We start from the raw sequence: 226,834 nt of genomic DNA on the forward strand, positions 1-226,834 counted from the left end.
CCCTCCTGCTTCTGTGTCCCCTTCTCAGGCTGCCTGATGCTGGCGCAACAGGCTCCCATATCTCATGGGTTGCTCATATACATACCTCTGGAGATATGGCATTTCACTTGCATGACTTCCAAGCCCTCCTCTCTCTCCTGGATGGTGGACCAGCTTCACCTTCCAAGACGTCTGTGAAGTTCCTTCCTATCCATATAAGAAAGAACACTTTTTTTCCTTAGGGTATTTATTTTAGCGTTTTCACCCACCTCAATTCTCTCCCAAACACGTTTTAAGTATTCTCACTCTCTGAAAGGTCTCATGCTTTCTGGATTTTGGGCCTTCCGGCGTCCTTCAAGACTCAGCTTGTTATATTGGAGTCAGGGACCACGTATCCACAATCCCAGCTGTGATGAGCCCAAGCTGTGGGATCAATGTGCCATTAGCAGGTCTCTTCCCAGGGAGATGCTGCCAGCATTTGTTTTCCAAGCCCTATTAGCACCAGCAGGTTTAGTCTATAAGCAAGGTCTGCACAAAAAAGCCCATCACTGAGAAGACCTGTACCCTCACAGGAGTAGACGCCCTACCAAACACTAGAGCCATCAGACCTGTTTCAATTGCAGACCCTCTGGCTCTTGCTGGGATGAGCTCTGTCTTTACCACCATCTAAACACACAGTGGTTTTGCTTCTCCAAGCTGTCCCCTTCACCGGCCGTGAAGATGTTTCCACCTTCCTTACAGGAGCCTGCACGTGCTAATGGTGATTTCCTCCAGAGATCCCAGACAAGGTAATATATCCCTGGGAAGCAGTTGCTCTGAGCTGAAAGGGTCCTTTCAGCAAACAAGGGTAATGAGAGGTGCCCCTAAAAAAATCAGTGCCCCCTGAAAGAATTGCTCCTGACACAGGAGTTTATCTTTGGGATGTGATCAATAAACTGTGATGAAAAAATACTCTCTTTGGGAATAAACCCATGAGCTCCTAAGCTCCTCAGGAGGCTGTAGCGCAGGGACACAATGTAAAGGAGGATAAATCAGTGCTGCTTTTGTATTTGTACTCTGCAAGTCAAACAGGCATTGTCTTGCGCAGCCTTTTTCCACTGTAACTCAGCTTATGACAACGGTTTCTACCAACACCAGCCACGTGCTGGCAGACTCCCTGTCTCTTGCTTGAAGATAAAGATTGCAACAGCATCTGGGTGGGGGCCTGGGATAGGAAACAGTTCCCACATCATCCCTGGAAGGGATGTCTGCAATGCCCAGAGGACGATGCTCCTACTGGGATTTGCAACCGGACCACCGAGCACACCAGCATCCAGGCCTTGTGTCTCAGGAAAGAGAAGAGCCCTTCTGGAGGCAGGTGGGTAACTCCCCTTATGTTGGATGCGGGGTTCTGCCACCACATCAGCACATCAGGCACAGAGGGAAATGGGTTTAATTCCTTCCACTTACAGCTGGAAAACCGGAGATGCTGAAAGACTCTGCAAGGTCATGCCCAGCGATAGAGGGCTTTGGTCCTGCTTCATGCTGAGCACTCTTTTCCCGAATCAGCTGAGTCCTTAAGCGTGTGAGTAGCCCTAATGAAATCAGCAGGATTGTTCCTGTGCTTAAAGTTAAATGCATGCATAAGTGTTTCAGTGGACCAGAGCCAGGACACTTGGCATCTCATAGAATTCGGGGAGAAAATCCAAGGGGCTTTTCCCCATTCCTGAGCCCGGAGATGGCCGTGGGTCCCCCTGCAGCTAAATCTCCATCACCAGATACAAGCTGCATCACACAGCAGTGCCTCCCTCGAGCATGTATGTGTGAGTGCCTTAAAAAGTTTGGGAATTCCCTGGTTAGAGGAGCTACAGGACCCCATTGCCTCCATGCAAGGAGTGCTTTCCCCCAAAATAAGTCACCTCATTGCCAGCAGATCCCTACCCTGGGTAGATCAGTGCTATCCCCAGACTACACCGAAGTGAACTCTTTATGCATTGCTCGTCAGTCCCACTGTCAGATATGGTCACAATGCAGTGTATTCCCATTTTTCCCTCCCTGACCCTCAACATCTCAATTTTCTGTCTGCCTTTGAAATCTCGGCTAATTAGGAGGCTCCATGTTCCCTTTGAGACTGGCCTTTTGTGCAGAGTTTGTAATTAGAGTGACTGTGCAGTGCTCTATTAATTGCAAGAATTGTGATTTTTAGATTAATGAGTTAATTGCTAATATCTGCATATGACATTCCCTCAAGATGTATTACATTACAGTAAATAAACCTTGTGTCTGCAATGGCAGACATTAAAGGAAGCTGCCGTGATTAGTTTGAATACTTTAGATAACTAAAATAATATTGACTCAAAGCACAATGTGTGTAAAAGTGGATTTTAAAGTCTTTTCTTTCCCCCCAGCCCTCTTGCTTGATAACATTTATAGTTGATAGAGCTACCAGGATGCTGCTCTTCCCATTGAGGTGCTTCACTGCTTCCCCAGCCTGTCCTGACCTAGCCAAACCCTCCCCAGCAACCACCATGGGCCCTCCATGACCCCCTCCATCTCCAGTTACCCTCTATATCTCTTTCTGATTATCCCACACACTGCATTTTGCCTTTGTTCCCTCCCAGAGGGATGCTCCAGCAGCTGCTGTCATCCCAACACACACTCCCAGCTTGCGGCACAGCGGCATGCAGGAGCCAGGCAAGAGCTGAAGCTGCACAAGTTGCAACAGGATGGAGGGAATTATCCATATTTAAACTCCCAGGCTGCTCCTGCTTAACTGTTGTGGAAAAATCCCATTGGAAATGTAACAGCCAGAGCTAGCCAAAGCCTTGGTAACAGCTGAGCGATTTTCATCAGACAAGTAGCTGTTTGCTGAAAAGTGTAATTTTGGGACAGCTGAAACTATTTGCAAATTCATCATGATTTCAGGAAAGAGCCTCGTGGAGAAGAAAAAGTTCCACAGTTTTCCAGGTTGGTATATCCTCGATTAAGAGCCTCTTTTTGTTGTGCAAATGGAATTTGATCTAGATATTTATCTAAATGAATTCAAAACCTGCAGAGGACGAAGGCAAATGCCAGTTTTAGAGGACAGGAACCCTTCTGGCTCAGAGTAGTTCTTTCCTTTCTGTACTTTTTGTTTATTTGTTTAAACAAAGCCTAGGCTCTTCCCCACAAAAATTCCCAGGATTTTAGTTTAGTCCCCAGGCTGATTTATTCACATGAGTTATTTTCTTACTTGATAATGCAGAGAAATAAAGGGAGGATGAGGTAATGGCAGTAACAAGCGACTTGACTTTCTGCTTGGCTCAGTATCAATATCCACCGTGTTTCTCAGACTCATAGAGGAAAGTTTAGATGGAAATACATCACTGCATTTGTGCTTCTTAAATCTCTTGTTTGCCTCTGCTGCTGGGAGTCAGCACAGCTCGAGTGCTGAGGACTGTTCCCCCCCTAGGTCGCCCTGCACACCCTCCTCCAGGCAAACTGTGCTACCTATTGAATCCCTGGGGACATCCTAACATAGAATCACGGAATGATTTGTGTCGGAAGGGACCTTAAAGTTCATCCAGCTCCAGCCCCTGCCACAGGCAGGGACCCCTTCCACTGGAGCAGCTTGCTCCAAGCCCCTGTGTCCAACCTGGCCTTGAACACTGCCAGGGATGGGGCAGCCACAGCTTCTCTGGGCACCCTGTGCCAGCGCCTCAGCACCCTCACAGGGAAGAGCTTCTGCCTAAGAGCTCATCTCAGTCTCCCCTCGGGCAGGTTCAAGCCATTCCCCTTGGCCTATCACCACTTGCTCTTATAAAAATCCCCTCTCCAGGTTTCTTGTAGACCTCCTTTAGGTATCCATCCTTTAGCATCCACCCTGTCTCTATGTCTTTTGGGAGATATTTTTCCTGACCACAGATCCTGGGCGCTGGGGATTTAACTGTGAAGGCTGGCATTTCTCTGGCTGCCCTTTTCTGAAGTCGAATCAGGAAACAGGAACAGAAGAGACCAGATTTTCTCTGCCTTTCATCTTTCTCTTTAAAGGACTGGATTCCTATGGCTTGTTTATTGCTGACAGAGAGTAAAAAAAGCCTTGTTAGACACTGAGGACCAGTCTTCAGCACTAAATTCTGTTGCTTTAATACCATCTCTGTTAAAGCAGCAAAAATCCATGTGAGGACACAATTCCACCGCTAAAAGAGATGCGCACACCAGTGCAGCTTGTTCCAGTTCAGGAAGTAAGACAAGCAAGATGGCACAGGTCGTGTTTACACCACTATAATTATATCAGAGTACAACTTCCAGTATATAACTGTTCCAGTTTATAAAAACTAGTCATATCTCTAGCTGTCACTGCTATGACAGTAGTTACAACAGTAGTACCGTACTCAGGCAGACTGGCCTTTGCTTCAACGCACACAATCTGGCAATGAGCAGCTTTTGTGGCAGCATGGGCTTCATATTCACATAAGCAACCCTTCCTCCAAAGCGAATGAAGAAGAGGAAGGGTGAGGGCGGGTGGCTTGGCTGGGTGGAATTCCTTCCAAACGCCCAATCGACCTCCAAGATGATGCCCCCTCTCTAAATTCCCAGTTAGAGCTGGTGGCAACCCTTACTTGTGCTTGTGTGTTCCATCTCTCCAGGTTATTTAGATTACAGCGGCAGGGACAAGGCTCACACAGCTCAGGCCCCTTTGTACTGTTCCAACACCATTTAGAGTCAGGCAACCTACGGGTGCTGCCTTATCTGCATTCACCTCATTTGGTCCTGAGCTGACAGCACTCTTGCCATATCTCTGATGACCAGAGAGGTTTAAGACACAATTGTACTGTCAATGAAATGCAACTTTTGCCTTCCAGGCATTTAAATCCTTGGAGTTCCTCGCTCAGGGCTGCCCTGGTTCAGTTTTATGGCAGTAAATTCCTAATTAGCAAAAAAACCTTAAAGATGGGTGCTCTGGTGAATAGGATCTTGGCTGAGGACTGCTGAAACCCAGCTTCTCCCTGATCTACCGAGGGACTTGGTGTGAAACACTTCATCTCTTTCCCTTTGACTCTTTATCCTGAGGGCTCTTCCCAAGGACAGTCAGTGTAAGAAGGACAAGGTCTGGTCCACCTCACCCCATCTCTTGTCTCTTAGGGTTCTATGACACATCATAGGTGTCCCCAGTCCATAGGCAGGGACACCTTCCACTAGAGCAGCTTGCTCCAAACCCCTGTGTCCAACCTGGCCTTGAACACTGCCAGGGATGGGGCAGCCACAGCTTCTCTGGGCACCCTGTGCCAGTGTCTCAGCACCCTCATAGGGAAGAACTTCTGCCTTAGATCTAACCTAAACCTGCCCCGTTAGTCTAAATCCATTTCCCCTTGTCCTGTCACTACTTGCCCCTGTCACAAGTCCCTCTCCAGATTTGTGTAATCCCCCTTTAGGTACTGGAAGACTGTTATATGGATGCCTCAGGGCAAACCGTGAAACAGAAAACATCTTTTCTAGCTTCCTGCAACCAGCAGTATGAGCCTTCCCTTAACCCAGAGGCAGTGTCTGGATGGCCATGAGCAGTAAGCACTGATGGACCTGTATCCCACGTGTTTATTTCAGCCCCATTAAACCCTCGATATAAGTTGGTTCCACAGCATTTTGGTGGCAGGATGTTGCACACTTCAATTTTGCACTATGGGACTCTCAGATTGAAAATCTGATATCTAATGGTGATTCAATACATCCTTGTGTTGTAAGAATTAGTGAACACTTGCTCCATATCCACTCCTCTGCACCTTTCAGGGTACACATCCCCTTTGACTAGCTCTTTTCCAGCCAGATCTCAGATGATGCCTCAGGTACAACTGTAATTCAAACAGAGAGTGACAGCTAGAATAAGGCGGCTGAGATTTGAGTCCAGGCTACAACACAGCACAGAGGGACGCAAGCCCATGTGTTTCACTTTGCCCACCACTAAAAGCCATTGCAGGGCCATTGCCAGTGTCCCAGCAAATGGCAAATTGCCTGGAAAGCTCAGTTCACCCTTTCCTTTTGTTACCAAACTCTTTTCTACTGACATTATAATGTTAAATCTCACAATTAGAGGTTTAAAAACCAGTAACTAACACAGAACTAGAAGCTGGGTGCTGTAATATTCCCCATTAAGGTATTAAAGTACACTGAGAGCACAGGCAATTGAAGTGAGATGGCGTTTATGGCGGCTGAACCCATGGCAGACAAGGGGGAGGGAGCAGGAAGGGCTCTATGTGTCTTTATCAACTATTTGTTTAGAAACACCTGGCACATAAATCAAATTGGTGCATCCAAAAGCCCTTCAAACTTTAAACCGGACAGATTGATTCAAGAACCTTTCATTAAACTTTCCGGGAAAGATTAAACATCAGCCATGTGTTATACCAGCAGAACAATTCTGCTCACGTGGTGATGACATTAGGATGGTTTATGGAAGGGGTATACAAATGTGTGTGCGCTCTGTGAGGCTCTTCTCCATTCCTGTGATTCCTTGTTAAAGAACATAAAATGAATAAAGCAGGGGGGGGAAAACATACCCCAACAGTTCTGCGTAATGATTTCACACGCAGGGAAAACAAAACCCCAAGAGGATTATCAAAAGAGAATTTTACTGTATGTTTGCGTCCTTTTGCTCATGTTTGCAAAGGGAAATGGATTGAGAATTTCCCACCGATGCTGAATTCAGCATCTGTAGCAGGGCAGAAGTAGTATGTATTGCCTCTTTCTAATCATCGATTCAATTCAAGGGGTCTCAGCATGTAGCTCTTTTCTTTCTCAACAGGAATAAATTTGCCAAGGAGGGAGAACACCAACATACTATGTAAAATATCACCCAGGCCCTGAATCTGTGTGGCTCTGTGCAAATCAAAATCTATATTTAATTTAATGTGAGGAAATTATGATATCGAGACTGTAGTTACATCACAAAACAACTGTTAGCATTACTATTGCTATTGCTATTACCACTATGATCAATGTTCTAGTGAGTTAAATTGGTTTATATATTGTATTAAAGCATCCCATGCGTTTTGCTGGTTGTAGGGCACGCTGGTAGCTGCAGTTGATGCCAGCAAAGGATTGGTGTATTCTGATCAGGTGTGTGTGTATCCCATTCCCTGCCAGCAAGCCCTCCATGACCCCATGCTTCTTTCCCCAACACAACCCCATCCCTGTATTTAAAAGGGGGATATTTAACATCCCCAGAGTCTTTTCTGCCCCCAGACCCTGCAAAATGCAGCGTCACGGTTCTAGGAGTGAAAACCTGGTGCTGTAACCTCTGCTGCGCCGAAACAGTAATACATTAACACGAGGTCATAGCCTGACAAATGCTTTTAAGACAGCCTAAGCCAGCGCTGCCATAAACCCAGCCCAGCACTCCCAGCCCTGGCTGCTCATTCCCACCCAGTGGAAGCTTATGTCTGATGGGCTGAAGGCAGAACCAGGTTGGGGAACAGATCCAGATGAAAATAAGCTCTTTTTCCCCTCTTCTTCTTCCCGCAGGATTAGTGTTCAGCTGGACCCGTTCCCTGATCCACTTCACCTTGCAGCTGCACAAATGCTGGTGCTGGCAGCAGGAGGAGGTAGCGCAGGCTGGGAGCGCATGGCTGGGGCCCAGAGGAGCCAACTCGTTCTTTGGGTGCTTGCAGCAGCTGAGCACAAGGCTGCAGGGAGGCTGTGCTTTGAAATAGGCTTGGGTCTCTTTCACAATGAGGAGGAACTGAGAGGGTTTCTGCCCAGCCAGCAAATAACCTGCACCTTCCAACTAGGAGCTCAAAACACACCATGATGCCGTGGTAGGACATAACCCAGGATCATAGAATCATAGAACCCTGGAATAGTTTGGGCTGGAAGGGACCTTAAGGCTCACCCAGTTCCAACCCCTGCCACGGGCAGGGACACCTTCCACTAGAGCAGCTTGCTGCAAGCCCCTGTGTCCAACCTGGCCTTGAACATGCCAGGATGTGCAAGTCCTCTTTGCCTGCAGGCAGGACAGGCTGGAGGAAGACAATTTGGGGTCTCAGAGCGCACACAACCACCCACATCCATTTGGGACCAGAGCCTGGGTGATCCAGCACCTCAAACACCAGGGCAGCATCAGTATAAGGTAACAAATGAGGGCGATCTCCTGTAAGAAGCCCACTTGAAATACTCCCATGGAAGTGGAGAAGCAAAAACCCTGAGCAGTATTATTCCTGGCAGCCTCCCAATTACAAGCTGCCTTGATGGCTTTTTTTCTCCCTGACAAACAAGATTCACCGTGCTTTTAAGCCCGTCAAAAAAAAAGACAAATCCATTCACTCTCTGTTCTCACCCCATAGAGAATTCGTGGCATACCTGAGCCCTGTTCATTTACATTAAATACTGTTAGGTATGAGAGTCCAGGTTTGTAGTGCAAACCTTTTAAACCTTGTAAAAGTGTAAAACATAACGTTACAGCAATTAAAAACTAATCCTAAAACGGGGTGGAGAGCGGAGCTGCTGATCTAGTAGAGATCATACACTGCATTTAAGAGCAACTTTTCTCTACCAGAGCAATCCTTCACAGTGGATGACATCCTTACAATAAGTCATACAAAACGGGATCTAAATCACCCTCTCAATGAACTTCCCTTTGCAGGTTTGATAACAAATGTTGGATGTTTGACTTCCCCCCTGGCTCAGTGGTGCTTGTTATACTCGTGTCAGTCTGGTGTGAGCTCAAAACTATAAGGAAAACAACCCGTCTTCTAAACACTTAGTTACAGAGCAGATCACTAAATCTATTTTGGAACAAATTCATCTCTGGTTTGCGTCAACTACAGCGGGGAAATGAAGGATGTGTTTTTCTTAATGCTTTTTAAAGTCAGAATACTAATATTATAAAGGGAGTAAAGTACACCACTTCATTTCTTCCAGCTCCAAATTTCCACTCACAAAAATCTTTAAGGAATCCTTAATGTCCTTCCATATTCCTGCTTATTCTAACCATATCATAGAGAGTATAATTAAACTCTAAAATGAAGTTTCTAGATCAATAGAACTGATAGAAAAGGAACTTTTTACTGATCTATAAAAAAGCATGAGCACCTTGTTAAACATAATGATTATTTTAATGAAGATCCATTATATACCAGCCGACATATCTGTTTAAAAGCATTTTAAACACAGGTAGAAAATAAATGGGGTATTGACCTCAGCGCTGGGTACGTGGTGTCACCCATACACATTTAATTGGTGATGCTCAGACGTGGTCCCTGGCTCAGAAGGATCTAGGCAGGATTCGTGTCTGCCTGTTCCTACATAGCACTGAGTAACTGAGTCGCACCAAACACTTGGAGCAGTAAAATAACTGGTCTATTCTAGTCAACAAACACTCGCTCTAAATCTGCAGAGATGCATGTGCTTAAATTTATGCTCTGGGAGTCATTCAGCTGAAGTCACTCTGACTCCTCACGCTGCATAAGAGCTGTGCGGGAGCATCCTCTTTGCAGGACCAGGGCCCACATTTGCACCTGCAAATCAAACCACACTGTAAATCCGATTTACTCTTCCTTCTTTAGTTCCTTGCGAGGCCTTGGGACATTCCAGTGTAGCAGCAGGTGCTGCACCCAGGCTGATGTGGCAGTGAAGTGTAGAGGGGAACTGTGATGATGCACCTGGATGATGGAGCACCTCGTGTGACCTGCCCTCAGCAAACATGTGGGTCAGGAGATGTGATCTGAAAGTCACTGCTTTCACAAATCCACCCTTAAGAGAAACCAAGTTATTCACAAAAGAAGCATGTAATCCCTTACTAAAAATCATTACAAATTCATCAAATGCAACTATTTTAGACACAGAGGTTACAGACTTGGTTATATATTAGTAAGTCATAAGTGTTACTACAGACTTAGTTATATTTTACTGAGTAGTTGATTAGAGAATCCCAGCCTGGTTTGGGTTGGAAGGGACCTTAAAGCTCACCCAGCTCCAACCCCTGCCACGGGCAGGGACACCTTCCACTAGAGCAGCTTGCTCCAAGCCCCTGTGTCCAACCTGGCCTTGAACACTGCCAGGGATGGGGCAGCCACAGCTTCTCTGGGCACCCTGTGCCAGCGCCTCAGCACCCTCACAGGGAAGAGCTTCTGCCTAAGAGCTCATCTCAGTCTCCCCTCTGGCAGGTTAAAGCCATTCCCCTTGGCCTGTCCCTACAGGCCCTTGTCCCAAGCCCCTCTCCAGCTTTCCTGCAGCCCCTTCAGGCACTGGAGCTGCTCTCAGGTCTCCCCTTCAGGAGCCTTCTCTTCTCCAGGCTGACCCAGCCCAGCTCTCTCAGCCTGGCTCCAGAGCAGAGCTGCTCCAGCCCTCGCAGCATCTCCATGGCCTCCCCTGGACTCGCTCCAACCACTCATGTCCAGCTGCAACATTGGCCAAGCCCAGTGAGCTCTGAAATGATTTAGCAGCATCAGGGAGGAGCATTATTCGATCAAGGAACAGAGGAACCCGGCTGCAGGGGAAAGGGGCTCCACATACACCCTGTACCCCAAACACGTGGTTCCCATATTGGAAGGCCTCATAACAAGTGCATTTGTTAAAGTTCATTTGATTCCACAAGAAAAGAATAAAAGGATGCTTGGTTCCAAATGGTGCCAGTCACTTTTCAGTGCTGCTACTGATAGGATACAATAAATAGAAGAGAGGGAGAGGAGCAGCTTCGTTTCACTTTGCTTTGCAAGCATCCCTCATAAACTATATTTTCAGGACTATTTCAGGATTCTTCAGAACTATTCTTCTGCACAGCCACCCCCAGTTATTCCCTAAGGAAGGGTGCCTCAGCCTTGTAAAATACAGGCAGAGAAGGAGGAGATGTGGGGACTCTGACTTTAGGCAACAGCCTGAAAGTGGATAAAGCCCTGAACTAACCCAGAGGAAAGAGGCTAGGAGAGGGATCCACCTGCTCTTGCAGCAGGACCATCTTCATCCTCTGGCTCTCCTGCCTTTCCCAAGCCCCGGGATGGCTGCTCCCAAGCTCTGGGCAGCCAGAACACCCTGCTCCAAGCACATTTTGCACCAACCAGTGGGATACTGGAGGAGTTAAAGCTCCCTCAAGGCTGGGCAGCAGCTGAATGGAACTTTGAAAACCTGCAGCTTGCAGTTCAAACCCCCCACCGAACCTCCCCTGCATCTTCTTTCCTAGCATATAATTACAAAGGCTGCTTCACCCTTGATGAATGCTCCATCGCAACCCAAAGAGTTTGCAGGCAAATCCACACGCCTCAGGATTGTCCTGCTAAACTAAGATGATCACTCCAGAGCTTTCTTCTTTACAGCCTGTCACTGAATTGCCCTGGCAATGAAATAATGATTTGTGTCTTTGTTTATATCATGAAATCAACATAGAGTCACAGAATCACGGAATGGTTTGGGTTGGAAGGGACCTTAAAGCTCATCCAGCTCCAACCCCTGCCACAGGCAGGGACCCCTTCCACTAGAGCAGCTTGCTCCAAGCCCTGTGTCCAACCTGGCCTTGAACACTGCCAGGGATGGGGCAGCCACAGCTTCTCTGGGCACCCTGTGCCAGCGCCTCAGCACCCTCACAGGGAAGAGCTTCTGCCTAAGAGCTCATCTCAATCTAATGTAAATGTAATCTCGGCACTTGCACCATGGTGGATAGCAGGGAACTGAGGCTATGTGAGGCTCGGCAGCAGGTGCTCAGAGGAGAAATGATGGATGTGGTTTAAACATCCAGCGAGGCCCCAGAATGTGCTGATAAGAATCAAGATGTTTGGGATCTTCACAGTGTCATTTCAGCCACAAAGCCGAAAGCTAGCTTACCAACTTTGATGGACAATTGATGTGGTTCAAGGGCTTTATTAGACTAGAAAAGGAATGTGCTTTTTTCGCAGGCTGATTGAGGAGCATGGGATATATATATAATGCAGAAGGCTGATGATTACACAACAAAGAGATGGGATCACCACCTGCCCACATTCTTGTGATAAGCAGATGAAGAATGTCTGTCAAAACATTAATTCCCAAATCTATTGGGGCAACGTGGAATACAAGTACAAATAAATGCACGGGGGAGCGTGCTTACTTCAGCTCACACTCAGCCCAACACCCAGTGCCATGATCCAGTCGGCACATCCAGCCAGGGGCTTGGCAGGGGTGTTATCAACAAGCATGCTCAGTGTGCCCAATGGTCTTTATTCCATGGCCTCACCACTGCCATTCCAAAACCTACATGCATCGAGGATGATGAAGATGATGGTGATATAATCAGGTGAAGCTGTCCAGGGGGTGATGGCGATGCGAAGGAGACCCTGGACCCAAGGGGTGTACTGGGTATCCCACGGGTGTCCCCCCCTCTGTTATGACTCTCCATCTTGGATGGCAGCAGGGGAAAAGGGGATTGGAGGGAATAAAGGCTGTGTGTGCTCCCGTCCGTCCATCCATCCATCCATCCATCCATCCATCCATCCATCCATCCATCCATCCATCCATCCATCCATCCATTCATCCACATCCATCCATCCTTCCACGGGCCACCACAGAGTGCAACAGGCTCCGCGCAGCCCCGTTGAGCCCCATTCCCACCCCACGGAGCCTCTTCCCAGCGGGTGTGCCCGGGCCAGGGCTCGGGCCCCGTGTCGTGTCCCCCCCCGTCCCTCCTCCTCCTCTTCCTCCTCCTCCTCCGCCCCCCCCCCCCCCCCCCGCCCCTTCCCTCGCTGCGTCTGTTTGTACTTTAGCTGATCCACTAATCCCCCGAGAGAGCCTATTTGTAGTGAAGAGTATCTATAGGGGGCGAGGCTGGTCCATGTGGGTTTGTGTCATTGGTTTGCAAGGAGAGACCCCGCCTATTGCCAAAAAAAAAAAAAAAAAAAAAAGGGGAAAAAAATAATAAAAAAAAAGAATTAAAAAATTGAGGAGGAAAAAAAAATAAATAAAAAAAGCAGGGAACGGGAGCCCCTGCCTCCTTTTCCCAGCGTGGCGAGGGGAGCGGCCGCTCCGCCCAGCGCCGCCCGGGCACTTTCTTTCCCCGTTTTTTTGGGGCTTAAAAAAAAAAAAGAGGGGGAAAAAAAAAGGGGGGAAAAATAAAAAGGAAAGGGAAAAAAAAAAGGGGGGGAAAAATCCCACTCCGGAGCCAGCGGTCCTCACCCCCCCCCCCCCAAGTTGCGCTGAGCATCCCCCGCTGCTGCTGGTGGGGCCGCGGAGGGGTCCGCTGCCCCCCGGCCGCTCCCGGCGCGGCCGGGCGGAGCAGGAGAGCGGGGAAGGAGGGAGAGAGGAGGGGGGGGGGGGGGGGGGGGGGGGGGAAGGATTAAGTTGGGTTTTTTTCCCCCTGTTGTGTGTGTGCGAGCGGTGGATCCCGGCGGATGCGGGCAGGGATGCGGCGCTGAGGAGCGGGGCGCGGGCCCCGGGAGCAGGTAACGGGGCGGCGGCGGCGGGAGGACAAGGGAAGAGAAGCGAGGACATCTTTGCTTCTTTCCAAATCCATGCTGATGGAGGAGGAGAAGCGAAGGAAGAAAGAGAAGAGCGGTTGGGGGGGGGGGAAGGAGGTGAGATGGAGGGGGGGGGGAAAAGAGGAAGGGAAAGGAGGGGGGGGGGGTGATGGTGGTGGTGGTGGGAGGCGGCCGCGCAAGTTGCGCGGGCGCGGAGCGGCGGGGTGAAGTGGGAAATCTTTTGTTGTGCCGGGCTCCGCATTGTTTACTTAGTGCCGAGCGCCGGCGACAGCATCTGCCGGGGGGATTAACGGGGAGGAGGCGGCAGGAAAGTTTCGGCAACGGGAACCCCGCGGGGAGACGCGGCCGGATGCTCCGCGGTCCCCCGGACGCCGCGGATGCGGCGTCCCGGGGGACCGCGGAGCATCCGGCCGCGCTCCTCAGGGCTTGTGTTTTCCTTTAGGGGGTTTTACTTCTCCTCCCCCCCCCCCATATTAATATCTTTTTCCTTTCAAAAAAAAAAAACAAAACAAACAATTTCCCGTAAAATATTATTTGTATGCTTTTAAAATTTCTTCCCCGTTTTTAAACGTATTATTTAAAATTCCCTTCATTTGCGCGGCATCGACCCATCCATCGCCTCCCAACTCTCCAGCGTTAGCCGGTCGGCAGGGCACTATCCCCCTCTCCAGCGCTGAAAACACTGAATTTCCTTAATATTTATTGATTTTATTGATTATTCCCCCCCCCCCCATCTATTTTAAGCCTTCCCTTGATATCCCTAGAAAGCAAAATCAAAGGAGCTGCATTGATGTGTGGGTTTCAGCGTGTTCTGTGGTTCTTCCCCCCCCCCCCCCCCCAAAAATCTATCTCAATTGAAAATTTAATACTTGCTAGACTTGCTGAAGGGGAAAGAACAGCCTTTTGTCCAAGCAAGGACGTGCCCCAAGGTAAATCCTGCCCAGAGCTGAGCTCTTAGTCCTTTCCCGGGTCCCATGGCTGCGTTGGGAGGAGGAAAGCGGGAGATGGAGATCTCAAAGTAGTAGAAGTAATTTCTTCTTTCAGCTCGACTTCTGCCGCTGCCTTTGAATTGCCAGCAATGAATGTACGTAGCTCTAATTGAAGTACTTTAATCATTCACACTTGATTAAGTATACCGTGACCGGAGGAGAGGAGGGCGCAGGGCTCCCCAGAACGCCAGGGATGGGATGACATTTTAATCCTGTGTTTTAAAAAACATTAGCGAAGCAGGAAAAACGAGAGCCGGGGACGGTTCGGGATAATGGACCCTTGTTTCCATACAGATGGTGGCTCAGCGCCGGGGTTGAAATTGCAGCTATGGCAGATATTTAGGGAGGAATGAGAAAGAAAAAACCAAGGGGAGGAAAAGGCACGTACTTTTCAGTTTGTTTAAGCAGAGCGAAGAAAATAATGCTGGAGGAGATGCCTGGTGACAAAATGCTTTTGTTCCTGTTTCCATCAGTGCGTAAGGGCGCCGACCTGCTTTAGCATTCTTTAAAGGTCTCTTTTCCAAGGAAAATTGAAGACGGTCTCATTATAGGAGAGTGTGTTCGGAATACCATGAGCTGTTTATGAATTCCGAGGTGGCTGCTGAATCGCCGACATTTCAATTCCACATCCCTTGGTGTGTGTGTGTGTGTGTGTCCCAAAAATAATAACAGGAATTGTTTGTGGCGATGTGTTCTGTAATCTGTTATTACCACAAAGCTGATTTGTGCTCCAGCTCCGGAGCCGACCAAGGGAAAAACTGAATCAAATCTCAGACAAAGATTGGTGTTTCCTTCACCTCGCAAAACTTTGTGCCGCAAGGGCAGCCCCGAGCGCCGATAAACGCGTTTGTTTGGGGGCTGTCAGCTCCCATCAGGGCTTGTCTGGAAAACCTGGTGTTGGCAATGCAGGGAGGTGTTTATAGAAAGGAGCTTTTCTTTTTGGAGGGGTTTGGGAACCCACCTGTAAGTCATTACCAGGGAGCAGGACGGGGGTTCGCCTTCATCATTAGTAAATGCTGCACATCTGGGGCTTGCGGGCAGCTGCTTGCTCCATCCCAGTCTTCAGCCCTGGACGACCAAAGGTTCTGTCCCTTTAAAAGTCCTAACCAAGTAGTTCTAAAACTGAACAGAAAAGAGTCCGGAGTGGTGAAACCCTCCTGTGTCTTGAAGCGTGGATTGCAGGAGCTGTCGGCTTCCCATTTTCCCCCTGGAATCACAGACTGAGATGGTCCAGAGTTTTATTGTTGACTTTACAGCATCCACACCCCAGGTGATGTTTTCTCGTGACTGCTTTCCCCTGGATCTAAAGTAGTTTTCCTCCTAGCCCAGCCTGTGTGGGATCCCTGAGGATCGGCTCAGGAGAGCAACCCCTGTGGAGCTCTTACCCCCACCTGCTTTTGCGGGGCGAAGTCCTGCCCTTTTCCACTCGTGCTTTTCCTACATGGAAAATGTTCAAAGGTATTTGTCCATAGGGAAAGTTGTAGGTTGTCTTTAATGCTGCCGTTCCAGTACAGACTCATCACTGGGGTCTGATGATAATATTCCTTATACCAGGAAAAACATCAGCCTCCAAGTATGAGGTCCCAGGCACGACTTGGAAGTCGTGCACTGAAACCTTTGGCCAGGAAGTTTGATTTATTCATCGGGCTGGCTGCAGTTCAAATAGAACTTCTTCAGTTCAGCTGACTCCAGTGAGAATATGGACTGCAAGGAAAAAGAAACCCCTTAGATCTGTGTTTCTCCAGCCTTTTGCAAAAGGTAGGTTAATTTGGGGAGGCTTGGGGGGGGCTGTTCGTAGCAGCAGGGATTGAAAGTGGCTTCGTGTTTAAGTAGAAGAAAAGGAAAAGCTGCTCTAAACACAGCACTGGCAAACTGCAAGTGTTTTGTTAAAATGTGGTGGATGATGCTGCTTGTAAAATCTGATAGGTGTCATGTTTACTCCTCACATCAGATCGAGCAAGTACAGCTTTCTGTGCTTTGTATTCCACTTGTAGTAAGTTAAAGAAGGGGAGAGCGGAGCTGCTGGTGAGGAGCTCTTCAAACGGGGGTGATTACATCTGCAGTAGGACCCCTTACCCCAGCAGCTGTTTAGACAAGCTCTTAGGCAGAAGCTCTTCCCTGTGAGGGTGCTGAGGCGCTGGCACAGGGTGCCCAGAGAAGCTGTGGCTGCCCCATCCCTGGCAGTGTTCAAGGCCAGGTTGGACACAGGGGCTTGGAGCAAGCTGCTCTAGTGGAAGGTGTCCCTGCCCGTGGCAGGGGTTGGAGCTGGATGAGCTTTAAGGTCCCTTCCAACCCAAACCAGGCTGGGATATGATATTTAGATTAGAGGTACTGACAGGAGAGATCAGGGCTCACAGGCGAATATGGACCATGCAGGAGGGAGCGCAGGGGGGTTGCTGGGTCCCCTCTTGCAGGGAACACTGAAACTTTAGAAGGGAAGTTTTGGGAAGTTGCTGCTGGTTTTGCTCTGCACTGGGACAACACAAACATTTTAGCCAGGAATTGGTGTTTTCCCCACCAGTGGAAGATAGAGCTCTAAAACGGAGTTCATCACACCCAGGTACGCCTGAGCCAACTCTCATTCCTTCCCCCACGTTCCTGTGGTTTGTTTTTTTTTGTTCCTTCCCTTTTGCTACAGGAAATAAATACAAGTTTTAGGTGAAAGGATGAAAAATGCCATGCCCAAGCCTTCTTACTGTGCCGTGCGCATCTTCTTCTGTTCAGCCCCATTGTGGTGAGGAGACCGGAATCTCTGGTGGTTTAGAGTGCCAGGACCAGGTAGCACTTGCTGTGAAGTCAAGGTCAGGTTTTGTTACCAGAGCACAGAAGAATCAGTTGTTATTTAGTTTGTCCTACAACAAGTGATGATGCTTTAGGAGCCTGCGCTCCTCTTGTCTTGCACCGTGATCCCTGGTGATTTCTTAGGAACCCGGAATTGTTTTTACAGGAATAAACACCTGCAGTTTGTAAACTACTTTGTGTTTCTCCTCTCTGAGGTGGTAATGCTGGAGGGATGTCACACTGGGGAACATGATGGTGAGATTACAAAGATGAAGACTTCTCGTTCAGAATGAGGTACTAGACCTGTTGAGAAACAGGAATCCCATTTTGTCATGTTTATCTTCAAGGCAAGAGGGGCCTGAGTCCAGTTTGCTCCAGTCTCTACATTTGACTCCCTGCCTGAACGTGCCGTGTTGAGATGGTGAGATAGTCACAGGCTTTGTGGTTCATTTTGGTCTGTTGGGTTTGTTTTAGCTGGTCTGGTGAGGGGGGGACACGGTGGTGTGCATGGGAAGTTCTTGGTGGTACTGCTGGCTGAGTTGTTGGTGTTTTCTTGCCCTGTAATGATTTATTAGTGCCTGGGTTATATGATCCATGGGGTTATTAAAAAGAAATACAGCTGGAATAGTTGGAGGGGAAAAACGTGGGGTGGTACCAGAGTGGTCTGATGGAGAGGTTTGCACCTGTGTGTCCTGAAGTTCAATGCTGGTGGGATGGAGTTTGTTTTGGCTGGGCTGAGGTCTGTAATTACATGTCCTGCATGAGGAGGGGAAGCGTGGTATTTTCCTTCAAACACTAAAGCTGTGGTGCTGCAGAGGATGCCCTCAATGGTACACATGTCATCACATCGGCTCCGTTCCCATCACTGCCACTCATGGTTTTGGGTGTTTCACATATATGTTGTCTATGGAGAATTCATGCAGATCCTTAGGGGTGGACATGTAACCGCTGTCAGAGCCCTGCAGCGACCACGGGGAAGGCTTGGAATTGTTAGCACTGACTTTGGTGGAGCCATCAACCCCTCATGGAGGTCATCGGTACCGCTGCATTGTGGCATTGCCAACTTCAGGAATGTTTAGGGAGTTTTAATCCCATCCTGAAATTCCAGCCGGGAGCAGAACCTGCTCTGGGGGGTGCTGGAGGCTGGTCTCTGCTCTGTGGTTGTGCCAGGGTAGGACAGCCCCGAGGATGCCATCACGTTCCTGGGTCCCCCCGCTCCACAGGCAATGGGAGCTGTGTTCCTTTGCATTGCACGGTTATTTGGGATAATCCAGCCTTGTTTTTCAAATAGGTGGTCCTCCAGGTGGATCAGGGTAGGCACCTTGACGTGTTTCTGTAAAGTCCCATCTGCTCTGGGACTTGACTGTAAAATGCAAACAAAGCCCAAGTTACTCAAATACATCCGTGGTAGATTTTAGTTATTAATGACTTGCTCCTCCAGCCTTATCTGGCAGCAGTTCCATGTGCTCTTCAAGCCAATAAAAACCAGTGGGCCTGGTGAAAGTAACTGCCCTGCTTCCTTCTGGGCTTCTGCCTGTCCCTCCTGCCAGCAGAAGGGTTTATATGGTTAAAGCAGCCTGCTCAGTCATTGAATGTGGGGCTCTGCTTCACCCCCTTAGGTCCTCTTCCTAATCCCCACCAGCAGTCTGAGCAGCGATAGATGAGGAAGAACCTTTACCACCATGGTGACCAAATCAAGGTTGACCAAATCACACCCATCTTTGGACCCAGGTACCCTGGCTATTTGCAGGGATGCTGGTAGCAACCTCTGAGTTGATTTTTCACACCAGAACTGCCGTGGTTGCTCCCATGTCCATTAACTTGTGTAATGTTGTCAAACACTCAGCCACTATTTCTTTGCAACGTTGCATACCAATTATTACTTAAATAGACCCTGAAGCACAGCACAGAGGGAGAATGTGTGGATTAGAGACATAATATTTACAAGGAGCCAAGTCTTTAATGAGACCAGGAATAATGCAGATGGATTCTCCGTTGCTAAATATAACAGATATGGCATGGATGCTGCCTATCATTTTTCATAGTGACCCGTTCACTTTGGAAAAAGAGGAGCTTCTGTGCTGAGGAAGTTGGCAAAAAATCGTAGGATAGTCCAAAATGAGGCTAGCTTTTGGTTATTATTGTGGTAACTATAATGTACGGCTCTGCAAGGTATAAAGGACCCTGGCTGGGAGTGTGGTTGAACCACTTTGAGATGCTGGTGGATTTTGGGAAGAGCAGTAGGTGTGCAAGGAGGGCAGGGTCAGCCCCAAATGAGGTAGAAGGGGATGGAAATCCCCGAGTTTCCACACAGCTGACATACTTATGGAGCTGACAGCATCATTGTTAGGGTAGGAAATAACCAAACCCAACAATTCATCCCAGGGCTGACTCCTGCACAGACAGTGGGTGTCGTGCCGTGGGATGCAATGAGCGCTACAGGTCCTCAGCCTGCCCTGGTGGATATTCTGGATTATGTTTAGGGAACATGGTCCCTCCCTTCTCAAAACACAATTCCCTTTCTGCCCCACTGGTTTGTCCAGAAGGTTTCCTGGCTTTCCTGCATCTTTTCTCTTACTGCATCCCACATCGCTTACTTACATCTGCATATGTACCTGGCTGAGGCTTCCCCAGAGTGTGAGGTCTCTGTAGCTGCCTTATTCCCGTACAGGTGATTCACTAAAACACTTTGGGTGTGAGGAGCTCATAGTTTATGTTCCAGATGAAGATTCTAATGAAAGGTTGGCCTTCTGCAGGCCCCTTGAATTACTGCATCTCAGCTTTCCTCCTTGCTTTTATCAGCAAACCCTTTGGTTTTACGACGATACATGTGTGTGGGGAAGGGCCTTTGTTCCTGTTAGCTGGAGGGAAAACCCTGTAAATCCCCCTTTAAAAATGTGCTAGGCCAAATACAAGAGTAGTGATACCTGTAGAGCTGCCATAAAGTGTTGAGGGTTTTATTAGTTTTATGCTGAAAACCAGGTTCTGCCTGAGAGGGGATGTGGAGGAAATCAGCAATTTAAGCAAAGTAATTAGGCTAAATTCTAGATGTTACACTTAAAAGTTGTAAGACTTCAGCTTTGCTGTGATTAGTTCTGCATGAAATTAATTCAATATATGGGGAAAAACTCCACCTTTTCATTAGCTTTCATGATCTTGCTGTTATCTGGCATTCTATGAGCCCACAGCACAAGCTCCTGCAGGTTTTATGTTTAATACAAAAATGGTGCGGTGCAAGATTTGAGCCTAGAATTAGGGTATCCAGACACTCAGTATTAGAATACCTACCCTAACTTCAGTTCTTGCCCTCTGCTAGTAACAACAGTGTTTCTCAGATGAAATCCCTATTCTACCTATTTTCCATTCCTAGAAGGACACAGGGTTTTTATGCTCTGTAATGTTATTCCTAGGAGAAGAGCCAGGATGACATATTTTTCCCATCTGCAATGTCTGAAGAGCAGAAAGCACGTATCTATTATCTGGACAACCAAAGTTACGAGTATTAGAAAGAAGCAGCATAGACAGATTTGGGGAGAGAAAGTGCAGTTTCAGTTTTGTCTGGCCATCAGTTTGACGTACTTCTTGAATCTGTGCTCTCTTGGAGGTGACCCAACTTCACTAAATCCTAGTTCCAGCCTTGCTTGGAGTATGGAATCTCACTCTTGTTTAGCTCCAGGCACTGAGGTTGTGGCCAGTGATTTTTGTTGTGGTCGTTCCTGTAACGGAATGATGTATCAGGAGGGAGAATCTGGGCAAGTGGGTCTCTGCTTGCACATGTCACCTTCATCCATTGTCCTTCTGGGCTGTTTAAGGAGCTGGACACCAAGGTGAGGTGCACAGCCCTTACGATACAGTCAATGTCTGCACATCCAAGTGTTTGAGAGGGGAATCGAGAGCAGAGAACAGAAATCAGAGCTTGAGGAGAGAGGCAAAGGGATGCGGGGAGAAGCTGCGGCTGGTAATGATGAGAACAACAAGGAGTTTGTGTAAAATATTAGAAATACAAGCAGGTTACTAGGTGAAGTTAATAGCAAAGACAAAATTATTATGCTTGTTTGGCAGGAAAAGTGATGGTATGTTTAGAGACTGTGGTAGAAGTGAATGTCGAACAGCCGCTGCTTTAGTCAGACCTTTGAACATCAGCCCCGGTGTCTCTCTTTGAAGAGGGTTACAGAAGAAACAAGCCACTAATGTGTATTTTTTTACTAAGTCTTGAAATACTGGAGAATTCCCTGCAAGCTGTAGCAGTGCTCATGGTGTAGTATTATAGACAAGCAATAAAAGGGGCAGGCTGAGTAACAACAGTTCGAATCATTGGGAGGGGACTTGTTTAATGAAGGGGGGAAGGACAGTGATGCACTCCATCAGCGTGAGTTTAGGGGCAGCACACCCTTTAGAACTAACTTTTCTTTTTACATTTAAAGAGCTCATCGATGGGATTGAAACAGGGAACTACAGGGATTTCTACGAACTTAAAATTCAGCAAGAGATGCAGCTTGGTACAGCACCACTGTTTTGGCTGGGGATGTGCAAAACTGAGACTCAGCGGTGTCAGCTCTCAAAATACAGTTGTAAAATCAAAATGCAGTTGTAAAATCAGAAAGAATTTCCACGCATCCATTTCTAGCCGCCTCTCTGAGCGCTCATTTCTGGTCCTTACACTGCTTACTGTGTTTGTGAGCAGCCTGTGATAAGGCAGAGTCACCATGGCTAAAGCTTGAAATGTCACTAAGATTGGGAGAGTGGTAAACACTGAAAAGGAGTGACCGCTGGTGAAAGCAATTTGTATTGCCTGGATACAAGCAGGTAATACTTCTCAGATGGCCGGCTGTAAATCTCTCTGTCTGAGAGCAAGCAATGCAGGCCCTACTTCCAGGATGCCGTCTGGAGAAATCATGTCTGTATAGAGGAGCGAGGAGTCACGAGCCGGTGCTGCTAATAAGATATTATGGTCAAAGGTCTTGTGTGCTTCTTGCCTGAGTTTGCAGTTGGCTGCCAAGCTGGAAAAGGGATGTGGTAGCCTACGTGGGCCCAGAGACTGTTGAGGAGGGTCTGCGAAGAGCTCCGGGAATGCTGAAGGAATTGGGAAGGGATGCAGGGGAAGGGTCCAGGACCTCCAGCTGCTTGACTTATACAGGAGAGCCTTGAAGGTAAATTGATTAAGACAATTAGTGTTGTCGTGGGTTAAATAAATAAAGTCATAGAATCATAAACTGAATAATAAAGAGCTCTTGGGTCTAGTAGGGAGAGTTTTAACAAGACCCAATAGTTGGAAGGTGGAGCCAAGCAAAGGCTGTGGCTGAGGTTCATGTTTTCAGCACTGTTGATGCTGGAAGAGGCTGCTGAAGGCGCCGGTGGTTACTCCACATTGGAAACATTGAGTTCAGGGATATCTGTTCGCTGGAGTGAGCATCGCTCAAGCAGAGATGAATTTAGGTAAGTTAGTGTGCAGTGTGTCAGGCTGGAAATCACAGTGGTCTCTCCTGACCTCAAAATCCATGGGAGCCCATCATTTGAATGAGAGTGTCCAGATGCTTGCAGATCCCCCACACCAGCGTTAATGATTTTCTTCAAGAGGATGACTTGCAAAGAGACCTGAAGGTGCAGATTGCAAGATGTGACCTTCAGCACTCAGGGAAGATCATAGATCCTTCATTTCCCACCATTTCCCTTGGTGTGTCTGTCACAGGGATGAATTGCACCAACACCAGGTACTTGGCACTAGGTAGGAGTTAGAAGGGGCGGTGTTAGCCCATCTTATGGCTAATGCCTGGTCAGATGTGAACTACTTTAGGTACAGGAAGGAAATAGGAATTATTTTTTTTTTTGATAGTTGTGTGCTTTATGTAGTTGGGCAGAATTTAGTTAAACTCCAGATTTTGGGACGCCAGGAAAAACTCCAGCTTATGGAAAACTTCTCAGTAGAAGAATACAGACAGGAGCTCAAACTGACCAAAACAGCTCAAACCCAGGCTGAAAAATCACGTTGCTCAGGTCATGGCTGGAACAACCCAATGTGTTTGTGTGCAAAAGCATTTCTATTTTGAAGCAAGAACTTACATCTGGATGTTTGTAGATTTACTCTGCTTTTAGGTGAGTTTGCAGATTGGTCTGTAGGTCTCATCCATCATTCATGGATGAGGTTTGTGGGATTGCTGGGCTCTGGTCCGTGTTGTGCTTGAATATAAAGAAGCTGTCATGGCATGGGTGTTGTTTCAAATCGTCTTTGTGCATGTGTGTCTGTGTGTATATATATATATATATATATATATATATATATTCACACAGGTATATATCTGCTGAGTTTACACCGGGTTATTTTAGGTCTACAAGTTGAATTTCGTATAAGCCTACTTGCATAGAAAAGAGAAAAGCAACGTAGCAAGTCAGGCTCACATGGTAACACAGCTTGGGCTAATGCTATGAGTTAAGAACATTTAGACGTTTGGCTTTGTATGATTTAGCTTAAACAAACAAACAAACAAACGTTGCATTAATCTCATTAGTCGAGCAAATGAAATAAACCTTTAAGGCACTTAAAACATGCTGATATTAGTTAGCTGTGAGACCAGTGAGACCCGTTGCCAGAGAGCACATCTACTCCTGTGCATAAAGTTACTCACGTATGTAAATGCTTGCAGAACAGGGAGTTACCCCTGGAGTGGTGATGGAGCTGGCATGGCTGGATGTGAATTTGGTGGGAACTGCGGATGCAATGGGAATTCTTTAAACTTTCAAGATTTGGCAGCACAGGGTGCTGGGAAGAAAGATGGGGAGAGACCCTTTTAGTAGTGCCTGTAGGGACAGGCCAAGGGGAATGGCTTTAACCTGCCAGAGGGGAGACTGAGATGAGCTCTTAGGCAGAAGTTCTTCCCTGTGAGGGTGCTGAGGCGCTGGCACAGGGTGCCCAGAGAAGCTGTGGCTGCCCCATCCCTGGCAGTGTTCAAGGCCAGGTTGGACACAGGGGCTTGGAGCAAGCTGCTCTAGTGGAAGGGGTCCCTGCCTGTGGCAGGGGTTGGAGCTGGATGAGCTTTAAGGTCCCTTCCAACAGAAACCAGGCTGGGACTCTATGATTCTAATTGCATTCACCTACTTGAGGAGAAGTGGGGGCACAAAGGGTGAGGTTTTTTGCTACTGGGTCCAGGCACTGCTCACTGCATTGACAATGGGCATCTGTGTCTCTACATTCCTTCTTTATCCTTCCACTATAAAAGATGCGACTGCAAAAGTTCTTGTGGGGAATGTGACAGAAACCCCTAAAGCTGTCATGCAAAGCAATGTATTCCTATGCAGCACATCCTACATCGCTCTGGTACTGTGATGGATGTGACAAACCTAAGCCTGGAGAGGTGGGTTTTTAGCATCCTGAGCACTGCACTTTTTTTAGAGGAAAACATAATAATTCTATTAACTGGGACACATTAGGACAGGCCAGGAATTTTCTGTTGTCTTTCAGTTGCATTTGTTTGGGCTTTGGTTTGCAGAGGACTGAATGATGTGTCATGTTTATGAAATCAAGAGTACCTAGCTATTTTCGTACAGCTCTCTTAATAGAGATTAAACACAAAATAAAGCAGGATGCATCAACAGTGATATTCCCATAAGCAATATTGTAACTTGTATGCAGGGTAATTATATTTTGTACACTTGCCAATTAAGCAGTTACGCTTTAGTGAAAAATTACTTTCAAGAGAGGGAAGAAAAGTATCACAGTAAATCAAATAAAATATACATGTGTTGGAGGGTTTGGTGGATGCAGCTCGAAATGTTAAAACTTCCTGCTGTGTGCAGGATGCAGTACATGTAGCGATGCTCTGTGTCCTGCAGTGTTTTGGGCACTGGAAAATAGCAGATAGGGAAAAAAAGGCATAACAAATATGTTGCTTTGGGGAGTAGCTGTGTGCTACGCGAGACCAAGAGCTCGGGCAATCCTGCTCTCCATCTCTCCATCCTCGCTACTACTGGGCTCCTGCCCTACACCCTGCCCTGCAGTAGGTGTGGGTACCGGCCGGGTGGGCATCCCCACGTTGGGTCCATGCACCCCAAAGCTAGAGCAGCCACCTCGCAGCTCTCAGCCGCCCCTGCTTCTCTGGCATCTCTTACTTCCCTGTTTTGTTGGCTGGTGTGCTGGAAAAGGGCACTCAGATACATCAGTGTTGGGCTCTGGCTGGTTTTCAACTGTTTTCAAAGAGTTTAGTTCTTGCAGTTGTGTTTTCACCTGGTGTCAATGATGTGAGACCATTCTGAGCCCTGCTTGGGAAAAAACCCTCACAAAATGACCCACTGCCAACAGTTCTTGGTTTTCTGTTCTTCACCCTCATTGATGGCAGTGGCAGCAGGGAGACTGAGATGAGCTCTTAGGCAGAAGCTCTCCCCTGTGAGGGTGCTGAGGCGCTGGCACAGGGTGCCCAGAGAAGCTGTGGCTGCCCCATCCCTGGCAGTGTTCAAGGCCAGGTTGGACACAGGGGCTTGGAGCAAGCTGCTCTAGTGGAAGGTGTCCCTGCCCGTGACAGGAGCTGGGAGTGGATGAGCTTTAAGGTCCCTTCCAACACAAACCAGGCTGCGATTCTGTGATAATAAAAATACCAAAACCCAAAACACTTCCAAATGGCTCTGATGTCCTTTCCTGAACTCTCTAATACAAAAACAGCCTTGTAAGTTGGAGTGAGAAGGAAGCCAAGCTCCCCAGGTGTTTGCTTTGGAGGTGTGGCTGCATTTGTGAGGCACAAGGCTGGAAAGCGATGGTGCTCCCAGAGCTGTGGGAGCCAGAGCTCCCATCAACACATTGGGCTTAGGAGCCTGCAACCTTTGGAACACAATAATTTGTTATCTAAACTGCTAATGTTTTAAATGTTCATGTCTGAGTGTGCCTGGCATGGTTTATCGTTGCAGTGTTACAGATCTACACGCTTTCAATGATCTACAGAAGGTGTTTGCATGGAAAAAGCTTGTGATGAGAGTTTAGTTTGAAGATGACAAAATAAAGCAGTGTAATAAAATACCTTAAACTGTGATGTACAGCGGGGCTCCCAGATGCCCTCTGTCTCTGTTTTCCTGGCCACTGGCCCCTTCCCAATGTGCTGGCTCCTGCCTTTCCCTGCTGTGCTCTGAGTAGGATGCGGATGCTCTTGGGCAGGCTGTGATTCCATGCTCTGTCTCCACTCCATTTCCATGCCCAGTCCCGCTGCCAGTGATGAGCCTTTTACCTCTTTGTTTCTGCTGCTGTCACTTGGAAGGCTGCAGGATCGGTTTTGTTCCCCTCAAGTCCTGTGCAGTTGGTTCCTCAGGAGCCTGGCAGCCGAGGGGAGTTTATTTCTGTTGGGTTATTTTTAGCCCGATGCTTCTGGCCCTGCTGTTGATGCTGGCGGCCACTCTGCAATGTAATGGTGTGGAGCCGTGTAACACGGCGAGGCCCTGTCTGTGGGTTCCATTCTCTGGGACACAAACAGCAAATTTTGTCGAGTCTAAATCGTATTTAGCATCATTTCTTTTCCAACACCCTATCAGTAGCCTGCCTTCTGCTCAAGACACAGGACTTCGGTCGAGTTGCAGGGTTTCTATGTCACCCATCAGCTTCATCAATGCTTTATAACCTTTCCTCCTCTCCCTCCTACCAGCCTGAGCCTCTCTGCTAATTTTAATTTGAGAAGAAATAAGCCAAGGTATGCTCAGAGTAGAAGGAGATGATTATCACAATGGAATAATTACATTTTGGTACTTGATTTGATTTGTTAGCTGGAAGATTAGTCTGAAAGCAGAGAAGTAAATGAACGCATTGTTGACTGCAGGAAGTTATTTATGAGTTTTTACTTCTGTTTAAAGGAATTCCCCCTGTGACTTAAGTAGCAGTGCAATTTATGGTCTTTCACATGGGGTAGCTGAATAAATAAATAGAATAAAGGCAGGAAGAATGAAAAGAAATGGTACCAGGTTTTGGGGGTGTAAAGTTTCTGCTGTGGAATGCATGAAGCTATAGCTTTCAAACCCCAACCAGACACATCAACAAAAATAATGCCCGTGTTCCGTGATCCCAGTGTGGTTTGAGTTAATTATGGTATGGCAGGAGAGATGCTTGCATACTCACACCCCCTGTATGAGCTTTGTCTTATGTTTCTGTATTTTTTCCATAACTATCTTCATGTGATATTCCTTCCATGGCTGTTTATCCTATTCTTTATTCCATAAATCAAGCAAATAGCATGATTCAGGGGAGGGAAACGATGTCTGTTCTGGACATCTAACACTGGGAGCTGCTGGTGCTTTTTTGGTGTGATGGCTCTGTGGCGGATGGAGGTGGAGGAGGACGTGGGTCTGCTGGACATGGGTTAGGAAGCACTCAAGAAGTGATGAGGATGCTTGGACATGGGACAGGTTTGGACAGAACTGTGGAGGGGAGTTTGAAGCCATAGAAAGCTCATATGTGGAAACATAATTGAGAAGCCAATCCTAGTAGAGTTAATGAGTCTTCTGCTGCTGTCGTAGATGGCATGATGTTGGCATGGCCCTTCAGTGGGCCAGCCTCCTGCGATGTGTCTGTGCTGTGGTTGCTCGCCGGCAGAGCAGAAGCAGGCTCTCAGCACCAACCTTGTCTGTTAAACCTTGTCACCCCATACTTGCTGTGTTGATGCCGTGTCCGGGGTCAGCAGGATGCAGTAAAGTGGAAACAACGGCAAACCTCCTGCTCTGGCTCTGGGAAACGTCGGTGATGAGTGCGCTGATTCTGTCAGAGGAAATCAGGGATGCTCCTGCGCCTTGGAGCGCCGACAGAGCCAGGCTCTGCTCTTTGCACGCTGCTGGAGTGATGCTGATTTACACCAGATGCTTATGTGGTCCAAAATTGTGCTTCAGAGTCGCTGGGACATGGATCAGACTTGCTGTGCTTTCGGGAAGCCCATTGGGCACATCTCCTACCTTTTCCAGGTGGCATGTCAAGGTGTTGGCAGCAGCTGGGGGAGAATGTCAGCAGGAAAGCAACATGCTGACATCTCCCAAGGCTTCGTATCATGAGTACAAGCTTCAGGGTTTGGAGGTGTTCTCTTCAAGGGAGAACCTGAGATAGTCCCATTTACATCTTGGGTGTCTGGTTGCTCCTGCATTTGTGTATTACCATGTATAAAAGCAACTGGGCAAGCAGAAAAAGCAGAGGCAAGATACAAAGTTCCTTGCTATCCCCACATTGTCTTGGTCAAGGAGCACTTTCAAGGTGTAAGGAATGGGAACAACACTCCCTCAGCTAGCAAAAGGATTCATTGTCTTTGTGGAGATGGGAAAATGATTTGGAGAGGACAGAGGAGATGTGCTCTCACCTTGGAGTATGGTGCTTGCCATGTTGTTCAAGAGGCTGTATTAGTTTCCATGTGTGGTGTTAAGTTTATCCAGGTGTGAATGCTGTGGTGGATGTCAGGCAGGATCTGCTGTGGTGGTCCAGCTTGCATGGGTCATACAGAAGATGTGATTTAGGGAGCAATAGGAAGAACTCAGAGGGGTGGTTGGTGACATACTTTGTGTGTTTGAGAAACCCATCAAAAGGACATGCTTGACTCTGGTATTAAACTTTGATGGGTTTTATTTAAACATTTGACACCGATCATCAGTGTTGTTTCAGCAGAAGGTATTGGTAGATCATAAACCAGAGGGTAGCTGCTCACTGAGAGATTATGTATTTATAGTTCCAAAGGGTATGGTACATTCCTTTGGGAATTCCCAGAAATCTTGGATGCCCTTTGCAACGGGTGGTGGAGGGAAGGGTCAGGGGACTGGTGCAGTCACTTCATTTCCCCTCACAAGCTGAACCCACCAGTGTGTTTTTTCCATGGTGCATGGGCAAGTATTCAATGGAGGGGCACCTTGGGGAAAGCATCACGTGTCGTGGTGGGAGGTTGGGCATTGAAGGCCAATGCAAAGTTCCACTCTATCCTTAACTACATTAAACTCATTTATGGCGTGATGATGAATGTCATGTATGAATCCGCCAAGAAAATGCTGATGATGGTCCTGGCTATTTTTGAGCACTTTGGATGCCTTTTGAGGTGTGATCAGCGCAGAGTGCTGCCAGTGGGCTGCGTTGTGTCCCCGTTGCCTGGCACTGACATGCTTTCCCCAGTACTAACAGTCCCTTTAGTCATATTCTGATTTTTAAATACTGAGTGTAAGCTTTAAGTAAGCCAGAGTTGGTGCTGATCGTGATTTACGTTACGCTGGCCATGCTGTACTTTGCTGTGTTACGCACCAGAAAGTTGAGAACATTGAGATAAAGTCCTTCCATAAAGTGCAACAAATTCTCATCATCAAGGAGTAATTGGTGATGAGTTACTCCTTGAGTAATAACAGAGTACAAGTAAGATTTGATATAGCAATTGTAGCTTGATCTTCTGCACTTCATTACATTATCCCTGTGGTGGTAGGGAGAAATGGGAGGTGTACTTTATTTTCCAATTGGAGTACACTTGTTTGGGATGGCCTTGCTCTTCATGTGGCTTTGTGGGGGAGAATTTGCAGTCGGCATTTCCATTGATGCTAATGAGTGTTATGCCCATGCCCTTCACTGTCCTGGTGACAGAGGAGGAGAAATAATAATTGAATTCTTTGTCATCTAAAAAAAAGGAAAATGACCCTAAAACGTCCAGTCTGTCAGTAGGAAGTGACTGAGAGTGGGAGCTGCCTTCCTTTTGGTGCGCTTGAGCATTCACCAGTAGCTGAGAGGGTTTTCCTCTGTCCCTCTTCTCTATTCCTTAAAATAAATGGGGAAAAAAATCCAGGAATGCATTTAACTGGGGAGAATAATGAATAATGTAAGGATGGATATTATGATTATAAACCAAAACACACAGGTTGCTAACCTAAACTTGTCTGGCATGAGTTGCAGTCGGTTTTCTTTACTCTTATGATGAATCCCCTCTGCCATTTAAAGCCATTAGCTTTGGTGCAGCACCTGATCGAAAGTAAGCACAGTTAATATTTTTGGTTATAAATTTCAAGCATGCCAGTAAGAAATCATCAAAAAGTACAATTCTTCATGCAAAGCAACCAGAAATTCCTGTTAATGCCTGCACAAAACAAGAGGCAGGCTCTTTACCGGCAGCTGGATTTTGCCGGTTGGGAAGGGCTGGTTGTGTGTTGGAATTACAGCGAGCCTGGCGTTAATAGGAGCTGTTGTGACACATCTTTTGTAGAGGAGTCTATCGGAAGGCAGTGAGGAAAGGGCTATACTTAATCAGTATAAATGTCAGTAGCATATTTTAATAAATTCTTGATTTTGCTTGGACTGTTTGCAATTGCATATTTAAAAGGGATCTGCCAGCCCCTTTCCAAGGTATGTGACATTTAAAAGATCTGTAAAGAAGATTGGTTTGACAGCTTCAAATTACATTTGAAAGAGTTTTTTCCCTTTCAAAACAGAAAATGAATACTTCCTATTCTAAATGTCACGGCAAAGACATAAACATGTTTAATCAAATTATATATTTAATTTATGTAAAATGTAATTTTTTATTCATGCAAGAGGCTCACTTGTTACGTTTTTTCCATCTACGAAGCTTTACAAAGTTGGTGAACTGCTGAATCTCTTGAATAAATCACTGCTCAACCATTTTTCGAGTCTTCCAAAACAGCCATTGGCTTATTGTTGGATTTGCCCGCTTCCAGGTTATTTGTGTTTCACCCCAGGCTGCTGTGATGTTTTCATTAGCAGAATCATAGAATCCCATACTGGTTTGGGTTGGAAGGGACCTGAAAGCTCATCCAGTTCCAACCCCTGCCACAGGCAGGGACCCCTTCCACTAGAGCAGCTTGATCCAAGCCCTGTATCCAACCTGGCCTTGAACACTGCCAGGGATGGGGCAGCCACAACTTCTCTGGGCACCCTGTACCAGGACCTCACCAGTGCCGAAGAGCTGGTCAGGTCTTGCTGGGGTGAAAGGGCAACTCCAATGGGTTGTATTGAAGGACTTTTCAGGATGCCTTCATCTTATGACACCATGGTTACACACCAAGCTTGTTGCTTCTCTGCACCATCACAGAGGGCGAGGGCTGTTGGCCATTCTTGCATCCCCTTGTGTGGTTATCTCCTGGTGAACCAAAGTCACTGTGATGAAGCTGCTGGGTCAAACCCATGGGAGAGGGAAGAGGGAAAGCTGTTGCATTTGTTGCTCTGCACTCCAGTTTTCATGACATACGCATCAAGGGCAGATATCTGAAACAGCTCAGCAGGTTTTGAGCAGATAAGGAGCTTTGGCTCCCTCCTGGCAGGGCTGCTGGCCTCTGTGCTGCTGGGCAAGAGCTCACTGGAGAAGCTACCTGCTCATCTCTGCCTCTGCCAGCAAAGCCTCGTGGGTTGGAGCTGCCAGCAGCAGAGCCAGCGTCCAGCACCCACTGCCTTTGAGGATGGGTTGCTGCTCAACAGGGAAGATTGAGCAGTAATCCCAGGCGAGACCCCAGAGCAAAAGCCTGCTTTAAGCAGATGTGTGCCATCAGGTGGCATCACCCAGCTCAGGATGGATGGGTGCCTGGGTGCTTGGGCTTTCTTGCTGAGAGAGGAAGCAATGGAAAGGAATTAACAAAATAAAGCAAAAGCAGGGAATTCAGCTGTTTCACCTTTTTCTATTTTGATGTCTGCAAGCTTCATGTATGTACCGAGCCAGCACAGACGTTAAACTCATGTTTGTCCCAGAAAAGGTCAGAACCATTAGGTTGGACCTGCCCTGGTATGAACATAGCAGGGCTTGGCGGACCTTTGAGCATGCCCTGAGGTCTTGCATCTGCGTCTCAGGATGGTCAGGCATCCTGTGTGTTAGCTTTGGCACACTGGAGGATGTTGTACAGGTCCTAAAAGCCAACAAGGAGCAAAGAGTGTAGTCATGTTACTGGAGGGAAGAGCAGGACCTGCAGACTCCTCTGCCAAGCCGTGAGTTGACAGCAGTGTTTGACTCAGTCTCTGGTCTTGAAGAGCTGCCCTGGCTTACACAGCTTTATATCTAGTAGAGCTATCTACTAGATATAGTAGATAGTAAAGCATCTACTGACACCTCCCTTGTCCAGTTTTTAATCCATCTATAACTGGAATTAGTTATTCCAGTTTAAGTGCTCACTGATAGGAAAAGTTTATGGCACTGGGATTTAACTGCAGCACTCTGTGCACCACTGCCAGGCAGATCCTGCTTGAGGGCAGACCCAGACTACTGGAAACATAAAAGCTTGAGATAGATACACCAGAAGGCATAGTCTGATCATCCATTTGGTAGACAGAGGTACCGATAGAGGTACCTTTCAGACAAGAACAGCATGCACAGAAAGGAAGGAGCAAGCAGAGTCAGCATCAGAGCAAATCCCAGAAACCTGATGGTCCTCAGGTAAATCCATCCTCTAGCAGGAAAAAATGTTGGAAGTCTTTCCTCTAAGATAAGTCATGTTCTCACCTTCTTCTAAAACTGTTCTGTTCTCTTCATGTTCCCAGTGGGTATATTTGTGTCTATTTATTCATTTAAGTTATGGCCAAGGCAAAGCAACTTAAACAAGTACCTTGCATGCAAAGACCCCTGTCATGGAGCCATCCTGGAGGCTGCTCCATGTAGATGGGGTGACAACCACAGCTCTGGCCATCATGTCTCCCTTGAAGAGAAAGGCTTTCTTGGGTAAACCCAAACATCTGGAAGAGTTTGGGTCTTCCAGCTCTTTTTTGCTAACAGCAAAGAGGGGTTGAGTGAACGAAGTAATATTGACAAAGCTGTAATTTAGGTAATTAGCCAGCTGCCGTGCATTGAAAAGGGCAGGGAATATTTCTTCCTGCTTGCAGTTTCCTTAGAAAGGAAAATGTATCCAACTGGAGATAACTTGGGAACTCACAGTTTGCATGTAGCTAAAAACGTTGTGTCTGACAAACGGGGGAGGCCCCAAAGGCAGCTCCTATTTTCCAAGCCTTTCTCCCCCCACGTACCTCCAGTGGTGGTCTGATATTAAAGGCGTACAGGAGGTAATAGAGAGGTTCTGGTTTGCACCTGTTAATGTGAAATATCCTGATCCTGACTTGCTCCTTCCCTGGGATTTGGAAGCACCCTTCTTCAGGCTCAAGGGACACTGAGTTCCCACGCAGTGGGTCAAAGTGTAGTCAAGAAGGTTTGTCCTACATCTCCATCCATATGTCAGGCTGGGACTGAAACTCAGGCAGGGCAGAACATTCTGGAGTTGGGGTACATTTTATTGCTTAAAAAAGAAATAAAAGCCTTGAAAATATCCCCAGCAATATTTATAGTTCAAACACAGTAGGGTGGTGTGGAGATCTTGGAAGACAGAGAGTAGTAAACAGCAGAGACTTCCAGTGTGTTCCACCTTTATGTTTTAGGGGAAATGCACAGTCTATAGTTTTTTTTATTACCCATTTCAGCATGAAATATGTTGCCACATTAAGTTGTATATTTCCATTGAAATATATGGCAGGAGTAAAATTCCAGATAAAAGGTAACTATTTGACATTCTGTATAGTTGTTGTCATGCTGTTAAAATAACACATTGACTACTAACTTGATATGAGACAAAGATGAAGAGGAAGCTGTGTCAGCGGGATTTTCTGAGGAGCCCTGTAATCCCAACATCCAGGCGGCTGCCTTCTCTCTCCGTACCCTTTCCTCTCGACTGCAAAAACAGAGGTTGCCCTGAAATATTAACATCCTGAGAACTTCAGTTTCTAAGTAAAATAACCCGCCCTGCCTCTTCCAAAAGAAAATAGACTTGCAGTACATCTCCCCAAAGCATAATGCTTAGAGTTTGGTTTCACCCTGCACGTGCTCTGCTGGGGACAGATTCCAGCTAAAATGAGAAGAAAGTGGAGGCAAACTGCAGTCACTTAGCTGTGCTAACGAGATTCCGAGAGCTTGCAGTTCCACACCGTGCACTGCCCAAAGCCTCAGTGTTGTAGGGTATAGGATCGTCTCAAATGGGACAGCTAATGTTATTTAAATGCTGCAATATGTATTTTACCCCTCAGTTCTAATTGTTGTCATAGAATCCTAGTATCCCAGACTGATTTGTATTGGAAGGGACTTTAAAGCTCATCCAGTTCCAACCCCTGCCACAAGTAGGGACATCTTCCACTAGTCCAGGTTGCTCCTGATGAGGAGAGGTGGGGAAAGAGGGATACATTAGGCCGGGAAAGGAGTCCATGGTCTGGACTCGCATCTCTGGGGAGCAAACTCTACCTCCACTGGGGGATGTACACTGAGTTTAGACATTGAGCCTGGAGGAACCGTCAAGTGCTGCCACCGCTGATAGAATTTGCACTGGCTTTGCTCTTGTTTTAGATGCCTTTGCCTTCAGCTATTTCCTACTCTACATGCAAAATTCTTGCCTGGCAGTAGTTGGACTTATTGCTCATAGACTTCAGCTATGTCCTTACAGCATGTAACCAGACATGTAAAATACCCCGCATTAGCAAAAATAGTCATTTCTTCTCATACTTGGGTTGTTTTGCATCAAGTATAGTGACTGCAGGATGTACTCCTGGCATTGGGTGAAGACCATCGATGGTAGGTGGTGGGTCAGCAAGAGATTAAGGGGGTCAAAAAGAAACTTGGAGAGGGGCTTTGGACAAGGACCTGTAGGGACAGGCCAAGGGGAATGGCTCTAACCTGCCCGAGGGGAGACTGAGATGAGCTCTTAGGCAGAAGCTCTTCCCTGTGAGGGTGCTGAGGCGCTGCACAGGGTGCCCAGAGAAGCTGTGGCTGCCCCATCCCTGGCAGTGTTCAAGGCCAGGTTGGACCCTGGGGCTTGGAGCAAGCTGCTCTAGTGGAAGGTGTCCCTGCCCGTGACAGGGGTTGGAGCTGGGGGAGCTTTAAGGTCCAACCCAAACCAGTTTTTTAGCAATCTATGATGATTCTATGATCGCACTGTGTGCTTCCTCTGTGGATGTCCTCTGCGCATTATCCCCTTTTACTGCCCATTCGTGCTGATTTTGGGCGGTGGTGGGTCAAGTCCAGCATCATGGCATTCCTGCCCAGGCTCTCTGGAACCTCTCTGAGCTGCTGGAGTGGATGCTTAGGCTGTGGTGATTGCAGCAGAAAAGCAATCAGAGCTTCTGCCTCTGCATCAAGGTGCTGCACAGCCCTTGTATCAGCAGCTGGGTCTCAGTGGGTTTCAAGTGCTCTGAAACTCTTCTGTTACATTTGAATTCCTGCTCGCATGTCAAAGTGACCCCTCTCTGCTCCTCGGGAAGTCACAGGAGGCTGAACCCACCCTGTGCAATGAAACCCTGCCTGGAGGGCCCCACCTAGGGATGTAAATACAAGCTGGTATTAAAAGATCCCAGAGATAACACCTGTAGCAATCAAACAGTGAACTGGAACAGCCTGATAGTAAATTGGAATTTTAGTCAAAGGGAGAAAGTGTTCACTTTTGCCATTGTAAGTGACAAACCTGGGGTTTTCCACAATTTGTTATTTCTTCACTTTCCTTATGCTCATTTTCCTCCCTATTTATAGCTTTACATGTGTGCAACTTGAAACCAGCCAGTTTGAAATGTTCTAATCTCAGATTTTCCATAAACATTCCTGCCTGTGCCGAGACCCCTGTGCACTGAGTTCATGAAAACAATCCCCTCTAGGCAAAGATTTTTCTAATTGCCCAAATATAAGGGGAGAAGTTTATAATAAAGCGTTGATAAGACCTTTAGTGTGATGCTGTGATTGTGGTATCTACAGATACGGCAAGAATTAGTTCTCAAGCATTTTGCTGGATAAAGGGCAATTTTACAGTCGCATTACTGTTTCTGTAACTTGCTTTTGAGGTGAAACGTGCTTTTAAAGGTGTAAATAGTTCTGCTGTGACAACACACACACTTCCCAACTTCAAAATACCTCTTTCAGGATGAAGAATTACCGCAGAATAATTGGTTCTGCTCAAACGTCTTCTCTTTAGCAGGTTTAATGTTTGATATAAGAGGCCTTGCGGGGTGTTATTTCAGACTCACACACAATAATATTAAGCTATTAGGCATTTCCCCCATATGTTAATGCTTAAAGGCTTGCCTGACAGACATGAATGTTATTAAAGGCCTTTGCAGAGGCGGCCACTGCGTTATTGCTGGGTGCTGCTATAATTACTGCACTGGTGAGATCTGCAGGTGGTGAACACCAGCAGAGTTTAGCTGAGACCAGGAGGAGCTAAAACATCACCTGTATTAAGAATAAAACCAGTCTTGGGCTTTTTCCCACGGTGGTGTGATGTTCCCTGATGGACCCACAGCACCAGAGGAGGGAAGATGCCAGCCACAGTATCTGGTCTTGCAGCCTTGCAGGTCACACTGAAAATCACATCATGTCCCTGGGTGCTGCCACTGCAGAAGTGCTGTTTCCCAGGCTGCTGGTCAGGGAAATAACAAACAAATCTGGACTGCGTCCTGGGTTGTCCTTATGAATCACCTGTGGATTTATACCCAAGTCCTTGGTGGTTTCCACGTACTTTGTTGTGCTGGAGTTTCCTCTTTCTCCTGGTACCTTTTTGTTTTTTTTTTTCCCTTCCTCAGCATTATGTTAATGGTATTTACTGTCCCTTTGAAATATTTAATGTAACATGGGCAGTGAGTGGTGTGTCTGGTCACTGGACCCTCTCTGCAGCTGCTGGCACTCCTGTCACTGGGATGCATGTCTGGTACAGGAGGATACAGCAGGGTGTGAGAAGCTCTGGGCTCTCATATAGGGGCCCTATGTGGAAGTTACAAAAGCCTGAGCATCCTGGCAGGCCAGTGGGTGATGAGTCCATGGGAGAGGTGGGCTGCAGCCTGCATGGTGGGACTGGTTGTGGTGCTCTCTGTCAAGATGATGCTGATCTTAGTCCTACTGTTAATGGGAGCCCTCGTGGCACAGGTGACCCAGGGACAGAAATTGTAATTCACCTAAATTCACCTAAATGCAGCCTTGACACCATTCCCACCTCCCTACAGTTAACTTTGGAAGACTTTGGCTGAACCGTGCTGGAACAGGACCATGGTGTAGTCAGCTCAGTGGTGCGGTCAGTCTGCTTGCAACAGCACTTAAGAAATATTATTGACAGCAGCACCTGGGAGCATCTTACCCCAGGGTCAGCTTCTGCCCTCCCCAGGGGCTCCAGAGTACCATTGCTGTCTCTTGGGACTTCTGGTTGTACAGGTATGCTGGAGGAGGATGCGCTTAGAGAGCCTTTCTAGTAACACAGCTCCATAACTGTGGGCAAAGACTGAACTGGGACCTCTGGATCAGGAGGTGTGAGCTGCTGCTGCCAGTGCTAAAAGCATTCTCTTTCTATTGCTTGATTCTTTTATAGCTGTCAATTTTAGGGTTACCTGGTACTCTAGGAAAGGTAGTGTGATGCTTTCAGTTCAAAACAGCTGACCCTTGGCAAAGAGTGCCTCAAAATTATTCACCTGGCTTTATGTGTTCAGAAAATAGCTGCTTCAAAGTAATCCTAAAATTAATTTGAAGACAGCTTTAAAAGGTATTTCTCTCATGACAAATGACAGGTTTGGCAGTGGGTGCTCATCTCTTCTGCACTGGAAAGAAAGGTTTGCAGAAGGAGCTGGGAGAGACCTGTAGTGGTGGTATTGCAGACTGCACAGGGCCTCTATAGACTCCTGTGGAATACTGCACCCTCACATTACGTTGTAGGGAGAAAAAGAGTGGTGGAGAACTGACATTTCCCCCTTGGTGTGTGGCTGGTCCCTTCTGTACCTCCCGGACTGTGTCTGCTGCTGCAAAAGGAAGCAGGGTCAGAAAATAATAATAATAATGATGATAATAATAAGAATGATGATGCTAATAATAATGTTAATTACGATAAAGGAAATTAGGGATTGGAAAAAGGGAGAAAAGTGCATGTTGCCATTGAGGAGGAAGAGTAGCTGGTAAGACTATATCAGACCCACTCATTGACAGAGGAACCCTCAGTCTGGGGCACCCAGCCAAGGGGACCATCTCTCCCACAGTGCACAGCCCAACATGATGCTCCTTCCATCCCTGCCTGGGTGAGTTTTCCCAGCCCCTCAAAACTCCTAGAGTCATAGAATCCTGGAATGGTTTGGGTTGGAAGGGACCTTAAAGCTCATCCAGCTCCAACCCCTGCCACAGGCAGGGACACCTTCCACTAGAGCAGCTTGCTCCAAGCCCCTGTGTCCAGCCTGGCCTTGAACACTGCCAGGGATGGGGCAGCCACAGCTTCTCTGGGCACCCTGTGCCAGTGCCTTGGGACCCTGACTGAAGAACTCCATAGGGTATCTCCATCTCTCTCACCAGTTCAGGAGGGCTGCAGGGAGGATGAAGATGGATGCACTGCCTGTGCCAGCCAGGAATGGCACTGGGCATCTCTCCTTCACTCTGCACCCTCTTAATGTACGTGAGTGCTGCTAAATGCATCACCTCATTTCATATTGCATTTGCAGAGAAAGTGCAGTTTTATTGAACATTAACATTGAATTCTTAACTGACTAATCAATTTTAGTAGTAAGTTAAAATGCCTGGTATTAATGGACAACTGCAACCATTAATCAGGGTTACAGTAGATTAACAGTTGTCAGCATTTATGCTAATAGTACTTACAGACCACGGGCTTACGGAATGCACTTGCCATGTCCATATTTTTCTGAATGTGGAATACTCCAGCTTTGCTCCTATTGATTATTTTCTCCCTTCTTGTGCCCTGCTTTGGAAACACAGACCTAACCATCACTGGTGTATGGCTTTTTTGCACACTTGTTTTCATGTCGAAAGAGATGGAAAAGGTTCATTTGTTCAACTATTTGGCTGTTTAATTTGATCTGGTAATGTGACTAAAACAAATAGAGTGTCTTAATGAAACTATTTAACAACCTTTGGCAGCTCTGGAAATCATAAGGAAAATACATTTCCAGGAGTTTAGGTGGGTGTAAATAAGAAATGCATTTCAGGATTCACTTCAAATTAGTTTCAGTGTTTTCTCACAGTAGGTGGTGTTGTTTTAAGCCAGTGATGCAAAATTTGTTGTTCAAAACCAACCAAAATCAAAACAGGCCTTAAACCTTCCTGGGGTTTGGGAATATCTTTCCTCCAATCCATTTTATTGGGGTATTTTTCAATTTGAAGCTGGGATTTCCTAAAATCTTTTTAGTCCACAGTCTTCAATTAGCTGATTACTATAGATTATATGCATCCTCTGGATACCTCATCAAGCTGTCTAATAGCTGGGTCCTATTGATTGTCCTTCAATTAATCATGTCCCCTATTTTCATTTATTAAACCCCAAATACGTGTAATTAACTCGGAAGTGATATAGCTCACTGTAAAGTGATTTTGCTGCTGCTATAGAGATAACTCGGCAGATTATACTAATAGGAAATGCAAGCTGGAATTAAATTAATGGTATCGTGTCCATCACAGGAGAGTGATTTAAAAAGTAAAAGTGAAGGACCATAGTGAGGAATCCTTTGTAAGGGCAGATACAGATGCTGGTGTCTGGTTTCTTACTTGCATCTTGGGGACTTGCCATCTATTGAGCTTTAGAGCCACCAGGCTTCCCATAGGAGATGCAAGAAATGCCCTGAGTTTCTCATCAGGGGGAAAGAGGAGACTGAGAAGATGGAGGGTGGGTAATTGCAGGTTGGTTTTGTCCCATCAGTGATTCAGTTTATGAAAATACTACCAGATGCCATTGTTGTGCTTTAAAAGCAACTTTATTAATTTGAATGTAATCTGTCCTTCCCCCAATGCTCCTATTGAAATTGGCTCAACGTGCTTAATTCCGTGACAGACTGAATTGTAATAAATAATATACAATATCCCCAAACCAGCTTGCTTCAATTGGCATGATGCTTATGAACAGCGAGTTTCCGAATTGCTCATCGCGGTTGAGGCTTTAAGCTGCAATTTGATTCATAAACACAACTGTGTGTAAACTCGGGGAGAGCAGAGTATTTGCATGTGTCATCATTCCTGCTTCCAACCAAAATGGACGTACTCTATAAGCACAGGCTTTTTAGCAGTGCATTGGCACTAAATATTGAGAAACTCGTAGTATGTTAGAATTACTCTTTATTTTTGCCCCTTAAACCTTATGGATGGGAATACATTTGTTTCTGGAGCAGCTACCCAGGTTACCTTAGGACTTGTCAGTGATCCTTTAGTATCTCTCAGGATCTCACGCTGAAAAGCAGTTGAATTATCTCGCTTATTTATTGTCTGATGGCTAGAACAAAGAGAAATGTGCTTTTTTAAAGGTATTGCCCAGAATGTCCAACATGCTCCTTTCAAATAACATCTGTGGTGATACAGTTTAAAAATAATTATATTCTTGGAGTTGGTCTGGTTAATCCTCAGAGAACAGGAGTTAGAGCTTTGCCGGTAGCGCTGTTTCACCACCACTTCAGCTCTCCTGCCTTAGGCACTTTGTTATCAGACATTAATATCTGCAACAGCAACCAATTATCTTGTAATTTTAACAAAGGCATCAGAAAAGAGAAAGTGCTTGTTGGTTCGATGGTCGTAAATACAGAGATCACAAGCAAAGAGCCTTTACTTTTATTATGCAAAATAATTACTATGTAGCTGTTAGCGGAATTTACTTTATACTATGACAATTTATACTCCAGCGTGTCTGTGGAAGAGCTTTCCTACCAGGCTGTTTTGACAGCTCTCTGTAATAATATGGGAGAGTGATGTGTCTAACGAAGTCTCCGAGAAAAATATCTGGTTTGCGTTTCAGGACTTGTCATTCAATATGTTTTGCAGTAGGAGATAGCATGGGAAAGATGCCTTCCATCTCAGGCTGCCATCGCACCCATACAGTGTACACAGGGCATGGGAGGACGTTTCTGCTCTGATCGCAGACAGCAGGGTCCAGCCTTTAAGTGAAACTTTGTTTTTAATGAAGCTGTGCACAGTGCTGTGATTTATTGGTCCAGGATGGCAGCGTATATTGGACTGCATGGATGTGATGCCTTTTTTTCTTGGTAATAAACTTCTTTGAGGTTTATTTGAGGTCTCACAGACCATTACTCAGATAAGGTCTGTGAGATCTGTGCTAAGCCCGTGGATGATGGGGAGTTTAAGCTGTGGGTAGAAAGAAGAGACCTGCAGGACCTGTTCACCGACTGCATGGGAAAGGGCTGGTGATAGAATCTGCTTTGATGAAATAAGTGATCCATGCATGGGGCTGAAGTGATGACTGTTGGAAAAAATCATAGATAAAGCTTATGTACCTAAACAACACCCTCAAAATGAGGTGTCAAAACACTGTGAGGGTGCTGAGGCGCTGGCACAGGGTGCCCAGAGAAGCTGTGGCTGCCCCATCCCTGGCAGTGTTCAAGGTCAGGTTGAACACAGGGGCTTGGAGCAAGCTGCTCTAGTGGAAGGTGTCCCTGCCTGTGGCAGGGGTTGGAGCTGGACGAGCTTTAAGGTCCCTTCCAACCCAAACCATTCCAGGTTTCTATGATTCTAAAACACTAAATGAAATGGGATCAGTTGAGGTTCTATATTGTTGGAAGTGAGAGCAGTGGGAGGAGGAATGCATCGATGCTGATGAGAGATTGCTGTTGCTGGTGACTCTCTGCTATCCTTGTAGCACTGCACAGATCTGATTTCTGAGGTCTGGGACCAGAGCGAGGGTGATTCTCCCTCTGCCCTCCCACACCACCATTGTGCAGCAAGCCACAGTCCTTGCTCCAGTCTCAGCAGAGGAGTCATGGATAAGTGCAACTCCCTTGGGAATCATCCTCCCCTGGGCTTGGTGCTGCCCAGCATGGAGGTGCATGGAGACCTTCTGGAGGTGGTGATGGAGCATGTGCAGCCCCACCATCGCTCACCTCAGGGCTTCTCCTGGCCTCCTCCTGTGAGAGAGCTTTCTGGGTGCACGGGTGCTCTCTCATGTGTTAATTGGTTTTGTTAATTCCCCTCTGCATTGGCAGGGGCTTGCTTACTGGGGGAGAAGAGGCACTGGGATCTCCCGCTGGCTCTTCCCACCCCTGGACCGGAGCAGAGCAGTGCAGCGAGGGAGCTGCTTTTGGCCAGTGATGTGGCTGAGTCGAAGTGTTAAGTTAAGCTTTGTTGTTGTTTGTCTCTCCCTTTTCCTCAGCAAGCTTTTCTCCTCCGCTAATCCTCAGAAGCAGCCCAAGAAATGACATTTATGCATATTTCATAATGTGATTTCTGTAGGCATACGGAGCAAACAAATCAATTTCTCAGCAGCACGCTGTTTAAAAGAAACAGCAACAACCTGTGGGATAAGTTGCAGAAGCTGTTAAAATTAATTATAAATGGCAGAAGATATAACATTTGGGGGAAAAAGTGCTAATGTGTGAAGAATAATAAACATTCAGTAGATGAAAAGGAGCTCTCTGTCATCTGATTATTTAAACTTCATATATTTATAAATATCACAACACATTAAAACAATGTACTGCTCGCTACCAGCAGCACATTACCATTTTATTCTGGAATTGCAACAGCCTCGTCTGCTATCTCAAGTAATAGCTTTCACCTTTCTAGTCTCGGAGTTTTACTGCAGATCCACCTCTGCGTAACAAATGCACTATAATGGTTGACAAAAGGAAACAGGAGTCCTTTGGTGGTGAATGTTGATGGGGGTTTACTGCTCTGGGGACTTAAGCTGCTCCTTTAGGAGATGTTTTGCTGTCCCGGGGACTCTGACATTCAGGTATTACCATGTGGCTGTTGTGGATGGTGGATGTTTCATTGCTATCTGCTGGAGGATCAAGTAAATGGAAGAGGATGTCTTGTCTGGAGTGAGAATTGGGTAGAATAAGCCAAATCTCTAAAAACTGATGCTGATACAGAAGCATTCGCTGGTGTGCAGTTAATTCACCTTTTTTTCAGTAGCAGAAGCTCCGCAGTCAATATGGTGATGCTGAAATATCTTACTTTTGTTGGGAAGCAAGTATAAATTTACCCAACCAAAATGTTTTTTTTAATGCCACAGGCTTTGGAGAGAGTAGGGGAGAGCCTGCCAATGTATCTGCAGCCTGTTCAAGGTGTCTTTAGGCCTCATTGTAATTCCTGTGCAGTTACTACTTGGGTTTCTTACACCCACCATCCCACCAGAGTGATGGAGTTTGTGCCACTGTGATTTTTATATATAATGAGAAACGTGATAGGATGAGATCTCCTCTGATGACCAGGAGCAATGCCATTGCAGTTAGCTGGGGTGCCGTTCCTGTACAATGACTGTACACTTTGTGTAGTGATAAGCACGGGCACTATGGTGTTAGATTTCCTTAGATTGCCTTTGTAGTCAAAAGTTAGGTCATTGGTTAGCAAAATATGCTCTAATTAGAAACAAATTGTTAATTTCATCATGGATTTATAGATAAGATCAATGAAAAATACACAGAGGAGAGCATGTTTCTACTTGGGACATCACATGGTCCTGAGCTTGGGAGTGTTGAGGTGGGAGGATGCTCCTGGCTGGGCAGAAAAGCTGCTGGGTGGCCAGCAAAAGGGCCATGCAGGCAACAAAGGATGAAGAACATCTGCCAGCTGCAAAAGGGTACAGAGACCTGTGGCAGAGGGACATACTGAGCATCATTAAGCCAGAGGGCTCTGCTAAATTGTGGCTGGATTTTGTTCTTTAACAGGGTTTTGCTGTTGGATTCTGCAGTGTAGGATTGGGTCTCCATCACGGCCATGAACGTCGTATGGTTTTAGCAGCCACTATTGCAGTTATTTCAAACCCCACCATTATTTTATGTTCCCCCCCCCCCCACCTTTTCCTGAAGGTGCTGACCTGATAACACAGCATCAAAGCTGCTTGGTCTCCATCACACCATGGCCGGTCCTATGCGATGTGACACTTCTTCCCTAACATATGTCACTCTGTGCTAGCACGTTCTCTCTTGCTCCTCAGCTGCTGAGGGGGGACCCCCTCACTTCATGGGGAGCCCTGCATCGTGTGCCCACATTGCCCTCCCATCACCGGGATGCCACACCGGGAGCACAGCAGGGAATGTTTTCCAAAAAAGCCCATGCTGGCTCTGGCTTTGCGGTCGTGACCTGCTCGTCGGCAGCACGGCTTTGTCCTGGCGCAGGAAGGGATCTGGGGATGGGGGGCGAGGCCGTTTCGGCTGAAAGGTTGTTAGATTCAGGTCACTGAGTTCGGGCTGCTGTGTTTTCTGACAAAGTCTGAAAAATGCAGATTTGGAGCGAGCCTATGTTAATGAATTCAGACTGCTTGAATTTCACACTGAATAATGGCCGGAATTACCAGAGATAGTGACTTATGAGATGTGATTGAATATCATCCTTTTCTCGAGATTAAATTGATAAAACGCTGTAATATCACATCATTTTTATTAGCATGCTTTAATCCAAATATCTCAGTGGAGCTGAAGATTTTGTTAGAATAAAACAAAGGTACTGGAATGACAAAAAATTATCCAATAAATTTTTAAAACCTGGTATCACATTTTAAATGCAATTTTGTGCAGTGAATGCAATACCTCTTTACCCCCAGGCCGCCCACTTTCATACATTAAAAATATTCTATTTAAATGCAGATTTGGAGTTGCTATCTGGCGTGGCATTCAAGGGGAAGAGACGGGAGGAAAGGAAGAGTGCGCGCATCTCTTAATTTAATTACATGTTCCTTTTGACGTGCAAAGGTACAAGCTGTTGTTAGGTGCAAGGGCATGGATGTAGAAAACAAAAGTACAAGGTAGATATTTAAAAATCTGGAAAAAGAAAGGTATTCCCACCCTCAAAAGGGTTCAGTGAGATCTCATGGATATACATGTGTATATAAGTGCATATATGTGCATCGCCACGTGCGTGGTACGGGCTCCCGCATCCCTCATGCCGGATGGTGGCTTTCCATTGCCGTGCCTGTGTTAGGAAAATCAGGTCTCAGTTGAAAATAACTCCATGCTAAACCAGAAGGATTATTTTTAGCCAGGATCAGTGTGATAATCTGGTTTCTGGTGTGGACACATCCAGTGTCACAACGGGGGGCTCTTGTGTGTTGGGGTTGGTGCCCCTTGTTCCATTCACTTGGTTTCATCTGGATGAATGTGGGTTTCTGGAATGAAAACCAGAATGGGTTTTATTATAACTAGCTTAGAAATGCTAGAGATTGACTGCAAGAGGCAAAAGTCACAGCAGCAAAATGCTCTGAACACCATGGAAGTGATTTTGCCATTTGAGTGTGTAAAAACCAGAAAAGACTGTTTGGTGGCGGTACTCTTTGTCTTCATTTGTATGTCGTAGGAGTGAAAGCCTATTTTCAGAACTCAAGAATATTTGAATTTCAGTGCCCTGGAGCAAATAGGTTGAGTGGTACCAGAGATTATCAGATTTGATTCATTTGTTTTAAATGTAAATTGATTTGAAGCCACTGGGAGCCGTTAAAGTGTGCAGTCGTTGGCTTCCACACTTGCCGTATAATATTTCTCCTGCCACTTCTGTCCATGTCCATCCCTTCTCCCAGTCTTTTATCAAACTCGTTTGTTCCTTCTGCCTCAAAGAAACCTGAGTTTCAGGGCTTTGAGCATCTCAGTATCTTCTATAAAGTGTGATGCCTTTTCTTCTGACAAGCACTTGAACATTTTGGCTTTGCTGTGGCCGTGTCTCAGACCATAATCAAGCTGGACCTGAATTTCTGTCTGCATCCTTCAGTGTTTCTCTCCCTTGTTTGTAACAGGTAGATAATCACAGAATCTCAGAATGGTTTGGGTTGGAAGTGACCTCTTAAAGCTCATCCAGTTCCAACCCCCTGCCACGGGCAGGGACACCTTCCACTAGATGAGAATGTTCCAAGATCCATCCAACCTGGCCTTGAAAGCTTCCAGGGATGGGGCATAATGTGAGTGTTTAGTGGATTAAGGGCATGGTTTAATGGGGGTAGGTACTGATGATTAGTCTTGTAGTCCTGCGAGTGGGCTGCAATGGGTCTGAGTTTAAAAGCTGCTGGGATCCCAACTCTGACACCTTTCCAAGCTGCATCAGCTCCCTGGGCACAGCTTCTCTGCTCCTCTGAGAAAATCTAGGTATTTTCAGGGGCTGCGTGATTCACCAGGAGCATTTTATAGTTTCCTGTAAATATAAATTCAGGGCTACACCAAATAATGCCAAATGTGTATTTTTAAGTCTATGTATAACATTATTTGATCTCCAAAAGCATCGCATTTGCCAGTTTTTCTCTTGGGCACATAGATATTAAAATCGTATTATGCACAATATGGGGTCGTAAAATTGAAGTTGCAATGGAAAGCAATATTATAATTTTTTTCCCTCTTTAATTTTAGTCTCAAAGAATGCGTCCTTCTGAAGATCAGGTGATTTGTCTAATAGACAAGAGAACAGTTTGCAAAATTGGAGTTATACCCTTAAAATGAGCTGCAGAGGTAGCAACCCACGGAAACCCTTGGGAATCTAAACCCATCCCATTTCCCAGCCCAAACTTTGAAATTCTCAATCATTGTGAGCTTTGAGGTGGAAGGTGGATTTCCTATGAGATGGTTTGTGTGTGCAAAGGCTGTGTGTGCTTGGAACAGCGCAGAGGATGCTCTGCCTTCCACACCTGCTCCTCAAATCAGGGGGGTGGCATTGAGAGATGCTTACAATATGTCCTTCCTTTTGGGGAAAAGTAAATCACAACATGTCCCTGTCCTCCTTCAGCGTTCAAAAATAAAGGTGTTTCAAAACACCTTAAAATAAATGTAATCAGTGAGTAATAAACATCTGATTTAAGATATTTGGGGAAGCATCGATGATATTACATTGATGATTGTCTCATGGGTGCTTAACATGGGACTCCTTAATTTCAAGCTGTCAAGTTCTGCTGGTTTTGGGGGTATTTTTTATTCCAACGTGGTGGGAGGAGGAAGCAAATCAGTGGAATTGGTTTACACATTTCCTTAACTACTCTCACAATAGTGAAAAGCTCTCATCAAGTATGTATCAGATTATTTTATTATGCCAGCATTAATATTGGAAGCACACACGTAATCTGGAGTCAGCAGGTTCATACACTACTATCTCATTAAATTTTCAGGCAAAAGCTGCAAAAATTAATTGGAGGCGTGTAATAGTTTAGAATGTGAGCTGGCTTATGGTAATATAAATTACAGGAGGAGAAGACAGTTTTATATACTGAGAGAGGAAAAACTGGTTTACTTTAATGAGAAGAGATAGAAATGTGGAGCTATTTTTTCATTACAGATGCACTCTAAACTGTTTGGACTTACTTGATGAATAGAGTTAATTCTCTGCTACAGTTCCAATAATTCATGTTGCACAGTTTAATGACTTCTAGATAAAAACAGGATTGAAATGTTAATTTCTATGAAGAAATTGGAGCACTCTCATACATCAAGCTTTTTTCTATTAAACTACTAGTTAATTTTGCTAAACAAGTCTCTTAGAGGTATTTCATGCTACATAGATTTTTGTATTTCTTACCTGCCTTATGTTATTCCACTGGCCATAAGCATTGGCTACAGCAGAACACCTCTGAAATGCAGAACAAAATACAGTTGTACTTAATGTATTGTTATTATAATTAAAAGAGACTTTTTTTATGCAACACACAATGATATTTAGGCTTTTTAGTGTTTCCTCATGTAATTCCCCGTTGGTACTAGTGATCCATCTGGTGATGGGTTTAGGTTCACATGTTCATCACCTTATTGAGGGGTGGGTAAAGAAGCGCTTAGGTCCTGCAGCCCCATTGCGTGTGCCAGAGGTGAAGCTGCTCAAGAGCTAAAGAGATGATCTTTAAGGTCCCTTCCAACCTAACCCATTCTATGACCCTGCTGCTTGTGTCACCCAGGTGTAGCCAGTGGACATCACCCAAGGAGTGTGTAAGTGTGTGTATGGGGAGTTGCTGGGTGGTTGGTTGCATCTGGACACTACGCTTGGACCTCCTCCTTGATCTATTTTGACTAGTCGTCTTCTGTATGCGGCTTAGAGATTGGGTATTGCTGACTGATGCTGCACAGAGAGGGCAAAATTGGCTTATTCTATCAGATAGTCTTTGCTTCAGGAGTTTCTCTGCTTGTGTTTGTTTCTGCTGTTTTGGTTCTGGTTTCATCATCACAGACATGTAAATCCTTGCAACAGCCTTTCATGGAGCCAGTATGAGATATCTGAGCTGGTTCAGCCTGGAGAAGGGAAGGCTCCTGAAGGGGAGACCTGAGAGCAGCTCCAGTGCCTAAAGGGGCTGCAGGAAACCTGGAGAGGGGCTTGGGACAAGGGCCTGTAGGGACAGGCCAAGGGGAATGGCTTTAACCTGCCAGAGGGGAGACTGAGATGAGCTCTTAGGCAGAAGCTCTTCCCTGTGAGGGTGCTGAGGCGCTGGCACAGGGTGCCCAGAGAAGCTGTGGCTGCCCCATCCCTGGCAGTGTTCAAGGCCAGGTTGGACACAGGGGCTTGGAGCAAGCTGCTCTAGTGGAAGGTGTCCCTGCCCATGGCAGGGGTTGGAGCTGGGTGATCTTCCTAATACCCAAGCTAAATAAACCTGGATTTTGTGTACAGAAGAGAAACTTTTAACCTTGCACTCTTTACATACAGTTTCATGGGGTTTTGTTTGTGGAGGTGAAGAAAACATCATCCAGGTGCAGGCAGAGGTAGATTACCAAGGTGAAGTTGAACTTGGCCAGTGAGTTGGAAGCTATGGGGACACCACAGTGGAGCTGCAGGTGAGCTCCCTTTGGGGTCAGGAGCTCTCACACTGACTATCCTCTCCCAAACCTCCTGGTAGCCACCTCCAGATGATTTCCTAGTGGGAAGAGGCCAGTGCCAGCCTGTTTCCCAAAGGGGGAGGAATTTTGTGGCCCAATGACATCAGACAAGTCTCCATCCAGGTCAGAAAGCAAGGGACTGGGTGCTGGCGGGAGGGAGCTGTGCTCCTCAGCCTGGTCTCCCCGTCCTGTGCCTGGGGGTGCTTGTCCTGAAAGGCACTTTTAGACATGGACCTTGTACTGTATCGTCTGTCCCCAGTGTCTGACAATGGATTAACAAAGTGTCACCATGCAAGGTGCACGGTGCAATTATTTTAACCCATTTTGCTTTCTAGTGTGGAAAACCTGTTTAAAATAGGACTTGCTAAAGTCATTGTACCATATACAAAGGGGTTATTAAAATGCACTCTCGAAATAGAAAATAGGATTAGAAGAGACACTTTAGCTCTGAGGCCTTCTCCAGTCGAAAGAAGTCCTCATGGCCAAAATGTCTCTTTTAATCTCATTTTCTGTTTTCTGGTAGGAATTTTATCAACTCTCCTCACCCTTTTCCAACCCCCCCAGTCTCTCTCTTCCCACATGCTGTTATGGCCCCACTCAGCTTTCTTCCCACTGCTGGGGGCTCATAAGACAAAAAAAGATGTTTTACTCTTGTCATAATGGCAAGATCTTTTATTTGTAGTCAAATACCCCCCAAAACCTATGACCTGGTTCTATCAACTGTCTTTTGGTTATTTGTAATGTGGCTTCCATCTATCAGGATTCTTTGCTCTTCAGTCCTGGCAAGGGCTCATTGTGCTGCTGTGCCTTTGGTATAAAAACCGCCTGGAAATCCGAATTATTTAATGTGTGGTGCTGCATGTCTGTCTCTGAAGGTAGTTCAACAGCGGACCCCTGTGGGGTTTGTATCTCTCTATATATGTATAAAACATATATAACATATATAAAGATGTTAGAAATGCATGAAATACCATGCAATGAAATACCAAACAATGTAATGTTTTAAATGTGTCCTGTAATTGAAATTTGAGTGTTCCTGGATAATATCAAACTCATATCTAGTTTCCCCAAAGCCTTCTAGTATTTCGGTTCCTAAACAGTTTTTAAGTTACCATGTAAAGATTTGTGCCCCAGATTAGGTAAAACCCACCCAGATCTCACTGTAACTCTTAATTACATTTAATTACAGTATTTCTTAATTAGAGTCTTAATTTCCAACTATTTAACTTCACTGAAACAAACTGAAAAGAAGCAGTTTGCAGAAGACCCATCTAGAAGGAGCAGTTGTGCTGTTGTCATGTTTTTGTATGGTGAGGGACTCCTGAGCTCATGGAATTCTCTTTCTGTGACTGGGAAGGGCAGCAAACTTGGGCTGTAATTGCAGCAGGAAAATTATGGAAATACTGTTTGAAAGGATTTGCATCCAGTTTGCAGGTTGGAGGGGGGACAGAGCCGAAAGTGGGGAGATGTTTGCATAGGGTGACCCTGAGGCATCTCCAGTAGGTTACTCACCAGCTGGAGTAATAAATGTTTGAAGAACTTGCTGGTGATCAGATTTAAATGCAATTTTGGATGTTTCAAGTTGGAGCCTCAGAATCCTTCTTAGCTACTAACATCACCGTGTGCACAAGTGGGTGCTAACGCGAAGGTTCATCTGCGGCATTTGGGATTCCTCTGAAGATCCATGCTTCAGAAGTGTGACTTACCCAACCTCCCCAAGCCCAGCCTCCCTGCTGCTGAGGGCCTTGACTCTCATGAGGCTGATTTTTATCTCCTAAAACATAAGTAACCATGAAAAAGAGAAAAACAAGCGGGTGTTAGCTTGAAATGCAATACCAGACTCGAGCAGAAAAGCTGATTCTCCCTCGGAGAAGGATACAAATGGTCAAGCCTTATAAGAAAAGGTTAATTTTTCTTCTTTGACGTCTTGCTGACTAAGTCAAACCCCAAACATGAGGTCGTTCGCTGCTTCATACGTTTCCAAAGACGGCTTTATACACCCGTGATATCAGGTTTGTGTCTCTTGGCAACAGATTGGTTCTGGCACCCCAAGGACGGGGTGCCTTGGCATTCCTGAACTGCCAAGAGACACAAAGCAGAGACCGGGGGCATTCCAAGCCTTGATGAAAATACACTAAAATACGTTTTGTGTAATAATCTGTGCTTTGAAAAATGAGATTTTTTGTTTTATTTCCCGAGCCAGTCCTCCCCGTCTCTTGCACTGGTATGTTTTTAATGCCTTGGCTCCTGCAGCCCTTTGTGGATGGACGCATCCTATCTGGAATACTGCTCGCCCTCACGCAGGGGTGATGCCTCCATTGCAAAGCTGTTTTCTCTCCCTTTTCTCTCTGTGCAGAAGGAGAAAACTACCAGAACCACAAGATGAAAACATTAATTTTTCATCAGGGAAACTATTCCACCTTGGAAAAAATATGTGCAAAAAGAGATGATTCTTTATATTATAGGGCTGATTGTGATGTGTCTATTAGATGATCTTGGCACAGTCTTCTGTGCCTTATGTGCATAACCAGGACAAGTGCTGAAACCACGTAGAATAATTTATTATGAATAGCACAGCCAAAAATCTCCTGTCATTCAATCAGGGAATAAATGTCATCTTACCTAGCTTTGAAATCACCCTGGTTTGTTACCATGAATTATACGTTTAGTGGTGAGGAATGATGCCAGCAGGGGTGCTGCACAGGTGTCTTCTTGGGATGGGAAAGGGGAAGATGCACCTGGGGCAGTTCTGCATTTTCTCTTGCACAACAACAATCACCAATCAGATGTGGGCAGAGGAGTCGTGAGGACTGGAGAGCACATTCTCACTTCTGTCTGGGTCCATGGGTGTCGTGCCATTGGCTTCAGGAGGACAGGGCTGGGGTTTGATGTGAGGGTAAGGTGTTTAAGACCCAACTCAGAAGACGCAAGATGGGGAAGAGAAGCCAAAGGGAAGGGGCAAAATGTGAAATTTTGAGGTTTGGAATGTGGTGTGGATGTACTTGAGGAAACTGGGAGGAAAAGCCAGACAGCAAGGCAGAGATTTTGGGTGGTTTGCATGTGTGTGGCTCTGATTGGAGGGGCTTTGGGCTGATGCAGTTGTGGTCAGTCTGTCTCTGTCCCAGTACAGAGCTGCTTGGGGCACATCTGATGATCACCTCAGAGCTGCAAAAACACCTCTCTACTTTATTCACAAAGGTAGATCCTCATTTCCCCAGTGCTTGTGCTGCTAAAGACCTCTTACCTCTTGTTAAGAAGGTGCTCATCATCATGCAAACACCAGTGAGATACATCTGAGAAGTTCTTTGTGGGTCTTCAGCTAAATCTGGTTTTCTTGCAGACTCAGAAGAGTGATCTTTGTTGCATTGCTTCCATTCATGTTAAATTACACCGTCCTCTTTTTATTACAGTCACAAATCATGAGACTTGGTTGTTGTCCTCCTGTTTTAAACAGAGCACGTGGGAAGATCTAAACAGGCAACTCACTCCACATCTAGCAGGGACTTAATGCACATGCCAGCACTTACTCTTGTATTTATTCCTCTCCATTAAATTATATGCTCAAGACAGTTTTAGCTGTGTACATATCCAATGTTAATTTCAAGGAGCCAGGTTTTTAAAAATACATCTATTTAAACAGTGATGGAACCCATAAAAAAAATCTATTTAAAATCAATTGTGTGCCAGAAGAAGTCAACAAACAAAAGGGCAGAGACAAGCATATCAGCTTTAATTTAGTATTGGATTCCCCTTGACAGGAGCCATTTAGATAGAGGGCAAAAAATTATCTCACTGAAAAAGGCAGTGATTGATCACATGTTGGTAAGTGAATCAAGTCTGCAAAAAACAGAGGCGATTAAGGGACAAAGAGGAATTATCATATTACAACGTTGCTGCCTGTCAAACCTCCCTTGTGTTGTGCATTCATGTGTCACGTTGTGACGTTCGATCAGTGCTTAACTCCCTGGGACAAAGGGATGGTCGTTAAAAACCTTTAAATGCTGCTAGGAATTGTGCTGGGAGTGTAAATCCATGTTTTGATTGCTGACAGAGATCTTTATGCCCGCAAGAATAGATACAGGGGACCCGGCTGACAACTTATTAAGTAGATCTTAACGCCAGGGTGTTTCCAGCTCTTGCTTGATTTGGTTGTTGCTTTGCTGGCCGCAACTCAGTGGCTTGAGAGGTGCTGGCGCTGCTTGGGGTGGTTGTTAAAGCAGCCAAAAATTGGTGAAACTAAGCAGGTTAGACATGGAAAATGGAAATAGAAATGGATTTTTTTTACTGGAAAATGGCCCAGAAGAAACCAGGAGATGGGCTGGTAAAACCTGCTGTGAAAACTGGGAAGGGTGAGAATGAAGTGGAAGAGGGTTGGGAGGAGGATGTGGGAAAAGGGAAGAAAACCGGTGAGCATTAAGCTGTAGGGAGAAGCTGTCTGCTCGAATGGACTTCCAGGGTTAATAGCAGCCACTAATGAGGCTGGAGGTAGAGGAGAGAAGACAGTTTCTATGTCAGCGTTTTCCACAGGCTAGATCCAGTTAGTGTCTAGACCAGCTCAGCTTATTTCAGGTGGTGGAGATGGGCGTATGGGATGAGGAGTGACAGGTCTGGGGAGCAGCAGACTGGAGAGGCTGCAGCCCACAATCAGTGCCACCTATGTCCTTGTGGGCCCATGCCTCCGGGCTTGATGGCACCTCCCATGGCTCAGCGTGCTCTGCAGTGAGGTGCTGGTGTCCTCCTCCCAGGGGACAGAAGCATGTGGAGACTGTGGCATGTTCATAAACCTTCTGTAGAAACCCAACCAAAAATGTGCCCTATCTTTAGAATAATGTACTAGAGCCAGAAAAAGTAGCAAATCTTCAGGTTTTTGCATTTTTGTGGTCACAGAAGGTGCTCTGAGGGACCCACTGGTACAGCTCTGTCCTTTCCCACCCCTATGCCTCCTCCTTTGGACACAGCAGGACTGGATGTCCCCAGGGGTGCCAGTGCAGGAGCTTCATTGCAGAAGCCCCCTTGTTCTACTGCTTTGCAGGGTCATGCTCACACCTCCTTTTCTTGGTTTTTCTGCCTCAGTCCTCACAATTAACTGGGGTTTTGCCTGCTTGGGTTTGCAAAGGGTGGGTGGATCCATGTGGTTTACCTGCCTGGGCCTTTTTAGGTAAAAAAGAGGGGAGGACAGCTGTGTGCCTCGTTTAAGCACCAGCTGTTCCGGAAAAACACGGTTAAAGATACCTACGCGATGAGAATGTGATATGAGAAAAACAGGGGGCTTGGACTAGATGACCTTTGGTCCCTTCCAACCCAAACTGTTCTGTTATTGTATGAAAAATCAGAAATCTGTGTGTGTTTTCTTAAATACTACATCAGCAAAGTGATAGGTCTCAAAGAACCAGCCTGTGGTTTTCAGAGAGCCTCTGTCTAAGCAAACCTTGCAGGGTAAAGATCTTGCTCCGGGTTAGAAGAGAAAAGTCAAGCGTCAGCTTTATTTTCTGTAGGGAATAAATTCATAGAATCATAGAACAGTTAGGGTTGGAAAGGACCTTAAGATCATCCAGTTCCAACCCCCCTGCCATGGGCAGGGACACCTCACACTAAACCATCTCACCCAAGGCTCTGTCCAACCTGGCCTTGAACACTGCCAGGGATGGAGCATTCACAACTTCCCTGGGCAACCCATTCCAGTGCCTCACCACCCTCACAGTAAAGAACTTCCTCCTTATATCCAATCTAAACTTCCCCTGTTTCAGTTTGAACCCGTTACCCCTTGTCCTGTCACTACAGTCCCTAATGAGGAGTCCCTCCCCAGCATCCCTATAGGCCCCCTTCAGATACTGGAAGGCTCCTACGAGGTCTGATAATTGATGCTGGACTGCTCTAAGTAGCTGCATCACTACTGAATGTCTGAATATTTTCATTAGCAATCTGGATAAGAGGTGGATGGTGACTTGGCAGCATGGAGGCACCAACAGGAGGCAACCCGTGAGGAAGGTGGCAGAGCTGAAGTTAATCAAAGGGGACCAGAGGGGCAGACAAAAGTCGCCACTGACAAACACGAGGTTAGGCACCGAGGAAGGAGCTCTTGTGCACGTTTCTGCTCCTTAAATGAACTGTAACCATAGGGGGAAAAGACCTGAGGGTCGCTGCGGACAGCTCGATGAAGACATCTGCTCAGTGGGCAGCCGCTGCCACAAAAGATCAAACAAGACGTTAGGCTGTAGGAAGAATGGGTGAGAAAATATGGGAAGCATGATAATGCTCTTTGATCTGGGTGTTGCATGGATCTTAACCCCTCACCTCCATGGCACAGGAAGCCCTGAAACTAGGGAGGTGGCAGCTGAAGTGGTCAGAGCAAATAGCATCACTTCTTGTATAGTTGAAAAGATTTGGGGCCGTTTAGAAAGATCATGTGAGTAAGAGGATTTGTCAGGGAGGTTTTGTAAACTCATGTTTGACATATTTAACCTTCCTCAAAATGTGAGAGCAAGGGAAAATGCAATTAAACCAGAGGGGTGCATCGGGCCTCTGCAAGGTGATGTTTCTCTCCCTGCCTATGGCTGCTCCCTCCTCCTCACTCCTGCCATCGGAGGCATCATCTGCTTACCTATCAACAAGCATATTTTAGCCCGTTTGACACTTTTTGGCAACCTGCACTGAAACTGCTTTTCATACCGTGTTAGAAACGTGGTTCATCACAGCGTGTTCTCTTCTGCTACCAAATCCTTGCTGAGAATCTGAAATATTTTGAAGTCACATTCAATTACTGTGAATGCTTCTGGAGCACAGAGCTTCACTTCAGCAGCACTTTCACTGGCTTCACCGTTCCCCTTTGTTGTGCAGGGATACTTCTTACAGCCCAGTCTTGATGGGAGCCTGGTGGGGGATCCCTGGTTGGGATGGGGTCCGTGGTAGGAGGCCATATGGGATGCTGAGGATGAAGCTTTTGTGAGGGGAGCATGTGGAACACACATCCCTTTTCCTCACACTTGTTTCTTCGAACTCCAACAGACTCCTTGGACTGGAAGGGATGATGAATGCATAGATACTGAAAAGCATAGTTAGCTTTTTAAAACTGCAGTTACTTGGAAATATGGGCTGGCTGCCATGGAAGTGGGTGCTGTAGGAGTTTATCTGAATACAAAATACCGGAAAGTCAAATTTTACAGGCATTTAATTTGTCCAGTGTTTTCAAATAAGGATTCTAAATGGATATATTTAAAACAGTGTTACCTCGGGAGAAATATTTATTTGACAGGGTCACTGCGAGTTCACTGGTACAATACTGGAACAGCACAACGTTGTTTAAAGTGAAGATGGAGAGAAACGCCTGCTAATTTAAAGCCTCCTCTGCTAGCTGAAAACCCTGCTAATGCTGCCCCAAATCTGAGCATGGTGGTGGCAGAAGCAGCTTCAGTAGCTCTGTTTTGTATCCGCTTTTTAGAAATTAGTCTGTTTTTTATACATGAATAGTTGCAAAGGTTTGAGAAGCAGCATGGCAACGTGTGCCCTATAACAGGGCGGCTGGGGCTTGTTTTCTGGTGTCACCCATCAGCAGTGTGAGTGGGAGATGTGGTCTGGGAGTCAGCAAAAGAGAGGGCAGATGTTGCTATACCAGCTCTATAATTACATCTGAGCCTTAATCAGTAAAAGATTAATTAAAGTCATCTAATCCATATAAAACCTGTAGAAGCAGAGCTCTCTGATGGACTGAAGAGCTTTGTTTGGGACACTGGAGATGGAGAAGGGCTGGACTTAGCCCAGATAAGTCACGTCTTGTGGCTTGGGATATATGGGTCACCGCTGCAGTCTGGCCTAGTGAGGGCACATCTGGGCAGAAAACACAAAGAAGGGTCCCCATCCTAATGGATGCTAATTGCGTTAGTGAGCCATCACCATGAAGCAGGACACTGCCTCGTGTTTTGTGCATGGTGGAGGGCTCCGGGGGGACAAGGGCTGCTGGCTGTTGCCGAGGCCATTGCCAGGATTCAGGCACGTTTAGAAAAGCACTGCTTCTCCAAAGGGTCCGCAGCAGCTCCAGCCAAAGCAGCGCGGTGCCAGCAAACAGCTCGGATGGTGGAGTCTCCTGCCGGCATCACTGCTCTGCCAACAGCTAATCCCCTGCGAGAGCACGGGAACAGAACTGTGCCACTCGCACAGCTACTCCTCAAGCACACTCTAATTAATATTAACCCCATATGGCTGCAAAATTCACCCTGTATTTCTCATACCTCACGCACTAAACCCGCCGCTTTGCCAAGGTTCATCCACCAACACACGGAGCGGAGAAACCCATGTCACTGGGTTTGCTGGGAGGTGAGCAAAACCCTGGCACCTCAGCGGATGACAGGCTGCTTTGTTTTCTGCTCCTTTAAAAGCACTGATTCTCCTTGGGAGCAGGCTGGAAAGCCGATGGATGTGTGGGGACTCACACTGCAGCTCATGGTGCACGCACAAGAGCCAAGCTTCCGAGCCCCAGCCTTAATTTCAGTGCCAAACCCGATGTTTTTGTCCCCAGGAGCTGGATGTGTTGCTTAGTAAAGCAGGTTAATGCTTCGCTGGATTCTGACATGCCAACAGCTTGGGCAGTTCAAAACAAACAGAATTCCAGTTTGGACTGAGATGGCCCAAAACAAAATGCCTGGTTTTGTTTAAACTCCTGGAGTTTTGGGCACATTTTCCATACATGAAGTTTCAGAGTTGGCTGGAGCTGAGTGTTGGTGATGGGAAAGAGCTCCAGAGTAAGAGTGGATAAACTCTGATGTTGAGGTGTCTAGTGAGGGAAGGTTTGCATTCAGGCTGCCTTCAGATTGGAGGGTTTGGTGGATGCTTCATCTCTGTCCAGGATTTCTTCATGTTTCCATTTTGTAACGCGTGGGCTGGGTTTATAGGAGCTTTTGGAAATGAATCCGTTCCAAAAATGAAAGTCAGAGGGCAGCTGAAGGCAGGTCTGTGCTGCCTCGGGCGGTGAAGTTGGCTCATGTTTCCAGTGTAGAGGCTCTCAGTCCTCAGAGGAAGGATTCGAAAAGGAGGGGAAAAAAAAACACAACAGAGGAATTGCTGCAAGTGATTCCAAGGGGGATGCTGCTGTTCCATCACTGCTATTGCTTCCCTGTCATGGTGGCACACTGCATCCTCACCCATGGTCATCCATTTGCTTCTCTCATCATCAATAAAGATGCTATACCATTTTTTTTTGAGCAGGAAGGTGTGAAGCCATCCTTCGTGCTGTCTGAGGTTGCATTTTGATTCCTCAGAGGTCCCTCTTTTCCAGTGATTGGAGAAGGGAAGTGTTATGTGTGAATATGTGTGGTCCTTTAGGATGAAAATGTATCTGTATGTAGCTTTTGCTGTAGCTGTTTGAAAGATGCTTTTAAGTATCTCTGACTATAAAAAGCAGATGTTGAAGTGAAGATGCTGAATTTGAAATGGTGACCAGATAAATTTAGCCTTTATCTTCTTCTTTCACAACTGGTAAACCCAAGCAGGCCCAAAGTGAAGGCTTTGGAGGTGATGAACTTTGAAAGCAGGAAGAAGAAAACGTCTATGGAAATGTTTGCACCGAAGAAAAACCTGCAACACAGGCATCCCATGGGCAAAGGGAGCTTTAAAATGCCGTGGCTCTGCACAGGCTTTGGTCAGCATTTGTGTGGTCTGGAAGATGTGGTAAACCAGGTTTTATGAGCTTAAACAAGTGGCTGGTGTTGATCATAGCTCCCGTTGTTTGTGTGTTGGTGTTCCTTGGGTACCTGTTGCTGTAGTGGGTGTTAGGTGATGTGCAGATGGACAGCTTGCTCCTAGGAGTAGTTTATGTGCATGGAGTGTGTCTCAGACCCCGCAGCTTGCTTGCTCCTGTGCATTTGTAGCCATGGTGAGAAAATCCCCACTAGCATTGTTCTGTCAGATGCTTTTTATTTAAGTCTCTTAAGTTTTCCAGCCACTTCGCCCCTTCATTTTCAAGTCAGTAGTAGCTTTTATTCTGAAAGCTCTGGTGTACTGATAACTATTGGGGAAATTCCCCGAGGCTGCTAAGCAGGAATCTGCCTTGATGGCAGGGGACGCTTCCAATTTTTAAGCAAAACAGCCTGTAAACTGTGCCATCAACTATCAAGTACGGGATCCCTGCTGTGTAATGTGTGGGATCCTGCAGTATTTTTACTTCCAGGGTGATACCCTCACGAATAGCATGTGGAGCTACAGCTGGGCCGCCAAGGAGCATCCTGCTTTGGGAAGATGAACGGAGAATATGTTCCTCAGGATTGCCATGCCTAATTAGCCTCAAGTTCTGGTATTAGGAGATGTTAATGAGCTGGAGCATATAAACTAACCACAGGGAAAAAAAACCTTTGAATGGCTATGCCAATGGTAGGAAGTGGAGGTGCTGATGGGGAAGTTGACCCATAACTCAGGACCTGCTTGGGGCAGGGGGTCTTGGTGACCAGGGTAGATGCAGGGACCTTGTGGCACATGTGAGCATGGCCTGTCTCCTCTCAGTGGCACAGCAGAGATGAGTCTCTCTAAGCATGGTGATTAGCATAAAAATGGCCTCTTTTTCTTTTTTTTCCTTTCTTTTTCCTTTTTTTTCCTTTTCTTCTTTTTTCTTTTCTTTTTTTTCTCTTCTTTTTTCATCTTTTGTTTTGTTTGGAGCATGCATCCCTCGAGATAAACGGTATCTCCGCTATTGCACACTAACAGCTCCAGTTAACATTGCCTCCTCCTATTTGTATGTTGTACTCTGTTTACCTTTGGTTTCCCCCTCCTTTTTTATCCCTAGTGAAGATAAAGGCTTAAAATCAGAAACAAGAGATTTAATTCCTTTGCAGTTTTATATCAAAATTCAAAGAGAACAAAGAATTTCATTCTTTCTACTTCATTTTGGCTCATTTGGTACCTTTCTTTAGATGTTGGTGAGAAATCATAGAATAGTTTGTGCTGGGAAGGACCTTCAAAGGTCAAATAGTCTAACCCCTTACAATGAGCAGAGACATCTTCAACTAGATCGGTTGCACTTCTTTCTCTCTCATTTCTGTGCTCCTCCATCACACATTGTTTTACCACAACAGCTATTATATTCGCTATTTCAGACAAGTTCCCTGTTTACAGGCAAGCTCAGCTTCTGCAATATGAGATTTTGATTCTTCATGCTGGAAAAAAATAACTTTCTTCTTCCTTCTTGCTTTGAAGCTGTGCAAGACAGACATGGGAAAAAAATCAACCAGCTTGTCTAGCTCTTAGTGAGCTGACTGCATTGAAGAGAGGAGTTGGAGAGGGGCCAGCACAGAACCCCTGATGAGGCAAGAAGGGAAGGGATAATGTGGCCACGGTGAGGACATGAGGCTGGAGAAAAGATCAGAGAGGAAGGAACAACTGAGATGGGGAGGGAAATGAGAAATGTTTGATAAAGGGATGTTGGTTAGGGACCAGTGTGGTGTGTAGGTACCAGTTGTGTGTTAGGTAGGGAACTGGCAGAGGAGTGCATCTGCAGAGCACACTGGCAGATCCTGCTGGGGAGGCTGTGCGTGCTGTAAGCCATGATGTTGAGAAACCTGGGCTGGATGTAAAAGAGAACTTGTATTCCACTCAGGAGTGAAGTTCCTCAAACTTCATAAGGAAAAAAATGTATTAGGAGATTTATATTGCATTGTACTATTCATATTATGGTTAGGTTATGTTATGTCATATTATATATATATATCATACATCATATCATACTGAAGTTCTTCCCTATGAGGGTGCTGAGGCACTGGCACAGGGTGCCCAGAGAAGCTGTGGCTGCCCCATCCCTGGCAGTGTTCAAGGCCAGGTTGGACACAGGGGCTTGGAGCAAGCTGCTCTAGTGGAAGGTGTCCCTGCCCATGGCAGGGGTTGGAACTGGATGAGCTTTAAGTTCCTTCCCAACCCAAATCATTCTAGGGCTCTGTAATACATGGCCCAGAGGACTCTGTTGGTGAGGTCCCTTACAGTGCAGCCCCTTGGTTTTCTGTCGGGGGAGTGGGACCTTAGTGATATTTTAACCATAAACCCATTGCTTTTATGCCAGAGCTTTGCATTATCCTATTGGATTTGGTGGAGCACATCTGTGCATGCTGCGGCAGCTAGCCTGTAGTCATGCAGAGTAGCCAGGGATAAACTGGCTGTGTCATCATCTGCCAGTGAGGGTGACAGCTCCTGATGGTCAGTTGCTTCAGCACATGGCTGCTCCAGATAGGCTTTAGATCAAAATTCCTGCCAAAGCCTGAGACATGCACTCATTTTCCCAGGTTAGAGGATGAGCATCTGGGCTTTTGGTTCTGACAGCAAGAGAACTGCAGTAAGAGTGCTCTGCTTGGCTGTTGTAAGTGCAACGCAATGATGGTCTCATTGGAAGGTGCCTTCCAAACATGAGTTTGTATTCTGGTGCCAATGAAGACGGCATGGAGGAGGACATGTGTGAATGGTCCAATGTTATAAATGCCTCTTCTGGAGAGCGAGGTGGTGGTAGGATTCATCTGTGTGCCCATGGGAGGATAGGGAGGTGGGAGGCAAGGGGCACTTACATTCCCACTGTGGGCTTTGCAGCAGCTGCCACTTAAAAGAATGACTCCCAGAGCTGGCAGCCAGCATGGAAGAAATTAAATACAGAGAAGTCATCCCCATTTCAAGCTGTGGTATTTTGACTTAGTTAAAATATTTATCTAAGAAATCATATGGGGAAATGTAAAAATGTAAGTTTATGAATGTTCCAAAGAATGGGAAGAAAAGACAAAGCGCCTGGGAGAAAATTCCACAGTATTTTCATTCTTTTAATGATATCTGGTGGGGGGTTTAACTGCTTGGGGATGAAGGACTTATTGTATTGGTCTGACTACAAAGTATTTGTAGAGCCCATGTGTAACCATTACAGGCAGTGCTCGTTTTCTGACAGCCCCTATTCTTGAGCTCTGGAAGTGTAATAGCAGCTATTCCCCATCGTATTTATTGCATCCAGCATTTTAAGTAATGGGCCAAACAATGATTGCAGATGCTATAATCAACATTTTTTGTTAATGATTTAGAGCTCTATTTGCAAAATAATTAGTTCTGCAGAGCTCCGTGGCACAATACAAGAGGAATGCTCTCCTGACTTTCTATAGCCACAAGTTAATTGAAACTACAGAGCCCAGAGGGTGAAGAGCCAGTCCAAGGGCAAGCCCAGGAGCCTCAGCACAGGATGTTTGCAGCCTGATGGGTGTGAAATGAGCTTAAATGTCAGCTGTGAACCTGCCCTCTGACACATCTGGGTGCTTGGAAGAACCTGCTTGGTTCTTGATAGCAGCTTAAGTGGGTTGTAAGTGCTGCCTGTTGAAGTCGGGCTATGCCCTTGCAATTTCCTATAGGTTCACAGAAGACCCATTCCATGGATGCATGCAGCAGTAACTGAACTCATGGGGATGGGCACCACATGGAAACCATCCTGTTTCTTTAAGCAGCAAACACAGAGATGGTGCCTGGCAAACACAAACACCTGACCCATCCTTATTGAGGGGCAGGTGTATCCTAACAGCTTTTAAAGACCACTTGAATGCATCAACTCTCCCTATAGGTAAAGATAGGTGTGCTCCGGGTCCTCCCTGGTTGCTTAGGGCAGTGGCTGGATGCAAAGCAGATGGGTTCTGTTCCCGCTACGGCTCCTGGCCACTACAGGCAGGACTGGTGAGGTCCCTCTCTCTGCTTTCCCTTTTGTCTGTTTGGATTTTCAGCTCGTGAGCACAAGGTCTTGATTCACGCTTGGCACACCATGGCTCTGATCTCAGCGGCAGATGCCAGATGCTGCCGGAATACAAAGAAAGAATGAAAGTAACCCGAAATGTGTGAGTCAGCAGTAGGTGTGAAGGGGGTGCCTCCTCTGCTTTGTCTGGCTTTCTCTCCTTTTCATACTCCAGCCACTCTGCCTTCAGCTTTAGTCTCAGCTTCTCATTTCTCCTCATGTTTTCTTCCTCCACCTTAATTCCCTTTCATCTTTCTGTCTTTTTGCCATCATCTCACTGCCCACTCGTGTGATGTGACCATGGTGTGGGGGAGTGATGTTCCCCACAACGCTTAGGAGAACTCGACTCTTCTGGTAACTAGAAATCTATTTCCATTCCACTTCATTTCCCTGGCACACCCAGTACCATTAGATAGAGCTGTCCTGGCAGTGGACATCTCGCTTATGGAAATTCAGAGTGTTCCTTCCTTCCTTCTCCAAACACAATGCTGTGTCACTGCAGAAGTGCTCGCTGCAGTCAGTCCCTCCCTGAAAAACACTGAATTGCTTTAGTTCTTCATTGTGAATCTCTAATTTTATTTCCTCCTAATGCTAGGTACAGTTTCTATAGTTCTGGAGGTCACTGGAGCTTTGTAAGTGCAGCCAAAAGTGGTTTAAATAGTCACTGTGCAGCATAGTGATGCTATCAATCTCCTGTGCCATTATTATATCTAGAAAGTTGGATTTGATATCCATTTTCATGTTTAAAGCAAAACTGCTGGCAAGCCTCCATCTCCTGTAAGGCACAGAGAGTGCTAACTTGTTCCTAAAGGTTTATATGAGTGCAGTGGTATTAGCTGTTGGTTTGGGATATTTTTCAGTGAATCAAGAGCTGCTGGCAGCCAAGTGCTTTCTGAAGAGGGTCTTTTCTCCTTAACTGGCTTTTATTCTTTAATTTCCAAGCCTATCTGTAGTCCTAATAATGATTAGGTCTTTTTAATTGGAGGTTCATAGGCTTCAGTTGCTAGCTTGCCCAGGAATGCTTTGCTTTTTGGCTTATATGTATGTATATGTATATGAAGAAAAAAATAGGGAAGAAGAAACCTAGGAAATAATGTGGAATGTAAGTCTGTGGCATATTGAATTAATTTCCTGTTCCACTTCTGCACCAGCTAACCAGACAAATAACCAATTTGTTAAGGGCTCTGCTACTTCCTTCAATCACTTGCTCACAATGCACTTTTTACACTTTATTTCCTGGTTTTTCCATCTCAATTCCTTGCATCCCCTGCAGGTCTCTCTGTTTCAGTGCCAACAGCAACATACCCACTGAGGGAGTGCAGGGTGGGATCCTTCACCTCCCAGCAACCCCATCCGCCCTCTGTGATGTGGCTTTTCCACACGGTCCCTGACTCTAAGGGCACCAAGCTCTGTGAGGAGCATCTCTTTACATCCCCCTTGCCAAGTCATGGGGACCCAAAAAAAGCATCTCACTGGTGCCACCTCCTTTGCCTTACTTGCCTTACTGGTGGCAGGAAGAATTAAGGCTGCTTCAGGCAAGATCCCAGTTTCGAGCTGTTTCTGAAAACACTGAAATGGGAATATCACCACGGCAGTGGTCTGTAAGGCAGAGGATTCAGTGTTCATAACAAACAGGTCTTTTATTGTTTTCCTTGCCTGCCACACAATGGGTTCTGTTGGAGCCTCGTACAGCGCCAGGTAACCAAGCGCAATGTGGCTTTTTGCTCCATCTGGTGTATTTTGTGGGTTTCTATTTGTATTAAGGAAATTGCTGCTGGATGCTCTGCCGGGGATGTCTTTGCAGAGAAATTGAAGCAACAGGGAGAAAAAACCAAATACCACTCTGTATTCCTGGGTAAACTGCCTGAACTGCCAAATGGTTCCTTGCAGATACACAACCCTATAGGAAAATCTGTAAGACAAATGAAGACGTGTAATTGGAGACTTCTGGAGTAGAAGTTAAAGAGGGCTTTCAGTGTGCCCTGATGAATAGGGGAGGAAGTACATCAATTCAATTGCAGCATTGTGTAGAGCATAATAAATATTTTATTACCACAGGCTATCATTTAGTTACTACACAGCATGGGGCAGATTCTGCTCTCGGATGGTGTCAGCCCGTTTTCAACTCTGTGAAACCAGACGAGTTCCTTTCTGTGGCCCAGGACAGTGTTTGGGTCAGATACTGCAAAGTTTGTGCATAAAACACTTGAGATTCACAGCACAAAACTGTGCAGGCTAGCGCTGCAGCAGTGTGTTGTTATGAACCTAATGGTATTTCTGGTTTGACCATAAAGCCAGTTTGGCCTAAGGCTGGAATTTGATAAATAGGATGAATTAGACTATTTCAATGCTGGTGATACAGGATTATATGTATTTGGAGATACAGTGCAGCCTTGGCTATCCAAATGAGAGGGGTGGATGGCAGAAGCTATTCTGTGGGGTGAGCTGAGTGGGAGCAGTTGGTTAAAGGATCTCTGCTCTTCTAAGAGGATCTTCAAGGATCGAGGGTCTTTCCAGGTTTGGGGAGTTTCTGTGGGTGTTTGCTGGGTGATGCGCTTACATTCCTATTGGAAACAAAATTCAAGCGAATTCCCACAGAAGGTCAGTAAGGATGGATGGTGGCAACCAGCAAAGCGTGGAGGGTGCAGCATTCAGCTGGAGCAGTTTAATAGCAGATTTGGGGGGGGGGGGATAACTTCTTCAACTTTTTACCATTTGAGTTTCTTTTTTGCATTCAATCTGATGTGAGGAAGCCAGAAAGCCAGCGGGAAAGTGGGGAAGGAACTTGTGTGGAAACCAGCAGCAGAAATCTCATAGCTTTCTTTGGTGACATGGTGTAGTGTGAGGCATCCCTGCCCATGGCAGGGGGTTGGAACTGGATGATCTTAAGGTCCTTTCCAGCCCAAACCATTCTGTGATATTATGATTCTATGATTTTCTGGTACGCATTTGTGAGCTTTCTGACCGAGTACTCTGGTAACTTCTGCTTTCTGGTTTTCCTGCTGTAAAACAGTGATAGTTTCCAATTTGTCATGCTGCAGGGAGATGCCGATATCAAACCAAGAATTAAGTAAATGGCTTTGATTGCAATTGGAAAGAAAGTGTTCCCTGCTTTAAGCAAAGTTTTAATTTAACCTAATTACACAATAATGTAATAGGTGTTTAGTTAATCCTGATCAGTAAAAGCTCAGAAGTGAGGGAAGAGGCATGTCCTCACCCAGACACACCGTGAGAGCTTTGAGGGTTAGGTTGGCAAAGAGATGTGAAATTCCTTGCTTTGCAGGTTTATATTCCAGTGACTTTTCATGTCCCTTCATGTGCTTTTTCCCTCTGGGACTTTTTTGGAGCCATGTTTAATACGGAGCCAGTAGGACCCCCGTGAGTTATGGGATAATAATTCCGTGTCAGATATTGTGAGAATGAAGCATATTTTACAAGAATTCCCTTTGATGGAAGTAGGGCCCCTAATTCAAACGTGAGTGCATTTTAAGAGACATACACATGCATACAATAAAATCCAAGGAGAACAATTTGCATAGAAAAGCCAGGAAACAGCTGGGCTTAGAGAGAGCTGAGAGTTTAGGGGCTGGTTTTGGGGGGAATAGGGGTAAAGTCAAGCAAAAGTATTTGAAATCCAGGCTGCTTTTGAGAATATAGCTTAATATTGTATATAATGTTTAAATACACATCTGTGTGCTGGCTCCTGAAAACAGATAATTCCACCTAACGTTAATACTGAGGTGCTTGCTCTTTGTTATTACCAGCTAACACTAATGGTAAGAGACACTTACTTCTCTGGGTCAAACATGTATGTATTTGCTCTTGCCTTAAATTCTTTCCCATAGATACAATTCAGCACAATCAATGCCAACGAAGTTATTTTGAAAGCAGATTAGATTAAAAATCTCATCCCTTACTGAGCTTCCCATTGGCATATGATACGATCCTTAGAGAATTAAGATTTGTGTCTCCGTGACGGAAACGCTCACATGAGATTGCTCAGCCTCTTGCTGGCTATTTCTTCCCTTAAATATTTGATGGACGTGCCTTTCCAGGCTAAATTCAGCCAGTGGAGATACTTCTGGAGGTCGATGACTAAGGCCACAGCAGGAAAAAATGTATCTCAGAAGCATTTTGCTGTACAAATGTGTTTGCAAGTGGATTTATTCCAGAGTGTGTTGCTGGTGACTGGGCTTTCCTAGAAGGAGGTCAGGGCCGTTCCTATTGGGAAGGTGTATCTGTGTGCGGTGTAGATCTCTTTCCAAACCCCATCTGGCTGGGGTCCGTGGTAGGAGTATCTCAGGTTTGGGTTTGCTGGGTTTATGTAGCAGTGTGGTACCACCCAGTGATAGTTGAAGCCTGATCCTTGCCCATGCAGAGCCAGGAGGATGCTTTCCGGTAACATGGTTTGAGTTGGGGCACAAGAGGGTGGCACGGGCAGCTGTGGGTCAGAGCAATGGGACTTGTGCCCCGTGCTGCTACTGGAAACTGCAGTGTAGTGGAGGCAGAACAGCTTCATCCCATCTCTCTGTGGAGAGGGACTTTTTACAGGGCACGTAATGACAGGCCAAGGGGAATGGCTTTAACCTGCCAGAGGGGAGACTGAGATGAGCTTTTAGGCAGAAGCTCTTCCCTGTGAGGGTGCTGAGGCGCTGGCACAGGGTGCCCAGAGAAGCTGTGGCTGCCCCATCCCTGGCAGTGTTCAAGGCCATTGTTTTTGTTCAACCCAAACCATTCTATTTGATGCTTCTTCCCCCACCTCCTGGACACCTTGAAACAGCAGTCCCATCCTTTATAGGCATGACTGTGGGTGCGCATGCACACACACACACATATTGATGATACTAATAAAGCTAATGGGTTCAGCTCATGGCACTTATAAGTGAGTTCTTTCTTCCCTGGATTTTGATTGTGAGTAGCCTCTGTGCAGTGATGGAGCCAGTTCTGGTCAGGCATAGCAAGTACCTGCAAGACTGGGATCTCAAGGTCTTCCATGCAAGATCCTACCTTGTCTTTTTGGTGTTGTGTGAAAGCAGGTCAGTGCAGGTTTGTGACTGATAAATGTAAAGTCTTGGCCTTCCCTTGCTCTGCCTGCAACCAATCCACATTTTTACAGTCAAGGGTAAGTCCCAAGACTGGAGAACTGTTTGGCTGCCAGCACACTGTGGTTCCAGATGGTTTGGGATGATAATTTTGTAAAGCTATAGTAGGGTCATTTGGTATCCTTGCCACTTGGTTGTATCTATTGTGACAAATAATTTAATGGAAAATAAGCGAGGCTTTGACTTTGCAAGTCAAGTTTGGGAGCCTCCCATTGTTACTGCTTTTGTTGGGTTTATTTGAAACAGAAGTCACTCTTTTCATAGATTTATTGCCCCAGCCGAGCTTAAAAGGGAAGGGGGACGGGACAAATAACAGTGATTTATTTCTTTAATGCATTTTAAATAAGTAGACCCCCAAGAACAAAGCAATGGTGCATAATTACATTACACTGGTCCCCAAACTTGGGCTGTTCCTGCTGCAGACTCATTATTTAACACCTGGTGAGTGTAAGTGAATGCACTGTTATGGTAGGAAGCTGTGGCTTGCTCTGGTTTTGACAAAACCTATTCTCTGGTAGCAATTTCTGTCTCAGTTTCTAAAAGCTAGCACTCATTTTTGCCACGTTTGGTGAAGCAGGTTATCATAATGTTATCTTCCAGTTCCAGTGCTGTGTAGAGGTTTCTTTGAGCACTCTGTGAAGGTTGGCTCCTCTTGGCCTGCTGCCCTCTCCTAGGGGGAATATGGGGAGCAAGAAGCTGGAGGAGGGGTTTCCCTGGCTCAGCTTGCCCATGAAGAGGTGCTGGGGTTCAGAGACCTTTCCCCATCACTCACCCCTGGTTTGCAAAGGTTCAGGTCTGAACCTCTGCCCCCACATCCATACGCTGCCTCTTCTATCCTTGTCCTCCTTCTATACCCTTCATAGGGAAAGCCGCGCAGAGAGGCACGGCGCTCCTTTCCAGATTGTGATCTCCTAAATTAAAGCAAGCAGAATCGATTCGAGTATTACATTTGCCTACAAGGACCTCCTGCTAATTCCTATGTTTTTTACAATTGCGTTTTCCTGTTTTTGTTTGGTTTTTTTCTTCATCTTTATCACTTCCCTGCTGCTGACTAAAGGAGCTACACAACAGGGGAAAGTGTGACTAACTCGCTGCCTGCATAGGGGAAAGAGTGAGACTGCTTCTACACATGCTGGTGATAAATACACAGAGTAAACAGAATGGAAAAGTGGAGAAAAACAGGTTTTTTTTTCCTACAATCTCTTTTTTTTTTTTTTATAGCAATGTTAGTCACTTCTGCCAGTGAGTATAGGTTCCATCATGAGATTTCTCACAGAGGAAGCAGTATCAGCTTAAAAACTCTACTTCCCTCTAACTGGTTTTAATGTCTCTTTTTATAAGTTGTAAGAAAGACTGAAAAATGGTTTTCCCCTTTTTCTTCAGTGTCTTCTTTGGTCTGACAGCCAGAATTTTTCTCTTTCTCCATGTGTTCAGGTCCTGTGTTAGCTTGAAAGGTATTTCCTCCATCAACTGGGAAGGAAAATGTATAATGAGTAGGGAAAGAGCAGGAGGATTCACCTAGATGTAGGTCTCAAAAACTGATTTTAACTTTGGTCGAAATGGAGTTGATTCCAGGTAGCAGCACCCTTTTAATTAAGCGATATAATGCTGTTGATTTAGAGCCTGCTGAAATCAATGGAATGATGCCATAGACTGCAAAGGACTCTGGAGCAGGTCCAGTCTCCCTTTGTGGTATAGAAATGATGCTTCAACACCTTAAGAGCCTGGGGAGGCTGAAGCAGGAGCCCAGTGAGTGACCTGCACAAGTCTTGGGTCAGTGATGGGGATGAAATAGAGGTTTGAGCTCTGGGATGCTGATGAGCAGCCACATTTTCCCTTCACAAAGTGTTACAGCAAAGCTGCTTTCATATTTTCCTCCGAGAATCCCAGCATGGCTTTGGGAAGGAAAAGGAAATCTGTTTTACCTGTAAACACAGCCTTGCGATGTTTGTTTAATGTCTTTGTTTACTTTGAAAGTTAGTCCCATACTAATGAATTTATAAAACCTACATGATCCATAAAACTGTCGCTGGTGCGCAATCTGGTAATAACTCAGGTGATGTATTTAAGCCACTAGTGAGTTTGTTCTATCCTTGAGCTGATAAATTGTATAGTTTCATTTGGTCGGAATCAGCAATTTTATGTGGCAATTAATTTTAGCAGCAATAGGGAGCCAAAGGACTACGTTTTTATCCTTGGTTTTCTGCACACGGTTGGGAACATCGGAATATTTAAAGTTCAGGTTGCAGACCTGGGAAGCAGCATGCGCTCAGAGGGAATGTCGCTTTGCAGGTGTTACAGTCGCACTGCTCCAGCTCACAATCCAACCTGCCAGTTAAGCCATTTGGGGAATTTCTTGTCTTTTAACATGTATGTCAGAAAGATGCAGGTGGCACAAACATCTGTTCCAGGATCTGCCTCCTCTTCTGCGTGAACTTGCTGGTCACCATCGTCAGGGATGATGCCAAAATCATGAACTAGGAGCCAGACATGAGGAGATGAGTGTTGCTGAAGTAATTCTGGTTGTTTCATAGAATCCCAGACTGGTTTGTGGTGGAAAGGACCCTGTGCCAGCGCCTCAGCACCCTCCCAGGGAAGAGCTTCTGCCTAAGAGCTCATCTCAGTCTCCCCTCTGGCAGGTTGAAGCCATTCCCCTTGGCCTGTCCCTACATCCCTTGTCCCAAGCCCCTCTCCAGGTTTCCTGCAGCCCCTTCAGGCACTGGAGCTGCTCTAAGGTCTCCCCTTCAGGAGCCTTCTCTTGTCCAGGCTGACCCAGCCCAGCTCTCTCAGCCTGGCTCCAGAGCAGAGCTGCTCCAGCCCTCACAACATTTGTTTTCCCTTTTCTGGGAAAACCCTTCTCTGCTACCTCCTATACCCATCCTAGAAAGGTCTCATTTACAAATTGACTGCAAGGCTGTAGTTGTGTAGAACCTGATCTGGGAACCAAAAATGCCTTAATTCTAATCTTAGCTTCTGCTACCAGATTTCCATAGTGGTAGCAGGTCATTTTACTTCCTAATTTATGTCTGTAACACTGACTGCATCCTCAGCATCGTACAAAAAGCAACGTAGTTCCCCTAAAGCTAAAATTTGTCTTGTAGCAATAAAAAATACCAAGGGAGGTAATTTGAAGGGGATTTATTTATGATGCTGTTAAATGGCATCCACATTTTGGTGTTTTGCTGTTTGTGAAACAAGCTGAGAAGAGCTGAGCTGCAGGGTGGGTTTGGACATTGCCAGGTAAAACCTCATGGACATCATTGAACGTCATTGTTGAGTGAGGGTTTTGTTGAGGCATCTTGTAGCAGCACAGAGGTCTGGAAAGTGACCCTAGGACCACTTAGGATCAGGGGGAATGGTTCATGCAGCTCCTCAGCCTTGATTTCATGTCTTGCTCTCTTGTCTATGACCTTGGAGCCCTTGGTGGCTCCATGACTGCCATTGACTCATGTCTATATGTTGATCTGCATTTTGAACATAATTTGTGTTACGACTGTGTCAGCTCCCAAAGCAGAGTGATGGCCCCAAGATGAGGTTTGGGGGAAGTTATAAACGAGGTCATGAGCATGACAGAGATTTCATTTTGTCCAATATTTATTCTGCTGTTTGGAGCTGCACGGAGCTATTGGTCTGTAAAATGAGGTCGTAGCCAGGAAAGAAAGTTTGGGAGCTGCTGCTTTAGTGCCTGGGTTGAAATTAATTATTTGTATACCTTGGAGGCTTGCACTGGGTTTTAAACAAGACAGCTGGGTTAGAAAACCAGTCCAAATTCGTTGGGAAACACGTTGTGTGATAGCCGGCTCTTGAACCTTGCACTCCCTTGGTGCGCTACCAACCAGAAATTGGCTTCTTAAAATTGGCTGTGTAGTCACGCAGATATTTCAGCATGTTATTTCAAACATCCCAGTGGCTCCAGATGCTCCAGGGCCATGGAAGGGTTCATTGTAGCCACAGCTGGAAAAGTTGGTCTGGTGCAGCCATATAGCTTGCATTATACCTCTAAATATATATTTAGGGGGCTACAAGGATGCTGGAGAGCATCAGGGTCTGTAGCAATACAACAAGGGGTGATGGGTTTACACTGAAACAAGGGAAGTTCAGGTTAGATATAAGCAAGTTCTTTGCTGTAAGGGCGGTGAGGCACTGGAATGGGTTGCCCAGAGAAGTGGTGAATGCTTCATCACCAGCAGTGCTCAGGGCCAGGTTGGACAGAGCCTTGGGTGACATGGTCTAGTGTGAGGCATCCCTGCCACATGATCTTAAGATCCTTTCCAACACAAACCATTCTATGATTCTATAGTTAGGCAGCAGAAATGCAGATGTGGAAAGGAAGAACCTGGAGAAACCAATGTAGAATTTTATATGAAAAATGCAGTAGAGAAGGTGTCACCTTTGTGGCTTCAGAGAAAAATAATCTATTAATCTTTCTAAGATTAAAATGCCTATAAAATAATACCCGTTAAAAAGCCAAGCACTCCTCCAGCGCCAATTCAAAATGCCAATAATTCTCCATTTGCCAAATGGAATTTTTCTAAGGCAAAAATGACTGTTTTCATGCACAAAACCTGCAAACCAAAACCCTGATAAACCATCAAAGCCAGGTGCTTGTGTGTGCCCGTCAAGGGGAATCTCTCTTTAGGGCCTCCTTTCCCCATGGCTCCCTTGCCACCCATTGCTTCTGTTTTCTACTGGTAAATCTCTGATCTTCCCACCATCCTCCTTGCTCATCTGATCTAGTATCGCACACAGGATTGTTTTCAAGGTGAGATGTTTATATGCAGGCTGTGTTCATAAGAATGAGTCATTTATGTATTCTTTTGAGTAGTGAAGAGCTGACTTAGGACATGTGTTTGTTCTTCTACTTGTTGCTTCCTTCTCAAAAAGCCCCGAACAAATACTTAAAGGTCTTTCATTTTCGCATGAATTGCTGATTAATTTCCAAATTGCTGTGCTTTGGGGATATTTTGGTGATATTTTGGGGGTATTTTGGGGATATTTTGGGGATATTTTGGGGGTATTTTGGGGATATTTTGGGGATATTGGCTGCAGCCCTCCCTTGTGCCCAGCCATGCCCAAGGGATGCCACATAGGAAGCTGCCAGTTGCTTCTCCAGCTGCAAACTCAGCATTTGATAGAGAAACGTCTCTTTTTTTTTTAAAATGGTTTGACTTGTGACTTTATTAGTGCATGTTCTGAGTTCCAAGGAGGAAAAAATAAAAAGCAGGAAAGGAAGGCAGGTTTTGGGTATGCTTCCTGCATCTTGGGGAGCTGTGCTCTGTGTTAGCTGCTGATAAGAAGGTCTTTAAACCCACTGGTTTTAAGACTCAGCATGTGGTTAAGCACCAGGGTGGATAGATGCCTTTTCTGTCTCTACAGCAGCCATTCCCTGGCAAAGGCTGTATCATTTTGGAGCTGTCCATACAAGTCCTCTTTAGCTGCAAGGAAGAAATAAACCCCATCTCAGAGCTGACGCAGGTATTCAAAGCAACTCCTAGAACACCATACTCCTATTCCTGTGTGGACAAGAGATATGAGGATGTGCCAAAGGCTCACAAGCAGCAGATGCAGCTCTCCAGCATGGCTTTGGCTTCCACAATCCTGCAGCCATCACTGCAAGTAGCCATGCAGGGCAGGACATTGCCTTGCTGGTATATGTTCGATGACCAAAATGAAATGAAGGTTGGATGAGAACATTGAGATGGGATTTTCTTCTTTCACCTGCTGGAAATGGTGGAGCAACGCAAGAAATTGCTGCTTATGCTGTTAGATGTAGTGAATGTGTAGATTCCCAGTCAGTTTCTAGTTAGCTATACAGATATGGATTTACTTGTCCTATTAGGCCATACACCTTTGTGTGAGTTCGCAATGCTGCTGGCCAGGCTTTGATTGAAACCACTTCATTTCTTGTTCTCTTCAGTCTGTAAAGCAGGTTTTGACTATGGAAGACTAGTGACCATCCTGTGCTCTGTCATACGTATCTTCCTGGTCCCCAGGAAGGAAAACATTGCTAGCTCAGTCCCCCCTCAGGGAATGATCTGTGGGTTTATCTGATGCAGAGCCAGGGCAGACACTTGCTGGTACATGGCACTCTGAAACTCCTTCAACAGCTACTGTAGCTGGATGTGGTGATGAAGACTGGGCACTCCAGAGGTGGCTTATCCCATCACAGGCTCTGCCCAGCCTGCAAGACTGAATGGCATGGGTGGTGTCCATCTTTGTATTTCGTTCCCTGTGCTTTGAAATGCTGAAGCTTCCTTATTACTTACTCCCTCTTTCTCTCCCCCTCATTCCCCATGTTCACAGCCTACTCTTGCATGTTAGGGAACTGAGGAAATCATCCATCTCCCAGGTTCCTTGGGTGGCACCGGGAGAAGACCGTGGGTGCAGGTGTTTATGGTCAGGAATCACACATCCCCACATTGCAGTAGGTCCATGTTCACAATGGTATTTTATAAACCCCAGCTCGTGAGCCCATTCTTCCCTGTTAGCACTTAAGATGGTGCCTCTGAGTGTTGGCAGACACAGCACGGGCTCTGCTGCTGGCTGCCCCAAAGCAGTGATTGTATTTGCCTGCTCCTTAGCAACTTCGTGTGCTGGTTCAGCTTACAAAGGACTCGGAAAAAAACCCGCTCTCCATCTGGTTTTCCAGCCCCAGATGCGACCACCCCAAAGAGAGATCTAATTCTTCTGTATTTAAACTTGAAAACTTCTCACCAGTTGGTGGTGAGCGAAATCCTTAGGAGCAATAAGATCCACATGCTGGCCTAATTGCACATGGAGCTAGACTGCTGCTCCTGCTCCAGTGTGTTTGCAGTGCTGCTGTCAAAGGCGTATTGTTAGGCTGGGGGAAAACCCACAAATCTTAATGTGAGTAATAATTTAATGTGGTCCAGTAATTAGCTGTTCATGATAGGGGCCCCTTCGTGTCTGGGGTGGGGAGTTGTGTGGTGTGAGGAGAAGGCAGGCAGGACTCACAGTCTGTAACCAAGGTTTGTGGAAAGGAGCCATATCTTGACCCGCTTTTCAGAGTGGATGTTTTAGTCAGCATTAGACCATAGAATGGTTTGGGTTGGAAGGGACCTTAAAGCTCATCTAATTCCAACCCCTGCCATGGGCAGGATCATCCAAGAGCCTTCTTGGTTTAATGGGTTATTTGTAATTAAGGCAAAAAAAAGGCTGCAGCTTTCCACCTCTGCAGACTGAATCAGGAGGGCAGGGTGTGTGGTAGGGAAGGAGGGGCAGAGCCCAACCTGGGTTGTTATGGAGCAATAGGAAAATGTCACACAGCCTCAATGGAAAGCTGGAGGGTAAAATTTCCTCCCTCCTCTCTTCTGCAGAAGGCATCATGCTGTAGCTCCTTGGTTGTAAACCCTGATGATATAGGGCTTGGGATCAGAGCTTTATCATTTTAAGCTTTTCCCTAAGCATCGGTTGCTTGTCCTGGCTGGCCAATGCTGCGTAAAGAGCCAGCAAGGGAAAGTTTGACACCGTTTTCCTACTCACTTAAAACTTCAGGCTGAGTTTTAACGAGGGGGTTATCAGCCTTAACTAATTCCCTGTGTTTATTCACACTGTCGGTTGTTTTCTGTCCGGGTTTCCTGTGGGATCCCTGCACCGCTCACAGGAAGCACAGCCAGGCCCGCTGCCATCAGCCCCCTCAACCCCGCTGGTGGTGGGCAGCATGGAGGGGATCCTGGCCATCCACAAGGAAAACTAAAAACACATCAAAAGGCACAAGCCCTTGGGACCCACGTTTTGTCAACAAACGAAGCAGGAGCTATTTTAAGCCACTCTGTACCTAGAGCTTCCTGTTTTTCAGAAGAAACCTCTTGTTTTTTTGCTTTTATGTTGACGGATTTATTTTAACGGCTTGTTCCTGAGGCACCAAGGGTTATTATTTTGTTCCCTCCCCTGAAGTGTTGTGAGGTGGTGGCTGGTGAGGAGGGATGGAGCCGACCACCCTCATCCCTCTCCCGAGCATCACACTGGGGGGGTTCTTGTGTGCACCAAGGGACCTCAGAGGTGGGACATCCACCATGGGGCTTTGGGTGGCTGGTGAATGTTGCTAAGTTAAGCCATGTGTGGTTCTCTTTCGAGGAGTGGTGGCCTAACCAATAAGGACAAAGTAAATAGCATTCATTTCCTGCTGACCTTTTAACACCAGCAGATGTTTTCTCTTACAAGTGCCATAGGCCACTTCAGTCCCTGACCTCATCAAGTGGGCTGCTGCTGCCGTTTTCATACTCAGAAGCCTATAAAACTGCATATTTTAACCTGTTTTGCTGAGACCTGCCTGCAGAAGCGGGTCTCCTGCCTTGGTCAGGACCCTTGTGCCTTTAATGCTTCTCTCTTTCTTTCTCTGGATGGACCAACCACTTCCTCTTCATTTTCGTCCTCTGCGGAGGATGGCAGATGTTTCCTCTGATGGACTCTATCAGGCAGCCCAGGGGAAATGAGTTTCCCTTTATAACATTTTCCCTAGCAGTCCTTACACAGGTTAGACTTGCAACCCCGCAGCTGGAGCAGTAAGTGCATCGCCTTCATCCCTGTTTGTGGCAGTGAATCGGAATGAAAGTGGTTTTGGAGTCGCCTCCAAGCTCCAGGAGTAAAAGGCTGGCAATGGTAGAGCTGAGGCTTTCATTGGTCTTGTTTCCCTTCAGCCTTAAGCTGCTGGAGCCACCCTGGCATCTGCTGGTGCCTCGTCTTCTGCTGCCACGTGGGTCCTGCTCCTGCCCAAGGGATCTCAGCTCTATCCCAGGCTGCTCTGCTTGGAGATCACTTGGGTGTTGCTTTCTTGCCATGTGTTCTTCCATACTGCATCTCTGGATCTGCTGCTGCAGATGGTGCTGGGTCTGTGCACGCATTGAAGCAGTTTGGGAAGCAAATGTGGTGGGAATGCACATTAAAGCGTCCTCATTCCTGCTGCCTTTTAATTCACTTTGGACCGAGGGATAGGCAAGTCTGAGCATGACTTGTATGGACAAGAACATCAGAGATGCTTAGTTCATCCAGGAGACAGCTAAAGGAAGTTTCTTTGCTGCCTCACTTGGCCACAGCCTGCTGTCTTCTGCTAGTCCTGCACCGGGGACAATGGGAACACGTTCTGCAGTGAAGTAATGGAGAAGAGGAACTTGGAGTCAGGCTGGTGTGCATGCCATGAGTGCACACCATGAATGTTTGAGACCTTTGCCTGCTGAAGACCCTTTTTGCAGAGCTGGCATTGCAGGAGGGTCTCACTTGATGTCATCAGGCAGGGTGAGGTGTCTCCACGTCTGGGATGAAACTCCCAAAGTGTGGTGCTTGTGGGCTGGTTTCTTTGCAGTACTGCACAGAGCAAAGCTTATGTTCCAGTGGGGTTAGTGACATTCGGTTCAGAGAGCCTTTGGTCTTCTTTTGGTTTTAGGTGGGGGACATTGGAGATAGATACACACAAATATCAGTATGATGTTCAGTTGTCGAGTTTTGCCATCCAGAAAGGGATGTATGTTAACTTAAAGTTTGTGGCATTACCTCTGTGGACTTCTTTTTGATACCATGCTGGACATAGGTTAATAGAGATTCCCAGGTTGTCACTTGTTGGATTTTTGGCTTTTCCATGAACAGATATTTTGTTTCCCGTTTGTTCTTTTATTTCTCTCTCTATATATTTAGTGGAGAATGTTCAGAAGTTTTACTCCATGAGATGTGATTTTTTTGTTGTTTTTTTTTTTATCCAAGAGCAGTGGGTCTGTGCAGGACAAATAAGGGATAAAAAGCTCTTTCTGTGACTCAGGTTACCCTTCTTTTCCTGTTCAATTAAAAAGAGAAGTATGCAAAACCTTAAATTCCTGAGTATTACCCAAACATTACCATTTTTATAGTTTCAAGTTTAGAGAAAATGACTCACAGGCATTTTTAATAAAGGATTGCTCAAAATAGAGTGGAGTGTGATTCACATTAACAAACCAAGACACAAGAGAGGCACCAAAAAAGCCTTCATCCTGGTTCTTGCTCTTCCCCATGAGTATATTGTGAAGTGGATGGCTGAGATTTCCCTTCTTCCCATGGTGCCTGGCAGTAGAGTAGCAGTGATGGGTGTTGCTGAGGGGTCACACCTCTGCTTTTGGGGCAGCTGAGGTGGGTGGGAGGGGAATACAGTGCGAACAGCCCCTGCTTTGGTAGTGCATGTCCTCTGTCAGCCCTCATTCAGTCCATCCTCCCAAGCAGGTTGGTTGTGCAAAGTGATTGCATCCCAAATATCCCTGTCTGAGGAGCAGGAATCCTACCCATCTTGCGTGTTGTTTTTTATTGGTTGGTGTAATTAGGCAATGTCTAATTGTTGTAGGCAACCATGAAGGTCAAACCTTTGAGCCTGAAGTGGAAGGAAGCCTGAGGTTACTGTACCTTTTGCAAACGCTCCTGGAATTTGCTCACCTGCACTCAAACCTGAGCGTGTGTCCAACACCTCACTGGGATATTCTGAATTTTAAGGTCAATGTGGCAAGGGAGATGTCCTGTGAAGACAGGCCGAGAGCTGGGCTGGGTCAGCCTGGAGAAGAGAAGGCTCCTGAAGGGGAGACCTGAGAGCAGCTCCAGTGCCTGAAGGGGCTGCAGGAAACCTGGAGAGGGGCTTGGGACAAGGGATGTAGGGACAGGCCAAGGGGAATGGCTTTAACCTGCCAGAGGGGAGACTGAGATGAGCTCTTAGGCAGAAGCTCTTCCCTGTGAGGGTGCTGAGGCTCTGGCACAGGGTGCCCAGAGAAGCTGTGGCTGCCCCATCCCTGGCAGTGTACAAAGCCAGGTTGGACACAGGGGCTTGGAGCAAGCTGCTCTAGTGGAAGGTGTCCCTGCCCATGGCAGGGGTTGGAACTGGATGAGCTTTTAGGTCCCTTCCAACACAAATCATTCCATGATTCTATGTTGCATCTATAGCAGTGTTGCTGTTATTGGGGACTTGGAGCAAGGAGCTAGGCTCTTTAGCTCTACCTGAAAGCAAAGGAGCATTCACAAAGCACAGTTGTAACACAACCCTTGTGAGAAGAATTGTTTAACAAATAGCCACATAATCTAGTTTGCCTTTTCCACGCTGTTTTGGTTTGCCTGGGCTGGCAGTCAGCCTTTCCCAGGTCTAACCTTGCACACAGGATTTTATCTTGTGGGTCTGCAGGGACGGCTGCTGGTTGTGGAAAACATCACTGACTTACCAAGTGGATTATTGGGCAAAATCAATTTTACTTGGTACATTAATAACCTGAAAAGCAACATGATAGCATCTGCTTTGCTTCCACACCAGCAAGGAGGAAGTGCCCCAACGTGTTGGAGACCCTGTACAAGTCTGAGAGGCAGGCGAGTGTTTTGGGCCGCATTCATCACCAGCTAATTCTGATGGCATCGTTTTGGCTGACTGAACAGGACCTGCAGAAATGCCTTAGGTAGAAGTGCTGATATGTGTTTTGTGCCTGTCTTTACTTAAGCATTAGACACTCCTCATGAACAATGAGAGCAGACCTTCCCCGTGCTCCTTGCGGCTTCTTTGGTTGATATATGGCATTTCCCCTCCGTTCTGTCAAAGTGTCCTCTGTCGCAGAGATAATGCAATTCCTATGCAGTGCCGTGCAAATACTCTTCTGTATTTGTATCTCTTTTCTATTTAATTATACTGTATAAATGTCCTCGGTAAATTTGATAAGTTGGGTGAAGGATATTGATTTTCGAGTCTCTCTTGTGCAGGGCTCCTTGTACTCGTGGGAGCTGTTTACCAGGCCTATTTCCCAAGGAGACTTTGAAGGTTCAGCATTTAAGTAGCTACAGGATAACAAAGGAATTTCTTTCTCTACGCTCCTGATTAGGCTGGTGATTGCAGGGCCATAGAGAAAACAGTAGTGCTGGGGCGGGGGGGGGGGGGGCTTTAAAGCCTTAGACTAATGTCATCTGCAAAAGCAGGTGGGAAGGGAAATTGAGAAGGAGAATAGACCTGATGCTGTCATTCCTACAAATAAAACCTGCTATCAGCTTTGGGAAAACTGGGAGAGGGGTGCACCCAGGCTTGGATGAAGTCCCTGGGGGCAGCATGGGGCGACCCTGGGCTTGCAGGCAGGTACCTCACCCCTCCATCACCCCATAGCTGATGGCAGAGCAGGAGGATCAGAAAGGAGGAGACGGAATTTGCAGGGTTAAAATGGGAGGACCGAGGGTCTATTTTTAACCACAGTTTTGAATGCGAAGTGTCACCAGTGTTAAAAAAAGCTCCTGGTAAATGAGGCGGGGGGGAGATGCACGCAGGAGTGCAAAGCCAGCTGCAGCTTTTGAACTGTGCACTGGTTGTGGTGAGGAGCCTGCGCACACTTGGTTTGTGTTTGTTAATGCTTTAATTTTCCTTTACTCAGTCTGAGGTCTTCCTACACAGGCAACTTGCTTTAAACCGTGCTTAACTCTCAGCCTCTTAGGATTACTTTTGTTCTTCAAGAGGAAAAGAAGAGAGAAATGTAGATATTGGTGCACTTTGTTTTACATTCTTTTGGAACATAAAATGTTTTCCTTTCCTTTTTTTTCGTGCTCAAAATTGGACACTGATTTGTTTTTTTTGCTGGCTAATTTCCATGTATTTCTCACGCAGGGTTTTAGCCTTGATCTCTAACGCAGGCCTGTGGCTGTTCTTGCTAAAAGTTTGGTCCTGCTGAGGCTTCCATTATAAATCCTTATTTTCTGTAGCAAATTTGCTTCCTGCAAGTTTCACCTCTCAGAGCCGGTGGGTTTGGGTGGTAGAGGGGGAGCATCCCCGCACCTCTTGTCCATCCACCCTCAGCTCCCCAGGATTTGGGAATCTGGGAGTTCCATGTGCTTGCCTGCTCGCTGCGTTAAGGCAGGAGGCTGGAGCCATTGTGGTCTATCATGTCAGTGATCCATGGGCTAATGCGTCCCCAAGTAGTGTCTCTTTCTGTCTATTGTGTCACTGATGTGTGCATTAAAGGGACCCCAAATAGGTGTTGCTGCAATAAACCATAACAGCTCTATAGGAGCCGTCACAGTTCATTGCATCAATAATCCGTGTATTAAGGCATCCCAAGCAGGCCTCAGCACACAATGCACTGTTATGGCTCCAGTTGAGCCTGTATAAATTTAGGTCAATAACCTGAGTGTTGTTAGATTGCAAAATAGCCTTGTTACAGCACACTGGCAGGGCTTATAAGGTGCGTAGATTGTGCAAACCTGTGGTGGGTGCAGAGGATATTCTGATTTGCCACTAAAGGTTAGTGGTGAGAGAATTATTTCATCTTATTTATTACTGTTATCTAAACTTCCCTTTGCTCACTTGGCTCCCTCCTTCCCTTTCCTTTCACTCCTCTGGAAATTAAACTGTGTGAGCAATGCTGCAAGAGCAGCAAAGGTGAGATGCGAGGGAGAGACAGGAATGGAGGGATGGGAAAAGGCAGTGTTTCGCAGCTGAGCCATCCCAGTGCTGCCCTGCATCCCAACGACCTCTTTCCCATGGGATATCATGGAAACACTCACACATTTCCATCCTGACTGTGCTTGTGCTCGACTCCATGGAGCTCCGTATTGTCTGGAGCATGGGTTTTGCAAGTGGGGAACCTAAAGGGCAGGAGGGTCCCTTGTGGCTCACCAGACTCATTCTCCAAAAGCTGTCTTCCATCCTCATCCCTGTTTCTTGATCCAAGCTCTCTTTCATCCACGATGCCTCAAGTCTGGGCTCTTCTCTCCACCATTCTTAGCATTCTGCTCCTTCCTTCATCCCTCATCTCCCCCAGTCGGGGCTCTTCTGCAGGTAGGTGATGGGGAGAGGAATGCCTCCAGCACAGGATGGAGAGGCCGGTTCGCATCGTGGGTGTACGCCTGAATGGAGCCGTAGCCTTGAACTCTTGAACTCCTTTCTTTTCCCTTTTTTTTTAGTTTAGAGTAGAGCTGCTATGAGCTGAAAACAAACAGGACTCACTCCCGTGGAAGGAGATTGTGCAGTGGGAACAGAGCTCAGACCACAAGAAACAGGGTTTTCCACATTTCTATTCTGAGAGTTTCCAGTTGAGATTTCGCCAGCAGTTGGGCAGCTAAAGATGAATTAGCTGAGCTGTGAAAGGTATTACATGTGTTTCCCCCTTCGGAGACTTGTTAGAACATCTTTTCTTCAATGGTAGTAATAAGTGTTACAAATAAAATGCACTTTTCCCCTTTGAATATTCCTTTACACAGGGCATCATCTACATAAAGAAAAAGAAAAAGCATGTTAAGCAACATGAATAGCTTCAGGCTATTTTACTTCATGTTGCTAAATAAGTCAATGCAGATGAGGACTTTTTATGTAAGAGTGCCTTGTAAATGTAAGCACTAACAGAAGGACAAGCTACAACTCCAAAAATTTACTAGAAGTGTTGCTCCTCTCCACTCTTCCCAGTCCAGGCAGAGCTCCCAGGACAGGCTCTTTGAGGTCCGATGGAGAAAGAGCTTCAGGTATCTGTGATATAATGCGTTCAAGGCCAGGTTGGATGGGTCTTGGAGAAACCTGCTCTAGTGAAAGGTGTCCCTGACCATTGCAGGGGTTGGAACTGGATGAGCTTTAAGGTCCCTTCCAACACAAATCAGTCTGGGATTCTATGACTTGCAGGGGTCTCAAAGAAAATGTGGTCTTTGTTTTAGTGTTGGTCTTTTCAGCTCGGGCACCTGAAGGAAAGCATTTGTATCCGGGGTCATTTTGGTAGGCTTTGTATAGTTGTGCTTGCTATTTTGAACTTTCTGTTAAGGAGGAATTCAGGACTAACGTGTGAGTATTATGGAAGCATATACTACGTCCTGATGCTTAATTAAATCCTGCAAGGCAGATCTGTAACACACAGCCACCTCCTCTGCCAGCCCCACATTTGCAGCCAGAGACTGGTGAGGGCAGTGGGCTTGATACATTGGTGGCACAGTGTCACGGGGATGGAGAAACTCCAGGCTTGACATGGGGAGCATGGAGCTTGTGGCAGGAGCGGGATATGGAGTTTGGGAGGATGTGGCTCTTGGCCACATGAAGATTTTGGTATGCTGCTCGTACTCAGGAAGTTTGGGCACCCTGATTACAAACATGCGTATATTTGGAGATGTACAGCAAGATATCTGTCTCTTTCCTCATTTGATTTGTATTTAGATGGAGAGAGGAAAACCACCAAAGCAGGGAAGTGGGTGGCTTTGTGTGGTTTCCTAGCCAGCAGAAGCTGAAAACGGTTTAAAGTTCACATGTAGCAGTATAGTAGTAACTAGAAGGAGACATCTGAAGGTAAGTGACCATGTCCTACCTCTTGGCAGTGAGGATGCTGGATTTGCCTTTGTTCAGCTCCAGAGATGGATGAGCTCTCCGCTCTGCTCTGGAGATGGGTGGTGGTGCCATGGCATAATTTCCCAGTTATTCATTTTCTAAACTTGAAGCATGAACTGCTGGTTTTGAGAGTGAAAAGGATGAACTTTGCTGTGTTGGAGTTAACGGGGGGAAGAGAACAGAACAAAACCAAACATTGGAAGCCTCAGTAGCTGTGCACCGATGTGTTTAGTTAACCAGGCTTTTTTGTCATAGCTATTTCATCTTGTTTTCCTCTTGTCCTTGCTCTTGCTTGCTCATCTCTATACAGCATATGGAAAGGTTGAAAAGTGGCAATTACTAAATGAGGATAGACAGAAACTGTTCTCCAGCAGCTCCAGATGGGAGTTTGCAATGCTGCTCACGAGCTGTGTGCCAGCGCTTCACTCGGCAGTGTAAAATGCCCTCTAATGGCCAAGTATCTGCATAACTCATCTGATAAAACAGCAAATAGTCATTTCTTCTTGGGGTTTCTAATTTGGCCATGATGATTTTGGTCCAGGAGCAACTAAAAGCTTGAGTAGAGGAGAGCTTTTGCTTATCCAGATGCTCAAACAGCAAAGCTTCACCTCTCTCCAGCATTAAACTTTGCAATTAGTGAAATAAATAATGAGTAATTTAAGGAACTCTGGTAACACACAGAATGTTATTTTTCAGCATGGTAGGGACCTTTGGAAGCTCTAAGTTTATTTATGGATTGTTTCCTCTTGCTTTACTTGAAAAGTTAAGGGTGGTTTCCCAGCCAGTTCTGTGCTATAGCAGTATCAGTGTGTGTGTTATCAGCCTCAGATACTTAGAAAAACAAGATAAGAGAGGCTGAAGGAGGCCCAGGCTTAATTAGCAGATGGATTAGGTGCTCTCAAAGCTAAGTGGATAATTTGGGTTCAGCTCCTGCTTATTGTTTTGCCCACCACCAGGCCCCTGAGGGCTGTCAGTGGAGGGTAAGAGCAGAGCATCGACCTGCTCCGCTTTTGATGCCAGAAAGAGAGATGAGGGTTGTTTTCTTTAAAGCAATTTCCTTGCTGTCTGTTTTGGTTGCTTGTTTGTATTTTAGCTTTAAGAATGAAAGGAGTGCCAGTTGTGGTATTTCCTAGTTGTACTTGAAAACTCAGAGTGGATCTGCATATGGTTGTTACTACTTGGCAAGGGAGAATGCCTGGATCTTCTTTGCTCAAAGTCAAAAACTCATCACTAATGGTAGAAAATAAAATTAAGGGGGAAAAGAAAGTTGGGAAATAAAATAGGTATCTCACTCCCTTCTGTTTTGCACCACTGCTATTGGGGCAACTTGAATATTGTTTTTTTAGTATCATATTATCGTGGAATGGTTTGGGTTGGAAAAGATAGTAAAGCTCATCCAGTTCCAATCCACTTCTACAGGCAGGGACACCTTCCACTAGAGCAGCTTGCTCCAAGCCCCTTCCAACGTGGCCTTGAACACTGCCGGTGATGGGGCAGCCACAGCTTCTCTGGGCACCCTGTGCCAGCGCCTCAGCACCCTCACAGGGGAGAACTTCTCCTTCACTGGTAGGTCTTCCCAACATCTTTCTGGCTACAGAGAACCCAATCTGGAGCACAGTTTGTCACCTGAAATATGACTCTTAAAGAAACTTTAAAAAAAAAAATCCAATTCCAAATAAAAATGTCTGTCATGATTTATGCATCATTAAGATGGAGAGGAAGGAAAATGCTGCAAAAACATGTCTTTCTTTCCTTTGAAGGGCATATATAAATGTGCAATATTTCTTTTACTGAGTCAACAAGTATCTTTGATGGTGTAAAACTGATGAGGGGTACTCACTGTGACATTCAAGGGCTGAAAGGAACGCAGGATCAAGCCCTTTATGTTGTCTTTGAAGCCTTACTATTTTAACACAGTCTGTATCTTGTTGCATAATGTTTTAAGATGTGGTCTGCATCGTTCTGTAGCGTGTTTAATTTAGCAGCAGATGTGCAGGCTCATATGCCGTTATGGTACATTTTGTTCACTCATATAATAGCAAGTTCTTCAGAATTGTTGCCACTTCTTCAGCACAAGACTCCTACAGCATGTTATTCTGCTTTTCTGTACGGCAAAGAGCAGAAGAGCTCCTTATTTGCCATCAGCAGGTGCTAACGTGGGAGTGCCAGCTCTCCGTGAAGCACGTTTAACCTGCTCTGTTACTGCTTTCCCTGCCAGCAAGTGCACTTTCCCCAGCAGCTTTTGGAGGAAGGCACCAGGTAGGAAGTGGAAGGGCAAGATTTTGGTGTTGGGTTTTGCAGCAGGGAGAAAGCAAATCAAAAAAGACAAAGGCCAGGTTGGACACAGGGGCTTGGAGCAAGTTGCTCTAGGGGAAGGTGTCCCTGCCTGTGGCAGGGGTTGGAACTGGATGAGCTTTAGGTCCTTTCCAACACAAACCAGTCTGGGATTCTATGAAATAGTGTTTATTTTCACCCATGGCATCATCCAGGCATTCCCACAGAGAGGTCTTAATGCAAAACATCTCTGAACACTCTGCGGCAGCAAAATCATGCTAATAATGAGTAAAAACATGAAGCCCAATTGAGAAAGGTTTTGTAGCAAAAGTTCTGCCTTCGTTGTTCTGTGGGTGGTGAGGGTCCATGGGGGGTACAGGCTGCTGGTAGACTGTCATGGTTTAACCCCAGATGGCAACTCCTGCTCCCTGCAGCCCCTTATTCATAATCCCTCCAGTGGGATGGGGGAGAGAATTGGAAGGGAAAAGTGAGAAAACTCATGGGTTGAGATAAAGGCAGTTTAACAGGTAAAGGAAAAGCCACACACACAAGAAGAACAAACAAGGAATCCATTCACCACTTCCCGTGGTCAGACACGTGTCGGGCAGCAGGGCTCTGTTATAGGTAACAGTGACTTGGGAAGACAAACACCATCACTCTCAATTGTACCCTCTTCTTCCCCAGCTTTATATGCTGATAATGACTCCATACTGTATTGGATATCCCTTGGGTCAGCTGTCCTGGCTGTGTCCCAGCTCGTCATGCACACCACTCACTCTGGGATGGGGTGAGGAGCAGAAAAGACCTTGGCTCTGTGCAAGCACTGCTCAGTGATAACAAAACTCCCCTATGTGATCAATGCTGTTTCCAGCACATATCCAAACCACAGCCCCATACCAGCTACTATGAAGAAAATTAACTGTACCCCAGCCAAACCCAGCTCAGAGCCTGGCCCCAAGGTGGTTCTCCCAGAAATTGGAAAAAAGCCTTTTGGTTATTTTTCCCCTAGCATCCTATTTCCCATGCAGTGGCTGATGGTGTTTAATGGAGCGGGAGAAGTCCAAACCCTGGCCACACAGCTGTGTGATTCCTCTTCCCAAGTGTGAGGGTTTGCATCCCTCAGGCCTTAAAAAAAAAAAACAAACCCAACCTATTTTATATTTGGACTAATGAAAATCTATGTTGGTTCTCACTACCCCTATAAATGTTTAATCCATTTTTGGTTCCTGCTGTGCTATTGGCCTTAATGGTGTCTTGACAGTATGAGTTGTTTTATTGTGCTTTAAAAGAAATCACCCAAAAGAAGGATCTCACTAAGGATCCTGTTGTCTGCCCCTTCTCTTCCTTTCCATGTGCTTCCCTCCTCCCCTGCAGTAGTGCCAGTGTTTTAGAGAAAGGAGAAGGTGAACAGGGCTGAGAAGTGGCATCGCACTTGTAGATGTGCTGTTGGCCCAGGGAGGAAGGATGACAGAGTGTTCACTGTGTTCCTCCTGCATTGTACCATCTCCTTTGTCCACTTCCCTCCCATGTCATTATCTCCATGTGCTTCCTTCCTTCTTTTTCCCTGCATTGCCTTTCTAATATGGAACTCCACTTCCCAGCCCCTCTTGTCCTCCCCACCAGCTGCCAACATCTGAAGCGATCAGCAGTGGAAATGGCCAGAACAGTTAATACCCGGTGATACTATTGCAAGGCTGAAACAGCTCTGAGGACTGTTCTTGCATTGAAATCTCAGTTCAAGTGCGCTGAGCTTTGGAAAACTGGAACCTTAATGCAAAGGGGGATGGAGGAGAGCAACCCTTGACATCGGTGGCTGCTACCTTCACAATTACTTGGGCATCCTGGTCTGCTGGTGTCCTGCAGTAACCATGAGTGCAAAACCTTCACCAGGAATATCTCCATTCCTGGGAGCCTAAGAAATATCTGATAGCACCATCAAAATTTTCAGGCTGGATTTTCCCGTGCTTAAGGAGTTATACATGTGGAAACCCAGTTTAGATGTGAGGAAGGACAGAGATTTTCCTTTGCTCTTTGGAAACGGGAGCTTTTGCAGTGTGTGCATCCCCAATTTTTCTGTAGTAGGGATTGTAGATGACATATTTCATAGACAGTGGAAAATGTAGTTGGAAATCAAGAACAACAGGTTTGTGACTCCATTATGGGCCTTGGAGTGTGTGGATTGTTCAGAAAGATGCTGGTATTTGAAGTTAGAGAAGAGTCCCACTTAACCTGTGACCATGTATGCCCTGGCAGAAGTGGTGCCTTCGTGCCACTTGTTCATTCACACCTAGGAAGGCAGCAGGTGTGGCTTTAGTAAGTCCTAGCTGTTGAGCTGTGTTTTGGGCAGGACTCTCAGGTGAGGTTTTATGATGCTTTACCAAAGCCTGCGGTGCTGCAGTGGGGCTGTGCGCTTGCATCAGCATCTGCTTGTCACAAAATGAGTTTTAAGGAACAGCATTCCACTTTCCTGGGACTGTGCACAGGGAGGGAATGTGTGAGACACGGTTTTGTCTGGAGCAAGGGGAATGGGGGCTCTGAGTCACCTGCTGGGTGCCACTGTGGTTTGATGGCAACATATGTGATGGATACTCAAAAATATATGTTGCCCATGCCTAAAGGGGGTACAGGAAACCTGGAGAGGGGCTTGGGACAAGGACCTGTAGGGACAGGCCAAGGGGAATGGCTTTAACCTGCCAGAGGGGAGACTGAGATGAGCTCTTAGGCAGAAGCTCTTCCCTGTGAGGGTGCTGAGGCGCTGGCACAGGGTGCCCAGAGAAGCTGTGGCTGCCCCATCCCTGGCAGTGTTCAAGGCCAGGTTGGACACAGGGGCTTGGAGCAAGCTGCTCTAGTGGAAAGTGTCCCTGCCCGTGGCAGGGGTTGGAACTGGGTGAGCTTTAAGGTCCCTTCCAACCCAAACCATTGTATGTTTGTGCTCCTGTGCTACCTACCTAGGCAGTGAAAAGATGATAGAACAGTGCTAATTGAGAGAAAGCTCAGCAAACACATTCTTTGCCAAGTCCCCTTTGTCTTACTTTTAGCTAACAGTGCCTCCTATTTTGGAAAATCACCTTTTCTTTCTACACATTTTCCATTGAAAGCTGGAAAAATAAGCCCTAACGCAGCCTCCTCTGCTCTCATTTTCTGGCTCATAGATTGTGGTACTTAACGAGCAGTATTAAGCTTTTTAAATGCATTATGTCAGGATTGGGTATTTTTTTTTTTCCCCTAAAACATCATATTTAAGTACATTCCTCCTCTTAAATAAATAAATAACTGCTGGGCTATCATCGTGTCCAAGGGTTTTCAAGGAAATTTACATTTTGAAAGACACTGTTGGAGGCTAACACGGCCATGCAATTACTGTATGTAAATCACTTCACTTGTTTCCTAATCTTGCTGAAGATGAAGTAGTTTTTGTGCATGCGTCTGCCTCCCTCAAATTTCCTTACACAATGAGCTTTCCTCTTCTTTTAATTGCTGACCATGAGTTTTGTTCTGCTGAGCCTGATTGTATTTATTTTATTGCAAGGGGACATTTAGCCTTTGAGATGGGGTTGGATGTAGAAACCATTGAGGATGGATTGAAGTTGGATGTGCATCTAATTGCATCCTCCATCCCATGAATGGAAGAACTGGTTTCTTAATTGCAGCTTCATACAGGCTGTGGAATAGCTGCTTGTTCCTGTGCCCCTCATATCTGCTTTTCTTCATTTTATCTATCCCTGCCAAATCCTGCTTGGAAGCTCCTGCCATGTGTTTAATAAGTCTTCCAAACTGGGCTTTTACTGCTGGTTGATACCATCATGGGTACCTGTCAGAACAAGATGGAATAGTTAACATCGTTAGGAAGGAGCTCAGTTACAGGCATTTGGTTAAGCTATGCAGGATTCTGCTAATATGAGCAATAATTTCTCTGATTATTATTAGTTTCTTTTGTGCAAAGTTTTCCTCCAGGGAATAATGCAGGGAATTGAGATGACAAGAGGGAAAAGAACATAATGGAAGCATTTGTCCATCAGAAGATGCACTCTGTCAAAATCAAATACAGTTTGGATATTGATTTTTTTTGTTTGGGGGAAAACAGGAAAAGGAGTTGCAGCCCCAACCTAATGAGCCATTTGAGCATTTCCAGTACGAAATACTAACTTCTTCTCCCCTGCCATGACTTTTTTATAACCTGGTATTTCTCCCTGAAATAGAGGTAAAAAATCATGTGTATACCTTTAAATATTCATTGTGGAAATGCTATTCCCCGCTCTGGCTTTAGCTACACTAACAGTTTGATCCTTGTCGTAAGAAATATTTTGACTGTAACAAGCTCCTGCCTCTGGAATTGAAGTTTTCAGCTTCTTTTAGAGCGTTGCATTAATTATTAATGTGAGTGGGAATCGTGCTCTTTAGCATCCCTATGCTTAAAAAGAAATCAATTAATTATTGCTATAAATCTCAGAGATTACGCTGCAGTCGCGCTGCTGGGAAATTGGCCATTAACTACCAGGAAATCACCCATCTTCCTTTAGTCAGAACTCAGTTGTACCAACACAACCCTTTTCCTTTTCGAAATTAACTATCAATGTGATGCATAATTGATAACCATTTATAATAATAACAATAATACCCATGAAATTGTCATCTCGGTATGCAGCGGCTTTGTTAGAGCCTTTACCCCTGGCGTGCTCAGCCTGGGCTGTCGCGTTTGTTAACTGTGTTTGCTGGGAAGTTATTGCTTTTGCTGGTGTGATTTTTAGGAGAGCTGGGCGCTGTTGCAGAGGAATAAAACACAAGGTAGAAATGCCTGACTGGACTGTGTGAAGCTGAAGAAGCTGAAGTGTTTCCAGAGGATGGGTTAAGCGTTGCTATTGCAGCTCTACATAAGGGGAAGCAAAAGCTGAGGTTACAGTCATTGCCCAGGGTCAGCTTTTGGGCATCAATCTGTTTTTTCCTGGTTTTCAGCATCTTCTTCTTGTGTTTTCTATATTTTATGTGAACCTTTGCTTGCAAATAAGGCAGTGTGAAAATTCACCCACTGCAGAGGAGCTGTTTGGGGGCCAGTTTGAACAAGTGGTACCAACTTTGTGGTTATTGCTGGCTTTCCAGAACCTATTTGGTTTTTTAACCCTTTCTAGTACTTTGTAGGCAGAGTGTTTGAGTGTATCGCACACTCAACCTATGTAGGCAGAGTCTATTGCACAGCACAGTACAGGTGGCCACGCAGGAGAGGGTTTCTTGCTGTGCTTGTGCTTGTGTCTGTCTTCTTCTTTCTCTTCCCTTTTGCCACTAAAATCATGGTGGCGTTTTGCTTTGTACCTAGAAATCACAGCTTTCCACTAATTCTGCTCTTTTTTATTGCCTTTAAGTGGGCTTAAAAGGTGGTAGATGGCTGGGGGAGGGCATGTGTCTCTTAAGCAGGAGGCAACCCTGGAAGGTTTGCAGTTCTTATCAGGGTCATCTGTCTTCACCTTTAAAATATGAAAGAGGATATTGAATTGCTGGTAATACAACTCGGTAAAAAAAAACAACGTGTGTAGTATTGAATGGCTTGAATTCCACTGCCAGCATGAGGTCTTCTCTTGCATGTCTTGATTCATGAATGCTGTTGTGGAACTTGCTTTGAAAGACTCCTAGCTGTTGGGTAAAAGTGCCACCATGGCACATCCAGGGTCTGCAGCTTGAGCTCAGGTCTGTCATTCAGGGATTAAACAAACCTTTGGCTCTCTGTAGGAATAAAAGACCTGAGAGGATCCATTTAGGGTCTTCCTCCGTGTCACCAACATGCAGAGAAGCCTGCAGCTCTTGTCCCTTTGTAGGGCATTTGTTGTAAGTCAGCCACACATACTGCTTTATGGATCACTCTATTTCACTGGCATTTAAAAGTGTGTACACTAGAAACGGCAGCTCTGGCATCCAAAGTTTAATGTTAACCCTTCACGTATCAAGGTAAGAACAGGCTATGGTGAACTCTGGAATATGTACCAAGGTCTCATTGTAAATTCAAGTTCCATTGATCACCTTTACAGAGCAAGGCTTAAATAAGGCATAAAAGTGGTTTGTGTCTATATGTGTGAAAGTACTGGAAGAGCAAAAGCTGCTTTCCCTTTTTTATGTACTCTCTAATAATCTTGCAGTGTCTGTGAACCTACAAAAGAGCTGAATGGATTTTATCTGCTAGGAATAGGGTTTTAAGACAGAAATAAAACCGGGAAGGCCATACCACGCTTCAGCAGCTCTTGTGTACAGTGCCGTGCTTTCTGATTGCAAGGAAGATAAAGGGGCTGCAAGCTTGATTTGCAGTATAAGATGTGGGACTGATGGGATACCAGAGTTGGAGATGGGGAGGTTTCACCTGGCTTGCTGGCAATCCTCATGAGCCCTTTTGTTCCTCTGCAGGATCGACAGTGGCGGTATGCATGCCGATTCCTGTGAATATTCCTAAGTTCCTGGGGGACTGCTTTGCTTTTTGAATCAGGAAGTTGCAGAACACCCTCAAGGATGGCACTTGTGGATAAACACAAAGTCAAGCGGCAGCGACTGGACAGAATCTGTGAAGGTAAGAGCATGCTCCAGCTGTTCTGTAGAAGCTGACACAGGGTTAAGGTAGCACATCTAATTTTGTCTTGGTTTTCACAGCACTTAGACATAAAGAGATGCAGATTCAGAACTAGATCCCCCATCCTCTCTGCTGGCTCAAAATACAGTCATGCTGTTGTTGAAACATTGGGAAAGGATGTTCTGCTTACTCATTTGAAAATCCTCTCTAGTCCTGTGGTCCGGGTTTTTGTTTAGCTACCACATCTTCTCCTTTTATCCTGATTTGTAATGAAATGATCTAGTCAGTCCCAGTTTGAACTTATACTGTCTTTAGGAAAGGGTTGTGCTCAGTTAGATGTGCTGCTTTCTGGATGTCTCCTCTGGCCAAAGAAAGAGCTGGGATGCAGCCACTGGTTCTGTAATTCTTCCTTCCCACTCCAGTTGCGGTATCCAAGACAAGCGTCCCTCAGGGGCTGTGAAAGTAGATAATGCTGTAATATTGACTGTCATCCTATGAGAAATGATGGAGAATTTAAAAGAAGTTGTTAGAGTCTTTCTTATGGATGTGGGCATATCATTGGAACAGCTTTTCTTCCATTTGTGTGTGCTGATAGGGCAGATGTGCTGTAAATCAATCTGCTGTGAATCGTTCTTTATTAATAGGATGTTACCCTGCCACAGCACCAGTGACTTTTAGCTTTTACTTCAGTTTTCCAGCAGGAAAAGGTATTAGGTAATGTTTTCTACTGCAGCTCACATAACGTAAGTTACCCTAACATCAGGTGATGGCAAACAAGCTTTGACTTTTTGATCTGCACTGATAATTCTCCTATACAGACCAACACTCATGCAAGTTTTACTATTGGCAGCAAAGGCAGAACAGAGAAACTTTTGACTGAATATCTGAAGTTATGCCTCTTTTTAAAGGGTTCTGGTGTTCATCTTCTCTGAAGGAGATGGATAGTGGCCTGCAGCATAGCATTTTGCAGTATTGAATGCCAATGAGGTGAAATAGGTTCTGCTTGGGGATGAAAGTGCAGAGCTCACAGGGGAGATGCACCATGTCCATCAGAGCAGAAGGTGTGGGGCTTTGTAGAGTCTCCAATGAGTATAAAACACTGATCAGCAGGACCGGGTGTTTTTTGCCTTGATTTTGTGTGTTATATATTGCTTACTCTCCATTACTGTTGCTTTAAACGTGTCAGAGTTACTTAGCCCTTTTAATTTTTCTCTGTTATTTTGGGAAGGGTGAGGCAAAGCAGAGAAGATGAAAGTTAGGAAGGAGTACCCAGGGTCCGCTGCAGCGTGGAGCTGCCGATTTCTCCTACTGAATGTCACGAGCACTCAGGTGTAGTTTGCTATCTCATCTTCAAATTTTACTTTGAACTTGACTTAAAAGAGTTGTATCAGCTGAGCCTGGGTTTTCAAAAGCTGCCTGCCTGGTTTGATGTTTACTATCAGATCTACTTGCTGAGTGTACAAGAAATTCAAAAGGCTCGTACAAAAAACCTGCTAACGGAGCTTTAGATGTGATTGAAGTTGAGATTATTTTCCTCTGATATAAGAGTTTTTTTCTTCTTTCTTGGTCAAAAGGTATTCTTTTTCTAATGTGTAAATGTGTAGAAGACAGAACTTTTTAAAGTATACTTTGTCATTTGCCACTTGTTCTGTAATTTGATTGAAATGTTGGGATTTACTGTTGTAAGACGCGGCTGCGTGGTATTTAGAAGCAGCAGATTAGGACTGAGGGTAAGCAACATTACAAAAATTGCCTTGAAAAATGAAAAAAACTTAGGATTTGCCAAAATACTTGACTTTTAGGACAACAGTGTACTATGGTGGCATCTCTGATGGCTATTTACTACTATAGGTTCCTAAATTTGGATTATCATAGAATCACAGAACAGTTTGGAAGGGACCTTAAAGCTCATCCAGTTCCAACCCCTGCCACAGGCAGGGACACCTTCCACTAGAGCAGCTTGCTCCAAGCCCCTGTGTCCAACCTGGCCTTGAACGCTGCCAGGGATGGGGCAGCCACAGCTTCTCTGGGCACCCTGTGCCAGCGCCTCAGCACCCTCACAGGGAAGAGCTTCTGCCTAAGAGCTCATCTCAGTCTCCCCTCTGGCAGGTTAAAGCCATTCCCCTTGGCCTGTCCCTACAGGCCCTTCTCCATAGACCCTCTCTGGATTTCCTGCAGGACCTCCAACTATTGGAAGAGTAAGATTACAGCATAGTACAGCACTGAAGTGGGGCCATTCCAGCTGCTGGGAAAACACACTTTGGAAAAAAAACACCATTTCTTGTGGTTGTACCTTAAAGGTACATGGAATAATCAGTGAGAGTTGGTGAGAAATCAGGGAACTACTTCAGCAAGACTGAGAAGAGGAGTCTTTGCTATCAAACTTGCTGAAGCACTTGTGCAACTTTCCTCTTTAAAAGGTGACTGTGATACAGAGCTCTATTTACCTGATGAACAGCTCAATGTTTCCTGGTCTGCAGGTGGCTTTCTGTGCTTTTCATGGAGTTGTACGTACCGTACCATGCCTTTTACTATTCGCAACACAAACCCTTAGGGAGTTTTCTAGGAATGGTCTTTATTCCCTGCAGCAGGATGGCGGCAGGTCTGGAGGTTAAATACCCTCGGGCTACATATTGGAATCACTACTCATCCTGCCAAATGGGTTGTTCCTGGTACGGGCTCAGTAAAAACACAACTAGTCATATGTTGGGGGAAATAGCTTACAAACTGTTGTGGTGTTAAAAGAGTAAGTTAAGAAGCTGCACTGTTTGTGTTACTCTGTTAAATGTGCATCTGGCATGGAAAAAATAATCCAAGCCATACCAGGAGGTGGAATCTTTGAAAACACTGGTTCATGGCCTTTATAGGCAGGTTTATGAGTTTTCCAGGAAGAGAAAAGCAGTTCAGCCTCCCTGCATTACTCAGCTTGACCAGTTCCTCTGTGTTGTTTTAACGTATAGTAATGACATGTTTGTATGACGGCGTTCCTTTTTGCTCCAAGCATGCTCTTTAGAAGGTGACCTTTTTGCACCAGGTAACTCAATAGAAAAACACAGGTGGGATAAGGGCGCAGACCTGAGGGAATAAAGGAATTTTAGGGCAATAGCCTGCAGGGAAGACATTTGGAGCAATCTGTTAAGAATTAGGTGGGTTTGTGATGCTTGTCCGAGCGCAGCAATGCCGGAGTGCGCTCGCAGTCATCTTGGCTCACCCGTTTCTTTCTTTTCTGCTTGTCCCAGAGAGTTTGGGTGCCTATTCCATAATTGGATCCATGTGGACGGAAAGATGTACCCAGTGAATAGCTGGGGCTTTTGAAACTAATATATGCAGAGTGGTTTATATAATTCCTGTTTCTGGAATTGTGTCTAATTACATAGCGGGTCAAAATACGCCTTGGAGGTGGAGCTGCTGGTGCTGGGTTCAGTTAGGCTTGTCCTGCACCCCCTAGTTCAGATCCTGTTCCCATTAGCTTGTAATTTTGCCGCATTGGAAATTCGTTTGAGCTGAAATTTTCCATTCCCTGATGAGTTTTTTACCTCCGGGTGGATTCGAAAATAAATGGGATTTGCAGCAAAACTTGTGGAGCCGTGTCTGAGCGGGACATGGAGACGGGTGTTCTGCTGTGCCTGAAACAAAGCAGAGCAGCACTCCTGCAGCCATGCAGTGGTACCCGCCTTCTCTGGTTTTGGCTAAAAGGGGTCTGAATCTTGCCGTGGTGCCCGGAGTGTGCTGTTATTGTTCCCAAATTTGGGGCAATTTCTCAGTCTTTGAGGGAAATGAAGTGAGAGATCAGCTGGGGGTGATATCTTGTGCTCTGTAACGTTCTTCCCAGCACAGGGGTGGTGGGGGAAAGGTTGGGGACCTCTTCCAGAGTACAGGGGAAGAAGCAGGGTTTGGGGAGATGAGAGCAGTCAATTGGATCAAGGAGGGAGAACAGCCTGTGTGAGGAAGGTGAGAGCAGGAGCTCAGACAACCGGACCTCAAACTCAGGTGCTGCAAGAAATAATGTTACCCTTTCATCCTTCATGACCACCCTCATTTTAGTTTGTTACGATGGTCTCCAATTGCATGATACTACAGATATATGTAGTATTTCTCCTTGACTCATAAGCCTGGCAGTTTCCTCCTGCTCTTTCCAGTGTCCTCTGCCTCCCTCTGGGCAGCAGAAAGTGAGTGACGCTCCAGGTTGAGGATAAGCTGTGGGAGGCTCTGCTAAGATGACAGAATGTGGGCAAGATGTGCAGTATTTCTGCTACCCTGTTTTCCTTCCTGCTTTGCTGAAGGGAAGGTTCAGCTGCAGAATCCAGCCGCAGACAGTTTTATCTCTGGTCAAGGTGAGCTGTTGCAGTGTGGGATTCTCACAGCAGTGTTTTCAAGCCATCAGCAGCAATAACCCTCAGGGCAGAAGCTTGACTGCCTTTCCTTTAGGAGACAACAACAGAGAGACATTAGGTGTCACTGTTTCTGTGCTACCTGTGGCAGAACAAGGTGTTGAGCAGTGCTTCCAAGGAACCCAAGCTCAGAAGGCAATGGCATTTCAGGCACATGACATCCATCATGGATCCAGTGCTCATATAAGGCATTCCCCTGCAAGGAAATAACTCGAAGCATCACTTCTCCCCAGCTTGCTGCTTGCTTAGATGTTCTTTGTCCTGTGCTTCTGCAGCCATGGTTAAGAGATATTGAATAATGTGTGAGCTAGACAGGGAGTGAGGAGCAGCCTTCCACAGTTGCTTGTGGGGTCTTTGGGAGCAGTCTGGCTGGAAGCCAGAGGAGGAGGCGCTATGGAAGTGTGCAGGGTTGTGTTGTCACTTCCTCGTGAAGCATCGAAACCTAAGGGACAAGGCAGTAGTGGTGGCACATCCAGGATACAGGATGGCTGTAACGGTTCTGGCTTTTCAGCAGTATTTGAACAGTGCGTGGTGCCTGGGGTCACACACCACTAGCAGCGGAATAAGCAATAGGTTCTCATTCAACAACTACAGTCCATTCACATTAAAAGATAGGGGAACCTTGCTTGTGGAAGCAGATGGGAAAATGTACTTAGAAACTGCAAAGCAGTCAAATTGCAAGTTGTAAAAGCAGCACAAATTCTGGTGTCCTCTCATTTTCGAAGCTGCAGTGTTTTGTTAATGTGTTATTGTGTAGGAAATAATCAGTTTAAGATCCTGTGGCACATGGAATACCAGAAAACGAATTGTTTCAATGCTCAGCATCTTTCCTCTAGAGCATTACGTGTCTGAGGGTCCCAGGAGTGATTGGGCAACTCTGGAAAGTGGCTTGCTCCTTTGTATAAGGTAACAGTAGACAAAATGAGTACATTAGATGCTTGGGTGGAGGGATTTTCTTCCATTCTTGCAAATTTGCATGCCAAGTAGCATCTGATAATACTTATTTTTACTGCTTAGAAATAGAATCTTCTTATCTCAGGAAATTCTTATCACCACTAGTCATTTGATGAGAAACAATGTGTTAAAGATGATATCAAGTGTGGAAGAAACTGCTTGTCCTGGGTAAAAGTGACTGACTTAGAATAAATATAGACTTTCTTTTTTTCCTAGTGGATTTGGGTTTCTTTGTTCCATAAATATAAAGCACAGTACAAGGATTTCCCTCCCACAATAAAGCCTTTTTATAGTTTCCACCTCAAAGCACATTAACTATCAGGCTTTTAAGGAAGACTTGCTTACCACATTTTGCCTGGAGAAAAGGCAGAGTTAGCTTGTCAGATCCTCTGCCATTGCACCCTGTGCTGATTTATGCTGACTGACAATCTGTCTGGCTGCTCCCGATGTCTTGCTCTTCTGAGTGTCCATATTTAGTTATTTGAAGCCTCCTTTATATCAGGCTTGGGGATTACTTGTTATTAATATGTTTTGTTAAAATTTTAAGGGTATTTTTAATTGGAGAGGATCCTGTGGAAGAAGAAAGTTCAAGCAACCACTAGGTTCATAGACATTATTCAGGCTAATGATTACCTTATTATAAGACCTTATTTTGCCACAGGAGAGACTGAGATGAGCTCTTAGGCACAAGCTCTTCCCTGGAAGGGTGCTGAGGCACTGGCACAGGGTGCCCAGAGAAGCTGTGGCTGCCCCATCCCTGGCAGTGTTCAAGGCCAGGTTGGACACAGAGGCTTGGAGCAAGCTGCTCTAGTGGAAGGTGTACATGCATGACAAGGTGTAGGACTTGAGCCAGGTATGAAACCAGCCTGACAAAATCCTCCTGGCAAACAATAAGACACGTTTAGATAAGGTTACAGACAAAAAATGTCATTAATTCCATATGCGACTTTGTTGTAATCGATACGTGACTCAAAGTGTTGCAGAAAGGAGAGTTCCCCTTTCCCTGAGGCTTGAGTGGTCTATGCATAGGAACAGGGAAAAATACTTCTGTTATGTTCTCTTTGTGGTTTAGGCCACATCTATGGTAACTTAATATGTGTCTAACTCTTAATTCTGCCTTGTATTTTTCCATTTTCCCCCAGCCTTAAGACAAGGTTCTGTGTAACAGGCTTTACAACTTCATGTCATTAATTAAGAAACAATTACAGCTGATGACTTCAATGCCATCAACTTGATATTCATCCTTACCACATTTCCCATTTAAATTAACTGGTTTAGGGATTAGCATGTTGTCATCGTATCTGGGTTTTTCCTCCTCACTCTAAATCCTCCCCAGCATTTAAAGATTACTCAGAAAACATCCCCAGAATATGCAAGGAGAAGCCATGCGAAGGATCATAGGAGCAGCAGCCTCAGGGCAGCCTTGTTGTGTATTCCCAAGCTCTGGAGTGTGGGAGTGCTGCAGAAGCCAGCATCCAGGGGGTAGAATTTGAGTGCTTTACCTCTTCCAAGCATGTGATGGGAAACGATCAGTCCTTGGGGATAGATGAGAAACAGGATGGATTTTCCTTCAAAATGCCAGCAAAATCTCATCCCTAACTGCTAAGTTAGAATCTTTTGAGGACTGATGACGTTTGGATCTGGACCAGACTTTTAGGTGTGATTCTGATTCTCCTGAATATTCACTACTAAATATTTTGACAGGATTAGGACATCTGGCTATATTAAACTAAAGCTGCAGAGAAACACATTACACAACTCTTCTTTCATACTTTTTTGGTATCCACAAACAGATGTAATAGATCGAAGTGCCAAAACAGTGAAGGTTTTCATTATGCCTTTTATATCTGAGAGCTTTCTTCAAAGAGCAAGTTTCTGGAGTTGCTTGTGCATTTTTGTTGCCTTAAAATTACACGACATTGATCATTTCTTACTGACACTTTTATATGGCCTGTTAGCTTGACACTATTAATTTGCTTTGGGATTGTTTTCAGATTGTCTTTTTAGGGTTTTGTTAAAACAAAACACTCTCTGCTGCCATCTAGCACCTCAAAACTTACTAATAAACAGCTTCTGCTCATAAAATAGCCTATAGTTTTAGTTTGACATCCATTTCGGGGAGAAAACAGTTTCTCTGCCTGCTGTTGATAACAGGGATTTGATTGAATCGGCAAACCAAAGCATAGGATGCTGATGGCTTTGGCATCATCCCCACTGGGGAGCAGTGCTCCTCAGGGATGGTGAGGGACCACGGTAAGACTGCAGATGTCTCTCCACCTTTACTACTTTGATTTGCTTATTGCAGTACAATAATACAAAATTCCAGTCTTTTAAAAAAGCAATGCATTAAAGTGTTTTAGCTAAAGTAGTATTTCCTGCTGTTTGGTTTTGGTTTTTATCAGCATTGGGTTTGCAAGGGAAGTACGTGTTTCAAGCCCGTGGCATCAATAGGGGAAGTAAGGCAGAGACACCCTGAATCCCAGCCTGTTTATCTCCTCAGAACTGTGTTACCATCTAGCAATTAATTATTTCTTATGCAAAGCCCAGACACGCATGGCAGAGTTCAGAATTACAATATATATTCATTTAACAATGGATTTCTCTGCTGCTTTCTGGGACAGATATAATTCCTGTGCTTTTCATTACACATGCCGTTTAAATCTTGATCCTGAATTCTTATTAAAAATGATGAGATTTGACCTCAATTCTAATACCTAGTTTTGGAGACAAGGTGCTTGATGTGATTTCTAGAGGATTATTTTTAAGAACATTCGTAGATTAGATCTTTGGGAATAGTTAAGGGATGTGCCCAATGAACCTCGGCTGCTGGCTTTTAGGCTGCTGTTCAGCATTCAGATTGGGGTTTATTTTGTAGCCCTTGAAAGTGTGTAGTTTTGTGGTGCAGAGATACATGTGGTGGTATTATTATACCTTTCTTGATGCAGGAATGCAACAATGCTGTTTCTGATAACTTTTACTGGAGTCTCCCCATACTTGAAGGCAAAATTGTTTCTGATTGAAGTGTCAAGAGCTTGTAGGATTCATTCCAATGCTTCAAAGTGTGTTTTCGAGCTGGGCTTCTTGTCTTTTACTGCAAGTGTATTTTAGATGATTGCTAGCTTCCTGTGTTTGTTACCTGCAATTTGATTTTCATCCCAGATGGCAAATCACCAGGTCTTTGCCAGGGGAACAGGATAGCATGAGGTGATGAGTTACTGCGTGCTCATCAGGATGCTTCTGTGCGTACCTTACTCAGTGATAAATGTAAGGTAATTGGAGGCAGGGTACCTTCTGGTGAAAGATGGGTGAAATACCTCTAGCCAGAGAGCTGTTGGCATGTGGCAGTGCTTGGAGACATAGCATAGGCTGGTCAGGAGGGTGGGAAGGAGCCCGTCTCCTACACCAAGCCCCTTCCGAGCAGAGACAGGCATAATAAAGCAACGGTGAGGCATGCGTTCGTGTCTGCAGTGGTAAAATGAAAGGTCACTGTAGTTTCATGATGTGAAATGCTTCTGTGTGTCTTCTCAGCATGACACCAGCTGGTGTGAGCGAAGAGGCTTTGCATCCTCTCCTGTCACGTCGATATGTGGGATTTCAGGGGATTCTTGGGAAATTACTCAGAGCAGCACTGCAATATTGTGTCATCAGGTTTGAGAGTCAACGTCTGCTTTGTTTTTCCATGGGAGGTAGGCTCCTTTGTGCCTCTGCATTTATTTAGGTACAATATCGACCTTTTATTTTCCATATGCATGGGCCCATTCTTACACAGCCAGTGGGAGCAGCAACCGAACCCAGTTACAGATTCCGGTTTGTGCATAACATTTAGAGGCAGCATGTGCTCGTGCATTCCTGTAGCTTGTCACGCATGTGAGCCATGGTTATGGCACATTTCTATCCCAGCGCCAGGGGGGTTGAGCTGCAAATGGACATAAGCTTTTGTTTTTTGCTTTAAAATCATCAAAACCCAGAGTTACATGAGGCAGTGATTGTTTAATAATCGGCTGATCTTAAGAGTGTTTTGTTGGAGCGCACCAAATTGGTATTTGAGAGTGTTTTGTTAAAGTTACAAAGCATCTATGCTTTTGGTTTGGAAATTGGTAAAAGCATGTGGCATGGCTTCAAGCGCTGAGTGCTTTCAGATGCTGTTCTGTTCCTTTGATTATTGAAAATGATTCCAGCACAATCCTGCTAATTTTCTCTTTATACTCCTCTAATTTCGGGAGACTGTTAGAAAGTCCATCTAGGCAGAGTGCTTATTGCCACTGTGAGATTTTTGCAGAGCCAAATTTTAGCAAATGCACTAATTTCCAAGGATTTGGAACATTTCCTTCCTGCTTTTCTTCTCCCAGTTTATATTTTTTGTTAATTTGTGTGTGTGTGCATTATTTGCAGTGAACGCTATTCCTTTCCTTCTCCATAGTATCCATGATATACCACAGTATAGCTCAGCACCAGCTCATTTCTGCTTCCACAGCATCCTGCATGCTGGACGTAGGAGGATGATATTCAGAAAAGGCTTTGGGGGTCATCAGGCACAATAATGTGTGGGCCTTGGAAGCCCAGGCAGTGAGGGCAGAAGCATTTATCCTGCTGGTAGCTTTGTCTCTTGTCACTTGAAAACATATGACAAACACTGATTAATCTTAACACCATCTGAATGTGATGGGTGTATATTGTTATATCCCTCTTGATGGAAGGGGAATCGGTGAGTAAGGAATTAAGTCATTTACTTGCTGACAGTGGCAGAGGGAAGTGCAAAGGCTGGGTGGGTGTCCTGGTACCTGCTCTCCCTATTCACACAAGATGTATTTGTTTTCTAAAGGGTTCTTCACTACTAGGGGTAGAACTGCTCTGCCTTTGAAAGAGAAATAGCCTTTCCAATACTGATGCACCTTACAGTCTGTGCCAGAAATTACATTTGGCATGTTCACTACATTGTTTCAGTTCCACTCTCTCCCAGAAGGAAATAATTCGGGAGGAAAAAAAATCAACATTTTACCACTCTAAAGAATACTTCTTTTTTTTTTTCCCCCAATAGAAACAAGATTTAAATTTGCAATTGGAAAGTATTTTACAGTAACAAACAGCAAATCTAAACCCAATCTGTACCGTTTTGCTACAGGGTAATTTTTCCAGCAAGTTGCTTTCAGAATCTGTAATGACAGGTTTTACATCAATGCGAATGAAATTTCACGTCCAACCTGCCCTGTGTCAGTGCTGCAGACACCAAAGAGTGCTGTTTACACAGTTGTGTTGCAGATATAGCATCTTGATTTCTTATCATAGGTATTAGGTGTAAAACAGACTCTCCTTGTGGGAAGAAAATTGCACTTTCTAGCGCTGTGTAGGATATTTCTTTCATATCCGAGGCGAGTGGTTTCCAGAATCCGATTTCATGCCATTTGGTTTTGAGTGCGGTGTTTAAACGCTGGGCCCACCTTCCTTCTACCCTGTCATTACCTTTATTCCAGAGCAGACTTCTCCCGTAGTCATATCACAGCAAAATTTGCTGTGTGTTAGATCACCACTAAACTGAAACTCGGGTTATTAAGTCAGCACTGTGCGTTTTCCCTGTGATCTGAAATACCAGAGCATTTAATCTCTTGATCAGCTTTTTTCCCCCCTCTTCTTTTGTGTGTGTGTGTGTGTGTGTGTGTGTGTGGTTTTTAACTCCAAATACCTCTAGAATTAAAAGATAAAGGGAGAATAAATTTTCCTGTCCCACAGTCCTTCATCTCCCCCTCATGTTGAGAACATGAGTGCCAGAGCCTCCTTCGCTCCTGAGAATGCTGAGATGAGCTCTGTTGGGTTGTGCCTTGGTGCCTCCGTATCCCCTCCTGGCCATTGCTGCCTGGGTATGAATTCAGGAATAGCTGCGGGGTTACTGGAATTTGCATAGGCAAAGCTTTAAAGAGTGCCAAAAACCGAAAAGAAAAATGGAAGACCCTTACTACCTATCCATAAATATTTCATTCTGATCATTTCTTATTCATTCTCTGGGGGTGTAACATAACCTTGCTGTGTGGTGGCATGGGAGGCTGCACAGCTTCAAAGTTCCTGGGCACATCTTCCCCTCTGGCTGTGGGGTTGATCAGCAAGAAGAGGGGCCAGCAGAGCCCTCCAAAGAGGACATACGCCCTGTGACTGCAGGGAAAAGTACGTGCCCTACACCCCTTGGTCCTGCAAGCAGTTACCTCTGCTTCGTGTGGGGCATAGGAACATTTAATTTGTTCCATTGAGGCCAATGTATGGAATCAATCATCCATATGCATGAGTGTTCCGAGTCAGGTCTGAAGTTAAAGTTTCCTGGCTCCTGTGAAGGAGGTGTGAGAGGAGCACATCCTGCCCAAGGGCTGCAAGGTTGCATCCATGCAACCATGCGAGGCAGTCCTCGGAGCCCAGACGTGCTCCTGCACTTGGATGGAAGGGAGTTTGGAGGAGGGTCCTCGGATCTTATTGTTGCCCATGTGTGCACTGGAGCTGGGCAGGGCGCAGCAACCAGTTACAGATCTGTTGGTTTGGGTGAGGATGCTTCTGTGCTGTCCATCATGTGGCCCAAGGGCTTGTTACAGGTTTTGTGCTGTTTTCAGAGGCAGGAAATGCTCAAAGCTCCCTTCTGACTTCCCTTGCAGTTGTTCAAGATCACCACTTTTAGATTTGAATTCCTCTATGGTGTGGTATTTTTCCATTGTCAAGCAGAGCTTTAACATGGCAGCTATGTTCATTAGTGATTTCTTTTGAAGGCAATGGTGGAAGATGCCCTTGATCTATAGACCAGGATTGTACTGTTCTTTTTCATATACATTTTTGGTAGCTTTCTTCTGCTGCTTCAGAACAAACAAATGGCACAGATCTTGTTGCATCCACTTGGGAATACAGTTTATTCTTTAGCAAAATGTTGTTGTAATAAAACGGTTTTGTTTGTTAAAATGTTCTCTGCTTTATTTATAAGCCACAAATGTATCTTCCCTTTTTGACTCTCATAAAAGAAGAAATTTTCCAATGCGCCTTCAGTTTGTCAGTTAATTCCATATAATGCCAATCAGATATTCCCTGAGAACAGCATAAATAATCTGCAGGGGCCCCTGTTTTGCATGGCTGTGCAATATCCAACATCATTTTAAGGGCTGTGGGTCTTGGGGGTGGAATTGGAGGAGAGAATGTTTGAAGAGGATTTATAATATTTACTGCAATAAAGAAATTTAGGGATTACTCAAAGATCCTGTCAGTATTTGGGTCAGAAATATAGCCCAGAGGTATTAGTATGATAGGCAAGTAGAAGCATTAGACTGTATTAGTGATTTAGCTATCATAATAGCACAATAGTCTACCATGTGATGGCTACTGCACTAAACATTTATTGTGGATTAGCCAGGAAAAATGCACAGGCTGTCCTGCAGACAGAGCAGAGCAGGTGACTGTTATCCCTTTGACCGGGTCCATCCTGGAAGGGGTATGTTTGAGGTGAGAAATCCGTGATCACAGCAAATAAAAGCAAACTCATTTCCATCTGACTATTTTTAATGTAAAAGGAAAGCGTTGCTTCCCCAGCAGTGGTTAGCAAACTGAATAACGTTTGACCTGTTCTTTGGAAAGGAATATCTGAGTGTGAGCAGCATGTGATAATTTAGATGCATGTTTTTAGCAACAGCTTTAATATCACCTCTGAAAACGGTGGCTATCTATGGAAATTTTCATTACATGCCCAAATAACATTTTTCTGTGGTGTGATTCCATCTAAAGCCTGTTGCCTGCTCTAAGTGTAATAAAAATAAAGGCTTAATCCACATGAATATTGAAACACTGCTAGGTACAAATTGAGTTTTGTCTGATGTTTCTGAGTGGTTTCACATCTCACAAACACAAAGTTTCTCCAAAGGAAGCCGGAGATAATGAACTAAACTCTACAGTTCCTTTTTGCTTTGTAAGACCAGGCTTCAGATCCCTTGAATCCTCCCCTCCTTTTCTGTGACCTCTGATAGGGTCTTAAAATTATACAGTCCAGATTACACCTCCACAATTTGCAGTCCTGGGATGATGAAAGGATTTATGTATTATGATACTAATGTAAAGAATCCTTCCGGAGCGTAGTTAGTACGGCTAATTTGAAACTACAACAAAAAAAATGTCATTTCTGAAGCAAATTCCAATATAAAAGCATTAAAGAGACCCCTAACTAACTTCTAATCATTCTTGTGTTCTTGAGTGCCTTGCAGCAGCCTTTTCCTTAGGCCTGCCTGCTTGCTCCCGTTCAATTTGTCCTTAGCTGTGTGCAGTGGATTAGCATTTCATCAGGGTGGATTAAGATTGAGCTGACACTGAAGCTTTCCTTTTTATTTTTACATGCGTGGGGACGAGCGGATGCATGGACATTTCCTTATCCCACCGATGATTCCTGGTGGGTGCTGGTGCAGCCGGGAGCCCTGAACGCAAGAGGAAAGCGCCAACCGAAACGTTAACAAAACAGCATGTAAAATGATAACAAAAAAAGCCATTCCCCAGGGGAGAAATTGCATTGAGGTTGCTGGCTGGGAGATTTCATCAGGCTAAAATGATGTCACATGGAGCGAGGGCTTTAGCAGTTTTATTTAGCTCCTAATCCCTGCACACTGCTCGGCCAGTTGTCCATGTGCGCGCCGTCCCCAGCGGCACAGGATAAAGCATCTGGGCTGAGCGCGGCAGCCTTCTTCATCAGCACACTGCACGGGAAGGGTCTGTGCCTCCTCCGACCTGGAGCGAGGGCTTTGCCTGCTAAGGTTTCCAAGGATTAATAATTCAGGGAACGCTTTGAAAGGCAAAACTGCCGGTGGGTGGTTCGTGAAGTCCCGGGAGGGCTCAGGCAAAGCACAGTCCGCTTTTGATGTGCGCTGGAGACGCGTTGAGAAGGAAGGTGGCATCTCTTCGTTTCGGTGGGATCCAGCAGCCTCGTCGCAATGCCCATCCCCAGCAAGCACCCCAACATCGGCCGCTCGCAGAGCTGGGATGCTTCCGGATGGTACGAAGGCAACTGGGAGAGTGAGAACGCCTTCGAGTACCAACGCCTGCCGGGCCGGAGGAGCTCGCTGACCTATGGCAGTGAGGGTGGCTGGTATGAGCTGCCAAGAGCCAACGATATCACCTTGCAGGGCGGCGCGGAGCTGAAGCAAGAGGCGTACCCGTACCAGGACAACGCTTTCCCCCCGGGGCCCCTAAGGAAAGGCTCTGTCCCCGACTTCGCCTACTGCGACCGGCAGGCGGCCATGGCGGGCCGGGGCTCCCTGCCACCCCAGGATTACTACAGCGACCCGTCCCTGGCGGCTAGGTCACCCAAGGACCCCCGCTGCTATCGTGACCACATGGTGACCAGGCCATTGGCGAGCTACGGGGCACCCGGCACACGGATGTCCTGGGAGCAGCCCCCAGGGCGCCTGCCTGCCCCACCGGAGGCTGCCCGCCTATACCGGGACCCCAAGCTGGGTCTGGATGGGCAGCGAATGCGTGGCAGAGATGCCTCTCCAGCATGGTACGGCACGGAGCCCCATGGACCGCGGTACACAGCAGAGCCCCCTGCTTTCCCTGGCAGGCAGGTTTATGGTGATGGGTCGGAGAGGCCACCCGAGCCGGTGGGGAGCAGGCAGGCTGCCCCAACATGCCTTGTGGTGGATCCTGCCGGCAACACCGGCAGCAGCTATGGGCCGGGCAGGGAGAGCACTGGCGCCAAGGGGCCCTATGACAGCTATGAGGCAGCAGCGGTGACCCCTTCCCATCCACCGGTGCCCCCCACTTTCCCTGGGCCAGAAGGGAAGAGGAGCTTCGATCCTGAGTTCGTGGCATTGCTTCGTGCAGAAGGTGTCTCGGAGAGCACCTTTGCTGCCCTGCTGCAGCAGGGCTTTGACTCGCCGAGCCTCCTGGCCATGATGGAGGAGAACGACATCAAGTCTGTGGCTCCCAACCTAGGGCAGGCTCGTGTGCTGTCCCGCATCGCCCACAACTACAAGGCAGAAATGCAGCGTCAGGAGCGCAGGAGCGGGGTGCTGCGCCCCAGGACCCGCTCCAACAGCTTCAGCCACCGCAGCGAGCTGCCAGGGGACTATGGGGTGCCCCTCGGCTCTGGGGCCACCCCTGATGGTCCTGCCACCCTGCAGCACCCACCTCCATTGCAGCCGCTCTCGCCAAGAGCAGGAGAGATGCACCGCCGGCCATCCAGCGCCCCGACACAGCATCTATTGGAGACCTCCACCTACCCTGCCTCAACAGGGGCTCCTCAGGGACCACACTTCCTCCCTGGTTCTGGATATAACACCCCCCTGCCTTGCAACACGCACCCACGTCCAGCTTCCACCTACTCTGCTCCAGGCAGCGTGCCCACGACCACAGGCAACCCGCACGCCAGCCCCAAAACAGCCTATCCCACCACGTACACCGTGCCCATGGAGCTGATGAAGAGGGAGCGGACAGTGGCAGCATCGCCAACATCCAGCCCTCATGGAAGCCCACAGCTTCTCCGCCGGCCGGGAGCAGCGGGAGACAGCAACCTGGCACCCACCGGACCCGCTTTCCCTGCCCAGCTCTCCCCATATCCGAAGCTCAGCAGGCGCACGGGCCCCCCCGTTATCGTCTCCACCATGGCAACGCCTGAACCAAGTAATTTCCGAAGGGTCTTAGCCCATAGAGTAGTTTAGAACTTGTTGTTGTTGCTTACTTTAATCCTTTCTAAAAGCCAGTCAAATATATTGGGGTTTCATGCCTAAATATTAGACACTTTCCTATACAGAAAAGGAGGTGAATGGGATTTCTTCACAAGTCTGCACTGGCTTTGTGGAGCTAAGGATGCTGTGGTTGAATTCCAAATGTTTTGTTTAGCCAACTTCAGTTAAAAGCGAGCGGTACCTCAGATAATGCTTCCAGGGTTAATCTTGCCATTCCCATTGTTTGTAGAGAACAGGAGATTAGATACTGCTTTGGCTGAGCAATTAGGACTACAGGGTTTGCTGCAGATTGACTTTTTACTGCTGTTATCAGGCACAAATGTGTTCCTCCGAGGAAATGGTTAGCATTGTTTTGACTAAATTCATCAGATAGCTAATGGTGTTATTTGAGAATCGACTTACCTTTGGCCATTACCTAAGCCTTTTCTTCTTATTATTAATTTGCTGTTTTATCAGGCAGACGAAATAAAACCCTTGATTTCCTTCTGGAGATGCCTGTAAGTGAAGTGATATTGCTGTTAAAGTAATAGGCCTGTGCTTAAAACTAAAAGCCTGTCATTAAGCACTGGAACAATAAAAATGAGTGGTGGCTCCTACTCTTCCCCTTCTAGAAGAGCTCAGGCACTTGGCTTCTCAGATGTAAATCTGGATAAGGTAAGCGGGCTCTGCTCCTCCACTTTGGCTATGCCCATTGATGATAACGCTCAGAGCCTGACAGAAACTAACTCCCAGAAACACTGCTAAGTATGAGGAAATGTGGCAAATACATTCATTTAAGGCTTGACTTGTTTGGAAAAACGTGGAAAGAAACCCCTTGAAATGCTTTTCCTGGTAGTGACTCTGTGAGCAGGGAATTTTCCCCCTGTGCAGTTCAGCTTCACTCCCATGCAGGCACATCCCGAACAATGCGCCGTACCAGTGTACATGCACACAGCTTTAATAAAGGGATACCATTTATAGGCATAGAGACGGTGCCAAACTGGTGATGCCATTCCAGAGGAATCCGAATAAAGCATGATTTTGTGAGTGGAAATGATAAAGTTGTCAAAATGCAGACGCCTTTCTGTGGCTCACCATGATCACACAGCTAGGAAGTAGATGCCGTTTCTTTCATGCTTATGTGTCTTTTATGTAGCTGGTGTAATGTATTGATTTCTTAAAACTGCTTAAATATTAGGCAACACGTTCTGTGTTGACATGGATTAGATATAAAATTAGTACATCCAGGCAGTGTTTCCAAATAAGCAATTTCCCAAAGCCTGGAAAAAGATGAACTGGCATAATTCAGGGAAGAGAAAGACATTCATTTATTAGCAGTATGTCTGATTGAGCCGGTCGGGACCCATGAGTGAAAGCCCTGGGGTGAGGGACCATGTTTTGGGAGCAGTCTCCCCCGCCCTGAGAAACAGGCCCTTCCTTCTGTGTGCCTCCCCTACAAACTGCAAACCCTATTCTCTAAACACCAAGATATTATCCCTTCCCTTTAAAAGAATCGCCAGGGCTCAACAAGAGGAAACCAGCAGCGTTTCCGTGCTGTTGAGCTCTTTCTTGCTCCTCAACCCTCTCCTTTCTTTTCTTGCCTACGACCAACTCATTTGCATGAGGATGACATTTGTTGCTCCAGTAATTTCATCTGATAATGGCCAGCTTGCAAAGCGGATCTGAAAACATATTCCTTAATTATGTGTTGCTAAGCAACGAGAGGGTTTGGCCATAATCACAGAAAGATTATCTTCTCATTGAAGTCCCTGAAAGGTTTAGCTGAAGTAGGACCTGTGAAATTGTCTCCGTTTTTATTTATTTCCCCTTTTTTTTTTGTTTTCCGAATTACCTGAGAGGTTTTCTTCCTGTTAAACTGTAGTTTAAAAGTAGAAGCCAAGGTAAGACACAAGGCAAATGGAAGGATATGTCTTGAAAATGGAAGGTGTGGCAGCTTGTATATGTTTGAGCTGTGTTGAGGAATTGCTCTTTAAGGAGCACCGCTAAGGAGGGTTCACGCTCACACGGGAGGTGATAAGGGGATATTACAAATATGCTAAGATGTTTTTAAAACATTGAGCAGGTGACAGAAACTTGACTAAATCCTGGAAAACAGTATTTGCCATGAGGAAGAGGCAGGATGCGTTATTAGGAACGACGAGCCTTCTGTTGGCTGTAGCTTTAGCTGTGGCTACTTGAGTCACAAGGTCAGTATTAAATTCTTTCTCTAAATGGCTGCAGATATTTTCTGTCGGTCTGGGTTAATGTCTGCAGTCAGCAGAGGGTTAGAAAATGGATATTACAGTCCAGTGATGTTTTGAAGGTTGTTACATAGATAAGGGTTAGAAATTGATCATTTTGGTTACTTTGAAAGTCTTTTTAGATGGTGCATTGCAGTCTTTCTACAGTGAGCTGTTTCTGATTTGTGATTCTGTGCTGAGTTTTGACACTCCATGTGGATTCTGCCCTGCTGCTCTTTGGAGTTTGGGCAGGGGACTCTCAGGAGGAAGGTGTCTCCTCCTGCCTGGTATGCCTGATGCTAGATACACAGGAATGTGCCACATGTTGTGGGCCTCTCACTTCAGTATGGTTAGATAAGGGAAAATCGGCAATGAGATTTATTGCTGCAACTTCTTTTTGTTTCATAAAATAAGTATAAAGAATAAATTAGATAAACTGCCTTTCCTGGGAAGCGCAGAGCTGTATGAAGAGAAGGTGGTGAATAAGCACCCTAACCCCATTGCTGTGATGGCAGGGTGAGTGGGGTGTAGTAGCCAAGAGTGACGTCTCCGTAGCAGAGCCAGCTTCCCATCCTGGGAACTCCCAGCCACAGCTCTGGCAAAGCTGCCTCTCCCTGCATCATCAAGACCTTGTCCATGAAGCTGTTAGGAATGGCCTCCTAAGGTGAAAAGTCCTCAGAGCTGGCTGCTCCTGCAGCCTTGCCTTTCGTAGCATCACAGGTAGTGAATGCACGGAGTTATATTAGTGGCAAGCAGGCAAAACCCCCTGTGAATCCTGCATGACAAAACCATGTCAGCAGCTGCCAGAGCGGGTTTGTGGCCAGCCTCGTGCTGCAGTGGGTGGTAATGCAGGGAAATAAATAGTGCAGGTCAGCAAAGCTGGTGAGGGCAAACTGCATCTAATGGTCACTGAGCCGATTACAGGAACTCCACCTCCAAAATGTTGCATCTTCAAATTATATTTGTTAGTATTTTATCAGATTACTTGATTTATATGTTTTTAATCCAGTGTTTCGGTCTTAAAGCAGTTGGCTGATTAGAAGCCTTATGTTTTCATAGCAAGCCTAGACTTATCCCAAACAAAGGGTTTGTCAGGTCTTCTGTTTCCGATGATGGACTTTAGGACCTCCAGTGAAGAGCAGTGATTCATTGCAGTATATGTGTCTTGGATGGCTTTTCGAACTGTAGTTCACGTATGAAGGTATCAAAGCAAATGATCACAAAAGGGGAGATGCTTCCCACTGGGGATGAGGAACAGGGCTGTCCCGTACAGCTGGATAGGTGTCGTAAGGAAGGAGGAGACTGATTACTTCATTGTAAGGTTTGTTGAAAAGCCTGGCCTTTTCCTGACCAGGGAAAGCCAGGCTGAGGGTAGCTGCCTTCCTTGGACAAGTAGCTCTCACCAGTGTGAAGGAGACTCTCTCTTTTATCAGCTTAGAGCCCAGCTAGATATGTCTCTCACTGCGATTAGCTCAGCTCTGCTTATGCTGTTTTAACACTTGATTGCGATTCTGTTTATGGCTATTTCCAACCCTGATAACGATTGTGTTAACTGCACATCAGTTGCAGGCTGAGGCTCTTCATGTGGGCAAACCGCAAAGAGGAGAGGGTGTAGTAAGAACAAGAGCTTTGATGGTTGTTCAAGGGTAGTTAAAAGAGACCATCAAGACTGGTTAAAATTGCAGCATATACCCTTTATTCTACAAGTACTGCATTGAAACTGTCATTGCTTTCTACGGGCAGAGATAGTTTAGAGGTGATATTTCAAACACAGTATACATTTCATGAGCATTTGTTGATGCTGGTTTATTCTTTGCCCAATGCATCATGTAGCAGACAGTTCAGAAATCAGCTTCAGGATTTCTTCACTATGTTTTCTGTCTGGACTGCAGCATGTAATCACGATGTATATACATGTAAGGCAACTCAATTAACAATCCAGACTGAAACAGCACCAAAGGAGGCTCTGTGTACTGAATAAATCTGATCTAATTTGCACATTGACCTGACAGACCATAGCAAGTCCTTGGAGCAATTCCCAGCTCCAGGTAAAGTAAGTCTTCCCTGCATGCACTGACAAAACCCCAGATTAATGATTTTCAGTGGGATTGCAACTTCCATACAAAAATACTTGACTGGAAGTAAGCTAATGAGTCTTCGTATTGTCTGCTGTCCTGATGGTCACAGTATTGTCTGCAAGATGCAGATTAGTATCCAAAATAAAAAGGATACTAGGTGGAAATATAAGGAAATTGGGAAAGCATTTGGAAGGCTCACAAGGACTTGCCAGCCTCAGTGGGGCAGATGAATTTGTGGATGTGTATCCTGTGTGGATCTTAAAGGTGAAGTAATCAGAACTGCTTGCATTAGTAGCGTAAATGGCTGTGAAACAGAGCACGAGAGAGAGATGCTGAAAACCACCTCAATCAAATATCAACTATCTTGGCCAATATGCACACCTCATTCACTGGCTGCAGAGAATAAGCTTTTAAAATACCTTTTTAAAGGTTGAAATACGCCTTTTATAATGGCTTTATCAAAAGCAATATAAAGTGTCAAACTCATTCCAGTTGCAATTCATTGACTTTAGTGCCGTGGCAATAAAATTTAATTTGACCTGTCGGAGAAGAGCAAGTTGTCAGAGGCACAAGTGTTGTCATCTTCAGTTTACACTTCCCTTTTACCCTGTGTCTGTAGTTCTCTATCATTGTTAGGACTTTCATATATCCTGATCATTCTCCGACTGTATTTGCTAACGGGCTTTTTTAGCTTTCTCATAAGTAGTTTCCATAGCTACAAACTTGGTGTTCGCAGAGGGAGGAAAAGGAATTCAGGGTTTCTGATCATTGTTGTATTAAGCAGTTTTTATGTTTCTTCTCCTTGTCTTTCTCATAGCATTACGCTCCCGAGCAGTTTAATGGAAACGTTGCACAACTGAATTGTCTGTTATTTTTAAAAGCCAAGTAGGTGCTGAGCTGAATCCTTAAAAAGCACAAGACCAACATCATTAAGCCGCTGATGTAGAATAAATGTTGCAGACGCAGGACGTATATTAGTGAGGTTTATATGTAGCAAGTGCCAGACGAGCTTCTGACTTTGGCACCTAAATAAAACCTGATGTTACCAGCATTCCGCTGGCTTTAGGTAGCGAAAACTCAGTTTTTATCTCTTCTGTCTGCTCTTTCTAGTGTTTTGTTAAAGAGGAAATGTAATTTCTAGGGATGGGATTTACGTGTGTTATTTTTCCAGTGTTTAGTTCCACCTCTGCAGTAGAGGTCTCAGGAAGGGTTTGGGCAGAGCAGTGTTTGGCAGCATGGTGGGACCCTCACCCTGTGCACTACAGCAGATATGTTTAGCCAAATAGGAGGTTTCTGAGTGCTTGTTTCTGGCCGGTGTGACTGTCACCACTGTGTCCATGGCCTTGCCTTCTGCACTCACAATCCAATTAGCTGCTCCAGAGCAGATGGAGAGGATTAGTGCCTGGCTTTCCTTCCTCCACCCTCTCCCCCAGTGTAAAGGGTGTCAAGGCCACAATCGGCTTAAACGTGGGTCCCATGGCACAACGTAACACCGCCTGTGTGGGGCCACCCTATGTCCCTTTCCAGGTGGAAGGCGTTCCTGATCTCAGGTAGTTGGGAAAAGCTTCACCAGGCATAGATTTCATTTTGTGTTTGCAAGGAGTGTCTGCAGACCCCACTGCCAGCTGCATGAGCAGGGTGCTCCCCATTTGAACAACCAGTGCCAGCACTGGGGTCAGTGGTAGAGGCCTGTGGTCCATTCCCTCCTATGGTATCCCTCCTGGGAGCACCCTAGGCCCTAGGAGTGGTGCATCTCAACCACCAGACATAGGGTGGCCGAAGGCAACGGGCCTCTTGATGCATCTTGCACATGGAAGCAGAGAAGCCAAGAAGGGGCTGGGAGAAGAGTGCTAGTACAGTGCTCTTCCTGCAGTTCCCAAAAGTGGTAGGGTGGTTTAGTCTCTGTAATTGGAGATATGCAGGTTGTCACTGTAAGAAGGAAACCAGTAGGGCTTACCTGAACAGTTGGAGCCAGTGGAGATTCTTGGTAAATACTAGTATCCATAACCAAGATGGCATTCTCGTGATTGATCTGTATATGTAGATATATATACACATGAAAATGGGGAGAAAAACTCTCAAAAATATAATCAATGTATCTACCATTAGCTGTTTGGATCAGTACTTCTGCAGAGTCTTCAGTGTGTGCCAATAGTGACTTGTTTTGATTATCAAGGAATATTATTTCCTAAGTGGTTGTAGTGACTTGGCAAGTAAATAAGTAAACAGGACTTTGCTTAGACAGCAAACCCAATGATAAGAAATGACTTGGGACATACTCTCAATGAAAAAAAAAAGGTAGAAAAAGAGGATAAACCTGATAAAAATTGAAATACTTTCCAGCTGTGAAGGCGGTGTCTATGGGTGGGTTCCCTCCATGCCAAGGAGCCGCACTGGGAGTCATAGGGTGGTGGGATGCAGGAACCTGCTGATGCCCCCTTGACTTCCTCGCTGGTCTTCTTAACCCTAACACGTTTTCTGACGCTTGTTCTAACACTGCAAATCCCTGAGCGGTTTCAAGCTGCCTCCTACACACTCCTTTGCTCCCTTTATAGATTATCAGCCTTTGATTATGATGGACCAGCCTCTTACTGGAGTCTGTCACCCGCAGAGTGAATAAAAGCAGCAATGGAAATGTCACATGCAGTCATTTGCTGTGTTCTCTGCCTTCCTCTGAATGCCTTATTATAAAGTTTAAAACGAATATTCAGAAAGCACAGTAGTTCATGCAAGTGCATGCATTTTGCTTTGTCAATAAAAGGAATCCTGATTAGTATTTATTATGAGAGATAAAAGAGTGTATTCAGTGTGGGCAGCAGAGAGCTTCTCAGTATCTAGACCATTCTGTTGGATCACTGAAGTAATCAGGAAAGCCAAAATGTAGCTCCATCTATCCCACCTTGCCAGCAGTCACAATTCCTCTTGATCCCCAGCTTTCAGATCTTAGAATTCCTGCTCCTGTTGAGTGGACCTGCATAAGACTGGACGTTGTTATCTTACAGCTGAAACATTTTGGCTTAAGAATCTTACATTTCCATTTCATTTTTGTTTGCAGCTGGTGTGGTTCTCTTTCATCCACAGTCAGGTCTAAAAGGTCCAGAAACCAGAATTACTGTAATAACACCCATGATTGCAATGTAATTCAATGCCAAGCAACCTGTCATGCTCTGCATTGAAAGATTTCCCCTTATGGTTCATATTTATTCAGCAGGGGAAGGTGTTCTCTGTGTTTTCTCTTATCCTAAAAGCTCTTGAGTAGCAGTGCAACATCTCCCATGCTGTGCTTTGGCCAGAGATGAGAGCTGGTGTATCATCTCACTAGTGTATGATAAGCAAGATACAGAGATATATACGGCTGCCCCATCCCTGGCAGTGTTCAAGACCAGGTTGGACGGTGCTTAAAGCAACCTGCTCTAGTGGAAGGTGTCTCTGCCCATAGCAGAGGGTTGGAACTCAATGAGCTTTAAGGTCTCTTCCAACCCAAACTAGTCTGGGATTCTATGATGTATCTTGTGGACTAGCAGCCCCATGCTCTTTTTCACTCTGGTTTTCTGCTTCTGAAGCTTGCATGAGAATGGCCAATTAAATTCATATTTCTAATTTTGGGGGAATATCTTTCTGGACAAGCAGCTTCCAAAACAGAGCAGTTTTGCTTCCATCACGAAAATAGTAGTTTTGTCATTGACTTCAGTAGAAGAAGGATTTTACCCTCTCCTGCAAAAGCACCCACCTCCACATAGCTTACTTTTATTACACTTCTTAAAATCAGATCTCCAAACCCAATGGTTTCTTTAAGCAGGAGAAGCTGTAAATATCATGCGTTAAATGCCTGTGCATTATTAAAAATAATAGGTTGTATTTGTCAAATGGATAATGAGTGGGTTTCTTTCTGGGTCTCAGTATTTTAACGAGTACAGGCAATGTTTGCTACTTATTTGCTTTCAGATTTTACCGAGGAGCTCTGGAGGTAATTGTCGAATCTCCAAGTGTGTATCAATATTTCATGAAGTGCTGTTTTCCCTCTGTAGGGTCACGAGTTGGGTCATTATCACTGGGACTGTTATTAACAGGCTGAAGCAAGCCCTATAAAGGGATTCCACCAAACACTTGCAAGTTTGCAACTGGAAATATCTGAAGGAAAAATCTAATGGAGGGCTTAGGGGTAAAGCAAACACCATGAGCGCTGCTTGGTTTCAGATGTTAGATCTTGTGTGTGTTTGGAGCCATGCCCGGCACTTGCTACCAATTGGGGTATACTTTACAGAGATAGGATATCCATCCACGTCATGCTTTGGAAAAAAAAGGGAGAAAATCCACCTTTATTACTACCAGCAAATTAAATCCTCTTGAATTATTAAAGCTCAAACTGCTTTTAAATGTATTCCTGATCGGCATTGATGTTGACTGCTTAGTTTTCTGCTAGTTTTTCATGGTCAGCCTGGTTTTGAGTTGCAGTCCTGGCTGTGTGTTAAGAACTATTGTTCTGGTTTGGAGGTTTGCCATTTCGAAGTGGTTTCCTTCTGCATGTGGTGTTGAATGTTTCTATTTTCTTCATTCCTGATGTTTCAGTTTTATGTGAAATCATTATATTCCCCTTCTTGTTCTGATTAGGCAACTTACAACATTTTTCCTTTACTCAGCCTTAAACTGTGGTGTGTCAGGCTGGGCTCTGCTCTATCAATGAGCTGCTCTGAATAGCTCACTGAGATGCTCCTTAGAAAAGTAATAACTCAGAAAATGGAAATTATCCATAGATATGGGCCCACTGTGCTCTGATGTAGAAGAGGTGGTGAGACACTGGCACAGGGTGCCCAGAGAAGCTGTGGCTGCCCCATCGCTGGCAGTGTTCAAGGCCAGGTTGGACACAGGGGCTTGGAGCAAGCTGCTCTAGTGGAAGGTGTCCCTGCCCGTGGCAGGGGTTGGAACTGGGTGAGCTTTAAGGTCCCTTCCAACACAAACCATTCCATTCCCTTTTATTCCATGACCTCCACACAGTCTGGAGCATTAACGTGAAATCTGAAAGTGTTCAGAGAGCTGGAAGGTGGCTGGAAAGAGCATACAGGTCTCCTGAAACAGAAAAAGTGCCTCAGTTAGAAGTGATTAAAGCAGAAAGGGAAATAAGCCAAGGCTTTTTCATCTCTGAGAATGAAAGAGGGGGGGACTTCTACCTGGAAGTGATGGAAAGTCATGGGAGAGTCTCCAGGTGCCCTGGAGAAAAGGACTTTAGGCAAAGGGATGGGATGGGACATGCTGCAGCAGCTGGAGGGGGACCATGTTGCAACGGCAGCAGAGCTGGATTTGCAAGACCTGCAGAGCAGGAGGGAAGGTGTTCACTTGGCTGCTCCAATGCAAAAGCATGAATAGTGGCCAAGGACTAATGGCTCTTCCCTGGAGGTGGAGGAATAGGGTCCTGTGGGAAGGGCAGAGCTGGCTGTTTTATAGGGAGGTTTGAAGTCACAGAAGACGTCAGATATCATCTGTCTATCTATATTTTGGGATAATTTAAAGATTAATTGCTTTATGGGCTACATAAAGTGATGGAGGTCACTTGTTAAAGGTAGTGGCAATGTGGATCATGGCAGCAGCTTGAGGAGGAGAAAAAGAAATGGCAATCATGCAATATTGACATGACTAGAGTGTCTGGAGATAATGAATTTGTTCATGGCTCAATAATATAAAGTTCCAGACCTCAAAAAGATATTTGTCAGAGGGAAGATAGTGCTTGGGGCGAAAAGCAGGTGCTTTGCCAAGTAAAAATCATGCTGTAAAATATTTGCAGCTGTGAGAGGTTTGTAAGAGAAATCCAGAGCAGATGCACTCAACTGTTTTGTTCTTCTAATGCGATACATGGTAAAGAGGGAGTTTGGGAATTTGGTAGTAAATATGACTTGTAGCTTAGTTCTGAAACTGAGCTTTTCTGTCTTGGTAGTTGTTTCATGGTAATAGATGAGTTTAGGCCCAGGAAATACAAAGGGAATTCCCATCCTACCATGGCTTCTGTCTTCGATACAGAGGTGCAACTGACCAAGCAGAGGTTGGAGACAACATGTAGCCACGGAGTTACATCTTTGCTAGGAAAGAGAGGTGCTGAGAAAGCAAACCTGATTATTTATTACCCATCCATTGCAGCTGGCAGGGGGGCTGAGGCAGGGAGAGGATCAGTGGAGGGGAAGACTGGTCTTTCACAGTCGTGAAGAAGGCAAGCGCATCAGCAGAGACATATGGAAAGCAGATCTCACAGAAGGATGGGGAGAAACAACATTGGCTCCTCTGAAGCTCAGTGCTCGAGAGGTTTTGCACAGAGCAGATTCATGTTACGCAACCAGTTTATGGTACGGGAAGTTGCAGAGCACTTAGTGAGAGCCAAAGGAGGTGCTCCACCATTCTCCCAGGGGAACAGCGAGCTGCTCTTGCTCCAGGAAGGAAGAGGCGTTAGATGCCAGTAAGGAAGAATGCTGCTTTAACTCCTTCTGAAAGAGTCTCTCAGGCTCTGGGGCAGCAGCTGGACTCGGGAAGATAAGCAGTTCGCAATGCAATTCCTGTCTTGCTGTGGTGGTTTTGTGGGTTGGTCATGGATTGCCTGTGCCAAGGTGCCAAGAACGCATGATTCCTCTCCGCAATCTCATGGGGAGAATCTGGCCGTACTCTGCATAAGGGGACAATTTCCTGGGGAATCTCCAATTTCCTTTACTCCCACTCTGGGAAGTTATTAAGCACACTGAGTTAAAATGCCTCTTACCTATTTGTTTGCTTAATCCTCTCATAAGGCATGTAGCCAAAGCACCGAGGTACTGAACAAGAAGTACAGGCTAAGAAATGCTGGGCTGCAAGCACTGCTGAGCATAGGCAGAGCTGGAAGCTGCCCTGTAGAGTCAAAGGGGACAGCTTTCCTTCAGTGCAAACACATCTGGAGAAGTGGGAGAGGAAGGAAGGAGGTAGGAGAGCAGAAGAAAGGGGAAAATATTGGAATCAGCAACAGTGAGCCAACCAACATACCACAGCAGGACAGCCGGTGTCCTAAAGGTAGCCGGTTTCTAGGAAAGCATTCCACGCTTGGTAAGGACACTGCTGGTAACAGTCACAAAACGTTTGTGCTTTGGATTTTCAGTGCTCTCCTCCTCTCAAGTCAGTGTAGTTACGTGCTTGCTTTGTTTGCCTCTAGCTTCTACCCTTCATAGTGTTAGAAATGCTCTGACTCCATCCAAATACCGCAGTGCCGTGTTTGGGAAGTGGGTTGTGAACCCTTGGGGTCTGAGCGGTGATTTTCAATCACAGTTTGGCAAAAGAGCGAGTTTAGATTGTGGGGTTTTAGAAGAACCTGATTCCCAGATCCAGGATTTCACTCCACTTCTTTCAAGATTAATTGTCTTGCAAACAGTGTGTAACCTGTGCTTTGCTGCTTTGTATCAAGCCACACGGAGCTCCTGGGTGTCAGCTGTAAGGTAACCTTGCAGGTCTCCTGGGGTGATGACAATACGCCTGTTGTAGAGGTGTTTGGGGCTGCACACTTCCGTGTCCACTTTGGGATGATGCTTTTTCATCTCCTGAATGGAATAGGGCTGTGAGTGTGTCTTCTGAGGTTTGCTTTTTGGAACCACGCTCCAAAAACTCAGCCTTGCTGCTGCCATCCCTCTCCAGTCACTTGGAGCCATGCTCCTGAGCCTCCCTAATGTCAGACACCCGTGCTTCATTTCATTCTGGCAGCTGGTTTGAAGCAGAAGAAGACGAACACCCTCTGCTCAGTCACACAGCATGGCAGCCCATCACAGCGAGCAGCGTGTGCAGCCCTGGGAGGCCACGGCTTCATGTTCTGATACAGTAAATGCATCTCAGGTGCACCACTGGAAACGGTCCATGACCCATGTTTCTCCTTGGTGAGTCTTGTGCACACCAGAGGCTATGCTGGTTAGCTGCTGCAGCCAGGAGGCGTTTTCTCTTGCTGCCTTCCTGGTCTCCCCAGATGCATGGCATAGCTGGCTCTCCCCTGGGAATGCTGTTTCGGCATCGGCTGCTTGAATTTCCATACTGGGATGCTCAATCAGCTTGGCACAAACAGGTATCAGCTTCTTTCTGATCACAGGCATCAGGTGCTGCCTGGATTGACAGGCCTGCACACAACCAGCATGGGGGAAAGCTGTTGTTTACCTGTTGCTTTCTTCACCTTTCTGTACAGTTATCATCTCTCTGTCAGGATGTTGGGGTGGAGCAGCCTGCTCTAGTGGAAAGTGTCCCTGCCTATGGCAGGGGGTTGGAACTGGATAAGCTTTAAGGTCCCTTCCAACACAAACCCTTCCTTGATTCTGTGATGTTCTGGCTTGAGAGAAGTGCACAGGCTGAGTATCTCTTCTTAGAGGTTATGCTTTCAGGATGGGATTTGGTCTGCTGTTTAAGAAAGCACAGCCTTCCTGGTTGGTGTTTTCTGTTTGCCATGTAGCTTGCTAGTTCTACAGCAGCACACAGGCTCTCCATGAGAACAGTTGTCAAACCTGGACAGCAAGTGAGTGTCAAGGTGATGGTTTCCAAGGCTTCCTTACAGTTGGTCACACAGATGTCTCTGTTCTCCCAGGTGCCAGAGCAGGGCAGGGGGGCTGAGAACAGCACTGCTGCTGTATTGATGGGGATTCTTGGATGCTGTTAAATCACAGAATCATAGAATGGTTTGGGTTGGAAGGGACCTCAAAGCTCATCCAGCTCCAACCCCTGCCACGGGCAGGGACACCTTCCACTAGAGCAGCTTGCTCCAAGCCCCTGTGTCCAACCTGGCCTTGAACACTGCCAGCGATGGGGCAGCCACATTCTCGGGATTAACTGATGCTCTCACGGACCATGTTGTGTAGCTGCAGCCCATGATGTTAAATGCTCAGCTGTATCAGAGGTTTCTGGGAGATAGAGTGACAGCTTGTCAAAACCAGACAGCAGTTCTATATTTGACATCTTGAGGTCACAAACTGTCAGTTCCTTGATTTTTTACGGTGTCTTAAATCGCCTGGAGAGTGTTTTGAGCCTTGTCAAAATGAATTAATTAAGGCCAAGTCATATTTACAAGCTTGTACTGCTCTGATTCAGCAGCAAGACCACACTTGATTTGCAGCCTAATACTTACAAGCGATTGTGGAGGATCTGGGGGGCTGATAGAGCCAGTTGCTGTTTCCTCCAGAGCTGCATGCGCTACAGTTATTACTTGCTCTTTGCTTTGGCTGTCTGCAGCATTGTTTTCCTCCTCCTTATGAACGCAGCCAACTTTCTAATTAAGGAAACCACTCTGCAGCCATTGAGGCTGTTCATTTGAGTTCTTTGTCCATACCAAAGTTTCCATCTCCCCAAAAGATTTTTAAGTCATTCTTTACTACAGCTGAAAGAAGATAAGAGCTTTGGCTTAGGGCAGGCTCTTCCTTTAAGTTGGTTAAGAAGCAGGCACGCTGCATTAAGCACCGCTGTGTGCAGCATACTTACTTTGTAAGAGCCTCAAATGCACCCCTGGCTATGACAAATACAGCAGAGGTTGTTTTTCTATTGGATTTTTCTATGAAGAAAAAAAGTTATGAGAAATAAATATCGCTCTGTGCTGGGCTTTACTGCTTACTGGGCTTTGAGCCTGGGAGGATTTAAAAGTCATCATGCTCCAAGGGAAAGTTGTAGTGAGAAAGAGGAGGTGGAGGCTTGCTCCAGCCAGCTGTTGTGATTTGGGAAAAGGCTCATCCTGACCAATGGAAAAGAGACCAGGACTGAGACAGGGAGGCAGCCAGAGCCAGCACAGCTACACCCAGTGAGATTAAGTCCAAATTAGAAACTCTGCTTGCAGGGGTTTATCTTTTCCTTTATATTGTGGCACTAATATATGCAAATCTTTTTTTATCTTAGTTGTTATCCTCTCTTGTATCTTTTGCTAATGGGTATTGTCCTTAGCTCATCCTGCACTGGTAACTGTAGGAAGAGGATGGAGACGTTCACATGCGTTATTGTGCTGTGCAAAAGTACCTGGGTGTGTGAGGAAAGAATATTGGCACTTCCCAATGCCTGTGTGACAGCTCCTCCTGTCAGCCTTGAGCTGGGCGAGGGTCCAGAAGACAATGCCATGTTAATGCATCACAGTTCAGTGCTTTTGGTACTTCACAGCGAAGCACAATAACTTTTTTTTCTGGTTTCGTTTCTGAAGTACACAAAATTCAGAACATATGCACCACATCAGGATTAATTGCTCTTGCCAGTCATCCCAGAGGAAACGCTTGGATCAGGCCTGGTCACTCATCCAGTGGGAAGTCTTCATGTCTCCTACTCTACCTTTGCATCCCTAGTAACAGCAGCACCTTCTGCCTTTGTCGTAGATTAAAATGGATTGCAAAGGCCTACCCATTCATATCTGGTCACTGTGGTGGTTCACAGTTCTTGGAGAAAAGCATCATTTGTTGCAGTACTATTGGAGAGTCCTTGCATTGGTAAAATTGGGTGCATGGAAGGATGGTGATGGGAGCGTCTAACATAGAGGAATATTTGCCCAGAGCCTGCTTTTCACCATCAGTCCAGGGTGGACCAGGATGCTGGGCAGGAGCATCCTGGAGCCCAGCTAATGTCCTGCTGGGTAGGACCATTTCAAGGCCAAGTTGGACAGGGCTTGGAGCAACCTGGTCTAGCGGCAGCCCATGGCAAGGGGGTGGAACCAGATGATCTTTGAGGTCCCTTCCAACCCAAACTGTTCTAGGATTCTGTGAGAGCACACCCAGCAGATGCACACGTGGTGTTGGGACATGTGGGAGTACACCCGCAGCCCTGCCTGGCCAGATGGCTCCATAGAAAGGTAAGCAGCCAAGACGCTGCCTGATTTGCACCCTTTGCCCAACATTCCTGCACAAACTGGTTTCGCTGTGGAAGGCCACTGTGGCCTGGTGTTCAGCTGGAGTTGGGCTCTCCATCCCAGTAGACCTGCTTTACATCCTAGATAGGGCCCGTATGGAAGGGAGCTCTCTACTAGCCAAAATAAAGACACTCGGCAATCTGCCAGAGCCAGTTAAAGCATGTAGTCTGTTACAGGCAGTAAGAAATACAGTTTGGGGTAGAGGATACAAAATACATTTGCAAGGCATCTGAGCCTGATGCTGAGACATTCTTTCTTTTGACATTGTTGTTGCCAAGAGCTTCTCTTGTGCTCAGACCAAAACTATTTTGGGTGGAACATTTGCTCCCTACTTTCTAGCAAGCCTGGTTGCAGGAATGAAGAATGGATTCTTTTCACTGGCCACAGCTGGTTTGAATGATCCCCACACTGAACCCATTGACTCCTCATGTGAATCGCGAGGAAGCAGCAACTGGTTTCTTGTTTATGTGCCCAAGAGGGGCAGAAACAGTGAAGGAGCCTCAAGTCAGCAGAATTCTTCAGGCAGAGGGCAAGGGATCCTGGTGCAGTCTCTGGACCAAATGCTGGCAGCATTTGGTGGTTCACCAGCTCAGTCCAAAGGAAGGAGGCAGAAGAGGGTGATGTGTTTCTGTTGTGGGTGTCTGTGCAGCGTCCCCTTCAATGCTTCCTGCAAGGCCCCTGGAGAGCACAGCAGCATGGTTTGTTACAGAAGATCCATCGTGTTCATTCAGTGAGAGCTTGAAGAGGAGTCCTTCAAGAATGGTGACCCTTGCATTACATGCAAAACAATAAACAAAAATACCTTGAAACCCATCAATGTCACTTGGCTAGACCTTGAACAAGGCATTGAGAGGGATCAGCACCTTTCTCAAGGTCTGCTTCTTCCAAGGAGCAACGAAATAGCTTGTTTCAGAAAACTCAGGAAACCATTTCCAGACCCTATGACTGAGCTTTGTCCTTCTTGCAGGTCACCTCTCTGTTGAGAGCAACTTCTCACAGGTTTCTGCAGAAGAATCTCTTTTGCCTTCTGAAGGAAGAGGATTTCAGGGAAACAAATAGGCACAGGATTTGTCTGCTTGCAGAGAGAGGACAGGACAAGGAATCTGACCCATTTGTTGGACTGAGAATGAAGGAGAGATTTGGGAAAAGTCTTGCTGAAAGTATTGCCACGAAACGGAAAGGAGGTTGGGTCTTACTTATGAACCCACCTCTATGTTCTTAGGGAAGTCAGCTGGCCAAATGTTATGGATTCTTTAACAATATTGAGTTTTCTTTGTGCTATCAAAGGCATTAATTAGAGGAATAGATTACACTGAGTACTGCACAGTTTACCTCTTGGGTATTTGTGGAATGAACCATGAAAACGCAGACATATTTGTGTGTGAAATTAAAATGCTCATTTAACTGGGTTTCTTGATAAGAATCCTGTCTTACTTCACCTCTCTGCCACATAGCCTGTACTTCTTGATTAGAGCCAGCGGGGTGGTTTCATGTCAGTGGTATCTAATGCACGAGAGGCTGTGGGATCCCCTGGGACACAGGCTCTGTGTGGGATCGGTGTTGCTGCAGGAGTTTTACTCTTCAAGATCCCAGGCAGTTTTCTCAGTGTACTTGGTTCATTTGATATTCTATCTATTTGATACTCTATTCTGTTTTGATATTCTATCTATTTGATATTCTTTTCTATGATTCTATGATATGCTGTGTAATCTGTATGATGGAACCAAGCGTATAAACAAGTAGGCAGGGGTTTGATGTGCCAGCATCCCTCTTTGTAACTGCTTTCTACTGCAAGGCAAGAAACTTTGTCAGCTTTCTGAAACTTCAGTGCAAGTCTCTCCCTTTCCCTTTCCTACCTCATTCCCAAGAAAGAAATGAAATCTGATTGCTTCATTCTGGCATACCTCACTCCTCAGTGGGTTTGTGGCACAGTTTTAGAGCTAAAATGGTCATTAATTGAGAATAACTGTAGGGTACACAACTTCAGGTTTGAGGTTGATAGGTGATGGGGTTTGTGGAACTGATAAAATAGAGAAAACCACTAGGGGTAAACAGCTTACTGCAGTGATACCATCCAGTGTGATTTACAGCTTTATAACTGTAGGCAAATCTGAATTGTTCTTCACTCTTTTCAGTATACATTATTAGATAAACCTATGGCCTGCGCTTACCTACGTCAGCACTGATTTTCCTTTCTGTGATATTGAAGAGACATAAAAATGAAGACATTTTCACCCATTACTGTTAACGTGGTTTCAAGAGCAGTCACTTTCTCTACAATTTGGATTTTATTTGTCTCTTGATGTGCTGAGGGTGTCTGTAGCAAATGCCTCCCACCAGCCATTGGAGTTCCACTGTAGCTATCCTTTGCATGCCCAAGAAAATAGGCACCTAAAATATGATGATTCCTGGCCAAAATACCAGCTCATGAAAAACAGCTAGAAAATACGGATCCTTGAAGGAGTACTTTACTCCTATGGCAGGGGGATTGGAACTACGTGGTCTTTAAGGTCTCTTCCAACCCAAACCATTCTAGGATTTTATGATTTCAGCACCCTCCTTCAGCTCATGTTGCAGTGCTGAGGGTGCCCCTATAAGAAAAGCCATGCATCAGAGCTGGGAAAGGCAAGGGCAGGGCAGCCCAATGCTTTGGTAAGGTCGTTCATGCTCTACATTGTGACCAGATGGATGTGGTGAACTTTGGGGGCTGCTGGAGCGCAGTCTGGAGCCAGGACAAGCTGGGGCTGCAGCACTTCAGCCCCTTCCCAAAGCAGTGGGAGGGTAGGAAACAGGCAACAGGGTGGTGATCGGAGACCTCCATGGGGCCCTATGTGACTGGGGAGAGGTTGGTGTTGAACTGCTGTAGCATAGGAATAGCTTGTTGTTCTTGGACTGAGAAGTAAGAATCTGCCAGGGCGTTATCTAGATTAATGAAGACGAACTGTGCTGTATAAATACATCAGCAGCGTGATCGTGCCGTTATCCCATTATCCCTTGGGCTACTCTGGCTCGCAAGGAGAAAAGGTTGATTTGTATTTGTAGATGATTTTGCTTGCGCTGCCAATGTTCATTTTTGTTGTAGTACGAAACACAGGGTGTGCGTATTTGCTTTGCTCGAAGAAGTAGCAGATTAGCAAAGATTTCTCTCAATTTAGCTCAAATAGCTTTGTTTTAAGGTAAGTTTTTCATCTATCATGGTTTGTGAGGGGCAGCAGTGCTATTTCAAACACTGATGATAAATTAGGGGAGTTCTAATCTCTTATTATTCAAGGAACTGTGCAATATTTGGACACTGAGCGTGGTTTCCATAAACCAGAAGGCTCTTGCGTGCAGCTGACTGGGCTGAGTGCCCTCCAGCTGGTGTGGGAGAGGTGGAGATGAAGCAGCTACAAGGGTAGGATTTGCAAACCTACATGAGTTTAACCCAACCATGACTCGAGCCCAGCCTGGACACCCAGTAAAAACACAGGCAGAAACCTTCAACAGGCTGGTCATCACTTGTGCTCATACATTTGGTGTCTCGGGGTGAGCAGAGGCATTTCTGGTATCAAAAAGCTAGTGACGGTGTTCAGTTGGTGTTGCTTGGTCTGCTGTCTTAGTCTAAGATGTGAAATGTGTGGCTGTGGATTATCAGAGGAGAATGCTTCTGGGGTCAGGGTTGAGAACAAGTGTTAAGTATGTTCTTTCCTTTTCTAGTGTGTGTTATTCATCCAGGGCTCAAGAACAGCTGGAAAGCTCTGGAAGGGTTCCTTTCAACCTTCCAAAACCCCTTGAGAAGACCAGGGAGGTGAGGTGGAGCATCTGCAGGCACTGCTGCTTCCACCTCTGTTCATATTCAGAGGTTACTTCCACTGTAGCAAAAGTAACCATGTCTCTAGTGTTGTATGCTCTGGGTTTGTTCAGCCTGGAGGAGGCAGGGTCTGAGGAGACCTTAAAGCATCTCCAGTGCCTAAAGGGGCTACAGGAAACCTGGAGAGGGGCTTGGGACAAGGGCCTGTAGGGACAGGCCAAGGGGAATGGCTTGAACCTGCCAGAGGGGAGACTGAGATGAGCTCTTAGGCAGAAGCTCTTCCCTGTGAGGGTGCTGAGGCGCTGGCACAGGGTGCCCAGAGAAGCTGTGGCTGCCCCATCCCTGGCAGTGTTCAAGGCCAGGTTGGACACAGGGGCTTGGAGCAAGCTGCTCTAGTGGGAGGTGTCCCTGCCTGTGGCAGGGGTTGGAGCTGGGTGAGCTTTAAGTTCCCTCCCAACACAAACCAGGCTGGGATTCTGTGATCTGAGATCTTCTTGGACGAGCTTTGGGCTGTTCCAGCATCATTCATGTCCAGAGGCTGTCAAGGTGGTGATGTATCAGAGGAGGTGCATGGAGGCAGAGAACCCCCAGACCTGCAGCCCATGTTTTGCAGCAAGGCAGGAATGCCAGCGGCCAGGAAAAGCCTGATAAAAAGGTGAGAAGAGAGAACATGAAAGTTAATCATTAAACTTTACCTGTTATCTTTATTCAGCCAGGAAAACTGAAGCTAGGCAAGGTTTGCAGGGAGAGATAATATCTTTCATTAGACCAACTTGCATAGTTAGGAAAACACACGTGCTTTGGAGACCATGTGCTTTGCTTCAGATCTTCATAATTGCACATTACATTAAAAACAAAATTCATTTAATTTTCAAAAGGTTTAATGGATATTTGAAAGAACTGAATTTAAAAGCAGCTCACAAAAAACTAATCTCCCTTGGTTTAATTTGATTTGGACACGTGAAGAAAGGTTTCATACCCCTGAATTACAACAGGCTTTATTTCTGGCTTGAGGTTTACTGGTAGAAACCCCACAGCTCTATACATGGAGTCACAGTTTCTACATGCAGCCTCAAAAGCATGTTCTGTGTAAGTCTATGTAAGTGTATGGACACACTCTTACTTCTTACTTACAGCTACAATGCCCTTTTGCAACTCCAAGATGCTCTTAGCGCCCAGTAACCATTAGTAAGCAGTCAGTAAGGCTCTATAGATGTACAGAGTCAGGAGGTTTTTAAAGGGTGAGTTGGAAATAGAGAGTTCTCTGCCCTCCCTACCTCCCTTTTCCCTCCGTCTAAAAAGCCCCCATGATTAAATGGCAATATTCTAAGGTTTGGGAGTTTGTTACCCGTCAGTGTATCGTTATTAATCGGTGTACTTCCTATGCTGTAGGAGATAAGATGCTATTCTTAATCACATTTCCAGTGGGAGGTTTTGTGCGTTCACCCTGACCTCATGGAATCTTTCCAGTTTTGTGTTGAGTGTTTCCTTTTCTTCTTTTCAGAGTGCTTTTTTTGCCCTCTTTATTTCAGTTTTTGATAGCCTTCTGCATCATCCAGTGCACCCATTTAAAAGTCCCTCAATCCAGTTTAGCCTCAGCTGTATTAATGCATGGCTCCAGGGCAGAAACAGCTAAAAAGGGTTGTATTATGTGGCATCTCTCAAACCTGTTTTCAGAGCAGTTGGATAAAGATTGGGGTGTTTTGGGGGGTTATGGGTAGGGGTTTTTTCCCAGTTGAATGGCTCAAAAGATGTCAGAGCAGTAGATGCTTGTGATCCCCACATCACCCCATTCCCATTGAACCCTCCAGCAGAGCATGCTCCTCTGGGAAGGTGGCTGCAAGCACAGTGTGGGCTCCTTCTTCATTTTCCTGATGTATGTGGGGAGACAGCTCTACAACAGCATTAACAATAATACAATATATCAGCGAAGGAACATGGGTTGAAGCAGGAGTTTCTTTTCCATACTTCCCCCAGAGCATTGCATCTTCTTAATGCAGTCATGACCAGTAAATCCTGCCTGAGGTAGAACCAGTCTTTTCCAATAAAATTCCCAGATATTTGGGTTCTGTAGGATTCAGTAATAAGTACAACCCAAGGGGAAGGCTGGAGCCAGCTGGTTGCTCCCCAGCACTGCCATTGCTTGCAGGGCCATGCCCAAGCAAAGGGGATGATGCTCCTGGATGATCTCCTTTGCTTATTGCCCTCTATAGCTGGGAAAACCCACAAAGTGAGCAGCCTCCCTCCATAAACTATTCCTCCAAAGGGTAAAATCAATTCTCATGCCCATTTCTTCCCATGCTGTGTGGTGCAATCATCATCTTTATCTCTCACAACTGTGCGCCTTCTTGCCTAACGAATAACTGATGATGTGCCTTGAGGGGCTATCAGCCTGATCCAAGAAAGCATTTCCATTAAGGAAGTATGTGCTAAGCTGAAGTACGTGCTTGAGGGTTGTCCTCAACAGTGGTGGGTTTCCTGGTGACTTCCTTGGGGTGAGAGCAGAAAGGCCAGGAGCTGATGAGTTTGGGAATGGTCACCCTGCCATTGGGGAGTACTCAGGGCCATGGAAGTAGTGGAGTGCACTGTGTTTGCTACCCCTGGGAGAGGAGGTGAGCTTCGGTGGTTGCTGCCGAGCCCAAAGCTTTGTTTGCTGTGTTTTTATGGTTCTGGGCTGCTTTAAACGTTATTCAAAATTCAACTTGTGCCCTTATCCTACAATGCACTTGTGAAGCACCGGTTGTAAAAAGTGAATCAACTTTAATAGCAAGAAGCTTGTAGTTAAGTGCTTTTGAATGTTAGTATTTAGGGTTTTTTTTCTCACTTAGCTATGATCCTGTGCTACAGGGAAGTGAGGGTGTTTATCTTAGGGAAATGAGTGGGATTTGCAAGCATTCAGCACCTCCCAGGACTTTCCAGGGTTATTGCCTCACTCATATATTTCCATTTTGCATCCTTTCTGCACAGGCCAAGGGGAATGGCTTTAACCTGCCAGAGGAGAGACTGAGATGAGCTCTTAGGCAGAAGCTCTTCCCTGTGAGGGTGCTGAGGCGCTGGCACAGGGTGCCCAGAGAAGCTGTGGCTGCCCCATCCCTGGCAGTGTTCAAGGCCACGTTGGACACAGGGGCTTGGAGCAAGCTGCTCTAGTGGAAGGTGTCCCTGCCCGTGGCAGGGGCTGGAGCTGGATGAGATTTAAGGCCTCTTCCAACACAAACCAGGCTGGGATTCTGGGATTCTTTGGTCTCAGATTCCCCAAAGAGTGATGGGAGAGACTCTGAAGGGGAAAGAAATTGAAAAGGAAGGTGAAGCAAGGCACTAGGATGACAAAAGCAGGAGCCTTGTACAGGCTGTGAAAGTGCTGCAGCAAAGCCAGAAGCATGGCAGTGGTTGGGCTTCTCCGTGCCAAGGTTTCCTTCATTTGACCATGGAAGAAGAGCATGGATCTGAGAGCAGTGATGTGGCCGGGAGCAGCAAGAGGGAGACAGTTCCCAAAGCTCCAGCACCCTCAGCAGCAGCGTTTCACATTCACAGGTCAAACAGTGGCTGTTTTGATCTCCAAAAGAGATGACCTTGCAACAGGGTTGCTGAACAGACTGTTCCAGCTGGGCTTGTGTGCTTGGCAAGTGCCCAGGAGCTATTTTAATAGGTCTTCCAAGGGACGAGGCCTTGGCAAGACCTGTGGGGCTTGGGGTGAGCTGCCCATCTCTTTTCATTTAGTAGCTAGTAAGGGTCACTCCGGCTGTGGAAAAGCCCCCGGGAGCACGCATGGTGTGGCTCACAGGGCTCAGGGACAGCCCATGTGCTTCTCTTTCTGTTGGTGCACACAAAGGGCATCGCCTGCTGCTCGTGGCGTGAAGGTTTTGTACCATTTATCACTTTGAATGAAGATGCTGGACATGGAGTCCCTGCCTATGGTAGGGGGTTGGAACTGGATGAGCTTTAAGGTGCTTTCCAACATAAACTATTCCAGGATTCTATGTCCAGGTGGATTTAAGGGATCAAAGCTATTAGGTACAATCTGGGTGGTCGCAGCTCCCACCTCAGCCCACAGCCCATCTGTGGTGTTTGCAGGAGGAACCGAGGCAGCTGCCAGCCCTCTTTGGCACTTCATACTTGGCCAAAGGTTGCTTTGGGAGGCTCTTAAACTCAAGCTGGGGTCTCACTGAAGGCTCACACATAGCTCTTATGGAAAGAGCATTAGGTAAAGCCTGGGCTGGATCCCCCATGGGTTGTTCTCCCTTCTTGCTGTAAATGAATGACTTGAAATGACAAAAGCTACAGGTAGGTGTAAAGATGAGGATTGCTCTTCCAAAGGCTCCCACCTCAGCAATGCGGTCCTGTCTCTCCAGCTTGCTCATTTGTGCAGGAGGAGCATCACTGTACAGGGAATGCTTTACGCCAACAGTGAACAGCAACCACTGTCCTCCCCAGCACAGAAAATCCTCTGACACCATCGCAGCCCTCCTCTGGGATCTATAGAAAGCCTCCAGCAGATCTCAGAATGCCGCAGCAAAGCAGAGCAGCACATAGAAAACTCTGTGTATATCTTGCTTGAAAGATTGATAGCACTTTCTGTCCAGCATAATGGCAAGCACTAATGCCAGTGGTTAACGCCAGCGTAACGGAATTCCTACGGTACCTCCCAACATGGAGTTTTCTTTGTTTCCCACTCACAGTCACTCATTATCGATGTGCAAACACAAGTTTAAAAGGTGCCAGTGGCACACAGACAGCTGGTGTGACTGAAGCCCTCGCTTCCCAAAACATGGATCCAAGTGCTTGCTTTGATGGATGAGCTTTTGTTGTCATTCACAGGGAATTTCCACTCTAAACCATAAGGCTGCCGGTTGTGTGTGTGTGATAAAACCAAGTTTGCACCCCACAACACTGGTACGTTTTTGGCAGCCCTGCTGCTGGTCTCGTGGTGGTCCTGGGTGGTGTTTCAGGCTGTCCCCATGCCAGGGCTGCCCTGCCCATCAGCAGGCTCATCTTTTAGCCTTGATTTGTACATCTCATCTTCCAAAACATCTTTACAGCCTCTGAATCCCTTGGGGTGATTTGAAGTCCAAGCAGCCTCCTGCCCAGATGGCCGATATCAGCAGCTCTCCCCTGCGCCCTCGTGTAAAGCATCAGCATCATTCTCCTTGGGTTTATTTATCTGATCTTGGTTTAGTTCTTTTTAAACCAAAACAAGGAAAGCTGTCCTTTTCCTGGAGCAGCTCATTTGGTTTTTACTGCTCTACTTTGTTTCCACTCGGATACCAGGAAAAAGATAAATGGATAAAGAGAATAGGGAGGGACCCGAAGGAGAGCTGGCGTGGGATGTCATCCTTCCTGCATGATGCCGTACAGCTGGAATGTGTGCCTCAGAGGTAAACATCATGAAATATAAGGAATATATACTGCAGCCAAAGTGACAGCACTGCAGAGAAAGCATGTTCCCTGGGTTCTGGATAGTATCAAGAAAGCCAACGAATAGAGTTGGTTTTCAGCACTGGGCTTGGTAATGGAGCACGTTCAAGGAGAATTTATTGGGGTTTTTGCTACCTTCTCTACATTGTTTTTAGTAGGAGCTGCAAAGCTCAGCCCTAGGAGGTGGGACAGTTCCAGAGCCCATATGGTGTCTGAATCACAACCACAACACACCACCCTAATGGGGTTTCCCCCTTTTCCTCTATCCCTCTCTTTAAATGAAAAATGAATACGAAACACTGAGCTCCTCCAAGCATTATTTCCCCCAGGTGCTTCTTTTAGCTATCTTGGTAGCATCCCCCACCACCCCATATGGCCTCTCCCATCTGCTCTGCTGTCTCTCTCATGTGCCCTGGCAGCTCCCACTGCCTCCCCAGTCCCCATCCCACCCATTCATCCCCTGCTTCCCGCTCCTGCTTCTCAAGGTCCCTGCCCAGCCCTGGGTCCAGCACATCCTCAGACCCCCCACCTCCCTTACTTTGCCATTTCACCACAAGGACTTGCTTTGCTCCTCTTGAAGTCACTCGTGTTAACTCAGCTGTTGGTGTTCATAGGCACAGATTTACCGCCCTGGCAGCCTGGGAATAACCAAAATCCTGGGGCATGAAGGACACGGACCTGTTTGAGTGAGCCCAGAGGAGGCCATGGAGATGCTCCGAGGGCTGGATCAGCTCTGCTCTGGAGCCAGGCTGAGAGAGCTGGGCTGGGTCAGCCTGGAGAAGAGAAGGCTCCTGAAGGGGAGACCTGAGAGCAGCTCCAGTACCTAAAGTGGGTGCAAGAAGCCCAGAGAGGGGCTTTTGATAAGAACAAGTGGAAGGTGTCCCGGCCCATGGCAGGGGATTGGAATAGGATGGGCTTCAACGTCCCTTCCAACACAAACCACTCTGGGATTCTATGTTTCTATGAACACACCAACGATTTGACATGGCAGGTATACAGCAGAGATTACACGATACTATTCTATTACGGGTTTATTGTATTACAGCAGTTTATATACTTGTGGCTGTATCTAGACTACTCCTGGATGAGATTTCATTCAGTCCACAGATTATACCATAGAAAAAGAGTGCTCCAGTTTTACAAAGCTTCTGCTTGGCTTTCCTGCCAGGAGACTTCATCCCTGTGGCATCGGCAGTGGGTTACGCGTGTCTCAGTGCTTTAATAGGGGTACACAAAAGGAGGTGAAGAGGTGTACCTGTTTCTGGTGTATGTATCTACAGGAATTCAAGTAAGAGTAATATATCACATATATATTCCCTGTGTTTTATTCTGAGCATTTCTTTGTGGCTGCTGTCTCTTGCGCAGCTCAGCTAAGGACTGCGGTCACGGTGTTTGCATCAGCTAAACAAGGATATTGTTTTATATGGGAATTTCCCATTCATTTTTAAAAATATATCCCTAAAGGAAGCCCTGAGAAGTTATCTGGAAAGGGAAATGGCAGAAAGCCAGCTTTCATGTGCTGACGGGAAGAAATGTGCTGGAGGGGTCAGGAGTTTGCACAGGCTCTCCCCAACACCAGGTAAGAGTCTTTTCCTTCCCAGCAGGGCAGGAGGGGCCTTGCTGCCTCTTTGCCAATCTTCCTGGAGCTCTGGGGTTTCTCTCAAGTGTGATTTTCCCCATGGACCTGGGCTGGAAACCACCAGTGGCTGGAAACCACCTCTGGTTTGCCATTGTCCCCCTTCCCTTTGTGAGTGTGGAGCCCCATCAGCTCCAGCAGCAATATGCACATTGGTCCAAACACCAGGTCTCCTGTGAATGAGAGGATTTCACACTCTTTCCCTGGTAGGATCCTGGCAGTATCAAAGATGCATTGCTTCTATAAAAATAATCATGCCATGATTAGTTATAAAACACTGCATTTGTTGTCACTTCCTGTACTGGCTTCTCTCTGTGCAGTACCAAGTGTCTCCAGAGTATTTGCTATTAGAAATAACAGTAAATGTCTGTTTGTTTGGGTTTGTTTTTCCCCCTGTCTGTATGATAAGACTGCATTTTTGCATATACATTTATAAGGAAAAGCATTTATTAATAGGAAAAGTTAAGCGAAAGAAAGAGCATCACTTGTGAGTACACTGCAGAAGAGGAGGATGGAAATCGGTGCTTTCCAAACACATCCCATCCTCACAGAAACCTTCCTTCAGCACTTTTTCAATGGCACCTTCACAGCTTGCACCTTTCTGCTTGCCAGTGGTACTGCTACAGCTTGAAAACACCTCCTGTGTTATTGGTGATCCACAGAGGAGCTTCCCCTCCATGCGTCCCTAAAGCAGGATCAGCTCTGGTTTACAGCCATGGAAAGAGTGGCACGAGGCCACTGGGGAGTAGGGACCACTGAGCAACCTTGGAAGGGCACTGCAGGACCCTGGCTTGTAATGTAGGAGTGATGGCTGGGACAGGAACTCTGTGGAAAATTTGGAGTGCTCAAGCAATGGCAGTGTAAGTTCAAGAGAAAGATGTGCCTAGATTCCCTTGTCTTCTCCTTGGACACTGAATTTTAGGGAGGCTGACAGGTCTTTTGATGTTTCTATTACAAGGGGAAGCATTGCAGCCAGCACCATGCACCAGGTTTGGATTCCATGCCTGAAAATCAGTTTGAGAGCTCCAAGGCAGTTTGTGGAAATGCCACCGAAATTGCTCTGTTAATGGACTTACTCCACTCTCTAATCACAAATAGTAAGATGCAACATTAACAGTATTAAATAGGAGTGAGATGCAGAGATTTTTTTCCTCATTTCTTGGATGAGGGCTGTCTCTGCTGTTGCTGCCTCTGGCAATGATGATGGCAACTGGAAAGAATAAAATCCAACTGCTCCAAGCTGTGAGCTGCTGCACGCTCTGGAGCTGAGGCATTGCACAAGGACGACCTGCCCTCATCACTGTGTCCTGCAGTGGCACGATTGGGATGATGGTGATTTGGGGCTGCTTTCACCTATGTGGGACAAACCAGGCAGGATGGATAAACTGGATGGACACCCCCAAGATGATGTGAGCCCTGCCCACAAGGACGTGTTGTTTCTGATGCTAAACCCTAGTTGATTTACACAGCAAGAAGGATTGTGGCCCCTCATTTCAGGGTGCTAGATGAGATTGATCAGCCCAGCCTTGCTCTCCTGCAGTGCTTTGTGTTTGTTTTCATGGGGTTGCTGCTAAAGGCTATCAGCTTGTTTCTGGAGCCTTGCTCAATATGCTCTACATGGAAAGGCATGTTTCATTTTTAAGTTGAAGGGGGAAAAAAAAAAACCAACAACCCCCCCCCCCCGCACACACACACACAAAAACCCAAACAAACATAAAATGCAGCGTGGCACAGATTAAATCCATTCGAGACAACTCGAAGAGGGGGAAAAAAAACCACCCCGCCGTATGTGCAAATCAATAGGAGGAGGGGAGAGGAAGGGGGGAAAAAGCAACTGTGACATATACAAACCCTTTAGTGTGCATAGCAAAAGATTTTTTGGCTGGCACTCACATGATTTTATTCAAGGGCTGGGAAAGAGCTACGATTAGTTAAAAGCTTCAGCAAAGTCTGGAGGGAGTGCTCTGAAGAGTTGGGAGCCGCGCAGAGGTGACTGTAACTCCTCTCGCAATTCCAGGCTATTCTTCTGTGGCTCAGGACAAAAGCCTTTTCTTTTCCCTGCGTGTTCAAAGAGACATTTGTCTTGAGATGTTGCAGCTGTGGGCCACGGGATTGCCTGTTTGAAGATACCCCCTCGTAGACGAAAGGAGAGGCAGCGCACTGAAAAGTGGTAGTATTTTCTCGTGTGTGGGTTCCCCCCCTTCCTCCTCCCTCTCTCCTCCTCCACTGCCATGTGTGGTTTTTAATAAGAAGAAGAATGTGGAGGCAACATTTTCCAGGCAAGGGGAAATTTCCTGTTTCTTTTCTGTTTGTTTAATAAAGTGTGTAGTTGACTGTAAAACTGTAGCTACTCTGTCGTGAGCGGGTAATTCAGGCGAGCGTCAGGATCGCTTCTCGATGCACTTTTATATACTGCAAGTGAACATGTTTAAAGCCTTTTTTCCCCCCCTTTCTTTTTCTTTATTTCATCTATTTCCTTAATGCTGCGTGGCGGAGGCAACTGAGATTAATAAGAATTAGGCAAATGGCTTCTGCTTTTGTTGCTGTGAGATAGTACCAGCCGTCTTGCGGTCACACAAAGGCTGCCATTTAGCAGGGAGCACTCCCTAATTCTCTTGGCAGGGGTGCCATTGGGATCGGATACAAGTGGGTGGCAAAGGGGAGGAGCGGCAGGAAAGGACAAGCAGGCTTTGTGTATTAAAAATGAAACAAAAGCACTTTATACGGCGGGGCTGCGTGCAACAAGCCGGGGTGGAGTTTGAGTTCTCTGTGTGACTGCAAAACCTCTCCTGGGGTTTCTTTCCCCCCCCTTTCTTTCCATAAACCCTTCCTCCTCTCCCTCCTCCTTACGAGCTCTCCCTGCAATGCTGGCGAGGGTCCTCGGGCTGGAAATGCCTACAGAAAAATAGACAAGACGACTTGTTACAACTTTGGGAGCATGGCTGGGGCTTTGCGGGCAAAATCAGCTTCAGTTGGTGGGGGAGATGCTGGATTTGGGAGGCTGATCCCACTCCAGCTCCAAGGAGAGCTGGTCCATGGCGTTGCATCACTCGATGGAGTGGACCCAGTGGTGTTGGAAAGCGAATGGGTTAATGCTGTGATGTTTGATCAGGATTTAAGGGGGGGAGCGTGTGGTGTTTCATTACTTTCTGATCCATGGCATACCTCGTTCTTAATGAAGCAGGCGCATGCAGAGCAAACGTGTTGTATGAGCAGGGGTAAAAAGGAAAGCAGACTGAGTGCAGCTTGGTTTTGTGAGCTGAAATGGTTTGGGGTTGAGTGTGTTCGTGCAGGAGGCAGGAACCAGGACAGTGAAGAACAGATGCAGGGTGGTGGAGAGGCAAGGAGAGAGGCTGGCAAGGAAAATACACTGCGGGTTCAGGGGCAAACCTGACAGTGGTTTTTGTTAAGGTGTCATTTCCATACACTGTGCACTTCATCTCGTATTGATTTGCTCCAAAACTTCCCTTGTGGGGCTGAAGTAAATTCCCTTGTTGAAGATAGGGAAATGAGAGACCTGCCTCTGACCACCTCGCAGTTCCCAGCCAGCATTCACCCTCGGCGACTGCGCTTCTGTGTGCGGGCGAGGGTGACGTGCCTCACAAGCCTGTGTCATCGTGCACAATTACATCCCTAATCCCAAGCAAAGACACAGATGCTGCTCCAAAAAAAAAGGAAAAAGCTGTGTTTCGTTTGACTTTCAAAGAAGCTTATGCAATGGCAGTGTAATAAACCCGTTATTTTAGGGCTCAGATTAAAGGTGAGCGTTTCAGATAACCCACGGTTTCATCTTCCATGTGCTACGCTCAAGGAAGCCACCACCAGCCTCCATGTGCCATTGCTCTGCCTTGAGGATGATCCTGGTCCCCAGCGGGCACTGAGCTCAGTTTGTCCAGATAGGGGATGGGGGTGGATGGGGGTGGCGGCCACCAGGGCTAGGACCACCATGGCCACCTTGCTTCCTTTGTATTTACAGTTGTGGTGTGAGGCTGGTACGTGATGCTCTAAGTCTTGGAGATCACACACGTTAGTGTTTAAGTCAGTGTTATAATTCACTGGCTTGTTAACTTGAGAAAATAATCTAGTTGTGGTGTAGGGCTTCACATAAGGATTGTGTAAGCACTCTGAGATTTGCACGTTTTTATTCTTGCTTATCTGCTTATGGCAAGCTTCTTTGCCTTATCCAAGTCATCCCAGCACTCTACCCTGCCTACTGATACACTTGCACTTCCATCTGGATGAAACGAGGGCAAACATCATGTATTACTTCCAGTACATGCTAATGGAGAGCTCAGTAGGAAAGACAGAGAGGAGAACCTGTTCCAAAGACTTTCATGTGTAATGCTGGATATCTCCTGTCAGGTCTGCTGGTTCATCATGTCTTAAAGCAGATTCAATAAAACAGGAGCAGAGAGCCATTAAACCCACTCCATTGAACCTGCCTGTTCCCATGGACTTATTTTTTGCCCATATAAAACTAAAGTATGGTACCCCACTTTCATATGCAACAGTGTGGATCCTCCCTGGGGAGATGCTCTTGGTGCCATCATCACCCTGGCCCGTAGTGCCTGTCTGTCACATACACATCAGCTGGTGGAGATCTTACGAATACTTTACCTGGCAGCAACGTGGGCAAAAAGGCACATCTAATTTTCCCTTTAAAAAGAAACAAATTTGTTGCTCTTCTCATTAGTTTTTGACTCTCACTCTAATACCAGCTGGTGAAGGAGCCTCCAGTTCTTGGCTTTAGTCTGACTCACTCCAACAGTGCCACAGACAGTAGCATTTGTTCTGTAATGCCCTGTGTGAGATGTTTAACCTGCCAGAATATCCCAAAACAACTCCACGGAGTTCCCTCAGCCAAGCCCTGTGCTTGACCAGCAGTTTCACTGCGAGTAAGTAGGGATACCAGTGACGTGGCAGGGAAAAGGCGCTGATCCAGAAGGAGTGAAGGTGTTCACTATGTCTATTAGCCCCTCAATGAAAGGGATCTCACAGCCATTGTGCTTAAAGGTGAGCCAGATGTTGGCTGGTAGCCCTGGAAGGTTCCTGTGTGGAAGTAGAGGGGTCAGTTAGGAAAGGGGCTTTGTGGGGATTTGGAGGTTCAAACCCAAACCCTTCAGTCCCGGCTATCTCATGGTGCAGCAGCAGTAATAAAGCACCACTCTGTGCCCTGAGCACCTACTTCCCCTTCCTGTGTTCTTTCAAAACCCACCTGGGTAGCCAAAAAAGACAGATGGGATATGTTGTACAGATCCGATGTAATCCATGCCCTTACTGAGTGGTCAAAGGAGGCATAGAAATTTGCGTTGTCCAAAACTGAACTGGTTAATTCCAGGCAGAGCAATACACAGGGTACAAAATCAGCCTTCTGCAGCCCTTGGTGGGGATTGATCCTTTCCTCACCTCTGTCTGGAGAACATCATTGTGTGAAATGGGAAAACCACAGCACAGCTGAACAGAGCCCTCAGTACAAACTGTTTGAAGGGAGCAGCCCGTTGAGGTGTGTGTCAGTGTGAGAAGAGCAGTGTCCTGCATGTGCACGCAGCGCCACAGCAGCCATTTCATCCTGTATGGGCAGGTCCTTTGTGCTGGCTCCTAGAGCATCCTATGGGATGCAGGGATAGACCGGGTTTGATTTTACAAGGTAAGCTGAGCTTTGCTGTTTCCAGCCTTTTGGTAGTTGGTAATAGAACAGTATATAAGCCTGAATCCTAAAGAGGTCTCTGTTATCCTGCTTTTTCTGTGATTTTCCAGTAACCCCTTTTTTTTTCATGGATGTCTCCTTGGATTTGTCTTTCAGAGGTGGTCAAAATGGTAAAGTCATTCCTTACAAAAACAGACCAAGTGTCAGCAGAGCGAAATCCCAGCCCTCCTGCAGGCAGGGAAAAACTTACTGCTGGCTTGGGTTTCACTGCTAAGATGTGAAATAGAGCAGTTGAAGAGGCGGCAGCTCTGGATTATGCTGGTTTGGTTGAAACGTGGCTTGTGTTGGTGAAGATCAGCACAGTGGAGATACATCCCCATTGAGTGCCAGTGTTCATCCCTGTCCTGCCAGCAGGCTTCCTTGTGTTTATACCCCAGAGAGAGACCCGAACCGTGTGCTGACTTCACACTGCATTGCCATCGTCCCTTGATATTCATTGTTCAAGCTGAAACCATGTGCTGCTGAGCACACACAGGTACCCCTTGCTGTACAAGCCATGCTCCTTCTGCTTGCAGGTATTCGCCCCCAGATCATGAACGGCCCCATGCACCCGCGGCCGCTGGTGGCACTGCTGGACGGCAGGGACTGCACGGTGGAGATGCCCATTCTGAAGGACCTGGCCACGGTTGCTTTCTGTGACGCACAATCAACTCAGGAGATTCATGAGAAGGTAACGTGAGCTACAACGGTAGCTGCGGGCGGCGTGCTCTGGTCATCCTCTCCCTGCTCTTCTTGAGCAGAAAGGGTACGAAGGTGCTCTCTGAGTCCACCAGCAGAAATCACTGCAGATTAAAGTTCATCGAGGATGGTTTAGAAGCCAGATGTTATTTGGGGGAAAATAGTCACCTTACCTCTTTGCATCAGGCTTTTTACATCAATAACATGAATGTTTCTCACGTTGTTTAAAGTCCGCTTGCTCAATGCAGCAGTAACACTCTGCACCTCTCCAGAGTACAGCAGGGTTGCTCTGGCTTTGCTAACAGCATCCCACGCTGCAGCCGATGGGTCTCTTCTGGTCATTTCTCCCCCTCGGGCAATGGGTGAGGTTTGGGCATCATGCAGGCAGATCCATGCAGTGTGGATGGGCCTTATGGGTGTTTCTGCTTGGAAGCTCAACCACTTGTAAATATTTCTTTAAAGCATATTGGTAGTGCACGTTTAGACAGCTCCAATGAGATCTGAAGTGATCAGAAATCACTTCCAGGATCTGGGAAAGAGAACTACAAATAGCAGCAGTGCTGATCTTTGCAGTGTTTCAGGTATTAAATGAGGGGGAAGGAGGAGGGGGGGGGATTTGTGAGACGCTGACAGATGATAGATGAGCCAGTCTTGGAGAATTTGGCTAGGTCTTGAGGTTATGGAGCTCTGAAATAGCTTATGGTGAGCACTAATGATGGTTTGAATCTTCACTGAAGGGGATGAAGTGCAGCGTTATGTGATGGCACAGCCTCATGTGGATCTTTTTAGGGACTCTTGAAAACGCACAGAAAAGGTTAATGTGAACAGTGTGACAGGGACTTGAACGAACAGCATGCAAAAGAAGGTTGAGGAGTCATGAGTGACACACGGTCGTGTTCAAAACCAGCAGATACTGCTGTAAAACCTAATTCTTTTTTAAAGGCAGAATTACTGCTGTCGGGAGCAGAGGGATAACAACCTGGAAAAGGGTCCAGGTGAGTGACAGGCTCAGTTCTCCACTGCCTCGGTTCCTCAGATGTAACAGCATCATTTTCAGATACCCATTTAGTCTGTACGCAGAGGGAATGGCCGCAGTACCGGTGCATCACACCCGTGATGGCTTTGCTGGCAGCCTGGGTCAGACAGTAGTAACTCAGCAGTAAAAATAGACCATGTATTGTGTAACCTCCTCGATTCAGGAGCTGCCGATGTCCCGTCCTGCTGGCTCCTGACCCCTCTGTTCTGTTGCAGGTATTAAACGAAGCCGTTGGGGCGATGATGTACCACACCATCACGCTGACTCGGGAAGACCTAGAGAAGTTCAAGGCCTTACGGGTCATCGTTCGAATAGGCAGCGGCTACGACAACATTGACATCAAAGCTGCGGGGGAGCTCGGTAGGTCTCAGCTCTGCACCCGATTCGCTCTGTGTCCCTCTGCGTGTTTAAAATCAGTACAGGTACCTGCTGCTTCCCATGCGAGCGTGTTGGCAAAGCAGAGGTACAGGGAGGACCCCCCAAAGGGGGCTGATTTAGGCCCTAAAGTTACAGATATAGTTTAAATTCTTCTGCATGTAGAGATGATGATGAGAAAACTTGACCATGAGGTAAACAGAACGGTGCAGCTTTAGAAGGCAGCTGTTAGGCTCCTACTGCATTAAAACTGTTCCATCTCAGTTCCTTGCTCCTGTGCTGTCCCTGGTTCCAGGTGCCTGCTTGTGCCAACAGGTATTTGTATGCCTGTTCTATTTCTGAGTTGATCTAGCTTTAAAAACATTGGAGGAAGGGTGGGTTAGTGTGTTTTCTTAGGTGAGATCAGTCTTCTGATCTGATCTGATCTTATCTGATCTCATTCTTGGAGCGATAGAACCTTGGAATGGTTTGGGTCAGAAGGATGGTTAAAGCAGCACAGCTTCTCTGGGCACCCTGTGCCAGCGCCTCAGCACCCTCACAGGGAAGAGCTTCTGCCTAAGAGCTCATCTCAGTCTCCCCTCGGCCAGGTTCAAGCCATTCCCCTTGGCCTGTCCCTACATCCCTTGTCTAAAGCCCCTCTTCCAGTTCCTTGTCATGCCCACACCACCGGGAAGGCAACCTGTCGGATGGTGGAGCAGGAATTGTGCATTGCGTTGTTGCTGCCTCCTTTGCAATCTCATCAAATGTGCCTCAGGAACTTACAAAAGAGCTTTACTGTGGGTACATATCACATGAGATGCCAAAATAGAGAGGGTCACGTTGTCAGGAAGCAGACCGTACATCTAGCTATGGGATATTTCAGCATGCCTTGGTTTGAGGGGTACATGCTCAGACAGTGCTGGGGTCACCCAGTTTCCATGCTGGTTTGGCTGGCCACAGAGACCTTTGGTTGCACACCCCCAGCTACAAGAGCTCAACTGTAGCCTGATTTTAACAGCTGAGTTCTAACTGGTTTTGATCATCCCAACATTCAGTCTATCATCAAGCACAATAGTGTTTCAGATATCTTGTATTAAAGGTTATCTCTGGGGAAGTGAGGAATAACAACCATCTCACGTGAGCCATTTTACAGAGATCATTGTGATAAGAGAGTTTCAAATAGCCATTCCTATAAAAAGCAATTCTCAATACACTGAATTATTCTCTTTTTCGAGAGGAGAACAGTATCTTCCCAACGTAATGGTTTCTTCATGTTTTAAGCTCTTATTGTTATTATCCATTATAACAATATTCTGAGGCTTTGAACAGCAAGAAAGGACAAATATAACGAATAAGGTAATGGGATGCTGCAGTATAATCCTTCTTTTTATACTTGGCAAATTGGGTGGCCAAATGATGTGGTTTCGAGTAGAAAATGTAATGACTACCCACAAATGTGGCGTAAAGTTTAATTTGGTTTGCTTTCCGTAAGGTAGTTTTTAAACTGTGTAGTCAGTAAATGACCGGGGTCTAAACACTGTTGGTGGGGCTGGGTTTGACCCACTATAAAACCCCCCAGAGCCAGATGCTGGTGTTGAGCCATCCGCTGTGGGTATCTATCCCCTGGTACCAGCAGCTCCTGGGGGCACAAGAATAAATAATGATGTGAAGCTGATGGAAAGGCAGCCTGGTGTCACCCAGCTCTGTAAGCAAGTGGTCCATCAGAAAGGGATGGGTGCTGGCAGGGTTGGTGATGGGGACCCTTGGCAGAGCTGCAGGCTGATGGAGACCTGCCCATCACCTTCTTGTCTCTTCCGCCATGAGCAGCCATAGCCTCTGCTCACAGATGGGCAGGAGCAGTTGTCTGATGCTTCAATGTGTTTTCTTCTTGGGAAGCTCTCCATACCCTTCATTAGGGACTTGGGCAGGCGGTCAGATGGCTTCTGGGCTGCACCCACATCTATGAGGTAAATCAAAAGGTCCCCTCTGTGGAAGAAATGGGGAATGTAAAATGAGACATCAGCTTTAAGAGCTTGTGGGGACCAGAGCCCTGTGTCCCCATCATCTAAAAGAGAGAGGAGGTGAGCAGTGCTGGTTGGTGGTGGGTTTTTCACCCTGCAGGGTCAGTGAGTTTTTCTCCCAGTTCCCATAAGTCTTTCAAATAGCTGCAGGGTGGAAAACAGTTTTACAAAGGAGTGGAGGGACAGAACAAGGGGAATGGCTTTAACCTGCCAGAGGGGAGACTGAGATGAGCTCTTAGGCAGAAGCTCTTCCCTGTGAGGGTGCTGAGGCACTGGCACAGGGTGCCCAGAGAAGCTGTGGCTGCCCCATCCCTGGCAGTGTTCAAGGCCAGGTTGGACACAGGGGCTTGGAGCTAGCTGCTCTAGTGGAAGGGGTCCCTGCCCGTGGTAGGGGTTGGAACTGGAGGAGCTTTAAGGTCCCTTCCAACACAAACCAGGCTGACAAAAACAGCAGAGCAGCTCCTGGGAGCAGGGGTATTGGCAGGGGATGGGATTTTGAATCAGTGCCCCTCACAGTGGAAGGGAATTTTCTTACTCTTTCTGTATCTCCTACTTGTTCTACCCATGGTATCTATTCAAAGGCCCCAGTCCAGTAGAGCACCCAAATACACATCCACCTTTAAATGTGTGTGTAAATCACATTGAATCTGGTGGGATATAAGCTCTGCTGAATAGACATGACATTAAGCACATCCTTACCCATGTTACCCAAGCCAGAACCCGGATGGGGCCATAATCAGGGAGGCATTTTCAGTGAACTTAATACTTACAGCTCCAAGCACTTTAAGATAAACCTTTTGTGGCTAAGGAACAAATGATGGTGAACATGCTGTGGTGGCAGTGGTCACCCCGTGTCTCGCAATGGGGTGTTTTGACTGTTCTAGTGCTTGTTAGTGAAAGGAGAAGCTGGCCCTGCCACCGACGTGGTGCACCAAACCTTGGTCCCTAAATAACTTAATGCTTGAACAGTGTTGTTCTGGAAAAGGAGTGACTTCTGCCAGTGAAATTTAAGTCCCTTTGATGATAGATTAAACTGAAGTGAGACCTTTGCTGCTGGGGTTACTCCTGTGTAGCTGCCACACTCGAAACCTGTGCTTGTCCTTCCTCCTTAAGGGTATGGGGGACCCCTCAGTGTTACCGGTCATGGTGTGCTTTGCAGAGATTTCAGGCTGCTGCACCTGAACCACGCACATCCTCAGTAGCCGTTACTCCAATGCTTTAAGCAATGATGCACTTGGGTGACGTGAGGGTGAAGGGCTGGATCCCCCCGTCCGCTTTGCCCCCCGATCCATGGCTGCTCTCTGTGGCATTGCTTCCGCAGGGATCGCCGTCTGCAACATCCCGTCGGCGGCGGTGGAGGAGACGGCCGACTCCACCATCTGCCACGTCCTCAACCTGTACCGCCGCAACACGTGGCTCTACCAGGCGCTGCGGGAAGGCACGAGGGTGCAGAGCGTGGAGCAGATCCGGGAGGTGGCCTCCGGAGCCGCCCGCATCCGGGGGGAGACGCTCGGCCTCATCGGCTTCGGTACGTTGGCAAAGGGATGCACGCGGTGCAGCGCTGGCACAGGGCTCATCCGCTGAGGGGTCCTCGGCACCAATTCACTGCCCTTTGAAGGACCCAAAATGAGCATTTCCCAAACCAGAACCATTGATGTAACGTGGAGAGAGCATCTTACATTGGACTGGGGGGAGAAAGGAGATGCATTTTGTTAAGCCTTTACTGAGTCCAAGAAGGACCACACCTGGTAATGCTGCCATCCTCTCCCACAAAACCCATTCCTGAGTCACAGCACCGCCAGCCCAGCTCCTCCTGAGCCATTCCGGAGTAAAACAAGGTTTGTCTTCAGTTCACCTATAGCTGTAGAGAGTGTCAGCATGAGAGGTGGCAGCACCTCTGCTGACAGCCCTCCTGGGTATCCCTATTGGTAGCCAAGCCCAGCCATCACACGATGGGTCAGGAGGTGCATTGAGGCAACAGCAGTTCATCCAGCACTTGGTGGCCCGACACATACAAAACAGAGCAGAGATTTGGTGAGGCTGGAGCAGCAGATTGGGGTCAGTCTGTCAGGGTCAGGGTGAGGATGGCAGCATGTGCCCAGCTGTGCGCTCACATCTGGCTGCCCACGCAGGCACCCAGCTGATGTCCCCTTGTCAGCCACGCAGCTCTGGGGCACCGGTACAGCATTAAGTGTGTGTGTGCATGGGGGGACATCGCTGTGCACCCAAACCAGGCACGTGCAGGGCCCCTGCACTGCTCCCAGCTGGAACAACTGACATTGAAACCATTGAGGCTTGGCACACAGGGCACACGGAGCCTGCCCAGCCGGTGGATCCAGTGATGCTGCAGCCCTTCCCCAGCACAGCATCCACACAGCCCTTTGCTTCCAAGCCACGACAGTTGTCTCTGTCATGCCCAATTAGCCAGCCAGAGGCTGGAAACCTCCCCATCCCAAAGAAGCTGTCTGAAAGGGAAGGTGGAGCTTTTTGCCTTCCCTCTTCATCACTCCTTGCTAGACACAGCACCCCAGAGGATTGTTCCTCTGAGGAGCCCAGGGGGTCCCACAGCAGCCCCAGGGCCACGCTGGGGTGTCAGGGGCTCAATGGGAAGGTGGGAATGGGTTAAATGAGCCCCTCTCTTTGCTCCCTTCGCACACAGGTCGCACTGCGCAGGCGGTCGCAGTCCGAGCCAAGGCGTTCGGCTTCAACGTGATCTTTTATGACCCGTACCTGCAGGATGGGATTGAGAGGTCCCTGGGGGTCCAGCGGGTCTACACACTGCAGGACCTGCTCTACCAGAGCGACTGTGTCTCGTTGCACTGTAACCTTAATGAACACAACCACCACCTTATCAACGACTTCACGATCAAGCAGGTAATTCACCTTGTGTGCATAGGATCATGGAATGGTTGGGTTTGAAAGGGACCTTAAAGCTCATCCAGTCCCAATCCCCTGCCACGGGCAGGGACACCTTCCACTAGAGCAGCTTGCTCATGATCAAGGAGATGTTCTGCTCTTCAGCGGTGTTCCCTCTGGTCATGGCCACTGCCTCGGTGCCTATGGGTTACCTCCACATTACTGCTTGCACCCAACAGCCCGTTTGTCTCCCCACTGTGTTTATTGGGGTGTAGCGTGCTGCCAGGTAAGTGAGCCCTGTGCCCATGGTGTAGTGGCAACGGCAGAAGCAGACTTTGCTTGCCAATACCACCCAGAGCTAGACTTCTGTAGAAAACCAGAAGAGGCCACAAGGATGCTCAGGGGCTGGAGCACCTCCTGTATGAAGACAGGCTGAGGAAGTTGGGGCTGTTCAGCCTGGAGAAGAGAAGGCTGCGTGGAGACCTCAGAGCAGCTTCCAGTATCTGAAGGGGGCCTGTAGGGATGCTGCGGAGGGACTCCTCATTAGGGACTGCAGTGACAGGACAAGGGGTAATGGGTTCAAACTTAAACAGGGGAAGTTCAGGTTGGAGCAAAGGCAGAAGCTCTTTCCTGTGAGGGTGCTGAGGCGCTGGCACAGGGTGCCCAGAGAAGCTGTGGCTGCCCCATCCCTGGCAGTGTTCAAGGCCAGGTTGGACACAGGGGCTTGGAGCAAGCTGCTCTAGTGGAAGGTGTCCCTGCCCGTGGCAGGGGTTGGAGCTGGGTGAGCTTTAAGGTCCCTTCCAACACAAACCAGTCTGGGGGTTCTATCAAACCACATACACTGGGATGGGGATTGCTTGGGGCTGGAGCGCAGCAGCACAGCATGGGAAGTGATGTACAGTCCTGGATGGAGGCACCCCGGGGCACCCGCTGCTGCATCGGGATGGGGTAGGACCAGGTCCCTGCATGGGGCTGACTCTCCTCTCTCTGCCAGATGAGGCAGGGAGCGTTCCTGGTGAACACAGCACGCGGGGGACTGGTGGACGAGAAGGCCTTAACCCAAGCCCTGAAGGAGGGACGGATACGAGGGGCTGCGCTTGACGTGCACGAGTCTGAACCGTTCAGGTACCGCTGCTGCTCCTGAGGCTGCTCCTTGGGTTACCATCAGCACACAGCACCCTGAGGCTGCTCCTTGGGGTACCATCAACACACAGCACCCTGAGGCTGTTCCTTGGGGTACCATCAACACACAGCACCCTGAGGCTGTTCCTTGGGGTACCATCAGCACACAGCACCCTGAGGCTGTTCTTTGGGGTACCATCAGCACACAGCACCCTGAGGCTGTTCCTTGGGGTACCATCAGCACACAGCACCCTGAGGCTGTTCCTTGGGGTACCATCAACACACAGCACCCTGAGGCTGTTCCTTGGGGTACCATCAACACACAGCACCCTGAGGCTGTTCCTTGGGGTACCATCAGCACACAGCACCCTGAGGCTGTTCCTTGGGGTACCATCAGCACACAGCACCCTGAGGCTGCTCCTTGGGGTACCATCAGCACACAGCACCCTGAGGCTGGTCACACCGTGGGGCAGTCCCATGAGGTGGGAAAACCAACACCCTGTAACACTGGTGTGCTCTGCTGGCACAAGGGTTACAAATGCAGAGACACCCCCAGCAGCGATTCCCATGGGAGCACTAAGACCTACCCGCAGCAGGCTGGGTTTCAGCCCTGTTGGCTCTTGCTTGGTGTATTTTCATATTGGAAGCTGCTCCCTTTCCTTCTGTGGCCATTTGGGATTGGCAGGACTCTGCCTGGTCGCCCCCAGCACAGGAGCCATGGGTGAGGGGCTGGGGAAGGAGGCTTGCATACACGTAGGGCAGGCCGTTTGCTGATGCTGACATCCTTTACTCTCTCTTTAAACATGGATCAATGCCTTTCTAAACATGGATCAATGCCTTTTTCTTCCCCCCTCTCCCAGTTTTGCTCAAGGCCCATTGAAAGATGCTCCTAACTTAATCTGTACCCCACACACGGCCTGGTACAGCGAGCAGGCGTCCCTGGAAATGAGAGAAGCTGCTGCTACTGAAATCCGGCGTGCCATCACAGGTACCCAGCCCGTGTGCGTGCTGGAACGGGAGCAGGAGGGGCAGGGATGGGGCTGCACCATGGCCATGTCCCTGTAGGAGACTGGGAAAAGGGTTTGAATCCCATTGTCCTCCCAGTACAAGAGCTGAGAAACCAAACTCTTTACCTTTTTGTCCTTCAGGTGTGCTGGTGGTTGGTGAAGGGGTTGGGGGGTTTGGGTTTGGTTCTTTACATCAGTGGGGCGCTTGTGCAGTGTGCCAAAGACTGATGTCTGTGACTGGGAATGACGATGAAACAGTCACTGCAGCAATAATTGCTGCCCCTTTGAATGGTGCTAACCCAGAAGATGCTGCAGAGCATCACAGACAGCGTATGAAAACCCAAAACCTGCCCCATGGAAGGCTTCATGTTAACATGGAGGGCACAGCTTCATGTCAGGCTAGCCCCTGCTTTGAAAGCAGTGGGTCAAGGAAACGTTTCCTAAAGCAGAAAGTTGGGATGGGGTGGGAAAATGGTTTCCAACCCTGCACCTTGGGATGGCCAAAATCTCCTCCTGAAACAAGGGATATGGGATTTTTATCCCCATTCTTTACAGTAACTATATATATATATATGATTTCATATACATATACATATTGATTGATTGAGGGGACTGGAGCCCCTCCCATATGAAGATGGGCTGAGAAAGTTGGGGCTGTTCAGCCTGGAGAAGAGAAGCTGCGTGGAGACCTCAGAGCAGCTTCCAGTATCTGAAAGGGGCCTATAGGGATGCTGAGGAGGGACTCTTCTTTAGGGACTGTAGTGACAGGACAAGGGGTAACGGGTTAAAACTTAAACAGGGGAAGTTTAGATTGGATATAAGGAGGAAATTCTTTCCTGTGAGGGTGGTGAGGCACTGGAATGGGTTGTCCAGGGAGGTTGTGAATGCTCCATCCCTGGTGGTGTTCAAGGCTAGGTTGGACAGAGCCTTGGGTGATATGGTTTAGTGTGAGGTGTCCCTGCCCACGGCAGGAGGGGCTGGAACTTGGTGATCTTAAGGTCCTTTCCAACCCTAACTATTCTATAATTATTTTTATATATATATATATATATACACACACATATACACAAACTATATATATATATACATATATATATACACACTAATAGTGTAACATATATATAGTATATGCAGTATATATACAATAACTATATATATTACAATAACTATATATATACAGACATACATATATAACACATATATATATAGTGTGTGTGTGTGTGTATGTATATATATACACATATATAAATGAAGAAATTGTGGCTTACGAGAGGATGCTAAAGCTGGGACCCTCCTGACACACACTTCCCTTTATCGCCAACTCCAGGGCGCATCCCAGAAAGCCTAAGGAACTGCGTCAATAAGGAATTCTTTGTCACGACGGCTCCGTGGTCAGTAATAGATCAGCAAGCGATCCATCCGGAGCTCAATGGTGCCGCGTACAGGTAAAGCGGGGAACAGGAGCCCTGCAGCTCCCCTGGCTGGGCCGGGGATGGGTTTGGGGCTCCGGCTCTGAAGTGAGCCTGGAAGCTCTGTAACAAAGCCCCTCTGTGCTGGCTCAGCTTGGTGGCCGAGATCCCCCTCCCTGGGGACCGCAGTCACAGCGCTGGGGTTACAAGAGATGCTTGATGTAATTGTGGGGTTAGGAAGCCTCTTGTTCCTAAAGCCTCTGTTCTGCTGGGCCAGCAGCCACTTGTACAGCACCACTGTTAGTGCCGGGACCCCCCTCCCCAGGGCCATGAGCAGGCAGATGGAACTTCTAAACCGAATTCACTGTGAGCCCAGCCCAGGTAATGGGGCAATGAGCTAGGAGCAGAACTCCACCTATAAGCCCATAGTCAGGTAGCCTCATTCCCATCTAAATCCCAGGAATTAGGGTTACTTACTGCTCCCCTTTGGATAGCTCAAAGGATGCTGATAGGAGATAGGAGATATGAGGACGTAGCTGGAGCACAGGCACCCTTCACCAGATCACCATTGCCAAAAATACTAGATACCAAAAAAACCTGCAATTCACTGGAGCAAATGCTCACTTTGACCAGCAGAATGTGTAGACCAAAACATCCACACCTGGTGAAAGCATCCCCCATGGTCCTGCTCCAAAGCACAAGGGTGATGATGCCCTTATCCTGTGATGCCCTTTACGGCCTTAATCTCTGCCTCTGCCAGGTGCTTCATCCAGGCTCAGCTCCTCCAGAGCCATGGCCCTGGAGTCCCTGTAAGCTGGTACCTGGGATCAGCTCACCCCATCCATGGGCAGGTAGAACCTTCCTTTCCCTCCACTCTTCCCTAAGGAGATGGTGGCTGGAGGGAGCTGCTTGTGGCTGGGGCCCTCAGAGGGTTTTGGCCTTGTTGCACCCTGTCACATCTTCCCTGCGCCCAGCTGGATTCTCCTTTAGCATCATGGTTTGGACCACTCACCCTGCTCTTAGGAAGGCAAATGGACTACATCCAACCCTGCTTTCCAGCTGTGCTCTCTGGTTACGTGAGGAAGATGCAGCTCACTTTCCATGGAGGGCTAACTTACAACCAGGTGTATGTGTCCAAAGGTACTCACAGGGATGCGTGAGTAAGAGCATGCTAGCGTGTGGTGCTTCAGAGAGCATGCAGGGTTATTCCTTACCCAGTTTTACAACAGAGGCTTCTTCATGGTTCAAGAACCTGTTAGGAGGTGGAGAACAAGGTGCAGTCCTGGTGTCAGAGGGGAGGACACTCACACAGAACACAGTGGAACGGGTTTAACACTCAGCTACCCCTTGTAATTTAAAAGGAAACCAGGAATGGGATCTGCCCGTTTCCTCTGTAGTCTCTGGGATGCCCAACCTGCCTCTCCATGTCCCCTCTCCCAGGTATCCGCCTGGGATGGTCAGTGTGGCACCGGGAGGAATACCAGCAGCTATGGAGGGCATCATTCCCGGCGGCATCCCTGTCACTCACAACCTCCCCACAGTGGCACATCCTTCCCAAGCGCCATCTCCGAACCAGCCCACAAAACACGGGGACAACAGGGAACATCCCAACGAGCAATAGCAGCTAATTTAAAAAGCACTCCATAAACTTAGGACCAAGAGACGTTGGAAAAGAAGTTATCCACGGACTAAAGGAAGCATTTGATACGAGATTTGTAACGTTCCTTTTGGACAGACGCATCATTGATGGTCCCCTGTTCCCCACAAGGCGACAGCAGGTCAATGGGGAGAAGGCCTGAAGAAGTCGCCTCAACTGAAGCGCTGAAAACTCAGATGTGATCCATGAATGAGCAACTTCTGTTCTTGTGTGTTCAGTTTCCTTCATCTGTGCATCAATCACATGAATAAAGAGAGATTCTTTCCCCCCCACCTTTAATTCATTGGGAAGGGCAGAGCTTCTGCACCAGCTTTCAAACCGCTGCGTTCAGCCATCGCTGCGGAGTTAACACGGATGTGGCTTCAGCCCTTTCCTTACTCCTGGATCTGGTTACCTCTCCCAACAGGAAGCATTAGGCCTGGCTTAGAGGAAAAACATCCTAATAAACATAGGGCCAGTAATGGAAGTTCTCCTGCCAGGCTTAAGCTGGGATCCATGGGATGAGGAGGGCAGAAAGGGAATGGCCACTGCCCTCCTAAGCTAAAGGAAGAACCCAACAACTGCCCCATACACTGAATAAAGTAGCTGTGCATCCACCTCTGCCCTGCAATGATGCAAGACAAAAAAAAAAAGAGTAAAAAAAAAAAAAAAAGGAAAAAAGAAAAAAAAAAGAGAGAAGAAAGTATTAAGTTTCACACTATTTGTACTCAAATATATTTTCTCAGTTTTAAATCTGCAGCTATTTTATCAAGTGGAAAGAAAAAAAAAATGAAGTCTTGAGCTGGAAAAGGGCTCAAGAATAATGTTGCATTTCCTTATGTCTCAGGAAACACTTTTTATGGTAACTTGTCAGACTGTCTCTGAACAAACCCCCCCTTTTTTAGACATGGGTAAAAGAAGTCTTCTTTTCTTCACGTGCTATTTTATACAAGAACACTTGGACCACGTGCTATTAGATGTGACTGATTTTAACAAATCCTCTTAGATTTGTATCAACTTAGTTACATGTTATACTCATAGTCTTTTGTGAAGCATCGCCTTTTTGTTTTTAAGAGATGGCCGATGTTGAGCCCTTGTATGGGTACACTCCTGTTTCTGTGACATAACAAAATACCTGAAGCTGTCCCCAGCAACCAGAAAAGAAACCACACAACCCGATGGCTATCAGCAGTATGTTTTGTTTTAGTGTGTTACCGGTCCTGTATTTGTTTCTTGTAAAGGTGGACATTTAGCGGTCAGTGCAGTTTTCAATAAAAAAAAGTGATAAAATTCCTATCATTTCCCAGGGGTCGGAGCTCTGGTTGTGCTGTGCCCTCCTCTGGAGCTCCATAGAGAGCAGGTAAGTCCTCCTTAAGTCACTGCAGTGCTCACAAGCTTGGACAACAGGTGACCATGGTCCTTGGCTTCCAGAAGTGCCATAGGGTCTTGGCTCAAGCTTGTGGGTGCAAGTTGGTTGTAAAACTGCTACTGAGGGACTTCAGTTTCTTATCCTGACACTCAGGTGGTGCTGCTTATAAGCTGGAAAGTTCTAACCTGTGAATACTTGATATTAATCACACACAGCCTCGGTGGAAAACAGCTCAGATGGTTTCTGTTAAGGTACAAAAGCAGCTATGCCCCAAACAGCATTTTGTGCATGTACTCAAGAAATGAAGCATTAAGAAAGCACACAGGAACCCAGCTGAAAACATGCCCAAGAAGGGCTGAGGCTTTGAGCCTTGCTACAGAAATACCTGCTCTTCTGATTCCACATTGCATCCATGCCAGCACACAGGGAGCTAGAGGAGACTGAAACAATACTGAAACCAAGGAGTGTCCGGGGTACAAAACTGTGTATTGTTTGCTTTAAATTAAACTGAAAACTAAAATACCAGCTTCACACACTAAAAACGAGGTCACCTTCTACAGATGAGTGACCACTTTGTGTCAGCGAGGAACAGCACATCAGTGATGACCCATGAACCTAGGAGACATCCTGAGGACACAAGAGGTTAGTTAGAGAGAAGGGGTTTGGGAAATGCTAAAATGATGGTGCAAACCAAGAGGACAAAGTTCAACTGATGTTAAGTTTTAGGGTTGTTTTAAACCAGCTGTGGTATTTTGATTTAGGTTTAACCTGAGAGATTGAGATGATCTCTCAGGCAGAAGCTCTTCCCTGTGAGGGTGCTGAGGCGCTGGCACAGGGTGCCCAGAGAAGCTGTGGCTGCCCCATCCCTGGCAGTGTTCAAGGCCAGGTTGGACACAGGGGCTTGGAGCAAGCTGCTCTAGTGGAAGGTGTCCCTGCCCGTGGCAGGGGTTGGAACTGGATGAGCTTTAAGGTCCCTTCCAACCCAAACCAGTCTGGGGTTCTGTGAAAAGTGGAAAAATGGGAAAGCAGCACTTAATAAGGGTCTCCACATGCACACAAACCCGTTTCGTTAATGGAGTAAAGACACACTAGTAACGTTTGCCATAAGCCATGCAGCAGCACTGTGGAAGAATCAGAATTACTAAATTTTAATAGATTAAAACCAAAAGAAATACAGGGATTTCCACTGAGGAATTCGTAAATAAAATCAGGGAAAAGAAAATCAACCAGCTGTAAAGGAGGTAGCAATGAAAAGCCAAGTTCTGTGCTAGGAAAGCATGTGCAATAGTACGAGGAAAGGAACACTGAGGAACCCAATTTGATGTGTATGTACTTGGCCAAGAGAGCAGAACTTGCCAGCAAGCTGCAAGGTAGCATCTGCAAATTAATCTGGTATCTATTACCCCTCAAGACTGTAATTCAAGGAGAGAACCCATTAATGTACATCAACGGTCGTGCTAGCACAAAGCAGGGGTTTGCATCTCTTTAATCTACAGGTACATGAGGTTTGGATTACTTTGATTCTGTAAAAGACACTTCACCAGTTCCAAAATGGCCTGTGAAGCGTGTTAAACCTGAACAGACCATTTTACAGCACATCAGAACAAAACAATAATGATCAAGGAAGCCAAGAGCTCTGAAGTACCAGGACTTGTCCTCTCAGACCAGAAACAGGCGAGCGTGGTGCATGCTTTCAGATAGAGCTGGACTGGCTGCACGGTGAACTTCTGCTTGATGCGGCGTTGGATGGGGACGGGGATGGCTGGGCCACAACACAGGTGCCCACACACAGCAACAGGAGGTAAGGAGAGGTGTGCTCATTGAATTGGCTCAAGGTAGGCTTTCACATTGGTTGCTCTCCCCATGTTACAAGGAAGATCCACTTCCTTCAACAGAACAGTACTACAGAAAGCAAAGGGTGGGTGGGATGTTAACACTGCACAGTGTTTTGCGTACCCCTCGAAGGAGCCTACTGAAGGCAGGAGCTGCTCCTGCTGTCCATTCAAATGGTCTGCCCAGGGAAGCTGCTCCTGGGTAAGCTCAGATCTGAATTCACAGTGATCTGGCTCCTGAGTAAGAACTAAAGCTGACGTGCTTAAGTCCTGACCTAGAAGGACCTCCACAGCCTCGCACTGGGCTGTGCCACAACACCATCAGCTCAGATCACAGGAATTCTCATCCCAGCTTACTCCACGTTCAGCTCCCCTGACAGAAACTCTGCATCCTCAGCTAGACAAAGTGTAAAGGGATTTCGGTGCAAGGGAAGAAAAAGGATGAAATAAAAATATACCAATTTAGAAAGCAAACTTCAAACAGGACCATAAGCTGGTGAGGAACCTCTTTAGTATCTGCGGTTCTGTTCAGCTCGGGCAGATCACACGTACATCGCAGATAAGCATGCATTCTTCAACCTGAAAACTTGTGCATGCACCCATCAGAGGGGATCTAATGGCCAAAAATAAAAGGTGAAGACATTTCATCATAAACCAAAAGGGAATCTGTGATGGGACAATTGCTAAGTTAATACAGTACTTCATTCTCTCTATACTTTTGGTGTCATCACCAAGTTTCCGTCAGAGTTGTGCACATTTCAACACCATCTAAGCAGCATTTGGAAGAAAAAGCAGCAAGTTCCTCAGGGTTTCCATAGCTCTGAACTACATAAAAATAGGTGCTATGGGGCTTCTTTCCAAATTCTAAATGAAAACAAATCTCAGCTACGGCAAAATTCCTTAGTCAACCACCACACCATCCAAAGTGCTTTTCAAGCCAACCTGAATTGCACTACGTAAAAACTGGCATTAACCTTTAGTGTTGGAAGTGAGATTTTTAGATCAGCTTTATCCATTACAGGTTACATGGCTAAAGTTATCAAATATAATAAAATTTCTACTTGGAGAATATACTCTGAACTTACAGTCTTAGGAACCTACAGAAGTTTAAGTATGGCCACATCAATCAACATGCAAGAAATTCCCAGGTTTACAGGCTGAGAAATATATAACACAGTGCTTTTAAAAACAACTTTTTAGCATAGATTCGTCTTTTTAATCAGAACTGCCAAGTGTGTTCTCATCACTACATTTCCTGACCAAGGAGTAACCCTTTAGAAAGGTGTTCTTTCATTTGCAGCAATGTCTATGTTGGTGAGTGAAGAAATGATTATATGAGAAAGAGTTTGTATCACAGCAAGATGGAGTTCTGGCAACATGAAACTCAACTCGTGTCCGAGTTCTCCAATTTCACATATTTATGTTTAGTGTATGCTTACTAGAATCAAATCCCCATATTTTAGGTCACTTCTCTGAATAAATATTCTTAGGTATACTGAAAGGAACCTACTCACTATTAGAAGTTAAAAATAAAAGCAAATAAAAGAGAAACCCAAACCAAAACCTTTTTCAGGAGACAAATCATTTCACTCAAGGAAAAATTTAGCTTCTCTTCCAGTTTGTTCCGTAGAGTTTTATTATATGGGCACAGCAGTAACTAAGGGATTAGTAAAGTAATGAATGGATTTTTGCTTATGTCTTGCTGTGGAGATTTTGTGCAAACCAAAAAGAGAAAACCTCACCGTCTGACCTGGGCACGAGTGAGATTTCACATCAAAGGGCCTGGCAAAGGAAATGGGTCAGAGTAGCTAAAAGGTGATGCAGAATACCAAGTTCTACTGCAAAAGAACCTTGGAAGGAAGAGATCCATCTATAACATGTGCTTTCCTAAGTGCCCTTCTTCGCAAGATTTCGTCGCAATGATTAAGATGCTGGTATACTCTTCCTATTACACAACCTCTTACACAACCACATGCGGGACATTTATAGACAGATTTACAATCAGAAAGAAAAAGGTTTCTTTCTTTTCCATCTTGATAATAAAATTAGGTGGGTTTTGTTTCTATACAAACTGTAGTCCAGCCCATTTTGCTCTCTTCACGCAGCAGATGAGCTTTAGACTCTCTCCGTGCTGGTTAGAAAAATCCTTTCCAGCACTTTTCCCCTAGAATGGGGTCGTTCCACAATGAACTGCTAGAGCACAATGCTAACTCCGGCTCAGACACCCTGTGCTGGTCGCTTTCTGTTCCATTTCTTCATTCATCATCATCATCCTCATCTTCCTCGCCATCGGAAAGGGATGTACACGGGCGGATCTGTCGGTAGCGATCGAGCCACTTCTCCACCATCTGGGTGACCAGCGGATGGTTGCGCCTGCGAGAGCTTTTCTGCATTGCCACGAGGACCCCTCCTTCTGTCACACAGCAGTCCAGCCACTCCCGAAGCAGCTTTTCCTGCTGCTCCTCATTCCCTATCTTTGGGGGAGAGAAAACAGATTGAGGCTTGAAACATCAAAACCAGCTTCAAGAGAGCCACCTGCGATACTCTGATATACCCAGGCCAAGGAGGGGAGCAATGTGGCTCCTTTTCAAAGCTTAGCAAACCACTGCAGCCAAGAGTCGGAGCCAAACACTGATGCATGCTGTGTTTTAACCAAAATGTGAGGGTTCTGCACATGTTCTCCAGCTTTTCTTCCCTTCTAAAGCCTTCACAGTGTGTTCCCAATACAGCCTTCCTATATTTAAGCTAATTATTTATGGTAGGCACCACAGGAGGGTAAGTCCTAAAAGCCTTCTGGCTTTACAAAGCAGTGTTTGGGGGCCTAACGGTTCTTGACATGAAAGCCTCCCTCTTGTAAGACATAGTAAATCTGGGAATTACTAAAAAATACCCCTCTCTAGACATAAACTCCATATTCTTTCTCCTTTAACTACAGGAGAATGCAATAACTTCGTGTTTTCCAACCCTCCCTTCCCCCACGCACACACTTCACTGAAGCGTGTTCACTATCTTTATAGTTATTCAAGAAGAAATGAGTTGAACTGCATTAGAAAGAGGTAGAAGAGGCTGTTATTACTGGCCTATATTTGTGCTGCATCCTTTTAAGGAAAAAAAGTCTATTTTAGTCTCACATTAGTGAGAGAATCCTTATTTCTGGATCCTCTTCACTTGTATTCACATGCACTGAAGTTACATTCAATTTCCAGAGCTATAAATGAGCAAATTAGTGGGAAATATCTTTCAGAATCCCCTCAAATGATGGCGAAGTATCAAACAAACAGAACCACACACTCTCTGTAGTTCTCTGAACTGCAGAGCCCTGTGGGGCTACAGACATTGCTAAGGCCATAGTTTCATAAGCACCCATGACAAAGGCTACCAGCCCCTGTGGTACTTCTAAGGTTACTTCTTACCTCTTGAGCAGAAAGGAAGTGAATGTGCAATAATTTCCTCTCGCTGTCCACTAAGGGTAGAAAAGTAACAGTAACATCGTCGTCAGTGTTCAAGTTAGCACCAGCACCACGATTGCCATAACCATCGTTCTCCATGGCAACCAGAGCAGAGAAATGGCCCCTTGTGTAGCCCAGAGCAATAGGACTTTTCCAACAAAAACTCTGTTCCCATAACAAAGGCAAATACACACCTATGAGAAATTAAAAGAAAGGGTGAGATTCAGAACTGCAGCATTCAACAGTGAGTAATTTTCATACAAAACTTTTGCTTTTGGCTAAAAGCAGCAAGTTACAAACACTTGGGGGACCCTAACACAAGAGGGACGTGGAGCTGTTGGAGTGACTGCAGAGGAGGCCACGGAGATGCTGCGAGGGCTGAAGCAGCTCTGCTCTGGAGCCAGGCTGAGAGAGCTGGGCTGGGTCAGCCTGGAGAAGAGAAGGCTCCTGAAGGGGAGACCTCAGAGCAGCTCCAGTGCCTGAAGGGGCTGCAGGAAAGCTGGAGAGGGGCTTGGGACAAGGGCCTGTAGGGACAGGCCAAGGGGAATGGCTTTAACCTGCCAGAGGGGAGACTGAGATGAGCTCTTGGGCAGAAGCTCTTCCCTGGGAGGGTGCTGAGGCGCTGGCACAGGGTGCCCAGAGAAGCTGTGGCTGCCCCATCCCTGGCAGTGTTCAAGGCCAGGTTGGACACAGGGGCTTGGAGCAAGCTGCTCTAGTGGAAGGTGTCCCTGCCCGTGGCAGGGGTTGGAGCTGGGTGAGCTTTAAGGTCCCTTCCAACACAAACCAGGCTGGGATTTAAAGCATACTTGGTTTGGTCAACACTCATACAGGTCACACTTTACAGTACAGCTCATTATTATGAGGTTAACATGAGATTAGTAAAGTATCTCCACAACAGTACAAGTATAGACATCAAAGCCATTACAATTCCAACCGATACCCCATTCCCTAAAATCTGTAGTATAGTGATGAACAAAACACAAGGGTAGAAAAGCAGTCTTATATTTGGCAACTCTTCTTAAAAAGAAAGATGTATAATGAAAAAGGAATGAGATTGTGGATCACAGAAATGAAAGCTCAGGCAGCTGTCTATTTTTACCAGAACACAAATTCCACCATCTGCTTACAAAACTTATTATTAAAATAAGTTACTGCACTGAATGCTATTCAGCCTCTAAGCATGTGGCTCATCCCAGAGACAACAGGACTTCTTACAAACGCTGTATTCACAGATTAAATTAAGCCACATCAATTCTCATCTCTAGCCTCCATAAATAACTGAAGAGCACACCAAAAGCTAAGACTGTTTTACTCAGGCCACTGATGTCACTGACTCTGGAAGAAACTGCACTTTTCCTCCTCATTTTCAGCAGTAAAGACAGTAATTTCCATGAAGTCTCAAAACTCACAATCCTTTCTTCTAGGAACAGAACTAGTTCTTGCTGTGTTCTGCTGCAAGACAGCTTCAGCAGGAGCAGTCCTTACCTTGTGACAGCTTAAAAATAGCCATGCATAAACTTAAGTGCACATGTAGCATAGCAACCTCTCCTCGTACAGCTGCTGCCAGCAAGTTGGGAACAGGCACTGCAGCAAAACAAGGCACTTCACTTCTCCTCCAGCATCCATGGAGATGGAAGGGCAGCGCTAAAAATGGAAATCTCAAGCAGGGGGGCTGGTCTGGGGTTTTATTTAAGTTTAGAACTTATTTTGCTGAAATAAAAATTAGTGGGGGCTAGTGATAAGTATTTGTCCCCTGTTCTTGAACTGGTAATCAAGAAACATCTAAAAGTCTATTTCTTTTAGATTAAGGTTCACACAAGTTTTTACACCATCCAGATCCAGGAACAAACCCATTTAATGCCTTCTCGGTGCTTCCTTCCTCCCATTCCCATTACAGTGACATCTCACTGTAATCCAGTGCTAAACACTGGATGCAGAAGGGGTAAGTGTTAACTAGAACATTTCAAGCCTTTACATTTAGGGAAAGGACCAAACATCTGGTCAAAATCCAAAGTTACGCTGGAGACAACACACTAACAGTCAAATGTAATGAAAACCACCTCAATTCCCGGCAATTCATTCTGCAGGCACACTCAGAGAAGCAACTTCATAAACATTTTTCCCATCTTCAGCATCAAACATCAGCAAAACGATCAAGCAGCAAGGGTTGGAAACAAATTCATTTATACTATACGCTTCATTTTAATATGACTGTGTTTTCTATATACATGTTTGTTAGCTTACTGAGGCCTTTCAGAACCGAGGGCATCAGCACCCTCAAGACGACCACTTATCCCTCCTCTTCAAAAACTTACAATCACAGAATCCCAGCCTGGTTTGTGTTGGAAGGGACCTTAAAGCTCATCCAGCTCCAACCCCTGCCACGGGGAGGGACACCTTCCACTAGAGCAGCTTGCTCCAAGCCCCTGTGTCCAGCCTGGCCTTGAACACTGCCAGGGATGGGGCAGCCACAGCTTCTCTGGGCACCCTGTGCCAGCGCCTCAGCACCCTCACAGGGAAGAGCTTCTGCCTAAGAGCTCATCTCAGTCTCCCCTCTGTCAGGTTAAAGCCACTCCCCTTGTCCTGTCCCTACAGGCTCTTGTCCAAAGCCCCTCTCCAGGTTTCTTGTAGCCCCTTTAGGCACTGGATGACTGTTATAAAGGCTTCCCTGAGCCTTCTCTTTTCCAGGCTGAACAAGCCCAAGAACCCCCAGTCTCTCTTTCCTCTTTCTTTCTTGGTCAGTATGATCTCAAACAGTGACCGGGTGCAAGCCAAAGAAGCCCAAGCACTCCTCCAACCTTCACTAAGGGGCACGTGCTAAGCAAAGCTCACACACAAGCCCAGAACAGCAAGCCTTGGACTATTTACAGTAGGCTTGTCTTGGCAGCACACACTACTCTGAGCCTGGTGGCTGTCTGGTTTCAGCTGTGCTGCTGAATTAGCACAACATTAACCACGGAAATGTGGCTGGACAGGGACAGAACTCCAGGTAATGTGACACAGGACTCCCTGGTTCACCTGCTCACAGTGGTGTGTGTTCCCAGGGATGGATGGAAGCAGCCTGTGACAAGCAATCACAAGTCAAATATTTGTCAGGCTGAATTCCTGGAAACCCACATCTAGGAAAAGGTTGTTCCACAGAGCAAGGAAACAATCCCAGCATATCCAGGCCATGTAACACTTGTCTGCCTCAAAGGCCAACCTATGAAATAAAACCATTTCACAACCACTCAGCCTTTGAATTAAAAGCAATGCAAACTTGAAGTGTCAGTTCTATATCACATGAATAACTGCTCCTTCCCAGCCTGTCCCTTCATCAGCTCAAATAGAAGAAAACTGTCACGTGTAACTACAAAACCTACCAAATTTTTACACTCTTCAACAAAGTATTTCATTTCCTCACATGTAAATTTAGGGCAGTGACAAAACTTGGAAGACAAACAGCTTCTCAGGTTATAACAGGTTACACATTTGACATTAACTCCACAGATTGGAATTCTTCTGTACATAATGGGTTTGCCTTCTTCCAAAGTTAGCATGTTTTTTTAACACCAGAAAAATAGATGTTTTAGATAGATAATAGACAGCAGATAGAAATAGATAGATAATAGAATAGAAAAATAGATAGTAGAAGTCCTCTACTAATGTGTAAATCACAGTGATGCACTGGTGAAAACACCTGTAGGACAGTCATGAAACAGATAATACTCAAAGCCAGGAAGATGAACTATGGGCAAAGCAAGCACCCAAACACCCTATAACACAGCTTAACTTCAGGCACTAGAACTGCTCTCAGGTCTCCCCTTCAGGAGCCTTCTCTTCTCCAGGCTGACCCAGCCCAGCTCTCCCAGCCTGGCTCCAGAGCAGAGCTGCTCCAGCCCTCGCAGCATCTCCGTGGCCTCCTCTGCACTCACTCCAACAGCTCCACGTCCCTCTTGTGCTGCTGCCCCAGAGCTGGATCAGGACTGCAGGGGGGTCTCCCCAGAGAGCAGCAGAGGGGCAGGATCCCCTCCCTGAGCTGCTGCTCACGCTGTGGGGGTGCAGCCCAGCACACAGGTGGGGGTTCAAGCATCTAATACAGAGTAAAATCACCCAAACACATATTTAACATGCAAAATAGAACACACGTCTTCTACAAACATACATTTAAGGAAAACTGGACTGAGTTAGATCTTTGTATTTATGTTATGGATAGTTGGGCTGTTTGCTCAAAAAACTGGGAGGAGAAATGGTCAGAAAGAACCTGATCAAGCTATGCAAAATTATAGCACTACTTCAGAAACAGGTCAGTATCACACTTGCTGTAAAGTGTGAACTACTGGAACACATAAATTTTTATGACTTCATTTTAACTACATCATGGAATTCACCTTTTTTTTTGCAGAAAGTGAGATTTATGTAGAACCCTACGATGGTTTGTGTTGGAAGGGACCTTAAAGCTCATCAAGCTCCAACCCCTGCCATGGGCAGGGACACCTTCCACTAGAGCAGCTTGCTCCAAGCCCCTGTGTCCAACCTGGCCTTGAACACTGCCAGGGATGGGGCAGCCACAGCTTCCCTGGGCACCCTGTGCCAGCGCCTCAGCACCCTCACAGGGAAGAGCTTCTGCCTAAGAGCTCATCTCAGTCTCCCCTCTGTCAAGTTAAAGCCGTTCCCCTTGTTCTATCACTACATGCCTTTGTCAAAAGTCTCTCCTAACTAAATTACCTATTATTTTACCTCATATAACTGTTGCTAGAGCATTTATGAACAGAATTCCCTCCTTCTCAGCCCCTATAGTGTACATTCAATTTTCCATCTCTTACTTTAATCAACTACCAAAAAACCCTTCATCTTTATCATTCTCTACCCTACTTTACCTTCTCTACCCTTCTTGCCCCTTGTTTTAAGGGTGGCTACTTTTCGCTGCTCTTAAGGGCCACTTCACCGTCACCTCCCACACTGCTGTGGAGTGATGAGACACTGCCCTTCACCCTGGAAATGACAGCCAGCAGGTACCACCATCTCTCTGGTGAGAAAGTTGTCAGTGCAAAGTCCTTCTGCCTGCCTCACTCCCAGCTTTATGAGCCTCCTTCAGGAAATGCTTAATGCAGTGTAGTTTCCAGAATCATACAATCACAGAACAGTTTGTGTTGGAAAGGACCTTAAGATCATCCAGTTCCAACTCCCTGCCATGAACATTTACAGCCACTAGTACCACAACAGAATGGCATTTGAAATCTCATTCAAAGCTCTTGTGTCATACAGCAGACAATTTTTGATATGTTTTTCACAATCACAGCATTTTATATAAATTATAGACTAATAGCATGTTGAGTGGAAGTCAAAACACATTTTTACTCTGCCTACAGGCAGCATTCCCACTATACAATGAAAACCTGCAAGTCTGAAGGGACTGTTTTGTTCTTTTTAATAGCTAATGAATATTACCTGCAACAGAATCCCATTCTGTTCCACTCAGTTGCTTAATGCCACTCTCCTTTCAACTTCCTTTATGATTTATAGTTCTTTTAAAGGGGAATTTGAAACCAAAAAGCTTACCTTGAAAGCGGGTATATCCTAATGTTTCTCCTCGGAAACTCTTATAGTATTTTACTCCATAAACTATAATTGGTCTTCTAAGAATATGTGCAAGTACAAAAATGTGTGTCTGCTCCAAACTCGCTCCAGGCTGAAGCAAACACAAAGAAAAGACATTACTTGAAACAGAACTTATCTTTTACTTTGAAATACAGGCTCCAATTTGAGATAGAAAATGCTTTTAAGAGAGATGCAACTTTGACAGGGAAAATGAAAGACTGGAAGACTATTACATATCAGTTAGAAAAAAGCAAAAACATTGCAGCTTGCACAGGAACTTAATCTGTCAGTAGTAATTATTTGTCCCATTGCCCAGATTCAATCTAATGTATTTAATTCCCCAGTTAGATGTGAAATTCTATGTAATGCAATAGTAAAGATAACAGTAATTCACTCAGAGGACAGGTTAAGGGAAATAACCTTTTGATGACAGGAAAAGAGCACATCCAAAACCAATCACAAGAAAAAAGCACTAAAATCATGGTTATACGTAAAAGGAGGACTAAAAATATCCCAACATTTGGAAGCTTACAGGAATGTAAATCTCCTTTTGGAGGAGAATGTAATATAGCAGCTTGCTGAAGTTTAAGCAGTGTAAGCTTAGATTTGAAGGAATGTTCTAATAGTAAGTGTAGTAGGAACTAGGATCAGAACACAAAACAGATAATTCTGTATCTGTTTATTCTATACTGACACCAGAAGACCCATACTTTGTCTGTACTGCTTAATGGTAAGCTCCAAAAATCAGGATTTTAAATGAAGCTTTCCATCCTGGCAGAAGAGTCTACCCAGTCATGCTTTAACATTGCTGGCTTAAGAGGAATTCTTTCTTATTACATGAAGAACAATTCAAGTTGTTAGAATTTCTCTTCAGAGATTAAAACAGCCCATCTAACAGCCATCTTCTGAAGCAGTTTTCATACCTGACTCGCAAGAGAGAGTATGAATGCCCAATCTTCCTGCCACTGTTCCTCTCGCAATGAGAAATGTAAACCAAAGCTTTGGGAATACCACGATTCCCACTCTTTCCAGCGTGTGTAGAACCTGAAATGTTAGGGAGAGAGAAAAAGGGTACAGAAAAATAATTACTCAGTCACCATATACATGTGATAGCAATACTCAACCCTTGTAATCCTTTATCCCAAGTCCATAAAGAAGAGGGAAAGAAAGAGAGCGTATATGTCAGGAAAACTGGATTGTTTTATTTTTAACCTTCAGGAGACTCCACTTGGTAATTCTCATTGAAGAAATCACTTGGGGTCACAATGCCTACAGCAAACACACTGCAATAGATGCCAGCTCCTAACAGGCTTCTGGCTAGTTTGGTACTCCTCGTAATAGGTCTTTTGAAGCCTTATTTAGGCTTATGTAAGTGTTGATGCACAGGGAACATAACTCAGATGCCCTATTTCACATAAGAGGAACTGCTTATTCTGCTCACACAAACAGTACAAGTACTTTCTATTGCTGACCATATCATGAGCCAGTTAACTCCAAAGTACTCATGTAAATGCTCCGTTCCTGGCAGTGCTCAAGGCCAGGCTGGACAGAGCCTTGGGCGACATGGTCTAGCATGAGGCATCCCTGCCCGTGGCAGGGGTTTGGAACTGAATGATCTTAAGGTCCTTTCCAACCCAAGCCATTCTAGGATTCTATCAACTTCAAACATGGTTTGAAGGCCGAAGCCGGTTTATATCAGGTTTTGGAGCAAAGAGCATGGTCATTTCACATCATATGGAATAGTTATAAAGCGGCATAAATAAGAAATGATATAGCAAACGGGATTGATCAGGTTTAGACTGATTAAAGTCACAAGACTTCTAGATTTCAGTTAAAATTATCATTTTTGTACACTAGCTTAGTCCCAGTGTTTTATATTCCTTAATCAATTCCAAAGAAAAATAACCTACACATTAAAAAGCAGCTTCTGGCTTTCTAGAGTTTTAAACTCAGGCTGATCACCGCACTATAGAAAGGCCACAACTTCACACTGGGAACATGGATTTAGTGAAGAGTGCTAAGCCAACTCGGAAACAATGGCCTTTACTGTGAACACAAAGAAACCATTCTGAAGTTCAGCTTATTAAAAAAAGTCATTGAAATGAACTCATTTAATTAAAATCTGACAAAATTAACAAGCAGGGAGTGTGTGTGGAAAAAACCTTCCCTCTGCTTTCAGTAAAGATGTTATCATCCTAAAACCCTGGCGCATGGAACAGCCATCACCAACCAGGTTGGCTTCCCAAGTAGAACTCAAACCTCTGCATGGCTTAAAAGACCCATTAGTAAGACATTTTGACAGGTCTATGTGCTCACTCACTGTAATTCATCCACAGGGAATCTTCTGGATCCACATTCCAGTTCCTAGCCAAATACATCAACTGCTTCCCTCTTTGCAGCTGAGAGTTATCTTGCCTGTTTCCCCCAGGAAATCTCTAAGCAAACACCTTGTGCTAAATGAATCAAATGTCAGGTCTCCTGAAAGGAGGACACAGAGAGCAAGAGCACACAAGGAAAAAAGAAAAAGACAATGGAAGAACTGAAAAAAAAGCCCAAAAGAACTACTGTGAAAACATAATCCTAAAGAAGTTTCTTCTTTGAGTTAGTCAGCCATAGACACAGTTACCTACAGATGTTCACAGCCTTGCAGACACAAGTCACAGCTCAAGGTTTTAATCTCATTTAAAAGAGAGTTTTCAGGTTTAACACAAGTGAGCCTCTTCTCCACCAGAAGCTAATGGCAGAATACAAAAAGGGACAAAGAACACACTTATGCATAAACTAAAGTAGTGTAGTGATTTCAAAGGTGAGTTGGAAAAGGCTCCACAGACCAGAGCCCCTGGGAACTGCACTACTGAGCTTCCTCTGGGTACCAGACACTGGAATGTCTCTAGAAAATAGATTCTCCTTTGTTCAGCATCTAAACAAAAGTAACAAAAAGCAGCCAAACGAGGTACATGAATGTTCTGTGTCTGACTATAAAAAAAAACATTTTTAAGCATCTTGTGAAGGCTTTGAAGATCAATTCCACAAGATGAAAGTCAAAGCATACTCTTGTTGAGACTAGTGACTGCATTTAAGAGCCTATTCCTTCAACACCTATGATTCAAGCTAGTGATGATAATATCACTTCCTATCTGCTACATGTCCAAGCCCACAAAATTAGAAGTAAATGGATCATCCCATATGGAATCTATACAGCAAGTACAGGATGCACAGGATGATCAGTGCCCCATCCCTGGCAGTGCTAAAGGCCAGGCTGGACACAGGGGCTTCAAGCAACCCACTCTAGTGGAAGGTGTCCCTGCCTGCGGCAGGGGGCTGGAACTGGATGAGCTTTAAGGTCCTTTCCAAGACCAACCATTCTAGGATTCTGTGAGTCCATGAACTCACAACAGAACTTAAAGACTTCTCACACCTTCAATCCAGACTTTTTGAAAGGAACTGACGAGACTGTTCCTGGTATCAACACCAACATGTCAGCTGATTCTTCAACAATTCCCATCACTAACAGCCTCTGCAGACAGAGCAGATGTTATAAAGGATGTAGCTCTATAGACATCTGTATTAAAACCTGCACTAATACTTCCAATGGCAAGCCAGCAAACAAGCTTATCCAGACAGGAGGTAGGCAACTGTATTCAAACAACTATACAGGAAAAAATAAATCTGTTTAAAAAAGGCCTGTGCTACCAACAAAGATAAAGTAAATTCAGAGTAAAATGCAAATTCTGTCTAGACCATGAACTAAAAAGCTTACCTAGATTTAACACACGCTAAATAATGAGGATTATGTTAGATACAGCAGTAAGCCAACAACAGTTAACACTAACAATTTGAAAGATTGGTTTAAATCTCCATAGTTTGCAGCATGTTTTTAGATACCACACTTGGTTCTGTTACCATAAAGAACAAAACCTGATCTATCATAAATTTCTGTTCTGTCTGCAGAGGAATTGCTTGTGATGCCAGGGACATTCCTGCCTGGTTGAGATGTGTGCTCCACTCTGAACAGCTTTGAAATAGTGACAGATTCATTTAGATTCTCAGGAGAATTGTTACTAAAGCACCACTTCTTTGAATCCAGCTCTGGGTGCTAATCTGGGGAGTTTTCTCCAAACAGCAGGTAGCTGGGAACAGCAATCACAAAAGCTACTCCTGCACTGCACATAGAGCCAGTCCTCTTGCTCTTTCTCTAGTATATCTGCTGATAGTGTTTCTCTTGTCTTCAACTATAACCACAGAGTATTCTGGGTTGGAAGGGACCTTAAAGCTCATCCAGTTCCAACCTCCTGCTACAGGCAGGGGCACCTTCCACTAGAGCAGCTTGCTCCAAGGCCTGTCCTACCTTGCCTTGAACACTGCCAGGGATGGGGCAGCCACAGCTTCTCTGGGCACCCTGTGCCAGCACCTCAGCACCCTCACAGGGAAGAGCTTCTGCCTAAGAGCTCATCTCAGTCTCCCCTCTGGCAGGTTAAAGCCACTCCCCTTGGCCTGTCCCTACAGGCCCTTGTCCAAAGCTCCTCTCTGGGTTTCATCGAGCCCCTTTAGGCACTGGAGCTGCTCTCAGGTCTCCCCTTCAGGAGTCTTCTCTTCTCCAGGCTGACCCAGCCCAGCTCTCTCAGCCTGGCTCCAGAGCAGAGCTGCTCCAGCCCTCACAGCATCTCCAAGGCCTCCTCTGGACTCACTTGGCATAAGAACATAAGAAAACCAAACCACCTGTCTCTCACATTATTACAGAATCACAGAATCCTAAGGGTTGGAAGGGACCTCAAAAGATCATCTAGTCCAACCCTCCTGCAAGAGCAGGGTAACCTAGAGTACATCACACAGGAACTTGTCCAAGTGGGCTTTAAATATCTCCAACGTAGGAGACTCCACAACCCCCCTGGGCAACCTGTTCCAGTGCTCTGTCACTCTCACAGTAAAGAAATTTTTCCTGATGTTCCCATGGAAACTCCTATGCTCCAGTTTACACCCATTGCCCCTTGTCCTATCACTGGACATCACTGAAAAAAAAAAACAGCTCCATCATCCTGACACTCACCCTTTACATATTTGTAAACATTGATGAGGTCACCCCTCAGTCTCCTCTTCTCCAAGCTGAAGAGTCCTAGCTCCCTCAGCCTCTCCTCATAAGAGAGATGTTCCATTCCCTTAATCACCTTTGTAGCTCTGCGCTGGACTCTTTCAAGCAATTCCCTGTCCTTCTTGAACTGTGGGGCCCAGAACTGGACACAATATTCCAGATGCGGCCTCACCAAGGCGGAGTAGAGGGGGAGGAGAACCTCTCTCTATTAGTCCTTATCGAACTCTTCCCTTAGTCCCATTACACACTTGAGAGCTGCTGGATACCTCTGGGGGTCCAACGGCAGGAATTTTTCCTCCAGCAGAGGCAAATCACAGCACTGGACTAAAGAAGGTCACCAACAAAGTTGTTTTACAGAACAATAATTTAATTCCATGGCCACGTGACAGCAGCAGTTAAATGTCAATGCTCTGTGCTTTTCTGCCATTATTACAGCAGACAGAAGAACAACAAAAAGAGCAACACCAAATAAAGCTGTAACTAAGCAGATGGAATGAAAATACTGGAAAAGTTTAGGCAGGAATAAAAGGCTATCTACTATTAACAATCTTCTGCAAAGCTTCCCCCAGGGCATGACACGTGCATGATTTACATTGCGAGTATAAGGAAATTCCAGTCTTAATAATTGTGATTAGTGCACTCTTGACAAGTACAAAATGTTTTACTCTGGTTTAAATTCTATTTGCTGAATCATAGAATGGTTTGGGTTGGGAAGGACCTTAAGATCATCCAGTTCCGGCCCCCTACCATGGGCAGGGATGCCTTCCACTAGACCCGGTTGCTCCAAGCCCCATCCAACTTCTTCCTTATATCACACACTGCTGTCACCAAGTTCAGAACATCCAAGTTTCCAGTGCTCTCATTTAGAAACAAGCTACATCTACATTACTACATGAATCACACTGTGACTCAATGTCTGAGGTAAACTGGGCAGTGGTGGTGGTGTTCCTTTGTAATATTGTACTGCTACCAATTCCTGTGCTACGCAGGAAGCTGCCTTTAAAGCTGACACATCACCACTCACCAATGTGAACAGTCGTGTAAACTGTCGTGAAGAGCCTTCCGCAGCACTGAGTCCTTGTCGTAGATGCCCCACGTGGCCTGCAGCACTGAATCAAGCAGGCAGTCCCCTGCAGTGCGGTTCCAAAGTGCGTATAACCGGCTGTCCAAGCGCGTACCCAGCTCCAGCGACCAGTTAATAATGGGAGATTCCTCTTCTAGCTCTGCAACGTGACAAGACCCTCTCTTAAAACCTATATGCATTTGAACTCTCAGTGAATATAAGCACTCAACAAATTACCCATTTACAGTCATTAAACTTAAATTTTCCTTCCTACTACAAAAATACTACAATGGTTAAAGGCATTCCTTGGGCTAAATACTGTTTAGAAAAGAAGGCAAAAGCCCCAAAACCAAACCGCAGCCTTAAGCAAAGCATCATGTCATTTGTTTGAGGGCTGTTATTGAACTGGAAAGATTTGTTAGCATCTTCAAAATGTAAAAGCTTAAAACTAAAGCTTTAAAGATCTTTCCAATTCAAAGATATACTACAAACATGATTTACACAGGCTCCATTCTCTCTCTGCCTCATAAATAGCCCATAAGTATTAAATAAGTCCAGAGTGAAGACAAAATTGAAAGCATCAAATCTACATTTAAAGCAAATTGAGGCAACAAAGTCACACACACTGAGGTTTTTTTAGTAACAGAGATCTCTATTGCAAAGCAAGGAGGGCTTCGAGCTGTTCTCAGAGCACTTACCTTTCTGAACGTCTCTATCAAGTACTTCGTCAAATAGCTTTTCTTGGACTGTGGGTGGCAAGTCTTCAATGTCTGGAAAATAGAAAGCAAATACAAAAGTCACTTCATGTTACTATAAAAGAGGCACATTACCAGCTGATGCTCAGGGGAACTTATGCAACAGCTTGCACCCTATCATCCCTAATGCCTCCTCTGAAAAGCTGCTATTATTTCAGACCTGTCACTTGTGAACACAGGCTTCAGAGAGCACACTGAAGTAGAACTGTACCTCAGACTGACTGTCGTACCTTTTATGCAGAAAGGATGGGCACAGCACACATAGGACAAGAATGGAGTTCTCTGAAGGAGGAAGCAGAGAACCACTTGGAGGTGGAAAAAGAAGTATTTTCAACCCTACTATATTTAGGACAGCTTCAATCCTAAACACTAGTTTTCCACCCATCTGAATGGCTTCCCCTCCCTGGGAAGAGGGGGACAGGCAGAGCTTGCCAAGAGCCTTGTTCTTGGACAGAACATACACTTCCTGAGGCACTTCACACAGACTTCAATAGAACACCAATGGTTTACAGGCCACAGCTTGCAGGTTAGAAAACAAGGAAAGGGGAAACTCTTGAGGTATAACATGGAAAATGCCACTTCTGACAACTGTTGCAAGATGTCTTCAGGGAGAAACTGCAACTATGGATCTACCTCTGAAAACTCTGTAACAGGCAAAACTCCTTTGTGATTCTTGTATCATGTAACACACCACACAGTCACACATTCTAAAATACAAACACCTGAAGGTTTGCTCATGGCCTGCATTTCAATGCAGGTTAAGTAGTAAAAGCTTGGTAGGATCAGCACCTACAGAAACTTTGCCAGCTTCAGCATGATTATGAAACTTAAATACGTGGATGTTAAGGTATTAAATCAAATAGTTAAACAGGGACATCTAGTATCCCTTTGGGCAGTCTAGGGGATAATACCTGGGCTCTAAGTGGTATTTCAAGGGCACACAGAGCTCTCGATTCCAGTGTCCTACCTGCCAGTCCTGCTCAGATGTCCAATCCCCATGCGCTTGTAGAAGCAAAGCCCACATTTAGGCACACGAGTTGCTACTAACACACACTATTTGGTGCAGGCAGGGTGTTCATGGGGTGGGTTTCTTTAGAAGACTGATTTGAGGGTTTTAAACTAAAACAGCTTACAGTGGCCAGCAATGAACTTAGAAGTTTTGCACTCTAACACCCGTGCATTGGCTCTTTGGGAGGATCCAATCCATTTATTTGAAAGATCAAGTGGAAACTGGTTCTTAACTACATCATATACGTAGTATATGAACAGGATTGTGGGATTTATACTCCCATCCATGGAAATGCTGTCTTAAGACCAACTAACTGCTGACTACAAAAGATGTTCAGGTGATTAAGTGTGATGGAAGTGAAAACACATTGAGTGTCTTGATGCACAGAAGCCATTGAGCATTCTTATTCCTGTTATTTAAATGCTATTACACGCATTGAAAGGCTGCACAGTGGTTTAAGATGTGTCTCTTAAACACTAAAATCCCTCTGTTGTGGTGAAAGCAACATTTCTCCTGAGTGCTATGAAATAATGCTTCTGCCCCTTTCCCTTCTCTCCCCCGAACAGCAATGAAGTGTTAAGTCTCTAAACACTTTGTACACCCACACTGTCTGCCTCTCATACATGACCCACAGAATAAGACTGAATAGAGCACCACAGTCAGAGAGTTGGTAGACAAGTGGTAAATATTATCCAGACTTTTTGAGGAGGAGGAGATAAGGCAACACTCAACCAAAAAGGTTCCAAACACAATTCTTACAATGCTACTGCTTTATAAAGAACACTAATGTTCTGATTAGTACAGATTGCATTTACACATTTTCTTATCGCTGGTAGCATTTGTATTAAAAGAAATGGCTATTGAAGATGAAAAGCCTTCTAATAGCTCTTTGTTTAACAGACAGACTCTTGATTGTAGAGTACTTAAAAAGTATTCAAATAGTGCTACTGCTATAGCCTGGTACAAATGCAAAAGGATGAAAGCTGACACAGAAGTGTCAGTGACTACATGAGACATCACATTAGAGTCCAGAAAGGTTTGGGCTCAGGTCTAAACTTTAAACACAGCCTGCCCATAAAATACACTAATTTTCTTCAAGTTCTTTGTGTCTAAAGAGAACAACATATATTCACAGTAATAAGATATAGGCTGAAGTGTACATATACTGTACATTAACAAGCAAATTCAACTACTAGATCTGACCTACACTGTTAAAACTTAATAAATAAAAGCTATACACACAAAATACCATCAGACAGTCGAAGAATACATCTAAACCAAGCAATTCCCAACTAGGTGATGAGAAGTAGCTTCCATTAGTAGTAAGACTTTAGTAAGTACCTGCAGGTAATGTAAATGTTACAAGGTCAGTCAGAAAATAGCAAGCAAAGTCTCCCTTTCGCTGATGAAGAGATGCAGCAATTTCACGACGAATTTGTTCTGTTACCTCTGGACACACCATGGCAGGAATGCACTTGGCTGCATGTTGGGATACCTGTAACACAACACAGTTATTGCACTCAGTATTATTTCTAGTTAAATGCAAAGATTTAGGGGTCTTCACCACCAGCAGCAGACAGGATTTTGTTAGTAATGCAACAGAGGGATAAACATTGCTACCCTGAAAGAGTAAATATTTAGTGACTGTCAGTGAATCAATGTCTCATTCATCATGTAGCTGATGTTTCTCCAGCTTCTAATCATAGAATGGTTTCAGTTTGAAAGGACCATTCAGTTCCAACCCCCTGCCATGGGCAGGGACACCTTCCACTAGAGCAGCTTGCTCCAAGCCCCTGTGTCCAACCTCACCCTGAACACTGCCAGGGATGGAGCAGCCAAAGCCTCTCTGGGCACCCTGTGCCAGCACCCTCACGGGGAAGAACTTCTTCCTTACATCTAAACTGATCTTCCCCTGTTTCAGTTTAAACCCACCACCCCTTGTCCTGTCACTGCAGTCCCTAATGAAGAGTCCCTCTTCAGCACCCCTGTAGGCTCCTTTCAGATACTGGAAGCTGCCCCGAGGTCTCCACTCAGCCTTCTCATTACTGGCAGCAGGAATTCATTCAGTGACACAGTGAAGTGACACAGGATGACACTAGATGTATTAGAACACCCTTTAATATACTTATTTTCACTAATAAATATCCTAGCAAAGCAAAGCATCACGTGGCTCAAACACTGCTAAGCTGCTACAAAATACATACTAAATAAATGGTATGTATTATGGATGTAATATATGGGATATATTCCTAGAAACTGAGACAAAAACCAGACAGAAACCTCTGTAAGATGCTATTTCAGCAAATCAAGCTGTTCCTAAATGTAGAACTCCATCCATCCATCCAGAGAGCTATGTAAACAGCACAAAATTACTGATATTAGCCATATATAAATATATACACTCTTCTCAAAGATTTAGTTACATTTGTCTTGCTTCATTTACCCTTTTTAATTAGTTAACCCCTTGCATTCCATCATCCTTATGCACTTCTTGGGCATGTTACATTTTTTAATGCTTTCAGAACTGCATTAAGCATCAAAAAAGGAAAGGAGGCAGAATAAAAACCTGGCTCCAATGAGCAGAGGAACCAGAGTGCAAGATGAAGAAAACAGACAAAAAGAAGGTAACAGAATTACTTATGGGCCCAGTAAGAGGGCACAGACCACCAGAAGCGAGGTGGACCATCCCAAAATATACAAGGAAATGGAATGTGCAAGAACCAAGAGACCACAGAAAGGAACCATAAAATCGCAGAGTGGGGAAAATCAGCAATTTCACAAAGCCTTTCTCTGGAAGAGAAGCTCCCAAGAAATCCAGGGAAGACAGATCAGGTAGACTTATTCGTTAACGAAACTCAGAAAGCCCCATGCTGCCATTGATGTCAGTGTTTTGCTCTCAGAGCATTTCCTCTCCCCCACCCAAAGCACAGGAAGCCTCACAATAGCTCACTTCCACCACCAGCGAGGTCAAAACGTGTGCCAAGAGTGCTCATTGATGAGAAAACTGAACAGCCTCAAGACCACCACATACCTCCAGTCCTAAACTCGCTTCTTAAGGAGAAGCATCAAAGGCACAAAGCAGCAGCTCATGTATTCTAACAGTATTAGGCTCTATCCTCTAACAGAGAGTTACATGTCACTGGCTGCAAAAAACAGTGCCGTTACATGAGGCTCTTACTAAAGATGTGCAAGGACAGAGTAACTCACCTCTGTCAGCAGAATTGCCAGCATGTCTTGCCTCTGGAAGCGTATGGCCAGATGCACCAGCGTGTAGCCCACATCGAAAGCAGAGGGGCGATTGAGGAGGCGCACTTCATCTGCGGTCAGCTGCCGGGCAATGTCTCCTCCTGATGACTTGTAAGCTTCAACAGCAGCTAAATCCCCTTCTACAACTCCTGAAGAGGAAACATAACACAATGCAATTAATTTTAGCTGATGAATGAGCTATTCTGGACCGAGCTACCTTATTTAACAGTTTATCTAATCTGATACAGACCTAACATAACTGCAGACCATAACTGCACACCAACAAACTTAGATTTCTTTATTTAAACATAATACTATGAACATACTTACACTTACCTCACCTCCTAGACCCTTTCCACCATCCAAACTAGTTGGAAGATACAGCATACCAAAAGGCAGCTCTGAAGTGGTGCTGAGGACCCTTGATGAAATACCAGGCATAACATGCTCACTGGAGTTTCATTTGATCAGCAGTACTGAGGGAAAGTCAGTCATTCCCAGTTTGACTTTTGTATCTCCCTTTTTACCTTACCTTAAAAACAAACTACTGGACCCAAGAAACAGATCTATTAAAAGGTTTTTTTTTAATAAATACTGAGTTTGGGATTTGTTTTTTTACTCAAAATATGGTTTAAAACAGTGTTGGAAGAGGTACAGAACACAAAGTTTCTCTTCAGTTCACCACCACTGCTACTAACTGAACTTTGCCGTTAACATTCAGGGTACTCAATTCAAACTGAATTAAAGAGAAATTACACACACACTATGTGTGCTTTGTAAATCACTGGGTAGGGGGCACAACACCCTAATGTCTTCTAGAGTCCCTGGAAATCTCCGATTTCTGTACCATGCTTCATATCAAGACCATTCATGCTGAATGCATTCCTCAGCTGGGTAGGTTGTGAGGGTGGATTTAAATAAGACATTAGGCAGAAGCTCTTCCCTGTGAGGGTGCTGAGGCGCTGGCACAGGGTGCCCAGAGAAGCTGTGGCTGCCCCATCCCTGGCAGTGTTCAAGGCCAGGTTGGACACAGGGGCTTGGAGCAAGCTGCTCTAGTGGAAGGTGTCCCTGCCCGTGGCAGGGGTTGGAGCTGGATGAGCTTTAAGGTCCTTTCCAACACAAACCACTCTACAAATTACCAGAATACACCATCAACAAGACGTGGTGTTAACAAAATCAGTTCTAATATAAGACTTCCTAAATTCAGAAATTCCTTCAAACATAAAGACTATTTCAGATACTTGCTTCATAAGAGAGCAATGTAATGCTGAACCGAGGAAAGAGAAAAGTGATCTTAAAGCCATCTTTAAGTAAATGGACTACTTCTAATTCTCTATTGAGAAGCAGCCCTATTTGCAGCAGCTCAACAAAGTAAGAGTAAGGGTTTTCTCATGTCTGTCACCTGTGCCATCCCCACTATTTTCTGTAGCCAAACCTCTTTCTAACTCCCAAGAGTCAGCAGTTGCACAGGGGCCATGAGGCTGGAAACTGAGACTCCAGTTCACCCTTCACTCAATTTGCTTGCCAAGACCCAAAAACGGATCAGAAGGGAGAGAGCCAACTATCAATCCAGGCTCTCACTCCCGTTCAGGTTTAAAGACCAAGATTCAAACAACAGACTCCCCCAAAATAAGCCCAAACCACCAAGGAACCCCCCCCCCAACAACCTGAGCTGCCAGAGAAGCACACTAACCTCTAGACTGCTGGTTAATCCAGGATTTAGGAAAGCATTCTTAGCTCAGCCAGAGTCCATCACTTTCAATACTGAGATTAGAAGGCTTGCAGAAGAAACGCGGGGGGGAAATGGATTATCAGTGCAAGACATTTCTCTGCAAAGTTATCAGCTCTACTTAGCAAGTCTGTATGGATAAAAGTTACATTATTCCAGTAGTGCTCTAAAGCAGAGAAATTCCACAATACCAACTCAACTGCAAATATCAGTCATACAACACCTACCTCAAGGGGTACCTGAGGTAGACCTGATACAACATCTACCTCATTTACATCAGGGACTCTCAAGCTCTAACAGGTCAGGCCAGAATGAAAACAAGGACAGCAACTTTAGTTTCCCGATACATGCTTCTGGTCTGCCCAGACAGGAAGACATTCCCATTCCACTCCGGCATTAATGCCTCATTCAGCTCAAGTGCCTGCCTGTGTATTCACTCCAGATGAGTTAAAGAACCTGTCAGACTAAGAGTTCTGGCTGTCCAGTTTTAGTTCTTGTTCTGTAAGATTTAGAACTTTGCTGATGAAAACACATTTTATTTGAAAGAAAGGAGCTGCTAATGCTGAAAAGCTACTCAGTGAAGGGAACTGAACACTGAAAATCCCATCTGTTTCCAAAATGCTCTCCAAAACATGCCTCAAAGGACGGTAATATGGGATGTGATCAACAAAGCTATGCTCCTGCAGCAACACTCCCACTTCTGCATGAAACTAAAACATACCAAAGCGAAAGGTACAGTTCTGTTAATATGCCCTGTATCTGTAACAAAAATGCCAAGTGTAGCATTTTATTTCCCTAAAATCACATTTATGACACCAACAGGACAACACTGAGGCTGCTCATGATATATCCAACCAAATGCAGCAAACTGACTTGCTGGGCTTGGCCCATTATTTGGGCAGGTATGTATGTATACATAGATACCAAAGTCAGACAATTTCTCATGGCCTAACCTCTTAAAACAAGTTATTCTACAGCTTTGGCACAGATCACCTATTAGTAAACCTAAGAATTCACAGGGAAAGAAGAAAGAAGAACAGATTCCCCTCTATCTTCTGACAACCTTAATGACAAACACACCAAAGCCAGGCTGGACAGAGCCTTGGGCAATCTGGTCCAGCATGAGGTGTCCCTGTCTGTGGCAGGGGGCTGGAACTGGATGATCTTAAGGTCTATTCCAATCCTAACTATCCTATGACTGGACCCAAATCACTGTGACAAGTTCAAGTCAGCCAGCCTGTTAAATACACACTACACAGTGCTACCTCCTACTACAGCCTTAAGTCAGTGCCTGGTCAAATCCTATTTGCAATTATGTTTTTAGTGCTCAGGCAACTTATTATCATCCCTCTCTTAGGCAAACCTCAGCAACAACTGTGGTCTAAGAGTGATGCTGAGAGGCGGCCATGTGAAGTTTGGCAATACCTTCAAGCACGAGCTACTACAAGCTACAATAAGGATCCAAATGAGAGACATGTGCCTCACGCAGCACTGCCAGTTCCTGCAGCGTATTCCCACGTCTTGCAATACTTGACATTCCTAAAAGCCCCATGTCCTAGAATTAATTACTAAAAAGTGTTACATAAGCTGTAATTTTAAAAGTACATTTGCAACTTTGCCGATGAAGTTCAAGCTAAAGATCAATGCCCACAACCAGGCAAACACAGGATGCTTCCTAGGTATACTTAAGAAATAGAGATTCTAAATGGATGGGGCTTGGAGCAACCTGCTCTAGGGGAAGGGGTCCCTTCCCAAGGCAGGGGGTTGGAAGTGGATGAGCTTTAAGGTTCCTTCCAACACAAACCATTCCAGGATTCTATTTTAGGCACAGAGTTGGCAATACTTTATCTAGAAGTGAAGAGCACTGATGGTGTGCTAAATGACACATCAAACTTGGACAGTTACAGCTCATGGAAGGGTGAGGATGTGACTGTTGTGCACACCACATCATCCCCTGTACCTTAATCCAAACAGCTAAGTGAGTACTAGAAGGGGAAAGATCAGGAAACTTTTAGATCAAGTCCAGACAACCTCACTTCTGGACGCACTAACCACTTTGGAACAGAGTCTCAATAACATGATGCACAAAATCAAGCCATACAGAGCTCATCCTGCATGACTTTTTGCACAGAGCCCATGACAAGTCTATTTCCTTCTAAGAAACTTCCTCTTGCAAACCTGCTGCATGCTCCTGCAACTGGTACTAACCTGCACTGAAATACGCTGACCTCAGTATCCAGCACATGACTTCTATGCTCATTACAAACCTCTCAGCCACAGTGAGGAAAGGCCAAGTTTCTTTTTATCCATTCTACCCAGTACCTGCTCCATTTTAGCTGGTTCAAAAGGACAGGGAAAATTCCTGACAGCTCCTAAGTGCCAGTCAGTGAACACTGAGCAAAACCATAACAGGAACAGGCAGACTGCCAGAAATATGAAACAGGAAGCACAAATCTTGCCCCAGAAGTGTGGGGGAAACTTGCCTGCATACAACATCCATAGGAACTGCCTGCAATTCCTAAATCCAGGATCACCGCTTCACAATGAGGTGTTGATATGCTTCTATTGACAATACGAGGCACATTCCTACAATGGCTTTGATTTCCATCAGATGAATGAGAGCCTCCAATTCATTAAGCCCATTTAAATAAAGCTTAACAAAACACTATTTACAAGAAATATTACAGAAATATTTACTGCTGTTAAAATTCACTACATTTCCTAACACTCAAGAGCCTGATTACTGCCACGAGCAGCCTCTGAATCGTGTTCTTGATGCAGTGCTGTGCCAGTTGGATCATTCCCACTGACTCCCACTGCATTCCGCAGACAGTTAAAATGTCAAAAGGAAGAGTGGCATTTGCCTTATGATTGTTCACAGAGCAGCCGTGAGGGCTCCAGCAGCTAAACCTCCTGTGAGAGCACAGCTCTGAGCAACTACAACAGCTACGCAAATGCAGACAGATCTTGTAGGGACAGGCCAAGGGGAACGGCTTTAACCTGCAAGCGAGGAGACTGAGATGAGCTCTTAGGCAGAAGCTCTTCCGTGGGAGGGTGCTGAGGCACTGGCACAGGGTGCCCAGAGAAGCTGTGGCTGCCCCATCCCTGGCAGTGTTCAAGGCCAGGTTGGACACAGGGGCTTGGAGCAAGCTGCTCTAGTGGAAGGTGTCCCTGCCCGTGGCAGGGGTTGGAACCGGATGAGCTTTAAGGCCCCTTCCAACCCAAACCAGTGTCTGATTTCTATGTCTACTTCTGATCCACAGCAAGAACAGCTTTTCTTTAAAGCTGACTCCAGAAATGTCAGCTCGGTGCTGCAACTGGAGACCAGTCTGTGTGTCCCCACCAAGCTGTGCTTTGCTTAATGCACAACTGTGTGACTTTAACCTGACACCTTAAGTGACAGAATGCCAAGTGCTGCACCCAAGTCATGAGATGACGTGAATGTCATTATTCACGATGCAAGAACAAATGCAAGTTCACATTCTGTGTTTACAGGCTCAGCTCTGCTCCCATCTGGAATTAAGGCACTTCCTCTTAGTGGAATACTCTTTCACAGCACCAGGACCCAAGGTTTCTTTTTCTACTAAAGCCCAACTCTTGGAGATCAGGAATGTGCAATCTCAGGGTACATGAGAAGATACATGCTAGAGGTTAAGAAGGCTATTTAAAAAGACTAAATTTAACCAATATTAACCCCCAGTGATAGTTATTTGTATCATCTTGATCCTGGATTCTTCCTGCTACAACTGTTACACCTATCATCTCTCTTACATTGTGTTCAGCGCTCAAGGACAGGCTGGAGAGAGCCTTGGGTGACAGCATCCAGGGTGAGGCATCCCTGCCCATGGCAGGGGAGTTAGAATTCAATGATCTTAAGGTCCTTTCCAACCCAAACCATTCTATGATTCTATTTACAACTGTTGCCTTTGCTCATATTAAAAAAGCCCACAATTAGCATAGCTGCTAAAACCAAACCACTTCAGCTAAGGTGCTATGAAGTTTATACTTTAGAACATGTAAATGTGCATAGGACTTAGCACCGTTAACTCAACTTGGAAAACATGCAAAAGCCTCTGGGCTATCTAGAAAACTAAATCCTGTTTGCCTGTTTTGCACAGTCTTAGTGACTTCAGAGCAGCCAGATATAAAAGCTTCCAGGGAAAACACTCCAGCAACTGCCTTTATTTACGTCTCTCTTTGCAACAGCCCTGGAGTGTTCTGGTTGGCACAAACTGTAAATGGAATAAGCTAATTCTTCTAAATGAAAGGCAGAACTGCATCAGTGTGTCTGTGTCACGCAAAACTAAAGAGGATTCATTTCAATACACCTGCTGAAAGAAATACAACATTTTCTTTGCTAGATTAATGGAAGGGTGTGAAGATGCCTCTGTTTAGGTAAAACATCTAAAGAACAACCCACAGATTTGTGATTTCTTTGATTCAAGGAGCTAGCAATGCTTCCACAAACAACCTGCTCTCACACTTGAATGGAGTACAAAAGGAAACACTTCATCTAAAGGAGGTCATTGAGCTTCCTATGTCGGACAACTGTAATCAACATCACCGTTCCTTGAACGGCGTGGTAGGAGAAGGTGAGTTTCTTCAATCATTATATCTTTTGCAAGTCAGAAGTAAAGACTGATCATACACCTCTAACATACACCAGATCAGAAACACAGAGCCCTGCACTGCTTCTCTCCTGCTGCAGATGCAGTTACACGTGGTCTACATCTTAGATATGCTCTCATTTACTCCTCTACAGATCGAACCTAACACTGGTTTACGTGCTCAAGTGTCCACACAGCAAGTGAAGGGCTGATCAACTGACCCATCAAAACCCAATTCTGACACCTGTTACAAATCTTACTGCTCCTCCAGCACTGAGTGCTGGAGACCTGTGGATTGACCTCACAAGCTCCAGCCTTCTCTTGAGCTCTGCCTTCACCCTCCTGCAACTCCTCACCAGGGCCACATCAGGTGGCTATAAGGAAAGTTTTATTATCAATAACTACTCTACCTTTTCAGCATTTTGAGCACCAAAAACATTCAGTCTGGGCAGAAGCTCTCCTCTCAGAGGAAGAACTCCTTTGCAAGCAAATAGGACATATCAATACAGACAAAAGAGGGGTTGTCTCAATAATCTTTATGGGCCTCTAACCACACCGTTCTGTTCATTCTCCTTTCTCCATGTGTTAGTATTAGCACACAGTCAACAGCAGATCACTCTCTACATAATGACAGCTTGAAACAGAACCTGAAGTTCAGCAACTTGGAAATCATTTACTTACTTTTAAGCTGATGCAAGGCTACATGTACCTTAAGCCTGAAGCCATCCAATGCATGCGAGCATGGCTATTGCCTGTTCTTTTCTCCATGCAAACAGCTCTCAACCCTATATACAGTATGTTTCTAACACATCATTACAAGTCAAAGCAGCAAACATGTAACAAGGACTGTTGGAAGATGTCCTAATCCCCTCTCCTAGCTGTCAGGGGTATCCATGGCCCTTGCTGCTTTAACAGCCCATCAGTTACGTGCAGGTCTGTACCCTAAAGGAAGTCTGGACAATGGAAAAGCATAGATGATAGTGAACTAGCAGTGCTTCCAAGGCAAATTTAAGTAACTGGTTTTAACCTCATCATTTATTTTCAGCATTAAGTATCACATTTTAGCAATAAGTATATAATGCTTCTAAACAAAATAGTCAAGAGACCAAAGTGTGTTTCAGGAGTTAAGGTTTCCTACCAAGAAGTAAGGCATACAGAGTTTTACCTACTCTGAAAGATAAACATGCACAGATGTAATCTATTTATGACAGAATATATGTACAAGGCACAGCTGACAATACAACACAATTCCTTCTCCATGTGAAAGCTGTAAGCTGACATCACTGCACCTGGCACAGCAAACAAGTATGCCCAGTCATGCTTCCCAGTACCACCAAGGAACAGGGGAAGGAGGGCAGGCTGTACAGCTCACACCAGGGACTCTTCTGTCCCAGCCAGCCCAACAGACACTGTGTGTCACCTCCACCCAAGGCCAGTGAGACAGATAGGTCACTTATGCATGCTATACCTCCCCAAACAGCTCAAGCAAGGATCAGTGCATGACCCTTCCCTACCAGCATACTTCCCACTCCCTTACTACAGCATGAACAGCCCCACCAAGGTTTAGTTCTACCATGGATGGGATGAGTAAACCAGTCAGTGTTTACTGAAACAGCAAAACCAGGAAACAAAACACCACCCCCCAAAAGTATCGCCTAATCAAGCTTATTAAGTTCCATTTATATCAAGGTTAGTTTCCAGATGCACTTCACTGTATGATGAAAGGCAAACACACCAGGAGGGCTACTCTGGGTGGCAATGCCAGCTGAAAGCACCTTGGTACATCAGTCCCTTCAGTCAGTGAAGAGCCACAGGCTCTGCAAGACACAGAGCAGGAGATGGGCTCCATCTCTACTGTAGCTATGGAGCAGTTTGGGACATTGCCCAGTGAACTCCATACCAAAAGCTGGACACAACAACCCTCCTACAGGGTTTCTGAGTGCTTGGGTAACACATCTGGCACTAATTCAGCAAAGTGAAGGGAGAAAAGGACAAAGGAGAAACAGAAAACCTGGAAGAGAGATAATGCAGCTGACAAAGGAAAAACTAAGCAGACACATATGTAGGAATACTAGGAATGAACTAACAATCCTTTTAAGGATGCACTGCAAAACAAGTCATTACAGACTGCTCTAAATATTTTGGATTTGTTTAAGAAACAGTCTCCTAGTTGTTTCCTTCACACAGTAAGAGGAATGCATGTCTACATGGGCTTGAAGCCACCATCCATAGCAGGAAAGTCTGTCCCGTGATGGCAGCAGCTACCTCACTGACCTGAACCAGGAGCAAAGAGTATACCCTCCTGCAGCAGTTCATAAGCAAGGCTGGAAGAGGAGAAGAAAAGCAGTTTACTTTTCATCTGTGGGCTACAGGAGTTTAACACACAACCCAAGGGTGGCCAGCAGCAAGACCTTGCTGGCAGCAGTGTAAAACCCAGCCCTGAAATGCCAGGAGAGGGAAAGCTTCAGCAAGTACTGATGCGTAAGCCCCAAGCAAACTGAATGCTAGAGAGGTTTTCAAGTCATAGACTCATAAAACAGTTTGTGTTGGAAGGGACCTTAAAGCTCATCCAGTTCCAACCCCTGCCACGGGCAGAGAAACCTTCCACTAGAGCTCCAAGCCCCTTTGTCCAACCTGGCTTTGAACACTGCCAGGGATGGGGCAGCCACAACACACCCCTGGAAGTGCTGACCATCTCCATCCAGTTGTACTACTTCAATCCATAGCCACCTGTAAGCATCTCCACAAGGCCCCACAGCAGCACTCGCACATCAGATTCCCTAGGGCCCACATGCCACCAAACCTCTCTCTTACAGTCCCTTTGGCATAGATAGCATGAGGTACACATAAGACAAGGAGCTTACATACACATTAGCTTCTCCCCACCCCACACAGAATAAGTAACCTTGGGCTTCACATTAACCTTGTACCAGGCCAGTACAGCAGAAAGCACCGGTGTCCTTGCAGAAGGGTTTGTGATATCTCACTGTAATTCAAGCTGGCATTTGCAGCAAGTCACGTTCTTAACAGCCACGCTTTGAGATGTTCTGCTTTGATTTCAGTACATTTTAACCTAATGAATCAGTTCTCACCCTTTTGAGGAAGCATCATTTGATGGATACATCCACTGCTGCAAAAGAGACCGGAACAAAAATAACATTCAAGTACATTTACTTGCAGAGTTTGAAAGGGGGAATACCGCTAATCCTGCTCATTCAGAAAGAATACCCTCCATCAAGGAGAACTACTCATGCTGAAATGCAAGAGCTGCACTCATCACATTGTGTGCAGCCCAGATTTGCAAGGGATAGAAGCCTCCATGGCATGTTTATTTACTGAGGTGGGGAGAGCATTAATGGATGTCTCTGACAGAACAAATGAAACAAAAAGCCAACCACAAACATGCACACAGAGGTACTTTTCTAAATCCACACAAGATATACATCAGTCTTGTTTCAGCCAAAAAAAAAACAACACATGGGGGGGGGGAATAGTCTGATACATGTTTTTAATGACCCTTATCATTAAAATCCAGTGAAATTTAGAAATGTGAAGAGAAGGTTCTACTAAACAACTGTCAAAGTATCAAATGCTTTCCTTTGTATCTGATGGTCTTTTCAAGAGTATCTAATGACAGGCCAAGGGGAATGGCTTTAACCTGCCAGAAGGGAGATTGAGATGAGCTCTTAGGCAGAAGCTCTTCCCTGGGAGGGTGCTGAGGCGCTGGCACAGGGTGCCCAGAGAAGCTGTGGCTGCCCCATCCCTGGCAGTGTTCAAGGCCACGTTGGACACAGGGGCTTGGAGCAAGCTGCTCTAGTGGAAGGTGTCCCTGCCTGTGGCAGGGGTTGGAGCTGGATGAGCTTTAAGGTCCCTTCCAACACAAAACCATTCTATTGTATATAGAACTATAAATGTATAGGATTCTATGAAAGTTACCATCTATGAGAAAAGAAGGTAACCTGTCTGCCAAGAATTGCTCTAATCTTTACTTTTAACTTCAGAATTACCTTTAAAAGTTAACTAAGTTTTTAACATCTCTCCCACATAAGATAAACTCAAAGCAAATGGAACCTCCACAACTGATCAAGCTAAAACTTGGAGGCAACCAGTCTGCCATGACCAAATCCTAACAAGCACCACTTGTCAGCTGGGCTACAGGAACACACCACATACCAGCCCTGACCCCATTCATTTGCCTAAGCTTATTTGACATTTAACATGAACTTGTCCTACTTCATAGCTGTGTTTAGCTGAGGATTGACAAGCATTCAGCTCAGCTCCAAGTTCACAAGAGCTCCAGCTGAGTTACAAACACCAGCTCACTGTGGTACAATAGCTCACTTGATTTCGATGCTAAGAACATGTGCTTCAGGCAAAATTGTTCAACTGACAGTTCAATTGCTTTAAGTATGTCACACTAAGACAACAAAACAACCAGCACAAGCGTGGCTTGTTGCTTTTAAAATCACTGGGTAAACTGGTACCCTTCCGATACAGATACACTCTGCAAAATGTTCAGAGACAGCCACAAACAAATCTAGGGAGTTTTAATCAATCTTCCTGGATATTCATGACACTTGGAATATCACAACATGTGTGAGAATGGAAATGAAACCCTGAAATGAAGGACTGATAATGAACAGCTTTGGTTGCTGGGTTTTCAGTCAAAACCTGAAGTATATAGTAACTGTTGAAGTCACAGAAAGGAATCCATGAAGTCTCCCAGCAGAACAGTAGTAAAAATGAGCTCACAGATCCATCTGCACTCTGGCTTTCTCATCAAGATCCCTTCAAGCTATTTCCATTTTAAAAGACCCAAGTCAAACAAACCTTCTATGAACAGAGTTTGGAGTTTCACATACACCTGGTAGAGTCACAGGCAACATGAAATACCTGCAAAACTCAAAGCCTTAGATATAAACACAACCATTCCCACACAGATCACATCTGAAAGTGTGAAATATCTTAAGTAACAATGGAACAGTCCAAAAAACAGCTCACTTTTCAAAAAGCAGAGTGAAAAAGCCCTAACATTTAATACAATTGCCTCCAGAATGCAAAAGAGACTCTTGTAATGTGCAGAAACATCCTCCCATAATTCATCTTTGGTATTTGATGACATTTAATACCACATAGAACTGCAATTGCTTCGTTTCAGAAGGGAAAAGCACTGCATGCAAGGAGCTGAATGTATGAGGAAACGCCGAGGCATCTATCTGGGCTTCAAAAGGAAATGTGCTTTCCAACTACTCCCGCACCACAAAAATAAACTGGAATACTTATTAGTTCAAAGAAACCAAACATATGATACCCAGAAAACATTTAACCCTGACCAAATATATTAAATTATGCAGCTCCGTAAGTTAGTTTTGGGATTGTAACAACCATGGAGTGACTTCATGAAACATTAAGGAATAGTTTGAGACACAGGAGTAGCACCAGAGTTTCAAATGAAGTGTTTTACTCTAAATATAGTTGTGCATTTCAAGTGTTTAACCTGCTTCTATGCTCGGGTGCAAGAGAGCTGCTTCTGGGAAGCTATAGCACAAAAGTTGACTCACAAGGTCAGTAACTGAGGAAAACCCTGCTCTCACACGTCTGCTCTTTAACAGCATTGGGAAAACTCTCCAGAATTCCCTTAGGAAAACACAAACCCAAACTGGGATTGGCATTTTTTGAAGCAGTTGACTACAAAACTACTTTCAGAAAAGCTGTAAACATTTACAAGCCAGGCTCTGTATTAACACAACAATATTACTTTCAAGGTCAGTATTACACATGCAGTTTCTTGGAGCTACATATTTTGGTGTTATTTTTAACATCTGACAGAGCATCTTGTACTGTTGCAAGCTCCACACTGTTTACAAATACTCCCAAGCTGCAGCTGCTGATTCTACTTGGATATCTTGCCATAGCTAAAAGGAAGAGTCATTTTAGTTAGCCCGCCCTGGCATTCTGTACAGTGCTATGTGCATTACATTGTTCTGTAGGCTGGGTTTGTAGTTTTTACCACCTTTCAACAGCTACACAACAAGAGGATTTGGTTACAAAGGGATCCATTTCTATACAAGGTCAAAGAAGTCCAGGGAAACAGGTCCAACCCTGTTCAGATTATGCACTCCGTCTTAGCAAATACTATTTCAGGAACTTCTACATTTGGTTTCTTTTTAAAACTAAAAATGGATTAAAGAAAAGCTGTTTCAAACTAAAAATGTCACATTGATGTTTTAATTCTTCACTTTCCCCAAATACACAAGCACAGGTATAACAGTTTAAGGGAGCAGCAAACAACTTACCGACACAAGCATTTAGAAAGAGCCAGTCAGTCTTTTTCATTCTATTTTTTATTTGCTTTAGCTTTTTGAAGTCAACTTCAAGTTCTTCCTTGCTGCCAACAGCTCCGGCCAATTCAATTCTTTGGAAGTCCATTTTCACCTCAGATTCCCGTTTGGTTGTAGGTGGAGATCTTCTTTGGCTATTCCCACTACTACAGCTTCCTCTCCACCGAGCTCTGTCTTGCTCGTTTATGATTGAAGAAGCCTCCTCTGTGTCTGCCAGTTCTATTGCTTCTATGTTGTTAGGTCTGGGGTGATCACACACAACACATTTCCTGGCCTTTGCCCAGTTTTCATATGTACAAACAGAACAAGTCCAGTGCTGAGCCCTTGTGTTTAGTTTATTTCTGTCGTTATATTCCTCACATGGATCAACAGATAAAGGGACTGGTCTTGAACCAGAACCTGATGACTGAGGAGACTCTGTGGGACTCCTGGTCCTGCGTTGAGACAAGCACTGAGTACATCTTATAGCTCTCGGCCAGTTCAAGTACGTGCACATGTGGCACGACCATTTATTTGCACTTTCCATAGTGTAAGATGATTTAACCCTTGGTCTTGCACTAGAATCTGGACATATCAAAGGACTACTCCCTCCTTCAGTGCTTGTAGGACCCCAGTCTCTCCCAATATCACTCGAACCACTTTTAAATGGGTCTTCTGTGATAATTGTTCCACTAGGTCTCTGAGCACGACACATGGTGCATTTGATTGCAGATGGCCAGTTTTCATACGTGCAATACTCACAAGCCCATTTAATGCCACGCTCTGTCATCGTGCACTGCTTGAAGTGAACTGCGGCAGGCGGAAAGCTGAGAACAGAATATATCATCAGTACAACACTTGCACAGGAGCTCTGCTTAGAAGTAAATGATCTAATTGATCTAGTTGATCTAATACAAACATCAGGCTGGAAAAAGGGCAATCTTCTATTCTTGATTCTAATAGAACATTTAAGGGGACAAAAATCACTATGAGAAGGACAAGACTTGAGCTGACAGCATTTAGAATGCAGAATTCAGGATTTCCTAATGCAGAAATGAAAACTCAGTTCTTCATTACTGGAATTCCTTAGATTGGCACAGAGGCTTCAGAATAAGAAGAAATAGAAAGAGATACACATTAAGCACTGCGAATACTGGAGAAGAGACCGGCACAGCTACGGAAACAAGTCACAAATATCAAATAATTCAAATAAAATCCAATATGAATACAGCAGTACAAGAAAAGCAACACAAAGCCTAGAGCCTGTGAGGTCTATTGCAAGACCTCACAGGATTTGGAAGGCAGGAGTATAGCAGGTGGGCAGTCACACAATGAGTAAGCAGTTCTTTTGGAAAAGTAGGGTGTAGGAGTTTCCATAAATGCATAGATTTGAACATCTCATACATGTGCTTAAGCATGACTAGGCCTTGGTTGGCCTCACTCACAACAGCAGTGTTACAAAGCTAAAATACCACTTGCAAGCAATGCACAAGCTGTGTGCACTGGCAACCTGACAGAGTCTTTTCATTCTACACATCCAGATTTCAATGCAATTCCAACTCACTTTTTCTCTAATGAAGAGGGGATTCTGTCTTCATGCTGGCTCAGGCCTTCTCCTCAGATTGCCAAATGCGAAGGATGAGACTAAGCAGAGAACTATCCCTGTAAACAGAATGGAAAGAGGCTCATTATGGGTTTCCTACTGGACCTGAGGAACCAGAAAGTTAATTATTAAATGGCACACCTCTTGTGACCCTAATTTACGTGTTTGACCTCAGTCATGACCTGCTGACACTAACATAGATGGCTGAAAAGAAACCAACTGTCACAAAGAACCAGTGGCCACACAAGTGATCAGTCCGTGGAATTAAAACAACCAGATCCCTGAAATTCCCACTAAAACATCTAGAAACATTCTTATTACAACGTGAAACATAGGATGGGGAAGGGAAATAAAGCTCTGTGTAAAGAGCATAATAGAGGGAAAGGGTGAGGCCAGTAAAGGATAAATAGACAAGCGTATGTAGTCCATTTCCTCCTTGCCACAAAATAGTTACCCAGTATCTAAGACACAATGAGGTCTTATTTTTAAGCATGCAAAACTGTTTAGAACCCAAATCTGCCATCCCAAGTTGACTGACAATTCTTATTCACCTTATTGCAACTCTCATCAGCTAACAAAACCACCTGGAATCTACTAAACAGAAACTCAAAGAATCTACTAAAGAGAAACACAACAGTATTCAACCAGTAACTAGACATATTAAACTAAAGTTAGCTTATACCTGTTCTCCAAATAGTAAGTGGTTTATGAGTTAGCACATTCTTCACTGAAATACCTTCACACACACCTCGCTCTACCAACGCACAGCTAAAGGTCCACTTAAATTTATCACCCTTAAACCTATCACCTCCCTTCTGTGGGCTCCAGCACACAGCATGGGGCTTTTTCCAGCAGCTCAACTCTGCTCTAGTCCCCAGATCAGGTGGCTGCATGAATGAGGGGCTATCACATGGCGAGGACAGAGGAGAGGGCAGGACTATCCTTTTCAGCAGCGATCCATATTTATGCTGCATGAAAGCAGAGGAGCTATCAGGAACACACAGAGCTTTCTCATAAAGCTCAGGTTCTAATATTACTTGTTTGAACAGCCTGCAGAACACTTCACTCCCACCTATATGTTATAAAACTGTGTCAGGCTAAGGAATGTGCTGAGAAGGCAATTAGACTTCCTACTGCTTCCCCTTCACTGCTCCTCATAAATGTCCATGCCCATGCATAATGGATAAAAAAAAAAAGGAGATAGATCACACGAGGTCTCCAGATCTGTAATAAAGTGAAAAATGCATACATATGCATGAGAATACAAAGTCAACTTGATTTTAAGCTGGGCTTGTTCAGCCTGGAGAAGAGAAGGCTCAGGGAAGCCCTTGTAACAGTCATCCAATACCTAAAGCAGCTACAAGAAACATGAAGAAGGGCTTTTCACAAGCAGGACTATTACCTCCAAACACAAGGCCTCAGGTTATTATGAGTGAAGAACACAAAAAGGCTCAATGGAGCAATGCAACTTCTCTCCTTTGATAGCTCTGCCAACACCCACTATGGCACAGACTGATGAGGAAATCCAGCACTTTCACATACCGGGTTGCTTTACTTCCAGGTCTTGGTGTGACCTGCAGCTGCCACGCACCCCAGTGACACCAGCACCATGTGATGTGCTGTGATGCAGCATCATCATCAGTCACTGAGCAGCTCCAAGCCAGGTACATTTCTTCATGATTACTTCCTTGCCACTCAGGCTTCAAGTTCACTTGTTATTTCAGATTCTTCACAGAGGAAAAGCTGAATCACACAGAACCTCCTCTCGCAGAGGAATAGCACAACAGTGACTGTGAAGTGCAGGTTCACACCTTAACATCCAAAAAGTATGAGCAGACAAGAAATGAAACACCACAAAACTCCAAAGCAGCTCCAGTTAATCTGTGTATGTGCTAAATACCTTCTGAACAGAGTAGTGGAGTAACTCACAACATTGAAGAGGAGAATCTATTACATTCTGATAAAACAAAGAGAAATCAAAACATTGCCAGAGCCCCTTTTTACTAAAGTCAATTGGAAATGGTTACGCAGAACAATCTGATTTTTTTTCTTCTGCTTTGTTTCCGTTTTTAAGACTACTCCTCTATTTAGGTGCATAGGAAAACACAAAACAGCACAAAGAAGTTGGGTGGAAACAGTGAAGTCCTCAAATAACATTTTTATGACAGGATATGTTATACACCCCTCAATTTAATTATTCACCGTGTCCTGAAGTTATTTTTCCTTTGGCTCAAACAAGGAACAATACAGAGCTCCAGTTCATCAAGCGATCCAAGCCTTTCTCCATCAACAGCCATACACTAATTTAGACCAGTCTAAAGATCTTATCTCAGTCTCCCCTCTAGCAGGTTAAAGCCATTCCCCTTGGCCTGTCCCTACAGGCCCTTGTCCCAGGCCCCTCTCCAGCTTTCCTGCAGCCCCTTTAGGCACTGAAGCTGCTCTAAGGTCTCCCCTTCAGGAGCCTTCTCTTCTCCAGGCTGACCCAGCCCAGCTCTCTCAGCCTGGCTCCAGAGCAGAGCTGATCCAGCCCTCACAGCATCTCCATGGCCTCGCTCCAACAGTTCCACACCCCTCTTGTGCTGTTGCCCCAGAGCTGGATAAGAACTGTGGGGGACAGGGGGTGTCTCCCCAGAGCACAGCAGAGGGGAGAATCCCCTCTCTTAACCTAATAATAATCCAGCCTGCCTTTGTCTTGGAGCAACCTTAGAGAAGCAGCTGCACCTGGGGAAGGCAGGTGGACTTCTTTTGCCTTGTGAGTCTCACTGAAGATTTAAGCAGATTCCTGAGCTCCCTTTTCCCTGTAACACAGAAGCAGTTTGCTTTGTTCAAACATCCTTACACATGAGCAAAATGACTTAAGGTTCGAACACTGATTTGGTCAGTACAAGGTTTCTGCCAGCACCTCACCAGCAAAAAATCCATAGCGTATTTTGTTCAGCCTGGAGAAAAGGCTCCTTAAGGGGAGACCTTAGAGCAGCTCCAGTGCCTGAAGGGACTACAAGAATGCTGGAGAGGGACAGGCCAAGGGGAATGGCTTTAACCTGCCAGAGGGGAGACTGAGATGAGCTCTTAGGCAGAAGCTCTTCCCTGTGAGGGCGCTGAGGCGCTGGCACAGGGTGCCCAGAGAAGCTGTGGCTGCCCCATCCCTGGCAGTGTTCAAGGCCAGGTTGGACACAGGGGCTTGCAGCAAGCTGCTCTAGTGGAAGGTGTCCCTGCCCGTGGCAGGGGTTGGAACTGGAGGAGCTTTAAGGGCCTTTCTAATAAACCAGTCTGGCATTGTATGATTTTTTTTACTTTCATTTTAAACACTGAAGCAACTTCTTGGAACATCAAAACGAGCAAAAGCGTCTTCTTAAAGAAAGAAACATCTCAATTACCAAACACAGAAGCCATTAACAGTTTCTGAGTGCAGTAACACCTTTCACACATCAAACCACAAGAAGTGGCGAGAAGCAGAGGACTGCGAGTTAAAGCGAAAGATCAAACAGCAGCATTTTCACCTCCCGTATACCATTTGTATCGTGAAACATGGTCTATTTAAATGTACATCTACCAGAACAGGGTCTGGCAGCTGTAACTACTCACTTACAGCTGGATAACATCCCTGTGAAGTCATATAAACACATGATGGACAAACAGCTTTCTGAGGAAAAACTGGCCATGATTAACCCCACGTACTCTGACACATTTTCAGAAGCGTTCCCCTTGCACGTCACTGCCTCAAGTTCTCTTCCAATTACCCATAATGAATTAGCATATGACTTAGAAAACTGAAGTTCATTTATACACAAATAAAAGCTGCAACAGGAAAACCTGTTGAAATCACACATCTGGATTATCAGCTTGAATGGTTGTGATAAAATAGGCACTAATCTGAATTCAGAGGGTTGTAGCTGGGTTTGCCCTGTAAACTGCAGAATATTAACATCCATAAGATGAATCCGAATCAACTCTTTACAACAGGAAACAAAGCAATGGTTTGATTTCACTGTCATCTAATAAATAGGTTTATAAATTGCAGCCTCAAACCAGATCATCTTTTCAGAGCTCATACAACCTGTACTACGGGACTTGCCATGAACAGTTTTGCCCATTTTTAACTACAGCCAGTAGGAAGGTCTAGAACATAACAAGAGTTGTATACAAGCTTAAATCAAAAAGGCCTATTTGTCCTTTTTAAAGTTGTAAAATCCCTCAAAAGTTCAACAATTCCTTACAGAGAAGACACTGAGATTTAATTGGTTCAAATCCACTTCTGTTCTCTGGGTCCAAGAATCCTTATGAGGTATCTCAATACACGTCAACAAAAACATATTTAAATCACCTATTTGCAATGTATTGCCAAGTATTAAGACTAGTTTTTCACCTGAAATTTGCCTTGCCCGATTTTCTATACTGACATTTCACTCTCTAATTAACAAATTACTTACCCCACCTTCAACTACTCACTATTTCTTGCATATTCTTCCTCAAGAATTCAGCATAAGCCTCAAAAGAGAATATATTAAAAGAATAAATCTTGAACCCAGGCTTCTGTAGTTTAAAGGGCATGAACAGTTAAGTTCCATTCTCATCTCTTTTAAAGACAAAACTAAGAGCATTGACCTTGTCAATGGCACAACCAAATCAGCTCAGTGCTAAATCTGGAAGCTTTGCAGGAAGGGCAGGAACTCTGTATTACAATAAAGAACATAAATATTACTGCAAGCCACAAATTTATAAGCATTTTCTGTATGAGCCTGGATAGACTGAAGCAAGGAATTTAACAGGAGCACACAAGGATCACCTCTGCTCTCCTGAGCTATGTAACTGTTTCTTTGCTCACAGTAACATGGATATAGGAGAAACACTGCTGTACTGAGAGGCATCGAGTTCAAATCTCAGTTCTATTACGGACCAGATCGTTGCTGTGTAAATCACAGCACAAACTACAAACTGTAACATTAATGGTGCATGAGAAATAAAGAAATTGTAAATAGTTACTCAATAATAACTAAAATCTTTTCAATCTAGTAAGTTAAAGTATTTTTCTTCTTCAGTTTTCTAGACAATCTAGTCTAGGCTGGCAAAGTACTCCAAGTTTTTAGGTCTGACCTCCTTCATTACATACAACTTTTCCTCTTCTCTATGCCAGCCATTAGTTAACATGCAGAAAACTTGATTTTCCAAAGGAAAACACTGCCAGAAACTCACTTCCCTTCACCAAAACAGTGTTTGAGAAACTTACTAACTTCTGAAGACATTCAGAAGCTGGTCCATCAGAGGAATTCAGATGGGCTTCCTTTACATACAATATATACAACACTGCTTTCATTGCGATTTATGCATTCAGAACTCATTGCAAAGCATCTGAAGTCTACTTTATCAGGTATTTATGCCATTTTTCTTCAGCTTTCTTTTCAATTTTCAGTTCCCACTTTCAATCCAACTCCTGTTATTTCAAATGACCCTCCAAGCCTGACTTCTCATAAGAGAATTTAGAGGCAGTTTTAATGCAAGAGGCTGCTTAGTTCTGCAAGTGTTCTGTGCAGTAACAAGTCAAACATTCGGGAGGTTGCAGATCTTGGGAAATAACCTGGAATACAAGAACTCATAATGAACTTTAGGTTAAGACACAGACCTGACTATAAAGGTACTCTCATGCAGAAGCTGAGTACTCATCCCAGAATTAACAGGTATTTGGGAATATTAAACATTGTCTTTCTGCAGCCTTTATTTTGATGTTTAATCCCTCAAAGCATTTTTGTGCTCTTAACCACTACAGTTAATGCTGCTGTGTAACCTGCAGGTTTGTTTGTTACTTATCTCAAAGGGGTCAAACTCCATCTATAGCTCTATTAAATTTGGGGCTAAAACCTACAAAAACCTTAACAGCTGAAAACAACCTTTAAAGACACAACAGGAGATGCTTGCAGTTCAGTCCTCTTCCTTATTTCAGGAGAGAGTTCCATTTTTCAGAGGTTTGATTTGTTTAAAACTCAATTAAAAGTGCACTATTTAGATGAGATGCTACTACCCATTAGGACGGACTAAATACAACCGAGTACTTAGAAACCAATTTGGGAAAAGCAGAGTAAGCAGATCAGCAGTTACATAATACACAGCATCTCCCCCACAATTGCAATCAAAAACCAAGTGACTCAAAATAATGAGCAATGATGGAATATTCACATAAGTACAGCCAGGGCCATTTAAAGGATCTGCTCATTATGAACAGGCAGCAACAGATGAATATAGACTCGAGATGCACAACAGCAACAAACCCACACAATAAACAACAGAATTGTTCAAACTTCATTTTAAACCTATTTGCACTGGACAAAGTACAGAAGTTGAACAAGATGACTCTTTACAGAAAGGGAGGTCAAATTTTATCTGTGTTTAGACTACATGCCTAAAACACAAGACTCATTTTTGTTTAGATCTCAGCCATTCTCACACAAGCTGAGGAAAACCAGATGTCACACTCTGCTTAAAAACACACTGTGGAGTCAGACATCAGAACTTTAAAACACTTAAAACTGTACAACAACCAAGGAACTTTCTATTAAGACTTGTACATTTGACATTCAGTTCTAGTTATTATCCTCTGAGCCTCCTCAATATTGGCTCAACATAAATCAGACCATGGCTAACTGCAGACAGTCACCATTTAGAATCAACTAGGTTGGAAAAGACGTTTTAGATCATCAAGTCCAACCATTTGGTGGAGAAAAACCACCTGCCATCAAATGAAACAAGGAAACACTCAACATCAACTATTGTATAGTTCCCTCCTAACTAATGGCAAGCTGCTTTGAGATACAGTTTAGGACATCTTTGGTATATGTATTTGCAATTGGGCTGTATTTAAGGCTAGTTCAAGTAAGCTATACATTATATCCAGCTCTTTTTAAGATACCGGTTAGACAGCAAAGTATCAAAAAAAAGGGAATAAAGAAGTAAAAAACAGGTAAAATGCTGTTAACACAGCACACAAAACCCACTACTCTCTAAGATGCTGCTTAACATAGTGCAAAGAACTAGTACCAAAGATCAAATATAAGGAAAACGAATTTCACTCCTTCTAGAGGAGTGATATAAATTCTTTTATTTTTTAACCTTATGATTAGTAATCTGTGCTCTGCTCACAATACACATCCAGCAACTCTAAGTTAACCATTGCAAGGCTGTGCTCTGAGCTGCTAGAAAGTTTCAGACTAACAGCTCTAAGTAAACTTTCTGCCTTTGGAGGTGGGAGTAACTTGCTAGAGACAACCCTGATGAACCTTCTTTAAATAAACCATTTAAAAGCCCTGAGGTGATGATTATTTTTATCCCTCCCAAGCTAAACAGTAATGTGGAGGTCAAAAACAAAAATGCAAATAGTCCAACAAACCACCTCAATCCTTCAGCAAGATAAAAATTAGCTATCAACAAGCACACAGTAAGGGAAAGCCTTTGCATCCAAAGCCCAACCCCACAAGCTCAGCCTACAGAGGGCACAAATCATAGAATCCCAGACTGGTTTGGGCTGCAAGGGCCCTTAAAGCTCATCCAGTTCCAATCCCTGCCACAGGCAGAGCCACCTTCCACTAGAGCAGCTTGTTCCAAGCCCCATCCAACCTGGCCTTGAACAGTGCAGCTTCTCCGGGCACCCTGAGCCAGCACCTTCACAGGGAAGAACTTCTTCCTCGTGTCTAATCTAAATCTGTCATATGACAGGCAGACATTAAGACACCAAGTACAAAGTTCTCCTGACTTATCATGGTAGTGTGAACTTTAAAAAAGAAGAGGCCTGGCATGCACAAGGAGTATGTACTCGACACTTCCTGGAACTGCAGAGGACTTAAGTCTCAGACCTGTAGTCTTAAACTCCTTCAGGGAGCAGCAGCAACTAATAATTCAGCTGTCTACTGAATCCCTGCTTAGATACAAGGAAGATGAATGGAGACAGAAGAAATACTTTCAAGTCCATTACCCTGAAGGAAAGAAGTACAAGCCAGCACTTCCACAAGCCACTTACAGTCCTTACAACCGTAAGAAAGAGGACTTCTCAAACTAACAACTACCTTCACAAAGCAAATTTCCTTCTTTTTTTTTTTTTGCTAGAATTATCCACATTTATTCAATTTCAGTGTCATTTTTCTTCCCAGGTAATCAACTGACTGTGCACCAACAGCTGCAAGGGTTTCAAATGAAGGGACCTACAAGAAGGCGTGCAACTTCAGAGCCACCAGAACATTACCTGACAGTAATAATTTTAATCTACTGCAAACCAAATAAACCACACAAGTTCATTTTTCTTCCCAGAGTCACATAAACAACAGTTCTGACAGTTTTCTTTAGCTCAGGAAAGCCAGCTCCTGGAGCTGCAATATGGGTGTCTTCACCCAGAGGTGCTCAAAAACCCTGTCAACACGGCCCTTAGCAACATGGTTTAGTCATGGACTTGGCAGTCCTGGGGTAATGGTTGGACTTGATGATTTTGAAGGTCTTTCCCAACCTAGATGATTCTATTCTATATCTAGAAGGCAGAAAAGTTTCTTGATGTCTGTAAACTACTCAGTAACTCGGACTTCTGTTTTAGTCAAAACAGCTACTCAAGACTAGATGTTAAATCCAACCAAAGCCATTGAATCACATGGAGGGTTTTTAAACCTTAACACAGGATCACAGAATAGTTATGGTTGGAAAGGACCTTAAGATCATCTAGTTCCAACCCCCTGCCATGGGACGGGACACAGACTTTCCTCCCCTGGATGGCAGGTTGCACTCCTGGTATTTGGTTTGTATCTAGTTCTCATCACTTCAAGTACTTTCAGCTCAATTCTGAACTGAACATTCAAGACAGCTGCAAATGTTGTGCCTTCTCCAGCATTTGTAATAACTTTCATTAATTTAAACTGCACATGGGAACGCAAGCAAAATTAGCAGCCACTCTCAGTAAAAAAAAAAAAACAAAAACAAAAAAACACCAACTCCATTTTACTAGAAAGATGCAACAGTATCCTTGTTTTAAGAACAAGCGGAAGAGATTATATCCAAACAACAAGAAAGGAAAAATGCCAACTTAATTATACCTGTTGTACAGAAGATGCAAAAGACCTGCAAAGTTGGCTGCTTCATAGGCAACTACCACTCTTCCCAATGTAGTGCCCTCCCATGCTCCACGGTAAAAAAAAATATACCATTTCTTCTGCTTTCTAGACTCAAGGTCTCTGCATCAGCCCCCTCCTGAAGACAGTTCCTTCTTCAAACATCAGTGCACTCATTCCCTTCTCCCCCTTCCACACCACCTCTCATCTTAGAATCATAAAATGGCATGGGTTAGAAAAGACCTTAAAATCACCCAGTTCCAACCCCCTGCCACGGGCAGGGACACCTTCCACTAGAGCAGCTTGCTCCAAGCCCCTGTGTCCAACGTGGCCTTGAACACTGCCAGGGATGGGGCAGCCACAGCTTCTCTGGGCACTCTGTGCCAGCGCCTCAGCACCCTCACAGGGAAGAGCTTCTTCCTTACATCTAACTTGAACTTCCCCTGTTTCAATTTGAACCCATCACCCCTTGTCCTATTGCTACAGTCCCTAACCAAGAGCTCATCTCCAACATCCTTTGTCTTCACCAAAATGAGCTTTTGGATAAATGGGCCAGCAGCACAGAAAAAAAAAGGTGCTATGAAAAGTGCCAGAGAGATACAACTCCAGTTTGACTCCAGAGCTTCTGAGAACCTGTGCATGCCACAAAAGGAGGAAAGACAAAATCACCTGTATTATTATAGCCTAGCACGTTTTCAGAACTGATGTTAAAGCTCTTTTCAAGCATGTTAACTGTTAAACACCACAGATAAAAGTCCTATTATTAATCTCGTGTGCCAAGAAAGTTCCAAAAGAATTAACTACATACATATGACAAGCTGTGCTTCAGCAGCTGATGATGCAAAACCGAACAGTCACACAATCAACGTGATTCTGTGCAAGTCAAAGCAATGTCAGCTATACAGTAAGTGCTACAAAAGAGTAAGTACCAAGAAAGTGGCCGAACTCCTCATGTTTGAGATCTGAATTAGAAGACAGCATTTTCCTTTTAAGGCATAACCCATTCCATTCAACTGACACTACAAAGATAGAATTATCTGTTATTTAACCGATTTTACCAAGCTACTCCATTTGACAAGTGGGAAGGTCTGCATCAGCTATGCTGAAAACTTTTCAGCTTTGCCTCACTTCATATGTAGTACTATGTAAAACCTAAAAGACGAAGAACTCTGTTACAGCTAAGCCAGCCATTTTCAGATGCCAAACTCAAGCTTAGTTCCATTTTAGTACCAGGAGACTGTTGATCATAATTCATGCAGTTAAAATGAGGATTACTTATTGACATAAATTCTGAACAGCTCAAGATAACCCAGTCTGCACATTTTAGGGGGAGGAACGGGCATGAGCGTTCTAACAGAACTGCAGTAGCAGTTTAAATGTTTTGCAACAACTCATAGATGGCACACCATGATAAAGAATGCACTGACCTGAAGTTCTGCACTATCTTAACCCAATATGGCAAAGAGAAGTTGGAAAGAGAAACGTTAACACCTAAGTTAATACCAGTAGGCAGGAGCCAGTAAACCTCACATTAAAGTGCCCGGGAGTACATTTGATTATTTGATGGACTGTATTAAAAATAACCTCCCATACAGTCAGGAAAGCGTTTTCTACTTACAGTTCCAACTAAGTTACAGAGCCATTATGCAAAGAACACCAAAGACAGGTGGGATTTGCCATCCCTGAGGAATTTACACACTGAATGACGTACCATTAGAATGGACATACACTATGAAAATTTAAAATGTTGTCTTGACCAATCTTGTGTTTTACCCAGTCTCCCATTTAAGACATGCTTCTGTGATGAATCCCGTTGATGCTTTTATGCCACTCCACATTCCAATTAAATTAATGTGTTTAATTATACTTCTGAGACAATGCTAATGGCTACAAGTCTGCAATAACAGGCTATGGCCTCATCGGTCACCCCCACCTGCTGGTCTTTACTTCAGCATAAGAAAAGTCCGCAATTCCTTTTAAATCAAGAGAACTACACCACATAATTAGAGTTTCACTAATGCTACAAAATGCAATTCATCCAAAAGCATCACTTGCTTTTAAAGCTGTGACAAACTTAAATCAGAACTGATCTTTTAAACAGAATCCTCATGCTGAGACACCAATTTGGCCTTCAGGAGGCAAACAGAGTTCCAGAACACCTCCTGCTGCTTACCTGCTCCCCCTTCTCTGAGTAAGCGCTGAAAAAAAACAAACAAAAACACACACATAAAAGAGAAATGGCTGCAGAGCTCTCTTCTGCGGTCACCACAGGCAAAATGCTACATGAGCAGAAGGAAAAAAACAGAGTGCAACAAACCTCTCCTGAACTGCTGTTACAAGGTTCTGCTCCCACCAGGATGAGCTTTGACACAGTATACATTAGAGAAGCTGAGGTTATTACACAGAAGACACCTCACTGCTCATTCCAGAGGGGCTGGACCAGACAATCGTTAAAGGTCCCTTAACCCAAACCACTCTATGATTCACCTTCTGACTTTCTGCATCTCTAAACTCGCCAATGCGTTGCACTCACGCACCAGTCCCACCCCCACCAAGCAGCTGGTATAGTGAGTAGAGCCTGTTCAAGCACAGCACAAAGCCCATCAAACAACACTTATTTACTACACCAGCTCCAAAGAATTCTAGACAAAGCTGTCATTCCTGTTAGCACTAAAAGTCACAGCGGCAGCAGCTCACCACAGCCGAGCAGTGCCTGCCATGCAGGAGACCCAGATTCATGCTCCCCCATCAGTTATCCCACTCAGGGATACAGCACTGGAGAGCCAGAAGCCTTTTGTCACTCCAAGCACTCCCAGACATATCCATGACCTCCGCAGAGAAGTTTACCTTACCCTGGCAGCAGGCTGCCGCAGTGTGGGGCTGTAAAGGGAGAGCCAAGCAATGTTTGCCTCATTAATCCAACTTTTCCCATCTTGTTTAAACTTCGGCTCACAAAAACAAGCTCTGTTTGGCAATACACCGCACTTCACGTCTGATAAGGCATCGGCAATACGTGACACTGTACTACATGCAATACTACGGAAGTTCTGCTATCCAAATTCACAGGTAGAAGCAGCTCCTAGCACCCACCCCAGCACACAGCCCAGCACAGGCATCTCCAAGAGGAAAAACAAGGAGGGGGAGGCAGCAGAGGCATGATCTCACCCCAGCACACCGAGCTACCGCAGCCCCGCGCTTGGAGAAGCGGCCACAGGAGAAAAAAAAAGGACTTTCCTGCCTTTGTACCGAGCCGCTCGGTGCTGCATCGCGGATCCCCGAAGCCTGTGCCGCACACAGCGCGGCTGGGACCCAGCAACCCCGCATCCCGCGGCTGCCCTTCTGCCAGCGCCTACCACCGGAGCAACCCCCCCTCCGGGCAGGACCGGGGCCAGGGAACCGCACAGGAGGCGACTCCGACCCCGCACCGCCCCTCGGCCCAGCCGGGCGACCCCAGCCCCGCTCCACCGGCGGGTCACCGGCCGGGGAACAGCCGGGGCTGGCTCGGTTCGGCTTGCTCCCGGCTCCCCGCAGCCCGCCCTAGCCCGAGGAGGGGACAGGGGTTTACCTGGCCGCCGGGAGCCGTCCCTCAGGCACCCGCTCGGTGCTGGAAGCCGCCTGCGCCCCGCGCCGCCGCCGCCCCCCCCCACCCCCCGGCCCGCTGGCTGCGGCGCTGCTCTCCCCGCTCAGGACATGGTCTCTCCCAGCGCGGCGGGCTGCCGCGGCGGCGGGCGCTCCCACTCCGGCGCGGCCGGGGGAGGGGGCCGGGGGGGAGAGGGGGTGAACCTCTCGCCCCGCTCCCCGGGCTCCTCTAATGGCGGCGGCCGGAGCGGCCCAAAGCAAAATAAACCCCCATACGGCCAGCGGCCCGCACGTCAGCCCGGCCTGCCGCCATGCCTCGCGCCCATTGGCGGAGCCCTCGGCCAATGGGTGCGTACCTCTTTGGGAAGAACGGTGATGTCATCGGTGCCGGCGGTTGCCCTCCCGCCTTGGGTGTCCCGCTGAGGTGAGCGGAGCCCGGAGGGGGACGGGGGTGAGCGGGCGGCTCGCAGCGCGGTGGGACGGGGAAACACGGCGAGGGGAAGCGCTTGTGGAGCTCAGCGTGCATGAAGGGCCCTTGCGATGACACGGACAGGCAGCAGCCGTCGGGTGTACCAGGGATAACTGACCCTTCCAGTGCCCTGGCAGGGAGTACCTGTGTGTGGTGGATAAACCGTGATGGAGGGGCTCACAGCCGTGATTCAGAGGACTGGAGCAGCTCTGCTCTGGAGCCAGGCTGAGAGAGCTGGGCTGGGGCAGCCTGGAGAAGAGAAGGCTCCTGAAGGGGAGACCTGAGAGCAGCTCCAGTGCCTAAAGGGGCTACAGGAAACCTGGAGAGGGGCTTGGGACAAGGGCCTGTAGGGACAGGCCAAGGGGAATGGCTTTAACCTGCCAGAGGGGAGACTGAGATGAGCTCTTAGGCAGAAGCTCTTCCCTGTGAGGGTGCTGAGGCGCTGGCACAGGGTGCCCAGAGAAGCTGTGGCTGCCCCATCCCTGGCAGTGTTCAAGGCCAGGTTGGACACAGGGGCTTGAAGCAAGCTGCTCTAGTGGAAGGTGTCCCTGCCCGTGGCAGGGGTTGGAGCTGGATGAGCTTTAAGGTCCCTTCCAGCACAAACCAGGCTGGGATTTTACAAGTCTGTGATCCCTTAGAAATTGACTTGTACTGACTATGCAATATTTTCATTTTGCTTTCTACTCAAGAACTGCAAGTCTGCATCTTATTGTAGGCTCACAGACAGAATTCCCACCTCCCTGCTTTTCCCTCCTGTGCCTTACATCATTTGATACCTGCCTTTTTGTTTTCCTACTGCACTACCTACTTTTCATTTCAGGCCTTCTCAGACACTCCAGCACTTTTTCTTCTTGTGGTTTCATCCCCTGTTCCCAGCCGAGGTTATAGAGGGGATTCTGTTAGTTAATGCCTCGAGCTAGGTGCTGTGTTGGGAAACTCATCCTGCTCTGGCCAGGTGGATCCATCCGTTCTGCCTCGAGCAGATAAACGAAAAGCACCCAAGATGTTCAAGCAGAGTGGTGATGCCTTTGGTAGAGAAATTGCCTTTGTACAGCAGACAAACAACCAGAACCAGAGTCAGGACATGCAAAATGCAATTACTTATGGAGGCTGATAGAGAAATTTGTCTCCATTTGCAATTAAATTAGATCCCTCTAAACATGAAAAACTGTTGGGGGGGGGGGGGGGAGGGCAAATGTGATTTGTCTCTCCCAGATGAGTTATTTACTAAATTGTCTTTTGGGAAGCATAATTATGGATGTTTAGCTATAGGAAAGATGGGGAAAAGTGTATTTTCTTTCACCCACCCACATATAAGATCCAGATGAACGTGGATAAGTCATGCAAAAGAAATATTAGTTCTCTTAAAGAGAGCTAAGGAGAACTCTCTGTGGTTAGAAATAATTCAGCAAATGGATCCCTTGTTCTTGGCGTCTAGGAAAGGTGACGGAAGAGCTGTCATGTAAGTGAGCTGGTACTGGGGTGAATCCTAAATGCTGCCTCGACTGTACAGCAATGGAAATGTCCAGAAATAATTGTTATAGATTAGACTGCAGAAAAGGATATGAAAATACATGGAATATGTAATTTAGGGGAAAATATCACTTATCCTTCCAGAATATTACCTAAACCTGTTGAAAAAACATTTGGAAATCATGGAAACATTTTAAACCCAACATAGAGCACTGCAGCACATTAGGAGCATGTTCACATAGGAGTATGTTCACAACAGAAAAGAGCTTAAATGGACCAAACTCCCATCATGCATAAGAAATTGCCCAGAGAAGCTGTGGCTGCTCCATCCCTGGCAGTGTTCAAGGCCAGGTTGGACACAGGGGCTTGGAGCAAGCTGCTCTAGTGGAAGGTGTCCCTGCCCGTGGCAGGGGGTTGGAACTGGATGAGCTTTAAGGTTCTTTCCAGCCCAAACCATTCCAGGATTCTATGATTCAATGATCATTTCAAAATTGAGTTAGAACACTGTTACCAGAGCTGTTAGCTTCCAAAGCAGATCCTGGCTGCATCTCCAAATTACGGGACATTTTGACCTTGGTGACGCTATTCCTAAGGCCACAACTATGGTTTTATCTGCAAAAACTGCCATTTGTTCTAGACCTAAACAATAAAATACAACAACAATGACCTTTCAGTGCTTCAGAACATTGATATTTACACATATAATTTGTGCACTAATAGCTGTCAGACTTCTAATTTGGAGAGAAATCAAAATCTACATGACTTGATAACCCAGTTCTCAATAGATTTGCTATTTGATCATCTTTTTCTTCTTTAAATGTCAGAAAGCTAATTCTATTTCTTTTGGCAAGCACTAATTTCCTACATTCCATCCCAAATTTCAAATTGATTCCACCAATTTAAGGACAAATTTCAAATCCCTATAAGAAATTTGGAACAGTCATATCCATTTGACAGCTTAATACGTTATTTTGGGAGCTCTGATGCGCGGAGCTGAATTTGCTCATGCCTTGGAGATTGTGTGCCTTCACACAGAGGGTGTGCAACTGCCCTCTGTAACTCAGAATAAACCCATGGCACAACCATGCGCCTTCGAGCACATCTATAAATACCATTTGCACATATATGTCTTCCAGCTTTCTTTTCCCCCCACTTCTCGAACATCATAAATCCTTGTTCTGCTAACACTGCTTTCTTCCCACCTTCCTCAGCCATCCCAGCTCTCCCTGATCAATTTGATTTCCTTCCAGATCCTCTAGAACAAGAAACAGCCTGCTCAGGGAAGAATTAATTGGACATCTCCTTGTCAGAACTCACAGATACGATGAAATCCAGGAGGCGCGCATAAGCCACAGAGTTTTTGCAGCATCATAGAATCCCAGACTGGTTGGGGTGGGAAGGGCACCCTGTGCCAGCGCCTCAGCACCCTCCCAGGGAAGAACCTCTGCCTAAGAGCTCATTTCAGAGAGCAGCAGAGGGGCAGAATCCCCTCCCTCTACTGCTGCTCACACTCTGGGGCAGCAGAGCACATGGAGGGGTTCTGGGCTCAAGTGCACACTGAAACCGTGTCATGGGGAGCGTCTCCTCACTCAACATCCCCAAGTCCTTCTCCTCAGGGCTGCTCCATCCAGTCTCCCTCAACCTGTGCTTGTGCTTGGAAAAATCATCTGGTTCCTGCTCCCTGTCATCCCAGAGGCACACCACCAGCACCTGTGCAGCAGCCAGGATGGAGCACAGAATGCCTGAAGCAGGACCCCTTTGTGCTTCCAAGGTGTGTGAGCCCTGCTGTCAGCCAGCAAGGCAGATGTCTGGGAAGTTCCCTTCCTTTGCTGCAAAGAATTTACAATTCAGGATCTTTTTCAGAACAATCCACAATTGCAAATTGCCACTTTCTCCTATTAAACATGAGCACTTTGCATCACACTCACGAGGTGCCCTGTTTCTTCTGCCCTGATGCTCACTGTTAGCAAAAGGTTTCTTCCCTCCACCCTCCCTGACGTTTCTGTTCTGATTCACCCTGCTTACAACCAAGAGAATGATACCAAAAGCTATAATTAGAAAGAAAGAGTCAAAACATTTCACAGTAGCAGATTCCTGGATGCTGTGTACAATACCTGGGGGACTTGTTGAAGCAAAATTGTGCTTCAGGTAAGCAAAAAGGCAAAACCCAAAATATTTTACGTTGGCATGGAGTGTTCCTGTGCTGCAGCAGGACTGCCTCAGCTCAGAGAGCAGAGATTACATCTGGTTAGTTAGTGATGTGTAAGTGCAGATCTTACCCTTATGTAATTCTCTTTACCCTGGTAACTACTCGCTCTCAGGCAGAGTGCTGGTTCCCATTAGGCAATTCCTCCCTGGCTTATCCAGAAGCAGAGCTGTACGTGCTCACCAGATGGTTATTCCTCACTAGCTGAACTCTGAATATGCAGAACTCCCTCCTTGCACCAGCATCTCAAATCCTGCTCTTGCCTTTGCTTTATTCAGTGTTTTCAGGCTTTTCATGATGAAGGAAGATTTGCAACTGAACTGATAAAGGGTATGGGATAGAAATGCACAGAATTCCAATGGCAGCACAGCTTTTGAAGCTATTGAGAACAGGATATTTTAAATGGTTGACTGATTTGTTACCATTTTTCCATCCTCTCTCTGAGTCAGCCTCAGCTTCACACCCAGTAAATCTCACACTTGTGGCTTTTTTTCCCCATCTTACTTTGAAACATCAAAATGTTCAACTACAGCTAGATCACTGTTCCCCCTGTCCAGATGAGAATGAAGGCAGAGAATACATAATGGCCCCAACAAATCTGTTCTTCCCTGCTATAGCTGTTGGGTGTTGCTACAAGCTGCCACACTGAGACCTGTAATTTAGGAAGAACTTCTGCCTAAGAGCTCATTTCAGTCTCCCCTCTGGCAGGTTAAAGCCATTCCCCTTGGCCTGTCCCTACAGGCCCTTGTCCCAAGCCCCTCTCCAGGTTTCCTGCAGCCCCTTCAGGCACTGGAGCTGCTCTCAGGTCTCCCCTTCAGGAGCCTTCTCTCCTCCAGGCTGACCCAGCCCAGCTCTCTCAGCCTGGCTCCAGAGCAGAGCTTCTCCAGCCCTTGCAGCATCTCCATGGCCTCCTCTGCACTCGCTCCAACAGCTCCAGGTCCCTCTTGTGCTGCTGCCCCAGAGCTGGATCAGGACTGCAGGGGGGGTCTCCCCAGAGCACAGCAGAGGGGCAGGATCCCCTCCCTCTGGGGGGGATCACACTCTGGGGGTGCAGCCCAGCACAGAGGGGGTTCTGGGCTCAAGCACACACTGAAGCCAGGTCATGGGGAGCTTCCCCTCACCCAGCACCCGCAAGTCCTCCTCAGGGCTGATCTCTAGTATAGACATAGGAAATAGGTAGGAAAGGTAGGGAGTAAAAAAATACAGCTAGGAAAAACTCAGCAGAAATATGACAAAAGCATGTACTGAGTTATCACCTTAGTCATTTGAAATGTATTTCAATAGCAAAAGAAGTTTGTTAAAAGTGGGGAGCACTTCACTGAAAGCTTCAACATGCACCATGTATTTCATGCTTTATGGTTCCACAGCAAGCAGAGGAAAGGGGTGAAGGATTAAATCCATCAGGATGGGGCTTTCCAGCTGAAGGGATGAGCCATATGGTTGGGAATCTTGGAATCTTCCCTCAGTTGGGCAGACGCTGAGGAGGCGAAGGAGTCTGTGCTGGGTGGCCAACAGAAAAGCAACAGACATGGAATAAAATGGGAAACTGGGAGGGGATGGCGTGGCTGCGGTCCAGGGTGGTTCTGGAAACTCAGGGAGGCTGCAGGAGCTGCCCATCCCAGATGGCGAGCACAGCGTGGCTGCTGCCGCTCTGAGCATGCTTCAGCAGGTTTGTCACAGCGAAAGAATGCGGGGCGAGGAAGAAGAGAAGAAGAAGAGGGAGAGAATTAAGGCAAATGTGAAGCAGAGTATTAAAAACAAAGGGGAAAGGAAAATGGGAAAACACAAAGAGCTCTGAATGGGCTCTTAAAGAAGGTCATGAGGGAGGACAGTGACAACAATGCAGCTATAAAAGGAACCAGCAACCTGAGATCCTTTAGGGGCATCTAAGACATTTGTGAGGACTTGAGACAAAAGCCCATGAGAAAAATGGGCTAAAATCCATAAACTCATTGCTGTATGAAATGTCAGGCCTAGAGAGGCTGGATTCCTCTGAGCAATGGCCAGCATCTCTTGCCCTCAGCAATGAGAGATTTGAATACTACCAAACACCAGAACCCCTACAAAATCAGGTTAGATCTTAGGCAGAAGCTCTTCCCTGTGAGGGTGCTGAGGCGCTGGCACAGGGTGCCCAGAGAAGCTGTGGCTGCCCCGTCCCTGGCAGTGTTCAAGACCAGGTTGGACACAGGGGCTTGGAGCAAGCTGCTCTAGTGGAAGGGGTCCCTGCCCGTGGCAGGGGTTGGAGCTGGATGGGCTTTAAGGTCCCTTCCAACCCAAACCAGTCTGGGATTCTGTGATGCTGTGAAAATGCTCCTGCCTGCAGAAGAGGGAGTGTTGACAAGACTGGGGGGTGAGCGCAACACTGACTCCTCCAACGCTGCTCACTGAGGCTAAATAAAACCACCACATTACACAACCCCTGGCTTGATACCTAGGTTAGGTAGCTCCCTCCTCCTGCGGTTGGCTTTTATGAGCCCCACTGATGACATTTCCAAACATCAGAGATACTGAACTCAGTGGCCATAGGTTTGGCTGTGAAGCTGAGAGGCAACAACTCGTGCATTTTTCTGCTTTAGGTGAGCAGTATCATCAGGTGGGATTAATATATCCCAAATATGAGCCACAGTTAGTGGTTGGAGAGAGTGAAAAGGGCATTTATTGTAAGGAAGGCTCTCCAGGAGTGTCCAAGGCAACAGGGATGTTCTGTGTTGGGTTTACAGAACACAGCACATCATGCACAGCATAATCAGTGCCAGCTAATCAGATTATTTGATGAGCCTGAGGGAGCAAAATCTATCTTCCAGTTGACGTAATCCACCAACAGACTGCTTAAGGCTTCTGGCTCTGTTCATTCTGTGTTTCAGAAGCCATCCCCTTACTGTTCATTGAGATTTACCCTTTTCATGAGTAAATCTAGGGTTAAGCACATACTGAAGCCCAGGAAATAGACCAGGTAAGAGTGAGGCCCCGTGGGAGTGCAGCTAATGGAGCAGTGCCAATTGCCACACTACCGGTTCAGCAGGATACTGGAACACCCGGGTAGTGTAATGCTCTTAGTGCACACCTTGTGAGGTTGGTAACTGAGGAAGCTCAGGGATACTGAAACACCAGGGTAGTGTAATGCTCTTAGTGCACACCTTGTGAGGTTGGTAACTGAGGAAGCTCAGGGATACACGAGTCTGGAATTAGAATATGGAAAGGATGGTTTTCTGGGAAGTCCCGAATTTCAGAAGGGAATAGATTATGATATGAATTCCCACCTAATCTGGGCCATAAATTCTTATTACTTTAATACCATTGCCTTACTTTAGAGAGACGTCCTGCAGAAAATCTATACCTTCTCCCGGCATTTCTCATCACAAATAGGCAGCTTCGACAACTGGATGAAAAGCAGCTTTCAATCTTACTCCTACTTTTAATCTTACAGAAAGCCATTTGGCAGGAGACCTTATTTACAGATGGAACAAGGGGCAAACAGAGAAAGAGAAAAATAAATCATTCCCAGAGCAGATTATTTTCCTGGAAGGAAAGTTCTCGGCTTTTAGTCCTAATTTGAAGAGAATTACACATCGAGCAACTATGGTTTCCTTGCATCAGGCATCACAGAAGCTGCTGTGCTTCCCTTTCTTGTATCTTATGCTAAAATGATGGGTAGAAACAGAATAAAGTCATTGCACTGGAGCATTGTGTAGGATCACTGTCTCCCTCCCATTGCACAAGCCAGTGCTGGAGCAAAGCTAAGGCATTTATGGAGCAGCAGGAGGTCATTAGCTTGCTGTCAGTACTCTTTCCCATTGATAGCTCTTACATGGCTATCTAGTAGGTAAGCAGCATTATAAATAGTCATGTTGCAGCACACATTTCTGCTTTCATATAGAAAAGATGTTTGTGGTCTCCTAAATAAACCTGGGAAACAGAGAATTTGTGGTTCAGGAACGTGTTGCTTCAGTATTCCAACCCCATGTCTCAACTGCATGGGAGTTACCCTTTTTGTGAGCAAGTCTAGGGCCATGCCTGAGCTCTGAACAGTTGAAATTCACAGGGGTTTAACACAAAGGGGCAATTTAGAGGATGTATTGGGATTGTGTATAGCTGGAATTGCTTCACTATCCCAGCAAGTCAGATCTTCCGTAGAGGTCAGAGTAAGGACTGAGTATTAGAGAATTCCAAAGTATGTTTAACTGAGGAGTAAACCCCTGTCTCAAGGATTGATGCCATAAGCCAGCCAGAGCCCTGTATAATCATTTGTCTGTACGTCTCATTATTGGCCAAGCAAAGCAGAAGCAGGGAGGGGGACCCACTGGCTTAATGGGTGCCCAATGCAATTTAGGCTAATCAATAAAAGCAATTTTACAGAATTATGCAAAATGTTGAGCTCCTGCTGAAACAATTGGGAACTGGTGGAGCTGCGGGCTCTGGGGAGGGAAGGTCACATTCCTCTGCTGAGACTGAACCTTTGCAGACATAGAATCATAGAATCATAGGATAGTTACGGTCAGAAAGGACATAAGATCATCCAGTTCCAACCCCCCTGCCATGGGCAGGGACACCTCACACTAAACCATGGCACCCAAGGCTCTGCCCAACCTGGCCTTGAACACTGCCAGGGATGGAGCATTCACAACTTCCCTGGGCAACCCATTCCAGTGCCTCACCACCCTCACAGGAAAGAACTTCTTCCTTATATCCAATCTAAACTTCCCCTGTTTCAGTTTGAACCTGTTACCCCTTGTCCTGTCACTACAGTCCCTAATGAAGAGTCCCTCCCCAGCATCCCTATAGGCCCCCTTCAGATACTGGAAGGCTGCTCTGAGGTCTCCACGCAGCCTTCTCTTCTCCAGGCTGAACAGCCCCAATGTTCTCAGCTGTCTCCATACAGGAGGTGCTCCAGTCCCCTGATCATCCTCGTGGCCTCCTCTGGAGTCGCTCCAACAGCTCCATGTCCTTCTTATGTTGAGGACACCAGAACTGCATGCAGTGCTGCAAGCGGGTCTCATGGCAACATGTGAATCCTTGACCAGGGGGATTCACATGCTGCTCTCCCTGGATATTGCGCTGCTCTTCTTGTGATGCCAGAGGTTTCATGGAGCCTGGTTTCCCCAAGACTTCCCACCATACATCTCTCTGTCAAGTCAATTTTTCCCAGTGAGAACAATCAGCAACTGGAATCATCTCCCCGGGGAAGTGGTGGATTCCACAGCACTGGACACTTGATATTTGGCTGGACAGGCTGCTGGGACATCTAGTCTAGGTCATGCTTGGACCAGATGATCCTTGAGGTCCCTTCCACCCTGGGATTCTGCGGTTCTGTGATTTAGCTGCTACCATCAAAGGGCCTGGGCAAACACCCAAGACCCAGTGAGGAATTTCAGATCTGGGCCTTTGACCACAAGCCATATTTGATCAGTGTAGAAACATCCCATTACGCTGAGTCTATTAGTAGTATTTACTACACAAGCAAGGTAGAAAGAATCCAGGCTACACATGTCAGAAGCAGAAGGTGGCTGTTCACAGGAAGGGGGCTGATTACTTGCATCAGATTAAGAAGTTTATTTCTCAAATGGAGCAAAACTCTGGATTAGTGCTTTCCTATCACTCCTTAGAAGCAAGAGAAGCCCTGCCATTTCATTTTAGTGCTGTTTCTCTTATATTGCCATCCTTGCTTTCAATTTGCCACTCTTATTCCAAGTATACTCCTTGCCCCCATAGCTCAGCCTTGAGGAGGCTCCACGTTGTTCTCAGGCACCCAATGAAGAGGTCAAGTGGAGCTGCTCTTCCCTCCAAGCACACATCTCCGAAGCTGATCCACATGCATTTCTTGGCTGTGTTCCTCACATCAGAGAATATTCCAAATAAGGTCTCAGTGGTGTATGGCTCCGAATGAAAATAGCTTCATCTGATTGCAGTTTGATAACCCCCAGAGAAAAGTCCCTTGGCCTTTGACTTCCCTTTAATGCTGGTGACAGCCTCTGCATATGCTCCTGTTAGATTGTCTCAGTTCAGCACTGTTAAATCACAGCTCTGTCAGCTCTCAGGGTTTTAATGTTGTTCTTGGAATATTTGCTTTCTGCAGTGGACCTCCTGCCTCTGGAGTCAAGTATAAAGATAGGCTGAGAAAGTTGGGGCTGTTCAGCCTGGAGAAGAGAAGGCTGCGTGGAGACCTCAGAGCAGCCTTCCAGTATCTGAAGGGGGCCTATAGGGATGCTGGGGAGGGACTCTTCATTAGGGACTGTAGTGACAGGACAAGGGGTAACGGGTTAAAACTGAAACAGGGGAAGTTTAGATTGGATATAAGGAGGAAGTTCTTTACTGTTAGGGTGGTGAGGCACTGGAATGGGTTGCCCAGGGAGGTTGTGAATGCTCCAACCTTGGCAGTGTTCAAGGCCAGGTTGGACGAAGCCTTGGGTGACATGGTTCAGTGTGAGATGTGTCTGCCCATGGCAGGGGGTTGGAACTGGATGATCTTAAGGTCCTTTCCAACCCTAACTGTTCTATGATTCTATGATTCACTGAGATTCTGAGGTTTTACTTTCAAAGCAGATTATCATCCTCGAGGCAGAGAAGAAGAGCATAAAACGTAGACTAACTAGAACCTCAGTGCAATGAGGCTTCCAAAACTAGACGTTAAGGCCAAAAAAAACCCATAAATATTGGTTCCTAAACCTCATTATTTAAAATATGTATTTCAGGTATTCTCAAGAATGATAAATTGGGATTTGTTTTCCCCCAGTGTTTTTGACTCCCAGTTTCACAATGCTAAAGACATTTCTTTTAATGCCAGTGCTGGACTAATACCCCAGCTTAGTGCACAGGAATGAGTAGCTTTGCTCTCAGCAGGAGGTCAGGCTGAGGTCCTTACATCTACTAGTAATTATGGTCTTCCTAACACACGCCAGGAGAAATAAGGGATGGAGCAGCTGTGTTCTGGGTTACATTTTGGGTAGATACGCTCTGTTTAGCTGATGCAAACATGGACTGACTTGGGAGGGAGGGACCTCCACAGGTTTTCTGCCTCACCCCCTCCTATAACAGGGACAACTTTAAAGTCAGATCCAACTTGAAAGTCAGATAATGTTGCTCAAGGCATTGTGCAGTTCAGTCTGAGTCCTTCCAAGGATGAAGAGTCCCTCCAGGGCTTCTCTAAGCCCCATTCCAGCATCTGACTGACACTGAAATCTAATCTTGCTCTAATACGTAGTCTCAGGTTTGCACTAGTTGTATCCAAACCATGTACACTCGGCCTCTTCTCAGTGTTGTAAAGCCTATATGGAGTTTAATTCAATGGTTTTCATTGAGAGAGAATTCGACTAGAGATCGTGAAGCCCCACGTTTGCTGGGCTGCATGAAATGAGGGAGATTCTAAATTAGAAACACAAACCATTAACCTAGAACAGCAAGAAAAGCGTTGGCTCCTTTTTCCTCCAGCCAAATACTGGAGGGCCCATGCCAAAAATCATTGACATTTATCAGACATGTTGATAAGCAGAACTGATTAAAGGCTGTTATTGCTTTTCTGCTTGAATTTTCAAATTCAGTTTGAATTTCAAATTCGAATTCAAAATATTTCATTCTACAAAAGGAAAAATACTGAAAACTTACCCCAAAAGGAGAAGAGTGTTATTTAAATCAAAAACTTATCAAGGAATGTGGGGCTTTTGTAGCTTCTCAGAAGCTCTGGTACTTGCTTCCCAAACCTTTGTGTGATCTCCTAAGGTCTCCCTTGTCCAAGCCGATAGCTGGCTCAGAGACAGACTCTGAAGTGATGGAGATGCCTCATCACAGAATAGTTTGGGTTAGAAGGAACCTTCAAACTCATCCAGTTCCAACCCCCTGCAGTGAGCAGGGACATCTTCCACTAGAGGAGGTTGCTCAGAACCACGTCCAGCCTGGCCTTGGGTGTCTGCAGGAGCAGTGCAACCCGTGTTTTACCTCCTGGTCCATGGGCAGACTGGCAGCACTTGTTAGCGCAGCCCAAAAATGTGCTGGAGCTCATTAGCTTGTGCAAAGCATTTACCACAACATCTGCATTTTGGGAAGCTGTCGAACGAGCAGTATTGCCCACGGAGAAGGAAGTCTTTTGCTTATCATCTGGCAGCCATCTCTCTCCGACAGCCACCTACCTCCGAGCTGTGCCGTCTTCTAAACGCAAGGAGAAAGCCGCATATGCTGCTCGCCGCGCTTGCAAACATCGCAGTGCATTTCACTGCATCTAAACTAGGCTGAACAAGTTACATCCCAGGCACGCTGACCCCCCAGGGGAATACAAACAGTCGAGTGCAGACTGCAGCCACATTATGAAGACCTAATTTAGTCCTGATGTTTTGAGATACCCAGGCAAGCTGCCTTGTACAAGGTCACCTCCAACAGAGACAAGAAATTGTTTGTTATAAGCGTGAAGACCTTGAGTTGTGCAGAATGCTCTTGCCTTTCATCATCTGCATGCTGTTTTCCTTTCCATCTTACTTACATTACATGGTGGGTAAGAAGAAGCTGTAATTTATGCAGCACTCCACAGAGCTATCTCAGGGGTTACATGTAATACATCCACCTTCATTTTGCATGCTCATTTAAATAAATGGTCTCAAAAAACACTGTCTAGATTTGAAATGGAAAAGACAATGGTGGCTCCCTTGTGTGGATGGAAACCTGGACAAATTGAAGCATTCATACAATCATAGAATGGTTTGGGTTGGAAAGGGCCTTAAGATCATCCGGGTCCAATCCCCTGCCGTGGATGCCTCACACTAGACCATGTCACCACAAAAAGGATGACTAAGAGGAGGTGAAGGCAAAACAAATGGGACAAAAAGGTGTTTTTACATTTAGGCACATTCCCTCTCCTTATATAGAATACATCTAAAAGGTCAGTCCTGATCCTCTGTTATCCTGCGTGATCCTGTCCTGAAGAGTTAGTACTAATGTCGTACGCAGGGTAGCGATTGTGACCTGCCACTCACTAATTACCCTCCCTCGTGGTACCCATTGCCTTGAGTGCTCTGTTTTACTCCATCACCATGACAACACTTCCCACGCCAGAGGAGATATTTAGCTCCTATCTTCCTGTGGAGTAGCAATCTCCTATTGCTCATAACTGAAGCCTTCCTCATGGAGCAGCTGCAGGATCTTCTGGAATTGGGGAGTATTTATTCTGCAGGGGGTGGTTTTAGGTCTTGATCAAATGAGTTTGAGGGAAAGGCACCTACAGCATCTTCAAGAGCAGCTGCTCTTTACAAATCAGCCCCAGGAAATATCTTGCCTGTTTATACTATGAATTGGCAGAACATAGGCTTCTGTGTCCTCAAATATTCCATCATCTCCCATTAAACAAATAGGGACTGAAGCTCCGTTCCTAGCTACAGATGACAAATGTAAGCAGGAGGAAAGTAAACAGCCAGGTTAGCTTTCACCTCAGCGTGCTTGCTGAGATCTGCATCACATTGTCTGGTTCCAGTTCATCTGTAGTTTCTCAACAATATCCTTAGGAAAGCAAGTGAGTATAGAGTGGGGTTTTTTCCCTTCTCCTGGGCATCAGTTTCTCCTCAGGGCTCACATCCTTCTTGGCTAAACTGATACACACTAAATGGATAAAGATAACCATACAAAAGGCATTCTTTTCTAACCTTTGCCTGGCCAGGCACCAAAGTAAGCTGTGTGATGTTAGATATAAGGAAGAAGTTCTTTACTGTAAGGGTGGTGAGGCACTGGAATGGGTTGCCCAGGGAAGTTGTGAATGCTCCATCCCTGGCGGTGTTCAAGGCCAGGTTGGACAGAGCCTTGGATGCCATGGTTTAGTGTGAGGTGTCCCTGCCCATGGCAGGTTGGAACTGGATGATCTTAAGGTTGTTTCCAACACAAGCCAGTCTGGGAGTCTATGATTCTATGTTTAATCTTACATTTGCACAGGGTAGCATGGAAAAGATGCGTACAGTGGGACTATGAGGGGCTCAGTCATGCACTCCTCAGGCTGTTATTTGATGTTGGTTACATGGAGATCTTCCCCTTTGGTTAAGAAAATAAATTTAAAACCTTGGAAATACAGAGATGCTTTGTTTTATTTTATAACCACAGAATAGAACCCCAGCCTGGTTTGTGTTAGAAGGGACCTTAAAGCTCATCCAGTTCCAACCCCCTGTGACGGGCAGGGACACCTTCCACTAGAGCAGCTTGCTCCAAGCCCCTGTGTCCAACCTGGCCTTGAACACTGCCAGGGATGTGCTTTGGGACAGGGATGAATTTGGCACAGCGACATGGATGGTTATGGATTTAGGGTCCAGAAGCTTTTATTCCTATAGGATTTCTACTGGCAGCAAGGGTGCCTCAGCCCTGCCCTCACCCACTCCTGCTAGCCGCAGGCAGGGCACTAAGGATGGGGCCTGTGATCCCGTGGTAATAAACAGTAATAACAGACTGGAAGCTGTCACAAGAGGATATGACCAAGCCTTGGCTGGGTTATGGACAATTCAGCCCCATGTGATGGCTGTCAGCTGAGGTGAGCTCAGAGGGAAGGGAAGGGAATCTGCCCACAACACATGGCTTGTGGCCCACTCACAAATACAATTTACCCCTCCACAGGGATGTTCTGGCTTCTCCCTCCAGCAGCCCTCCGCCACTGCGCTCACCATGCACAGGAGTTCACGTGAGCCAGGATGATGCTTGCAGGAGCAACCTGGGCTGCACCCCCAGAGCGTGAGCGGCAGCTCAGGGAGGGGATCCTGCCCCTCTGCTGCTCTCTGGGGACAGCCCCCTGCAGTCCTGATCCAGCTCTGGGGCAGCAGCACAAGAGGGACGTGGAGCTGTTGGAGCGAGGCCAGAGGAGGCCATGGAGATGCTGCGAGGGCTGGAGCAGCTCTGCTCTGGAGCCAGGCTGAGAGAGCTGGGCTGGGGCAGCCTGGAGAAGAGAAGGCTCCTGAAGGGGAGACCTGAGAGCAGCTCCAGTGCCTAAAGGGGCTGCAGGAAAGCTGGAGAGGGGCTTGGGACAAGGGATGTAGGGACAGGCCAAGGGGAATGGCTTTAACCTGCCAGAGGGGAGACTGAGATGAGCTCTTAGGCAGAAGCTCTTCCCTGGGAGGGTGCTGAGGCGCTGGCACAGGGTGCCCAGAGAAGCTGTGGCTGCCCCATCCCCGGCAGTGTTCAAGGCCAGGTTGGACACAGGGGCTTGGAGTGACACAAACCATTCCAGGATTCTATGAACCTCAGCTTTTTCCTGTTTCAGACCAGGTGGTGAAAACGGGATTAACTTTGTCCTAAATGTGATGTAAATTCTATGTTCTCACTATGCCACACCTTGGGGAAATGGGAGGGAATTTTAATCCCTCTGAGATTTCCCACCGTCAGGAATTCCCCATGCCAGCACACGGGGTACAGCACCCTTTGTACAAGCGATGGAGCTTCTACAAGACTTTGCATCCTGGGGAGACAGAGCTGATGTAGGAGCCTGCCCCAGGAGCAGGCTGAGCTCTTTCCCTGAGTAGCAGGGCAAGCAGCTTCCCCAGTTTAGTTTGGGAAGTCACGCTAATTACAGAGCTATTGCCTTCTGCATTCAAGCAGGCAGCGTTCACCCCAGTGCTGTTCAACTCCCACTGTTTACACTTTTTCCTCAGGAATAACCACAGAATCACAGAATAGTTAGGGTTGGAAAGGACCTTAAGATCATCCAGTTCCAACCCCCTGCCATGGGCAGGGACACCTCACACTAAACCATATCACCGAAGACTTTGTCCAACCTGGCCTTGAACACCGCCGGGGATGGAGCATTCACAACCTCCCTGGACAACCCATTCCAGTGCCTCGCCACCCTCACAGGAAAGAATTTCCTCCTTATATCCAATCTAAACTTCCCCTGTTTCAGTTTGAACCCGTTACCCCTTGTCCTGTCACTACAGTCCCTAATGAAGAGTCCCTCCCCAGCATCCCTATAGGCCCCCTTCAGATACTGGAAGGCTGCTATGAGGTCTCCACGCAGCCTTCTCTTCTCCAGCCTGAACAGCCCCAACTTCCTCAGCCTGTCTTCATACAGGAGGTGCTCCAGCCCCTGATCATCCTCGTGGCCTCCTCTGGACTTGTTCCAACAGTTCCATGTCCTTTTTATGTTGAGGACACCAGAACTGCACACAATGCTCCAGGTGAGGTCTCACAAGAGCAGAGTAGAGGGGCAGGGTCACCTCCTTCCACCTGCTGGTCACGCTCCTTTGGATGCAGCCCAGGATACGGTTGCTTTCTGGGCTGCAAGCGCACACTGAAGCCGGCTCATGTTCATTTTCTCATCGACCAACACCCCCAATGGAGAATTCATGGAGCAAGCTCATAGCCACACTGCTCTTCTGCGGTGACACTGGGCAACAGCAAACGCTGCGTGGTCACTGTATGTTCATATTTTGCTGGCCTGCTTTCCGAGGAGCCAGGCCAGCAACCGGATCTGTGCTCCTGCTTCCTGCTGTGACAAAGAAAGTGCCCCAGGAGGGCACAAGGCAAGTGAGTCACTCCTGTGATCATTCATTAATCAGTGCCCTGCTGCTCCTGCAGGCAGCACACACATGGCCAAACCGACATCAGCAACTAGAAGATTCCATTCAGAAAGGAACTTGGGAAGGAATCCAGCGCCAGACCTGCTGCAGCCCCAGACAGCGACCAGCCTGCTTCATTCTCAGGGTGCTCTTAGGTGCTTGGCTCCATTAGGCTTCTCCCTATTAGAGGGGTATAATAGGGGTCTAATAGGGATCTCCTCAGCTTAGAAGATGCTCAGAAATACCTCTCCCTGATGAGACAAACACTTCTGTCTCCAACCTGGGTGGGTGAAGCTTTAGGGTCCGGCTAAACCGCAGCCAGGACCATTGCTTCCCAGTGGGTTCGAACACCAGCACTGAGACAAAGAGTCGTCATGGCAGGTTTAGATGGAGCAATTCCTTCCCCAGAGGGTGCTCAGGCATTGGAACAGGCTGCCCAGGGCAGGGCTGCAGTCACCGTCCCTGCAAGTGCTCACACACCATGGAGAGGAGGCCTCAGTGCCATGGGTCAGTGGTGGCCTTGGCAGGGCTGGGGTAAAGCTTGGACCTGATGATGTTAAAGGTCTTTTCCAACCTGGTTGATTCTGTGATTCAGTGATCTCCAGGTTTCTGAGGAGTCTACTTCCACATCTGTGCCAGCAGGGAATGGGGTGAACCAGGAGGATGGAATCGCTGCCATCAAGGTCAGGAGCCTTCCAGTTTGCTGAGACCATCCTGACCGGGGCAGAGGGGAGCCCCGCTCTATCTCATGTCCCCGTGCTCAGAGAGCTGTGTATCTTAACAACCATCCCAGACACAGACAGGACACTGTTAAGAAGGCCACTGGTCAAAGCTGAATCTTATCTGGACTTGTGCACTCCCTTATCTCTGAGTGCTCCTTGCCTTGGGCAGCAAAAGCAGTCACTGCCAGAATGGACGTCCCTGGTGTCCCCTCTGACCCACCCCAGGGGAAAAGGCAATAATACTACAAGGAAAGGGATCTTCCAGCCCTCACTTGCTCAGAGAAAACCAGCCTGGGCTCAGCAGGTCCTGGAAGAGAGAAGGCAGAGGCTAGGGCTGGCAGGAGACAGCAGAAGCAGATGATGCTCCCAGGAACACAGGCTGACTGCCAAAGAGCATTGCCAGGTGCTTGCTGTTTCAATTGCTTTATATCTTACATTGAACAAAGATCAATACCAGATACATGGTCTCCATCCCTACCTTAGAGCATGAGCTTGTGCGGAGCACACAGCATCCCACCACAGCTGCGCCGAGGCACAAATCCGGATGCATGGATGCATCTCCTGAAGGCACAGCTTGCTGTCCCCTGATGAGCTTTAAGGTCTCTTCCAACCCAAACCAGTCTGGGATTCTTGGATGGAGAAGACCCCAAACTCATCTTACTGAGTCTGGGGGAGGGTCTCATTTTGAGACTGACAGATAAAGCCGCAAGAGAAGAAGCAAACCTCGCTGTTATTCCCCATAAAGGTGATGCCTGTCACCCTTCCAAGTGCTGCAGGCTCAGGCCCAAACTCCAATTGCTTCATTGCTGCTGAGTTACAATGGTCTGGGATAATTCTCCAGCCACACAATGCATTTCCCTGGCACAGATTCAGAGCAGCAGATGCACCTCAATGCCCGAGCCTTAGCACAGCACTTCCACCACCTCGACACCCAGGGCACTGCCACCAAATCCCTATGGCATTTCGCAGCTCCTGTCCCAGCAGGCAGCATCTTGGTTGGCAGTAGCCCCGTAGCACCAAGGATGGCAGAATTTGTCCATTAACCAGGTTTTCTGGCCCTCTGCATTAAGGATGATGCACTCGGTGCACTGCACTTGGTAAGTAAAGCGCATGAGGTCTCACAGCTACAACAGTTCATTAATTTGCCTCATTAATCTAATTCCCCAGACTCTTTAGGGAGAGATTAAATGAATCAGAGATAGACACGAAAAGTCAGTGCAAGGGGAAGAAACGGGGGGGGGGGCCTGGCACAGAGAAGTCACAACTCATTAAAAAAGGGTGGATGAGTGTTAGTGGTGAGCAGCAGCTGAGGTAATCAATGCTTGATCCTAGGAGGAAAATGCCCCTCCCATAGAACTATGGAATGGTTTGTGTTGGAAGGGACCTTAAAGCTCATCCAGCTCCAACCCCTGCCACGGGCAGGGACACCTTCCACTAGAGCAGCTTGCTCCAAGCCCCTGTGTCCAACGTGGCCTTGAACACTGCCAGGGATGGGGCAGCCACAGCTTCTCTGGGCACCCTGTGCCAGTGCCTCAGCACCCTCACAGGGAAGAGCTTCTGCCTTAGATACAACCTGAACGTCCCCTGTTTAAGTTTGAACCCGTTACCCCCTGTCCTATCACTACAGTCCCTAATGAAGAGTCCCTCCCCAGCATCCCTATAGGCCCCCTTCAGATACTGGAAGGCTGCTCTGAGGTCTCCACGCAGCTTCTCTTCTCCAGGCTGAACAGCCCCAATGTTCTCAGCTGTCTTCAAACAGGAGGTGCTCCAGTCCCCTGAGCATCCTCGTGGCCTCCTCTGGAGTCACTCCAACAGCTCCATGTCCTTCTGATGCTGGGGGCTGTCAATCACCAATCCCACTTTCTCCCTCTATCAATAAAGTTATTTTCCTGGAACATTTTAAAGGCTTTTGCCTTGCAGAGATCAACCTTTCCCCTGCGTGAAGCCAGCTGTGGTTTTAGAGGTTGGCTATGCCAAGCAGGAGTGCATTTATTTCCACATGGAACTGATGGGATCCCCGTTCCCCTGCCTGGTGCTCAATCTGCTTGACTCTCCCATCCTTCTGTGAGGCATTTTAGTACTTTCTGCTACATTTCCCTGCTGCAGCAGCAGTGGGCCGGGTCTCTGATCAGGCAGGAATGGTGCACGGAACGTTTGGGCAGCTGCCCGTGGCATTTGGGAGACAGCCGGGATGGAGACATCGGCGCAGGGTCTCAGGAGACACTGTGACACGTCTGTCAGATGCCTGGGGACATTTAATACTGCTGAGATCCCTGATAAAGAGGTGGGCATTTGCTGCCAAGTTGTAATCACTGCCCTGGCAGTGACTTGGGGGGGAGTTTTAGGAGAGTTTGTTTCTCTCTGCTCTTATGCACATAAAGGGGATAGATGGTTCACGAACAGAGAGCCCCTTCCAACACCTAAAGTGGGCTACAAGAAGCCTGGAGTGGGGCTTTGGACAAGGGCCTGTAGGGACAGGCCAAGGGGAATGGCTTTAACCTGCTCTAGTGGAAGGTTGGAACTGGCTGAGCTTTAAGGTCCTTTCCAACACAAACCAGGCTGGGATTCTATGAATAGCTTCAGCAGAAGACTCAGCCTTAAGTCTGTCCCTACCAAGTACACAGCAGTGGTCAGAAACATCACTGAACTGCACACCCCATCACACATGGGGAGCCGTGCATCCCGCTGCATCCACACCTCCCTCACCCAGCTCCTGCCTCTCTCCCGCTTCATTAAGCAGACTTTTCCAAAGACATTTACTGGCTCTTTCCCTGTTCAACATCCCCAAATCACTGTCAGTAGCTATTTAAAGCATTCACAGACCAGCGCCCCACGGGTACAGACAAAACCCTTCTGGGCCAGCCCAGCCAGGCTGTTAATAAACAGCACACACAAAGGGACGGTCACATTGCCCAGATAAGCACAGAGACTCCTGCTCATCAAGAACATCCCCGGAGGTTTGCATGGCCAGGCCCATCAGTCATGCAGCTGCTGCCTGTGCATCTGCCTGGTCATAGCTGGAACAGGCACCGCAGGTCTGGGTGATGCTCTGTGTCCCTGGAGACATTTGCAGCTTAATATTCCTTGAAACCCCATCTCTGGAATTCCTTGGCAGTGTTCAAGGCCAGATTGGACACAGGGGCTTGGAGCACCCTGCTCTAGTGGAAGGTGTCCTTGCCCGTGGCAGGGGGTTGGAACTGGATGAGCCTTAAGGTCCCTTCCAACCCAAACCAGTCTGATTCCATGAAACACATGCAGGAGCAGCTCAAAAGAAGAGGAACTCTGCATCTTTCAGAGGTTGGTGGGATGCTGTGGTGCTGATGCAGGAAAACACAGCAATGCTTCCCAGTACAGTACATCAGCAGCGCTGGGCTTTGCATCCGGAAAGGGAATACAAAAAACATGGGCATGGAAAGCAAGCAACATGTGTGAGTGACCACAGTGGTTCGCTCCAGTTTAAACCAGCCATAAACCAGATGCAAAACCATTTTGCCAGTTTAAAGGGAATTAGAAATAGAGAGACTTTCTTGTCACAGAGAGTATGCAGTGCACAAATGGCAGCAGGAAAGCTTCAAAGTGGCTGTAAGGTCATTCCTATAAATAAATCATCCCTGCCCTGAGCAGCCCGACGGAGCTTCCTGGGAAACATGCATCCTGGCAAATTGGATCTACCCTGAAAGAGGAGACAGGTAAGGACTGCTCCTTTCAGTGCTGCAGGAGCTGAGAGTTTAAATGGGACCAACAATAGCTACTCCATTTCTTAATCTCTCTGATGAATAATGCAGTGCATTCAATGAGGCGATGGGCAGCGTGTTCCAGCACACTGACACCGGATACCAGCGGTGCTGCGCTTCCAGGGCTGTTGGTTCATTCAGAGGATAAAAGCAGAGATGGAGCCACTTAATGCGAGCTGGATTTGCACCCTCGGGTGCGCTGGGTGCACACACACAGCACCCAGCACATTCAGCATCTAGTGCCCACGTGTGACTGCGTGGTCTGACCTGGGTATGGAACCGTACACAGGCAATTATGCAGATACCTGCTATACAGCAATGAGCAGAAGAAAATGTACTCAGTTACAGCACAGAATCCCAGCCTGGTTTGTGTTGGAAGGGACCTTAAAGCTCATCCAGCTCCAACCCCTGCCACGGGCAGGGACACCTTCCACTAGAGCAGCTTGCTCCAAGCCCCTGTGTCCAACCTGGCCTTGAACACTGCCAGGGATGGGGCAGCCACAGCTTCTCTGGGCACCCTGTGCCAGCGCCTCAGCACCCTCACAGGGAAGAGCTTCTGCCTAAGAGCTCATCTCAGTCTCCCCTCGGGCAGGTTAAAGCCATTCCCCTTGGCCTGTCCCTACAGGTCCTTGGTCCAAAGCCCCTCTCCAGGTTTCCTGCAGCCCCTTCAGGCACTGGAGCTGCTCTGAGGTCTCCCCTTCAGGAGCCTTCTCTTCTCCAGGCTGACCCAGCCCAGCTCTCTCAGCCTGGCTCCAGAGCAGAGGTGCCACAGAAGCCCATTACATGGGTTACGTGGAACAAATAGCCCTGGGGTTATGCAGTCTGGATTTGGCTGCATGGTATGCTGTGCCACTGCTGCACGTGTAGCAAATTGCAGGGAATCATCATTATATGTTCTATATGTTCATTGCAGAGCTTACTATGAACTGTTCTGCAAGCAGAGAGAGAGAAAGCATTAGGGCTAAAGAAGGCCTTGTGGGTCAGATAGTGCAGTGTTTGCATGGCCATTACACTAAAACTATTTGCTGTTCTGCCAGGAAACAACTGCATATGAAAGGAATAAACTCTAAGGAATAAACTATAATAATTATTTAAAGTACCATTACCCCATCCTCATTCCGTAACTCTGACCTCCAATAGCACAGATCAGATCCATGTGACACCTTTTAACCTCAACCCTTATCAATATATTAATCCTTATGTATGGCACAGCATCATCATCCTTTTGCTGGGGCTGGGGGAAGTGTGTCAGGGAGATGCACGACAGTGATGCACTACAACAGTGTATTAAAGAAGACCCCTCACCTCAGACAGAGCCAGGATGGTGGCACCACACCAGCATATAGGAAGCCGACCAAGCCCATTACAAGATAGAAAGACTTTTACTGTAATGTCTATCTTATTTGGGGTGAAAAAGACCCCATACCAAAACCATGTTATGACATTCTCATGGTAAAATCCTCTGTGCCATTTCTTTCAGTTAACATGAGAGAAAACAGCTACACTGGGATGCAAACCAACCTTTGGGTTTAATTATTTTGCTTTGGAAAAGGGAAGGGATGAGGAAGCTTTCCAAGATGAGAGAGAACCGCACTAAAAGACGAAACATGTGTTATGGTTATGTTCATAAAGGGTGAGAATTGTTGCTTAACCTGAAAATGTGGCAGGAAAGCTTCACTTTGGGCTGAAAAAGGCATTTATCTCCGAAAGGTTTAGATAGAAGACGTATGATCAATAGCTGGTTTGGGTTCTATAATGAGCTCAGCTCAAAACGGGTGGTAGACGCGCTCGCATCCTACAGGAGTGTTAGATGGATGGAGCAGCCTCCTCCCCAGCTTCCCACGTCTCATCAGCCACGAGATGTTGCCAGTAGCAACCATGAGCGTTTCACCTGTTTGAAGGTCTCTCCGTCCTTTGCTTGAGCTGCTTCCTGGGCCCTGTTCCTGCTGCACATCCATAAGGCTCTGCACTTCATGTTCTGCCCTTTCTTACCCACCAGGCACACGACTGCAGCTCCCTGCAGCCCACAGGGCTGGTACAGACCTTTGCAAGATGCCAAATGAGCCACTGCACCTCATGCCATGCTCATTTGGTGTCCCAGTAAAGCCCTAATGTCAGGATAGAATAGAGTAGTTGGAAGGGAGCTACAGCCATCATCTAGCCCAGCTGCAATGGGATGGCATGGGTCAGTGCATTAGAAATCATAGAATGGTTTGGGTTGGAAGGGACCTTAAAGCTCATCCAGTTCCAACCCCCTGCCATGGAGGAGCTTTAAGAAGAGACTAAGTTAAGCCACTTGAAGAAATGGTAGCTCATTCATCCTTCTAGTTATGATACCAGAAACTGCCAAGTCTGAAAACAAAGGTGCATATATCTATATAGACATAAACCAAGAGACATAGAGACCTTACCTTCTCCCAGCTGTGGCCAGCAGCCAACCTTCAGTCTCCGTGTCTCCAAATAAATCCCATTCCCTGGTGTTCAGAATACTCCTCTGCTCACCCCAGATGGTTCCACTGAGTGAAATGTACTCTGGAGATTCCATTAAAATGTTAAAAAAAGCCCAAAGAAACCTGGGATTTGTGTGACCAACATTCATGAGGAGTTCTAAGCATTATTTAGCATTCCACTATTCTATTTTAAAGAATATCCCCTCCATTTTTACCAGCAGATCTCCTCCAGCCTCCCCGCAAGGGGAGACAGCCAAAGCCCTGCTGCAGACAGCAGTTGTCAAGACAGGCTCTGATTTAAATAGGGGCTGGGTCATTTAATGCTTTACAGATGGTAAACAGCACATTACATGTCACCCAGAGATAAGCTGGCAGATGCTGCAGATGACGGGCTGGCAGCAGCGGGCAGGCTGCTATCGCGCTCTGCTCCGTGCACCCTCTGGAGTCAGCACCCAGCAAGCACCCGACCTGCTGCTCCCAGGGGACCTCTCCATGGATCCCAGCTCTCCATCATCTGGATGACCTTAAGGTCCTTCCCAACGCTAAATATTCTATGATCTTCACAGTCATTCTGTTATCGATCGAGCGCACTGTTCATCTGGCCAGGCTGCCGTACAGGCTGTCAACACCAGCTCTTCCTAAACACTGCTCAAGGGTCTCTGTGCATAAAGCAGAATCATAGAACAGGCAGGGTTGGAAAGGACCATCCTGAAAAACAAGGAGCAAAGGCATGATAAATGTCCTGATCTGCTCCACCACTAGAAACTTGTGCTCAGCGTCATCCTATTTAGTACTTTATCCTATTTAGTACTTTATGGGTTCTCTCGCCTTCCCCCAAAACCCACTTGTTTTATGGTTCTTATGCTGAATCCGTGTTTGAAATGACAACTCTGAAAGACTTGACTCAGTGCCTTCTGTAACTAACTAAAGAACAGGAGTAGATGGAGAGGTTTGATGGAGCAAAAACAGCATCAGCACAATAGCGGGTGTCAGCCTGTTGAGAAGGTTGGTGGGGAAGGGAAGAGCACAGAGCATTCACAGCAGAGACAGTTTGCTGATCGCTCCCCCCCCCCCCCCCCCCGATGACTGTGCAGTTACAGCTGAGAATTATTCATCAGTATTAAAAATTATCACTGCAAAAGAAAGAGAGAAATAAAGGCAATGTCATAATGCACATCAGCACCTTCTGTCAGGCTGGGTACTGAGCCGCCTCCGCAAGGGAATCATGGTGTAATCGTGACATGCTGTATGTAACCAACCCATGAGTCTGCCACTGTTGGACATTCACTTTAAAGCGTTTCTATGCTTTTTGCCCAGAGGACATGAAGGGTTCTCTGCCTTTGGGCTCCTCTTCCAGAAACTAAAGCCCCTCTTTCA

The 226,834-nt window shown here is 46.1% G+C and overlaps 2 protein-coding genes and 2 long non-coding RNA genes across 9 annotated transcripts; 2 read left to right on the plus strand and 2 right to left on the minus strand.

The window, feature by feature from the left end:
• Positions 1–13,196: 13,196 nt before the first annotated feature.
• CTBP2 (C-terminal binding protein 2) lies at positions 13,197–152,885 on the plus strand. 6 transcript variants are annotated; one of them, XM_061478582.1, is made up of 10 exons: positions 13,197–13,334; positions 91,588–91,747; positions 139,990–140,144; positions 141,404–141,548; positions 144,885–145,091; positions 146,223–146,437; positions 147,414–147,544; positions 148,402–148,529; positions 149,876–149,993; positions 151,398–152,885. In XM_061478582.1, exons 2-10 carry the CDS (start codon positions 91,690–91,692, stop codon positions 151,576–151,578), a joined length of 1,338 nt encoding a protein of 445 aa, XP_061334566.1. In that variant the 5' UTR covers positions 13,197–13,334; positions 91,588–91,689; the 3' UTR covers positions 151,579–152,885. The 6 variants fall into 6 exon arrangements, with proteins under 6 accessions (XP_061334566.1, XP_061334567.1, XP_061334568.1 ...); XM_061478583.1 differs by lacking the exon at positions 13,197–13,334 and adding an exon at positions 15,755–16,117; XM_061478584.1 differs by lacking the exon at positions 13,197–13,334 and adding an exon at positions 18,774–18,871.
• On the minus strand, positions 17,086–26,721 carry LOC133282576 (uncharacterized). Its single transcript, XR_009747662.1, has 3 exons — positions 26,347–26,721; positions 18,876–19,034; positions 17,086–18,503 (listed from the first exon to the last, which is right to left on the minus strand). It is a non-coding gene; the product is annotated as an uncharacterized LOC133282576 (long non-coding RNA).
• Positions 152,886–154,094: 1,209 nt separating the features above from the next.
• ZRANB1 (zinc finger RANBP2-type containing 1) lies at positions 154,095–202,146 on the minus strand. Its single transcript, XM_061478578.1, has 11 exons — positions 201,887–202,146; positions 189,206–189,303; positions 187,618–188,468; positions 174,947–175,134; positions 173,081–173,234; positions 170,674–170,745; positions 169,937–170,135; positions 164,747–164,867; positions 163,785–163,914; positions 158,208–158,437; positions 154,095–157,268 (listed from the first exon to the last, which is right to left on the minus strand). Exons 3-11 carry the CDS (start codon positions 188,429–188,431, stop codon positions 157,050–157,052), a joined length of 2,127 nt encoding a protein of 708 aa, XP_061334562.1. The 5' UTR covers positions 188,432–188,468; positions 189,206–189,303; positions 201,887–202,146; the 3' UTR covers positions 154,095–157,049.
• Positions 202,147–205,394: 3,248 nt separating this feature from the next.
• Positions 205,395–212,340, plus strand: LOC133282574 (uncharacterized). Its single transcript, XR_009747660.1, has 3 exons — positions 205,395–205,990; positions 207,416–207,717; positions 211,758–212,340. It is a non-coding gene; the product is annotated as an uncharacterized LOC133282574 (long non-coding RNA).
• Positions 212,341–226,834: the final 14,494 nt, after the last annotated feature.

Source organism: Pezoporus flaviventris, unplaced genomic scaffold, assembly GCF_033815535.1.
Source record: "Pezoporus flaviventris isolate CSIRO_AGI_PZ_B2104156 unplaced genomic scaffold, CSIRO_AGI_Pfla_v1 ptg000129l, whole genome shotgun sequence".
In the NCBI taxonomy this organism is placed as follows: domain Eukaryota; kingdom Metazoa; phylum Chordata; class Aves; order Psittaciformes; family Psittacidae; genus Pezoporus; species Pezoporus flaviventris.

Excerpts from the sequence above, each read along its gene's own strand:
- CTBP2 (XM_061478582.1), top strand. The coding sequence starts at position 91,690 with ATGGCACTTGTGGATAAACACAAAGTCAAGCGGCAGCGACTGGACAGA. Across the intron at positions 146,438-147,413 it reads ACGACTTCACGATCAAGCAG|ATGAGGCAGGGAGCGTTCCT; the intron begins GTAATTCACCTT and ends TCTCTCTGCCAG. Across the intron at positions 147,545-148,401 it reads CACGAGTCTGAACCGTTCAG|TTTTGCTCAAGGCCCATTGA; the intron begins GTACCGCTGCTG and ends CCCCTCTCCCAG.
- ZRANB1 (XM_061478578.1), bottom strand. The coding sequence starts at position 188,431 with ATGACAGAGCGTGGCATTAAATGGGCTTGTGAGTATTGCACGTATGAA. Across the intron at positions 170,746-173,080 it reads AACATTTACATTACCTGCAG|ACATTGAAGACTTGCCACCC; the intron begins GTACTTACTAAA and ends TCTATTTTCCAG. Across the intron at positions 170,136-170,673 it reads TGATAGAGACGTTCAGAAAG|AGCTAGAAGAGGAATCTCCC; the intron begins GTAAGTGCTCTG and ends GTCACGTTGCAG.